At 47.6% G+C, this 212,856-nt stretch overlaps 5 protein-coding genes and 1 long non-coding RNA gene across 11 annotated transcripts; 2 read left to right on the top strand and 4 right to left on the bottom strand.

The window, feature by feature from the left end:
- The first annotated feature begins 632 nt into the window (after positions 1–632).
- Positions 633–8,379, top strand: LOC144379173 (uncharacterized). The gene is made up of 3 exons (XR_013441537.1): positions 633–2,454; positions 4,167–4,302; positions 7,951–8,379. It is a non-coding gene; the product is annotated as an uncharacterized LOC144379173 (long non-coding RNA).
- A 13,178-nt stretch (positions 8,380–21,557) lies between these two features.
- SNAI1 (snail family transcriptional repressor 1) lies at positions 21,558–31,290 on the bottom strand. The gene is made up of 3 exons (XM_036064648.2): positions 27,702–31,290; positions 26,550–27,077; positions 21,558–22,582 (listed from the first exon to the last, which is right to left on the bottom strand). The coding sequence occupies exons 1-3, from the start codon at positions 27,781–27,783 to the stop codon at positions 22,398–22,400; spliced, it is 795 nt and encodes a 264-aa protein (XP_035920541.1). The 5' UTR covers positions 27,784–31,290; the 3' UTR covers positions 21,558–22,397.
- A 12,015-nt stretch (positions 31,291–43,305) lies between these two features.
- RNF114 (ring finger protein 114) lies at positions 43,306–62,568 on the bottom strand. The gene is made up of 6 exons (XM_036064649.2): positions 62,383–62,568; positions 58,146–58,296; positions 56,094–56,200; positions 55,616–55,730; positions 46,373–46,480; positions 43,306–45,144 (listed from the first exon to the last, which is right to left on the bottom strand). Exons 1-6 carry the CDS (start codon positions 62,520–62,522, stop codon positions 45,079–45,081), a joined length of 687 nt encoding a protein of 228 aa, XP_035920542.1. The 5' UTR covers positions 62,523–62,568; the 3' UTR covers positions 43,306–45,078.
- Positions 62,569–75,813: 13,245 nt separating this feature from the next.
- SPATA2 (spermatogenesis associated 2) lies at positions 75,814–85,395 on the top strand. 2 transcript variants are annotated; one of them, XM_036064642.2, is made up of 3 exons: positions 75,814–76,111; positions 82,052–82,497; positions 83,410–85,395. In XM_036064642.2, the coding sequence occupies exons 2-3, from the start codon at positions 82,162–82,164 to the stop codon at positions 84,634–84,636; spliced, it is 1,563 nt and encodes a 520-aa protein (XP_035920535.1). In that variant the 5' UTR covers positions 75,814–76,111; positions 82,052–82,161; the 3' UTR covers positions 84,637–85,395. The 2 variants fall into 2 exon arrangements, with proteins under 2 accessions (XP_035920535.1, XP_035920539.1); XM_036064646.2 differs by lacking the exon at positions 75,814–76,111 and adding an exon at positions 76,216–76,460.
- Positions 85,396–87,165: 1,770 nt separating this feature from the next.
- On the bottom strand, positions 87,166–166,082 carry SLC9A8 (solute carrier family 9 member A8). Of its 5 annotated transcripts, XR_004908461.2 has the most exons (18): positions 165,963–166,081; positions 165,482–165,529; positions 163,901–164,079; positions 157,208–157,288; positions 142,581–142,639; positions 137,209–137,292; positions 132,352–132,453; positions 131,246–131,280; positions 126,348–126,491; positions 121,248–121,386; positions 119,696–119,801; positions 111,918–112,034; positions 109,609–109,691; positions 106,921–107,032; positions 103,714–103,934; positions 101,405–101,551; positions 100,225–100,542; positions 87,166–87,785 (listed from the first exon to the last, which is right to left on the bottom strand). XR_004908461.2 is itself a non-coding variant. In XM_036064638.2 (17 exons), exons 1-17 carry the CDS (start codon positions 165,986–165,988, stop codon positions 100,435–100,437), a joined length of 1,791 nt encoding a protein of 596 aa, XP_035920531.1. In that variant the 5' UTR covers positions 165,989–166,081; the 3' UTR covers positions 96,409–100,434. The 5 variants fall into 5 exon arrangements, 4 of the variants coding, with proteins under 4 accessions (XP_035920531.1, XP_035920532.1, XP_077913421.1 ...); XM_036064638.2 differs by lacking the exon at positions 87,166–87,785 and having other exon boundaries at positions 96,409–100,542; XM_036064639.2 differs by lacking the exons at positions 87,166–87,785; positions 165,482–165,529 and having other exon boundaries at positions 96,409–100,542; positions 165,963–166,082.
- Positions 88,671–93,524, bottom strand: LOC118518116 (interferon lambda-1-like). Its single transcript, XM_036064650.2, has one exon. The coding sequence runs from the start codon at positions 89,815–89,817 to the stop codon at positions 89,245–89,247; it is 573 nt and encodes a 190-aa protein (XP_035920543.1). The 5' UTR covers positions 89,818–93,524; the 3' UTR covers positions 88,671–89,244.
- Positions 166,083–212,856: the final 46,774 nt, after the last annotated feature.

Raw genomic sequence — 212,856 nt, 5'->3', positions numbered from 1 at the left:
GAACACAGACAGACCTCCATCAGAACGCAGCCCCCAACCCAACCTTGACACACACACACACACACACACCCCTGCCCCCACCCAGATGCCACAAACTCAAAACAGTGACTTACACGCAGGCCCAGGTCCCAGAGAGGCTGCCAGATTCAGACTAGATGCCCCCTCTCTCCGAGCCCCATTCCCGCCCCCGCATCTCCCGCAGCCCCCCCAGGCATCTGACACTTGCTGTCCTGCCCCCTTCCCTCCTAGAGGCCAAGAGCAAAAGGCCGAGGAGCCCTGGGGACCGGCAGTCGCTGCCGAATTTGGACTCAGACCCCCGGGTCTCTGCACCCAGAGCCTTCCTTAAGACACCTGAGGGGGTGCCCCTGACTCGCCTGGGCTCCTGGACACCGAGACTATCCTGGAGAGACCTTGTCACTCACCACCGGGGCCCCACAGGGCAATTCAGGGACCCATGAACTTGGACTGGGGAAGAAAGGTACATCTTGATTTTCACTAACCTCCAACTGAAATTTGGCATTTCCTTTCCCTACGGGCAGACGTGGGAAATGAACCACAGCAGCTGTAGCCGGACCGGGGCTTTGTGAGTCAGAAATCACAGGCATTTCCACGAACCTTCACAGCCTCACAGAAATAGTTTATTCTCTTCCTGACTTCAAAATTACCCTAGTTATTAGTTAGGCCTGCCGCCAGATCTTGTCATTAAATGCATTAACAACGAAGCACAGCCGTGACCGTATCACGTATTTCACTATTAAATATCTGAATAAACCTAACGCAATATAATTGGTTTTCTTTTAATTCTATACACTTTATAAATTTAAATCTAGATTTATAAACATGAAAGGGGGTCCACAGCACAAAAGCAAATTAGAGCCCCTGAATGAAACCCAGGCACTATATTATTTCCCATCTTTACTGTTATGTACCTTTTACAGGACCCCGTGAGGTTGGCTAGCTTGCCCAGGATCACGCAGCTTCACACCGCTGGGCTGGGATTTGAACCCGGGAAGGTCGGCTCACCCTTGAGCTCCCCATTATCCTGCCTGTGGAAGCCTTAGGCCCGTGCCCCAGCCCCAGGAGGAGAATCCCTGGGCGTAGGAGGCCCCACCACACCCACCACCCAGCAGGGCAACCCAAGGCAGATCCACCCGGCTGCCCCAGCCAGAAGGGAGCCAAGCTGCGTTTACAACGTGTGAGATTTCTCACCAGTGCCAGTGACGGGCAGAGCAGCCTCCCAGCTCCCAGGCCCGCCCGCCCTGCTCGGGCTGCCACAGCATGTTGAAAATGAGCTTCCCACTGCGGGGGCCCCAGGAGGAAGGAAGAGCCAGTGGGCCCTAGAGCTCTCTGTCCCCTGTCCCTCTGTTCACCTGACTTTCTGTCTGCCTGTCTGTAGCTCAGGCAACTGTCCCCTACAAGCCAGAAACAGAAGCAGCAGAAACAAAGGAGAGGCTTTCTTTGTCCTCCATGGGCTCTGTCCAGTCATTCAGTCAACCCTCCGTCATTTATTGAGCACCTACTGTGTGCCCGGCTGGGTGCAGAGGCTAAGCTGTGAACAAAGTCCCATCCTCATCAAGCTCACGGGCAAGTGGAGGATGCAGATGAAAAACATGAACAAGAAAGTATACAAATATAACGAAAGGAAATAAATCAGGGCCAGGGCAAAGAGAAAGGCCCAGGCTGGGAGTGTGTTTAGACAGTGGTCCGCGAAGGAGGCGCTGACCTTGGAGTAGAGGCCTGGAAGAAGTCAGGGAAAGAGCTGCAGTGATACCAGAGTGAAGAACAGTGTTGGGGCGCAGGGACAAGCCCACGCAGGCTGCTCTGTCTGGATGCCTTGAGCCTGGCTTTCTGCCTTCTTTGAGTCTGAGTCCGAAGTTGGGCCTCCAGGAGCCCTCTCTCCAAGTCCCCCAACCCCAGTCACCTGCCTGCCATTCATCCTCCCATTCCTCCCTCCCTCCCTCTCTTTCCAGCCCAAGGGTGCGGGGTGTTAATTATATCAACTCCTGCACACACTTGTTTTCCTCTTTCAAGGGAATCCCTCGGTCACCCCCACTGGGGCAAGTCCAGGAGTCCAGAGTCCAGTGCTCTCCCCCAGCACATGGCATCGGGCCTGGCCCAGGCCCACTTCACAGATGAGAAAACAGGTCCCGAGACACCTTGGCTGACTTGGGCCTCACCACGGCAGTGCTGGGGCCGGCCACTCAGCTCGGTGCCTCTCCGGGTCCTGTCCCATCACCTTGACCTCGTGGCCTTGTCTTCAGGGACCATCCCGATTTCAAGTCTGGCTCAGGCCTCACCACAGGCGGTGGGGATGGCCCGGAAATGCGAACCGGGCCGCCCTCTCCTGAATGTATCTCGGCCTCGACCTGCGGCTGATGAAATCGTCCTGTTACCAGTCTCCATACATGACTGGCTTTGTCCAGGGCTTCCCAGGTGCCGGCCAGCACCGCGCAGGTCAGCTCATCCAGTCCTCCCCGCCGGGGGTCGGGCCCATCTCCCCCGAGGGAGGGGGCAGCCGAGGCGCCCGGAGCGAGTCCGGGGCGCCCCCTCCCCCCCCCCCGCCCGCCGCCCCCTCCACCTGCCGGCCACGGGCGCGCGGTCCCGCGGGGCCGGGGGGGGGGGGGGTCGGGAATGCGCGGGGCGGGGGGCGCCAGCGGGGCCGGCTCACGTTTCGGGTCGGCCGCACCCACCCCCCCCCCGCCCCCTGGCCGCCGCCGCCGCCGGCGGCCCCCTCATTAAGGCGCCTTGCCTTCCACCTCCGAATTTTCCACGCAGGGTTAGGCTGGCGACGCGCTGTCTGCGGGCCCCATAAAGGCCGCCGTGTGCTGCATTCGTCTCGCTGGGGGCCGCCGGGGAGGGGGCCGCGGCCTGGAGGGGCGCCCGCCTGCGAGGCCGAGGGCGGGGCGGCCTGGCCCGCTCGGCGCAGACGGGCCCCCCTCCCGGGCCGCGGCCCAGAGTTCCAGCTTCGTAAACACGCACTTGAAAGCACACAGCGAAGCCACCGGCCGGCAGCGTCGAGCCCTCCCGAAAAGTGCCCGGGGAGCCGCGGAAGCCGCGCGCCCCGGGACACCCTCCCAAACTCGAGGGGGAAAGGCTCCTCCGAAACCCGAACCCGCTTGGCGAGAGAAAACCAAGCTGGGGAGCTGGAGTAACTGCCCACGGTCACACAGGGAGGGGTGGCCTCATCGTGAGGCTTCTGAGCGGAGCTTCTCCGTGGAGCACCTACTAGGTGCCGGGCGCTGGCCTGGGGACTGTGATGTGGCGGTGACGAACACAAAAGTCCCTGCCCTCCTGTGGCTGGCGGTCCAGCGGGGGAGCCAGACACTGGCAAATAAACACCTAACCCAAAGTGTCAGGTAGGGGTGAGTGCTGGGGGGGGGGGGGGGTTATCAAGCAGGAAAGGGGGGTGGGGCGTGAAAGTGGGGAGGGGGCAGGACATGGTCATAGGATGGTCAGAAAAGGTCTCTTTGCAGGTTGGAGTCATGCGGGCATCTAAAGGAAGGATGTTGGGAGGGGGTGGCCCTGGGTGGCTCAGTCACTTAAGCGTCTGACTCTTGGTTTCAGCTCAGGTCATGGTCTTGGGGTTGTGACACTGAGCCCCGTGGAGCTCTGCGCCCAGGGGGAGTCGCTTGAGATTCTCTCTCCCCGCCTCTTCCTGCCCTTCCCCCACTCTCTCTCTAAAATAAATAAATAAATCCTAAATAAATAAATAAAGGAAGGAAGGAAGGGTGTTCCAGGTGGCCTGTGCAAAGGCCCTGAGGCAGGAGCCTGCTTAGTCAGCATTTGTTAATCATTTACTAGAGTTCTCGGTCATGCATTCTTCTCTCCCATTCTTTTCCTCCACTCTGCCAGTCTAGGAATCTGTATACTTTCCCCTCTCCTGCTGAGGACATTGAGGCTCAGAGAGGTTAAGAGGCCTACTGAGGTCCCTCAGCAAGTGGTAGTCAAGTGGTAGTCAAGCTGGGATTTGAACCAGTCTCTTGCACTCATGATGATGGGGTCCATTGATGTGACATGGGCACGGCCAGGTCTGAATCCCTGTCTTTTAGGAAAGGGACTGGCCAGGGCAGCAGGGCAGGGACAGAGGGAGGAAGAATTTCAGGTCAGTGCCCATCCTGCACCGAGTAGTAGTGCGATTCCTCATGGTGGCCCATTTCTATGTGAAGATACTCGCAACGAAAGTCATACCCAGATCCTCTCAGAGGAGGGCAGCGTCTGGACCAGTTTGCGCCGCCTGCACACGGTGCTTACAGCTTCTGTGACGCAGAAGGGAATCCAGAGGACAGAAGGACACCACACCTGGTAAGGGAAACTGTCTGCCTTGCTCTGTGTATTTCTGCGTTTGTTTCAAGGACACTCTCCCACACCTCGCTTACACACACTGAGGTACCCTGCATTTCTGCAGCCAGAGAGGGCTAGGGTGTCCTGGGAGCTGGGGGCTTCTCGGGCACGGCTCATCTGAGGAGAGGGGGTCCCGTCTGGCTCTCCCATGCAGGGCCCCCCAGCCCGGACTCCCCCACCACCTGCTGGCCTCACGCAGCTTCTTGCTCTCTGCACCAGACATCTCAGAACAGGGACCCCAGTCTATGTCACATTGTCCCCAGGGTGACACCAGCTTCGTCCCACTGTCCCCTCCACCATGCAGCCTCACATTTCCCTGTCCATGCCAGACCCAACAGTAGACAGTGGCTGAGTCCCTTTGCTCCAGCCAGCTTCCCCTGGGCGGTCCTCAGAGTCCCTGAGCTCCCAGCCATGTACCATGTGGTTGTCCTCCCGCCGCCCGCAGGCCACCCCCAGCGCTCAGAGAACAAATTACCACCCCCCCGTGTCACCCAGCTGCTCTCCTGCCGTGCCCGCCTTTCTTGTGACAGTCAGCCCGTCACCCACAGGAAACCCCTCCTAACCCACAGACCTCCCCGGCTTCCTCCCCAGGGTCTCCCATGTCCTCACCTGCAGTCCTCCCACAACCTCCCCGGCACCCAGCCGCTCCCCGTGCTCCCAGCTTTCTCAGCTTCACACCACTTCTCACCTCCCAGTGTCGCTAGGGTTTAAAGCACCTTTCCCTCCTCATCTGGTTTCCCACTGTCTCCCGCTGCCCCTCTTCTGCACCGGCCCTCGCCCTGCCTCGACCTCCCTCTGCCATCATCCACTGCTGCTTCGGTCCTTCCCCTGCTGAGGCCAGGCTTCCCTCTGCGCCTTCCTGGGGAACGTGCGAAGGGCCTGGGCTCTCCCTGTGTGCCCCTCTCTGTCCCCCTTCCCCTGCCTCCCTCTTTCCCCCCTTGTCTGCATCTCCTCTCCCACCCTTCCTGCTGGTGCCACGTCTCCCTGAACACCTGTCTCTTACTCCCTGAGTCCCCCACCTCGTTCTTTCCATGTTCTTATTCCCTCCCTCCCCCCAGGCCCTGATCCGGCCCCAGACCCACATACATCTTTATGCCCATTTATCGTCCGCATTTATGTTCCCCCGGGCCCCCCACCCACCTGTCTTTGACCTTTGTCCAGCCTTGCCCTGACATCATCTCTGCACCTGGCTCCTTTCGCCAGGGGCTCCGGCCCTCTTGTGAGCCAGTCGAACCCTCTGTTTCAACCCTGCAGGGTCTTCCCCACTTTGTGCTGAGACCCCTATGGATTCCACGTCTTCTATCACCACCCCTTCTGCTCTCTGTCCCTGGGTTTGTCCACACAAACTACCAACCCCCCGCATGTCCCCTGTGTCTGTGCACCACCCCCACCTGCTCTATGAGTTCTGCTGGGCCCTCTCTGTCTCCCCCCTGCATCGACCCCCACCCCGCCTTTCTGCCCTGGCCCCACCCCCTCTTCAGCCCTGTGTCTCACTGGCCACCGTCCTCCCCTGTGTATAAATTTCGCTAACATTCTCAGGGTTAAATCTGTTTTCTGGACATGGACTGAGGGATGAATATAGGAGAGAAGGGGAATGTAAGATTCTATCAGATGGTGTGAAATGATCGGTCCATTTTATTATTACCCTGATTAGTCATCAGTTTAAAGTGTGAGCTCAGGGGCGCCTGGGTGGCTCAGTCAGTTAAGCGTCTGCATTCGGCTCAGGTCATGATCTCAGGGTCCTGGGATCGAGCCCCACATTGGGCTCCCTGCTCAGCCAAGAGCCTGCTTCTCCCTCTCCCTCTGTCCCTCCCTCTCCCCTTCCCCCTGCTTGTGTGCTCTCTCTGTCTCAAATAAATAAATTTTTAAAATCTTTTTTTTTTTTAAGATTGTATTTATTTATTTGACAGAGAGAGAGGGAGAGAGCACAAGCAGGGGGAGAAGCAGAGGAAGAGGGAGACTTCTCTCTGGAGAAGCAGACTTCCTGCTGAGCAGGGAACCTGATAGGGGGCTCAATCCCAGAACCCTGAGATCATGACCTGAGCTGAAGGGAGGCACTTAACCAACTGAGCCACCCAGGCGCCCCAATAGATAAAATCCTAGAAAAAAAAAAGTATGTACTTAAGACTCCCTCATGATGTCCATTGTTCTAAAGTTTGATTGGCGGGGACAAAGGACAGGTAGGTTCCTCATTTTCTCCAAATCTTCATTTTCTGAATAGGCCCAAGTAAGAATTTTTCCTAAAAGTCTCAGGGACCTCAAGGGAATTAAACAACTGAAAAATATTACATTCTTAAAGGTTATATTCTTAATATGAATTTTATTATTTGTTATGAAAGCTGGCAAACCACATAATGATACAAGTATTAGAATTAATTCTACTGCTCTGCTACTCATTATCTTTTAATTATTTGGAAACATTTGCTCCAGAAAATAAACTCTGAGTTTCATCCAAAGTTATTGCTTTTGTATTAACCATCAATTTATTTTCTTAGATTTTATTTATTTGAACCTTCTTGTTTTTTATACACTTGGCCATGGTCACAATAATTAAAATAGGACCATATTCAATTCCTTTATAATAAATATACATTTATATTTTAAGTGACTGATGGGATTTCAACCAAGAGCCCACACGAAGCTATTTGACTAGTCTAAACTGTCAACCAGGATTTTGTCTGTATTTGATGATGACTTTAAAAAAAAATTTTTATTAAGATTTTATTTATTTGGGAGAGAGAGAGAAAGAGAGATCACACACATGGGGGTAGGGGCGGAGGGAGAGGGAGAATCTCAGCACGGAGACCGATGTGGGGCTCGATCTCACAACCCTGAGATCATGACCTGAGCCAAAATCAAGAGCCAGATCCTTAACTGACTGAGCCCCCCAGGCGCCCCCGATGATGGCTTTTAGAAGCGATCAGTAATGTGAAAACAGGCTTGGTTCATGTCACTGTCACTGACCTATCCCCGACGGTGACCTACCATTGTCACTATCACTGATGAGATGACAAATATTCACATATTTACAGGTTAGGCCAAGTGTGGGAAGGACAAAAATAATTAAAATAATTCTTAGATTCTTAAAATATTTTTCATCCTTACTTTACCAGATGGACACAGGTATAGCTCTCAGTGTTCTTATATCCATTTGGGTTATTTTAAGCAAGACTTGGTCGCACCTAACTTCGATCATCAGCCCCCTCCCTTTCATTAGTATTTTGGGTCCCAGGTGTCACCCCACTCTTGTGCCTCCTCAGCCCCCAGACAGCTGTGGAGAAGACATGGTGTTTCCCTTGCACGATGTCACAGGCCAGGCTCAGGTGTGGGTCCTAGAGGAGGGAGGTAAGGCCATGAAGGACCTTGGTTCCTCCTCTGTCGAATGTGGTCATTAGCTCTGATCACTGAGAGTTGCTATGAGGATGAAGTAAGCTGATCCATGGGAGGGGATGGTGATGCTGGTGCAGGGGCCTTTATTCCCCCGTCTGTTCAGACACAGACCTGCTCTCTCAACACCTCCAGCCACAACCAACCAAAAATCTGATATCCCATTAAACGTGTTCGATTTTCATTAAAAAAAAAAAAAAAAGACAATACCTATTTTTGCAGCCTCTGTGCCCAGGGCTTTATGCACATTGTGTATTCACCCCTCATCGGCCACTCTATGGACAGACGGACAGACAGGGAGACGTGGCGGAAGGCCCTGGCCCGGGGTCCTGCAGCCAGGGAGCAGCAGAGCTGAGCTTTGAACCTTACACTTACACTGGAAACCACGTGCAGACAACCACAGGGATGAAAATGAGAGTAACAGTGTTTCTTGTGCATGGTATGTGAAGACTCTCTTCAGCCCAGGAGAGGCTACTTAGCGGTCCCCACTAGAGGGGAGAGAAAGTGAGGCCCCACTATCAAGGGCAGGGGTAGAATTTCTCCATCGCTAGACTTTCTAATGACCCTCTCTCCATGCCCCCTGCTGCAGCCCCCTGAGCTAGGACAGGCAAAGTCTGTGGCCAAAAGTGACAATTAGAAGAAACACGAAGCTCGGGCGCCTGGATGGCTCAGTTGGTTAAGCGACTGCCTTCAGCTCAGGTCATGATCCTGGAGTCCCGGGATTGAGTCCCGCATCAGGCTCCCTACTCAGCGAGGAGCCTGCTTCTCCCTCTAACCCTCCCCCCTCTCATGTACTCTCTCTAAGTGAATAAATAAATCTTTAAAAAAAAAAAAATAGAATTAAGACTCAGTATTAAAATGTCTTTAAAAAAAAAAAAAAAGAAGAAGAAACACGAAGCTCTCTAAAACATCACTAAGACCGGGGCGCCTGGGTGACTCAGTCGTTAAGCGTCTGCCTTCGGCTCAGGTCATGATCCCAGGGTCCTGGGATCGAGCCCCACATCGGGCTCCCTGCTCTGCGGGAAACCTGCTTGTCCCTCTCCCTCTCCCACTCCTCCTGCTTGTGTTCCCTCTCTCGCTGTGTCTCTCTCTGTCAAATAAATAAATAAAAATCTTTAAAAAAAAAATCACTAAGACCATTGATTAGCCCAATGAAAAGTGGGCAAAGGATATGATCAGAAAAGAAATCCCCACAAACTAGGGAGAAAGTATCTGCAAAGTGCGTATCTGATTTAAAAAAAAAAAAAATCATATCCAGAATATATAAAGAACTCCCCACCCCCCAAAAAGAAATAATTAAGAAATGGACAAAAGATTTAAATATTATGTGTCTTCACTAAAATATACGGACTGTAAATAAGCACGTGGAAAGGTGTTCAGTATCGTTAGTCATTCAGGAAAATGCAAATTAAAACCACGGTGAGATAGCATGGAACACCCAGTAAGACGGCTAAAATCTAAAAGACTGGCCACACCGAGTGTGGGCGAGAGAGAATGTGGAGGACCTGGAACTCTTGCGGGCACTGCTGGCCCGAAAACAAAATGGTGCAGCGGCTTTGGGGAACGGTTTAATGCTTTCTGAAAAAGTTAAGCAATTTCTTATCATCCAGTCTAGCAGTTGCATTCCTGTACACTGACCCAAGAGAAATGAAACCCTATGCCCACACAAAGACTCGTCCGCGGAGGCTTACAGCAGTTTTATTTGTAATCGCCCCAAACAGGAAACAATCCCCATGTCCATCCAAAGGGGAATGGTCTATCCCCACACCGGCACCATCCCCTCCGTGGAATCCCCACACCGGCACCATCCCCTCCCAGCAATAACAAGGAATAACTGCTGATGCACGCGGCGACATCGGTGAACCTCAGAGTCATGCTGAGTGAAAGAAGCCAGACCAAAAAAAGAGAACAGACCATATGATTCCATTTCTATAATTTCTAGAAGAGGCGAACTAATCGATAGTGACAGAAGGCAGATCGTTGGTTGCCTGGGGATGGGGGTAGTGGGAAGGAGGGAGGGAGGGAAGTCAAAGAGGAGGCATAAGGAGACTTTTGGGGGTGACGGATATGTGCACGGTCATAATCGTGCGCGTTTGTGGAGATATGTGCCAAAACTTACCAAATTTTGACCCTTATAAATGCACTTTATTGTATTATATCTCGAGGAAGCGGTTAAACACAGACACACACATGATGAGATACCACTTCTCACCTATTAGAATGGCTAAAATAAAAACAAAACCAGGGGCGCCTGGGTGGCTCAGTCGGTTAAGCGGCTGCCTTCGGCTCAGGTCATGATCCCGGGGTCCTGGGATCGAGCCCCGTGTCAGGCTCCCTGCTCGGTGGGAAGCCTGCTTCTCTCTCTCCCACTCCCCCTGCTTGTGTTCCCTCTCTCGCTGTGTCTCTCTCTGTCAAATAAATAAAATCTTTAAAAACAAAAACAAAAACAAAAACAAAAACTGAGAATACCAAGTGCTGACAAAGATGTGGAGCAATAGGAACTCTCTCATACGTTTCCGGTGGGAGGGCAAAGTGGCACAGAGCTCGGGAAATCAGCTTGGCCGGTTTTTTTTTTCAAGTCAGACACGTACTTACGCTACCCCCCAACAATCCCATCTTAGGTATTTCCCCCAAAAAGAAATGAAAATTTATGTTCACATAAAAAGCTCCACGTGAATGCTGATAGCAGTTTTATTCATAATTGCAAAAAAAAACAACTGAAAAAACTCCAGTGTCCATCCACTGCCGAATGAACAAACACACCGTGAAATATGCAAACGGTGGAATACTTCATCAGCGCTAAAAAGGAACACATCACAGATACCCTCAACAATGGGGACGAATCCCACAGATAAAAGAAGTTGGCTTCTGGGCGACTGGAATGTTCTGTTTCTTGTTTCCTGATCTGGGTACTAGTCCCACAGGTGGATTCATTTTGAAAAAAAAGGCCTTGAGCTGAACACTTCAGATGCGTGTATCTCTGTACAATTGTTACACTTTCACTAACACTTTTAAAATAGTAACAATCCTGAGAGTTCAGAAAGCAAAGTGTGACAAGTCAGTCTGCCTCCTGCCGGGATTCCAGCCTCCAGTCTCTTCCAGAGAGGACACCAGACACAGATGCTGACACATGTCTGTATTTGGTCCTGAGATGTTCTAGAAAGGCCTCTACAGAGAGGAATTCTTCCCTGCCCCTTGGGTCCTTACTTTTTATTTTTCTAAAAAGCCTTTTTGAGGACAAAAGGTTGGATGAGGACTATGCAGCCAGGCAGGTGTAGATTCGAATCCCTGCTCTGCTGTTATCAGCTGGGGGTCACCTTGGGTAAATGCCACCTCCCTCTGGGACTTGAGTCTCCTCCTCTGTAAAATGGGGACGTGATAGTAAGAGGGTATGCATTTCCCGGAGGACTGGCTGTTGTGATGAGCTTCATTCCTGGGCTCTAGAACCGGTTGCTCTACCTCAGTCAAGATCCCAGAGAGCCTCTGCCCTCCCACAGGCCTGGGAGAAGAGTGGGGAGAATGAGTGAGAGAACTGAGCCCTCCCTCCCTCCAAACTCCTCTATGGCTCCCTAGTACTGTATTCTCCACCAAGGTCATCCACAGCCTTCTTTAATTCAACAACCATTTATTGCTATGTGCCAGGTGCTGCAACGGGTCATGCCCATCTCAGAGCTCACGGGGGATGGAGGGGGGAAGGGTGGTGGGCCAGGGAGGGAGTGGAGGAGGGGTACGCCAGAGTCTGGGGTCTGTCCATTCGGTTGCTAGTGTGAGGCATCGGAGACCAGGACTCAGGCAACGTGGAGGTTGTTAGGGGCTGGTAGAGATGGCTGGAAGAGGGTCGAGCCGGAAGAGAATTCTAAAGAAATACATTTCATCATTTCCCTCCCTGTCTCCCGAAGGGCCCAATTTTTTCAACTGGCACCACCATCCGCCACCCCTCTTTTCAGGGCTCAAGCCCACAGCTGGATGTGCTAAGATCCCCCCTTCGGTCCCCCCCACCCCGCAGGCACAGGCGCAAGGACATCTCCCGCCCCGTCTTCCTCCCAGCTCTCCAGCGGAAGCCTCCGCCTGCAGGTGCCTCCTCTCTTGTCGCCCACTTCCTTTCGGTCCTCTCAGTCTATTTCCCACACACAGAGGAGTCACTCGTCTGTGTGAAATCCCCTGGCAGCTTCCCATACCTAAGAATAAGATCTGAACACCTGGCCCACGATGCCCTGTAAGCAGGCCGCCACCAGCCGCCCCACCCCGTCTCCTACCTCTCTCCCCTCCGGCCACACTGACCTCCACTTCTTGAACACACCAAGCGCATTCCCACCTCAGGGCCTTTGCACTTGCCGGTCCCTCTGCCTGCAGTCTCCTCCTCCTACTCCATTCTCTCTGCCGGGCTAACTCCTCCTCCTTCACCACCTCTGGGAAGGCTCCCCAAATACCCCCCGCATCCCAGACCGAGCTGGTGCACCTCAGCTGGTCTCCCACAACACCCTGCTCTCCGGCCAGGCAGCATCACCCCCTCCCTGACTATCTGAGAACAGGGACTTGCCTGTTATTCGCTGCCGCCTCGCTAGTGCCCAGAACAGGGCCTGGCACACAGTAGGGGCTGGGCGCACGCGTGCTGAATGCAGGCAGGACTGAGCCACGGTCGCAGGGGCTCCCGGCCGGAGCCACAGGCCTTCTGCGCACCTGCTCTCGACCCAGAGCAGAGCCCCAGATGGGAGCGGGAGGGCACCCCAGCTTCTCCTTCCCCATGGGAAGTGGACCCTGCCCGCAGAAATCACCCTGACCCTGGGGCAGGGAAGATCCCATTCTGGTGCTGGTGTCTAAATAGAGTTACCGCATGGCCCCCAAATTCCACTCCTTTTATTTCCCAGGAGGAAGAAAAACATCCCACTTGGTACTTTCTATATGGCATCTCCCGTAGGTCGCTTACATTGTGAGAAGACTGTCACATGCACACACTCACCTGCTAAAACCGCTAAAACAAACAATAAGCCCCTGATGCTAACAAAGTGCGGGCGAGGGTGTAGGGCCGTGTGAGCCCTCACAGACCACTCGGGGGACACAGGAGCGCGGGCAGGAGTGTGCCCCGCGGCGCAACCCAAATGTCCGTCACCTGCCACGGGGGCCCACAAAGTGCGGCGTGTCCGTGGGCAGGTTACCGGGCCACGGAAAGAATGGAGCGCAGACACGCTCCGTGGGGGAACCTCAAACACATGACACGAAGGGAAAGCCGCCCCGAAGGGCACACGGCGCCGTGTATGCTCACTTCTAGGATTCCACGTGTACCTGGAGTGTCCAGAAGAGGCCAGTCCTTACAGACAGAAAGCAGGTTAGTGGTCGCCGGGGGCCACGAGCAGGAGGAGAGGGGGAGTGGCTGCTAATGGGCATGGGACTTCTTTTTCTGATGATGAAATGTTCTGGAAGAGACAGTGGGGATGGTTGCACAATACTAGAAACTGCTGAATTGGGCCCTTTAAGGGGCAGAAGTGTACAGTATGTGAATTATAGCTCAATCAAGCCATTAAAAAAGCCTAAAGCCATTAGAAAGAAATCCCGTGGCCACCCATGGCCTCCCAGCTGTGTGTTCTTGGGAAGGTCCCATGGGCTGCCTGCGCTCAGTCTGTCTCTCTCCCGCTCAGGACCGACCGACCCCGTGGGTAAACAGCCCTGCTTGGTAAATACGCTCCTGGGAGTAACAGCCGCTCGGGGCTGGACAGTGGGCCTCCCAGAGACACGGAGGCTGGGGACACATTCAGCTCACGGGCGGTGCCCATGAGGGGCCCCAAATGCCTCCCAGACTTCACCCCACAGCCCTCGGGAAAGTGACACGGCGACTGTCTTCACCCTGGGACGTCGCCAGCTCTTGAACATCCTTCTTCAGTGTGTGTGTGTGTGTGTGTGTTTCTGTTTAGAAAGAAAACCACATGCTCATTATAGAAAACTCAGAGATCTCTCGAGAAGAGAATTAAAACCCCAGCAACCATGCCATCCAGACAGAAGCACCATTGACCCCCCAGGGCACGCATTTCCCTCTCCGAGAAGGCAAAGGTGCGTGAAAATGGAGGGAAGATTTTACATAAATGGGATCATACCCTTGTTTCGGGCTGCTCTGCAAGTTGCTGCTTGCACCTGTTGCGCGTGGGGGGGCCTTTCAAGTCCACATGGGAGCCTCTCGTGTCTCCGTTAAAATATTTGATTGACTGTAAGTCAATAGAGGCTCACTGGGAGAAGCAATGATAATAGAAGTACAAGTAAAAATTATATTGAATGAAATGTCCTCCTCCTCACTAGCACCTGAACTTACGCCCAGAGAAAATCACTTTGAGCACTAGGTATATTTCTTCTAGATCCTTCTTTTTTCTTTTTTTCTCTTTCCTGCCCTCCTTTCCTTCCTGTCCACAAATAGTCATCGAGTACTAACCACTCATTCGTTTATATAATCACTCAGGAAACATTTGGAGCGCTTTTCACGAGCCAGGTATTTTGTTTCGTCTGTTCAGGTGCCACATACACAATATATATTTTAAAGGTTGTATCATCATTTATAACAGCTGCAAGTTCTCTGAATTCCCCAGGACCCCAGCCCACATATCCAGTCCCCTGGTGCTGGGCATTGAGGCTGTTTATGGCGTTCTGCTCTTCTGAGAAATGCGGGGCAGAATGCGCTTATGTACCTTTAATCGTAGTGTTGGGTCAAAGGTTGAACACGTTTTTAGTGATGTGCAAAGCGAAGCCTGGAGTGGGCAGGGACTCGTGCAAGGTCATGGAGAGATGCATTGGTGGCACTGGGACCCTCAAGGAAAGGATCGAGGTCCTTAGGCAAGCCCCCAGTCTTGCCCCAAGCACCCCCACGAGCATAGGGCTCCTCCCTCCTCGCTGCTGCCTGGTCAGGCCCCACTCGAGCGTTTATTCGGGCCATGGCACCGGCTCATCAGAACTGGGTCCAGGAGCACCCGTTCCGCTCCCCCGAGGCCTTCCGGCTTGCACCCACAGAAGTGCATTCAACAAGAGACTTCAGCCTAGAGTCTTTCAGCTCCCTGGGGCCCTGTCACCTGGCTGCGCAAGGCTCCCAGGGACACAGGACGCCAGACTCTGGGAGTCGGCAGGCCAGCTAAGGCCCCCAGACTTCATTAAGGGCCAGGAGACACAAAGAGCCAGAAACCGTAGGATGATCCTGTGTGACCTTGGGAAAGTTCTCTACTCTTTCAGGGCCTCGATTTCCCTACCTGTAAAATGGACCTAAGAACTGCCAGTGCTTACTGGGGCTTTACTGTGTGCCAGGCCCGAGGCCCAGCAATTTGTAAATGTTCATTCATTTAATCTGCACAATGACCTCCAGAAGGAGGGGCTGTTCTTCAGATGAGGAAATGAACACAGAGAGGTGGAGCAACTTGTTCTAGGTCACACAGCAAGCAGGTAGGCCATGGAGATGTGAGCCGGGGCAGTCTGGCTCCAGAACCCAAGCTCTTACCCACCGTGGGATCACCACTTATGCCCAGATTGCCTAGGGTTGCTGTGAGGGTGATCTGTGCAAAACAGTGAACCGTCATGAGATGTTTACTATTATTATCATTATTAGGACGATTTGCCTGACTGGTTGCTCTTTGCCTTGCTGGATCTTTATCTCCCTCAGCTGCTGAAAAATCCAGACAAGGCATCATCCTTGTGCCCTCCCTCACTCTTCACGTCCGCAGGTCACCAAGCTTCCCAAATGTCTCTTAACTTCACCCTTCCCTCTGCCTCATCTCCACCGAGAGAGCAGGGGGCTCCCTGCTGCTGGTTTCACTGCCCACCACACAGCCACCCAGGGGATCGTCCCAAGCCTCTCATGTCCCTCCTCTCTGCAAACTCTGCCATGGCTCCCCAGTGCCCTCAGGATAAATGTGAAATTTCCCCCGAGGCCCTAGTCCTAGCTCACCTTTCCCACCTCTGCCCTCTCCGTCCCCGTCCACCTACTCACCCTGTAACTCCTGAGACTGAGGGCTGCTTAAAGCGTTCTCCCTTCCAGGAAGCACAGACGCAAAGTCTGACTCCCCGGATCTGCTCCTAAGGACTCCCACCCTCCCCCGCCCGCCCTCCAGGCCCATTTCCCAGACCTTCCCTCAGGGGTTGGTGGCTGAATAATAAAAAAATCCAGGCCCTGAGGAAGACTTGCCACCCCGACCTTGACTGTAACCACCTGTACTGGGTTACATTGTGTCCCCCAAAGATATTTTCAAGTCCCAACCTCCAGAACCGGTAATTATGACCTCATTTTGAAACAGGGTCTTTATGGTTGTCGTCAAACCAAGATGAGGTCATATTGAATTGGGGCGGGTACTAAGCCCAATGACTGGTGTCCTTATAAGAGGAGGGGACACGCCCAGGGAAATAAAGTCACAGAAGGAGGCCATGTGGAGCAGGGGGCAGAGAGCGGAGCCATGCAGCTACGAGCCCAGGAACGCCAGGATCACCGGGAGCCACCACAAGCTGGGAGAGGCAAGGAAGGAATATATCACCCAACGGGGGGTGTCCAGAGTGCGTCCAAGGCCCACGGCGCAGAGGGAAACCAGGCGAGGTGGGTGGTCCCACCCTCATGGAGCTCCTAGTCTGGAAGCCTCTCTCCTGGTCTACAGGAACCTCGCAGAATGTCCCCCCCCCACCCTGCTGCCACTGGGGATGGAGCTCTCTTTCCCTGTCCACCCCTCTCCCATATCTCCACACACTTTTGGCTGCCTGCTGGCTGGAGAAGGATGTGTGGGGTTTCTTAGAAGACGGGACAGGACAAAATGAGCCCCTCTGTGCCAGAGCCGCTGGGCAGGCCAAGATAAAGACCCAGACTCTTTTCTACTGCAATTTAAAAAGTTTTAATTACATCTAGCCCAAGGATAGAAAGAGCAAAATGACAACAGTAATAAAAGAAGTCAAAGTTCGAATCCTAGCTCTGCCACTTATTTGCTCTATGACCCTGAGCCAGTTACTTAACCTCTCTGTACCTTGGTTTTCTCTTTCTTTTTTTTTTTTTTTTTTTTTTTTTTAAAGATTTTATTTATTTATTTGAGACAGAGAGAATGAGAGAGAGAGCACATGAGAAGGGGGAGGGTCAGAGGGAGAAGCAGGCTCCCTGCAGAGCAGGGAGCCCGATGCGGGACTCGATCCAGGGACTCCAGGATCATGACCTGAGCTGAAGGCAGTCGCTTAACCAGCTGAGCCACCCAGGCGCCCTGGTTTTCTCTTTCTTGAGTGAAAGTTTAATGAGGTGATCTGAGGCACTCGGCACGGTACCCAGCGCATAGAAAGCGCCCCAGAAGCGTGGTGACCATGCTGTATTTCCTAGGGGCACACATGGATTCATTCACCACTCAGCAAAATTGGTTTACCAAGTGTACGCCTTCTGCGCTGGGGGATTGGACAGTGAGCGAAGCGGACGTTTCCCCTCGCAGGGAGCTGACATTCTGCTGGGCGACACGGTCAACACAGAAACTGTGAACGGTGAAAATATGGTTTGTCGGATGGTGACAAGTGCTACGGAGAAAAACATCTCAACAGGGGAAGGCAAACGGGAGAGGGACGGTTGGGGGAGCCAGTGTGGGGCTTTCTGAGGGGAGGAGAGGAGGCAAGTGCAAAGGCCCTGAGGTGGCAGAGGGCCCGGGAGGCTGGAGGGAGTGAGGGCGTGGGGGAGGGCCTGAGGCAGAGGTGCCGGGGGCCCGACGGAGTCAGCACCTGTGGGCCAAGGGGAGGACTCTGGCTTTTCCTATGATTGAGATTGGAGCATGTGCACATGTAGATATAGATGTTTATTTTTTAATTGAGACAGATATAAACTGAGCTCTTCACAGCACCTCACTGAGTACAGTAAAGGCACTGGGATAAAGTGTTAATCACGTGTCAGTTTGGCTCAGGTTGTGATCCCAGGGTCCTGGGATCAAGTCCCCCACTTGTGCTATCTCTGTTGCTATCTCTGTCGCTATCTCTGTCTCTCAAATAAATAAATTAAAATCTTAAAAAAAAATCACATGTCAAATGAGCCTCACATGTAATCTTTTCTCTTGCTTTTTAATTAAAGAATAAACTCCCATAACATGTGACACTGACAATTTGAAAGCAAAGAGGAGCAGGAAGGACCCGGATCCCCGCCTGGCAGAGTACCCCCATCCCAGCCCAAGGGACGCCCATGGGTAGCTGCCGGGTCCCTAATGGGGCCCAGATGTGCCCAGAGGTGGCCCCGGCCCCAGCCCTGCCTGCCTGGATACTGTGTGGCCATCGGTTTATTTCCTGGACTCGTTTTAAAGAAGAGCCCCGGGGAGGATCAAATGGCCCCACCAGCCCCTGCTGCTTCCCACCTGATCTATGGCCACCCCGCAGCTCGGAGCTGCGGCCCAGACAGAGGAGGCAAGTTCTGCCCTACAGGAGAGAGCCGACCAGTAAAAATAGAAGAGCTAGAAAATCACCACTCGGCAGCCACCACAGTAATAATTGATTTAGGCAAAAATCGCCAGTGAGGGTTAAGAGCTGTGGGTGGAAGTTTGAGGAGTAACAGGATATTCACATGGTCTCGGAATGTCTCCCCACAAGATACGGATTAAGTACAAAAGGGGAAAAAGAGGAACTTGATCCCGGTGAAACCTGGCAGACACCTCCTTAACCAAGTGGCCCAAGTTGACATCACCAGTGATGGGGTAAGCGGACCTCATGGGCCTCAGGATACCTTGCACTGAGAAAGACACAACGCCACGTCTGTGGTTCTGCCAAGAACGCACCACCCAAACGTAACAATGAGGATCAGGAAAGTCTAAATTGGGGGACATTCTACAAAACACCTGGCCTGAATGCTTCGAGAATGTCGAAACCATGAAAGACCAGGAAAAGAGCTCTCTCCGAATAAAGGAGAATTAAGGAGACAGGACAAGTGTGTGACCCAGGATCTCGCTCCACCCCTGACATGCTGTGGGGGACGTCCCTGGGACAGTTGCAGAAACTTGATGATGTCTGTGCATTAGATGATAGTTTTGCACCAATGCTTGATTTCCTGATTTCCGCCACTGGACTATGGTTATAGGAGAGAATGTTCTCATCCTTAAAAATCCATGCTTACATGTTTAACAGTCGAGGGGGCCTCATATCTACAACTTACTCTCAAATAACTCCGAAGTAAACAATGTGTGGGTATGTGTATATGTGCACAGAAAGAGAAGATGCAAGCAGAAGAAGTGTTCCATATTTTGAAGAATCTGAATGAAAGATCCCGGTGTGTTGTGCTTTTCTTCCAATTTTTCTGTCAGGTTAAATTATTTCAAAATAAAACATGTTTTAAAAATCTAAAAAGCTGGGGTGCCTCGCTGGCTCAGTCCATAGAGCATACAACGCTTGATCTCCGGGTTGTGAGTTTGAGCCCCATGTTGGGTGTAGAGATTAGTTTTTTAAAAAAAGAAGTCGTTAAAATAATAATAATTTAAAAAATCTAAAAAACCGTCTCCCTGCTTCTTCCCTCTTGTCTCGGCAGCCCCATTCCACCTCCTGTGACTCCCTAGAGAAATGCTTTAATATTTTATTGTAAATCCTTCCAGGGTTTCCATATGCAAATACAAACAGGAATGAAGAACATGCTTATTTCCACCCCCTCTTCTTCCCACAAAAGGAAGCATGTACTGCAGTTTATTTTTTTCACTTAGCAATGCGGCTAAGTCGGGACTGTTCCATATCAGGACTCAGGGACCCTCCTCATTCCTTTTATCCCTACCCCCACCTCGGCCCTTGGGGGCCAACATCCCTTTTTCATAACCCCAAATAACCCTCACCCAGTAAGCGCTCAGGTGTGCACCCCGGCCACCCTGCTTCTTGAACGAGTCTTCGCCCTGCAGTCTCCATCACCCTGGGCCAGGCCAGCACCGTCTCTGCGCGGGACCTCCGGACTCCCGGCTCTTTCTCTCCTGCCCTGACTCCGCTGTGCTCTCCACCAGGAGCCAGGGCGCCCCGTACGCTAGTAGAGCGGGCTTCCTCACTCCCCTGCTTAGGTGCCCGTGGCTGCCGGAGGCTGGACTAAAATCCCGACTCCTCACGCCGCACACTCCCCTCTGCAGGATGTGGGCGCTTCACCGGTCCCACCCTGTGCCCCTACCCTCCACCTGCCCTGGTCTTTCTCTGCAGAGAGCAAGTTCATTCCAGCCTCCAAGTCTTTTCATCCGATGCTCCCTCGGCGCCTGGGACTTTCTCCTCCTTCAGGTCTCAACTGGAATGTCAGCGCAGCCAGGGCTCTGGTGCTCCTGCCTGCCTTATCATGCGAGCCATGGCTCCCTCTAATTCCATCTTGGCACCGTCACTGTAGGAAAGCGGCTTGTTTATGTAGTCACTCGTTTGTCTTCTATCTCCCTCGCTAGAAGCGAAGCTCCGTGAGTGCAGCGAGGGCTACCTGTTCACCGCTGTGCCCCGGGTCTAGAACAGGGCCTGGCACACGTGGTGCTCATCAAGACCGACGGAAGGCCCCTTTCCAGTCTCTGGGGAGGAGGGCAGGGCCATCACGGCCCCCATTTTATAGAGGCAGAAACCGGGGGTCCCAGCGGGGAGGAGCCTCGTTCTAGGCCCTGACAGGGGCACGATCCAGGCATCCCTGACTCCCAGGAGGATCAGAGCCTGGTACACCTCATTTTAGATGCCGGGGAGGGGTTTCCACGAGGCCTGTCCCCCCCCCAGGAGTGTGTGAGCTCACTTACTCCCTCACCACTGGTGTCAGCACCTACTGTGGGGTGCCTGTACATGACAGCCCACGGACGGCGGGCACAGTAGGCCTTCAGCAAATGGGTGCCCAACCCCCAGCCCCCGCAACTCCCTAACTTCCCTTCAGGGAGGCCAGCTACAATTTGGCGATTGTTAGAGAACTTTTTTTTTCTTTTGGGAGGAAAGCTGCAAGTCATTAAGGGCTGCTCCCGGCCTGTGGGTCACCATTTCCTGTTTAGAAGAAAGAATCATCTCTCCTTTGGAACACGAAGCTCCCCCCACCCCCGGCCTGACTCTGGGGCTCTGGAGCTCTGGGACGCCTGCTCAGCTCCCTGCAGGAAACTGGCACCTTCAGCACCTTTTGTGCTCAAAAAGGACACTCATTTTCTCCTGGCCCCAGGAGGGCCCCAGAGGTGAGGTCATCATGAGAGCCAGCCAGGAGTGAATTATCCCAGCCCGGGACACAAGCTGACCGTCTTCCCGTCCTGTCCTCGAGCAGGAAGCTGAATGACCCCTACCCTTTGGCCTGCCTTCTCACCCTCTCGGCTCCAGCCAGCCAATTTCCTTGCATCAAAGGCCATTTGGTACCCAGCAGCCAGACAAGAGGTGTGGGTCCGACAGGGAGGCCGGAGTGGGGCCCAGTGCCCTTGGAAGCAGGAAGGACATCCTCTGTCCCCTTCTTGCTCACTGCACTCCACTCCCTCATCTCAGAGAAGCTGTCAACCCCTCCCCAGAAGACCTGCGCTGCTGGGGCAAAGCCCAGCAGCCTGTCTAGTTGATAAGAACCAGGGAGCTGGCTTCTTACCCTATGGGCCTGGTCAGCCTCAACATGGAAGGATGAAAGAATAAATCAGGGTCACAATGTAAAGTGCAAGGAACCTGCACACAGCCCCCTACTGCTCACTGGTCCACAGGTGTTTCCCACCCTCCACATCAGACAGGACACCCAGGCTCAGAGAAAACCCATTTGCACAAATAAGGTCCCTGACAGTCAAAGTCAGTGGTCCAAAGCCACGTGATGTTTAAGAGGACAGGATTTAAGCCCGAGTCAGGAATATCTGAGCTCCACGAATCCCTGCCCCCTTCTCCCTTCCCGAAGGCCCTTTAAAACACTCACCCCTCTATAAAGCTAAATAGACTTTTTTAATACATAAATTAACCACTTTATTGAATATCAATAAACTGTACATATAACTATACAAAACGTTTCCTTAGTACAAAATGTTGCTTGCAATATAAATACCAGTGTACCTTTAAAAATGTAAACATCTTCCTCCTGGGTCCACCTGTCAGACCCCAAAAATAGTTCTGGGAGACACATCGGTCGGGCTGAAGCACCCCACTCAGGCCCCCAACAAGTGACAGCAATTACTCACAGTCCCTTTTGGGACTGTTGTTAAATTGCCCATGAGACAGGTGCCACCACGACAAAAGAGGAGGCCGAGATAGCTGCCCAGGCCCAGGGCAACCTGGGGTCTAGACACGTCCTTGTGTCAGTGGCCCACCACAGGCCCCCCGGGCTGAACCTGGGGGTGGATTACTGCATAGTTAGTCACACCTCCTGGAGGGGTGGCCTGAGGGTTCCGGTGGGGGAGGAATGGGTTCCCCTGAGTGCGGGGGAGCTTCCTATCAGTCTGTCGGCTTTGTCCTGGAGCTCAAAGCAGCTGTATCCAAACACCTTTGGATACACAAACCCACACAGAGAGGCTGACTCCAGAACACTCAGCTGCGAGCCACCCTCCCTATCAGCCATCCACAGAAATATCCACGGAAAGGCCTCTCTCTCTGAGCCTACTGAGGCACCTAGGGCAGAGAGAACTGGAAAATGGTCCTCAGAGTCCTGTGGAGCCAACACAGCCAGACAGGGGAGCTCAGAAGGGAATTCCGTGGCAGTGAGAAGGACGGGGGCACCTTCCTTCTGGAGTTGGGGAGGCTGCAGTGGAGGGGGGGGTCTGGAGAGGCAGAAGAAGCCTTGAGGGTCAGCGGGGGCCCCCTGAGCAGCCTGACTCTTGGTGTTTGTGCAGCAGGGACATGCGGGAGAAGGTTCGGGAGCATGTCTTGCACTGATACTTCTTGACATCTGAGTGGGTCTGTAGGTGGGCCCGAAGGTTGGAGCGGTCAGCAAAGGCACGGCTGCAGTGGGAGCAGGAAAAGGGCTTCTCGCCTGGGGACAGAAAACAAGAGTTGAGTGCTAAAACCACTTGGGATAACAGCTGACATTTATTTATTGAAATCCCTGCCCACCCACCGGGGCCTTTAGAGCCCAGATCACCCTACCGCTGAAGGAATCCCATGACCCAAGGACCCAGGCCATATCTAGTGTCCAAAGGCCTGGATATGATTGGGAGCTCTGCCACTTCCCACCATGTGACCTGGAGCAAGTCATCTGGCTTCTCTAAGCCTCCAGTTGCTCATCTGTAAAATGGAGCTGTTCATCCCCACCCCCATAAGGGTTGGTAAACCAGAGATGGTAAATGAAGCACTTATCCAGGCAAGCCAGCTGAGACAATGATGGCAACTGAACACTTTGTGCCAGAGACAGTGAGGAGCATCACACGCTTATCCCACTTAATCCTACCCTTGTCCTCAGTTTAGAGATGGTGAAACTGAGGCACAGAGAAGCCAAGTAGCATACGCAGGGTCACGCAGCAAGAACCAAGCAGCCTGACTCCAGAGCCTGTGATTTTAACCACCCCTCAGACGGCCTCTCATTTAAGGGGGCTGTAGTGGGTGTTCCTCATTATCACTCCTGGATTTACTTCATCTGGGGACAAAGCTTGAGTCAGCCTTAAAGGCTCCCTGCCACACCCCTCCCCCCAGCAGGTTAGGCCACTTCTCTGAGCCACCTCCCCATCACAACACTGACCACGTTTGGTAATTTCAAGTCTTGTCTGTCTCCCAATCAGACTGAGTCCCATGAGAGCAGGGGCCTCCCCTGAATTCACTCCAAGGGCTCAGGACTGGGACCCCCCAAGAGGCTACAGAAACTTTTTATCTTACGACTTGTTTAAAACCCCTTCCCACTTGTGGCCCTCACACCACTGCCTGGTGAAGGTTGTGCTGAAGAAGAGTTATGCACATAGAGCTACGTACACAGTTAGGTGCTCAGTAAGTGCTTATACAATAGATTAAGTCGTTTTTTAAAGCCTCAGAGGAGCCTGACCCCTCAATCACCATCAGGTAACGCTGTTCACCAACTTTTCATAATTCCTGCCCCAACTAAGACGATAAAGTTCACAAAAATTGACAATGTTGTGTTTTGTTTTTTCTTTCTTGGGAGTGCAGCATTTCTTAAATAAAAAGTGTGAATAATAACTCATTAAACAAGTATTTATCAAGCTTCCATTCTGTGCCAGGCAATAATGCTGAACATTCTCTACTAAAAAAGGAGAATTCTACCCTCCTACTCCCAGCATTATATGCCCCTAGGCCATGGCCCGTTTGTTAAATCCCAGGGATGGAATTCAAGAGCAGGGAATGAATGAATTCCAGCCACCTTCTGGGTGCCTGGGGCACTGTGCTGGGCACTGGGAGGGAGGGGTCTAGAAGTCAGATGCCTGAGGCTGCCTACAGAACCATCCATTCAAGGGCTCAGTCTCCTGGGTCAGATATACAAGGAAACCGGCCACAGAGAAGGGGGGGGAACTTAGCAGGAGGACTAGGGAAGGGATGCCTGAGTTAATTGGCTGTCATTATTGAGCACCCTCTGCATACTAGGCCTGAAGGGTCTGAGGACCACACTACAAGGTCCAAGTGAAGTTCTTCCTCCTTCACATGCTCCCTTATGAACTAAGGGCTTACTGTATGCAGATATGGGTAAGGGCAAGGAGTCCTATTTTCCCCAGGGTGCAGAAAGCCACTTCCCTCTCACCTCCTTGGCAGAGGTGAAGGAGCCCTGGCTCAGTCTTATGAGCTGTGACTTGGGAAAGTGATTTCCTTCTGTGCCTCAGTTTCCTGATCTGTAAGGTGGGGGTTGCGACAGCACCTCCCTCCTAAGGTTGTTGATTTATTGCATTAACCCAGGTGAAGGAAGTCATGGGCAATGCCCCTCCCATACAGCAAGTGCTCAGTGAACGTTACCTTTGTCATGTATGATCAGACATGAAACGTGAACAAAGGAGGAAGGAGGCCTTATAGGATGTGATGGGGTGGAGGTCTGTGTGTGCAAGCAGCAGGCAGACCTGCACCCCTTGCAGATCCCCCATCCCCGCAGACGTCTTTATGGTGTTCCTGGCGAGTGTGAAATCGGCACCAGGCCGGCGGGGACAAAGGCCGCCGAGGGGGGGCACTGTACATGCGATACTCCCCGGATTAAAGGGGCCTGACACGCTGTGGGCCAGCAGCTGCGGCCCGGAACAGGTGCTGGGCACCACTGGCCCATGCACCTGCTCCACCCCCCCAGCCCCCACCCACTGGGCCCACCATTAAGGCACACAATGGGAGTCAATGAGGATGGTGATGGTGCATTTCAACAGGCTTTTTGTGTCCCAGCCGTGCCTTTACATGAAAATGTCCTGATGGGTGGGGAGAGAAGCTGGGGGGCTCAGGGGAGCACCCCAAGGGTTCTGACTCCTCCAAATAGAGCCCTCTTCAGCTGGGCAATTGCCCAAGACAGAGGCCAGGCAGTTGGACCTTTACATCAGGTCCCTTTAAAATCAGGACTATGGGGCGCCTGGGTGGCTCAGTCGTTAAGCGTCTGCCTTCGGCTCAGGTCATGATCCCAGGGTCCTGGGATCGAGCCTCACATCGGGCTCCCTGCTCCACGGGAAGCCTGCTTCTCCCTCTCCCACTCCCCCTGCTTGTGTTCCCTCTCTCGCTGTGTCTCTCTCTGTCAAATAAATAAATAAAATCTTTAAAAAATAAAAAAATAAATAAAATCAGGACTATGTGTGCACAAAGAGAAATGGGGAGCCACAGTCTGCACGCTGGGGAGGATGCCGGGGACACTCTGTAGGAGTAATGATGATACTCATAATGCCTGCAAAACGCCAGGCCTAACAAACCGCCCCACTGGCCCTCACGGCTCAGAGGTCAGCCACTGGGCCAGGAAATGCCAGAACTGAGGTCTCCAACCCAGTCAGCTTGACCCCAAAGCTAATAGCTATGACCCTTGAACCTTCTCCCAAAGTTACTCCCCAAAGAGCAGCCCCAAATATGGTGGCCTCCACCTTTCAAGTTCTGAAAAGACACAGTGGGGACCCTTTCCACATTTCCAGAAAGTTAGAGGACAGAAGAGGCTCCATCTCACAATTTTCTACACATTTAGTATTATGTTTTTGAAACATCAAGACCTAACTGTTTTCTGCTGGCAAAGGTATTCCCAGGTCTGAATAGGACTGAGGTTATCTACTCCATGGTGGGGGTGGGGAGAGCAGATCTGAGAACCATGATTAACAAATTATTATGAAGTGATTAAGGAGCCACTGAATCTTGATAGCCAACCTATAAAATGCGATCCGAATCCACCCTATAGGATTATGCTATCATAATCCTGAGGCTCAGACGTTACATCACTTGCCCAAGGTCACACAGCATGGAAGCAGAGCAAATATCAAAACCATTTCTGTGCACTCATGTATCAAGTGGTGGTCCAGGTGCTTTCTTTCATTTAACTGGCGCAGAAACCCCACAAGATGTTCTTATGCTCATTTTACAGATGTGGAAACTGAGGCTCAGAAAGGTGAAACATCGACTCAAGGTTTGAAGTTCTGCAAGCAGGATTCAGAGCCAGGTGGGGGGTCTCACAACATCCTGCCTGGCTGAGGTGGGGGTGGGGATGGGCTGGGGGGAGGGTGGAGTGAGGTGGGCCCCTTCACACCTGGCCCAGCAGCAAGGTGTTGGTTGCACCTCTCCCATACCCAACTCCAACCCATTTGGTGGAGAAATGGAGACTGCAGAGACATAGTTATCTACTTTCGCCCATCTGCTTAGCTGATGAGCCAGTGAATGTTTCTGCCAAACATTTCAGACAGCCAAGCCCCTGAACTAATGAGCCAGAAGTCAGGAGACTCGAGCCCCGGTTTCCACACTCAGAAAAAAAAAATCACAGCAAGCCCAGCCCGCCCCCAGAGCTGGCAGAGAAGGCAGCGGGGACCGCGGTGAGAAGGGCGGTGGCCCGCGGGGACACTCACCGGTGTGGGTCCGGACGTGGCCCTGCAGCAGCCAGGGCCTGGAGAAGGCCTTCCCGCAGGTGCCACAGACGCAGGGCAGCGTGTGGCTTCGGATGTGCATCTTGAGGGCACCCAGGCTGAGGTATTCCTTGTTGCAGTACTTGCAGTTGAAGGCCTTTCGAGTCTGGGAGTCCTTGGCCACGGAGAGCCCGGCCAGCTGCGTGGGCAACTGGCCCAAGCCTGGGAAGGCAGCATAGCCCTCGGCCTCCAAGGAAGAGGCTGAGGTGGAAGAGAAGGACGAAGGAGCCGGTGAGGGGGGGCTGGGGGGCTGGGAGCCTTTCCCACTGTCCTCGTCCGACAGGGAGGTCAGCTCCACGGCCTTGGGGACCTCCTGGGGCAGAAGGGAGGCCCAGCCGATGGGCTGGGCTTGGGGTGCCAGGAGAGAGTCCCAGATGAGCGTGGGCAGAGAGGCCGTGGGGTTGAGGACCTCGGGAGGTGGGATGGCCGCCAGCAGGTGGGCCTGGTCGTAGGGCTGCTGGAAGGTAAACTCTGAGGGGAGACGGAGAAAAGGGCAGGGTCAGGCATTCGGTCGCGCAGTCAGTCAACAAACAGTAGCCTGCTGCGGGCGGGGGCCGCGGGGCCGGCACTCAGTACTTACTGGAGGAAGGAAAGGATCCCGGCCGGGGGCGGCCCGTCCTGCCCGCCCGGAGCCCCTCCTCACCCGGGCCGCCCGGCTCGCCCGCCTCGGCCTCCAGATCTTACGCGAAGGGCGCCGCCGTCCAGCCCCGACTCGGGGGCACTCCCCCTGTGCCTCCCCGCCATCTCCCGGCCCGCGGGCCACCGCCGGCGCCTCCCCTCCTCAGGCGCGTGGCCCCCGCCCCACCTCCGGCCGCGCTCTCCCCCAGAGGAGCCCCCTCGCCTCCCCGCCGTCGGGGCCCGGCCGCCGCGCAGTCTCCTCACGCCAGACCCCCGCCCTCGGACAGCCCTCCCCCAACCGCCCGCATCCACCTGCCCGGGCTCCTCACGCCCCTCTGCACACTGCCCCGCGCCGGGCCCTTGGGCTCGGTTCCGGGCCCTGGACTTGGCCCCCGGGCCCCCTCCCCCAAGGTGCCCCCCACGCGGCCTTCGCCGGTCTCCCCGAAGCCCCCGGGGTCCCTCACCCCGTCCACTCACCTGGAGAAGAGTCGTGCAGCTCGCTGTAGTTGGGCCTCCGGCGGGAGCAGGCGGACTTCCTGACGAGAAAAGAGCGCGGCATGGTGGCCGAAGCAGCCGGGGTCGCCGGGTCGCGCAGGGGTCGCGAAGTACTCCACCCGCGAGGCCGAGCCGCTGCGCTGTGAGTGGAGACGCGCCGCCAACTCCTTTAAGTACGCCAGCCCCTGGGTGGGGCGGGGCCTGGCGAGACCACGCCCCTTTGTCACCTCCGCGCCAATCGAGGCGCGCCTTCGCCAGAGGCCACGCCCCGAGCAGGTGCGCCGGGGGCTGGCGGGGCTAGCGCCGCGTGGCGCTGGGGGCCGGGCGGGGGCCGCTCTGAGGCCGGCTGCGGGCGCTGCAGCAGCGGACTGCGGGAGGGCGGGCGCCGGGAGCCCCAGGCTAGGCGGGACCCCCTTCGGGGCCCCGCGCGCCCGCCAGCTCAGCGCTGCACGGTCGTCCGCCTCTGGCGCCCCCTGGCGCCGCGTACCGCGGGTCTGGGCACCTGATGTTCCGAAACCGCCTCCGCCTCGGGCACGGGGAGGGGGGCGGAAATTTCCTCGGTCAGGCTGGCGCCTCGCAAAGAGCGTGGGATTGACGAGGGACGATACACATTTCGGAGGAGGATGCGAGGAAATGAACACCTTCACGTGGCTGCTGGCAGTGTGAAATGCCACAGCCTTTTTGCAAAGCAATCTGGCATCATCTAGCAAAAGGCATCCGTTCCTTCACTTAGCAAATGTTTACTAGCACCCGCTACGTGCCAGTCACTATTCCCGGAGCTGGGGTAACAGTCCTGAACAAAACACTCGGGGTTTCTAATGAAGGGTAGCTCGCCGTTTGGTGGGGGAGAGAGACGAAGTAAACAGACAATAATTAAGCAAAGGGAAGTGTGCTTTGATGCGGGGGAGGCCACAGGGCACTGTGACAGTCAAGAAGCGGGTCACCTGACAGGGGGTCCGGGGCAACTTCCCAGAGGAAGTGAAGAAATACCGAGGGGAAAGGCCCGAGGTTAGAATCAGTAACTACTTCAGAGTCATTGAGAGCAGCTCCCAGGGATGGGGGTGGGGTGGGCAAGCTGGAGAGGTCAGATCTGCTGGGCCTCCAGGGCCTAGAGGAGTTTGAACTTTGCCCCAAGGACAGTGGGAGCCAAGACAGGATTTTCAGCAGAGGAGGGACCTGTTAGAGTTTGGTTGAGAAAGATCACTCTGGGCAGGTGGGAGAAAGAAGTAGGAAAGGGAGGGGCTGAGGTGGGTCTTCTCACCTGTCTGGGCGTCATGAATCCTGTGTCTAAAGTACCTAACTCCAGGGGCGCCTGGGTGGCTCAGTCGTTAGGCGTCTGCCTTCGGCTCAGGCCATGATCCCGGGGTCCAGGGATGGAGCCCCACATGGGGCTCTCTGATCAGCGGGGGGCCTGCTTCTCCCTCTCCCACTCCCCCTGCTTGTGTTCCCTCTCTCACTGTGTCTCTGTCAAACAAATAAATAAAATCTTTAAAAAAATAAAGTACCTAACTCCAGGCTCCACAGTGCGGGGGCGGGGCACGGACTGATCAAATGTGGGGTGGGCCCAGGGGAGGGACAGCTGGAGCCTCACCCTCAGCTCTGCTGTGAGCCCACCCACTCCAGACAGGGCCATGCCAGGCCTGGGGTTAGGGTGGGGGGCACAGAAATAAATCCACAGGTCCCCCCCCCAGCTTGTTTCCATCTGTGAAGCAAGGACTATGAAAACCTGTAAGCCCCTACTCACCGCCTAGAATGTGGGCAGGGACAACTGTCTGTTTGCGTCATTAACTTGTGTTCTAGTTGGTGAGTCGAAGGTAAGGTGGGGGGAGGCGGGCCATATGCAGTCACTATGAAGACACACCCCCCTCCTGTGTCTATTTAGTTCCAAAATGTCGTGATTCTCCACTCGAAGCCAGAGGGAGGAGTAACACTGTGTCTCTCTGCTCAAACCCTCCTATGTTCCTGTCTCACCCAGATTAAAAGCCAAAGTCCTCACCACAGCCCTCCACCCAGCTGATCTGACCTATGCTGACCTTGTCTTGAGCCACTCTCCCCACTCTCCAGGCACAATGATCGCCCACCACACGTCTTTGTGTTCTTCCACATCCCAGCCCTTTCCCACCACAGGACCTTGGCACCTGCCAGCCATCACTGCCCCCCATCCCTCTTCCCCCAGATCTTCACCTGGCTGGCTCCTTTTCAGTCTGTTTCATCATTTTCACCAAATGCCTCATTAGTCATGAGAGAAATGTAAATTAAACCACAGCGAGATACCATTTCACACCCATCAAAAGAAAAAAAAAAGCTAAAATTTGGTCAATATCAAGTGTTGATGAGGGTGTAAGGGCATCAGGACTTTTGTCCCATGCTGAGGAGAGTGTCAATGGGCACAACCACTTTGAAAAAGTCTGGCATCAGCTAGTAACAGGTGACTCTCCTCCTCCCAGCATTCTACTTCTAGGCCAATCTATTCGAAGGGGTTCTCAGCCCAGACCGCAGATTAGATTCTTCTAGGGAACACCCAAGCCTGGGCCCCACCTCCACAGACATCCTGATTTAATTAGTCTGGGTACGGGTGGGGGCGGTCTCCGGTATTAGCATTTTTTAAAACTCTCCAGGTGATTCTAGTGAGCCATCAAAGCTGAGCACTGCTGCCCAGCCCTAAACTCAGAAGAAACAAGAGAATGTTCACCGAACCCTTGTTCCTAATAGCAAAAACTTGGAAACGACCCAAATGTTTATCAACAGTATCATGGATTAACGATCCCTGGTACAATCCTATAATGTAAGAGTAAATCCTATCTCCTGGAGATGCCGATAGGTAGAGTCCAGGGGCCGCCAGTGCTCAGACACCATGGCCTGGGCCTCCGGCTTTCCATTTTCCTCGAGTACAGAGCGGGAGGACCCTTTCTCAGATCTGGGCTGTCCCCTCCTTTCTGATTGAATTGCCCCCGCCCTCGTTCCCCTGCCTCCTGGAAGCGGCGGAGACCGCGAGGTGGGGGGATGCGGGCTTCGAAGGAGGCTCCGAACGAGGCTCCGGGGCCACAGACCATTTCTCCGAGGTGCTGCCCCTAGGCTGCGTAGCGGGGTGGGGTGCAGGGGGGAAGGCGACACTTCAGATGCAGTGGTGTCAGGTCCTCCCGGAAGTGGGCGGCCTCTGCGATGGAGCCGCGGGCCAGGCGACCGCTCCCCGCCCCACGCCCCACGCCCCGGGGCGCGGTCCTCCGGCGCCCTCTGCTGGCCGAGGCGCTCCCTGAGACCGCTTCTGGGCCGCCCCGTGCGGGGCTGGGCACACACGCCGGGAAGGGGGTGAAAACTGGTCCACCTGCCCTGGAGAACAGTTTGGGACTATGTCATGTGACCAGGAATGGCCTCTGAGAGGAAGATAAATTTGAACACAGGCCTGCATTTTCCACAGGTGTCCATCCCCCAACTAAAAGTAAAAACAACAGAGGCGCCTGGGTGGGTCAGCGGGTTAAGCGTCTGCCTTTGGCTCAGGTCGTGATGGGGGGGTGGTCAGGGGATCGAGCCCCGAAGACGGGCTCCCTGCTCAACGGGGAGCCTGCTTCTCCCTCTCCTTTTGCCCTCCTCCCCGCCCCCCCCCCCCCAGCTCATGCTTGCTCTCTCTCAAGCGCGCTCTCTCTCAAATAAATCTTAAGAAAAATAAAAATAAAAAAGTAAAAACAATAACTAAAAATGTGATTGACAACCATCCAAAGCAGAAAGTCTCCATCCCAGATATCCTCCCCAAAGGCAACTATTTTTACCAGTGTCTTTTAGGACCTTCCAGAGATGGTCTTTATAGAAACAAGGCATGTACATATTAATATATATTATTTATATTATATATTATATATTTATTTATATATTAATATATATTATATAAATACATGCCTCCTTTATGTACCACAAATGGGAGCCCACGTGCTAGCCTACACTTTGCCTACACTTTGCTTTTTCCTTCCAAGTAACAATATTCAGCATCTTGACAATTATTCCGTATCATTACACACAGCTTCCCTAATCTTTTGCAGGACTACAGACTCTTCCACTGTATGAATTATACCACAATCACTCAATTTATCTAACAAGAGGACTCATGCTGAGCCTTCAGGTTAGATTACAATTTTTTTGCTACTATAAACAAGGTGGCAATTTCAATGAATATCTTGTACACACATCTTTGCACTCTGCGTCAAAGATATGTTATATAAAATGTTGATACATTTGTCCAAATGTCCTCCCAAAAGGTTAAAATAAATTATACTTCCACCAGCAGGGTGGTGAGGGCCCCTTCGTAAAACCTGGCCCAGGCAGGGTATTGTCTGACTTTATCTTTGCCCATCTGATAAGGGAAAGTGAGACCTCCTAGTCACAATGTGCATTTCACATGAATGGGGTGGAGCGTTTTTTACACGCTCCAAAGCCATTTCTGTTTCTCCATATTCCAAACTATCCCTTCATGTCCTTTGGTCACAGAGTTGATGAATTTCTTAGTTGCTAAGAGCTCTTTGTATATTAAGCCAACTGGCCCCTGTTGATTAGATCATTAATCAGTGAGCAAATCAATCAAGGAGTTAATCTTGACCAGGAAGAAGACATTGTCTACAGAAAGTTCAAGGAATGAGTCAAGGCTCAATCTCCACCCTTATCCTTCCTTGATTTAAAAAACAAAACCTCTTGAGTGTCTCGCACTTGCCTGAAAGCAATGATTCAGCCTTGGGCCTGACCCCATAGGCCCTCTGAAGGAGTCAAAAGTCACCATCCCTGGATATAAATGGCTTTCAAGGGAGTTTTTGGGTCCAAGTCTATTGTGTGTGGCCCAGAGTTGGGGACTCCAAGAAAAGATGCGCAAACCCTTTTCATTCCAATTTGCTGAGCACTTGCTGTGTGCCTGGTCTGCGCAGGAGCCTCACTCATATGGGCATCTTTCTAGCACCCCAAGGTGGTATTCGATGCTCCTACACTCAGGCCAAGGCCCACCTAGACACCAGTTAATGCATTACAGTGCAGTCATATTACACACCTGTCAAAAAGGAGAAAGCTCTACACGTAATGGATTCAAGGTACAGGTGCAGACAGCAAGCACAATTTGCCTATAAAGAGGGAGAAATATACAGGTATTTCTTAGAGACACAGAAACCACCTCTGGAGGGAGACACTGGAAATTGGTAATAGTGGTTGTCTCTGAGGAGCGGATCTGGGTGGCTGCCAGGCAGGGGTGGGAGGGAGAGGCTTTACTACATGCCCCATCCCATGTCTGAATTTTTTTTTATCATGTGTAAGTATTAGCCTCATTAATTTTAATAGGGTAGCAAAAGTTGCTCATCATAGAAGACTTGTTAAGTACCTAACAGTCCAATCAATGGAATATTTTACAGCTGTCAAAATGTCAAAGCCTAACCCTCCTCGGCTCCCATCTCTCTAATAGAAAAAGCCACTCTTTTCACTACGCCAGGAAGCTCTGCAGAGTCTGGCTTTTGTGGCCCCTCTGAGCCCACGAGGCATCACCCGCAACACACCGGGCATGGTCCAGCTTCAGCGACTTTGCATGTGACGCTCCCTTTTCCCTGAAATGTTCTCCAAGATGGCCTCCAGACTCACCCCCTCATCTCTTCAGGGAAGCCTTCTCTGGCACCATTTCATCCCTCACCCCTCTCTCCTCCAGTCTCAGACTCCTATCCCCCCTCCCTGTTTGACTTTTCTCCCCTGCACTCACCACTACCTGACACAGTGTTATGTTTTACTTATTTTGCTGATTGCCCTTTAGACCAGAGGTTGGCAAATACAGCACGTGGGCCAAATCCAAGCTGAGGTTTGTCTTGGTATGGCGAGAGAGAGGGCGCACAAGGGAGTTGGGGGGCAGAAAGAGAGGGAGGAGGCGCCCCGCTAAGCAGGGAGCCTGACCCAGGACTTGATTCCAGGACCCTAAGATCATGACCTGAGCCGAAGGAAGATGCTTATTAACCCACTGAGCCACCCAGGTGCCCCTAAATATTACATAAAAGTTTATTTAGGTAATCTCTACCCCCAACATGGGGCTTGAACTCAGGACCCTGAGAGATCAAGAGTTGCATGCTCTACTGACTGAGCCACAAAGCGTCCCTAAATATTACCTTTTGTCAATAAAAAAATTTGTGGAAATGTGTTTTCTCTTGTTACAGAGAGAATGTCCTCACTATTGAGGCTTCCAAAACCTAAATATTAACTCTCTGCTCTACATGGCTCCACCTGGGCAGGAACTGGCTCATTCACTACTGTGACCTACACACCTCACCAGCACCTGCTTTATAGTAGGTGCCTAATAAATATTAGCTGAATGGATGAATGAACCACAAGACTGAAAAAAATTCAGGGGTACAGTATATCTAATAGGCTGCCTTTTGTGCAGAAGTAAATAAGATAATATCCACCATGTAGGCCCAGACTATCTATGAAAGGTGACCCAAGAATTTGGTTGCATCTGAGGAGGGAAATGGACAGGGGTGGGTAGGAGGCTTCTTTGCCTCCTAACCTTTTCTGGAGGGTATGAATGTTTTATTTCGGATACACGTGTCACAATTTCAAATAAACTACTTTTTCATGAAAACAAAAAACCACCCAGCCACCAGACTGCCTCTGAGACAGTCTCTTCATCTATTCAATAGGGGCAATAAGAAGGGGGAGTTCTGGAACAGTCCTGGGTAACCAGGAAGAGGTGATCACCCCGGTTAAAAGGCAGTTGTCTGAGGCCTCAAGGATGACAGGTGTGTGTGGGCTGAGTGATGCCCTGGAGCCAGGCCTCCGTCCGCACCTGCCGTGCTGGTGCTCCAGGCCTGTGACAGGGCGCCCCTGGGATCTCTCCTAGGTGCAGAGTGTACCCTGCCCCGCTAAACTCCCTGTGCATTCACCACCAGGGGCTCACACACACACACACACACACACACACAATCTTTCGAACTATCTCTCAAACTATCTCGCACACTAATTTGGCCTTGGCAGCCTCGCCCCTTGGACTGGACTGCTACCACCCTGTTCTCTCCACCTTCCTGGCAGAAGGCTGAGCCTGTCTCTAGGAAAAGCCCCAGGAGCCTCCTCTATGCCCTCCCCACACCCCCCTTTCACACCTGTAGACCCCTCGGCCTCTCTGAACCTTGCATGTGGGAGGTATCGCCAAGCAGGGGAAGTGAATGCAAACGATTTTCTCAAGTCAGAGTCAGCTCTTAGCTGCAGACTCAAAATAAAATCCAAACCCTGCTCATGGCCCCCAAGCTGCTCTGTCACCTCCACTCTCCCCCTTGCTCATCCAGCCTTGCTGGCCTTCTTTCTGCTCCTCTTCACACAGGTTCTTTCCCATAGCAGGACTTTTGCCCTTACTGCTCATCTGCCCAGAACGCCCTCCTCAGCTCTTCCCAGAGCTGGCCTCAGCTCAAGCATCACCTCAGAGACACTAATGTCATCTCACTTCCCCACTTGTCACACTGGCCCATTTGGTTTCCACAGCAAGCCCTGAGTGGTAGGCAAGATCATTAGCCCCATTTTATATATAAGGAAACTGAAGCTCAGAGGTCAGATACCCCCAAATCACAGTGAGTGAGCCACAGAAGGTAGCTGGCCGAGGAGGCTAGGCTATTGTGATAACCCAGCAGGACACAAACAAGGTCTCTGTGCCTGTGGAGCTCACAGGTGAGGGACGAAGACAGGAACAGGCAACTCACCAGCCCCAAGGGATGCAGGGTGAGTCAGAGGACTGAGATCCAAACCGACTCCAGGCTGAGGTCACAGGATGGGCAGGTGAGAGGGGAAGGGAAGTGAGAGGATATTCAGGCAGCAGTGACCAGCGGCCACCATGATTAAGAAGCCCAGGGACAGATGAATGTTCCAGGATGTGAGAATAGTTCAGGAAGGCAGAGCCCCAGGACCCTGCCAGTACTTTTTAAAACCAAAAACGTTTAAGTGGAGTTTAGGAAATCGTGATGTTTTTAATATTTGTATTTATTATATTAACACTTTTAAGACATATACACAAATTACCACAGAGCACAAAGCTGGGGTCCCACCTAGTTCTACCACCCATGGTTGTGGGACCGAGACAAGTCCCTTCCCCTCAACTACAACCGCTACCCAGGTCAGGAGCTAAAACCTCCAGAGCTACCTGAGAAGCCCTCCGTGCACACGTGTCTACACACACACACTCATCCCTCTATCCCGACTTCACCTTGCTGCTCTCACTGATCTTGGAGACAGGGTTTCCAGATAAAGATACAGATGCCCAATCAAATTAGAATTTCAGATAAACAACAAATATACTTTTATTGTAAGACTGTATGGGACAGACTTATTCTTTATCTGAAATTCAGAATTAACTGGGCTTCCTGTATTTTCATTTGCTAAATCTAGCAGCCCTACTTGGAGCCTGGCTCCGAGGGGCACAGCACAATCTATAACCAGCCCCGTCAATGTGCAATTAGGTTGCTTCTCAAGAACAATGGTCCCACGAAAATCCCTGCCTCGAGGACTCTGACCTTACCTACAGATGTATCTGTAGGGTGTGTTCCGAAACGTGACTCAGTCACTTCTCTGCCGGGATTCCTGTGGCCAGGCCACTGGGGCCTCTACGCCTCACACAGGCTCGTCTGTCTCCTCAGGCATGCTTCTTTCTCCCCCGACTCTGCCTGTCTCAGTCTCCCTATTTCTGCCGCTCTCAACCTTGCTCTATTTGATCCAGCAGCTCTGCATTATAAAACACTCAGACAAGGAGGCAAAATGTATTTGCAAGGATGCTCACTCTGGCACGGTCTAGAACAATCTAAATACCCATTGGTAAGGAAGTATAGTCCACCCTCACCAGGAGCATCACGCAGCCATTAAAATAACACGACACTGACATGGGAAGATGTGGGTGGATACGTCTTGGAGTGAAAAATGCACGTTACAGACAAGTAGAACATTCGCCCATTTTAAGTTTTAGCCAGAGATATGGTGACTCAAGGACATGTAAGTATTCCACTATTGACGGGATGGGTTGTCCGGGTGTCTGTGGGGTGGGGTGAATGGTTTCGACTTTCTTCTTTATATTTTTCTGCCCTACATGTCTTCTGTTAACAATAAGCATTATGATTTTTGACACTGTGCATATTTGCTTTATCATTTTCAATACTGTGCCTATTTCCTGTCCTTTCTACATATTTATACACAGGCATCACTTTTTTCTGAACCATTTAAGAATAAGAAACATCATGTCCTTTACTTTTAAACTCCTCTATGCATACCTTTTAAGAACAAGGATATCCCCCTTATGTAACTGTCCATACAACTGTCAAAATTGGGAAATCTAACATTGATAAAATACTGTTCCTTATTCCACAGTCCACATTCCAATGTCAGCAATTGGCCCAATAACATCCTTTCTGGTAACCCCCACCTATCAAGGCTCCAACAGGAATCATGCAGCATGGCTACCAGCCATCACACCTCTGTAGGCTCCTTTAATCGGACCTTGACAGTTAGGAAAAGTTCTGGCTGTTCTGCAAAATGCCCCTCAATTTGGCTGACTTGCCTGATGATTCCTTAGGATTAAGTTAAAAGTTTTTCTGCTGGGAACCTCACAAGTGGTGCTGTGTCCTCAGTGCATCCCATCAAGTGACCCATGGTTTGTCCCATTATCAATGATACTACCTTTAATCACTTGGTGAAGGTGTCTGCTAGGTTTCTCCACTACAAAGTCACTAATTTCTCCTTTGTAGATAATTTGTGGGAGATCATTTGAGACCTAACACTTTAGATGATTTTTAGAATCAGAAAAGGTATCACTAAAGTCTTATGACCTCTAAGGACTAAGCTTGTCCACCTGATTCTAAACATCACCTGAGTCGCTGCCCCACCCAAGCTACAAGAGGTTTGTTGTAACACTAGCCTGCCTTACATTATATAGGGATTTCCTAAATTAGCCTAAGGATGCATATTACCTGAGGTTCTTTCTAAAAGATACAGACTCCCAGGCCCCACCCACGCCTACCAATCAGAATCTCCAAAGGAAGGGCCTGAGAATCTATTTTTTTTTTTTTTTTTTTTTGAGAGAGAGAGAATGAGAGAGAGCAAGCACATGAGAGGGGGAGGGTCAGAGGGAGAAGCAGACTCCCTGCCGAGCAGGGAGCCCGATGCGGGACTCGATCCAGGGACTCCAGGATCATGACCTGAGCCGAAGGCAGTCGCTTAACCAACTGAGCCACCCAGGCGCCCTGAGAATCTATTTTATAGCAAGTGACTCCCAGGTAATTCATGTCTTCAGGCCAAGTTTGGGAAACACCCCACTTAATAGCATTTAGTCATCAAACATTTGCAGCTGCTAGCTGCTTAGGAAGTGCCAGGCATTGGGTGGTCTCAGGAATGGATGAAAAAAAGTCGTTAACATTGGTAGCTCATTTATTAAGCATTAAGCACTTACTTTGTCCCAGGCCCTGTACTGTAGCTTTACGTGATTAAACTAGGTTCCCATAACTCTATGAGGAAGACACTTACTAACCCCATTTCACCGATAAGGAAACCAAAGCAGAGATCAGAGCTAGCAGTGTGGGTGCTGGGAATAGGGGGCTGTGCAGTGTGCCTGAGACCATGCATCTGATCACACCTCCACGCTGCAACACTACGTCGTTGGGTCCCTGCTTGAGCAAATTACTCAACCTCTGTGGCCTCCACTTCCTCATCTGTGTAATGAGAATGCTATTAGTGTCTCTCCTGAAGGGCTGGTTAGGAGGATTCAATGAGATTGACTTTTCCAGAGTAACCTGAGTGCCTGGCTTTGATCACCTTTCAGGAATTAGAGGATTAAATCAAAATTATTTGAGGGTAGGCACTGTGTCAGGAACCAGGGATGAGAAGGATTATCATCATCGTTACTCCTGTATTCATAGCACCCCGCTGAGCCCCAGATGGGAGGCTCAGCAGACAGGAAGGAAGGTCAGGTGATAAGAAGGAGATGAGTACAGGCAAGAAAGCATCCAGGGACCAGATCGAGGGCCTGGGCAGATAAGGCTTCCAGCAGGCAGCGGCCATCTTATCTCACCTGCCAGCCAGAGACTCGCCCCCTCTGCCCGGCAAGGCCCTACTCCTGCACTTCCACTTTGAGGGCCAGCCTTCCTGCGCACAGCGGGGCCAGTCCCAGGCTCTAGGAGACACTGCCCCCTTCAGGCTCTCCCCTACCACCACACAAGCCCCTACTTCCAGGCAACAGAAAGGAAGTACCATTGTAGAAGAGCCCCCTTTTATAAAAGTTCCATTTTAATGCTAGGAATATTTACTGAAGGTACTTGGCGCCAGAAGCACACAAGATGGGCACAGTCCTTGCCCTCAAGAGCTTAACTTCTTAGTATGGGAGAACAAGTAACCGCACAAATAATTTAATGAGGAGGTGTGAGTTGCCTAGCACATAGCAGATGTTCAGAACATTTATTGTGCTAATACACACTGAGTAGGGTTTACAGACTTAACCAATAAAAATACACAACACCCAGGGCGCCTGGATGGCTCAGTTGGTTAAGCATCTGCCTTCGGCTCAGGTCATGATCCCAGGGTCCTGGGATCAAGCCCCACGTCCAGCTCTCTGCTCAGCAGGGAGTCTGCTTCTCATGCTCCTTCTGTGTCCTCCCTCCCTCTCTCCCCCTCTCTCTCAAATAAAATCTTTTAAAAAAATTTACGCAACACCCCAGTTAAATGTGAATTCCAAACAAATAACTTTTCAGCATGAATATTCCTGGCATTCATTTCCTGACTTGAGCAAATTATACTTCTGTGAAATATCTGATACATATTTACACTAAAAAGTTATTTGTTGTTTGCTTGAAATTAACATGTATCTGGGAGTCCTGTATTTGACCCAAATATTGAGCAATGGGGTCACAGAGGTAAGTAAGACAAGAATCCTGACCTCAGGGAATTTACGGCATAGTAGGGGTATTTATACAAGAGTTTAATAAATACCCTGATTAGTACCAGGAACATCAGACATGAAATTCTGATCTAGACATCCAAACTGCAACTGGGAGGCAAAAACAGTGGGGGAAGTGGCGGGGGGGCGGGGATACAGCAGCACCGAATATTCCAGAGGGATGGTGGGAGACACTACACACCTGAGGTGCAAAAAGGCTCGTATGATCAGAGCACAGTGAGTGCCAGTGTCAGGAGCTGAAGCTGGAGAGGCAGGTAGGGGCAGAGCACAGGGGGCCTGGAGGGCCATGTCCAGGTGTTGGGACTTTATCCGAGGATATCTGGAGCCTTTGAAGGGTTTTAAAGGATATGCTCCTTCTGGCTGTTTGGTGGAAGATACACTGAATGTTGGCTAGAGAACACTGGAGGCCAGAAGGAAAGTTGTGGTGATAATTCAGGTGAGATTATGGTGGGTTTGAGATGCTGGTGGCAGTAGGCTAGTGAGAAAATACAAGTGCATTATATGGGAGCTAAAATCAGCACAATTTTGTAATATGGGGTGTTAGGGAGGACAAAGGAGTTAAAGATGATACTCGGGCTAACTCTTGAGCCACTGGAGGGATGCTGGCCTCACCTCCCCTAAAGTGGTGGGAGAAGGACCTAGCACGGGGTGTGGTAGTAAGAGGGCAGATGATGAGTTAGTTTGGGCCATGCAGAACTGAAGATGCCCTTCAGTCATGCAATGGATAGCTCTATGAGGAAGCTGGCTCTGTGGGCCTGGAGCTCCAGAGAGCCGTCTGCTCTAGAACTATGGGTCTGTGCCCATCAGCACGCAGACAGTAAGGAAAGCCAAGGGAAGAGTGGTGAGTGGGGGAGGGAGTCTACCCGGCGACAGGGTGTGGGGTGAGATGGAGTCTAAGGCAGAGTCTGAAGAACTCCAACAGCTAAGGGAAGGGAACCAGGAGATGGCAACTGCCAAGGAAAAGGAACGTGGCAAAGAAATAGGAAGAGAAACCAGATGGTGTCCCAGCAGAAAAGCCAGCAGAAGCAACTGTTTCTAAAAGGAGGGGTGGGTCAAGAGCACTAAACAGGTTGAAGGTGGAAATGGAGGACTAACGTGTCTGCTAGAGTTAGTAACAGGCCTTGTCTTTGGTGAGGGGCAGGGTACAAAGCGTATGTGGGAGCAGTTCAGGGGTAAAGTTGGGAAGTAAGAGAAACTGAAGCAGTGGGCGAGGACAACCAGTTCAGGATGTCTAGGTATGAACAAGAACTATGGGCCAGTAGTGGATGGTGGAGGAAACCCAATCATGTTCAAATGCTGTTTGGGAGAAGAGCCAGTAGGAGGGGACACTCAAGTCACAGGAGAGCAAAGTACCAGGTGGAAAAAAAGGAGAAAAGGTCTAGATGATACTGTAAGCCCATGGACTTCTGGCTTCCGGTTCTCTTATAAAGAATATTTACCATTTATTAAATGGCTACCATTTATTAATCTCTTACCACGAACACTTAATCAGTTTGTAATTATACACTGAATTGATGTGTGAATCCCCAGTGCCTAGCACAGTGCTGACACACTTAGTAGGTGCTCAGGAAATACCATATATGTCTGAGTATGAGGAAATCATCCTTCTCCAATAAGGAAATTTTAAGAAGTGTTTTTGGCCAAAATGAACGTTAGAGCTTTCACCACTGCAAATGAAACACTCAGATGCCTCATTTTTCCTTACTTGATGTATCTAAATCAGACGTAGAGATATTTTGTCTACTCATACATTTTAAGGACTGTTGGTCCACATTTTAAGGACTCAGTTGGCACCAAAATAACAAACATAAGAGTAATCTTTTAGTTATTTAAAGCATGCCAGGCACATCCTGGAGTTGAGAGCTGGCACTTTCTCTATGTGCAACGAGGGAATGTGGAAGTCTTATCCCAAGTTCAAAGCACCCATTCCATCCCTGATTCCCCCACCACTGCCGCTCGTGGAGTTTTCCCTCCAATTCGGAAAGGCACCTCTGCCCACCAAATCGTGCAGGCCCCAAACCCTGGTGTCGTTCTCGACCCCTCACTTGCTTTCACACTTCTGTTTTAGAAAACACCTTCAGACAACCTCGCCACTACTTCGCCGTTCTCCCCTGGACTCCTGCGGCCGCCAACTCCCTGGTCTCTGCTTCCACCTTCCCCACTGTGGTCCCTTCTTCCACATGCAGCCAGAAGATTGCTCTTTAAACCCAGGCCAGGTCTTGTCACTCAGTACCTCCAACGCTCCCATCTCAGCTACAGAAAAGCCCCAGGTCTGCCCTCCACAGCCTCCGGGCTGGCACGCTGCCTCTGGCACGGCCTCATGACAGCCCCCTCACTGCAGTGGCCGAGTGTCACACACAGGCTCCCACCTCAGGGCCTCTGAACTGGTTCCCTCCAGGAATGCTCTTCCCCCACCTGGTCAACAGGTTTGTCCCTTATCTCATTCAGGCCTCAGATCAAACGTCCCTTTCCTGACCTGTTTTGGATGACAAGGAATTTCAAAGGACAGCCACCATTGTAATGTTAGACCTGGAGGAAAGGGAGGCACAAATGGTGACTTCCTGATGTGCAACCAGAGTTCAGGACTTAACTGGAACTTAGCCAAAGGTGGAGGTATGAAGGCGGGGGTAGGAGGACTCTTGGATCACTGGCTTGAGTAGTCACTGGTACCGTCCACAGTAAGAGGGAATGACACAGAAGAGGGAGAGGCATGGAGGGAGGAAACGAGATGCTGAGTTCGGTTTGGGCCATAGTAAATCTAAGATTCCTATGGGATTGGGATTGGAATAGCTACGCCCAGGAGGTAAGTCTAGTAGCTGAGTGCCACAGTGAGTATACACGATGTAGCAGGCGCCACGCCAGGCTTGTGCTGCTTCTTGAATCCCTTATATCCTTAAAAGGCAGCTATTCCTGGAAATGTACAACTAGATAAAAGCAATACTTCTATGTTTGTTTTAAATATAATTAAAAATTAGTAGACATTTGAGTATTTGATTTGCAATGATAAAAGTTCTGTCCAATTTGGCCAAAAAATGAATGACTTCCTTCTATTCAGGCATACGGGCTATTCACCAAGCACCTTTTATGTGCCAGCACGGTGCCAGGCACATATTCACCAACTATATAATTATAAACTGATTAAGTAAAGGATTAATAAATGGTAGCTATTTAATAAATAGTAAACACCTCCTCCTTTATAAAGACACTAGAAGCCAGAAAATCATTCCCATTTCATTGTAGAGAATCAGGTTCAGAAAGGGAAAGTATTTGCCCAAAGTCCCACAGCCAGTGGCAGAATGCAGAGCTTACGCATGCCATGACCCCGGATCTTAATGCACGAAACTTTACTACAACACCTCGGAGCTGCTGCTAAGTCATCAGAATGGAGCCGAAGCCACGTTTCCCTTGATTCAAAGAGCATGGTCATTTCTCACCTCACCAGAGCTCCGAGCTGTGAGAAGGGAGGGTTGTGTTCATTTTCCAGAGAGGACAAGCTTGGTTAGGCCCAGTTGGTGAAGTGTCAGAGCTAAGATCAGAGCCAGATGGGACTCGTGACAGACAAGCCCTTCCCCTTAGAAAGAGCAGCAATCTTCTGGAGCCGCCGCAGGCCTAGACTTCAGCAAAAGGTGGTTAATGAAAACAGGCATTACAGCTTGCCAATCGGATAAATTATGAAATTTATTTATATTTCACCATTTAAAAGCCAGAACATAACAAATTTCACTTTCTGGAAAGTCATCTTATTAGAAATACATGAAGTGCACTTAATACAAGGAAATCGGTTTCTTGGTACCACCAGTGAAATGGACACACTCTCATCCATTCCCTCAAATGAAGGCTTTGTCAAATTTCCCTCCAAACTTAGACCTCTCAATTCAGGGAGGTCAGAGTGAACTTCTTCCAGAAATTACAGTGAAGACATGGACCTTAACATTTGGGCCCTCCCAAGCAATAGCACATCAGAAAAAATTACTTTGCCCCCAAAGGGCGCTGTCTTTGCTGGTTACTAGGCATCTGCAGCCCCGACTGGCGGAGGGAGAGGCTCCCAACAGCACTACACACAGGCCCAAAGCGCGCTGTCACTTGCAACCTCAGCCACTGACCAGAGAAACTTTCCACGCTCAGTGCAGAGAGGTCTGACACGAAAAAGTGAACCTAAAGTCACATGCCTTTTGGTCAATCAGAGGTTCTGCTCCTACATATTAGACCGACAGCTCTTAGCCTTGTATTTATTAACATTCGTGAAACATGGTGAACTTCAAGTTTCTTGAGCTATTAACAAAGCAAGCTTCCAGTAGACAGTTTCCATCAACAAATGCTCACAGGAGACATGTTTGCCTTCTGAACAGTGTGTCTTGTCAAAAAAAGATAGGCTGTGATACTAGATTTCCTATAACCTCTGCTTTAGAAGGCAGGTTTTCACATACTGATTTACATGTGGAAACCATTTGTGATAGAAAAGCAATACTCAGTTTAATCTAAGTTACCAAATAAAAGATAAATTAACTATAGTATCCACTGGAGCCCCTAAACCTCTTCCTTATTCATTTGAGGACTCCTTCTCGTGCTTCAAGGACAAGAATGCAGGCTCCAAATAGAGAGGTAAACATGACTCAGTCATTTGAAAATACGGCATTAGTTTGAAAATCAGAACCAAAAAGTTATGGCCCATACACTGCTCTTAGCTGATCCTCCTCCCCACTTATGGATAAACGGAGTTTAACTTTCCTAACCTAGAAACACTTATTCTCACTAAAAATATATGGTTACACCTTATCCTAAAAAGGCACCATGCAGGCATTTAAGACTGAACCAGTTAATTCTAAGGGTGTGCAGGAGTGGTAGGAAAATATCACTAATCAAAACTTCCAGCATCAGATCATGCTAAACCCAGAACATTCACCCCAACAGGCCTTTTGAAATGTTTCCCAGGAGGTAAACTCCAGCTTTTGGCAGCTGCTGCTAAGGGCCAACGAACAAGAACTTCCAGAGCACAGAAGGAGCTCCGTCACCAGTCGGATACACACACCTCAGGGACAAGGAGAGAAGATGCTGGTCTCATTTGTGCTATTCATGACCCAAAAAAGGTCCTGGCTGGCTCAGAGGACCTGAGAAACGAACACTAGATGGGAGGAACAAGTGTGAAACAAGGATAGGTGGAGAAGCTGGGTTCTCTTCCAGAAGAGGAAGCAAAAGATCCAGGAAGTAGCTGAGGAGCAATCAAAGACCAGACATGTGACAGAATGAACAGTAGGGAAGACCCCAAAGGAAAGGACGGCTCTGACCTGGAGACCTCTTTCTCTGTCAGAAGGTACCCTATCTTAACACCACAGCTCACTTCCAGGTCTGTTGTACATTTAAGGTGTATGAGTCACGTTTCACGCCTAACACACAATGGAAGCTCTGGAACAGGAGATGGACAGCAGAGACTGCTCACTGATCGATGATGGAGCGCTGCAACACCTGATTCATCATGTCCTCTTCATCAACATCGTAATCCTATGGGCGAAACACAGACACTCGGCCTCAGCACCGGTTAAAGCCACAAAGACTCACGTTCAGTAGAAGTGGGACAGCCCAGGGATGATGGGCTCTGGAGGCGACTGCCCCAGGACCGATCCCGGCTCCAGGGTGCGACGCCAGCCACGTAACTGGGGGCAAACTGCTGGATCTCTCTGTGCCTCTGCTGCCTCATCCTGACAATGAAAATACTGATGGCTCCCTCAGACAGGGACTAGGAGGACCAGAGGGCACCTGCATGGAGAGGGGCACAGACCAAGTGCTCAAACGGGAGTACACTGGAGTCAAACTTGCCTTTTTAATTCAATGAGGCCAAATTATCTACTTGGGTAGAACTTGGGAATCATATTCCTCTTCACAGCACTAACAAAAAGGACAGTTATTTTGAAGTCTGAACCTCAGACACTCTCTTAGACTGAGAATAAATATTCTTATGACAACTTAGGAAAGAGTCATGCCTTCCTTCCCAGGTCCTGAAATATAGCCGTTAAGACTGAATACTACTCTAAAATCCTCACGACATATATCTATAAACAAACAAACAGTTTACTTCGAGCAGTTGGCCAAATTTATCTATTACTATTATGCCAAAACAACAGTGGGTCCCTTCAAAAAGGATACCAACCGGATGAACACCTTTGGCAAGTGGATGTGCTTTGTTTGACCTGAAGTCCTTTAAAAAAATATGTGATACTTCCCATGACATTCTGCCTTTCCAGCTTCCTGGGGTTGGGGTAGGTGAAGAGACAGGCAATACTACCCCTGTATCTCCGCACGCTAACGATCAGCTGGAGCTGATGGCAGCATAACACAGGTCGGATACTGTCCAATTTGCAAATCCTCATGAGGACCACTGCCATTACTTGCCTGGTCCCCATGAGCATCTGAGCTTTGGGATCCTAAGCCAGGTTCTATAACAGGTAAAAACTACACATACCAAAAGAAAGTGGGAAAATTTTTTGGGAAAAAACTCAGGAAGCAAGCTTTCACTATGTTTCACTGCAGATGACTGGCCAGTTCACCTTCTTAAATACCACACAACAAAGGCTCTGGCCACTCACCAGGTTCACAAGTATGGACCACACAGCTGCTGGTCCAGGGAGCCCATCACATCAGTGACAAAACTCAACAATGGGACCCACAGTTCTCCAGGTAAGAGAAGGGAGTTCCCCCAGGGGAAGGATCAGGGCCCGGGCTCCAGACTCACCACAAAAGTGTCGTAAGAAAACTGGTGCCGGCGCTGGATGTGCTCTATGAAGTTGGCGCTGCGGTAGTTGGGGTCTCCCCAGGGCATTGAGGCACATATCGGGCAAACCTTTCAACAAAGAAGCACAGTCTTAGGCACCTGACATTAAAGCTGACATTAGCCCTCTGTGGCCTCTATCTGGCCTCCTTTCCTCCAGGGCAGCTTTCCTGACACACTGGTTTAGGGCCTGGCCACTCCTTCATATGTACATTTGTATCCCAGAAAGCACTGTCAGCCTCCTCAGGTCAAATGAGAGATGAGAGTGCATAAAGGCTTCGGCCACTATACCACCCTTTTCTGAACCTTTACTGTGACCAGGATGTGTGTCAGCTCAGTAGGGGCCTAGACTCTGGCTGTCTGACCCAGCACACAAAATGATCCAAAAGCACAAAGAAAACCAAGGAAATGACAGATGAACCATATCCCGAGGAAGTAAAACACAGCCTTCTGTGCTATTTTTACAAAGTCAATGCTCAGATGAGAGGGCTGAGGCTGGAAAGCCCTCAAGTAAGAAGTCGATTTGGGCCTTGAAGACTGGGAGGTATTTGGAAGGACAAAGAGAACATGAAAGGGTGCTCCAGAAGACAGGAAGTGGCACCGAGGAGAGGCCAGGGGGCAGCAGTATAGGCCTACAACGAGGCAATCAGTCTGGCTAGAATGGAAAATTCATAGACGGACAGAGAGGAGCTGGGCCAGGGGGAACAGTAGGCCTAAGCAGTCAGCTTGGAAATGGAACCCACCATTTACAAGGAAGACAGGGCGACAAAAGGCGTTGGCAAGAGATTAGTCTGAAATGGTAGAAGACTCCTTGGTAGAAGGAGCTGGGCTGGCAGCTGTAGCTGTGGGGCTGGAAGGTGGGTCGGGTTCAGAGACTGAGAGGTGGTGGCTTCCAATGGGAAGGGCTGAAACATTAACAGTTAAAGACTCTGTAGATGGAGAGGGGACAGAACAGAGGGTCAACAGCTGAAGGAAGAGAGGCTTCAACAGAGACAAAACAACCAGAGGGATTTCAGGAAGCCAAAAGAGGAAAAAAAGAGAAAATTAGGTTGTAGTACCAAAACCACAGAGTACTATAGCACTATCAGTTTTATGAGTGCACTTAACCTTTAACCAAATTAACCCAGATCTAAGACTTTATCTTATAAACATAAATAAACACAGGCAAAGATGTGTTAAAAATTTATGGCTACATTTATGAAAAACCCACAGCGAATATCATTCTCAATGGGGAAAAACTGAGAGCTTTCCCACTAAGGTCAGAACACGGCAGGGATGTCCACTATCACCACTGCTATTCAACATAGTACTAGAAGTCCTAGCCTCAGCAATCAGACAACAAAAAGAAAGAAAAGGCATCTGAATCGGCAAAGAAGAAGTCAAACTCTCAACTCTTTGCAGATAATATAATACTTTATGTTGAAAACCCAAAAGACTCCACCCCAAAACTGCTAGAACTCATACAGGAATTCAGTAAAGTGGCAGGATATGAAACCAATCCACAGAAATCAGTGGCATTTCTATACATGAACAAGACAGAAGAAAGAGAAATTAGGGAGTCGATCCCATTTACAATTGCACCCAAAACCGTAAGATACCTAGGAATAAATTTAACCAAAGAGGCAAAGAATCTGTACTCAGAAAACTATAGAATACTCATGAAAGAAATTGAGGAAGACACAAAGAAATGGAAAAGCATTCCAGAAGCTCACGGACTGGAAGAACAAATATTGTGAAAATGTCTACGCTACCTAGCGCAATCTACACATTTAATGCAATCCCTATCAAAATACCATCCACTTTTTTCAAAGAAATGGAACAAATAATCCTAAAATTTGTATGGAACCAGAAAAGACCCCGAATAGCCAGAGGAATGTTGAAAAAGAAAAGCAAAGCTGGCGGCATCACAATTCCAGACTTCCAGCTCTATTACAAAGCTGTCATCATCAAGACAGTATGGTACTGGCACAAAAACAGACACACGGATCAACGTAACAGAATAGAGAGCCCAGAAATGGACCCTCAACTATATGGTCAACTAATCTTCGAAAAAGCAGGAAAGAATGTCCAATGGAAAAAAGACAGTCTCTTCAACAAATGGTGTTGGGAAAATTGGATAGCCACATGCAGAATGAAACTATACCATTTTCTTACACCACACACAAAAATAGACTCAAAATGGTTGAAAGACCTCAATGTGAGACAGGAATCCATCAAAATCCTTGAGGAGAACACAGGCGGCAACCTCTTCCACCTCAGCCGCAGCAACTTCTTCCTAGGAACATCGCCAAAGGCAAGGGAAGCAAGGGCAAAACTGAACTACTGGGACTTCATCAAGATAAAAAGCTTTTGCACAGCAAAGGAAACAGTCAACAAAACCAAAAAACAACTGACAGAATGGGAGAAGATATTTGCAAATGACATATCAGATAAAGGGCTAGTATCCAAAATCTATAAAGAACTTATCAAACTCAACACCCAAAGAACAACTAATCCAATCAAGAAATGGGCAGAAGACATGAACAGACATTTCTGCAAAGACATCCAAACGTCCAACAGACACATGAAAAAGTGCTCAACATCACTCAGCATCAGGGAAATCCAAATTAAAACCTCAACAAGATGCCACCTCACACCAGTCAGAATGGCTAAAATTAACAAGTCAGTAAACGACAGATGTTGGCGGGCATGCAGAGAAAGGGGAACCCTCCCCTACACTGTTGGTGGGAATGCAAGCTGGTGCAGCCACTTTGGAAAACAGTATGGAGCTTCCTCAAAAAGTTGAAAATAGAGCTGCCCTACGACCCAGCAATTGCACTACTGGGTATTTACCCCAAAGATAAAAATGTAGCAATCTGAAGGGGCACCTGCACCCCAATGTTTATAGCAGCAATGTCCACAATAGCCAAACTATGGAAAGCACCAAGATGTCCATCAACAGATGTATGGATAAAGAAGATGTGGTATATATCTACAATGGAATATTATGCAGCCATCAAAAAAATGAAATCTTGCCATTTGCAATGACATGGATGGAACTAGAGAGTATTATGCAGCGAAATAAGTCAATCAGAGAAAGACAAGTATCGTATGATCTCACTGATAGGAGGAATTTGAGAAACAAGACAGAGGATCATAGGGGAAGGGAGGAAAAATGAAACAAGATGAAACCAGAGAGGGAGACAAACTCTTAATCTCAGGAAACAAACTGAGGGCTGCTGGAGTGGTGGGGAGTGGGAGGGATGCGGAGGCTGGGTGATGGACACTGGGGAGGGTATGTGCTATGGTGAGCGCTGTGAATTGTGTTAAGACTGATGAATCACAGACCTGTACCTCTGAAACAAATACCACATTATATGTTTGAAAAAAAAAAAAAAAAAAGAAGATAGTAGGAAGGGAAAAATGAAGGGGGGGAAATCGGAGGGGGAGATGAACCATGAGAGACTATGGACTCTGAGAAACAAACTGAGGGTTTTAGAGTGGAGAGGAGTGGAGGGATGGGTTAGCCCGGTGATGGGCATTAAGGAGGGCATGTATTGCATGGAGCACTAGGTGTTATACGCCAACAAAACACTACACAACAAAACACTACTGGAACACTACAAAAAAAAAAAAAAAATTATGGCTGCATTTTAAAACTTAGCATGCAACATAATTTCCAACCTACAGAAAAGTAGATAATGCTTTGGTGACCCATCCCTTATCCCCAACACCTAGATTTTAGTTTGGCACACTCATTTTGGCAAAAAAATGAGGCATTTTAAAGTAAGACACAATATCTCACCCGTAACTATTTCAGTACAGTCCTCAAAATAGGTACTTCCCTTTACATATCCAATACTACTGTCCCACCTATCAATAATAATTCTTTAGTAGCATTTAATATCCAGTCCTTACTCTAATTTCCTGATATGGTCTGAGACCAACCTTGATGTTCATCAATAAGGGACCAATTAAACTTTGCCACAGACAACTAATGGGAAACTGTGACGCTCATTAAAAAAGCAGATATACATGTCGGATATGGGGCAGATGCCAAAAACACTGATTCAGTGTGTAGAATGTGCTGTCATTTGCATAAAAAGGGGGACATAAAAGAATCTCCTAAGGACATCTGAAAACTACAGACGTCTTTGGATTACATGACTGTGTACTTGTCCACACACAGCTGAGCTCTACTGACATGCCAGTGAGCACAACAGAGAACCGCTCCCGATGTTCTGAAGCGAGAACTGGTTTAGAAGCCGGGACACCAGGTCCAGTACTGGCTCCGCCGCGAATCGGCTCTACAACACAGTCAGTCCGCTGAGCTCGGATGGCACACAAACTCCTTCACTTACTCCCTTCTAAAACCTGCAGGGCAGGACGGCGGTAGGAAATGAATTCCAGTCTCTACATTTTACTTAACATCCATTATTCTTCTCATAATTACCAAAATAGTTAAGCTTATCTGGCAAACTTTAAAATGGAAAATGCATAGTGGGGGCAGGTGGGTGGTGGTTGTGCATCTCTGCACACTTGCCTTTTCAATGAATGATCAGTTATTAAGAATCACCCCGAAAACATCTTGAAGAAAGAGCTGAAACCTTGGCTTTGGGTGTTTTTTACAAAACATAACTCTTATTTGCCAACTGTGGCCAAAGAATGCATACTGTGAAGCTACTCCGGAATCACAGAAAAATAGCAGATTCAATGCCCATTTCAGGTTGGCATCTGCCTACAGAAAATTTCAAGAGTCATCTATGTAATGAAGATATAAATGTTAGAATGACAAATATTAATATCAAATGGTGAGGCTGTTTATTTTTGAGAATAATCAATTCTGTGAGTGATCTCATGAGGCTGGCAAGCCACCATGGTGTGGTTTACTTTTACATCGGGTTTACTTCTATTAAACAAAAATGGCAAATGGCAACATAATGCATTTAACATATCCAAACATAGAATAAAATGCAAAAATATAAAGAAATACTGGGAAACTAATGGTATAGAAGGGAACCGGAAAACTAGGGGAAGGGGTCAGAGACACACTTTTTACAATGTGAACTGACTAAATATGAAGAAAACGTATTTAAAAATTGCAAAGACAGGGCGCTTGGGTGGCTCAGTCAGTTAGGTGTCTGCCTTCGGCTCAGGTCATGATCCCAGGGTCCTGAGATCGAGCCCCGCATCAGGCTCCCTGCTCAGCAGAAAGCCTGCTTCTCCTTCTCCCTCTGTTGCTCCCACTGCTTGTACATGCACTCTGTCAAATAAATAAATAAAATCTTTTAAAAAAATTGCAAAGAGGTGACAGAAAGCAAGGACTCGAGAAGTCAGCTGGGACCATGGAGAATATGACATCAGCAGGGGTGGAAGCTGAATCTGGAGAGGATAAAGAAAAGGGTTCAAAGAGACAGCATCAGCTAGAAAATGACAAGCTTGAGGGAAAAGATCAACCAAACACTATCTAGAGAGAGCACAGATCAAATATTCCTCCTACCACTGAGCCAGGGAAGATGGGCACGTCTGAAGGAAAACAAGGGAGGCGTGGATAGAGAAACAAATTTGAGGTAAGACAAGACAAGACACAGGACAGGGTAAGCCACAGGAGCAGAGATAAGTCTTACTTTGGGCTGGGCCCTATGCTCAGTCCTCTGCATGGGTCTGAGGACACAGGAGCCTTTTCCTCAACACAAAATGGAATGATAAGGACAAGAAACAAGGGCTGCAAATTCAAGTGCTCACAGGGACCAGATTAGTAAGGCACATGAGCAAAGGAGGACAGGTGTTAAGCCCATTCCATCTAGAGGAGCAGCAACTACTCTAGGCCAGTTGGCTTTAATTTTTATTTATTTGTAAGATTTTTATTTATTTATTAACACAGAGAAAGAGAGAGCACAAGTAGGCAGAGCAGCAGGCAGAGGGAGAGGGAGAACCAGGCTCTCCGCTGAGCAGGGAGCCCGATGCAGGGCTCGATCTCAGGGTCCTGGGATCATGACGTGAGCTGAAGGTAGATGCTTAACCAACTGAGCCACCCAGGTGCCCCATTAATTTTTTATTTTATTTTTTTTTTAAGATTTTATTTGACAGAGAGACACAGCGAGAGAGGGAACACAAGCAGGGGGTGTGGGAGAGGGAGAAGCAGGCTTCCCACCGAGCAGGGAGCCGGATGTGGGACTCGATCCCAGGACCCTGGGACCATGACCTGAGCCGAAGGCAAACGCTTAACGACTGAGCCACCCAGGCTCCCCATAGGCCAGATGGCTCTTGCCAGAACTTCCAGTTTCTCAAATGTAGAATATCAAGACTGAGAAATCTTATGGTTTTTAACAGTTAAAAGGGAAGTTAATATGTGTATAGGCCAGGGGTGCCTGGGTGGCTCAGTTGTTGGGTGTCTGCCTTCGGCTCGGGTCATGATCCCGGGGTCCTGGGATCGAGTCCCACATCAGGCTCCTTGCTTGGCGGGGAGCCTGCTTCTCCCTCTGCCGCTCCCTGCCATTCTGCCTACTTGTGATTCCTCTCTCTCTCTGTGGCAAATGAATAAATAAAATCTTTAAAAAAAAAAAAAAGTGTGTATAGGCCAGACATATCCCATAGACTGCCAGTCTGCAATCTCAGAGGTAAATCAGAGAGTTCCTGAGACAGAAGGAGGAAGAGAGAAGAAAGGAATTCATATCTGATATTCTGAACTCAGTTAAAAGCAGGATTCAGTGTTACCTGGAAAGGATGAGGACGGTTCATGCCAGGAACTTAATGTATACAGAGTCCCCAGAACAGCCACCAGAGAGTGCCTAGCAGCAATAGGACCTGGCTGAAAATGACTTACAATGAGCCAAGCTAGCCAAGTTCCCTAGTGAAGGGAGTTGGGAAAAGCAGACAAGAGGGAATTTATCTGTCAAATCTGTCACAGCACAACAGTAAGAGCTCGGGGAGCCCAGGGTAAAAAGTGGCTGTATTGACAGGAATGTGGACTTGCTAAGGAATTCAATAAAGTCAAGAGAAGATCTAAGGTATTCTCAAACAGGCCAGCTGTATCTTAAAATTTGCAAAAAAAAAAAAAGAATGCCACTAGGCCTAATCCTATTCACAAAAGCTCATTCAAATACTAAAGTCCATGCACCACCTTCTAAGGCAAGGGAGCTGAAGTGTGCCCAGAAAACTAGGTATACAGTTCAAGAGAGCAGTATGAGATGGGAAAATTGAAACAAAACTATGGAGGAGGTTCTATCAAGACCTAGCCTGTCAATGACATTAAGAGGGAAGGGGGCACCTGGCTGGCTCAGTCAGTGGAGTGCGTGACTTTTTTTTTTTTTTTTTAAGATTTTATTTATTTGACAGAGAGAGACACAGTGAGAGAGGGAATACAAGCAGGGGGATTGGGAGAGGGAGAAGCAGACTCCCCGCTGAGCAGGGAGCCCGATGCGGGGCGCGATCCCAGGACCCTGGGATCATGACCTGAGCCGAAGGCAGACGCTTAACGACTGAGCCACCCAGGCACCCTGTGGAGTGCATGACTCTTGATCTCGGGGTTAGGAGTTCAAGCCCCACATTGGGCATACAGTTTATTTGGCGGGGGGGGGGGGGGGGGGGGGGGGGGGGCGGGAAAAAGGAAAGGGTGATACTGCTGACATGGACCATATCCAAACATTAAACAAAACTACGTGCCACTCTGTGATACTTAAATGTCAAGACTGATAAGCACTTTCCTAATAATTTCATATACATTCTCTTTCTCCACAACTATAAACTACTCTCAAAAGGAAAATGGTAGCTCTACAGTGAACAAACCTCGTGGACATCAAGGGATCCAAGTTAACATTACCAACAATGGTGCCAACAGACATCACATGACCCCAGATGTGGCACCGAGAGGACACATTGCTTATGGAATGATGAAGAATCAGACAAATGCAAATTGAAGGACATCTTACGAAACAACTGGCCTGTCCTCTTTAAAAATGTCAAGGTAGGGGCGCCTGGGTGGCTCAGTCGTTGGGCGTCTGCCTTCGGCTCAGGTCATGATCCCAGGGTGCTGGGATTGAGCCCCACATCGGGCTCCCTGCTCGGCGGGAAGCCTGCTTCTCCCTCTCCCACTCCCCCTGCTTGTGTTCCCTCTCTCACTGTGCCTCTCTCTGTCAAATAAATAAATAAAATCTTTACAAAAAAATAAAAAAATAAAAATAAAAATAAAAATGTCAAGGTAATGTAAAGCAAAGCAAAGCCGCGCACTACAGCCATGACAACTACATGTAACACAAAGATCCAGGATTTGGGGGCAGAAGGATATTGCTATGAAGGATATTACAATTATTAAAATTCCAAGGTGGGCGCCTGGGTGGCTCAGTTGGTTGAGCGACTGCCTTCGGCTCAGGTCATGATCCTGGAGTCCCTGGATCGAGTCCCGCATCGGGCTCCCTGCTCAGCAAGGAGCCTGCTTCTCCCTCTGACCCTCCCCCCTCTCATGTGCTCTCTCTCTCCCATTCTCTCTGTCTCAAATAAATAAATAAAATCTTTAAAAAATAAAAAAATAAAAATAAATAAATAAAATTCCAAGGTATTCCACTTTTTTTTTTTTAAGTAATCTCTATGGCCAACTTGGGGCTTGAACTCACAACCCTGAGATCAGGAGTCACATGCTCTACCAACTGAGCCAGGCAGGCGCCCCTACAATTGTTAAAATTTAAACATGAATTCTCTATTAGATATTAAATTGTGTCAGTGTTACGTTTCCTGAGTGTGACAAACACAAAAAATGTGATTTTGTAAGAAAATATTCTTCTAGGGCGCCTGGGTGGCTCAGTTGGTTAAGCGACTGCCTTCGGCTCAGGTCATGATCCTGGAGTCCCTAGATCGAGTCCCGCATCGGGCTCCCTGCTTGGCAGGGAGTCTGCTTCGCCCTCTGACCCTATCCCCTCTCATGTGTTCTTTCTCTCTCATTCTCTCTCTCTCAAATAAATAAAATCTTTAAAAAAAAAAAAAAAAAAATATTCTTCTAAGGAGATACATGCTGAAGTGAGTAGAAGCAAAAAGTCCTATCATCTGGAACTTACTACTGATTAGCAAAAAATATGTACATATAGAGTATCGTTAAGCAAATATAGTAAAATGTTGTAAGACTGTGAATCTAGGTAAAGGGTACACAAGGAGCTCACTGTACTAATCCTGTTAATTTTTCTGTAAGTTTGACTTTTCATAAAAAGGAAAACAACAAAACCTAGTTCCTCTTACCACAGATTTGGTATCCGTGCTATGGAATAACTTGCAGTGTTCCACTAGTCCTTCTTGATCAAAGTTCTTCTCGGGACAGTAAGGGCAAGGAAAGGTGTAACGGTTTGGGACATTCCTGGAAGATGAAAGGCAGGAAAAAAAGAAGAAACCTCTCCGTGAGTACTTTTCCACACTTCAACCACTGTATCCTCCAAAAAAGGAGCAAAGTTCAATGTGTTAATACAGGGATTCTGACAATCACTTCAGAATGAGGTCAACTGTTGAAAATAACTTAACAGCAGAGCTATTACTTGAAGTGAGCAACAGAGTCCTCCACACTCTACCCCAAAAACAAAAACTGACATCAGGTGTAGCCAGATTAACAATTATACCTCCACTTTCCCAAACTCCTACAACTAAACCCTTGAACATGCAAAGTGTCCACTGTCTTCATAGCAAAAGATAACCTCTGCCCGAGGGAGTGTTTTGAGTCATTTACCTTGGCTGAAGGGAGGCATCCTTGGTGGTGGCCTTCACACCTTCCATGATGTAATTCTGGTACTTGGAACAGGTAGCCACGTGTGCCCGGATCTTGGATAGGAAGAACTTGGACAGGAAGAATTAGAGCCCATAAGTTAGTCAGGGCCAACATAGTCCCAAAGCAAGGTCAAGATGAAAACCAGATCTGTATCACCCTGGCAAACAATCTCACCAGACTCCTGGCTATGCTGACGGGGCTGAAAGCATGTTTGTTGCAGGGTTTTTGTTAATACCAAGGCTGATGTCTGACCTGACCAACCCAGGACGTCTGCTTCCACTCCAAGTAACTCTTCTAGAGGTTTGCTTTTATTCAAGTTATGCTCTCTGTTCACATACTTCAAACCAGGAAAGGTTTAAAAGTTTTCTACATGGCATTTAAACTAGTCTCCTCACAGCAAGCCAAGAACCACATTTCATTATGTGCAGCAGTAAAAAGTAATCATTTAAGTAAAAGAGATAAAGACCAGTAATTCTAGTTAAAGTACAGGATGCCAGATTGTGATAAATGATCTTTAAAAAACCAGAAATCTGAGTTCTATTTCTCCTATAAAATCTAGTCTTTGCAAGATGGAAAGAGAAAGAAAACCTAGAGGAGAGTGCTTCATCGCAGGTGTTCTAAAAGGAAAGGAAAAGTTTAAAGAATGAAGAGGAGAGGTAAAAGGAAGATAAACATTTTTGGAGGTATAGGACACCCGGAAATATAATACAATACAATCACTAATCTTTAAAAATGAAGAAAAATCAGAAGTATACAGGAAAAAAAAAAAAACATAAACCCATCATGCATGCATAAAGTAACGGGTAATTTCATTTCAATATCCTGAGTTTCGAAATTAAAGGAAACCACAATAAAAAAAAGAAAGCTTCGTTATTTGAGCTCCAGCTTACCATAATGCTCCTTTCTGTCTTACCTCCAGCTAAAGAACTTAACTTCAAGCCGCCAAAGAGCTCCCAATTAAAAGGGATGGGAAATAGCCCTATTCAGAATGATAACCACTTTGTACCCCTAGTGTTAAATCACTCTGAAAGGAAGGAGATAAGGTATATCCATTCTATGGCCATTGATACTAATGTGTTAAAGTAATGAAACTGACATGTTAGGCTGTGTAGTAAGTCATTAAGTGGAAAAATTTTTTCAAAATGAGAAAAAGCTCTAGAATTATAGTATGCTCCTATTTTATAGAATTCCTACATCTGTGTTTATAAAAACCTTACATCTGTGTTTGTCAAAGGGCAGAAAATGTTTTGCAGCCTTCTAAATTATATCACTTTTAAAGAGGTAATCTCTGGAGTGGGGAACAAGCCTACATTATTTTGTATGTTTGTACAGTCCAAAATTAACAAAGTCATGATTTCAAAACCTGTAAGGTTGTGTCTATCTCTTGGAAAATAAGACAACAGTATTTCTCCTTTATAATTATAATAGATGGTGAAATAAATACACTTGATTCTAACATATTATACAAAAGAGCATGGAGGCATTTCAAATGTTAGGTATTGCTCTTATAATCACATAATTTCATAATGACCTTTATGTCATGATTCCTCCCGATCAAGTACTAAAAAGCTCAAATACTTTTTATATCCATTATGATATAGATTATATAACATTTCCCCTCAAACTCATGGCAGCAGGTAACTTTTTTGAGATGCTGATCTCATTTTATATTAAAAAAATTAAGAAATAGCATCCTATCATTATATTCTAATGGAAATTATGCATAGTGCTTTGGAAAAGTGGCTCTTTTATAGGGAAAAAACCGGGGTAACTGACTTCTATGGTTTTCAAAGCTACAATATATAACACACTAAACCAACTCTTAAAAAAAAGCAAAACCAATACAGTCACTAAAATGAAACGGCACAGCCATTGCCACAGATAACTAGCATGCACACGTGCTGTTAGTCACCTAGTCATGCTCTAACTTGAGAAACAACGTGGCAACAGCTCTGCGTTTTACCCCCTCTCATCAGAGAAAGACATTGACTCTTCCATTTTACTTCCACATACATTTTTACGGCAGCCATGGCAAGAAGTCTCTGTGCTCTCAATCTGCCGCTCGAGCTCCGCGGCTCGGACGCCAGGTGCCAGAGCGCTGCGACACACCCCACAGACAGGCTTCTTCGGCTTCAGACATTCCTGCAGGCATGCAGAGCAAAAGCTAGAACAAGACATACAGAGAACCTGCGTCATGCATCGTGGAGACAAGACAACAAAAATGGATAAACTTTTAAAAAGACATCAATGAATAATGGATTATAAACATATTGCTCCCTATTCGTGATTCAAATACTGAGTCCTCCCAGGCCAGGGAGTGTCCTGCCAAGAACATGCTGGTCCACCAACAGAAACAAACACAAACTGTCATGACACACGGTGAAAGGTGTTGTGGCATAATCTGCAAACCTTAGCACCTGCCACTGAGGAATCCTGGTGGGGTTTCCTGAACCTCAGTTTCTCCTCTGTGAAATGGAGATGGTAGTAGCCACCTCTGAGATTACTGGGATGGAATACGTGTAGCAGACCCTCAGCAGACCACAAACAGGAGGTGCTATCCTTAGAGGTGAATATAAAGCTCTATGAGAAGACATACATAAGACCACCCAGCTGTGACCCAGTCTGGTAAGACTTCAGAGGCAGCATTCACGAAAGAGCCTTAAAAGAAAGAGCTCAGCTGGCAGAGGAATGTAAGAATATTCCAGGCACTTAGACTTAAAAATTCATGAGGCACCTAAGGAAATAAAAGTCTAACACCTTTCCTCATGAATGGTAGGAACCCAGATGTTTAAAGATATCAACAAGGCCAAATCTGAGTTTTAGAAAAATAGCTGAGGTTATCATGAACAGAGTTGTTGGTTTTCAAATTTTTTTTTTTTTAATGTGAGGGAAGACAGGAGCCTTGAAGTAGAAACCAAACAGATGGCTAAGGCAAGGAATTCTGAGGGCCTGAGGCCACAGAGAATTAACTCAGGAAATGATTCAGAGTGGAGTCAGTAGTACTTGGGAACTTATGAATTTGGAAAAGGAAAGTCAAAGAAGGCCAAGTTTCTATCCTGAAACCTATGTAGGGAGTGATGCTGAGATATGGTACATAGTGAGAAAGAACAATAAGGCATGAAAACAGCCTGGCTATATACCCAACCTGACAGGTTTAAGGCAAGATAACAAAACCTGCAAGGAAGAACTCAGGATATATAATCAAAGCTAACCTGTGACAAATTTTTACCATCTCTAAGGATTTTATTCCTCTTTGTCATAAAGCTAGATGTTAACTGCCACACAAAATAGACCAGGCTGAGAGAAAGTGAGGGGGCCTAGTGATTCACCACTGAGAGCATAGTGGAAAGCAAACAAAATCCCTATCTTCATGATGCTTTTATTTCAAAGTAAAGAAAAACACAAATGTTAATTTCTGATAGTGATTAAGTATAGGAAGGAAATAAAACAGGCAGAGATCAGCTGAGGTGGATCATACTGAGCTTCTTTAAGGAGGCAATATTTGAGCTAAGACCTAAAACTGTAAGGAGACAGCCACACAGACCTGGACACAAAGAGATGATATACCAAGTGCAAAGCGATTTCCCAAAAGCAGAAAGGGAGGCCTTTGGGACCATGATGGGTAGACCACTGGGAGAGGGTAAGTGATCAGGTTGGAGAGGTAGAGGGCCTGTGGGCATCATTTGTTTTAACTCTTCTCAAAGGTGGATCACAAGAGGAACCAAAGAGAGCAGAAGGTCCCAGAGAAACCAAGCCCCGCTGGTAGATAAAAGCAGCTTCAAGCCTTCAAGCACACACCAGGATACAGCTCACTGACCAAATGTTCACTAGCCACCTTGTGCCCAAGTCATGCCCAACATGCAAGCCTGCTTTTAAACACTCCCTGTATCTTGGGCTTGCTTTCAGTTTCCCTTTCCTATTTCACAGGCCTTGATCTAGTTCAGCCTTCTAAGTGCTCCATCCTTTTTGTTACACTGCTATGTAAAAAGTCCCTTCTCTTGGGCTTCCAGCCACCTGCCTTTCTCTAGCTATATTCCGCTAAATTGGAGGGACACAGTCATTCAGGGCTTAAAATAAAATTTTATAAAAACTCAATGCCCCACCCAGCCAAAGCTACAATGATGCTGGTTTCCAAGCATAAAAGCAAAAATCTGCCACTAACTAGGTTGAGCAAAAAAGCACTTGGCTGCAGCTAACGGGGACTTGTGCTGCCCTCACAGAGGTGCATCCATCTGTCTTCAATCAGCATTGAACTGATGAACACGTGGAACTAGTACGGTGAGTACAGAAAAGAGCCAAGGTTTGAAACCCAGTACTTGACCTCTGACCTAGGAAAGGTTCACCTGGCTCAAGGAAACCTCAACTTTTGCTGCTCTTCAGTTGGTAAATTGTGACTGGGTCAAGCCTCTTTATAAATATTAACTGTGAGTGAAATCCAATGAATTAACCCAAAATCAGGTAAAGTAGTAAGGAGGGCTGATCCAAGGAAAAGACAACTCAATGAGAACACTATCTAGCCTCCACCACCAATTTCTTAGGTCATCCATCCATTACCTGATCGCTCCCAAACACACCAGTTTGATCCCTATAATACCCTCCCACTGCACACTGAATTTTCACAATAGTTTGAACACTTGTTAGCCTAATTTATCATCAATTCATTGGATTGTAAACTTTGAGGGCAGAATCACCTTGTTTCTTACTGTGCCCCAAGAATCTGGCACATGGTGGCTACAAATATTTTAGTGGGTTGAATATAAGACTGCAAGATGGATGCTCAGACACTGTGCTGGGCACTGGGGATACAGAGAGGGGCAACACAGATGTGGTCACTGCCCTCATGATCCCTAAGTCTGGCTCTCTGAAAGGAAGAAGGAAGCGCCAGGAGTGAAGCAGGGAAGTAATTTAAGTAGGGATGGTGATAAGGGCGGTAAGTTAATTTGGGGTAGCTATCAGGGGAGGTGCAGATGGGGCAGGAAGAGTTCCAGGCTAAGTGAACTGCAAGCAGGAACAGCCCAAAGCTAGAAAGAACTTAAGAGTACCTGAAGAAGCAAAGAGCAGTCAGTGTGGCTGGGGAGCCCTTGCCAGGTGCCACATTATTCTCTGGGCTGGCAAAGAGACACCTGCAGTTCATCTGGGAAGAGTGAGACAATGGTGAGTCTGCCCTATGTGAGCCTCAGTCTCCTCCCCTGCAAAATAGCTGTCAACCCTCTTCCCCTGCAGTACTGCTATAGGAATAAGAGTACCTGTGAGGCCCAGCACGTGCCTGTCGTGTCTACTCTCCATAAAGGTGTCCTAAAACCAATGCCAAGATGATGCCCAAGAGAAGCACTGAGGGAGACCACTGAGGAAAAGCTAACCCCCAGCAGCAAGAAGTAGCCACATTTTCTACAGTTCTTTCAACTTAGGTGTTTGTGTGTCTAATGAAGCAAGGCTTAGATTCAAATCCCGCCAACCTCCACTTACATTGCACCTACCCCAGCCCAGGGTCTGTACTGGTCATTTTCACACCCATCTCCTTTAGTCGTCATAACCAGTGTATTAGCAACATGCAGGCCGTGGAGGCTTCATTTCAAAGAAAATGCAGCAAACCACGTACACAAGTAGGAACGCTAACAAGCGCTATCTGCAACTCCCAACCCCTTTCACAGTTAATGGCAGACTGGTGAGATCTTATTATCAAGACTTCCCTTTTGTTCTTTTAGTTAGTTCAGCGTTTTTCCAACTTCAGTGCACATTCGAATTACTTGGTAGAGCTGGGTACACGACGCCATACGTACCATACTTCAGGAGCAATGCAGACTATTCAAGGAAAACCGTGGCTATCCAGGGTCCAAGGGCCGATTTCATTTTTTTTAAGTAAACTCTACGCCCAACGTCGGGCTCAAACTGACGACCCCAGGATCAAGAGTCACATGCTCTACCGAATGAACCAGCCAGGCGCCCCACCAAGTGCCGACTTGAGACCCTTCCTAATCCGCAGCAGGGTGCGACTCCACTCTCCCGGGTGAGGAGCCTGACAGGCCGCCTGGAATACAGTAGGCGCTCAACAGACGGCGGGATACTTGGAAGTGAGTAGGGCGGAGAAGAGCGCCCCGCCGACTTCCACCGGCCTTCAGGAGCCCCGGAGGGCCCCGGGAAGACGGCCCTTTAGCCCGGTCCTCGCGCTTCCGCCCCAGACCCTCCCCGCCCGGGCCGCACCCCTCCCAGTCAGGTTTCCCCCCCGACCAGACCCCGGCTCGCCACTTACACGTGACCGCAGGGCACTTGAACCGGCTTCTCGTACACCTCTAAACACACGGGACACGTGAAGCGGCCCAACGGGTCGGCCTCCGCGGCGGGCCTAGCCAGCTGCGAACCACCCTCACGGTCCTGCTGTTGCGCCGCCATCTTGCTGCCGCGCAGAGCAGCGCAACGGCGGCCGAGAAGGAGGAGCCCGGGGGGCGGGGCCGAGGTAGCGGGCTAGCGCGCGCGCTCGGGGCGGGGCTTGAGGCCAGCCGGGGCGGGGCAAGGACGCGACCCTCGGCCGTGAGGGGCACTCAGGGCGTGGCTTGTGGAAAGGGCACGTGGACGGTGTGGGGCTTGTGGGTGGGCCACGCCTCCTGTCCGCCTGTCTTCTCCCCCCCCGCCCGCAACGGATGGGAGGGAGGGTGAGGCCGAGGGAAATCTGGAAAATGTGGAAGTCAGATCCAGACACCTACAGAACTGGAACAGGCTTTGTGTTTCAGCCACTGTTTCCTCAATTTAAATCATTACTATTACGTAATATTTCATCCCAAATAGAGTTGCCTTTTGTTTAAACTTACGCAAACAAATTTCATTAAAAAAAATTTCGTCTTAGGCAAACAAATTTTAAAGGGAGATCTATCACTCCCTGAGCTACGAACAGAAAATAATCACTTATTAGGAAAAAAAAAATCACTTATTTCTAAGAGCACTGTAAAAATACAGTGGAAACAAGACAGCGTTATTAATTCATGCCGGATACTCTTGACACTGAAAAGGGAGATTAGCCATTACTAGAGGTGTTGAAGACCAGCTATTGGCCACAAAGGAGCCAGCCTAGTGAAAGCAGAAGTGGGAGGCTGGTGTCCCTCTGTGAGTCACCATGCTTCAGTGCCGTGTTCACTTGCCTCCTGGCCATGGGTCCCAACTACCGCGCTGTAGAGATGGGGAAGCTGAGGCTTCCCGAGGTAGTCTAAACTTCAGTCTCACAAGAAGGCCCCCTGACCTGGAGCCCAAATGTTTGGAATGCCAACTTTCTCCACTTTCTACTGCACCAAATTTGGCTCTTGTGGACAGCCCATTTAACAAAAGATACATTTTGTTAAAAGGCAGGCTCTGCTAACAATTCTAACCAGGTGTTCTTGACCAGGAAAATCAATGATTAAGCTTCCATCCTGAAAGGCCACAGAGGCCTCACAGTATGGAGTCTACACAGGACAAATAAATCCTGTTAACCAGGTTAATTGAATGCAGGAGGATTGTGTTTAGCTATCCATGTGGGCATCTTTTCACCAATAAATAACTTGGCATGTATATTCAGCAGCTCAAGGGGTGTACACTTTATCGTTTTTTTCCTATTCCTATGGTAAGCACTCATGCATCTGATCTCTTCCCAGCCAAATATGCCCTGTCTCCCCTCCAGGGATGGGGTTGCCTTGGCAGGGGCAGAGGTGTCCCATAGGTATTTATAAGACTTTGTGTTAGCCTTGTAGAGGCTGCCAGACCCTGGGGTGGGAGCAGGGGAGCCCCAGACCTGGGCTTCAGATAGACTGCCTCCAGTTTGGTCTCTTGAAATGAACTTACACAAGCTTATACACTTAGTTACAGAGTCAAGAGGACAGGATTGAAATATTAATAGTGAACTTTTTTGTGCTTATTGGTCTAAGCATTTTACATGAATAAATCCTCATTGCAATCTATGACTTCGGCTCTATTATCCCCATTTTACAGCTATGCAAATTGAAGCACAAAGATTAAATTAACTTTTTTTTTTAAAGATTTTATTTATTTATTTATCAGAGAGAGAGAGAGCACAAGCAGAGGGGAGCGGCAGGCAGAGGGAGAAGCAGGCTCCCTCCTGAGCAGGGAGCCCGATGCGGGACTTGATCCCAGGACCCTGAGATCATGACCTGAGCCAAAGGCAGAGGCTTAACCAACTGAGCCACCCAGGCATCCCAAGATTAAATTAACTTTTAATGGTAATGGAAAATGATAGGATTTGAACACATGCAGTCTGGCTTTGGCACCTGTGCACTTAAGAATACCTGTGTCTCAGTCACCTGGAAGGTTTCTTAAACCAATTATAGGAGCCAACCCCCAGAGTTTCTGATGCAGCAGGTCAGCGGGGGTAGGGCCAAGGATTTACATTTCTAACAGTTTTCTAGGTGAGGCTGATGCTGCTGCACCAGGGGCCATACTTTGAGAACCACTAGCCTACGCTATCCTCCTCCCTCCCCCCTCCATCACTGCTGGACTAGCCTGGATATATTCCATCCCTTCCTGTTTTTTTCTAGGCATTCCCAATGAGAATGTCCCCATTATCCCTTCACAGCTTGCAAATACATTGCCAGGCCTCACCTCCACACTCAATACTCAGCCACAATCAACCTAATAATATGTGTTAAATGAAACTATCCTTTCTCAATGTTCTTAAGGAAACTATTTCCCACAACAGTCTCTTCCTCTCCTTTAGCTTTGGTCAGCCTCTCTCAGGCTGCCCACATCATCTAAGATCTGCTCTGAGCCTGGAGTGGGGAATCGGTCCTGCTCAAAGGCTTTGCAGACTTGATTTTTACCACCTATGTAGACTCATTCATCCAGGCAACGGAGTCCCTGAGGGCCTCCTGTGTGCCTGGCCCTCGGCAAGGTTCAGAGGAGAAATCTGGGGCCTCTAATAGGCAGTGGGGTAGGTGGGCGGTGGCAGAGAGTTTTAAAAGTTATTCAACTATATAACGGTCCTAAGGAAAATTGCAGGGAGATCTGCCTGCCCTTGTATGAGGTGATCCAGTCACGCCGTGCCCACACTCCTCACCCACAGAAACCGAGATAATCCACATGTGTTGTTTAGGCCACTAAGTTTGTTGTCATTTATCATGCAGCAACAGACAATACAATCTCCTTAGTGGGCAATTTGCCTATAATTATCTAAATTACGGGAGCATATACTCTTTGATTTATGTCTTCTGTTTTCAAGACTTTATTCCTTGGGCCTGGGCCATCCAATTTGTGGTCATTTAAATGTAAATAAATTTAAAGACAAAACTAAAGAGTCAGTTCCTCTGTCTCACTAGCCATATTTCCAGAGCTCAATAGCCACATGGGTATGTACCGGACACAGCAGATACAGAACATCTCCACCACCACAGAAAGTTCTGTTGCTATAGACCTACTCACATGTGTAGCACGCAAGCAATTTTGAACTTTAAATACTTTAAAGCTATTTCAGACCCACCCCTTAGAATTGCACCAAATTTTTGGACACCTTATAAATTCCAGATACAAATCCTTTGTCAGATATATGTATTGCAAATATTTTTTTCCAGTCTATGGCTTGCCTATTTATCTTCTTAGCTGTGTCTTTCTTTTTTTTTAATGCCACATTGTAAAAATTTGTATTATGGGGGCGCCTGGGTGGCTCAGTTGGTTAAACGTCTGCCTTTGGCTCAGGTCATGATCCCAGCATCCTGGGATGGAGCCCCACATCGCATCAGGCTCCCAGCTCAGCAGGAGCCTGCTTCTCCCTCTCCCTCTGCCTACCTGTCTGCCTACTTGTGATCTCTCTCTGTCAAATAAATAAAATCTTTAAAAAAAATTTATTATGGAAAATTTTAAACTTATATAAAAGTAGAGCAAATAGAATGATGTATCTATATGTAGCTATTGCCCAGCTTTATTAGTTATCAACTCATGATGTTATGCATTATTTCAAAGCAAATTGAGTAGAAAATTCTAATTTTGATAAGGTCTAACCTATCTTCCCCCTCCCTTTTTTTTTTTTTTAAAGATTTTATTTATTCATTTGAGACACAGAGATACAGAGAGAGAGCGAGCATGAGCAGGGGGGGAGGCAGAGGGAGAGGGAGAAGCAGGCTCCCCACTAAGCCAGGAGCCCGACGTGGGGCTCGATCCCAGGACCCCGGAATCATGACCTGAGCCGAAGGCAGACGCCCAACCATCTGAGCCACCCAGGCGCCCCCTTTTTCCCCCCTTTTATTGTTAGGGCTTTGTGTCCTAAAAAAATCTTTATCTACCCAAGGTTGCAAAGATATTCTCCAACATGCTCATTTAGAAGTTTTGTAGTTTTAGCTCTTATGTTTAGAGCTATGATCTATCTTGAATTAATTTTCATGTGCAGTGAGGGGTGGATCCAACATTAGCTTTCCCCAATGGCTATCCAGTTGTTCCAACACCATCCATTGAAAAGTCCACTCTGTAACCCCAAATTTCACTAAAGAAAAAATTTAGGTAAAATTCACAAATTTTACCCAAAAGATAGGTAAACATATGTCCATAAAAAGATTTGTACAAGAATGCTCATTGTAGCTTGTACAAGAATGTTCAAATAGACCTAACCTAGAAACACTCCAAAACTAAATCAACATGTGAATGGGTAAATTGTGGCATCTTCATACAAAAGAATGCTACTCAGCAATAAAAGGGAACAAACTAGGGGCGCCTGGGTGGCTCAGTCATTAAGCGGCTGCCTTCGGCTCAGGTCATGATCCCAGGGTCCTGGGATTGAGCCCCGCGGCAGGCTCCCTGCTCAGCGGGAAGCCTGCTTCTCCCTCTCCCACTCCCCCTGCTTGTGTTCCCTCTCTCGCTGTGTCTCTGTCAAATAAATAAATAAAATCTTTAAAAAAAAAAAGGAACAAACTATTAATATATTAGTACGTTATACTTATAATATGGATGAATCCCAAAAACAATATGCTGAGTGAAAGTGGCTGACCCCCAAATTTATATATGATTATACTTACATGAAGTTCCAGACAAAACTAATCATGGTGAAAGAAAGAACAGTGATTGTCTCTGGGTGTGGACTTAACTGGAAAGGACATTGAGGGAAATTTCTGGTGCTTTGGAAATATTCTATATTTAATTAATTAACTTATTTATTTATTTTTTAAGATTTTAAAATTTTTATTTATTTGACAGAGAGACAGCGAGAGAAGGAAAACAAGCAGGGGGAGAGGGAGAGGGAGAAGCAGGCTTCCCGCCTAGCAGGGAGCCGAATGCAGGGCTTGATCCCAGGACTCTGGCGCCCCCTTATTTATTTATTTATTTTAAGTAGGGTCCACGCTGGGCATGGAGGGGCTTGAACTCATGACCCTGAGATCAAGACCTTGAGATCAAGACCTGAGCTGAGATCAAGAGGCTGATGCTTCACCAACTGAGCCACCCAGCCACCCCAAACGTTCTGTATTTTAAGAAAGATGGTGTGTGCATTTGTCAAAACTCATTGAATTGTAACTTGTAAGATCTGTGCATTTCACTGTATGCAAATGATAAATCAAAATAAAAATTAAAAGACAAAAAACTTAATGCATATAAAGAATTTACCACAAAGGCTAGCAAATATTAAACATTTAATAAAAGTTATCTACTATTATTAAAATTTTAAAATTATATTCTTCTAAGTAAGGAAAAAAAAACATGTCTTTTCAGATATTTACACTTGCCTATTTGTGGCTCCAGCATAATTACATTTAAAATAACACAGCAAAACATCAAACAACGACAACAAACTCCCCAAGCATCCACAACATGATGACAAACCTCTCTGACTGGTAGATGAGATTAAAAAAAAGAAAAAGTACATCCTGATTTGGTAATCCCAGGCAGAGACTCTTGCTCTCATCTGGATCTCTATTTTTTTTTTAAAGATTTTATTTATTTATTTAATTGACAGAGAGAGAGAGAGAGACAGCGTGAGAGGGAACACAAGCAGGGGGAGTGGGAGAGGGAGAAGCAGGCTTCCCGCGGAGCAGGGAGCCCAATGTGGGGCTCGGTCCCAGGACCCTGGGATCATGACCCTAGCCGAAGGCAGTCGCTTTAACCAACTGAGCCACCCAGGCGCTCCTCTCTGTATCTTTTTAAGGAAGCTTTCCCAGGTAGGAGTTCCATTAAAAACAAGTAACAAAATTAATATTATTGGGAAATTGGTAAATGTGAATATGAGTTGTATATTAAATAATAGTATCCTATCAGTATTAAACTTCCTGTTTTGATAATTGTTCAGTAGTTATTTAAGAAAATACCTTCGTTTTTTATGCAATATACACTGAGGTATTAAAGATAACCTTATTTCCTGTCTGTAACTTACTTTCAAATAGTTCAACAGGGCAATATAAAGAGATTGATGAAACAAATATAGCAAAATAGTAACATCCAGGAATGTGGGTGAGGGGTGTATACCAAAGTTCACTGTATTATTCTTGTGCCTTTTCTCCAAGTTAAAATTTAAAAAAGAAACGTTTAAAAAAGCAAGTATCAAAATAAACTGAAGAACATACTCTCAATTGGCCATATCACAAAAATGTGAACTAAGATTTAAAAAATAATGAAATATTTTCAATCACATTCCGCTCACAAAAATATTTTATTAATAATATCTTTGGTGAGGGGTGCCTGGGTGGCTCAGTCGTTAGGCGTCTGCCTTCAGCTCAGGTCATGATCCCAGGGTCCTGGGATCGAGCCCCACATCAGGCTCCTTGCTCTGCGGGAAGCCTGCTTCTCCCTCTCCCACTCCCCCTGCTTGTGTTCCTGCTGTCACTATCTCTCTCTCTTTGTCAAATAAATAAATAAAATCTTAAAAAAAAAAAATCTTTGGTGGGGTGCCTGGCTGGCTCAGTCAGTGGAGCATGCGCTCTTGATCTTGGGGTTGTCGGTTCAAGCCCTGTGTTGGGTGTGAAGATTACTTAAAAATAAAATCTTTAAAATAATAATAATAATAATATCTTTGTTAGCACAATAAAGTTTTCATATCATTAAGAAATCAGAAAAAGTATTATTTTATATTTAGGTCATTCTTTTTGTAAGTTCTTATTTTGAAATAATTTTAGACTTACAGAAAACTTTCAAAAATAGTTTAAAGAACTCCCAGAGACCCCTTCAACCAGATTCCCCAATTTTATCACATTTGCTTTATTGTTCCATTTCTCTCTATATATACACGCACACGTACCCACATATGGCTGGTTTTTATATATATTGTACATACATATGCTCTTTTTCTCGAAACATTTGAAAATAAGTTGTAGACATGATGTCCCTATACTTCTATCAGAGTGTATTTCCTAAGAATAAAAACATTATCTTACAAAACCACAGTACAAATAACAAAAGGAAGATAACATTGATATAACACTATTATCTAATCTGTAGACCTTCTTCTTATTTAACCAATTGTCTCAATAATCTTTATTTAAATAAAAATAAGTAGTGCTGTTGTTGTTTTTAAGTGTACCCTCACCCCAGTTCAAGGTCCCATCTGGGATAGCACATTACATTTGATTGTCAAGGTTCTTTAAACTCTGTTAATCTGGAATAGTTCATCAGTCTCACTTTATCTTTTTTTTTTTTAAGTAAGCGTTATACCCAACGTGGGGGTTGAACTCACGACCCTGAGATCAGGGGTCACATGCTCTACTGACTGAGCCAGCCAGGCACCTCAATCTCCCTTTATCTTTCAAGACCTTAATATTTTGAAGGTATAGTAGGCCATACTTTTGAATCTTTGTTTGTGTGTCCCATTTCACTGATAAGGAAATCGAGGCCCAGAGAGGTTAGATAGCTTGTCCAAAGTCACACAGCTGGAAGTGGCAGAGCTGGGACCTCAACTCAGGCCTTTTGGCTTCAGTCTACTTTGCCTTCCTGCCTTGGGATATTTTTTTTAAAGATTTTATTTATTTATTTGACAGAGAAAGACACAGCGAGAGAAGGAACACACGTAAGGGGAGTGAGAGAGGGAGAAGCAGGCTTCCTGCTGAGCAGGGAGCCCAATGCGGGACTCGATCACAGGACCCTGGGATCATGACCTGAGCCGAAGGCAGACGCTTAATGACTGAGCCACCCAGGCGCCCCCCTGCCTTGGGATATTGTAGCTATGGAACAAAGACAACCTATTTGTGGTTTTCCCTGGCCTATTCAAGGGAAGGACAAAGATGGTTGATTCTAGCAAACAGTCCTTTGAGACCCAATACTTAAAGGAACTGGAATAATAAATACCAGGAGCTCATAAACTCTGGGTTATTGCTCTCAGGAGCAATTTACAATCATCCACATGAAGTGCTGGCTGAGTCTTCCACATCCAACCCCATGAGCTATGTCTCCTTGGATCTGGGCTGGGCTAGAAGGATCTCCCAATAAATAGCCTTAAGTCGGTTGAGTTACCTTTGGATTTGTGGGTGGCTCCCATGGCAGACTGGCAAGTTGGGTTTATATTTAAAGGAAAAGAGAGAAGAAGCTTTTCTTACTGATTGTGAAGAATCCGGACATGCCAGCTTTCATTTCTAGACATGCTTTCTTTGGGGTTACAAAATTCCCCCAGTCCTGCCTCCGCCAGCGGAGACCCGAATGAATTTTGAGCGTTTTTTGTTGTTGTTTGTTTTTTTTTTTGATTTTGAGTTTTGAGAAGCAGTTGGCATTCTTAGCCCCCAGCAAATTCATGTTGCACAGCAATGACCTTAATCATGGATAACATTACTTGCAGGCTTACTCCCTTCGAGGCACTGGAACTTCCCAGCGTGAAGTTCTTCCCATGCATTATCCCACTTAATAAAAAAGACTTGATAATAGATAATGCTTAATGAGTACTCACTATGTCAAGTGCTTACATGGACGGTCTCATAACCTGTCTGGAAGTAGGTACTGTTCTTATGTTTCTCATTTCAAAGATGAAGAAACTGAGGCATAGAGAAGTTAAGTCGTTTTGTCCAAAGTCATACACAGGAAGCAGCAAAGTCAAATCTAGGACTTCTGGTTCCAGAGTCCAGCCTTGTAGAGGGGCTAAGAGAGATTGAGTGGCTTGTCCAACTCATGGGGCCGTGAAATGCAGTACCAGGGACTTGAACCCAGGTGTACTGGCTGCAGTCATTTCTGTTCCAATGTGCTGTGTTTCCTGGGGTCTTACAGGCTGATTTCTTGTGTACCATATCCTTATCTACCAAGCACCAGACACCTGGCCTAGAGAACAAGGGCTTTAATCACCATTCATCCTGCTCCCAGACCTTCACTGGTTCCTAGGTGCTTACAGAGTCAAATCCAGATTCTTGGCCTGACTTGCAAGGTCCTCAGAGACTGGGCAGATCTCCCATCACCCCATTCTCAGCTCACCTTGTGCAGTCATCTCTCTAACCAGATGAACTACATGTTGCTTCTCATCCATCTTTAGTGCAGGGGTCAGACCTGGCACCTGGGGCCACTTGGACACGTTCCTCCGGCAAACACAGTATTTCCTGTTGTTATGTTATATTATGTTATGTTATGTTTAGAAACCTGTTATGGTTTCTTCCTTCCCCACCTCAAGTATTATAATTCATTACTATCATTACTTATTACTTATTTTGATGTTCAAATTGTTCCAGATTTAGACAATAGGAACCCCTCCAATTTGGCTTTTGTGTCCTCTTGGTATGTCCCAACATTCTTTTGGCATATCCTTACTTTTTGGCTCAATAAGATGGTCTAGGCTCATGTTGTAATTTCCCTGCCCCAACCCCGACAATCAGTCATTTCTCCAAGAAGCCTTGGTTTTTTTTTTTAGTGGAGGATGGTATTTAGAAAGCAAGATCTGGGTGCTAGGTGCTTATTGTTAGAGGGGTGTCATTTTTTTTTTTTTTTAAAGATTTTTTATTTATCTGAGAGAGAGAATGGGAGACAGAGAGCATGAGAGGGGGAGGATCAGAGGGAGAAGCAGACTCCCCGCTGAGCAGGGAGTCCGATGCAGGACTCGATCCTGGGACTCCAGGATCATGACCTGAGCCGAAGGCAGTTGCTTAACCAACTGAGCCACCCAGGCGCCCAGAGGGGTGTCATTTTTTGTAGGCTCTCTCAGCAGACAGAACTAGGAAGTATATTTACACATGGTGTTTACAATCGAGGAATTTCACTTAAAAATCTGGACTTCCTTCCTCTTTAGAAATCTGAATATCTGATCATGATCAGCAGGGAATTTGGCAAGAATCAGCTGGAGCATAGTAAAGTTTCAATAATATTGGTGTCCTCACTAAAGTATATATTGAATGCCTACTGTGAGCCAGGTACTATGCTAGATAACATTACTACTAATATCTGGTACGATATATTATGAGATGGTAGTACTCTAGTACCTAGTTATGCCCACCTTATATGCTTGTAGGCAGTGGAGTTTTAATTTCTGGTCCTTGCTTTTGATTGTTTTCTTCTCTCTAGCTGCAAGGAAAGCTGGACATCCTTATATGGCCAATTCACTCAAAGCCCACCTCAAATGCCACCTCCTCGAGGCTGTCCCCAGTTTGCCCTATTGGCCGTCACTTCTCCATTCTCTAAGCTCTATACCCTTCTCCTAACATTTACCACCTTCTATCCTGAATTATAGGTTTTTAGTTCATCTACTCTTATTAATATTCTCTTTCTGATAAGGAGACTATACACTCCTTGAGGGCAGGGGCTGCATCCATCTTGCTAATAGTATGTCCGTTAAATATTAACATCAAACCTGGCATTCAGTGACAATTTCCATCAGAAACAAATACTGTTGAAACTCCTATTTCATGTGGGGTAGTGTATATATGGCAGATAGTGCTGATATAATTGTGAGCAAAACGGATACTGTTATGTCCTCCCAGAGCTTATTGATTGTTGGGGGAAAAGATATTAATAAAAATCACATATGTATTGATGGGATGATTTAAAAAACAAATGATATATATTTGCACTATTGTCCCCTGTTGATTTTATACATATACACATACCTTTAGAAAATATATAGTATTGGTTGATGTTTTATTTTCCATTTCAGGGGATGTCTTTCTGTTTTCATCCCACAATATGTCTCACAGACTTGAATAGTTTTACATCATCTTTTTTAAGTGATATGTAGTAGTCATGAGCATGGATGCTTCATTTCCCTATTGTTGGACATTTAGAAGGTTTTTGGTTTTCGCTTTTGCATTACAAACAAGGATGCAACACGTCTCTCTGTGTAGTTATGCTTGTTTATCTGGTAGATTCCAAGAAATCAAATTGCTGGGTCATAGGGTTGCTTTTCTTTTTCATTTTTTGTTCTAAACACATCTGTATCATTGGAATTCATGCATTACATTTGTGATAAAAAAGTAAAAAAAAGAAAGAAGGAGGTAGATTTTTTGTGTTGTTGGCTCCTAGGAAGTAGAGGTGCCTAATCATTGTCACATGACTGTTATATAATCTGCTAATCATTATGTAATGAAATCTGAAAAGGATGCTTCTATAATTCCACATCATGAAGCAGAGAAATCTCAGGCCTCCAACTCTGTCTAAAAGATGAGAAACATGGCTCTCTACAGAGACTTTGGGCCCTCTCCGATATATAACGTCACCGCATCTCAATGACCAGCGTTTCCTACTAGTAAAGCCTCCTTAAAAATCTATTTCCCTTTTGGCTGCTGCAGAACCACAGAGCTGTAAGGGGCTTCTTAACAGTCTCATGCAGTCTTATAACAGTTTCCAAAGGACAGTTTTGAGTCGTTGCCAAGGCAGAGTTCTGTGGGACAGTTTTTCGTAGCTGAAATTCCTATAAACACCATCAATTTGCAGATGATTAAGAGAGGAGCTTAAACCTGAGCTGATAAAGGATGAAGTACACAAAGTGTATGCTTTGAGTGATGCTCAAATAGCAACATATATAGTTATCACTGCAGTTTGAATAGCATGTTACTGGTTCTCCAAATGCTTCCCTGTGTATTATGTCACTGACTCCTCTGAGACAAGACCTGCAGGCTGTAGCTGGGGACACTAAGGCTGAGAGAGAGAATCGTGCAATCAAGGAACATCTGTTGGGCACATCCTGATCAGACATGTGCAGAGCTCAGGGGAAACACAGATGAGACAGATGAGTAAGGAGTTCCAGGTCTTGGGGGGGTGTCAGGCTTAAAATGAATGAATGTGCATATATGCACACACACACACACACACACACATATGGAAAGGAAGAGGTGAGGGGGAAAATCATTTACACTGAGGGAACAGCATATAGAGGCACGGAGGCCAGAAGGGTAGAAGAGCATGTTGGAGGAAGAGAACATGGCATGGAGTGGGCTCTGAGTCTTTTTTTTTAAATTAAAGATCTTATTTAGAGAGAGAGAGAGAGCCCAAGAGCTGGGCAGAGGGAGAGGGAGAGAGAGAATCCCAAACAGACTCCGGGTTGAGCACAGAGCTCCCTGCAGGGCTCCATCTCACGACTCTGAGATCAGGACCTGAGGTGAAATCAAGAGTCCTGTGCTTAACTGACTGAGCCACCCAGGCGCCCCACTCTGAGTCTTCAGTAGATGTCTAGGGTAAGTTAGAGAGAGAGAGACTGATGATCCAAACGAAAATATGTTGGAGAAAGTCTTGGGTATGTGTTAGGCACTTTACAATTGGTAAGAATTCAATGAGTGGTGAACCACAAAAGCTGAGCCTCGGTGAGCTCACGGTTTGGTGGGAGTATAGACAAATCCATGAAGTGAAGTGACAAGCCTCCATGACCGATGCCAGTATAGACCATGAAGGTAACTCCAGATGTCTGGTGAAAAGTCACAAAGCAAGGAGGCAATATTTTGGCTTGGTCTTCCTCAACGCTGGCTTCCATTTAGGGAAGTTGAGGGCAGAGAGAGGTCGTCTCCTTTGACTTAACCAGGTTTTAAAAACAAAGCAGATTTAGATCTTTACTATATGCCAATTATTGTAATAAGCATTTTCCATGCATTAACTCACTTAATTCTCACATGGATCTGAGCAGGCGGTATTATTAGTATTCCATTTTACAAGTGAAAAAGCTGAGGCTCAGAGAGGTTAGGTAACTTGCCCAAGGTCACGCAGCTAGTAAGTGGCAAAGGCAAAGCTGGGAGCCCCGTTCTTTTCTTTTTTTATTTATTTTTTAGATTTTATTTATTTATTTGACAGACAGAGACCCACAGCGAGAGAGGGAACACAAGCAGGGGGAGTGGGAGAGGGAGAAGCAGGCTTCCCGCGGAGCAGAGAGCCCGGTGTGGGGCTCGATCCCAGGACCCTGGGATCATGACCTGAGCCGAAGGCAGACGCTTAACGACTGAGCCACCCAGGTGCCCCATGGGAGCCCCGTTCTTAAAAGACCGCGAGTAACATCAACAGTCCTCTCAAGGCTAGATTGCATCTCGCATGATGCTGGGGATCGCACTTGCTCTCTTTAAGCCTCGGCATTTGCGTCTGTAAAATGGAGCGAGGGCTCCAACTGTTAGCTCCTGCTCAGGCGCAGTTGGGAGCGCCGCTCGCAGATCATCTGGCCAAGGGACAAGTCCGGGAGGCGGAGGCCGAGGATCACTCAGTCTGCGCTCACAGTCCCAGCCTCCGCCGGCCGGCTCCACACCGGTTCCCATGACAACCCGGCCAGCCACCATCCTGGGGCTGGCGTGCGTCACGTCCGGCCCGTTTGTTTCCGGGTCTAGCCCCAGTCGCGGCGGCGGCCCTCCAAGCCCCAGAGCCGCATTCCGCTACTCCTCCGCTCATTCTGCCTCCCGCTTCTTCCTCCGCCGCCCACGACCATCCGCCTCTCCCCGGCCCAACGCGCAACCGCGGCCCGGCCTCTCTTTGGACCCGCCTCCGAAAGACGTCACTTCCTGGACAAGTGTTTCCGGGTCGCTGCTTGTCCCGGGGTACTGGCCTCGGTCCCCTGCAGCCGGCCGGAGCGACGAGAGCCCAGCCGGGCCCGGCTCAGGGGGCGGCCGCGGCTCCTTCTGGATTCCCTCGGCCGGGGCGTCTTCGGCGGCAGTGCCGGGGTGAGTGCGGGGCGGCCGCGGGCGGAAACGGCGTCCGTCGCTTCCCAGGGCAGAGGGGGCGCCCGACTCGGCGGGGCTTGGCCGACCCGGGAGTGGGGTCCCCTCGCAGCCGGCGGGGGCGACGGGCGGCCACGCCTTTTCGGCATCCCGAGGGCCCAGCTTGTCCTCAGGATCCCCACTCCCCCGAGGGCTGCTTCGCAGACTCCTGGGACCGGCCATGGGTGGCTCAGGGCAGCTCAGGAGGAACACCCCCTCTTCGGCGACTAACCAAGCAGGAGGCCACCCCGACTCCACCGTGAGGCAGTTACCGCGCAGTGGTCCCCAGGCCAATTTCTGGCAGCAGACCTGGGTTCGTACTCACTGTGTGACCTTGGACAAGTCATTTCATCTTCTGAGCCTCATTTGCCCAATTAGTTAAATGGGAGTGAACGTGCCTGCTAGGGCCGTGGTGGGGCTGAAATGAGATGATGCTTGTGAAGCACGGTCTCTGGCATACAGCAGGCGTCCAGTAAATGATAGCTGCTGTTAATTCATTCACAAACTCGGAAAGGGCCAGAGTTTGGGACTGGGATGTTTTTCACAACTGATACGGCCCTCAGAGGCTGTAGGAATGACCAGGTTGGGAATAGCAGCCGCCAGCTTCTGTCCCCGGCGGGGAGGGGAAACTGCTTCCTTCAGAGGCCCTCTGAGAGGCAGCTGCCGGTAAGGAAGCCCATTTTCAGCACCACTGAGGTTATATTCAGAGGTTTGCAAGGCCTCTCTCTGAATTTCTCTGGCATCTGATTGGGGTCTGGGGACCCTGTGTTTCACAGCCAGCGCAAGGTGCCTTGGATGTGTCTCAGGAACCTCGGATTTGGAATGAGTGCAAAGGAGTGGCGGGTGCGGAGGTGGAGGGGGTTGAACTGCTTGCTCTCCTCTTGCTGCTGTTTGGAGGCCGAGGGAACTCTGAGCTGGCTGAAGCTAGACCAGAGATCTGTAAACCTGTGGACTGGGGCAGTGCTGGGACCAAAATAGCTTCTACCTGTGCAGGGAGGGGGCGCCTTCAAATGCTGCTTGGAGAGTGTTTCTGCTTGAATGGGCCAGCTGAGGTAAAGCCAAGCTAATGCTTTGCTACCCCCAAATCATTTCATTTCCTTTCAGTGAGGTTTTAAACAGATACAGCTTTCCTTTGAGATGCTTAAAAAATAATCTTTAGAAAGAGAATAATCCTTAAAAAGCCACCACCTCCCTGACTGTATATATAATATCTCTCTTCATTGACTTGTTTTTCCAAGGGAGTCCAGATTGTGGGTGCAGGAAGTGCTGACCAGGCCTGTTGGCTCTGGGCACCCGCCTGACGCTGTTAGGGGTGTTCACAGTGCCATTTTTCCCCCACCAGACTGGCACGTCATGGTGTTCCAATCCTTGGGTTGCTTGGAGAAATTAACGGCTTCTGTCATTGCGCTGTCTAGTCTCCTGTAACCACGCTGTTTTTGCAGAGAGCGTGTTTTTTGTTGTTCTTGCAGAGGGCTGGGAATAAATTGCTGGCTCTATGCTCAGAAAAGACACCAGCTATGACCAGCTACAATGCAGCCTGTATTCTCAGAAAATGTATTCAGGAGGGATGATGTCAGCTGCCTCACCACTGGCCGGTCTCTGGCCAGCCTCTTCCCTTGGCCCTTGAGCTTACATCATAAAGAGATTTGTGGCTCTTCCAGCCCCGTTCTGTGTGGGAAGATGTGAATTTTGCTACTATAGGAATTTTTAGAACTCAACTCTGCTCACCCTGCCATAGGATGTTCTAACTTAGCCTAGCCCTTTCAAGTAGAGCTGTCCAGCAGATGCCGAAGGACAGCTTTGCCTAGAAGCATCGCAGTTCAGAGCTTGAGTCAAGGTTTTGGCATCGGACCTAGGTTCGGACCTCAGATCCGCTCTTCCTTCCTTGTAACTCAGGACAAATGATTTGGCCTCGTTGAGCCTCAGTTTCCTCTTTAACCTTGGGGCTGTCCTGTGGGTTTCATCGAGCCCTTAGCAGAGAGCCCTCATGTATGAATCCCTCAGTGAATGGGAGATTGTAGCAATAAATGAATGAGATAAACGGGAAAAAACCCAGGCCGTAGGGCCTACTTACCCAAGTTCAAATTCCAGCTCTGACTGGGCAGAGAAGCTCCGCTGGGCAGGTGGTCTCGTGGCCGAACCTTGGTTTCCTTCTAGCGTTGTCATGAGGATTAAATGGGATGATGCAGTTAAAGCGGAAGGCCCTGTGCTTAGTGCGTCGTAGTAGGACCTTAGTGACTATTCGTTCCCTTCTCTCTTTCCTTAATTATCTCTTAGCATTCATTTCCTTTTACCTTTTTCCTCACCTACGTGTGTTGGTTCAAGAGTCATCATCGATTGGTTTCCTATCCTTGCCTTTAGGACTTGGAGCACCAGTTGGGCTATTCGGATCCCCTTTCCTTGTTTAGTGTGTGCCAGCAACAAACAAGGGTGTGGACTGTGGTGTGATTACAGAGCAGCAGACACTGAGCTTGAGCGTGGCTGACTTTGTTAAAAAAAAAAAAATCAGCCTCTATAGGCTCCAAGCTGACTTCCTCGGAGAAAAATCACAGCAGTGTTTAGGAGGCTTGATGGCCCTCTGTTTAAATTCTTCTCAGATGTACCAAAAAATAGTCCCTGGGACCAGGGCAGGATGGAAGTTTCTCTCAGATGAATAAAAAATGGTAAATACATATGGGTTTTTATTGGCAAGGACAGTGATGTCTTCTCTCGGGTTGCAATACATACTTTGATAATAACTTCTTTCAACTAGAATTGAGGGCAGCGTTGTGGCTTCCCAACTGCTGCCCCCTACCCACCCCATATTCCCCCACTGCACCCATCCTAGGGCCTGCCCCCTACCCACCCCATATCCCCCCACTGCACCCATCCTAGGGCCTGGCACCTACCCACCCCATATCCCCCCACTGCACCCATCCTAGGGCCTGCCCCCTACCCACCCCATATCCCCCCACTGCACCCATCCTAGGGCCTGGCACCTACCCACCCCATATCCCCCCACTGCACCCATCCTAGGGCCTGCCCCCTACCCACCCCATATCCCCCCACTGCACCCATCCTAGGGCCTGGCACCTACCCACCCCATATCCCCCCACTGCACCCATCCTAGGGCCTGGCACCTACCCACCCCATATCCCCCCACTGCACCCATCCTAGGGCCTGCCCCCTACCCACCCCATATCCCCCCACTGCACCCATCCTAGGGTTTGGCACCTACCCACCCCATATCCCCCCACTGCACCCATCCTAGGGCCTGGCACGAGATAGGTGCTGCATAAATACTTGTTGAACTTAGGAATCATGGGGTATGGGGAGGAACAGAGGTGCCACAGAAGGTCAGGTTTGGAATCTTGGGTTCACTAACCCTGGCTACTTACAGCATGTTATGTCATGGAGCCTCTGTTCCTTCTTTCGCCAGCTGATCTCTCAGGATTCTTGGGAGAGCTCAAGGAGAAACTGCAGGAGTGGCATCATGAATGCATCATTCATTTTGCCTGTTTTATCAAACACCTACTATGTGCCAGGCTGTGTGTTAGGCACCATGGTGAACAAAACAGGTGTGGTCCTTGCCTTTGTGGAGCTTACTGGGTAATGGGGGACACAAGGTGAGGAAGTTAGTAAATGAATAAATAAAGTTAATAATCTCAAATGGTGATTATCCCAGGATAATGGGATGACGAGGGACTGGGAAGGGGGGAGTTACTGTGCTGGGGTTGCCAGCGAGGCCTCTGAGGGGTGACACTTGAGCTAAGGCCTGAATGACGAGAGTGAGCCAGCTATGGGAAGGATCAGAGGAAGAACATGCATAAGGAACAACATGGGCAAATGTTCTGAGACAGAAATGAGCTTGGTGTGTTTGAGGAACAGACAGAAAGGTGTCTGTGGGTGGGACTTAGAGGGGAAGGGAAGACGGCTATGAGAAGGGAGCAGGAGGAGACCATGTGAAGCCTTTGACCTTGGTCAGGAGGTAGAATTTTATCCTAATGGACTTACGTTTGCCTCCTGTGCTCCTTAAGTGTATTTGTTCCTGAAGCATTGGGCTCCCTTGGCAGGGCAGTGGGTGGGAGAAGGTGGCCTCTCTGTCCCCACTTCTCCCGAACATCTCACCCCTCACCTCCTAGTTAAGATCCTCAGGAGTCTTCCCAAAGGAGAAGCCCGGCGAGCGGCTCGAGACGTGGATGATTTTATTGACCTCATGATTGCGGCCAGGTTTATAGGACGTCAGCGCTTCCTGAGCTGAAGTCAGATCTGCTAAAGGCCTGCACAGGGCTGTCCTGTCCCGCAGCTTCTTTCTTAGTCCCTCGCTGTCTCCACAGCCGGCGAGAGCCTCCTTCACTTAGACAGGTGCTTGTGAAGCACATACCCCGCCTCATACCCCACCTCTGGCTCTGTGCTCGGGTTACCTCAACGAGGAATTTAGTCAGGATCCCTGCACCCTCGGAGCTTGTGGTCAGACTGGGCGAGGCTGAAGATGCGCATCGCCTCCTAGGCAGACATATTTGCCGCCTCTGATCTTACCTTCTGGAGAATGCTTGGCCTTGTGGCGGGGGTGTAACGCCTTCAGGGGGCAGCAGCAGCTGCTCGTATGTGTCCAGGGCTCGTTTCGAGCCAGTCGTCTGTGAAGAGTTTTATATACTGATGGCACGTAATCCTTCCACCAATTCTGGACTGTGGGTTCTATTATCAGCCCCCATTTTGAGATGAGAAAACTGAGGCCCACAGAGGCTGAGTCGTTCACCCAAGTAGCCTAGAGAAGCAGACCCAAGATTCACACCCAGGCAGTCCGGCTTTGGGATCTGTTGGTAATGCCCGTGCTGCGTCTCCTGGCCCTGGCCGTACCCCCAGTGAGTCCAGATTTCCTCCCGGCATTGTGGCACCAACCATATGGCTTTGCTCTGTGCATGTCCTACTAACCAGTGGCCAAGCGGACAGCAAGAGTGTATAAATTTGGTGTACCCCAGCTCAGAATGTTCTGTCCTCTCCTGGTGGGACTATAAACCTCTCTTAAGGAATAGGGGAATGCAGGCTGTCAAAGGCAGGTAAGACATTCTCCAGGGGTCAGCAGCTGGCGTGGTATGATCCTGTCCCTCTCCCCCTTGCTTTGAACTCTTTGGGTGCTTCACGTGCCTCTTTGAGTAAAAGGTACCATTGGGGCACGGGACCCTGTCGTGATGGCGCCTGCGGCTTCATCTCTGGTCACTCCCTTCCCTTCCCCTCGCTGCCTCAGCGGCTCTGGCCCTCTTTCTGTCCCAAAGCCAAGCTCCTTCCTGCCTCAGGAAAGCAGGGCGTGGTGGTTAAGGGCACGGACTTTGGAGCCAGGCTGCCCGGGCTCTCAGCTCTGCCTCTTCATGGTTCTGTAACTTTGTGCACTTTCTTAACATTTCTGTGTCTTAGTTTTTACATCTGTAAAATGGGGATCCTATCTCCTAGGGATGTTTAAGAAGATGAAATGCGTTCGTGTGCATACGTGCCCGGCGCCTCGTGAGCGCCCATCGTGTTAGCTCGGGGCCTTCCTCCTTGGCGACACCTCTGCTGTCACATTCTCCGCCCACTTCTTTGTCTGGCAAACTCCTCATTCTTCAGGTCTAACCACTACTGCCCGGGGTGGGGGTGGGGGGACTTTTTAAAACTCCTCCTCCCCACAAAACCAGGTTAGGTGCTCCTAGTCATATTCTTAATTCGTGAGTTCAGCAAAGTCAGGGACCTATTTGTCTTGTTTCCACAACAACTTTGCACATAGTCCTGTTCAGTAAATGTGGTGAATGAATGAGCAGAAAGGGGCCAAGGGCTGGTGAGCCCCAGTGTAGCTCAGGCCAGTTCTGTCTCTCGTTTTGTTTCAGCGGCCACACGCTGGTATGTGGACCATTTCAAGGAATGACGTGCTTCTTGTTCTTCCCCTTCCAGAGCATGCCCCTAGTGCAGGTGGGCAACGTGCCAGTGCTTTTAGCGATGTCCCTGCCTCGGACCCAGAAACCATGGAGGAGATAAGGTAGCCCCCCCCTTCCCTGGATCAGATGGGGAAGCCCAGTTCAATGGATACAAAATATAAGGATGACTTATTTCGGAAGTACGTGCAGTTCCATGAGGGCAGAGTGGACACCACCCCCAGCAAGCAGCGGCCTGGCAACGATGAGTACCTTCGGGTGGCAGCCTCGACCCTGCTCAGCCTACACAAGGTGGATCCCTTTTATCGATTCCGGCTGATCCAGTTCTATGAGGTGGTGGAGAGCTCCCTGCGCTCGCTAAGCTCCTCCAGCCTGCGGGCTTTGCACTGCGCCTTCAGCATGCTGGAAACGGTGGGCGTCAACCTTTTCCTCTACCCGTGGAAGAAGGAATTCAGAAGCATCAAGGTAAGGTCTAGGGAAAGGCCGTCTGCACTGGTCCCCCTTCTTCCCCTCCCAGGCTGACTGGAGAGGGCTTGTGCCAATTCCATGCCTCTCTGCCCGCAGACCCTCCCATCTTCCCCATTCCTTTGACGTAACAACTAGAAGGAACCCCTGGGGCTCCCTATCTTGCTGTCTGACCAGTGTCATCCTTTACTGGGTCCCTGCCCCTGGCAGCTCCCACCTGAAGCTGTGAGGTTGGAAAGGTAGGCGGCACCCTGGTGAGGCAGGGCCTTGAAGCCCAGGGCAAAGGGCTTGAATTTACCCTAAGTAGGCTGGGAAGCTTGCAAAGCATCCTTGTGGCTGTTGTATGGGAACTAGACTAGTGGGGCGGCGAGAACAGTTAGGAGGCTGCCATGGGTGTTGGGGTACCCTGAGAGCCGGTTTGGACTAAGTAGTAACAGACAGGAGGGTGGAGGATGGATTTAAGAGAGAAAGAGAACTCTGAATCATTCCGAAGGCAGTGACGGCTCAGGAGAGTTTCCACAAAGCCAGACAGTTATTCTTCAGAACTTCGCAGAGATGCCAGAAAGGAATATTCTCCTTGCTCATTGGGCGTTCTGCCTCTACTCTGATCCCTTCTCTTCATCCCCGTTTGCCCTGTTTCCTCCTCATATGGAGCAGAGCTGCTGAGCCCCGTATGGGAAGCTGGTGGCTTTGTGCCCTCCGCTCGAGGCGGGAGTGCCGCGCGGTTTCCCGCACATTCCCGCACACCATGTGCTGAGCTGGCCTCTGCCTGCTGCAGTGAGGAGCTGCTGAGATCCTTCCCCCCCGCCCCCCGCGCTCCCCCTCCGCCTCGGGTGTGTTGGGCTCTGAAGCCGGCTCCGTGTGCGTCTCAGAGAGCAAATCCGCCTCTCTTTTTCTATCCCCTTCTCCTAGACCTACACGGGCCCCTTCGTTTATTATGTCAAGTCGTCGTTACTGGAAGAGGACATCCGAGCCATCCTGCATTACATGGGCTATGTGCCTGAGTTAGGGACTGCGTACAAACTGAAAGAACTCGTGGAGACCCTCCAGGTGAAGATGGTCTCCTTTGAGCTCTTTCTGGCCAAGGTGGAGTGTGAGCAGATGCTGGAAATCCACTCACAAGTCAAGGACAAGGGCTACTCCGAGCTGGACGTGGTGAACGAGCGCAAGAGCAGCACGGAGGACGTGCGGGGCTGCTCGGAGGCCCTGCGGCGGCGGGCTGAGGGCCGGGAGCACCTGACGGCCTCCATGGCCCGCGTGGCGCTCCAGAAGTCAGCCAGCGAGCGGGCGGCCAAGGACTACTACAAGCCTCGGGTGACCAAGCCCTCCAGGTCGGTCGACGCCTACGACAGCTACTGGGAGAGCCGGAAGCCACCCCTGAAGGCCTCGTTGAGCCTGCGGAAGGAGCCCGTGGCACCAGACTTGGGGGATGACCTCAAGGATGAGATCATCCGCCCGTCCCCCTCGCTCCTGACCATGTCCAGCGCCCCCCATGGAAGCTTGGATGACCTGCCGCCCCCCTCCCCCAACAACGGCCTCGGCCTGCTGCGTGGCACATACTTCTCCGCTCAGGATGACGTGGATCTGTACACAGACTCGGAGCCTAGGGCTACGCACCGGAGGCAGGACGCCCTGCGGCCGGACGTGTGGCTGCTCAGAAATGATGCCCACCCCCTCTACCACAAGCGCTCCCCCCCAGCCAAAGAGTCCTCCCTGTCCAAGTGCCAGAGCTGCGGGCTGTCCTGCAGCGCCTCCCTCTGCCAGCGCTGCGACAGCCTGCTCTCCTGTCCCCCAGCCCCCAAGCCAGGCGCCTTCCCTGGCAAGGCCTCTGCCCACGAGAGCCTGGCCCACGGGTCGTCTCTGCGGGAGAAGTACACGGGCCAGACTCAGGGCCTCGAGCGGCTGCCGCACCTCCACCCAAAACCCAAGCCCTCCGCCACAGCCACCTCCCGCTGCGGCTTCTGCAACCGCCCGGGTGCCACCCACACCTGCACCCAGTGTTCAAAAGTCTCCTGCGACGGCTGTCTCAGCGCCTACCATTACGACCCCTGCTGCAAAAAGAATGAGCTGCACAAGTTCGTGCCCAACAACCAGCTGAACTACAAGTCCACCCAGCTCTCCCATCTCGTGTACAGATAGACTGGACCCTGCACCCCTGCTCCAAGGGCTACGCCACTGACTTTCCGGTTCCCTTCCGGGGAAGAAGTGTTAGTGTACTGATCTCAGAAGCAGAGACCTGCATTTGACCGTGTAGGTGTCAGGGGATCGTGGGCTTGGCTGCACCACGTGGGAGTTCACTTGGTGGCCCAGATATTTCAACTGACGGCTGCTTTATCACCGGACGAGGGGGAGGGTGGCACTTCCGTTCAGATTCATTTTTGCTGATCTCTCCACTCCCTGTTCCGTTGTTTGTTTTGTTTTCGAAGAGGATTTCTATCTCCGAGACCCCTGTCACACCCACCCCTCCCACTGCAAAGCCAACTTGGACTGGGAAGGGCCCTCCAGGTCACCTCCGAATGCCCACCTGGAGCGCCGAGCTAGAGGCCTGTTGGCTTGTGAAATGAGCCCTCCTGCCACACCGGGCCTCTTCCCATGGCTCATCCTTGGCCACCCCCTTCCCAAACGCAAGGAACCCCGCCTGGACTCCCGCACCCCGCTGACTTCCGCCTATGTAAGTCTCATGAGCGAGTGGAGTCCAGTCGTCCCTGAATGGCATTCTGTTGCCACCACAGCTCGGTTCGGCCCGTGGTGTCCATGCACTCTGCTCCGGCACATCCAAGTGTGGGCCTTCCATGGCAGGATGGACTGTTCCCCCTTTCTGTTGTTTGCACATGCCCCTCTTACTGTACTGTAAATAGATATTTTTGAGATTTATTTTTAAATAAATATTCAACTTGCCGTGTGTTTCACAGTGGTTCAAACATGAATTATGTAGCTATTTATACAAATGGCCTAGGTTCTTTAGTCTTCCAAGGGAGGGTCTCATGCCCTTCCGTGTTGTATCCTACACACACCACAGCACGAGGGTGGAGCGGAGAGTGTGGGGGCAAAGGAGGAGCAGACGATGTCCTGGAGTCGGTGGAGAGCCACTGTCTTCCCTACAATAAATCTCTATATACCTACCTCCAGCGTACCCTTAGGGGCTAGTGTGGGCCGGGAGGTCCGTGCGCCTGCGGACCACGATAACCTAGTGACCTTCAGGAGCCTCGCTCTGCAGATCGACAGCCTGGTCTTTGCCACTCGCTGCGTGTGAACCTCGCACTCCAAACGTCTTGAGTCTTGTTTCAGAAGGAAAATCCTATGGGATTCCCCCCGCCCCTCCATCTCAGCGCTCTTTGCCTGTTTCTGGGACTCCTCTGCAACATCAGTGATCTTTTTTGCACTAAAAGTGGGCCCGAGTCAGCCTGTGCCCATCCAACGGATGTCTCCTGAGATACTCAGCTGAGCCTCAGTGCTTCCACACCTGAAGGCCCCTTTAACTCCGAACGACTGACCCCTGGATTTTCCTTTTGGGGTGCAGAGCAGGAGTGGGGCAAGAATTTGAAAATAAAACCGCTTCCTTGTGAACTACTATATTTTAGCCATATGTGTTTGTGATGTACAGAGTATTATAGGAATTTACATGCAGTGGGTTTTCTGGTAGTAGAAGGAGGTATTCAGCGCTTGAACAGATTTAAATCTGGCTGAATCCTGAGGCCACTGTGAATTTGCTGATGTTCTTCCAACTCAGTCGAGTGATTTTAAGGTTTTCCAAATCTTCTATGGCTCTTTTTTATATATCTGGTAGAGCACATGTAGATGTTCAATGTGTATATACGGCTGAATTTCAACCACCTTTATTACTAAGACCAGGCCATTCTGGGGTCATCATCTTTGATGTTCTTCCTTTCCACATTTCAGAAGTATCGATGCCTGTTTTACTCTTGAGAGGGCTAGTTTGCTAGTTTTCCATTCCCAGATCGCTCCAGCCTACAGGAACTTCACCAACTGTGATGCCAGGTCACTTGTGCCCCCAGGGGGCAGAAGCAGGAGTACCCACCTCGTCTGGGAGGGAAGGTCCGGCACACGTGCCATCATGGAGATACCGTGTTCACAGACTGGAAGAGAAAACGCTCTGCCCCTGTCCTTGGTGTGTACCTTATTGTATGAGGTTGCTGTGATTGAGCTGGATAAATATATGCTAATTTAAAAAAGCAGATGTTTTGCATTTGATTTCTACCAAGAGTTGAAATGTTGAGAGATGATTTAAAAAATAATAAAGTGTCTTCCATTATTAAACCAAGTGTTTGGGGTTTTATGTCCCTCCCTCCTTGCTGCTTTTGAAGTTTGGGTTGCTTGGATTTTTTTGTTTGTTTTGCTCAAACCACATTCTTCAATGACCGGACTCACATTTTCTCCTCCACAAAACTGATACGTGACAACAGGCGGCATTCTGCGTTCGAGGGCTCACACTGTGCGCTGGGTTATGCTGGGACTTTATGTGCGTGATTCCATGTAACAGGGTCCGCCTGCCTGTAAGCTAGGTCGTGTTATCCCCATCTTAAAGATGGGGAAACTGAGGTGTACAAAGTTCAGCCATTCTTCTCAGGACTGGGAGTGCAGACTCCAGGAGAAATGATTGTTGGTGGTGATTGGCAGGCATTGAATAACATTGGAGGACACAATGACAAAAATTAATTACATCTTTAATTCTTTTGATCCATTTAGATGCCTTAAGGAGGAAGTTCGTTCAATGCTAGCTTGTCTTGACCAAAGAGGAGGCAGGTGTTGGGCACGGAGCCTCAGGCAGAATCTTAGCTAGGTGTTCAGTTGCCTTCTATCTGGAGCAGGCCATACTGCTTTCCATCTACAGCAATGATAGATGACTTCAAAAATCAATTTAAGTGTTTTCTCAAAGGAAGGTTGACCTGAAAGCGGGATATATGGCAAAAATCTTGAGCGTGGTCTAAGAGCAGCTGTGGTTTAGGACATCCGGGCTCTCGGTAGCTGCAGAGTCTGAATGAGGGTGACCACTGCTGGGTTGGCCCCTACGAGGAACCTCAGCTATCAGGGAGAGAAGAAGCAGGTTTCTCTATTCTCATGCATTGGCGAACAAATCATCTAGGCCTCGGGCCAGACCAAGGCCCACGTAAGTGTTGGGTTTGCTGTTAGCTACAGCATGGGGAATGGCAGTGCTGGGCTCGGCGGCTTCCTGGAGACAAACGCACCCGGCCCGGGAGAGCCAAGGAAGCCAGGCCCTCACTCCCGCATCCAAGGCAGAGCGCTGACTTGGGAGCAGATTGCTTCGTCTGTGGATGGAAATGACAAGCACAGTTAACATCATCAGGCCCACCAGCTGTCCCTGGCTCTGCTGCCAGCCTCGAGCGCCCGTCCGTGGCATCCCCCACGCCTGATTACCAGTCTCCGAGGGATAAGGGCTGTGGCAGACGCTCCCAATTGAACCCCGATCTCCTCTCACCCTTTCTCCCTTGGCCCTGATTTTTTAGACACGTGGCCATCCAGAATAAAGACTGCCTTTCCCTGCCTTTCCTGTAGCCAGGCATGGTTATGTGGCTATGTCTGGTCGCTGGGACGGAGAAGTGGTTTGTGTGGCTTCTAAGACCTGTCTATCAAAGGATCTTGTCCTTCTTCCCACCCTGAGCCTCCTTCCTGGCTGCAATGGCCGTGCTGGCTGGAGTGGAGCCTGATGTGAGACGGAGGCCGAAGCCAAGTGAAGAAGAGGGTGGGGCAGCAGTTGGAAGGGGCCGGGTCCCTGATGCTTAGGAAGCCGCCATCATACCCAGCCTGCCCTGCCTACCTCCAGAGTTTTTATGTAAGGAGGAATGAACTATTACCTTGCTTAAACCACATTCCCCCCCCCCCATTTTCTCACTGAAGAAACCTTTTTATTTACAAATTTCATGTACATTGAACCCAGATTCAACAATTTAACAGTTACCAAGTTGCAGCCAAACTGGTTTCCTTTCTACCCATCCATCCACTAACCTCATAAATTTCTTAAAGCAAATTCCAGATAGCTATTTCATTTGTGAATATTTCAGTATGTGTATGTAAAAGACAAGGACTTTCTATTTATCTTTTATTTATTTAAAGATTTATTTAAGCAATCTCTACATCCAATGCAGGGCTTGAACTCACGACCCGAATCGCCATGCTCTTCCAACTGAGCCAGCCAGGCGCCCCAAGACAAGGACTTTTAAAACACCATACCATTATCACATCTAAGTTTTTAGAATTCTTTAATAGCGATAGATAATGCAATCAATGTTCTGAAATCCAGTTGTCATAGAAATCCATATTTTAAAAACTGTATCAGGGCTCAGATAAGGTCTCCACACTGCAATTGGTGGATACATCTTCACGTCATCTTTACCCTAAAGGCTGTCCCTGTAGAGTATAGGGACCCCAACTTTCTCCTTTTTTCCCCTTGAAATGTTCTTGTTAAGCTGGATTTTTAGTCCTTTCAAGTTTCCCAGAGCCTGCATTTTGCTCATTGCAGCCCGCACCGTTGTTTAACACGTTCCTCTGTTCTCTCAGTCTTCACAGTAGTGGCTCTTTTTTTTTTTTTCTTCTTATTCCTGTTTACTTGCTGCACGTTGTACAAAAGTAGAAAAATAAACATTTCTTATGGGTATAGAGCAGGGCTGCATAAATAAGGGATGGAGAGGAAATAACTTAAGGCAGGGGTGAGGCTCGGTGCCTACGTAAGTTCTGGGTCCCAGATGGGCTGAGGGTGGGTCCAGGTTCTCAGACGCACAGGTCTCCACTGGCAACACATTTCAGGTCCCGTGTGAGGAGGCGGAAGAGGTTGAACGTGATGGAGGCCTCGAGGCAGCCCTGGGACTCCTTCGGGGCCTTGTGGATCCGGTGCAGCCAATGGTGGAGGCGGCCACGGGCTCTGGGTCCTGCTGTGGGCTGAGCCGGGACACAAGCCTGGAGCTCGGAGTGGATGTGGCGCAACATGCGGAGGGGCTGGTCCAGGACGACCCCCAGGGACGAGTCAGCCATGTTCCCCAGGACCTTCAGCGTCAAGTCCAGCTCAGCCTCCAAGGCCACGGGGCGCTCCCAGGCCTGCAGCAGCTTCAGGTCCCTGGTCCTAGGGAAGAGGCGAGAGCTGCAGCTCCAGTTCTTGGGCAAGAGCGACTCCTCTAAGGCATCCTTGGCCTTCTTGAAGGCTCCTAGCTCCCTCGGTGACAGAGATTGGAACCTGTCCATGTGGCAGGCCCTCCTGGTTGTGGTGGGTTTGGAAGTAGGGACAGGGCCTGCTCCGGCCAAGCCCAGCACCACGGTCACCAGCACCAGGACCCACGCTGTCGCCATGGCCAGATCTCCAATGCTTTCCCTGCTGCATGGCTCTGCTTTTAGCCAGGCTCACTGGGCAACCCCGGCTGATGTATGTAAAGCGAAAAGGCAAATGAAAATTGGAATCTCCACTCGACGGGACAGGCGTACGTAGGTGGGGCCAGTCCTGAACCAGGTGAGCATGTGGAGCTGCGTGAGGCTGCCTGAGCCGCAGAGACAGGTCATCCCACAAGTCCCTCCTCTGGACCGGTGCCGAGAAGGAAAGAGAAACTGAAATTCACTCACAGGAGAACGCCTTGTTTCTGAGAAGTCCCGGTGCCTGGACAATCTTCAGTTTAGGGGCAGCCTTCAGCGAGCTGGCTTTGGGGAACCCCTTACTGAGGCTGAGGCAGGTAGAGGGATGGGAAAGCGGCTCAAGTGGGGTGGGGGCTGGGAGGTGGGGGTGAGGCTGCCTTAGCGGCAGAGGGGGCTTCCTTTTGAGGCACGGTTGGTTTGCTGTGGTCCCATTTGTCTACTTTTGCTTTTGTTACCCATGCTTTTGGCATCATGTCTAAGAAATCCTTGCCAAATCCTATGTCTTGAAACTTTTCCCTATGTTTCCTTCGAGGAGTTTTATAGTTTTAGGTCTTACATTTAGGCCTTTAGTCCATTTTGAGTTACGTTTTATATGTGGCGTAAGGTAAGGGTCTAACTTCAAACTATGTTTGGATATCCAGTTTCCCCACCACCATTTGTTGAGACTGTCCATACCCTGTTGTGTGTTCTTGACACCCCTGTTGGAGCTCATTTGACCATATACGTGAGGGTTTATTTCTGGGCTCTATTCTGTTCCACTGGTCTGTAAGTCTATGTTTATGCCAGTCCTACAGTATTTTGATACTGTAGCTTTGTATGTAATACGTTTTGAGATCAGAAAGTGTAAAGAGTCGAACATTGTCTTTTTAAAGATTGTTTCAACTATTCAGGGGCCCTTGAGATCCAATATAAATGTTAGGACTTTTTTTTTCTATTTCTGCAAAAATGCCATTGGGATTTTGATAGGGATTGATTGAATTGGTAGAATGCTTTGGGTCGTATGGACATTGTTACAATATTAAGTTCTTCCAACCCATGAACACAAGATGTCTTTGCATTTATTTGTGTCTTCTTTAATTTCTTCCAGTAATGTTTTGTAGTTTTTGGTGTACAAGTCTTTTGCTTCCTTAAGTTTATTTCCAAGTATTTTATTCTTTTTGATGCTATTGTGAATGGAATTGTTTTCATAATTTCAGATTGCTCATTGTGTATGGATAGAAGGCAACTGATTTTTTTAATGTGTTGATTTTATATCCTGTAACTTGGTTGAATTCATTTGTTAGTTCTAACAGGGTTTTATGTGTGTGTGTGAAATCTTTAAGGTTTTCTACAAATAAGATCATGTTATCTGAGAACAGATACAATTTTACTTCTTTCTTTCCAATTTGGATGCCTTTTATTTCTTTTTCTTGCCTAATTTCTCTGGCTAAGACTTCCAGTACTTGTTGAATTCAAGTGGCAAGAGTGGGCATCCTTGCTTTGTTCCTGATCTTAGAGGAACAGCTTTCAGTCTCTCACCATTGAGTATGATGTGTGCTGTGGCACATGTATTTTCATATGTGACCTTTATTATGTTGAGGTAATTTCTATTCCTAGTTTGTTGAGTGTTTTTATCATGAAAGTGTGTTGAATTTTGTTAAACTTTTTTTTTTCTGCATCAGTTGGGGCAACCATGTGGTTTTTGTCCTTCATTCTATTAATGTGGTACATCACATGGTAGTTGACTTTTGAGGCTTGCTCAGATTTGGGTTTGATTTTTTTGGGAATAAGAATACTTCATAGATGTTGTGTTCCTTCATCAGGAGGCACATGATGTTGAATTCTCTCCCTTTGGGATAGTAACAGCCATTAGGACTATTGTTTGGTGCGTAGATCAGCCATTTCATTGGAAGTTGCAAAATGTAGATATTCCAATTCTAGTATTCCTTTGGCAACTGGAATACTTCTATAAAAAGAAACTTCTTTGTGGTGGTGTGACTCTACACATGTGATAAAACTGTATAGAACTAAACACACACACTCTCACACAGTACATGTAAAATGGATACAATTTGAACAAGATCTGTGGCTTGTACTAATGTTAGTTTCCCGGTTGTGACATTGTTCTGTATTTGTGCAAGACATTATTACTGGGTGCGGGGTACATGGACCTTTTTGTATTATTTTTTGCAACTTCCTGTAAGTTTATAATTATTTTTTTAAAAGAAAAAGAAACTTCTCTTAGCTACTATTTGACTACCAGGAGTAGTTTAAATGAGATAAATGCTTAATTATTTGCCTTTATTTTCTTACTATTTTTTTAGTAAGCTCTAGGCCATGTGGGGCTTGAACTCACAACCCTGAGATCAAGAGTCACATGCTTTACCAAATGAGCCGGCCAGGTGCCCCTCTTTGCCTTAATTTTTACTTAATGAGTTGATGCCTCAGAATACCCCAACAGTGACTAATTTTTTTAAAGTATCATTAACTCACTGATTTCAGCATATATACATATATATATTTTAATTTCAGTATATTTTAAGTATTTTAGTTCTTTACATTATTGTTACTGTCTTTTTAATGAACAGAGCTTACATTGTTCAAAAAACAAAATACATATAAGTTCATACTTATACCTTATTTTCTATTGTTTTTTTAAAAGATTTTATTTATTTATTTGAGAGAGAGAGAGAGCATGAGCCGATGAGGGGCAGAGGGAGAAGCAGGCTCTCCGCTGAGCAGGGAGCCCAACGCGGGGCTCGATCCCGGGACTCCAGGATCATGACCTGAGCCGAAGGCACATATTTAACCGACTGAGCCACCCAGGGGCCCCCATACTTATACTTTAAATGAAAATTCAGGACCATAGGATTTTTACTTAACCTCATCTATCTTTTTCCTGTGCTAAGTTAAGTCCTGGTTCTCAAGGACTCTAGGAAAGCCATTACTGATTTTAATTTTGCCACCTATGACCAGACCCAATCTTGACTGAGAGGAGGGAGTCATGGCCCCTTGGAGAGTCTCAGTTACCCCCCTACAGAGTGGGGCAGAACTGAGGCTCCTGTTTGCAAGTTTCCAGGTGGGATTAACTAACTCCGTTAGTAGATGAGACATCCGAGCTACAGGGAAGCCAGGGCGGGGGTAATGCAGTTCCAGTGCAGTTCTTTACCTCCCCTGCCCCAGATGAGCCCCTGCTCCCGGTGCTGACCTTTCCAGCCTTTCTTATTCTTTCACTGCACTTGTCCGCATCCTAAAGCATTGTCCTTTCATGTGGTTTCGCGTGGTTTTATAGGTGCTCATCATTTTGTACTCGCCCGCAGCTTGCTCTCCCCTCCTCTCAATGTTCTGAGATTTAACCGTGTTGATAATTCATTCTAGCTTCGTACATTCATCCGTCCGCTCACTGCCGCACAGAGTGACTGTGCCACAGCTTATCTGCTCTCCTGGTGAGGAACATTTAGCTTGTTTCCAATCAGGTGCTACTGCAAATATTCTCACGGGTGTCTCCTGGTGCAAGAACGTGTAAGGATTTTTCTAGGGCAGGGGTGGGCAGGCTTTTTCTGTAAGTGGCTAGGTAGTGAATATTTTTGGCTTCGGGAGCCAAGAGGAAAAAGAAAAGTTATGTAGGTACTTACATAACGAGAGAAAAAAATTTCCACACATTTTTTAAGAAAGATTTTTATTTATTTGAGAGAGAGAGAAAGAGAGATAGCAAGAGAGAGCATGAGTGGGGAGGAGAGGGAGAAGCAGGCTCCGTGCTAAGGAGGGAGCCCCATGTGGGGACTCGATCCCAAGACCCTGGGATCATGACCTGAGCCGAAGGCAGATGCTTAACCAACTGAGCCACCCAGGCGCCCCTTCCATAAATTTTTTTTTTTTTGAAGATTTTATTTATTTATTTGAGAGAGAGAGAATGAGAGCACATGAGAGGGGGGAGGGTCTGAGGGAGAAGCAGACTCCCTGCCAAGCAGGGAGCCCGATGCAGGACTCGATCTCGGGACTCCAGGATCATGACCTGAGCCAAAGGCAGTCGCTTAACCAACTGAGCCACCCAGGCGCCCCTCCTTCCATAAATTTTTAATTAAAAAATTCAAAGCTGGGCGCCTGGGTGGCTCAGTCGGTTAAGCGTCTGCCTTCGGCTCAGGTCATGATCCCAGGGTCCTGGGATCGAGTCCCGCATCGGGCTCCCTGCTCTGTGGGGAGCCTGCTTCTCCCTCTCTTCCCCACTTGTGCTCTCTCACTATCTCTGTCTCTCTCTCTCTCAAATAAATCTAAAAAAAAAAAAAAAATTTAAAAAAATTCAAAGATTTATGGACATTGAAATTTGAATTTCATGTAGTTTTCAGGTCATGAAATATTCTTCTTTTGAATTTTTTTTCAACCATTTGGGGAAGTTAAAAGCCATTCTTGGGGTGCCTGGGTGGCTCAGTCGTTAAGCATCTGCCTTCGGCTCAGGTCATGATCCCAGGGTCCTGGGATCGAGCCCTGCATCGGGCTCCCTGCTTGGCAGGAAGCCTGCTTCTCCCTCTCCCACTCCCCCTGCTTGTGTTCCCTCTCTCGCTGTGTCTCTCTCTGTCGAATAAATAAATAAATAAAATCTTAAAAAAAAAAAAAGCCATTCTTCACTCTCCGGTAGGACAGAGAGCAGGTAGGAGGCGGCGTTTAGTCCGTAGGCAGCGGTCTGCTCTGCTTGCTCTCCAGGGCATGGGCCTAGGAGGGGAATTCCTGGGTTGAAGGGTGACAGGTGTCTTCAACTCTACTGGGCATTGCCAGACGCTCTTCAAAGTGGACTCTGACCAGACGACAGACTTCCGGTTTCCCCAGTGCTCTATCCCATCAAAGCTCTCCGCTTAACCGCCCAGCTCCAGCTGTGGTTTCATTTGTTTGTTTGTTTTTTAAGATTTCATTTATTTATTTAGCAGAGAGAGAGAGAGAGAGCGAGAGCAGGAACACAAGCAGGAGGAGAGGGAGAGGCAGGCTTCCCGCGGAGCAGGGAGCCCGATGCAGGGCTTGATCCCAGGACCCTGGGATCATGACCTGAGCCAAAGGCAGACGCTTAACGACTGAGCCACCCAGGCGCCCCTGTGGTTTCATTTGTAATCACATTATGAAACATGAAGGTACCATGCAGTGTGTTCCTGAGCACTGAATAACCGTGCTTTATGAAAGACGGAAAATATATACAAACACCAGCATGTTTTAAGTTACCCATTATCCTTCCATTCAGAGAGAACCAAAGTTAAAACTCGGCACCTGTCATTGCAGATTTTTTCCTATTTATACACACACCATTAATTTACCTGTTAGAGGCTAACGCTATATATTACTGTTTTGGAATCTGTTTGTCTCACTTCCTGAATTTGTATCAGTTATTTCTGTTGCACGTGATGTCCTGGGCATTGTGGAGCCCTCACCTTTGTGTGTGGCCGTCTCCCGGAGCTTTCTGGCCTCTAAGGAAAAACTTCCCTGGCTCGCTCCCCTCCACCCTGAGTGCTTCTTCTAGGAGTTGAGAAGAGGGTTGAAAAGTGAACGAAAAATACCAGTTCCCTCTGGCAGGTGCCACTTGGGATCCATTCTCCTTTTACTGTCAGGATACTCTGCTTGGCACAACTCCATTGCCCAGCGTCCCCTGCAGCCAGTGACAGCCTGAGAAGATTCTGCCAGGGTCCCCATCGTTCTGCTGCCACCTGTCATCACACTCACAAAGTTTTATTATGTAGAGAAATCTTTCTTTGAACCCAGGTCTCTTCAAAGGTGGAAAAGGGAGCCGATGAAGGCAGGCCCCGTGTCCCTCACACCCAGCCTTGGCTCCCCACCTGGCTCCCCGCCTGGCCCCGGCACGGTCTGGGCACCTGGTTTGGCAGCCCAGGTACAGGTAGGGTCCCAGGTGGGATATATTCTCCCCACTTCCTTCTTTGGCTGGGGGAGCGGGAATGGGATGAGTTGCAGGGTTGGAAGGAACTAAGGGCCAGCACCGGCTTCCCTGCCAGAAGGCCCAGGCCTGGGATCAGGACAGGCTGTCCTACCTGCTTTCGCTTTCTATTCCGTGTATTTCTTTTTTTGTCTGTGCCCGTTACCATAAGCAGCTTTGGATGCCTTTTGGAAGAATGAGGGGGTAAAACTAAACGGAGGCTACAGGCTTCCCACGGAGAATGCCACCACCACCTTCCACCAGACTCCTGCGGCTCTGTGGCTTCAGAACCTGGGGATGGGCCCGCGTGTCCCTGCTTCCACAGCCTGGGAGGGAGCAACCCCAGGCAGCAGGAGACCAGCAGCCCAGGGAGCCCTGGGGAGGACGGACTCCTGGCACCTGCGGGCGGCTGCAGCTGCGGGCTGGCTGGAAGCTGGGCCTGTGCTAGATCCTTCCACTTGGGGCAGGAATAGGCCCAGGCCTGCCTGATCCGAAGCCCACCGCACGGCTCGGACAACACGTCTGCTGCCGCCCCCCCCAACCCCCACCCCAAGTCTGGTAGGTGGTGACACAGAGCTGAGTCCAGGAGTGTGTGACCCATGCTATTTGCCACCTGAACCAACAAACACAGAAACTGCCTCTGATCCAGCAGCATTCACTTTTATTTCTAAGTAAATATCCAGTGACATTACTGTTTTCCAGTCATTTCTGCATTCTTTACAGAGTCCAGTGAGATGAAGCAGGGGCTCTCGCATGGCAGCCACAGGGGCCCCGTCCCTGACCCACCCCATGTGAAGCCCCATCCCAAAGAGCAGCAAACCGTTTCTCAGGAACCAGGACCTAACCAACACCTCACAACTTACATGGGGGAGGACAAAGAATAAACCTGACCTTCCCAAAGGTCCTTAAAACAAATAAAAAAGCAGTACTTAAAAAATAACCCTTCATTTTTACAAAGAAAATCACTCGGAAGAATACAAAGAACAGCTCAAGCTTGGCAGGGGCCGCATCGGAGACCTTGTCCCCGCCTTGGGGGAGCCACGGACCTCGGAGCCCGGCGGCGAGGAGGAGCCGTAGAGCAGGCCTGAGGCTTCCAGAAGGGACTCTTCCGCAGGGCCCACAGGCTCGTGGGGGCACGGGCCCACGTAGGTGACAGGTGCGCTTGCTCACGCACGGACCAGGCCAGCTCCCCGGTGAGAGAGGGCAGCGAGGGCCAAGAAATGGGGTGGCCCCGGGGACACTGTCAAGCCGGCCTTTTGTCACGTGGCCAACTGTCCAGCTCCGCTTGCGTGAGAGAGCGGGCACCGGGGTGGAATCCTCTCACTGGGGCCGTTTCCGTCTAAGACAGTCCCGGCCGGGGCTTCGGAGACCGCGGCGCGGGGAGAGCAGCGGGGCAGGGCGCGGGCTGCTCGGGACGGTTTCCCACGCCGCCGGCCGGCGGGAGCCACACGCCAATGGCGGGGGGCGGGGGCCCTTTCTCTCCCTCTCTCTGCGTTTGAAGCCCGAATAACGGCAGATCACTGCTGCCGAGTCTTCCTTGCTCTTGAAGCAGGGCCCAGCTCTGAGGCCCGTACCTGTGACATCCATGACTTGGGAAGCCGGCCACCACCCCGCGCCACCCTCACTCGCTCCACCAAAGCGGAAGCGGCAGTGGCCAGCCCGCCGAGGACTCTGCCAAACGCACCGGCCCCTGTGCGCAGGTGGAACTGAGACCTCGCAGGGCCAAGGGTGCCCACGGCCCCTCTGACGTAGGTTTCAGGGACAGGAGGATCCCCACTCACCCATCTTTCCACACTTCACTGCGCACCAAGGAATCTGCAGGCAAACCAGGGCCTCCCTAGGCCGACGGGGGTGCTCCAGGGCGGCCACCATTCTGGGCCAGGCCCTGCCCCTTGGCCGTACGTCAGCCAGGGCCTGGCCAGCACTTCCACTGTGAAGCCACGTAGCTGGCCTGGGTACGGGAGGTTTCTTTGTTCTGCCATCGGGCTGAGTGTGTGAGCACCCGACCGTGGAACTAAGCCACCCTCCTTCTGCCTGGCCCTGGCTCAGCCCAGCCTAAAACCTGATCTCTGGGGACCTAGGACAAGCCAGCTCCTTTCCCTGTCACGCCCCACACCGCAAGCCTCGGGGTACGGTGGTTCCCAGGGGTCCTACAACGACAGGGCCGCAGGGGGAGCCTTGGGTGTGCGGCGTGTCGCCACATGGCTCCCCAAGACCAGCATGTCTTCTGAGTTCACTGGCTACCCGTCCAGCTTCCCCACAGGCACTCCCAGACTTCGGAGCCTTCAGCTCGCTCTGAAGTATGACCCTGTCTGTGTGCTACGGCTCTCCCATGGCCTAGACCTAGAAGGAAAGAAATCTGTGGGACATCGTAGTTATGCTGAGTATCTTTTTATCTAGTAGGCATTTATTGCCCCAAATAGAATTATTAGGTATGTTAAGGTGGACAGCAGCAAATTTCTGATTCTCAGGCAGACACTTGAAAAAAATCCACCAGGAAAATATATCTCCATGGGCTCTGCCAGTGGCCAAGGTGAAGAGACAGACCTGAGGAACACGGGTTGCCCCTGTCCCCATGGGAATGCGCTCCAGCCCACCAAAGCCTCCCTTCAGCAGGGGGGCAGAAGAGGCTCACGGGAGACCCAAGCTGGTGCTGGGATCTGCCAGGAAAGGTGCCCCCTGCCCACTAAGCCAGGCCTTGGGGACCTTCCACCTTGGGGACTCTTCTCTACTACAGGGTCATTTCCAGGTCTCAGCTAAAAGTAGGAGGCCAGGTGGGCCCTGGTGACAAGGGGGCAGTCTGAATTGAGAAGATCCTGTTTTCACTGCTTTATCTGTGAATTCATAGCCCCCGCCCCACCAAATTTTCAGGTAAACTATTGAGTTTGCCATGCAAGTTACACTTCTGAGCTCAGACCCCGAACTTCAAAGGAGAAGGTAATGACTTATGGATTGGGGAACACTCTAGTCTTAGATCCCCGCCCTCCCCTCGCCAGGTGTGGACAAAGGTCCCCTCCCTCTTTGACCTCTTCTCTTACTTTTCCACTAACATTAAGTAGGAGATGATGGAGACCAGAATTATGCACGGTATTACTCCTCCAGTGAAGGTATTAGGTGGAGTAAAATACTCCCATTTGGCTTAAATTATGGGGTTAAAGTGGGAGGTTACAAAAAGACAAGTGACCATATTTTAACCCTATCAAGTACAGATTTACTTTTCATGCATAAAAAGGAAACCACATGCTTCCTGCCTGACCGGCCTCATACTTCGGGGAAAGGGGTCTGGCCTGGTGGGCTCTGAAGTCGGTCCTTCCTGACAGACAGAGCCACACTGTCAGAGGCCCGTGCTGGCCCACTGCGTCCCTCCAGAGAAGCACGGACACGCACATGACGAATTAAGCCACCCCAGGCAGCGACCCTGAGCCACCTAGGGGAGTTACCACTGGCCCTGTGGCTTGCAGGGACGAGGTTTGTTACGGGCAGGGGAGGAGCGGAGGTGAAAGTCACTCCACTCCGCCTGGACATGACCGGCAGCCCCTCACCCTAGGTAGCCAGGGCCGGGCCCACAGGGACGGGGCGGGGCGTGTGAGACCGAACGAGCACGTACAGACGCTCTGTGAGCGTGTCCTGGGCGGGGGTGGCCGGGGAGGAGCACGGGGCCCTGCTGCTCTGGCCCCGGCCCTAGGGCTCTGGCGAGCTGGGACCCAAGCCGGGAGAGGCCTGGGGCAGGGAAAGAGGAAATGCTGATTAGCAGTGAAGGTGGCAGCGGGCGAACAGTGGGCATTAGGAAATGGGGCCTCTGGACCAGTGAGGTCCAGTGAGCAGGGGAGGTGACCGCTAGGCTCTCACTGCTTTGTCAAAGTGCATGAATCACAACCGAATTCAGACAGCAGACGCAGGCCTGCACAAGCCCTGTAACTCCTAGCTTCTCCCTCCAGAGGGCGCTCTCACCCCACAGAATAGGCTCGCTCCCCCCCAAACCCAAGGATGCGTTTTCCAATGGGGCTCCCGGGACGGGCCGTGCACCCCTGCTCCGAACCAGCGTAAACATTCACACTACTCCCAGAGGAGGGCAGTGGCCGCCTGTCGCTCAGGGGGACGGCCTGCAAGGTCCCAGGCGGAGGTAAAGAAAAAGGTCACTCGGTTTTTCCTTCTCAAGCAACATCACAAAGGGGAGCGTGAGGTTTCCCAGATGCCCGAGCCCGCCCCGTGGGTCAGAACTGCTGCTGCTGAGACCAGAGGCACCTGATGACCAAAGGGCAAGGGCTCCTCGTGCTGCTCGAACAGGCGCTCCCGTGATGAGGGCCGTGGCTGGGAATGGCAGAAGCTGCAAGCTCCCCCAGCTCCCCGGCGGCCCCCGTCCCGGCAGGCTCCACAGCGGGGCACAGCCTCTCCTCTCAGGCCCCTCAGTCCGGCAGAGGACTGTGCACCCTGGCCGCAGAAGCAGAAGGAAGATGTACCTGGACGGCTGTTCCCTCCGATCTGCGGCCTGAGAAGGGGTCCGGCTCCGTGCGGCCCGGGGACACGGCCTACTTCAGAAGCAGACAGCCGGCTCCGGGGGCCAGGGGCGGCCTCCGCTTCCCCCTGCTTCCATCTCCCCTGAGGAGGCTGCCTCGTGCGAGCGTCTGTCGTGGGAGCCGTGAGGAGGCCGGACGGGGCGCCCTGCTCCGTCACAGCAGCTCCTGCTCGTCGTCTTCGGAGCCGGAGGGGCCCTGGCGCACCTCCTCATACCACTTGTTGGTGAGGGTTTTCATCTGGATGCGCCCATGGTGGAGGTCCTGGAGCAGGAAACACAACCAGGGCCTTGTCAGTGGGTCTGGGTCAGGGCAGGGGTAGGGTCGGGGCCGAGGGACGGGGGAGCTGCTGTGTACCTCGCGGGGGTGTGGGGGAGACGGGACGAGGGGCACGTGGCCACAGGCAATTTCCAAGTGCTAACCAACCAACTCAAGCTGGGATTTTTCTCCGTGGGGGTGAAGATAACAGGAGGTGTCACTCAGAGACAGGAGCAGGAGGCCGGCTGGTGTGATGTTAACAAACAGGGCTCTGCTCCCGCCTCTGCCGCGTCTTGGCTGTGTGACCTCGGGGGGTTACTGCACCCTCTCTGGGCCTCGGTCTCCCCAGCTGTCTGGTGAGAGAGAAGCTGCAGCTACGACACAGGTTGTTGGGAGGATGAAGCGAAGCAAGAGAAATTCCCATGCTGACAGCAACCATGACTGCTGGGGCGGGAACATGGGCTCGGAAACGAAGGGACGAGACTGTGTCATTCACTGTCGCCCAGAGGCCAGCAGTCCCCAGAGGGATGGAACAAGAGCCCTGAGCCGTGGGCCACTGCCTGAGGCTCCGGCATGTTTCAAATTTTCAGCTCAGATTCAGTAGCCGATCAGTGTCCTGCGTCTATCATCCAGGAAAACCAAACTGTGTTAACAAGCCTATCATTAAACCGGCACTAAAAACGGCAGTGAAGGAAAAACAGCAGATGCCGAGTTCCACAGCGTATCCAGCTGCCAGCCCGGGAAGAAGGCCGAGCTGCTGGGGGTGGGTGGCCTGGCTGGCCCCCCCTGCGCACCCCGTCAGCCCCTGCAGATCCTGGGGGAGGGAGGCTGGGGACCCCTAGCTGTGCAGCGCGCGCTGGTGTCCCACCTCCTGAGTTAGCCGCCGCGTGAAGAAGGGGTTCAGGTACTTGGCGTCCAGCCACACGAAGCCTTTGAGGTCCTGCCGCCTGATGTAGTGGGCTTCATACTCCTCCTCCGTGAGCTCCGACAAGTGCTCTGACTCGATGGTGTTGCCCTGTGTGGGGAGGGAAGGTCGTCTCATCCCAGGGTCGTTGGCTGGCCTCTTCCAGGGCGCACCCCCCCTCACCTACCCAGCAGCCACCTGTGTCCCCAACCCTAACTGTGCTTTCGAATCAGTGCAGGGCATCTGTGGGCAGCAAAGCGCCTCCTGGGAACCCGCAGGGAGGTGGGAAGGTTTATAAAAACGTGATGGATACCCAGGAATAAATCAGAATTATGAATAAATCAGAATTTATTTGTGGGCCGGGGTTTGGTTTGTAAGCTTTCCAGGTGATTCTAATGGGCAGGCAGGATTGGGAACTGCCATTCTAGGTGATTTCATTCGCAGCAAACTGAACAAGGGAGGCTCCTTTTGTCATTTTTGCTGGCAGTTGCACTAGCTGGGGTTCTGCTCTGGGCTGGCGCTGGCCGGCCTGTCAGTGTGTGTGTGTGTGGGGGCAATCCTGGGGGGAACTGGAGAGGAATGAGGGCAACTACCCCGTGGCAGGGCAGGTCTGCACGGGGAGGAGGTCTCCCGGTTCACCGGGTCAGCGCCGGCACATCTCCAGGCCCCAGGCCCAGAACAGCCCCACCCCCTGCAGGGACGACCCAAGGCCACCAGGGTGTGAATGTAGCATCTGCCACACGGCTGGAGGAGCGGCTCTGAAGCCACAGCTAAGTGGCCTCCACTGGGGGCCTGGGGGTGGAGCAGGTGCAGGGTGTGGGAGGGGGCGGGGAGAATCACCTGGAGGGCTTATGAACCCACAAAATGCTGGCCGCCCCCAGGGCCCACCTGCAGAGCTCTGATTCAGCAGGTCTGGGATGGGGCCCACTAATTTGCATTTCTAAAAAGTTCCCAGGGACCTCCACCTTGAGAGTGTTGATGGAGAGCGTGGTGGTGAAGAGCACAGACTATGGAGTCCGTGACCCCTCTGTGCCTCAGCACTCGTCTGCAAAATGGGGATGAGCAGAGAGCACCTGCTTCCTGCGGGTTATCAGGGCGACCTGAGACGGTGCGAGGAGAGCACAACCACAGTGCCCGCGCCGCAGAAAACATTCCCTAAATAGCAGCCGCTCTTCCTCTGGGTAAACATCCTGGTTCTGCGGGAGCCAGGCTTCAGCAAGCGTGGCTGCGGGGCCCACAGGGCACGGCACCTGGCAACCTGCTCAAAATGCAAATTCCCTCCGGCCACAGCCCAGACCTGGGAAGCCCGGGAGCCCTCCGCTGATTGTGCCACCCTCTGAAAGGTCTGAGAACCTGTACTGGGGCTGTTGTTAAGAACAGACCGGAAAGTTGGGGGATGGGGGTGGCCGGAGACGGGCCTCTGAGAGAAGGTCCCGCTGAGCCAACCCCACCCGTGATCACCCGCCTGTGACCACCCGAGGGCTTCCTCCCAGCAGGGCCTTGGCTGACACACAGGCCAGGGCCGCACAGAGGCCTGAGAACAAGATCCGGCCAGACCTGAGCTCCCCAGTGGGAAAGTGGGCTGTGTCCCCGTCACTGTCTCCCAGTTGAGGATTTCTCTGCTTTCCTTGACTGAATATTAAGTTACTAATGGCCTCAAATAAGGGAACTAGAAAAAGAGGTATTTCTAGAACTGGGGGTGGGAGGGCGGGGGCGGTGCAGGAAGGTGGGCTGAGAGGCCAAGGCCAGCCTCAGCTCCTGTCAGGGAGCCTGGCTCAGCACAGGCGGCCTAAGGGTCAACACAGGGCAAGGAGGCCCCCACCGCCGCTGACGCCCGGGACAGACAGCCCACTGGCAGGGGCAGCCACAGGGGCAGGAGGGTGGCTGGGAGGAGGCAGGGATCTGAGAGCCTCCGGCTCTCTGCAGCTGGGCCCTGGACACCTCGCTGGTCTGTCCTTGGGGGAAGGCACCGCAAGCACCTTCCCCTCCTCAGGCCCCCAGCAGGAGGCTTTCAGTAAACGTTGTGGGGGAGGGGGATGACGTGACTTTAAAACCTTCCACAGGGTGGTGCCGGGACAGCCTGGTGTGGGTCCACGCTCCCACTCCACGGCCTCCGTGGACAGACAACCCACAAAGGGCCGCAGAACTCCAGTTCAACCTCCTTCTGAGTGTGTGTAGGTGCCGAGATCCTCAAATCGTATCCCATTTCCCCACTTCCCAGCTGCGGTGGAGACCAAGCCCCTGCCCCCGCCCTGGGCCCCCGTGGCACCAACCATCTTCTCAGTCTTGCTGAGGTTGACGTCCTTCTTGTTCCTGCGGCGCGCCTTGGCGTCCTCGATGTCCACGAGGCGGATGAGGGGCATGGTGCTGCCGCCCAGCAGCAGGATGGTGAAGAGCACGATGATGATGGTGGTGGTGCCGATGAGCTGCCGCTTCTCCATGGGCTCCAGGTCCAGGTGCAGGCTCAGGGCGTAGGGGATGGCCCCCCGCAGGCCTGGGGGCAGGGAAGGGGGTGAGAGGAGCCGCGTCACTGACCAGGAGCCCTGGGGATCCGGGCTCAGCCCTGCCTCGCGCCAGTCGAACGTTCTAACACATCCTACTGTGGAGGGCGAGCTCCTCCCGTAAGGCTCTGGGGTGTGAGGAAAGCAGGCTGCAGGGAAGTGGGGTCTGACCGCATCCATTTCCACCTCACGGGGTGGCCAAGGAGGTCGAATGAGGTGACCCGTCCCGGCCACGAAGCACCAGGAGCGCGTTCGTGCGTGTCTGAGGACTTGTCCAGCCCGACGCTCACGTTCCAGGAGCCCGACAGCCGGGGCAGGCCGAGCCGTCCGTGCGCGGGCCCGGGCCCTGTGCTGAGGGCTCTGCGCGCACCATCTCCCCGGCCCTGCACAGCGGGGCTGGTAAGGCAGGGCCTGCTGTTCTCCAGCGCACGCAGACGAGGGAGCGAGATGGAGGGAGACCGAGGGAAGGACGCGTCTCCCAGGGCCACACAGCCTTCCAGGCAACAGCAAAGAAGGCGATTTATCCAACGGCCCCTCGTTTCTGAAGACGCGGCTCTTAAGCAGGTCCTGGCCGCACTGACAGGCTCGGGGCTGCTGGGGGCTGCGTCACGGCCTCTCCCTCCCTTCCCTCCCTTCCCGTTGTGCTGCCCTGCGTGGGCCGGCTGGCTGAGGGGCTGCGCTGAGCTGGGAAGCAGCACTTCCTGGGGAACGTCCTGGCCTGCCCGGTGCCCCACAGAGGGGAACAGGTGGGGAGACCCCAGGCAAGGGCTTCGGTGCCCGAAGAAGGGGAGAACGGGGCAGGGCACACAGTGGAGGGTCTGATGAGACCCGGAGGCTGGAGCATCACGGAAGGCGGGGGATCTGACCGCAGCAGCAGTGCACACCCAAGACGGGGACACACAAAGGGGATGGAATTAAGAGAGACACGGAGAGTGGAAGCTACAGGCCACAGGGGTGAGCGGGAGGGCGGGTGGCCGGGGGACGGAAGGGCATGGACGACGGCGGGGTGTCCAGGAGGCTGTGCTGCGCGGCGGTCTGGGCACGAGGCCTGGAGTCTGGCTCCTGGGGTCACCCCCAGGCCTCTCGGGCCGAAGTGACGGATTCAACTCCACCTCTCCACCTGTCACACGGGACTAGAAACAGGGCCTGCCGGGTCGGTGGCCGGAGCACAAAACGCTCCGCACAGGACAGCCGTACTCCCAGCCAGCGCTGACTCAGCCGCACCTCTGCTGTGACACACGTTCTTGTCTCCCATGGAAGGCGACGCTGGCAAAGAGGCTGGGCAGGAAGGTAAATTCAGTCCTAGACAATGAGATCTTCACAGCGTCGAAGGAGGATTTAGACACGAGTCGAGATCTAAGAGCAAACAGCTTTGGGAGCGTGGGAACTTGATGGACGTTGGCGCCGCAGGGATGGGTGGGCGTGTGAGAACACAAGAGCAGAAGCAGGTCTGGGGCTGAGTCCTGAGGACGCCAGTGTCTGAGGGGTTGGTAAAGGAGGAGGGGAACCTGAGAAGACCCCAAAGGGAAGGAGGGCAACCAGGAGCATGGCCTGGAGGCCCAGAGAAGAGGGTGTCCAGGCAGAAAGCAGGTCGGTGGGAAGAAGGAGCTCTAAGCCGTGGAGGTGGACCGGACGAGGGCTGCCCCGTGCAGGTCTTGGCTGCAAAAGGTTGCTAGGTGACCGGGGTAAGGCCAAGTTCAGGCCCATGAACAGGAGGTGAGGAAGCAGAGAAAACAGGGGAGAACAGCCCACTTAAGGAGGTCTGGCTGCAATGGGAGACGGGAAGCAGCTGGAGGGGGTGCGCGGAAGGGATTTTGGTTGAAGTTGCTGGTTTTTTGCTGGGAAAGAGAAGAATCTTCAAGAGTTTCAATGATGATGTCTCAGTAGAGACAGAGGTTGAGGATCCAGGAAAGAGGGTGAAAATCTGTGGAGAGAGGGCTTGGGATGGCCTGGGACATCAATAGCTGGGACCAACAGCTCTTCACTGTTTAAAACAGCACCCCCATTCCCCACAGAGGTCTCTTATCATGCCCGCCTCTCCCAAACTGCTCACACAACCACGTAAAGGATCTGATACATCCCTTAGATTTTGAGATTTTTAAGACCTTGGGGTCAACTACTCTACAAAAAATTTTTTTTTCTCGTTGGCAGAAAAGATTGGGAAGAAGTTTCTCTCACTAAACATACATACATACCTCACACACACATACATATGTATATATTTTAAACAAGGTCTTTTGAAAGAGGAGAGAAATCTGCGAGAAATGCACAGATATGCTGTTGGATAGAAAACAGCTTATAAAGCATGTTGCTGTACCCCGACCCACACGGAATAATTATAATATTTAAATAAGAAAGTACAAAGAACTGGATGTATTGCTCAAAAATAAATTTAAAGATGCCTAAGGATCCAGTTCGTTAGGAGCCAAAGATGAAATCATTCCCATCCTTTAAAGAGTACAGGAATTTGCACAGAAACTGAAAATGTTCCAATCAGCTCTCAGAACTCTGACTGAATGAAAAAAAATATCCAAACCTGGCCTGTAGCACGAAAGAGTTTAAACTTGAACCTTTTTTTCTTTTGAGCCCCTCACTACTTGCAGGCGGGTGAGGGCTGCCCCCTGCGCGTCCTGCCCCGGACTGCCTGTCCGTCGAGAGGAGTGCGAACAGGACAGTAAACCTTGGCTCCACCTCCTGTCATCACAGGAACCCAAGCAAGTCCTTTGCCCTTGAATCTGAGCTTCCTCATGTGTAGAAGAGACACACACTACCCATTTGTCTTGCAGTACAGAGCCTGTGAGGGGCGCTGTCTGTGAGGGACTCGCCCGGGGCCAGTAAATGGGGGGCCAGTATGATTTTTGCCTTATGAGGGGCGCCCGGTTTCAAAGGGCTCCAGCAGAGACCACATGTGCTCTCTACACTGTGTGTGCCCTTATAAGAGCTACTTTCCTTCCAGTGTTCGTTCAACATTGGACTTACCGCTAAACCACATGATGAACATCATCTTCGGTGTGATTTTATGATCACGGAAGAAATTCAGGAGGTAGGAAAGAGGGAAAATGTTCACTGCTCTGCCAAACAGTACAAGCACCTGTGAATAGCAACAAACAAAGTTTTAGACAGAAACCTCTGGTCTTTTTCAAGCTGAAGCTTGTTGAAGCTAACACAGACCTTGTGACATGCCCATAGTAAGTGCAGCCCTCCCCCTGGCCATGAAAGACATGAATGACAGGGCTAGGCAGAGGCCCAGCTGGGGGGAGTTGCTGGAGATGCTAGTTTCTGTGAGTCTGGGAGAGGATCGCACTTTGTACGTTATGTTTCTGTAGCCAGGAAGAGAGGACTAACAAGGTATCAAAGCCAGCTTTAAGCTGTGACAGCAGAACAAAACCAAATGCCAAGAGGCCATGCCGAAGTATCCAGGGATTAATTTAAAGGCAATCGCACTCTTCCAAAGGTGCTCCACTGTGGGACGGGCGCGCTAATCATTCCAATGGGCTAGCTCTGGAGAGACAGACAAGGTGTTCCTGCCTCTCCTGTGGCCCCCCACCCCTCCCAGGAAAGGAGGGATGATTGAGAAGGGCCTACACACAATGCTGCTCCCCAAGCAAAAGGAATGTGTAGGTAGGTTCTGGAAGGAGGTCACATGCACCCTGCCTGGCCGATTACTTGCCAAGGCTTTTGGTTCCTAACCATCCCCAAATTTGGTCTTAACAAAATATAGCTTTAGGTAAGGTTTAAATCTTATCTAATTGGATACCTAGAACTACTTATTAATTTACTCTTTTTTCATCTTGGTTCTCACCATAACTAACAATAATATGTACACAACGTACACATGTACATTCGGCAGGCTCTAAGTTTATTCTTTTAGGAAGCACAAATTGAATGTGCTTTGGACTGTTTGCCTTGGATGGTCAAGTTAACAATGGCTCCCAATCATCTAACATTTAAATATCGGACAATGTGCCAAGCATTTTATATGTATTATATCTTGTTAAATTTAGATCCCTGCAATGCTCTTATTACTGGTATTACTATCTCCATTTTAGGGAAAGTAAATGGAGACAGAGAGAGGTTAAGGGACTGGTCCAAGCTGACCCAGGCAGGAAGTGGGGAGCCATGCCCCAAACCTGATTCAGCCCCCAAAGCCTGTGCCCTTGACCACTGAGCGAGTCTGAGGTAACCCATCTGAATAGCAGGGGCTGTCGCCGGGAAAGGCAGGGCCGGCCTGCCTGTGTGCTCGGGGGAGACCAAGCTCCCACTTCAGAGCATCTTCTCATTTTCCTTTTGCTCCTAGCCCACGGCGGAGGGAGCCACCTCCTTGTTTCACCCACTGAAATCCAATCTTTGATTCCCGCACTTGTGTTTCAGGTTTGACCAAATGTGGCCCCTTTGACCCAGTGAGCACAGTAAAGACTATTATCCTTTCTGTAAACAACTTTTGCTTTTCTCTTTGTCCTGAAACCTGAGTTTGGAGGACAGATTAACAGTAGCAAAGGTGGAAGCACCCATACTACAAGGAGAAACATCGCTTCCCTTAGGGCTCTTTAGCTCCTCTGTGCCTCAGTTTCCCCACATGCCAAACAGGTGGGCCTCACTGGTTTGCATGTGGTAGGTGACAGTGCTAAAAAAAAAAGGTCTGCCTCTCAATAGCTGGCTTCTGTTAAGTGGCACTGGTAATAGAAGTTAATTGAAGATGAATTATGATAATTGAGCAACAGTAAGGCGTTGCTTCTCATGTGTCTTAAATTAACGGTGGATTTTAAAAGGAGAACAAAGATCAAATTAGGGATTGCAGTATGAATCAGCAGGCGGGCTTATGGGAGACAAGCTCACACTGAGGGATGAGAGACCTGGGAGCACCAGGCTAAATGCCCACATGTTAGAAGCCATTCATGTCACTTCCATCTGATGCCTGAGGAAACTGCCCCTTTGTTTTAAACACTAAACATTTATTCCCCCCCCACTCCCTTCCCCCAAAAGATTTGGTTCTACTGTGAAAGATCAAATTCTTCTTTTCCTGTTTTAAATTAATTAATTAATATTTTAATTTGTCTCCTCTTGCTGCCCCGAGTCCAATGGTGAGTTTCCCAAACCTTCTGAATGATAAGAATCACCTGGGATGACTGTTCTGGGTGAACCTCTGGGGAGGTAAGGGTCTGGTAATCTTTAACAACCGTCCAGGGTCACACTCAAAAATGGACACATTTGAAGAAAACCACAGTGAGAAGTAAGTATGTGCATTATAAATTATTCAGAAAAAGTAGAAAATGAAAAGAAATCATCCCCAATTCTACAACCACTGTGAACATTGTGCTATATTTTTTACATTTTTTTTTTTTACATGGTTATGATCAATTATACATTCAATTCTGAAAGCTGCTTTTACCATCTAACATAGAAACACAGAAACTTGTACTTTTTGGAGAAGACCATAACCTTTAAGGCCATTTAAAATTTAAAAAGAAGCAAAAAATTATTTTCCAAGGATATTCATTCACTTACCCTTTAGTATGTTTGTGATTCTTTAACAAAAGAAACTTTAAACAGAAGAGTGTCTATGTAGCTGTTGACCTTGAGCAGTTAACAGTTACATAAATGAATCCAGAACATGTGGTTATTGATCTACAAATAAGTAATTAAATAAAAAACAAGGAAAATACTTACTATGCACCAGATGACAAAGGAAATTTCAAACTTGTGAGGGAAACTAAAAATGGACAGGCCAAGAAATGCAAACACACATGTTTCTGAAACAAACCAAAGAATGGATTATTCAGCCCCAACTATTTTCTTCTGACAGGGTACTCGATCATTAAAGCAAGCAAACATTTCACAGTGAGTCAGAATCCACTATAACACTTTGCTTATTTTCTGAAAAATCCTGCATCCGATGCCTTGGTGGAAACTGTGCTTCGATTTGCTCGTTCTCTTCTATCACACGAGCCACACGTGCTTGCTTATTCAGAATCTCCTCAGTTAACAATCCAGCTGTCAAATACCCATGCAAATAAATACTCTCCCACCGGGGAAGATGATAAATATATGAATCTGCCCATTTGTTGAACAGTTATTAGCAAGGATCCCAACTGCAGCAAAGTGGCAAAAATTCAGAGCAAATGACTGCAGGTACCACATAACTAGTGTGAAAAGGGCCCTCGGTTAACTTCCTTGCCAGGGCGGCCAACGCTAAATGAGTGACTTCACGCATTTGACGCTGCCACAGGTTTGGAAGATGGGCTTGTACCCGCAGGATCTGCAGGAAGAGGGGCATTTCCAACCCTTGGCTTCACTCCACAAGTCAGAAAGAGTCCGACACCTACTCTCTGGGCAAGCAGGTACTTGTGTATCCAACAAAAAGCACCATATGAATTTCTAGCACTAGGCTCCGTTAACACTGTGACGTCCCTCAGAATAGGCTAATAATCAGGGAGACAAGGACTGTATTTTAAAATAGTTGAACATCATAAAACATAAACTGTTTTAAAACACTTCAGCCATGTTCTTCTCTAAACATGTATCTTTTTAAAACAAGTCTGCAAGCTGGATAGTACACACACCCTTCTCCTCCTTGAATTTTTTTATCTAATAAACATTTCTGTGATCTTTCCAAATCAGCTCATTTAGAACATACTCAGACTATGTTATGCTTTTCCCTGGCGGCATAAATTCCATCATATTGGTATGTCATGGCTAATTTAACAAATCCCGTGTCAATGGACACTGAGGCTGTTTCTATTGCTGATATTACCAGTTACAGCAAATATCCAGGCTCCATTCCCGAGGGTAGCTCTGCTGGCTCAAAGAGCACACGGCTTTGAAACCCAGCCTGACGCTGCAATGACTCGCCACAAAAGATGGCATCAGGGCCCGTGCCTGTCAACGGGGCCTGCTTCCCAAATGCTTGTGCTGGAAGTGGGTATTAGCAAAACTGAGACATGCCAGTCTGATGGGTACAAAATAGCTGGGTGTTTTGCTTTATATCCCTTTAAGTGTGACAGTCGGGCTCAGAGACCTTTGCTAGGACTTTGTGAGTGGGGAGCTGTGGAAAAAAGACCCCCTGGACCAGGAAGACACAGACCTGGAATCCAAGCTCACTTCTTAGCCACGAGGCTGTGGGCAAGTCATCTGACCTCTGGGCACCTGAGCCCCCTTGGCTGCGGAAGGAAGCCTCTGCACGGCCCACCCCGGTCGCCTAGCGCATGACAGCGCAGAACCAGTGCTGGAAAATGAGATGAACCCCGCCGCAGCGCCAGGGAGATGCTGCTGAGGACAGCTAGGGCACGGCCACCAGGAGGCCAGCGGAAGGGGACCGTGGGAGGGCGCATCCTTCGCTGCCAGGTATAAACCAGGGAGGAGGCGGGGGGTACAGCAAGAGCTCGCCCTGAGACTGCTTAACAGAAAGAGTCTCCGCGGTGGACCCCGTCCAGCAATTACAGGGCTGGCACACAGGCAGCCGAGTCACGCCCTTCGAGCCGCTCTCGTGGGAGAGGGGCCTGTGGACAAGCTGGGAAAAAGCTGTGACCCTGTCCCCTTCTCAGCAACTCACAATGTGCGTCAGCTCACGGTGCTCTTGCAGCCCCCAAACTGAAAGTGTGTATCCCCCAGGATTTTCCAGACTCTTGTTTGACTGTGGAGTCTTATCTCACCTAACCCTCACCGATGCCAATGCCAGGGGACACATTTTTGGAAACGTCACCTTACAACGTTTAAAACGTTATCAGTCTCCAATGTTCATGTTTAGTAGTTCTCATTATTTTTGGTCTTAAAATTACAGGAGTCCAATGTTCCAGAAAGTTATCAGGAGTTAGGTTTATGTTATTGAATTTGAAAGCCAGAGTAATAAACAAGAGATAAGGGAGAGAAGTATCTGGCTCTAAGGAATTCTGCTGCCTCTCCTGCCAGGGAAAACAGGATGTGGCTGAACGACGGGCCGTGGGCAGGCCTGCGCGGGACCACACCGAGGCAGAACTCACCGCACAGGAAGGCCACGGTCCGAAGGGTCTGCTGCATGAGGATCTGGGTGACCGGGGACAGGTTATGGTGCGTGTAGTGGGACATCACGATGCCTGAGAACAGGATGGCCATGATGCCTAGAGAAGGACAAAGAGGCAAAGCACACAGACGTGAACAGAGCAGAAAAGCACCTGCTATGTGATACACAAATAATATCGCACATTTTCTACAAGTCACTGGGCCCTACAGTGGTACATGTTTTCAGAAAAAGGAAAAGAAAAGGGGAAGAAAGTACTACCTGAGGTCTCCCAGAGGCCGCAGAGAAATGCTATGGGCCCCCTGTCTCTGGCAGCTTCCTTACCGGCTGGGTGACCTTGGGCCAAGCTTCATTCCCTCTCCAAGCCTCAGCTTTCTCATCTGGGCAGTGGGACTAACAGCACCCTCTCTGGACCTGTCAGGAGGGTAATGGGGATAAGCCATGTACACTGTCCACCACAGGCCCCGGGCTGAGCAGATGTGAGCTGTCACTGTCACCCACGGATGGAAGGGGTGTAGGTGAACCACTCTTGGGGCAGAAAGGAAGCGTAAGAATCTGGATGTGGAGAATGGGTGGATTTTTATTTACTTTTTTTTTTTAATTTTCCCTTAATCACCACGAGTTACTCTTATAAAAAGAGAGAGGAGTGACTAAAAAAGGATCTGCGTCTTTTCCTGAAAGCTCTCCACGAGAGTCTACACTTCTGTTGCTCACTCAGGATTGATCTCTGCATGGCCCACTGCCCCTAATCACTCCCAAAGCGCTTTGCACGGATGGGTTAGTTACCTCTCAATGCTGCCCTGCCTTGGCAGCAGAAAAGGGGCCTCATTTTCATGTGAGGAAGATGCGATTTTTACAAACTCATTAAATAAACTGCTAAAATGTATCGATTACGAGGGAAAATTCGTAAGCAAAATTGTAGCTCACTCCTGCCACTTCGTAGAGAGAGGGATGCCTGGCTGACTCTCCATTTAGAAAGGGTGAAAACCACCCAACTGCATCGGAACCATTTCAAGGGCTCAGCTTGAGGTCTCAATGATACCCCCCACCCCACCAAGGGCAGGCCCACCCCCTTGTGTGAATGGCAAATTCCTGTGTTCTTTCATTCTTCCCTGCCAAGGAGGCTGGCCAGGAACATTCCAGCAATGCTTCCCAGGGGCACACCTGACAAGATGGGACAGGGAAAGGAGAGGGCAGGCTTTCCGTGATCCTTGAGGGCACTGGGAAGACTACAGCTCATGAGACGTGAACCGTTGTTCTGCTAGATAAGAACGCACACACCGGGACCTCCGGCTGTTTTCCCAGTATGCTCCTGCAGGCATTGGTGGGGGGGGGGACCCCCCCGGACTGCTGACCCTTCCCGACACTGCCACAGAATACAGGGAAGGCAAAGCAATGTGAGACAGAAGGGAAGAGACCAGAACCTGAGACTGGAACCCCATCGAACGGCGGTGGGGCAGCTCACACCGGCTCAGCCCAGGCCTGTGATGGGCACTGCACGTGGCTTAGCCTCACGACCCCGACGGTTCCATGAGGGGGTGCTGTTAGTCCCGGTGTCCAGATGAGCAAGCTGAGGCTCAAAAGCAGCACGGACACACTTCAGTTTTTATGGACTTGATCCTTAGCATCACCGTCTGGGGCAAAAAGTTCCTAGCTTTTGCACTTCCAAAGGGTTTTGTTTCACTCGTTCGCTTTGAGAAGAGTTATCAAGTCACTGGCAAAGCTGAGACCTTGGAGTTCTTACCTTGATGTAAAAGTCAACCCCAGAGGTGCCTGAGCCACGTTTAGGCTGTGACACGAGTGGCCTTCCATCGACACTGTTGTCCCGCCCACAGGAGTCCCAACACGAAATGACCTCTCTGGAAAGCTCTGGGAAGTCAGAGGTGACAGTGAAAGTTGCCTCGGGACTGAACACCAGCACCCATTGCCGGAGCGCCAGGGAGCTTTCCTGCCCACCCTCTGGCTCATCCTGCCTCAGCGCTCTGCAGCAGGGGGCAGGCTCAGCGCAGGAGGGGTCTGGCTGGCTGGGTCACTCTGGTGCACTAGGCCAGGGCTGCAAACCCAGAAGCTTCAGGAGCCGGACAATAAAGAAAAAAGGAGGGTGACCAACATGTGGGTAAAGAAAGCATAAGCCCATCTAGAAAGTTCTGCCCGCAGCCCTGTGGATGGGAGGCCTAAGTGCTGTCAGTCTTCCTTCCGGCTTTTGGAGGGATGCCAGAAATGTTTCTTACGGGAAATCTCCCAGCTTTTAATGACGGCAAATAACTCAAATGTTTAAATAAATTTTCTGTACAGATAAACAACCCCCTCTGGAAGCTGAGTTTGGACCCTATGAAAATGGGCCCTCTGGCTGGTGAACAGCCAGCCACCACCTTTACCCCAGGCTAGTCTGAGGTCAGGGCATCTCTTGAGTTCTGGGGGCTAAAGCAAAGGGTCAGCAGCATCAGCAGTGGATGCGAAAGCCCGAGGGACAGCTCAAGTGTCTGCCCTATGAGCCCTCCCTCAGCAAAGGTAGCTTCTCCACCACCCAGCCCACCCTCATCCACTGTAGCTGCCACCACACGGGCTGTAAAAACACCGATGGGTAAGTGGTGCAAACAGGCTCACTTGTAGAGCTAAAAGGCATGGGTATTTTATTTTATTTATTTTTTATTTATTTGACAGGGAGAGACACAGTAAGAGAGGGAACACAAGCAGGGGGAGCGGGAGAGGGAGAAGCAGGCTTCCCGCGGAGCAGGGAGCCCGATGTGGAGCTCGATCCCAGGACCCTGGGATCATGACCTGAGCCGAAGGCAGACGCCCCTCTTTTATTTTATTTTAAAGATTATTTATTTATGAGAGACAGAGAGAGACAGAGCATGAGTGGGGGGCAGAGGCAGACACTTAACCGACTGAGCCACCCAGGCGCCCCAAAGCATGTGTATTTTTAAAAATGCCCTATAAGGAAGAACTCCTGACACATGTATTTCTTTTAGAAGGCAAAATCATTTGAGGAAGTAGATAATAGTGCAGCAAAATGGTCATCGTCAAGGAAGGAAAGAAGGAAAGAAGGGAGGAAGGGAGGAAATCCATTTCCAGTTTCAGTTAAATCCACTATTTTAAATGTCACGAACAATGATGATGAATAGAGACTCAAGTCCAAAGGCAGAAGGTGAAGGGTGTCTATCGTGGTATAACTTCCACTGTATTGCACCTTACTGTGGGTAAAATATGATGAACTTCCCGAAGGCTGGATCAAACCACAGTCAGTTTTGTTAATTACCTTAAAATAAAACTATTTTGCTATAAAACATCCAGACTCAGAGATACAGAGTCAGAGACTCTCCATTCACACTGTCTTGCCCCCAGGTAACTACTATTAACAGTTCCCCATGTAGGCCGCCAGTTCTTTGCCCATGCTATAACAAAGCTCATCTGCCTTTAAAAAGCACAAAATAGGAGGATCACATTATGTATGCAGCATGGATTACCAGCAGAGGGATTTTTAAAAGGCCTCAAACACTTAACCTGCCTTTGCACATATAACAGAAACCCAGTTCCTTCCCGGGCCTACAGAACCCTGCCGGCTAGGGCCCCTGCCCCTCTGTCCCAGCCACGCTGGTCTTCTTGCTCTTCCTGGAGTGTGCCAAGCTCCCTCATGGCGATCTGGATGCTGAACACTGCTCAGCACTGCTGCCCCAGGTCCTCCGTTGGCTGGCTTCTTCTCACCACACAGGTCTTGGCTCAGGCACCACCTGTTTGGGGAGACCTTCTTGACCCCCTACCGCATGATGCGTCTGCCCCCGTGCCACTGTCACATTGCTCTGATTTCTCTCCTTCCTGTCACTTCTTCACTACCTGAAATTACCGTGTGTTTGCTTACTTGCTTGCCATCTTTCTTCAGCAGGTGGGAACCTCATCTGGTCTTGTTTACTAAGGACAGCCCCAGTACCAAGGACAGTTCTTGGCACAGGGTAGGCATTTAATAAGTATCTGCTGAATGGATGAATAAATGGTTTTCCAGCCTTCTTTTTTTTTTTTAATTTGGCAATATATCTTAGAGTTCTTTCCATGGCAGCACAAATAGGTCAAATTCATTTATTCGGTGGCTGCACAGAATTCCATACTGAGAACCAACCCCAATGTACTTCGTCTTTCCTAGCGCTAGTGGCTTGCAGGTTTTCTCCCACAGGCAGGGCTGCAAAGGAACCCCTGGCTGCGCCCCTGAGCTCAGGAGAGCTGCACAGCACATTCTACCTTCGGCCCACATCTCCCCCACCTGACACAGAGGTTACGTCCCATCCTCTGTGACTCACCATGACAGTGTGTCACTCTGCCCCAATCGCCCTCCCTCAGCCCACTGTTGGCTGAATTGGCAAAGGTGGGGTCTAGTCAACTCTGAATCTTCAGAGCCAGAGGGCAAAGTGGCCCTTGAAACTGGCCTCAGTGAATGGACCAGTTAACGTTGATAGAATTAGAACAAAGATTCTGAGAATAGCTAATACTTACTAACTCATAATTAGGGGGACTATTTAATTTGCTGTTGAAACCGGGATGTCTGTGAGTGAAAGGGGGTGTCGTTAATACATGTTGAGGGTGTTAGGGCCAGCAGGACGTGTCACCCCAGCATGCCTCTGTCAGGATTCTTACTCGCATTGTTCCCTTTAACCCTTGACCACCGGCCCTGGGGTGGCCCTTTTATAACATCTATTTCGTGAGGAGGAAGTGGATGCTCAGAGTGGTTAAGTCGACTGTGTGAGGTCACACAGCTAACGAGGGGCGGGGCAGGGATTCAAACCCTGGTCTGTCTGGCGTCCTTAACCGTTGTGTCCTAAACACGTGATTCAGAAGACAGCATCCTGCTCCGTGTTCTTGGTAACTGCTCACTCAGTCCTTTGTGACAGGAAAAGTACAGCAGGAAAAGGAAGGGGGGATAGCAAACATCATCTTTCCCGCTGTACTCTCACAGCAGGACTCGAAGGTCCTCACAACACCCCAGGACTATCCTACCCTTGTCTGAAAACCCTGTGTGACAAATATCCCAAAGACAAACACGGGCAGAGCCCAGCCAACTGCCCAGAGGTGGCCGAGCATGCTCTTGGCTCGCATGTGCTGTCTTTGGCCTCACTGCCCACTGGCATGTTTGGCAAAGGCCCTCAAAAAAGTGAAACCCTACAAACAGAAAACACTGCCACTCTGAAGACAAGAAAAACACTCCCTGGTTTTAATCACAAATTCCAAATGGATGCATGAAATACATCTTTGTCACCAGGTACTCAGTGTTCATCTCAAAGGGGTGGGGAACAATTTAGAAAAACAGAGGTAAAAATAGCCAGGCTAGAGCCAAATGACTCACAGGTAATGTTTATGTAAGTAAGTGCCAAAATTCAGGAAAGATAAGAGAAGGAACTCGATGGCAGATACTGGGATGAAATTATCCAAGAGAACTGGCTTGGGAACAAATCAAATTAAGAACAAACAAAACCATAAGGTTTACAAAGAGTTCTCCGGTGAAAATGGCCAGAGTCCTCTCTGCTTCCTCCTTGGCAGGATCTGCTCACCGAGTACCCGCGTGTAATTCTAGAGAGCCATCTGTGGGGAAGGAGAATTCTGCTCAACAGAGTCATTAAAAACCACTGGGGACTTCCACTTTGCTATACAAACTGCTGTCCTGCCATAAACAACTAGAAAACCTGATCAAAGATATGAAACGAAACTGTCTTCTGACGCTGGGTACTGCAGGGTAGGGCTGTCAGAAGGGAAACATTCCTGACAGAAAGGAAACAAAGCGGCCATTCCTGCTCCAGGCCCCGGCCCAGCTTACTGCCCAGACAGAGCTTCCGGGCTGAGGCTCAGGGAGGGGAACTCCAAACCCCCGCCCAGCAGAGTCAAGTCTAGCTGAGAAGAGGAGACAGATGAGAGCCAAGGGACCCAAAGCAGCCAGAATGCCAGAGAAGGGGGGCTGCACAGAAAGAGAGCTCTGGAGAGCTACCATAGTGTCCCCTTGAATCTTGGATTGTGCTGATCTGTACACATGTGGGGTGAGATCCTAAGAGGCTAGGGAGACAATCACTAATAAGGAACAGGCCAACAATTCCCAAAGCAGACACAGGGCTGGGAAGTTTGTGTTCCCACAGGCCAGAGTGGGGTGACCTTGTAATACAGGAGACAGGAGGTAGAGTCCTTGGAAGGGCACTGCATTACTTCCTAGGGCTACTCCGGACCTGCTGACAAAGTTTGAAAGTAAACCTCAAAAGGATTAAACTGATGCCAAGAAACTTGGATACACGACGGAAGAAAATCCAAAATTCTATGAAGAATACAATAAAATCTAGTACTCAACAAGATAATAAAGTTTACAATGACTGGCATTCAATGAAAAATTAATAGGCAAGCAAAGAGCAGGAAAATATGACTTATAAGCAAAAGAAAAGTGAACTGACAGAAAAAGACCTAGAACTGATGGAGATGATGGAATTAGCAAATAAGGACGTTAGAGCTGCTGTTATAAACATGCTCCAGATGCTCGAGAATGTAGAGACAATCATAAACATGGTAAAGAGAGAAATGGATGATATAAAAATGACCTAAAGGGAACTCCTGTGGATGAATAATACACATTTGAAGTGGAAAATACACTGGATGGGACTAACAGGACAGTGGGCATGGCAGAAGAAAAGATCCGTGAACATAAAGACAGAGCAAGAGAAATGAGCCAAAGTAAAGCACAGACAGAAAAAAAAAGATTGAAAAAATTTAAAAAGGCAAAGTGTATTATGGGATGATAGAATGCTGTTGATCGTAATTTCAGTAATTGGAGTCCCAACAGAAGAAGAGATGGGAGAACAGAAAAAAGTGTTTAAAGAAATGGGTAAAAATTTCCCAAATTTGGTGAAAAGCTACAATCTCATAAATTATAAACCCAAGAAGCTCAATGAACCCCAAGTGGAATATAAAGAGAATTGTACCAAAGTACGTCAAAATCAAATTGCCACACACTATCAGAATGGCTAAACCTTTAAAAATTAAAATAAGTGTTGATGAGGACAGGAAGCAGCTAGAACTCTCTCATGCATCCTGGTGGGGATGGAAAATGGCCCAGTCATTTTGGAAAACACTTGGCAGTTTCTAATAAATATATACTTACCATATGACCCAGCAACCTCACTCTTAGGTATTTACCCAAGATAAATGAAAATATGCACACATATTCATAGCTAAAATCTGGAAAAACCCAAATGTCCTTCAAATGAACGAATAAAACGTGGTGCAGTAAGAATGTATAAAGTACTGACACGTGCAAAAACATGGATGTCTCTCAACAACATTATGATAACTAAAAGAAAAGAGACACAAAAATCTATATACTATGTGATTTCATTTGTAGGCAAAACTACTGGGATAGAATGCAGATCAATGGGGGTCACGGCCCAGGGCCAGGCCAGGGGACTGACTGCCCTTGGCGGTCTGACCCCATCCTTTGAGTGAAGGCCCTTTTAGGCCTTGTTCTGGGAAAGAGACAACACTGGAAGTGGTATTTTGATCTCTGCTACAGGGTGGTGGGTGAAGAAAAAATGTGACCATGACAACACTGAGCCCCTGAATCCAGCCAGGTCTAAATTCAGAGGTATCCCTAAAGGGCCAGTAAATCCCCTTTGTTGCTTAAGCTCTTCTGAGTTGTGATTGTCTCTTGTGATTGGAAGTGACCCCACTGACATAACCTCTTTCACAAGGCAGGACAACGTGCCATCAACCCCAAAAGTTAATGTTTCTGTCACTTACCCGAGAGTGAGATTCCTTCTGCAAGCCCATAAGGAAGATAAGCAAAAATGATCATCATGCCAAACTCCAAGGAAGGCGTTTTCCTCAAGTCAATATGCTTTAGCACGTAAATAACAGTTGTCAAGGAAAAAGAACCAAGGGACAGTTGATGGGAGATGCAGAAAAGTCACAAAACTGCTGCCTTCCAAATACATAGGGTAGGCAATGGATCCGGAAGGCTTTGGAACATCCCAGGGTAATCCGTTGTTGTTTTCTTTTTCTTTGCAGGGAGACTGCTGTTTTAAGTAAGGGAATCTGACAAAACACTAACAACTGTAAATTCCTGAGACAAATGGTGGGCGAAAAATTAAAATCAACCTAAGTCAACTCACTTAAAAACGCTGACTGGGAAGGCTGGTAATGTGCCGGGGCTGCGGGGGCAAAGCCGGGGCCACAGCCAGCCGGAGGACAGCCCATGCTGCCGGGTCCCTTCCAGGGCCGTGTCACTCTTTCCCCCCTTCCTCCAACATCAGATGAGACAGCTAACGGGGTGTGCAGAACCCTGGGGTACAGTGCCCCACTGAAGGACCTCCTTTCATATTCCTGGAGATTTCCAAACTCATGCTCCTATGAAAGGAGAATCTTCTCTCTATTCAAATACAGCCCACACGCCCATACTCGGGCTCGCAGTGCCCAGCTACTTGGCTTCCTTACAGCCGATGCTTCTCCATCCCCCCTCCCCCAAGAGAAAGATAAATATGGAGGAAAATACTGAACTCGAAAAAGTTTTCTTTCCCATTCTGTTTATTGCTACAATATGAGAAGCTGTCAGCCAACAATAGAGCCTCTAGACTTCTGGACAAAGGAGGTGAAGGGAAAACTCAACAGGACGGCAGACGAGCACGGCCGTCACAGGCAAGGGCGGCTCTTCCGGCCATCTGTGGAACAAACTGCTCGTGGAGGAGGGCCAGGTGGCCAGCTCCCTGAGACACAGGCTTGGGCTCCCACAGAAACGGTCTGGTGCCTGTTCCTATTTTAAACATGACGAATTTTCTACCGCAATGAAGGTGTCATGGGCCTTAATGAGCCTCGTTCCTCCTCGGCTAGAAAAGCGTATGGGCCGTTGAGCAGTGCAATCAGCGTGAATACCCTGGATGGACTCATTTTGAAAGTCTCTTTTCTGGTCCCCCAGATAAACACTTTCAGTGGGGTAAAGACTTTCTCAATTTGGTCATTAAGAGGAAATTAATTTCCAGTTTTCTGACTGTGAAAAGTGAGACAGGGGAACCTGAAAATCTTAAGTGAGAAGCTCCCCCAACGGTGGGGTCTGAGAGCCAATGGTGTGCATGACCATGACGCTCTGAAAAATGACATCCTAAATTGCACACGTCGCATCTAAAAGTCCTTGGGTTTCAGTGAAAGTGCTCCTCAAACCAAAACTACATAAAGGTCCTTCTTCAAATGCAGCCTTAGAAAAAAACTGGCCCCTTAAAGAAGAGGGGCAAATGGCTGGAGAAGAATATAATTAAGAAAATCTTCTCAGCCATGTGTGTTCATCATATTAAAAGGATATTAATGCAGAGATTAAGCCAGTGAGAGTGCCGAGTGCTGCTGAGCCAAAGAACATTTTGAGGAAGTAGCCAAGGGCTTGTAAAAATGTTTGCCACCCACTGACATCTGACATATTTTTCCTCGTTAAACCTTCAGCTGTGCTAGGAAATAAAAGAAAAACAGAAAGAAGTTAAAATGTTATAGGCAAAGTTATTAGAAATCAACTAAACTCAAAAATTATTATTATTTATTTTTTTTGCTTATGCGGTCCTTTATTCCTAGGTCACTTACTTGTTCACCTAGTTTGTGAACTAACACCTACTGTGCTAGCTTTTGGAGGGGGGCGGATTTAGAGAGGAGAGCAGAGTCCCTGCCCTGCAAGGGCTCCTTCTATCTGGTAAGGAAGACAAACAAGGTGAGAACAAATGACCACCACGGGGTAAGGCAAAGGGCTGCAGAAACACAGGGTGGGCATCTAACTCAGCCCGGTGGTGGTCAAGGAAGGTTCCTCCTGACATGTGGGCTGGGTTCAGATTTAGAAAAAGAAGAGTTAACAGGTGAAGAAATGAGGGGAAGTGTCCCAGGCAGAGGGAACAGCACATGCAGAGGCAGGGAGCCCAAGAACGCACAGCACATTCTGGGAGCATTCAATTACATAGATTAGCATGGCTAGAACCCGGGAATGGGATGGGGTGGAGGCACCGGTGGGGAGAACAGTGGCAAGAGGGAAGGCAAGACCAGCCGCCATGGCGGACCCGTGAAAGGCAATGAACCAAGCTAAGGAGTTGGTATTTCACCCCGAAGGCCCCAGGGAACCATGGGGAGTGCTTCCAGTTGGGGGGGTGGGTAGGATCCTGTGATAAAACCTGGAATTGAAGCGATGGCAGAAAATCTGAGAATGGAGCAACCCTAAAGAAGAAATGTCACTGGGTAAGGGCTGAGAGTAGATTTAGGAGGCATTAGGAAGAAGACCCGAAACAACTTTCCTTCCAGGATAACAAAACAAAGTAAAATGTCAGAAGCCATTAAATTCAATTAATGGTTTTATCCCCAAAGGGAAAACCATTACACCATGACAATGGAGTTATTCTCATTAAAGATCCTCCTGCTAATGGATTCTACCTTCAGACTACCTCTCAAATCCATCTACTTCTCTCCCTCTCTCTCCTTACCATCCTCTGTCCCGGGCCTTATGCCTCATCGCTCTTTCTAAACATCCTTGTCTTCCTTCCACTCACTGGCCTGGATGATCCCTTTAAAATGCACAATCTGATCGGGTTACTGGCCTGTCCAAACCAATCAACAGTTTCCTACTGCTTTTCAGGAGGAAGCCCAGTCAAAGCAACACCTGACTCCTCTGTCTGCCATACCTTGTGACCCCATCTCCTTCTCATTCAGGAAGGGCTCCACTGTCAAGGGCACCCCTCTGTAGGTCATCTTTCACTGCTCCCTGGCCCCAGCTAACTCCCCAGTTTGTTCCTCAGAACCCAGGGTCAGTGTCACTTCCTCAGGGACACCTGCCCTGACCCCTTCACATAGTCTACTGTCTCCTGGTACCTGACTTCTTCACAGCAAGTGCCAACTCATGAGTCATTCATGAGGACCATGCCTGTGTCCACCTTGTTCACTGCTACATGTCCTGGGCCTAAGGCAGAGCCTAGTATTCAAAGACACTCAGTAAATTTTTGCTGAATCAGTAAGCAAAACAAAGAATTGTCAATAGAAATATTTAGCTTCATTAATCAGCGTTTCATGAATTGGTATAATTTTGAAGTAGGATAATCTCTGATAAAAGGGTAGCTTGGTCAAATAACCTCAGGAAGCTTTCAGGGGTAACAGTGTAACATAATAAAGGTTCTGAAAAGTCCTGCAAAAAAAAGAAATCTATCTTTTTTCACACAGAAGTTTTCCAAACTCACTTGGATGCACAACCTCCTACATCCCCTATCTTCCCAGCAGACCACAGGTTAACACCCCACCTTGGGGAGTGCGGTGAGCCAACCAGGGTTCTCACTGGGCAAGTGTTTTTGAAGGCTAAGCTTACCCACAGTTCCCAAATGGATCTGCAGGCCGCCTGCACACAATGCCCAGCCCCCACCCCTTAAAGCTGCCACGGCTGGTCCACCGGTTGGGGCCACTGCTTTCTTTTCATGCAGAGGCCCCACGGAAGTGACTCACTGGTGAGGTCGCATCAAGGGTTGACAGCAGACCCAGGACAGAGGCCAACAGTTTCTGAACTCAAGATAACTGAAAGGAGAATCTGGACTCTTTCTGGCCTGGTCAATTTCTACATTTTTTGTTTCTCACACTTAAAAGAACACGAGGCAATGGGGCTTCAGGATCCATTTCATGAGCTTACACTGCAGCTCAAGAGCACAAAAAAGGTTTCCTCTATAGCAGTTATTATAAGAATAAATTGTCATACTAACAAATCAAAGCTAAAACTAATTTAATTAAAGTTAATGAAGAAACAGAAGATAGCTTTCTGGCACTTACGAAAATGAAAACATCAAAAAAGGGGTATAATTCATTCACATATTCAGCTGCAAAGATAAATGTGTCGGGTCGCTTTGGGAGCGATCATTTATGAAGTAGACTCTCAAACAAGATGTGAGTCTACCTAGTAACCAAGGAAGGCTGACAACAGCCCCCTCCTGTACTGCTCCCCTGCCCCCCAAAAGAGGCAGGCCTATCATGCCCCCTCTGTCTCTCCAACCTGAAAACGCCTACTGGCTCACAAGACAGCTTGGCTGAGAAGCCTCACTCCAATCCCTCCGAGCGGCTGTCTCCCTCCTGTAGTCCAGGCACTGTGCTCACCCCTCTGGGAGCATCCTTCTCCCACCTTGGACTGACCTTGGCAAGTCCAGCTGGTCTCTGAGCGATGTCTGGCACGTGGACGGCCCTCGCCAGACGCTGCGGGTGGACAGCCAGTCTTTATCACGCCCCACCCCAGCCTGGAGACCAGCAGTGGTGGAGGTGGGGGCTGGACACCACATATGCATGCGGCCCACAGATCCAGTTTTGGGAACTGTCATCACAGGCGATCTTGGCCTTCAAAAGCACTTTTCCAGGAAGACACTTTGGCTGTTTACAGTGACTCCATCTTTTCTCATTTTCAAAAGAAAATAGCTCCTCATCTTTAACCTTCTTGTGGCAAAGAGTCCTAGAGAAGCTCGGAAAAGGTCCTACTTCTGACAGATTTTTAAAAACAAAATAAATTAGAGACAAAGCAGTTGAGTTGAGCTCCTAATGGATAAAAATAACTCATGATGTCACCACCAATTTGGACAAAATTCTTTATCACAAATGTTCGATACGTGCAGCCACCAGGACACGAGACAAAAGTCAAAACCCAAAAACAAAAAGGCTTTCAGGGTAGATCTTAAATAAGAAAAAATATTGCCATCAGATTTTTAAAAGGTCTTAAGCATGATGTATGATAATTGCCTAATAAAGCTATAGAACTTTTTGCCAAGAGAAACGTGAAAAAGCCAATAGTGAGGAACTTGCTAAATAGATCACAGTAAGCTCACAGAAAGGAATATTCTGTAACCAGTAAAATGAGGTTATGGAAGATTATTTTTCAACTCTGCTCAATGGAAGAGTTATAATACAGTATATGGGGTATAAGCCCAGCTAAATAAAACATATGTATACTTTCAAATTGTTAACTGTAATTATCTCTGGGTAGTAATAATGCATGTACTCTCTCTCTCTCTCTGTGTTTTCTAAATTTTATATGAAGATTATATGTATTACTTTTAGAATAACAAAAATATTTTAAAGTATTTTTGTTTTAAGGTCTGCTAATCTCCTCTTGCAATTAAGCAACATTTGGTAAAGTTCTCCCTGCAAAAGTAGGACAAAACTAGGACAAACACAGGAAATAGTAACTGGGGGACAGGCGTAGAAGAAGAAAGGAACTAACATTAACTAATGCCCGATGCTTCTCAGACAGTATCGTATTTATTCAATCCTCAAATCCAATCCTAGGCTGAGGCATTATCACCCTCACTTTACTGCTGAGAAACATGTGGCTCAGAGAGGTAAAGCAGCGAACGCAGGATCACACAGCTGTTAAGTGGCATCACTGGGACTTGAACCCAGGTCAGCCTGATTTCCAAAATCTGGGTTCCTTCCACTATAAAACATTGATTTACTCCAACATAAAGATTCTGAATGTAGTCTATAATAAAGCTTTTAAGAAAATGCCAACTACTACAGAGTGGCTGTGCTTAGCCAGGAATCCCCCAACAAAGGAAACAAGTTGGTATTCAGATAATGGAAAGTCTATTCTTTAGCAGAACACAGGCCGGCTCCTAAGCTCATTCTTGAAACACTGTCCAGAGCTCTTTCCTCCCACTGCTTTGACTGTCTGTGCCTTCTCTGGTTTTGCTAAAACTGTTTGGATCTCCTGCTAATAAGCACCACAAAAGACAGAGTTCAAGGAAACAGCCTGCATTAGATAGATGCATTTGAGATGATCTTAGATTCATTTCTTTTTCTCAAGGCTTCTTGACATTTTAGGATTCATCTATCATTTCTCAGATCCTATCAACAAGGGCAGTGATACCGATGAGCATTTCAAAGAGATTTACAGTGTCCAAAGCAGCTTTCACACAATATCATATCCAGCTGGGACCCGTTAGTATCGCCGGCTTATTCTACAGCTGTGGAAAGGAAGGTGCTGGGCAAGAGCCCCTCCATGGGAGAGCAGGGCCTCTGTCTAATGCTTTTGTCTGCATCGAAGCTGTCCACATACCCATCCCTCAACCAGCTGCTCCCTCCTCATTTGAGGAGCTAATGAAGAACCTCATGAATCAGAAGCTGAGAGGGTGGGGCCTGGGACTGCTCTGGTTAATAAGCATCCCCAGGGACATGGACAAGAAGCAGGACTTGAAACCACTGCTGAAAGGTAGGTCCTAAAGGGCGGGCTTGCCTCTGATCAGCCCAGGCCTTGACAGCATCGCTGGGGTGCGTCAGGGCTTGTCAGGACAGAAGACGGAGAAGCTCGTGACCCAGCCGCCCAGAGGACAAGCAGCTGTCCCTGCAGCCGCCCAGGAACATCTGTCCCTCTGATACCAGGACCTTTAAGTGCCAGCCTTGAAGAAAGGACACTCACTTGGTCAGGACAATGGAGACTGCGTCGTTGAGAATACTCTCTCCAAAAACCAGCATGTTGAGCACCGGGTCCACGTGAAGCGCGTTGAAAATAGCAATAGTGGCCACCGGGTCGACAGCAGAAATCAGGGAGCCAAACGCAAAGCTGTAAGGAAGAGAAAAGGAAGGGGTCACTCTGCGATGCTTATCGCTTGGCCCACACAGTACAACAGCAGAGCCAGAGACAGCCTGTGGTCTGACATGTTCGTACACGCTGGAACTGTGTGTACATACAGACAGGAGCCCGTGTCTTTGCTCCTGCTTACAGTACGTGCTGTGGACCCTGTGGTGAGGCAGGGCAAGGCCGCTCCACAGGCGGCTGTCGGGCATGGCCTGGTTTTCCACCGTGAGTCCCAACACTTTCTTTGACAATTGACGGAGGGGAGACTTTGCTTAAGATACATGAGACATGCCAGCCTTCTTTGTCAGAGCAGCTGGAACTGTGATGGCTCAGCGGGGAGCTTCTCCCCTTGCCACCAGAGGGCCACCTGCGACTGGCCGTGGCCTCCACTTAGATTTGTGACATCTCAGAAAGTGCCAACAGTCAGCAGCAACTCTGGTGTGCTTCCAGGGCGTGGGAGGTGTGGGTACTGGACACCCACACCAGCGCTGCCCGCCCCGGCCAGCAGCTTCCCCTAACAGTGCCCAGGAAGGCATCATTCCCTCCAAGAAAGAGGTATTAATTGCCCAAAATGTTTCAGGCACTGAGGCCAATAATGAGAGCCAACATTTATGTGGCACTTACCATGTCCCAGGCACGGTTCTGAGCACTTTACGTGTAGTAACTCATTACTCCACACAGCACCCACATGGGGTGCTACTGTTACCACCCCGATCACATTAAGAGAAAACTGAGGGACAGTGAGGTTAAGTAACTTGTTGAAGGTCAGACAGCTAAGAAGTGGCAGAACCAGGATCCAAACACAGGCCGCCTGGCTCAGAGTCAGTGCTCCTGCCCGGGTGGGGGTGGGCTCTGTCCACTGGACCATCCCCAGCACCCTGCACAATCATGTGAGTCCGGGCTCAGGGAGAGCAGAGCTAGTAGGAGGAGATGCCTGGCTGCCTTGCCCGCTACAGTTCGCCCTCTAAGTCAATAATCTGGCATTCTGGTCTCCAAGGCAGCTCCCTGTGTTTGATTAATGTGAACCCATGCAAGATAGCCTGCTCACCTCAAGGACAGCCTCTGGATCGCAAGCTGAGGAGCAGACCCCAAAAGACAGTCTCAGTTCAGAGCTCAGTTCCACACCCGCCCTGTCCTCACAGGTTGTCACAGGTCACCTGCCTCTCGCCCTCACTGTGAGTGCCCAGGGAGCGGGCACTACGTTTTAGTCATGCGTATATTCCCGGGATCCGTCCTGAGCTTGGCCCAGAGGCATTTGTGGAAGGCAGGCAGGAGGGTGGGAGGAGGAGGAAGGCGAGGGAGAGAAGGAACGGTAACACCACCAAGGGACTGCCAACCTGGGGGGCCCTGTTTTGCTGGCAGCGGGCCTCGAGGCCCTCCTGCTGCACCCTGGACACAGAGCTTGTCTTTTCTCCTTGTCTTTAATTCCCACTCTCCTCAGCCCGGGGCAAAACACCAGGGGCCTCCAGGAAAAACAATGTCTAAAAAGCATTTTCTGAATGTCCAAAAGAGAGAGGCGAGGGAGGAGGAACCGGGGAGCCCTTGGTGGCTCGTGTGGGGGGTGCTGACCTCGTGCGGCTCCATTCCCGAGGACAGGGCGGCAGAGCAGACAGCCACGGTTCTCTCTGCTCCGATCCCCACCCCTGGTTTTGGGAACAGCACCCCAGTTTTCCTTTGGGGAGCCACACCTCCCCTCCCCTCCCCCTACAGAGTTGCATGGGGCTCTAGGAGTGGGCAGGAGACCCAACTTTGGTGAAAGAGGGCCCTCACCAGGCATTTCGCCAGGTCCTCGGGAATTCGATTGGCCCTTCTGGCAGAGACAGCTAACGTGAGGGTGCCGTGAGCCCAGAGCCATCGGTGCTGCCAATGTGGGGCAAGCGTGCCCGAGGATGAAGCCAGTCGGGAAGGCTGCACGGAGATGCAACGAGAGGAGGGATTCTTGGGCAGCGTGGGCCCCGGGGGCTGTCATGCTGGGAGCCGTCATTCCGGAACGCTTCACTTCTGAGCCAACAACCTTTTTCCACCCCCCCGCAACCAAAACTACTTGTGTTGGGTTTCATTTGTGCCAGAATGGGCCTGACTGATGTTCTTTGTCACGGTCCCTGTAGCAACCTGAACTGAAACCAGAGCAGGAACTAGAAGACAGACTGATGAATGCACAGAGGGATGGATGAATGGAAAGATCTGGGTTAAAGCAAAAACTACAGGATAATGATGTACTATATGTTGGCTAATTGAATTTGAATTAAAAAAAAAAAGCCAATACAGTGAAACAGTAATCGTAGAACCCAGGTGGTGGTTATTTGGGTAGCCGCTGTATAAGCTTTGCCTTTTCTGTATGTTTGAAATTTTCATAATAAAATGTTGGGGGGAAATGATTTGCACAAACCATAGAACACATTTAGCTTGGGTTGGGGATCTCTATTGGGGCAGAGCCTTCCTGGCAGCGAGCATGAAAAGTCTGACGGATGAACGACCCGACTCATCGAGAGCTCGGAGTCTCAGGGGTCACGTCCTCGCGCTGTCAGTGCTCCCCTTCCCACTTGCGTGGCTGGGTCTTTAAAAGGCCAGAGGCTAGAAGTTCACCTTAAAAATGTGTTTTCCTGATTTATTCTATCATCTCAAAAGACAGAACATCAACAAGTGAAAAGGAAGCAGACCCGCATGGGGAAATAACTCAGGTGAATCTACCAGTGACATCTCTCTCCAACAGAACCATGGCTATGATAAAATCTTCTGTGCAACCAAGTTATTTTTATGTTTTCTATTGTGCAGCGGTCTGTGGGTCTTATGTTTGACCTACATGGCGAAAAACTGACTAACTTGTCAACATTTAAAAACTAGAAAATTCAAGGGCGCCTGGGTGGCTCAGTCGGTTAAGTGTCTGCCTTCAGGGTCCTGGGATCAAGCCCCACGTCGGGCTCCCTGCTCAGTGGGCAGTCTGCTTCTCCCTCTCCCTCTGCCCGCCACCCCCCCCCCCGCTCATGCTCTCTCTCTGTCATGCTCTCTCTCAAATAAATAAAATCTTAAAAAAAAACTAGAAAATTCACTATTAAAATCTAGAAACCTGGCCTCTTGCGGAAAAAAAAAGTTTTTTTAAGATTTTATTTATTCATTTGAGAGAGAGAGAGAGCACAGACGTGGGGAGAGGAGAGGGAGAGGGAGAAGCAGACTCCCTGCTGAGCAGGGAGCCTGATGCGGGGCTCAATCCCAGGACCTGGAGGATCCTGACTTGAGCCAAAAGCAGATGTTTAACCGACTGAGCCACCCAGGTGCCCCCCAATGTTCTTTTAATATTTAGTAATTCGGGGCCCATATTCCCCCATAGTGATTACTAGGTGGAGCTGAGAAGTCCCCTTCAGACAGGGTGCACTCTTCTGGTCACCACTGTGGTCACCCCGAGACGCAAAAGGCAGTGCCCTCTGGTAAGTGCTCGGCCAGGCTCTGTGGCTGTGTGTGTTTGCGACTGCTGGCTCATTTCCCCAGAGCACTCCCTCTGAGGGGGATGGTCCCTTTCTAATAGGAAAGGAAGTGTCTGCACACACAGAGAGAAACCCTCCTACCTGGCTCCTATCCTGCTTGTCTAAGGGACAATTCTTTTACTCCTCTCTCCCTGAACATCCCAATAAACACTGGTTCGATTCAATTCCACAAGAGTTTATCCAGCATTTTCTGTATCTCTAACCAGTTGCCCCAAAACAGGTTGAAGGACTGAATGCTGTGACATCTTCCTTTACATGACTGGGTATGGGACGTTTCTTTTCACTTGCAAAATACCTACAAAATGCAGGGCCTGGGTTCTGCTTTATTTCCAGCTCCTTATGGAACAGGAATGTGACTTTCGCTACTTGTTTATATATCAGGACTACCTTACAACAAAAACTCCAAAATTTATGTTCCTGGTGGAAAGATGGGATTGGACTGGCTGGTAGCAGAGGCACATTTCCCATGAAAAGGGCTTCAAGATTCTAGCCCCCAAGTTGCTGAAGGCTGAAAGCTCTGGCCGGCCTGACGGGAGAGACCCGGGGCCAAGAGCTCCCCTTGCTTTCTAGCCCCCAGCCAGGCCACAGAAGCAAGCGCCGATGGTGCAGAAACACGGACCAAGGCTGCACACGCTCTGGACTTCTCAGAGAGGGGCAACCAGGCTGCACTCTGCTTGTGCACTTGTTTAGCACTAGATCTGGTACTATCCAGGAGACTGCGGCCTGGGTTGCTGGCCTGGGCTCTGAGAGAGCAGCTCGGAGTGATCACTCGAGTAGCTTCAGACTGAGCAAGATATCCACAGTAGAGCCCTTGGCCCTGCTTGCTTCCCCCACCCTACCCCACACCTGACTTCAGGGGAAGCCCAGAGCAAAGATTCTGTACGCCTCACTTCCCACTCCATCCCTAATCTATCAAGAGGACAACTTTTCATTGTGGCCACTGAAAAGACTCAGAAATTAGCTGAAGATGATTCTGGATAATAAAAGATGCAGTGTGTGGTTAATGGACCAGAGTCATTCTCTCCAAAGCTTAAACTAAATCAGTTCTTTCAATCAGCAATGCTCTGACTAGAGATCGTCGAAATTCCACAATATAGTTTTGATTCATTTCAGAGCCACAGGTTAATTCAGCAGAAATCATCAGCAGAACAAAAAGAGAGACAGAATAGAGAAATACCACACCCAGGAATCAATGTGGAGAAAACTATCCCCAGTCTGAAAAGTAGTCACACGGGTGTGACAGTATTAAAGATTTACCTGTCTGTCATGTTGAGTTTAGAGATTACATCAGCCTGTAAAATAAAACACACAAACACACAGACACAAAAAAAACCCCTGGAGAACAGCCAAGAAGATTAAAATGTCCATTAGTGTTTTATTAGTAACTAATAAGGACATTAATCTTCAGTCCCCAAACCACTTGAAAAATAAAGAAAACTCCTAAGTTTTAGTTTAAGCATGCATTCAATCATTATACAACAAAAGTATGGAACAGAATGCTACATTTTTCAAGCCAAATTAGGTATGGTTTTCTTAAGTTCATTCCCATTTGATGCTAGAAGCTGTGCAATGAAGAAGGGTGCACGACAGACAGATTTATCCTGGTGCCACTGAGGTGGCAGTCCAAGTGACAATCAAATGCAGTGGGCTTTGGCCGACAGCTGCCCATAGAAGCAAACACGTCTGACACACACACGAGAAGCCTGCCAGTCACCCAGAGGCCTGAATCTCAAACTTAGTTTACAGAACCGGGACAAGTGCCCATAAAGGAAAAGAACTATGACATGCACAGACATGCAGAATGCAAAACTATAGATATTACCTTTCTGGGTAGATTTGGTTTAAATTAATTCAAATTAATTCGAACTCAAAGTACGGAACACTGGGAACTGGTTTAGCAATGGTGGAAAATCCAAAGTATATAAATCTATGGGTGGACAGCTTAGAATTGAGTGAACATATTCAGAATCAAGTTTGATTTTTACTAAGAAACAGTGGTTAATCCTGATTCAGTCTACTTGATAACACAACTGATACGGTTTTAATCTGAAGACCTTGGGGGTATATACCCTGCTTTATTTTTAGTATTCTGTCTTAAGAAATTATTGGTTTGCAAATAAGATCAAAAACTTTTGGGGATTATGGAGAAGATTCACTCAATTCCAGACACCAACGTTCTTCGAGGACACTTAGAAACAATTTCAGCATGCCTTTACGGTTCCTCGTAGGAGTTTGGATTTCCTTCCAGGACAGCATTTACCTTGAATGTGAAACCCAGGCCCACGAAGTGTCCCTACCCCACCTCCCTGCACTAGCTCTAAGAATGTAAGATTTTCAGAATTTTTCAAAGATGTTTTTCTTACCTGACCGAGAAAATAAATTCCTCCACCTACTACAAAAGCGGAAATTGCCGTACCGAAGACAGCAAACAGGGTGATGGAACCAATATTTTGAAAGAAGTTACCCTGTTGGAAAGAGCAGAAATAAGAGAACTGCTTAGGGAAGCTGGTCCAATCAGTGAAGGCATGCACCCCGCACCTGGCCCTCTGCACACACTTGATTCTCTGCAAAAGACCACCCACCTGGTTTGTGCTGTCTTCACCATGACCCCCCTACTTCCACTCGGAACGCAGATAAAACCCAACCAAAGACTGGACGGTTGGACCCCTGTGAAGGCCTCTAACCTCCCCTTTGTTCTCTGGGTTCTAGTCACACTGGTAGCTTTTGGTTCTTTGAACATTTCATGCTCCCTGGGCTTGGACCACTCTTTCTTCCTCCTTGCTTGGTGAACTTGAATCATCCTAAGATCTTAGGTGGTTTGGCTCTTCCTGAGGGAAGCCTGCTCTCATCCCTTAGCCAGGTCAGACCCTATTCTATGCTCTCAATGCACAATAACCCTCTCCTGGTAGCACATGACAGGGCCGAAATCTCACATTCATTTATATAACTATTTGATGTCTGTCTTTCCCACTAAGCTATATGCTCAATGGGGGGGGGGAACACAAGGACAGGGACACACACACACACACAATGACCTTGTCTGCTTTTATATAACACAGTTACTGGTGTAATGCCCATCAGATGGAAGATGCCCTATGAATAGGTACTGAAGGAATTAATCGTGTTTCATGTCTGATCAAAATCCAAAGCTTATACAATTGTAATTTTTTATTTAATTAAAAAAAGGTACATAATTTCTTTTAAAGACTTTATGCAATCTCTATACCCAACATGGGGCTCGAACTCACAACCCTGAGATCAAGAGTCACGTGCTGCACTGACTGAGCCAGCCGGGTGCCCCAGAAAAGGTGATTATAAAGAAGGTCAAGATAATAGGTTATATAATCAGAAAATCCTGTTTGCTGTGCAGGACTTTCAAATACTTTTATTTTACTCTAGGGGCGCCTGGGTGGTTCAGTCGGTTAAGCATCTGCTTTCGGCTCAGGTCATGATCTCAGGGTCCTGGGATTGAGTCCCATGTTGGGCTCCCTGCTCAGTGGGGAGCCTGCTTCTCCCCCTCCCCCTGTCCCTCTCCCTGCTCATTCTTTCTCTCTCTCAAACAAATAAGTAAAATCTTTAAAAAATAATTTTATTTTACTCTATTAGTATCTTCATCAAGTATGACAGATAAAATATATTTCCATCTATACTTCACAGCATTTAAGAGAAAATACTTGAGTCCTAGTCCTATGGTAATATCTTTCATATTTCCATAAAATTTTTAAAAAGCTATTTATTAGAATCCTGTGGGCTCCACTTAGGAACAATACCAAGGACCCTTGACACTTAATTGTGAGCATAGACAAGGAAATCCATCTTTTCGCTTAATTAACAAGATACAGACAACGGGAACTGCTCTTTTATGCTATATATATATTTTTTAAGTTTATTTATTTTTAGTAATCTCTAAACCCAACATGGGGCTCAAACTCACAAACCTGAGATCAAGAGTAGCATGCTCTATTGACTGAGCCAGCCAGATACCCCAGGAACTGATATTTTATTTTATTGAAGATTTATTTATTTGAGAGAGAGAGAGAGGGCGTGCACGCACAAACAGCGGGAGGGGCAGAGGGAGAGGGAGAGAGAATCTCAAGCAGACTCTGCACTGAGAGTGGAGCCAGACCCGGGGCTCGAACTCAAGACCCCAAGATCACGACCCAAGCCAAAACCAAGAGTCAGATGCTCTTTCCACTGAGCTGGCCAGGTGCCCCGGAAAGTGCTATTTTAAAGCTCACTTCAAAAGCCTGTCAGCTCAACACTGGCAGCCCCACCAAGCCCATCTCCTTCAGGGGGCTGCTTTGCTTCATTCATTGCAATCTGATTTGGCTGCCCATAATCTGACATTCAGTTACTTTGGTATATCAATCTTCCACACACAAAGAACTTTAAAAGAACTCAGGAGAAACATAATGATTTGGTTTTTTTCTAAACTAAAGGCTTTCATCTATGAGCTTTTCTTTGCAAGGAGTTGATTTATTTTGTTGTTAAAACAGATTAAATTAGGGGCGCCTGGGTGCCTCTGTCGTTAAGCATCTGCCTTCGCCTCAGGTCATGATCCCAGGGTGCTGGGATCGAGCCCCGCGTCGGGCTCCCTGTTCAGCGGGAAGCCTGCTTCTCCCTCTCCCACTCCCCCTGCTTGTGTTCCCTCTCTCGCTGTGTCTCTCTCTGTCAAATGAATAAATAAAATCTTAAAAAAAAAATTAAATTAAGTCTCGATCTGTTTATAGGAATCTAATGCTGATATAATTTATGGAGTTGGTTAATATTAATCTGGATGTTGGGCGCCTGGGTGGCTCAGTTGGTTAAGCGACTGCCTTCGGCTCAGGTCATGATCCTGGAGTCCCGGGATCAAGTCCCACATGGGGCTCCCTGCTCAGCAGGGAGTCTGCTTCTCCCTCTGACCCTCCTCCCTCTCGTGCTCTCTCTCATTCTCTCTCTCGCAAAAAAATAAATAAATAAATAAATAAAAAATGAATCTGGATGTTGAAAATTTACCCAAATTCAAGTTACCACATTCAAGAACTTCCCTTTGTTAAATGAAACAAATTTATCTGTTTCTCTTTGACATAACTAATGGCCTAGTCTTTATATTATATTAATAATTTTAAAGAACCAATAGTTGCCTATCTAATGCATATTAACGGATGGTAATCTTACTGAAATTTTTATTCCAAGTCCAAATTTACATCAACAAATATAGTAATATTAAAGACACCCAGAGTTGACTTCCTATCTTCTTTGGGGAGGGTAAGAAGTGGAGAGAAGTCTTTGCATTCACATTTCTAACTCACATTAGTCCCTTTCACGTAAACTGTCACGTTTTCTGCTGGAAAGCCATCTTCAAACATATGTGTTTCTAAGAAATTATTATTTTCCTCAAATTTTGGAACAAGTTTCTCTTTCCTCCCTCCAAAAAACTAGAAAATAAAAATTTTATATGCTCTAATACAATAATCAAAGTGTCATATTTTTAAATAAAAACCAAATCAATCTCAGCACTGTTTTGAAATATTTTCACAATCTACTTATAGTTTAATATCTGTTTATAAAATGAAAGAGTGAAAGACATTGACTTTTAATTCCTTCCTGCCTGTTTCTTTTTAAATTATCTGAGGTCAGTAATAATTTATAAGACTTGGTAATTTTTTTTTACATTAAACTTCCTTTTCACTTTTTCTTTGAATAGATGCACAATAAAATAACAGCTTAAACAAAATCTGGACTGAACATTTTAGAATATTTATGCTTTAGTACCCAGGTGGAAAATTAAAGATTTAATTAGTATGTTTTGACCAAAACTCTCATGACAAATTTAACTCTCAAGCTTAATAAGCTATTAAAAACAACACTAGTCATATTAATAATAGATAATAACAAGAAGGACCACCAATTATTTAGTGTGGTGGGTGATGCTTTGCAAACATTCTTTCATCTAGTGCAAACCTTCAAACAACCTGAGAGGTAGGATTTTCAGGGTCTTTTTTGTTTTGTTTTTAATTTTGACTTTACCCAAAAGACACCTGTAGGGGGCAGCGCATGATTAGACCTACATCTCTCTGAAAGTCCAGGCTCTTTCCTCTCTCTGAGCTAGGCCACACCTTCCAACCTTCACAATTTTTAATCACATTCACAAAATAACTGATGTATTACGAATATTTTAAATTGAATCACCTTTTTATTTTATTTTTTTAAAGATTTATTTATTTGAGAGAGAGAGACAGAGAGAGCACAAGACAGGGGGAGAGGCAGAGGGAGAAGGAGACTCCCAGCTGAGCAGGGAGCCCGAGGTGGGGCTTGATCCCAGGACCTGGAGATCATGACCCAAGCCGAAGGCAGACACTCAACCATCTGAGCCACCCAGGCGCCCCACCTTTTTATTTTAAAACTTAAATACACTTAAAGAAAACTCACAGACAAGAAAAAGACATCCCAAACCCTCCTCGCCCCAAAACACACACACATACATACAAACTGGCTTAAAAGTGAGAAGCTCCCGCCCAGGCAGGAAGGGTGTCACTGGAAGCTGGAGGAAAGAGACCAGAAATGCTGGGGCAGAGCAGGGAAGTGGGCAGGGGCCAGTGAGGCCACTCTCCAAGCTGAGGAGCCAGGAATAGGCAGAGTAACTGTGGGGCTAGGTGATGGGCCAGAAGGAGCTGGAGGACTGGGAACAAGGATGAGGCTCCAGTCTGGTAAGGAGAAGCTGGGCCAGGGAAAGGGCGGGAAGAAAGGGAGACTGGGGGTGAGGGGCTATCAGCTGGGAGCTGAGGCCCAGGGCAAAACACTGAGGGGGGACCCACTGAAGGAGGCAGAGGCCTAAGGAAGGAGAAAGGCCTGACATGGTGAGCTGAGAGAATCAAAAGGCCGGAGGCACATGTCCCTGCTGTCCCAGGACAGTCTGTGCTTCTACGTGTCAGTCTGTGTCCAACAAGAGGAATCAATGGATCGTCTGTACACCACTTAAAATCACTTTGGCCATCACTTCCTAGGCAAAGCAACCCTCTACGGAAAACACTAGTTAATAAGCCACACTGCCTGAAACCAGGTATGTCTGCTCCTCTCCCTAAGTCTGGCAGTGCAGTCCAGCTTCTACCATGCACCCCCGGGGTGTCGGCGCAGAGCCTCCACTGCTAGGTCAACACCCAAGTTTTTCGGGAGCCTGCCTTACTAACATGGGCAGCCACCTAGACCAAAAGCACCAATGCATGCCTGAGTCTTACCTTGTGTAATGAATATCCTGACTCAAATATAATAGGAGGAAGCAAGAGGAGGAAAAACATATTTGGACGAAACATTTCTTCTTCCTGTAAATATAAAATGGGTATTTTCAGAAGCATGGAAATTTGTGTAGTTAAGAAAGAAATCCATCAGTGAAGAGCCAAAGTAATTGTTCTCTTAGGCCCAGTGGAAACATGCAATGTTTAAAAGAGTACCTAATGATAAAACGAAGCAGCAGAAGAAACCAAAAAACATAATAAAACCTGCATTAAAAAATGTAGGACAAGTGATTTTAAAAGGTGACCAGCATAAGAAACGGGATGAACTGCTTCCAAACACACAGTATATGCTCTTCATTCTTTTTTTTTTTTTTAATTTTTATAGAAAGGGATGGGGGAGGGGTAGACAGACAGGGAGAAAGAGAATCTTAAGCAGGCTCCACACCCAGCACGGAGCCCGACGTAGGGCTTAATCTCACGACCTGAGCCGAAATCAAGAATTGGATGCTTAACCAATTGAGCCACCCAGTGCCCCTGCTTTTCATTCTTTACTAAGGAAAGAAAGTTAATTTTAATACAGAAAACATTTCAATTAAAATAGAACACTTTCAAAAATAAGTCCACAAATTGAAATTCTCTGGGAAAAAGTAACAGTAAGCCCTAAAACAATCCACTTGGAGGAAGAGTAAACCCTATACATGTTTAAAATACCCCTGCCTTTTCTCTGCCTGTCACAGACAACTGTGCCATTTTCCTAAATCTGGGACTATGATGGAATAGTCTCCATCCGACGCCCTTCTGACTTGGGACATGGCTATTAAGCAAGCCCCTTGCCATGCCAGAACATGGCCATCTTTAGAGGGATGACATAATAATTTCATTTTCTATATTAATACCTCTAATTGTTGAGGTACAGGGGGGAAAATTCATATTGGCCCTCAAATCCAAAATGACTGCGTGTAATACAAAGCCTACTTAATAACTGCAGTACTAATTAGGCCCTTTTTCATATGAAAGTTTTCATGCCACAGTCTTGACAGTCAGATTTCTTGTCAAAAGCCCTATTCAAAAGAATGGCTAAGTGTATTCTTACATATGTACAGCTGTTACCATAAAGACTAAAATAACATTCAAAGGCTCAAAATAGAAAGCAAATGATGACTTCTGAAAATGCCTTATTAAATCTTAAAATAACTGCCCATGCAACAAGCTCATGACTCAGACTGGGACCATGTGAAAAGAAATGGGCTGATCTCTGTTTTGTGGGGCAACCTATTCTCAGGATCGGTGCAGTGGGACCGCTATATAGATTCTTTTGGAGTTTCAGAAACTAACCCCCGACCCCACCTTGAGAAAAAAAGAGAACCCACCTGTAGTGGGTTGCATGGTGTCCTCCAGGCTTAATTCATGTCCACTTGGAACCCCAGATGTGACCTACTTTGAAAATAGGGTCTTCGCAGATGTAATTAAGGTATAATGTAAGAATCCAGGTGAGATCATACTAGAATAGGGTGGGCCCTAAACCCAACGACAGTGTCCTTATGAGACAGGAAAGGACACACAGAGAGAAGGAGGACATGTGAAGACAGAGATGAGAAATGGGTTACACTGCCATCACCAACCAACACTTGGGACCATCAAAAGCAGCAAAAGCCAATGATGGATTCTCCCCTAGAGCCTGGATTTGCTCCCCAGAGGGAACATGGCCCTGCCAACACCTTCATTTCAGATTTCTGGCCTCTAGAACTATGGAAGAATAATCTCTGTGGTCTTAAGCTCCCCAGTTTTGGTAATTTGCTGCAGCAGCCACAGGAAATGAATGTCCCACCTTACAGTGAGCGAACAGTGTTACAGAAAGATCCTAGGTTCCTTTTGGCAACATCATCCCCAAAATGGTATGAGGTGATTTTAGATGGTACATGAGCAGTATGCCATATACCACTGATGCCCCAGATTGAGGAAGTCAGCCCCCTTTGATTCTTTTCCAGTCCCAATTAAGTCAAAGACACTGCAGGCTCGTGTGAGGGCACATAAAGCCTCTCTCCAATGTGCTGATCTCCCTTTTCAACAGAACAAGCTTGACCTCAGAGGCTTCAGGAGGCCTCTGCACTACTTTGTTTTTATCATATCTATTTATAAAAACAGTATTGGTTTCCCGCAGTATTATAACCTGGTATTATAATGTCTCCTTTAAAATAAACATCTATAGTATATATACCAGTGTTCACAGCAGCATTATCCACAATAGCCAAAAGGTAGAAACAGCCCAACGGTCCATCAACAGATGAATGGATAAACAAAGTGTGGTATATACCTACAAAAGAGTATTATTCAGCCACAAAAGGAAGGAAATTCTAACACATGCTACAGTATGAATGAACCTTAAAAACATCACGCTGAGTAAAATAAATCAGACACAAAAGGACAAATGTTGTATGATTCCACTTACATAAGGTACCTAAAATAGGTAAATTCATAAAGATACAAAGTAGAATAGGGGGCTACTAAAAAACAGACAATACTAAAAAAAAAAAAAGCAGAATAGACTGTGGGGAGTGGGGACTGGGGAGTAGTTTACTAGGTAGAGTTTCTGTCTGGGATGATAAAACAGTTCTGGAAATAAATAATGTGATGATTATACAACATTGTGAATGTAGCTAGCCACTGAAATATATACCTAAAAATAGCTAAAATGATACATTTTATGTTATATATATATTTTACCACAACCAAAGCCTTTAAAAAAAAAAAAAACTGCTACAGGGCGCCTGGGTGGCTCAGTTGGTTAAGCGACTGCCTTCGGCTCAGGTCATGATCCTGGAGTCCCTGGATCGAGTCCCGCATCGGGCTCCCTGCTCGGCAGGGAGTCTGCTTCTCCCTCTGACCCTCCCCCCTCTCATGTGCTTGCTCTCTCTCATTCTCTCTCTCTCAAATAAATAAATAAATAAATCTTTAAAAAAAAAAAAACTGCTACAAAAAATATATTTACAGGGGTGTTTGGGTGGCTCAGTCGTTAAGCGTCTGCCCTCGGCTCAGGTCATGAGCCCAGGGTCCTGGGATCGAGCCCCGCATCGGGCTCTCTGCTCCGCGGGGAGCCTGCTTCTCCCTTTCCCACTGCCCCCGCTTGTGTTCCAGCTCTCGCTGTGTCTCTCTCTCTCTGTCAAAATAAATAAATAAAATCTTAAAAAAAATATATATATATATTTACATAAAAAAGCAAGTTGCTTCAAGAAATAAATACATAAGTATATGAAAATACAGGTGGAAGGCAGGCCCAGTGGGACAGTCTGGCAGCAGAACTGCACGGAAAGAACACCAGGCTCCTTGTTTTTTCTGATCTCCCCTTGCTTCCTGCAGCACCCGGTTTCCAAACAGGTGTCTTGCTTCCTGCTTCGGCTTTCCACAAACACCTGTTCCTCCGGGAAGCCTGGCCCAACTATCCCGGCCTTGAAACCTCCCCCTTTTCTGAGGTCAAGCCCAGATCGCCTGGACGGCTTTTTGGGCACTTAATTACATTCACCACCCAACTCTGCTTCACTTGCCTGTACCATTAAATATACTACTATTATTTAACTTGGAAAGTAACATCCACTGAAAAATAAATTCAACAAAATTGAAGCATACAAAACTTGGAGGACAACGTCCCCTCCCCCACCCCCTGGCTCCTACTGCTCAGAACAAGGGTCACCAACTCACAGGCTCCCCAGGCCACACAGCATTCCCCGAAGGAGCAGCTGCTGAATTTCTGTGGGGTGGCACGTGGGCCTGACGTTAACAGAGTTTCTGTTTCTTCAAGGGAAGCTAGAGGTTCAGGTTTTTATGTGAAATTTCCAGCATTTTATATAGATTTACAATATTTTAAAATAAAACAATTTTTAATTATTTAAAATCAGGTCCAATTTTGAGTGACTGATTTTAAATTAGATCAGTTAAATTCTGATTTAAATCAAAATGTGTTAGCAGGCTGATATCTACATATCAGGCTGTATGCAGGAATAGAGGAAGGGTTACAGTCTGTGTCCCCTGCCCTGCAACTAGCCACTGTGAGGGTGATGAAATTGAACCAGTTGTAGTAGGCCAGAGAGATCATTCACAATGTGCTCCAGTAGGGCCTGCCCCGTCCCTTCCCCAGCTGAGGGGAGGTCTATGGTAGAAGGAGCTCAACATGTATTTTGAGAATCCATTTAATACATACAATATTTCCTGAATATTAATTATAACAGTTCAATTTGTGTTTTGGGTCAGACCACGTGGCTTGTTTTGCTACACTCTATAGTTTCCTAGGTAAATTAATCCTAGCACCTAGGAGCTAAATCAAAACAAGAGGGGTTTGAATGTGTTAAATTATAGCTACAAAATATTCTTTAATATTTTGAAATGAACCTTACTGCCCTCTACACAATCGATTTTGTTACACACTTTTTAAATCTCTGTACTCAATATGGATGCAGAAGTTTTTTTGTTTTTTGTTTTTAATTTACTTGTTTGACAGAGAGAGACACAGTGAGAGAGGGAACACAAGCAGGGGAGTGGGAGAGGGAGAAGCAGGCTTCCCGCAGAGCAGGGAGCCCAATGCGGGGCTCGATCCCAGGACCCTGGGATCATTCCCTGAGCTGAAGGCAGACGCTCAACGACTGAGCCACCCAGGCGCCCCAAGGATGCACAAGTTTAAGCTGAAATTCGAGTTTCAGTTAGTCCTTGTACCACAAGATGATGCCCACATGCGGACTACTATATGAACACGAGCGTATGAACACCCACACACTGAGGACAGCATGGTACGGTAGAGAGAATACAGAATACACAGGGCCAGCGCATCTGGCCCTAAGGCTCAACTCAGCCACTTCCTAGCTCTGTGATGTTGGACATGTCTCAACCTCTCTGTGGTCACTTTCTTCATCTGTAAAAACACAGTGATGATAATATGTGGTCAATCTACCTCATGTGGTTTTCATGAGGACAACATGAGCTACAGTGTAGAAAGCATTCTGTAAGCTCTATGGTGCTGGACAAATCCGTTTTATCTTCAGCTGTCAGCAATAACCACTGATTGACGTTTAATGCTAATTAGAGACATCCCCCAGACAGCAGCAGGTTATTCTAAGATTATACAAATTCAAATAAATAACAAAACATGACACTGAGTGCTCCCATGTTAACTTGAAGCAGTGTGAGACTTACGTTTTTTCAAAAAGTCAGATGTAAAGATATCAACCCTAATCCAGTAGAATGTTAAAAAATTAATGGGACAATATAAACTTCACTGATAGTCAAGTAATGATAAGCCACCATAACTAACCATCAGTGTTATAAAATTAAGGACAATCAATAAAAATTTTAAGTATGTTCAAAAATCAACAGGTGGGCAAACCTACCTTCCAATTTGCCAATTTTTTGAACTCTATAATTTTTATAACTGCTCCCATGAGAATACCTAGAAGAGAAAATATAAAATTGAACATAATTTAAGATATGAGAAAGATTACTCAGGTTTATTATTCCAGAGAAACTATTATGTCTTTAAATGGCTTTTATGGATTTCTGCAAGTTTTATGTCTGAAAACCTAATAATGGAAACCAACGTGAAGTTCTGAGTCGCATCTTCAGGCAAGCATACGATAATAAAGTCAACAACAATGGGGCGGGGTGCATCTAGGAAACAAAAAGCTTGACAAAACAAGACCCAAGGATAGTCTGCTGGGCACAGAAGATTTAACACCTGTCAGTTTTGCTACATCTGCCCATCTTCAATGTGAAATGACAGAAAGCCCACGTGCTAAGTTTGCCCTATACTGCATAATCTTACCATTTTCAAAAAAGAATCCAAGATCGCTTTCTTAGATTCAGATGGCAGCTCTATGCAGTCTTCAGTTAGAGATAAAACCTCAATGCTAAAAATAACCTAAAGTAAAAATTCTGTGAAATTCCTGGAACAAAACAGACCATCTGAGTTCAGGCATGTTTCCTTAAGGCTGACAGGCTCATTACTCTCTCATAAAGAACCTACCAAAAATAATTCTCAAAGAAGCATCACGAGGACAGTTTATGATGGCTCTGTTACTCACTAGATAAATGATTTTTAACCCTGTTGACTTATCAGAATCACCATGGGAGCTCTTCATAAAAATAAAGACACCCGAGCAGCACTCCAGACCTACTAAATCACAATCTCTGGTAGGGGGTAATACAAAGCAAGCCTGAAGACCACAGTCATAGACTCTTAAAGACAAAGCCTTCCCTCCCCACTACAGAGGAAGGAGCTTCTCCCCATCAACAACAGAAAGCCAGAAAGGCAGAAAGCCGAAGAAACACTTTGTTGGGTGGGGCGAGGAGATGATACTAGAAGAGAGAAGTTTATCAGGAAAATGAAGTGCACGGAACACACTTCTGTGGGGAAGGGCGTTTCAGGTGAGAAGAGGAGATAAGTTTAACTTTATAAACCTCTGTACTATTTGAACTGTTACATATTATTAAAACAATAATAAAATTACTTTGAAAAAGAGACCAAGACAAAATAGATTTGGGCTGTAAAGAGTCAATGAACCTATTTTCGGAAAAGAAGTTGTCCATTCACTTGCCAGGTGGCATGAAAGCACTGATTCTAACCTCTCCAGATAGGGTTCCCCAGTTGCTTCTTTCTTCTTATCTTTTCAAATGGTGTATACATTGTAAGGACTTTTTAATACAATTTCTTATTAATCAAATAGCTCATGAATACTTTGTAAAATGTTATAAATAAGACAAAAGTCCCTTTTGATGAGATCCCACCCCCCACTCCCACCTTAGTTCTTTCTCTTCCTGCCCCCGGGTTACCAACCATCTTGGTAAGTTTGGGAAATATTCTACCAGATCATTCTCTATCCTCTTACATGTTTATATTTAACCACACCGTCCTGAGTGTGTGTTTATATAAAATTTACAGTACTGTAATGCATCATTCTACTACTTGCTATTTTGCTCAGTGTTAAATCTTGGGAGATGCACTCAGGGATTATTACATATAGATCTGCCTCATTCCTTTGAACAGCTCTGCAGCATAGCATAAAAATGCCACACATTGAATAGATATTTCCCCAAAGAAGATATACAAATGGCCAACAAGCACATGAAAAGATGCTTAACATCATTAGGGGAATGCAAATCAAAACCACAATGAGATAGCTCTTCACACTCCCTAGGATGGCTAGCATACGAAGACAGGAAAGCAAGCGGGGCAAGGGTATGGAGAAACAGGAGCCCTCATTCATACATTGCTGGTGGGAATGCACAATGGTGCGGTCACTGTGAGAAAACTGTTCAGCAGTTCCTGAGAAAGTAAAACAGAGTTACCATATGACCCAGCACAGAAAACAAATGCTCGTAACAGAAATTTGTACACGGGTGTTCATTAGCAGCATTATTCACAGTAGTCCAAAGGTGGGAGCAACGCATATGTTCATCAACTGATGAATGGAGAAACAAAGTGTATATTCACACAATGGAATAATATCTGGCAATTAAAAAAAACGGGGCACTGATCTATGCCACAACATGGATGAATCTTGAAAACGTGTTAAGTGAAAGGAGCCAGGCACAAAAGACACATATTTTGTGACCCATTTGTACAAAACATGCAGGAGGGGCAAATCTATAGAGACAGAAATGGTTGCCTTGGACTGGGGAGGAGGGGTTTGGGGGTGATAGCTAAAGGGAATGTGGTTCCTTTTTGGGGTGATGAAAATTTTCTAAAATCGACTGTTGTGATAGTTGTACAACTCTGTGAATATACTAAAACCCACTGAATAGTACATTTAAAATGGGTAACTTGTATCATATATGAATTATATCTCAATAAATCTGTTATAAAAAAAGGCCGCAGATTGTACAATTCCATTTATACAAAATGTATGGAATAGGCAAGTCTACGGAGACAGGAAGTAGGTTGGTGGTTGCCAAGGGAGGGGGGAAGGAGGGAATGGGGAGTGACTGCTAATAGGTAGAGGTTTCAAAAAAAAAAAAAATAGGTAGAGGTTTCTTTTTGTAGTGATGAAAATGTTCTGTAATTAGATAGTGGTGATGGTTGCACAGTCCTGTGAATATACTGAAAAGCACTGAATTGTACACCTTAAAACTGTGAAGTTTATGGTATGTGAATTATACTTTAATTTTTTTTTTAAAGTCACAATTTTTTTAACCATTCCGCAAATGATAGCTGTCTCCAACCGTTTGCTGTTAACAGCGGTCCTGCAATGAACATGCTGGTTCTCACCTTTTTGTGTAAGAGTGTTCCCTGACGGCAGATCGAGAGACAGTGAACAGCATGAACATTTTTATCTCTTGAGAATGCTGCCAAACTGTCCTCCAAAGTGGTTGCACCGAGTCATACTGCTGCCCCAGAGTACTCCCACATCCTCACCAACCCTGGATAATCATCAGACTAACATTTCTGCCCCATATGATGGGCAAGAAGTTGTACTTTGCATTTGCAGCTAATCTGCATTCAGTAATCATTCCTGATTACTAGGGAAGTTGAACTTCTCATGGTTTCAGATTTCATTTTTAAAGCTAGTGTTTTCCTGCTCTACTAAAACCTCAACTTTCTCTTTCCCTTGTAAATGTATAATACCATGGTTAATGCTTTTGTGATTACATGTGAAGCAGCTGCATCTGAAAATCATTATTCGTAATTATCTATTATTATATCTATTGATTATAATCATAATTATTCTATTGCCTAAACTTGTTTCTAAATTATTATTTATGAGGCACTAGAAAGCTTTGTAGAATATGATGTGATGTTATTATTCCTACTGTTACTATTATTATTTGAGCAAGCCTTTCTAGATATCCTAAGACTAAACTATCATGCAGTGTGAGATTGGCAAGCTACTGCTTTTCCTTTTGAGACTAAGGTTCCAAGTCAGGTCAAATCTATCTACTCTACAGGAGGAATTCATACCACACAACTAACCACCAGATGGAAATAAAGCCCTATTAGATACAATTTTGTACATTCTTACCAGTAAAAAGAATATAAGCATGTACTTTGGAGTTACAAATTTTTATCTTATTAAAAAAGCGCTACTGTATTAATATATTTGAAAATATACACACAAAACAGAGACTGTAAAAGAGTGAGATTAAAAACAAATAGAAACTCAAGTTCTGACATTTTCTTCTGCCCCCAATGGATCTTGGTGCACACACCTCATCATGGACACCACTGGATTAATTCAAAACATTGGGAACAATTAATATTTGTTGAGCCCCTTCTCCCAGGATTTGTCACTTTAAATTATTTCTAATCCTCAGGAGAATACTTCAGGTAGGAAGGCTCAGAGTTGAAGTGGCCTGTCTGATGGCTCAGGGCCACCAAGTGACACTGGACATCCCACCACTTCGTGATGCTAAGACAGGCAGACGGCACTGCCCCAGCCCGTCTGCACCGCTGTTACAGACCCTCATCTGTCCCAGGGGGCCTTGCTGCTCTACCACCATCACTGTGCAGTGTTCCTGATAATTAATGTTACAGGAAAAATGCTTAAGATGTCTTAAGGATGATAATCAGGTTGCCAAACAGTATGTAGAACATGATCTTAACTCCCTTAAAAAACAGATACATACGTACATATATATATTTATTTGCCCCGTGTTAAAAATAAACACACACACCCCTTATGTCCAGGCACTGTGCTGATGTATAAAATACACGCATTATTTTAGTTCATTCTCACAACTACCCTGCGAGGCAATAAACCATAATAATATAGATGATAATATTAATAGCCCCAGCTAACAGTTAATGATTACTTAGCAGGTAGACATTATACTAAATGAATTCTATGTATTACCCTGCTCAATATCTGCAATTCTAGGAAGTGAAGGCCCTGTCGTCTACACTTTACAGATAAGGAAACCGAGGCTAAGGCCCAGCATCACTTACCTAGTGAGTAACAGCAGATCCAGAATTGTTTAAGAATGAATTATTTTATCTTTATTTGATTATATAACAGATGCACATGGTTCAAAACTTAAAAGGTAGAAGAATACTCTGTGAAAATTTGAGTCTCTGGGCTTTTTTCTAGGCTTTTGCCATCACTGCCATTCCCATCTAAATAAATACGATTCCCCATGGGTGGGGGCATCCAGAGCATCCCCTGAAAGAGGGATTGTTGGGTCAAGGGTACAGGCATTTTTCATTCTCACACCGTGACGCTTGCCCAGCTCCCTTCACTGGGTCCATCTGCGTGAGCTGCCGAGAACGCTGGCTGCTAAGTGCTCACAGCTGTCCCCTACTCCAGAGAAGTGCCCTCAGCTGCCCAAAGGCACCTTATCAGGAAGTCGTGCCCGCTCTGCACCGGTTCACAGCCAATGACTCACTGAGCCGGCAGTAGGAGTACAACCCCCTGGCTTTAGAGAGGGACAACCACAGCGTGGGTTCTTGCTCCAGAGTCTTCCTAGTGAGGCTCTGGCTGGGCTGAAACTGAGATTCAGCCCGGCGTTTGGCTCTTTCTCCTCCCCTAGTCTGGGTTCCTCCCTTCCTCACAGATTTATTCATAAAGAGCACCCCTCCGTAAATTACCTGTCCCCAACTGTCTCAGACTCTGCTTTTAGGCAGCCAACTTAAGACCACTGGTTCCAGGAGTGGAGTGGTTCCAGGAAGCAAATTCGAAAAGTGCTGTGCTTCTGGGGTTGGATTATGCAGCAGCCAGTGGGCAATGAGGACCCCAGCGCGGTGGTAAAGTCCTGGCGGTCACTCACCTGGGACTGCCCTGGACTGCTAGGACTCCCTTGTGGCGGGCCAGGTGGGCACACTGGGTGGGAGGCAGTGGCTCAGGCAGTATCTGCAGGGTTGGAGAGGGGTGGGGGAAACAAGAACAGTGGAATTGTGTGGTGCTTGCCGGGGGCCACTGATGTTTGGAAAGAGAAAATGACCAGGCTCAGGCAATCACCAACCTAAAAGCAAAGGGTGAGAGTCAGAGGGCTTCCTTGGCAACATGTAAGTAGACCCTCATCACCTGCAGCTGGAGGGCTTCTAGAGCTGAAGATCAGGCACGGGACTTAACTGCCAGAGGGGCAGATCTTCCAAGAAAGTTGAACTCAAGAAGGTCCATCTATACCTTCTCCTGCCAGGCCTGCTAAGGAAGAAGTGGGACTCTGAGACGTGGGGGAGTTATCTTGGGGAGATGCACACGAGCACCTTGAACCTCCAGATTCCTGTGGACCCTCTGGGCTGGGAGAAGTGCCCCCACCTCCCTGCTGGAATACAGAGCTCCCCAGGCTATTTAGAGATTACAAAGAAGCCCCAAATAAGTCAAACGCCTTCTGTTAATTCCTGCTTTCTGTCATAACCTAGTCCCAAAGGACCCAGACCATATGGACATTCCCCGGGACAAGACAATGGTCCACTAGACTGTGGATACCATGTTAATCTGATATGACAAGAAGTGGCGAGTCAATGTCTTGGTGAGAAAGAGAGGCTTCAGAGGATAGAAAGTTTCAGGGGCCTGCCCACCGGGGAAGCTGTTAGGGGTCAAGTGGTCTGGAGTATGACAGCACGTGCCTCCAAGTAAAGCACGTTCCGCCTCCCACCAATGAGAAAGAAGCGCAAGGCCTGGTAGGCCTCCTCCAGGTTTGGAGAAAACTACTTCAACCCATTTGCTGGTTTAGGAGGCTGAAAGTTTTGAGCGGGGCCCAGAAGAAAGGGTCCTGCAGCAGGTCGGGCTGCAGTTCAAGCAGCTCTGCTGCTTCTGCCATACCAACTGGAAGACCCCACATACTAGAAGTATCTATGGTAGAAAGGGATGGTGTGTGATGCCTCAGGCAAGCTGCAATAGGAGGGCTGCTCAGCATAGATCCCTAGGGTTCTGGAGCAAGGTCTTGCCATTTGCAGCAGAGAAACTATACACCATTTGAAAAACACCTGAGGATAAAAACGCAAAGAGCTCCTGGCATGCTCTGGGGCCCTGGTAGAGACAGAGTATCTGAGCATAGGACATCGAGTGCTCATGTGCTCAGAACTGTCCTTTCTAAGAGGGGTTGCCATAACTACCCAGCTCTAGGGCCAGGTGGGCCCAGCAGCAACGCATTGTAAGATGAAAGTGTTACATTGCAGATCAGGCTCGTGCAGGCCTAGAGGGCACAGGCGTGAACAGGCGCCCCAGGCCTCTGTGTCCGCTACAGCTGTTCTGTCAACACCTCTCTCGGTTCCTACATACGGCCTCGTTGGGAGTTCTTCATGACCAGCTGACAGGAGGAAAAACCCAAGCTTGGTTCACGGAGGATTCAGCCCGCCTCTCAGCTCGGCCACGTCAGTGTTTGTGCAATGGGCTCATGAACACAGAAGCTATGGTGCCAGAGACGGGAGCTGGGCAGGGGCTCGACAGCATGAAGCCCTCACACCATGGCTGTGCGAGCTACTGCCACTGCCGAGTGGAGGCCTGGACAGCCACAGAGACCAACACCTATCACCTGATGTGGTCCCATCCCTTGTGAAGACCAGCTAGCTACAGGACGGCAGCTCCATGACGTCAATGGAAAGGGTGGTAGTTCATCCTGACTGAGACTGACGCATGTGCCAGCTCTATGTCTTTTGGCTAGCGCCACTGTCCGGGGCCCACAAGTGTCGGATCCACCAAAGTGGGGTACTGCGTAACAAGGCATCAAACTAAGAGACTCCCTTTATGGCAAAGAAGGGGCAGCAGTGGGCATGTGACCACGGACTCCACATGGTCCTATACCACATACCACCCCATGCAGAAGCTGCCGGCCAGCCAGAGTGGTAAGAGGGTCTCTCATAGAAGCTGAGGCACCAGCTTGGAGAGGACATCCTGTGAAGGATGGAGCTCCCGCCAAGGATGCAATTTACTCCTTAAACCAAGAGCCGGGGCGCCTGGGTGGCCCCGTTGGTTAAGCGTCTGCCTTTGGCTCAGGTTGTGATCCCAGGGTCCTGGGATGCAGCCCGCATGGGGCTCCCTGCTCAGCAGGGAGTCTGCTTCTCCCTCTCCATCTGCCTCTCCCTCCCTCTCCCCTTTATGTGCATGTGATCTCGCTCTCTCTCAAATAAAAATCTTAAAAAAACAAAACACCAATGGCCATTATAGGGCGGTATATCCCCAAGGGTAAGCGTGGGTACAGAGAGCACACAGTGGGTAAAAGTAGGAGTCGCCCCACTCAACATCCTTCTCAGGGACTCACTTGGGACCGGCGATTCCTACTTGGGGAATTTCTGCTTCCTTAGGCTGAAACTTTCGGCTCAGGGGGTCGAAAGGTCCTGGCTCCCAGAAGGTGACATTTCCCCCAGGGTTCACATTGTAAGAGTTACAATGGCTGCTGCCTGGAACCTTTGGGCTCCTTGAGCCAAAAGACCAGCAGGCCTAGAAACAGGTTACCATACTGGCAGGGATAATTGACCCCGATCATCATGAGGAGGTAGACCTGCTACTACATAATGAGGCAAAAAGGAATATAATGACGTATTACTTATGTAACACTCTTTTACCCATAAATGATTTTTTGGAAAATATTTTTAGCACATTTTGGCAGCTGTAATTATAGAATCAAGTTATATTATCATAAGGTAATTTTGAAAATCCAATCCTTGATTCTGCCACCTATTCGAAAGCAGATACCTCAGAGATACTCTAATTAAAAGATGGGAATCCGTACCTCACGGCTGTTTGTTTTCTGGGGAAAGCCTGTTTTACATGTTTTGTTTTATTTTTTTTTTTTTTTAAAGATTTTTTTTTTATTTATTTATTTGAGAGAGAGAGAATGAGAGAGAGCAAGCACATGAGAGGGGGGAGGGTCAGAGGGAGAAGCAGACTCCCCGCTGAGCAGGGAGCCCGATGCGGGACTCGATCCAGGGACTCCAGGATCATGACCTGAGCCGAAGGCAGTCGCTTAACCAACTGAGCCACCCAGGCGCCCTTACATGTTTTGTTTTAAAGTAGCTCACATTATTCCTTTTTCCACCACAGAGGAGAACATTTAGGTGGTGAAAGAGGAAATTCAAGAAATCAGCCCAAAATGTAGATGTCAGAATACAATTATTTAATAACCTTTCATGTTTTAAAATTTAGCCTATCTCCCTACTCTGGCATAACTAGGAGATTTAAGTATAAAATCCAACCTACGGATGATAAAATGCTCAACTAAGAGAAGATCACCATAAAACTAGGGAAGTCCAAGCAAGACTCCAGGAAAAAGGAGGAAGTTATTCCACACCGAGCACACATTGAGTTCACGGAAGTAAAAGAGCAACAGGCATTCTAAGGAGACCTCGTCACCTCTGACCTGTGTCCAGGAACTAAGAGTCTGTGCTAGCACCCTTCCTTGGAATGCGATGGCCTCGAAAATCCTGAGTCTAATTTAATCATTTTGTCAATTTGACAACCAATTTTGGCCTCTGCCTCTAAGACAGCTACTCTAACACCAACAAATGAATGCCTATTTCTTCTCTAAGAAAAATCAAAGCAGGGGCGCCTGGGTGGCTCAGTTAGTTGAGCAACTGCCTTCAGCTCAGGTCATGATCCTGGAGTCCCGGGATCGAGTCCCGCATCGGGCTTCTCCCTCTGACCCTGCCCCTCTCATGTGCTCTCTCTCTCTCTCTCATTCTCTCTCTCAAATAAACAAAATCTTCAAAAAAAAAAAAAGAAAAAGAAAAATCAAAGCACCTCAGATTCAGGGAGAGTTCCTCGTGAGACACTGTTAGCTGTGTCAGCATTAGTTAGACTTTAATAGTCTAAAAAGGAATGGAAGCTGTTATAGTTACAGCTAGGATTCTCACTTTGTCAAAAAAAAAAAAAGAAAAAAAAATTTTTTTTTAGAACTTAAGTACAATTAGAATATCATTACTACATCTGTTTTTTCCTGAATTACTTTTAGTCAATAACTCAGGAACCAAGTGATTTTTCATCATTTTCCACTCAAAACCCCCATTGACACAAAGAGCACTAAATTAAAAAAATCAAAATCCGGGTGCCTGGGTGGCTCAGTTGGTTAAGCGACTGCCTTCGGCTCAGGTCATGATCCTGGAGTCCCGGGATCGAGTCCCGCATCGGGCTCCCTGCTCAGCGGTGGGTCTGCTTCTCCCTCTGACCCTCCCCCCTCTCATGTGCTCTCATTCTCTCTCTCTCAAATAAATAAATAAAATCTTTAAAAAAAAAAAAAAAAAAAAAATCAAAATCCTTTAGTCAAAACAAGAATGAGTGTATAAAACTGCAGGCACGTAGTTAAGAACGTTATGACAAGGGAGCACTTCTGTATATCCTAGTCAATGATTCAATCAAATCTGGGTTTTCTAATTATCAGTAGTATTGGCATTGGATAGGGCAGATTTCCAGTACTTACTTAACCCCTTCTGACTTTTCCTCTCTCTAAAATAAAGTATGATTGGGGGAGGGGAGGAGAGAAATCTGTTTTGCTACATACAACAGTGGAGAGTAGGCAGTACAATTATTTCATTTTTATACCTTATAAATGTCAGCCCAAAATATATAGTGAATCAGCACCAACAAAAGTAAATATGTGAACTTAATATATGGAAAGAGTAGTAAAAAGGAAAGAACACAAAAAATGATATAAACTCAAACCAAGTAAAGTCATCTATCTCCATGTATATGCCTACATAGGGTTTGGAAGAGAATGAAGCATAATAAAAATAGCTGAAGTTGTCAATGAAAAGGATTTTTCTTTTTCTGTATAGCTCTTTGGGCAGAAAAAAGAAAAAAAAATTTTTTTCAAAGGCCCAAGCTATAGAATTCCATTAAGTACAGAAAGTATCCAAAAGCTTTGAAGAAGGGTCAAGAAAGTATCTTTAAAATTTCATGTTGATACTTTTTTATAAAGAATGAGAAAAGTCTGGAGATTCATCTGAAAATACAATAAAATAGAAGGGGGAAAATGTGCTTTTAAAGGGCAGATAGTCCTTTTCTATACCAATAATTTCTTTTTTTTTTTTTTTAAAGATTTTATTTATTTATTTATTTGAGAGAGAGAGAGAGAGAAACAGCATGAGGGGATAGGGTCAGAGGGAGAGGCAGGCTCCCCGCCGAGGCGGGAGCCCGATGTGGGACTCGATCCCAGGACTCCGGGATCATGACCTGAGCCGAAGGCAGTCGCTCAACCAACTGAGCCACCCAGGCGCCCACCAATAATTTCTTAGGAACTCTGAATGTTTAACATCAAAGGCCAATCATGTCTCTAAATGACAGCAAACTGAAAAGCAACTCTGGGCTAGAAGAGGTAGGCTGGGAGAGTTTATCCCTGAAAGAAGGAAAATCCCATATTCTCTGGCAGCTTCATCTAGATTCTTTGTTGGCACAAAACTTGGAAACTCTTGAAATGGTGGATATATCAATATTTTGTTACACTTTGCTCTAGTAAGAGAAAAAAAGTTCTCCTTCAATTTACATAGCTTTATGAAATACAGAACTATTTTGATAGCTTTGTCAGCATTTCTAAATTCTAACCAAATGTCCTCTAACATAATAAAAAATACTTTCTGGACCGCGCCACTCTCCCTGGAACTGCTCTTAGCATTCCAATCACCTGAGTGAGCTAACGGAAGTTTTGAAAGCAAGGCTTACGTTCCATCAACCCTCCCATGACTGGCTGTACAGGCCAGTTATTTCTGCTACATCAGTGAAGAAATTAACCCTGTGGATGGAGAGCCTGGCCAATCCCCAACACCATTCCACTCCCTGTCCAGGCTGAGGAGGCCATGAGGTCAGAGTTCATCCTACAACTTCTGGTGGAAACAGGGAGAAGAGGAGGCCACCTTTCCCTCTGTGATTGCTACTGTAAGGACAGTAGGCCTGAAGCTGGAAAGGTTCAGGAGAGAGCCTGCCTGAGAGTGAAGCCAAAACAAAGGGAAGCACTGTTGAGAAATGAAGAAAAACGGAGTCCAGGAGACTTGATCCAGCTAAGTCTGAAGTTAGCACCCCCTGTAGGTTTCTCAGTTCCATGGGCCAATGGGTGTACAACTCCACCCCCACCAATGTGTTTGCTTTGAATCAATTTGAACTGATTTTGTCCCTTAAGTGGAAAGAGTCCTGTATCAGTTAAGATGCTTTTAGCTACAAGTAGAACACCCGCCTAAAAATGGCTTCAACCACAGATGTTTGTTATTTCATATAACAGGCAGCTTTAGAACTATCAATTCAACAAAACAACAATGCAGTCAAGAATCCAGGTTTCCCATCTGTCCCCTTGGCAATCCTTAGCATTCTGGCTTTTGTATCTGAGCCACAGTGATTGCAAGACATCCACAAGTTCTCCGGGCATCACATCCTCACAGGATGGCATCAAAGGTAGGGGAGTTTTTTTTGTTTGTTTTTTTTAAAGATTTTATTTATTTATCTGAGAGAGAGAGAATGAGAGAGAGAACATGAGAGGCGGGGAGGGTCAGAGGCAGAAGCAGACTCCCTGCTGAGCAGGGAACCCGATGTGGGACTCGATCCTGGGACTCCAGGATCATGACCTGAGCCAAAGGCAGTCGCTTAACCGACTGAGCCACCCAGGCGCCCTGAGGAGATTTTTTTTTTATCAGAGAGGATAGAGTGCACTGCACCTCAGCCCTTCTCCATGGTCTCATGGGCCAGAACAGGGTTTCCTACTGCCTTGCTGCCTTCACCCCGTTCAACCAGTCAATGGCAGAGTGGAATTATCACGATGGCATAAAGACCAGTCTTGACCTGGAGGAGCCCATCTTCTTTGAGTGCAACCATGGCAAGATACCTTTTGATACATTATTTCAAATTTTTTTTTTTTTATTTGAGAGAGAGAGAATGAGAGAGAGCAAGCACATGAGAGGGGGAGGGTCAGAGGGAGAAGCAGACTCCCTGCCGAGCAGGGAGCCCGATGCGGGACTCGATCCAGGGACTCCAGGATCATGACCTGAGCCGAAGGCAGTCGCTTAACCAACTGAGCCACCCAGGCGCCCCATTATTTCAAATTTAAAATCAAAATTAGCAGGGCACCTGGGTGGCTCAGTCGTTAAGCGTCTGCCTTCGGCTCAGGTCATGATCCAAGGGTCCTGGGATCGAGCCCCGCATCAGGCTCCCTGCTCGGCTGGAAGCCTGCTTCTCCCTCTCCCGCTCCCCCTGCTTGTGTTCCTGCTCTCGCTATCAATCTCTGTCAAATAAATAAATAAAATCTTTTGAAAATAAATAAATAAAATCAAAATTAGGGTTCTATTTTCAAGGAAGAAGGGGGAAAGGGCCTTGGGCAGGCAACAAACAATGTCTGCTGTAACTCCTAATACAAGCACTGGTGTTCACTGCCCTGCAGTTACCCAAACATTCAGAGTGAAGAACATGACATTCCAAGCCAAATTGTAAGAACTATCGTTTCCATGTGCACATGGAATACCTAAATACACACCAACTACAGTTCTTATTCTAAGAAACTATGAAAACTGACCGCAAAACTGTACATTCCTTGGAGTCATGTTTTAAGTCTTTACTGAATGTCCCAGAATAGGTATTAGTTGTGTAGGTTATTTTTAGTATGCCTGATAGCAGGAAAAGGATGTTAATAAATGATCATCCCATGCTTAGAGCTCAAAGACTATCTCGTTAGCTAAGGTTGTTCAAATCTGCCAGGATGTGCCACTCTAGAGCCTGCTAAATAAAGAACGGGAACTGTGAGAAAACCTGTTTTCCAACTCTTCACTGAAGATCAGTACTATCCAGTGGTGTCTCTCCCTTAAGATATGGCATCACTGGGGGGTTATGAGGCTTACATGAGGTGGCAATGCAAAAGCTCACAGGCGAGAACCTGACACTTAGTAGTAACGTGAGGCCCTGGAAAACACAGGAGGGGCTGAACCAGGGTAGTAGGAATGCAGATGGTGAATCCAAGTCTGAATGTTCATCTCCAAAGCTAACCTAAACCATCGCTGTACTGTAAAAGTATTACTACATATGCTAAACAAGACCTATAAGGCAAAGAAAATTAACTTACAGAGCATCCGTGGTGATAAGGAAAAATTAAATATCATTAGACAAGTGGAATCTAATAAAAGTAACTACAGTATCATAAACTCATGAACGCCTTAGCTGATCTTAGTGAAAGCTTCTATACTATGCCTTAAGCACCCCACCCACATTTTATTTTATTTTATTTTTTAATTTTTTTAAAGATTTTATTTATTTGACAGAGAGAGAGAGAGAGACAGCGAGAGCAGGAACAGAAGCAGGGCGTGTGGGAGAGGGAGAAGCAGGCTTCCCGCTGAGCAGGGAGCCCGATGCGGGCTCGATCCCAGGACCCTGGGATCATGACCTGAGCCGAAGGCAGACGCTTAACGACTGAGCCACCCAGGCGCCCCTCCCACCCACATTTTAGTCTTGATTTTAATACTTACTGAAAGATAAGGTCCCTACACCTTCCTTCATTAACCATTTCAATTAACTTCCATGTGAGCTCTCATCTGTTATTACATCGATTCATTCCCTCTAAATAGAGGCTAATTATCTTTTCTTTTATTACTTATTATTGAAGTATAGTTGACATACAGAGGCTAACTATCTTAACAATTAATTGCCATAGGAAACAAGAGAGAAATTAAGTGAGGTAGAATGGAATGCTCCTGAAGACTTTAGATCTGACTGACATGGAAGTGAGCCATTCCTACTCCTAAACCTAAAGTGAGAGTCCCTTGTGGCTGTAAAATTCAGTGACCCTATGAATTAAGTGTCAATTACTCGCCTTAGTTGAGTTGGGTGTCTGCACAGCCTGGTGACAGAGGTCAATGTGCCCCAAGGGTAGTTCTAGAAGCAGAAAGGCCTTCGAGCTCTACAGACGGGGCGACTGTGTGATCTCTAGGAGGTCATCGCCCCTCTCTGAGCCACAGTGTCCTCATCTGTAAAATGGGATCATAACACCCTCATGGCAAGTGGCAGTGAGGATTAAATGAAATCAGGAACGTACCACATCTCATGTGGTTCCTGGCACTAAGAAGACACTCAAAAAAAATTTTATTGTTACTGCTTTTATTATAGGATCACTGATAAGGACTTACCTAAAGAAACAACAGCAACGCTCTCTGGCAAGAAATGTAATCTGTATCGGATCAGTAAATGCACCAATATGATGCAGATAGCTGTGGGGAAAAAAGAAGACATTGTTAAAATGGCACAATCTCAAATAATAAACACCAAGTTCAAAGCCATGGTTACTTCTGGGGGTGCTGCCAGGAAAATGTACAAGGGACAATGACACAATAAACTGCAGTTGTATTTTCAAGCTCTTATTTCTTAACCTGGAAACAGACTCACAGACAATAACATTGTCTCCATATTTCTTTATATGCCTGGACTAGTTTGTTTTCCAGGGTTCACTGAAAGAGCAACAGACATCTAATGTTTTTCTAACCTGTTAAGCCTCATACAATCATTTTTCTAATCTCTCCGATTCTGAGAAAAGTCTTCAACTTTTTTGAAATAATCAACTGGAAAACTTGAAATGGTGAGAAGGAAGTCAATGAAATCAATCACTTTTATGCAAATATAACTGCAACAAAAGATGCTGACACAATGTATTTTGCCTCCATGTGGTAAGTTCTCTTGGAATAGAGAAGGAAGTGAGAGTCTTATACAAAGGGGACAAAGTAAATACTTTGGTCTGGTGATGAGAACATCAGAAACCAAAAGATGGGGTGCCTGCCCCTCAGCTAGGTACTAGGGCTCCCACTGGGTGAGAGTTCCCCATGAGCCAGGTGCTGCACTGCGCACTTCCCAAACCCTGCCTCATTTGACCCCCAACACCCCTCTTAACTAGTTATTATTATCATAATCTCACTTCACTGGTGGGTGCTGCAGGGTTGAGCCCAATTCCAACCCTGGGCCCTTAATCACAGGCACCCACCACCTCCCTCCCAACTGCCTTCATTCCTCAGTTGCCAAAGTAAGAATAATGTCTGACTTTTCTCACAGGGGTACTGTCTTGAAAGAAAGGAAACAAAAGGAGGTAAAACTGTTTGAAAATATTTCTGGACACCCCCAAAGCATACTTACACATAAATAATTCCTAAATGTAATTTCATGGTCCAAGTGCAAGTATGCATGTCTCTTTCTTTTATTACGCACCTAAGTGGTATACCATCCCATTAATCACAATATTATCTTAACAGCACTAAAAATAATTGTTGCTTTTTGTAAAAGGAAATGTTTAAACAATCTGCAGGGTGGTTAAATGGCCACCCTCAGAGTCTGTGCTGACAACCTAGATATCTTTAGGCCCACCAAAAAGCACCAGGTAGCGAGAAAAAGGAAACAGTTGTACATAGAGAAATTGTGTCCTCTTTTCATTCTGAGTTTTACACTATCAATCTGTGGTGTTACTTTATTACAAATATTTAACCTTGTTAGAAAAATCCTGCATTAAATACTAAGAGCAAGAAAAAATGTTTTAGGGGCGCCTGGGTGGCTCAGTCGTTAAGCGTCTGCCTTCGGCTCAGGTCATGATCTCAGGGTCCTGGGATCGAGCCCCGCATCGGGCTCCTTGCTCTGCGGGAAGCCTGCTTCTCTCTCCCCCACTCCCCCTGCTTGTGTTCCCTCTCTTGGTGTGTCTCTCTCTGTCAAATAAATAAATAAAATCTAAAAAAATAAAATAAAATAAAATAAAAAAATAAAAACCTTTCCTTTTAAAAAAAAAAAAAAAGAAAAAATGTTTTAATGCATAAACACAACATGTGACCAGTGAGCAGGCCTTCTGTCTATAGAAGCAGGCGCATAAGTAGACCGAATATAGACCTAGGGAGTTCACTCAGTTTCTGATCTTTTTTTGCACCAAGCTAAATGAAAAAATTAATTTAAAAAGTTTATTCCAATAAATCAGACATTGATTTGCACCTTTAAGAGCAAAGGGAGGGGCGCCTGGGTGGCTTAGTCAGACCCCTGACTCTCAGGGTCATGAGATCCAGCCCTGCGTGTCTCTCTCCCTTTCCTTCTGCACCTCCCCTTCCTCTCTCTCTTTAAAAAAAAAAAAAAAAAAAAAGAGCAAAGGGGAAAAAACTACCAACAGGAAGAGCTAAACATGAGGCTCATCAATGCCAGGGAATGGTCTTCAGCCACTTAAAAGAATGAGGTCTGAAAAAATGGATGAGAGTATTTGTAAATCATTTATCTGGTAAGGGTCTAGTAACCAGAATACATAAAGAACTCTTACAACTTAACAACAAAAAGACAAACAATACAATTTAAAAAATGGGCCTAGAACCAGAAAAGACATCTCTCCAAAGACACAAATGGCCAATAAGCACATGAAAAGATGCTCAACGTCATTGGTCATTAGAAAAATGCAAATCAAGACCATGTGATACAACTTCACACCCACTAAGATGGCCATAATTAAAAAACAAAACAAAACACAATGGGAAATAACAAGTGTTGGCAAGGATGTGGAGCCGCTGGGACATGACGGCACTGCGGGTGGGGATGTAAAATGGTATGGCCTCTGTAGGAAGTTTGGGAGTTCCTGAGAAAGTTACACATACAGTAAGCATTTAACCCAGCAGCTCCACTCCTGGGTATGTATCCAAGAGAAATAGAAATATAGTCTATATGAAAACCTGTACACAAATGTTGACAGCAGCACTATTCACAATAGCCAAAACGTAGAAACACGCCAAATGTCCATCAATCGATGAGTGGATACACATGATGTGGTATATCTACAGGGGATTATTATTCACCCATAATAATTAACACACTTCTAACACACGCTACAATACGGATGAACCTTGAAGATACAATGCTAAGTGAAAGAAGCCAGATATAAAAGGTCACATATTGTATGATGCTATTTGCCTGAAATGGAGTAGGCAAATTCCTAGGAATAGAAAGCAAAATAGTGTTTACTAGAGACTGGGGGTAGGGGAGATGGGGAGTGACAGCTTTTAAGGGTACTGGGTCTCCCTTTGGGGTGATGAGAACATTCTGGAACTAGATAATGGTGGTGGTTGCACAACATTGTGAGTGTACTAAATGCCACTGAATCGTACACTGTAAAATGGTTAAAATGGGATATATTGTTTCTTTTAACAAATACACGTTCTTTAAAAGAAAATAAGATGAAGTAGATACAAAAAAGAGTAGTAACATAAAAAGACCTCCAAGACATTCTGTGAGATGAAAAAGCAAGTTATAGGATCCTATTTATATTAAAACAAACAAAATCCAAGCTGGATGTGCCTATACGCGTGAATGTGCTTATGAACGTATATGCGCCTATACACAAACAAGTACATGTTTTCAAGTATACTTGGAAAAAAAGGACAAAAACTTCTGTGTGGTAAGGAGGATAGGTATACCACAAGTTAATATGCTTCTAAATGTTCATGTCCAAAGTAATAATTATGGAAACTATATTAAAACATAGGCATATCAATTTTAATAACTCCATAAATTTAATGGCCCATAAAATGTGTCAAATGATGCTAATTGTTAACTCTAATGTAAGTCAAAAAAATGACTCACCATTGTTTCTGCAGAGTCAAAGATCAGCAAGGGTTAAGTGTAAATCAACTGATTTCAAGCTTCTAAAGTCAAAAGTAACAGGGGCGCCTGGGTGGCTCAGTTGGTTGAGCGACTGCCTTCGGCTCAGGTCATGATCCTGGAGTCCCTGGATCGAGTCCCGCATCGGGCTCCCTGCTCGGCGGGGAGTCTGCTTCTCCCTCTGACCCTCCCCCCTCTCATGTGCTCTCTCTCATTCTCTCTCAAATAAATAAATAAAATCTTTAAAAAAAAAAAAAAAAAAAAAAAGTAACAGGAGTTTTGGCATCCCTCCTCAAAAAAGGGGAATACACTGAAATCCTTTCACAAGCTTATAGGACATAAAAGTTACACTTTCATTTGACTTGACTAAAATAGTAAACAAAAGCAGTACCTGAGGAGCTCAGTTAAGTGTCTGACTTTGGGCCAGATCATGATCTTATGGGTCCTGGGATTGAGCCCCGCATTGGGCTCCCTGCTCAGTGGGGAGTCTGCTTGTCCCTCTCCCTCTGCCCCTCCCCTCTCTGTGCTCTCTGTCTCTCTCTGAAATAATAAAGAGACAGAGAAAACAAGCAGGGGGAGTAGCAGGCAGAGGGAGAGGGAGAAGCAGGCTCCCCGCTGAGCAGGGAACCTGACATGGGGCTCGATCCCAGGACCCTGAGATCATGACCTGAGCCGAAGGCAGAAGCCCAACCTGCTGAGCCACCCAGGTGCCCCAATAAAAAATCTTAAAAAAAAATAAAATAGTAGGGGCGCCTGGGTGGCTCAGTCGTTAAGCGTCTGCCTTCGGCTCAGGTCATGATCCCAGGGTCCTGGGATGGAGCCCCGCATCGGGTTCCCTGCTCTGCGGGAAGCCTGCTTTTCCCTCTGCCCACTCCCCCTGCTTGTGTTCCTTTGCTGGCTGTCTTTCTGTCAAATAAATAAAAATCTTAAAAAAAAAAAAAAAAACAGTAAACAAAAGTGGTTAAATGTGTCCCAGGTTAGGAGTTCCTGAAGTCTAGAATAAACTATGGACTAGTATTTCCCTCAATTCACTGCAGTTCATGTATTTAGTGAGTTAGCAAGATACCTATTAACTGTAATTTTTTTAAACCTTATCAGATGTATATTGTTTGGACATCTAGTATATAAGATATATAATATTCTGTTGATAATATACAAGAAAAGAGTAAAAATGCCTTCAAATTTATTGAAAAAGAAAGCATTCCATTCTGCTACTGCACGCTGACCTACACATAAAAAGCGGAGATACCAATTTGTAGACTGCCAACAGTCTGATGAGGTGAAAACAAAACCCACCTGACACTAGTGTGACTCTAGGTTTATGATCTGTTTGCAAAGACGATCCAAGTAAAATATATAGCACTAATAAATACAGCTCAGACCTTTCTGGCCACAAAGATGTGTTACCACTGCGCAGGGTCTTGCCAGGATTAAAAAGCACTATAACAACCTGTTTTGTGGTTTCTGGCACAAACTAACCTTCAATGCCCCACACCCTGAAAATTACTTTGAAAGTCTGACTTAGCCTTATTATTATCTTCCCATGAAACAAAGTGACTACAAAACAAAAGTTTTCTCCCAGGCCTGTCTTGTATGCTGTCTAACAACAATGTAAAAAGGCTAATAATACTGGTCCTTCAGGATTAAGGATTCAGGTACTAAAGACTTCTTAATCAAGAAAAGAACTGCTTTTGTTTACATTCAACTACTATCACAGAGGAAAAAGGAAAAACAAAAAAGAGTCCTTGATTGTTGGAGTAATCCCCTAGTAGCAGAATTCAACTACATTCACAAGGTACACAATTACTTGAGCATATCAGGTCCATATGGGACACTGCACGCTTGTGGTTTGTGTACTTTTTCAGTATTCGATTTAAAAGTTGTGTGGGTTTTCTTGTTTTGTTTTGTTTTTTAAGTAGGCTACTCGACCATCGCGGAGCCCAGCACACGGCTCAAATTCACAGCCATGAGCTCAAGACCTGAGACCAAGGGTCAGATGTTCAACCGACTAAGCCACCTAGGTGCCCCCAATGTAAAAGTCTTTTAGGATCTGTGAGAGATAAGGCTGAGTCCTGGGATTTTAAATCAAATGATTAGGTTATTAAAATTATTTGGCCATTAACAGAATCTGAATATGAATGTGAAAGAAGTTCCCGTTTTCTTCAAAAAAGTCCTCAATGACATCAGCGAAATGCTTTGTGCCTTTCAATCAGGTTGTAGTTCCCATTCCTCTGAAAAGACCTAATCTAATTAGAAATATGGCTCAGTATCATGAAAAGAAGACTGGAAAATGTAAATATGCCAACTTTACTCATCCAATAAGAGTTTGGATTTGGGTCAAATTTGAAGTTATTTCTTCCTTTGTCAGCTAGTCCAAAGTGGTTGTGCAGTTTCAACTCTTTTTTTGTTTTGTTTTTTGGTCTAAAACAGTTGTCTACAGTCTCTAGGAGGCATCTAAGTTATTGCATTTTACCTAAACTTCTCGACTGATGTCTGGCAACCCAAATATTAATCTCTAGTCTCCCAGAAACAAGGCATGTCATTTGCTTAATCTCTCTGGGCCTCAATTTTCTCACCCATGACTGGAGGACGTTGAACAAAACGAGACTATTGAGAGTGAATCTGTTCAAAGAAAAACATTACATAAGTAAACAACAACATAGGCAGTACACAGATATGGTAAAAGTCATAACCACGGTTAACGGGAGACAGAGGGTAAGGAAAGGGGTGTTTGATGTTTTACTCAGCAACAAAACCTTTAATTAAATAAAATTTACACAGAAGCTTAATAGGAGACAAAATGCTGCTCTGGTCAGAAAGTCAGATGCCCTCCCATTTGACTCAGCCCACCTCCTGCTCCCACCACCACCTACACACACACACACACACACACACACACACACACACACACACTCATGAGTAGGGTTTGAAATCCATTAAACTAGAAGACGTTCAAGGTTCTTTCTAGGTCAAAAATCCCTTCTTTCTTCCAAATGACATCTAAGATATATAAAGAGCTCTTCAAAATTGCTAGGCTCGATGATTTTATAGAAAAAGGAGTACCCTCTTATGAACTGATCGTTGTCCCTCAGTGTTTGACATCAAACCAAATGAAAGGAAGACTTGACATCAAGTAAATGGTGGCTTAGACAGGGTTGACCTTATAGACAGCACACACAGACACTCAAGACGGCAAATGAGGGTGTCTCCACATTCACCTAGGACGAGGAGGCTGAAGAAGATGGTCATGCCGCTCGACTGTTCCTCTTGCTGAGCCTGCTCCCCCGTCTGCACAGGGAGAATGGGCTTGGCAGGGGTCGGGAGCACCAGTTTCGTGGTGACAACCAGGGTAGTGTGAAGGGTGACATTGAAACCTTCGTGAGTTGTGTTGGGGAACCTGTTGGACAGAAAAAGCGGCAGGATTAGATAAAGGGAAAAGGGCCTGAGTATCAACACACATACACAAACAGAAGGAGAACCTGGCACAGAGGATGATGGGATTCACAAGTCTTACAACCACCGGCAGGCCTCAGAGAGAAGCTGATTCAGAAAATTCCTGGCTGCCTCAGCAGGAGAGTACTAGTGGCTTCAGGTGCTCTGAACACAGCCACTCAGAGGACAGGAACCAGGCGGAATCAGGGCCAGGGCAGAAACAAAATGCTGCCTGCTCTTTGGCATTTAATGGGGGATTTAAATGGAGACAAACTGAAGTCTCATCACATTCCAAGATCCAATGTTATTTACTTGGCGCCTTTATTTCTCCTGTTTACATTCTTTTCCTTGAATTATAGCAGCAAGTTGAAGAAGCCACCTGAATTTACCCAATTGTTGATCTGGTTGGAACATCCCACCCCGCTTTATAAAATCCTTCTCAGATTTCTAAAGGCTCAAATGTAACCTCCTCTGTAATACTGCACCCTCCCCACCTCTTATGTTCTTCACCAGCGCTCTCTCCTCACGTTGGGGTCAGATTGTAAACTAGTGCAATATTCATATAATAATCATTGCAATTGTGATTATAATAGCTCATGTTTATTGAGTAAATGCTTCACTCCAGGGATTATATAACATACAACCTCTCATTTAATAGGCATACCAGGCCTGAGATGGGGGCTATTCCTTTCCCTTTTTTACCCATGAATAACTGAAGCTCAGAGAGGTTGCATAACCTGGCCAATATCTCAGCTAACCAAGTTTGAGACCAAACTTGAAATTACTGGGCCATACCACCTCTTTTGCTTTGTGTTGCTGAGGCCCAGTTTGGTGTAGCAATAGAGCATATGCTGAATAAATAAGCAGACGAAATGAAATGACCACCCAGCCAGCCAAGAGACGTATCCGAAAAGGTATCAGGTGAGGGAGTCAGATTTCAACCACGGGGATTCCTTTTTAATTTTTACAAACCGGTTCACATAGATAGGGCATCTACAACATGCAATAGGTTGTGCCCGGCAGATATGGAGACGGACTAAAGAGGGGTCCTTCCGGCTAAGTACCTGCGGGACAAAGGACGCCCGCCCCCGCCCCTCATCTCATCTTGTACAGCTAGCCCCTTCGCTCTTTACATTCCAGCCGTCCTGCCTTTCCTTCTGTCCCTCAAAGACACTAAGCTCTTTCTTGCTTCCAGCCTTTTGCATTTGCTTGTTCCCTCTCCTATCCCTCCTTCTCCTCATTACAGTTTCGGCGGGCACGTCACTTCTTCCTAGCGGGACTCTCCCATCCTAACACTTCCGTTTTCTTTTAGCGCTCTGAAATCACCTTGCCGACTTAGGGTCTTTCCCCACTAGAATGGAAACTACCTGAGGGCGGCTCCTGGTCGGCCTCCTTCACTACTATGTGCCCAGGGCCTGGAATAGAGTAAATGGCCAACAGTTAACGAATGAATGAAACTCCGTGGAGGAGACAGATGCGAAAAACGACCGTTACAGTGGAAGAGGGGGTGGGGGACTTCCTGGAGGAGGCGGCGGACCTCTCCCTGATTATCAGAAGACCGAAAAATGGGAAAGTGGAATTGGGGTTTCGGTTTCCGCCGGACGGCTTTCGAGGCCTGGCCCGGGCTGCCGGTTCCCTGGACGAGGATCCGACCTTAAGGAGGCTGCAGGGCCGGGCTGGGCCCAGGCCCTTCCCTCCCGCCCTCCTCGCTGGCGCCGGCATGGTCAGTCCTGGCCAAGCGGCACAAGGAACTCCGCCTTTCAGGGCCAGAGGGAGGCCTGAGGCTCTCGCTGTCACCCGCCGGGGCCCAGCCCTGCCGCCTCCGCCGCCCGGGAAAAGCCCACTCACTCCTCTTCCGCCATCTTCTCCCCCATCTTGCGGAGCCTCCAAGACCACCGAGTTCGGAGCCGGGGGCTAGCAGGGACTGCTTTTGCTTCCGGCTTCCGCTGGAGGAGCGGGCCGGCTGACAAGCGGGGGGCGGGGCCTCAGCCGTGAGCGAGCGGCCCTTCTATCTCTTCGTCTCTGTGGCCTGAAGGGGGGCGGACCCGGCCAGGGCACTTTCAGGACGCCTGACCGGCTTGGGCTTCGTGACCTCCTGGCCCCATGGAGTTTCGGCTTTTCTCCAGCCCGGGGCGAGGAAGCTTTGAGGGAAACTCCTGTGAGGTCAGTGTGACTCACCCTGAGAGCAGGCGCTCACCACCCAGTGTCCAGGACTTGACACTGAAAGCTGCGAAGGAAGCTTCTAGCCTAGGCTGTGCAGAGGGACCCCAAGGGACACTTCCCCAGTCTGATTCCCAGTTTTCCTCCCTGTGAAGAGGACTAGCCACCTGGCCTTGCAGAATTGTGCAGTGTTCTATTTGTAAGCATTTACTGACTTCTGACTATATGCCTATCATTAAAATAGGTAATGGTGAGGGGCGCCTAGGTGGCTCAGTCAGTTAAGCCTCAGACTCTTGATTTCCGCTCAGGTCATGATCTCAGGGTCATGGGATCCAGCCCCCCTCCCTCCTCTGCGTTTAGCTGGGAATCTGCTTCTCTCCCTCTCTCTCTCCCTCTGCCCTTCCCCCTGCTCATGCTCTCTTTCTCTAAAATAAATCTTTAAAAGATAATAAAATAAAATAGGTGGTGATGATGACCTAGGCCTGGATCATTCATTCATTTGTCCGTTTAGTCAACCAATACTCCTTAGACACCTGTATGTGCCTAGCTGTGGTCTATGGGGTTTGGGATACAGGAAGGAACAAGGCTTGTAGGGGTAAGGGAGACCCCATCAGGAGGGCTCCTAACCTTGTGTAAGACATTTGGGTTTGACCACCTCTGCTGTTGCTACCTCCTTCCTGGTCCAAGCCATCATACCTCATAACAGCTGTTGTAGCTGCCTAAACCATAAACTGTCTCACTGGCTCTGCCGATGTTCCCTGTGATCTTTCACACAGAGGACCCCAGTGATCCTTAAAAAAAATTTTTTTTTAAGTTTTTTATCTCTTTAAGTAATCTCTACACCCAACATGGGGCTTGAACTCAAGACCCTGAGATCAGGAGTCGCCTGCTCTTCAGACTGAGCCAGCCACGGGCCCAGCACAGTGATCCTTTAAAACTCTAGTCATTCCCCTACTTAAATTAAAACCTCCACTGGGGTGGGGGGCACCTGGGTGGCTCAGTGGTTAAACGGGTTAAGCGTCTGCCTTCAGCTCAGGTCATGATCCCAGGGTCCTGGAATCGAGCCCCGCATAGTCGTGGGGCTCCTGGCTCAGCAGGGAGTCGGCTTCTCCTGTCCCTCCCATCCTCTCCCCTCATGATCTCTGAAATAAATGAAATCTTTAAAACTAATAATAACAATTAAAAAAAAAATAAAACCTCCACTGGCTTCTAATCTCAATCGAAAAAAAAGACTTGGAGAACCCACAGGACTCAACAACCCGGCCCCCTTGACCCCTCTGAGGTCAATCCACTCTCCCCCTCCTGCACATTTTTCGCTGTGGTCACAGTGGCTTCCCCTGTGTGTGTGAAACACACCAGGAACACTTCCACCTCTGTACTGCTCAAGCCTTTGTCTAGAATACTCCACTTGTGAGTTGCCTCTTGGATCTCACCTTTTCCCACTTTGGAACTTTTTATTTTACTCTTACCTTGTTCATTACGCCTTCACTGACCACCCTGTTTAAAATCTAAAACCTCAGGCGCCTGGGTGGCTCAGTTGGTTAAGCGTCTACCTTTGGCTCAGGTCATGATCCCAGGGTCCTGGGATCAAGCCTCATGGCGGGCTCCCTGCCCAGTGCGGGGGTCTGCCCCTCTCCCAGCGCTCTCTCTTTCTCAAATAAATAAATAAAAATCTTTAAATAAAAAATAAAAATAAAATCCAACACCTTCCCTGAGTTATTTTTCTCCGTAACACCTAACATATTATCTGTTTTACTTCTACATTTGCTTACTGTCCTCCCTCCAGGAGGATGTAAACTTTCTGACTGCAGAGGTTTTTGTCTGTTTTGTTCTGTTTTATCTCCAGTGTCTAGAGCAGCACGTAACACATAGTAGGTACTCAATAATAAATGATCATTGAATAAATAAAGGAGTGAGTTAACGCTAGATGTGTTAGGAAACACAAGGGTTTTGAGGAGTCCTCCGACCTTTGCTTGCTTGGGGAGAGTTGGGCGGTTGGCAGCCCCCTGACCAGCTAGGAGGCTTTTGCACTAATCTGGGTGAGAATTGATGGCCGTTTGGATTAAGGTGATATCATGGAGATGACAGGAATGATTGGCTCCTGGGTGTATATTGAAGGCAGGATTTTCTGAGGGACTGTGGTGTGTAAAGGAAAGAGAGGAGTCAAGGATGATTTCAAGGTTTTGGCCCTGAAGAACTGGGTGGAGAACAGATCTGTCTGGCTCATACCCAGAATCCTCTGCCACTCTAGAATCTCTTAGGGCCGTTGTCAAAGCTAACAGAGAATGTGCTTAGGGTCAGCCAATGTTTATTGAGTTCTTCCTGTAGGTGTGGTGCTGAACTTTTGTTTCCTTAATTCCTTACTTTTTTTTTTTTTTTGGCAGATACTATCATATCTATAAACTGAAGCACAGAAAAGGTAAGCCACTTGCCTGAAATCACACACTGGGAAATGTTGAGGCTAGGATTCAGGCGTGGAGTCTGTGTTTTACCAAGTACCCCCTGTTGTTCTCAACATGGCCTCAATTTCTCTGGCTCTAAAATGGGGCCAACAGCCTACTTCTCTCCTTTATCACAGAGCCTGGCAGAGATGAACTGGCTCGTAGAAGATTGAGAGTGGGGTTCTGTCTGAGTCAGTCTCCTTCCAGCCTCAGAAGATCTTGGCTGGAGTCAGGCCACTGGGAGCTGGGGGTAGGACTTTTTCTATCAAGCTGCCAGTTGTGGGCTACTCTGGATGAAAGCCGCTTCCTGGATTCTCTGAGGGTCTCCCCATTCTACCTGGCATTCCACCCACTGCCCTTGCCATAGATCCTGTTATCAGGGCCTGTTTCATGACAGTCATGGGCCTGCTGCCAAGCAGGAGTCCATAGAACACCTGCCTTTAGGCCCGAGGGCAAATCCCAGGCCCTTCTCACCTATTCCTGGGAACAAATCTAAAATCCCCGGTCATTACCCCCAGGAAGGCAAATAAAGCCATTCAACATGCAGTTCTAGGCTCCTATGCCATGCCAGGCCGAAAAGAGGCTGGAACAGGGCATGCAGGCCTGGTTCCCTATCCCAACTCAGGATCCATGGCTCTGTGACCCTGGGGCACCACTGCACCTTCAGAACCTCAGAGTCCCATCATCACTTTTGACAGAGCCCCTCTTTGGAAGGCTGTTAATAGGATTAGAGAGAAGCTCTTACCTTAGTTTTCTGTGCTTTCTGCCCTCCTACCCCCAGCCTTCCTCTTTCTTGCCATTCCAGTCTCAGCTTAAATGTTACCTCCTCAGGAAGGACCTCCCTGACCACTCACTCACTCAGTCCAAAGCAAGGGCCAGCAAACTTTTTCTGTAAAGAGCCAAACTGTAAATATTTTAGGTTTTGTGGCATTCCGATCTCTGTTGCAACAATTCAGCTCTGCCGTTGCAGTGGGAAAACTTAGATGATTTAAATAAGAGTGACTTTGTTCCAATAAAACTTTATGGATATTGAGATTTGAGTTTCTTGTCATTTTCATAATACTTGTTTTCAACCATTTGAAAACATGGAAACTATTCCTAGCTCACAAGCCATTTGATAGCAGGTGGCAGGCTGGATTTGCCCCCCCGGGGAGCTGCTGACCCTGCGTATGAAGTGTTAAACATAAGTGTTTCTAAGGCACTTATCATGGTCGGATATTTTTTCCCCTTCTTTTCTCCCTCTCTTCTTTCCTTCCTAAGTTTATCATCTTGTTTACTCCCGTCAGATCTAAGCTCCCTGGAAGCAGGGAGATTGTCTCTCTCTTCTGCTTTTCTTCCATTCCTTACCTCTTCTAACATTTCTTTTCTTTTTTTTTTTTTTTTAAGATTTTATTTATTTTAGAGAGAAAGCGTGAACATGAGCATGAGGTGGGGGGGGGGAGGAAAGGGAGAGGGAGAGGGACAAGCAGACCCTGTGCTGAGCATGGAGCATGACACTGGGCTCAATCCTACGACCCCGAGGTCATGACCTGAGCCCAAACCAAGGGTTGGTGCTTAACTGACTGCGCCACCTAGCTACCCCCTAGCATTTCTTGAACCCTTACTCTGTACCAAGCCCATTATGCCCAGTGACTTATTTAATCTGTATAATAACCCCAGGAGGTACTCTGATTAGCCCAGTTTTACAGATGTGGAAAGTTAATGTCTTGTTCATCACTCTTTTCCCAGAGCTTAGAGAACACTCAAGCTGTCAACAAAACAGGGGCTCCAATGAAAACTTTTAATGAATTTGATATTTCATATATTTTTAAAAGGGAATCAAAGCGGTTACCATGTATGTCAGTCAGGGTTCAGTCAGAGAAGAAGAACCGGTAGGAGATATATATTGAGAGACATATTGGAGGCAATTTTCCTAAAACGACACAAATTTATTACCTTTGTGTTCTGTAGGCTAGAAGTATTATGGGGCTAAACTCAAGATGTTGGCAGGGCTGCATTCCTTCTAGAGGCACTATGGGAGAATCTGCTTTCTTGACTTTTCCAGCTTCTAGAGGCTGCCCCCATCCCATAGCTTGTGGCCCCTTCCACCATCTTCAAAGCCAACGATGGCATCACTCCAACCACTGCTTTGGTCATTTCATCTTCTCTGGCTCTGAGACTCTCCTTCCTTCTTTCCTTGACAAGGAGCTTTGTGATTACATTGAGCCCATCTGGATAATCCAGAATGATCTCCCCATCTCAAGGTCAACTGATGAGCAACCTTAATTCCCCCTTGTCATTGTAACATAACCTATTACAGAATCCAGGGATTAGCACATGGACGTCTTTGGGAGACCATTATTCTGCTTAACACACCATGGGAAAAAGAAAACCTGTGTTGATCTTCCATTTATGTTTACTGTTTAGTATTGTTTCACATGGATTTATGTATGAGTTGGGGGTAATTTTTCAATGCCTATGAACTTTAATATTTTAATCTGGCCCTGGCCACATAGCAGGTAACAGGTACTAGAATTACTAGGCAGAAATGAAAAGGTTGGGCTTGTAGAATTCAGTGGAATAGGGTGCAACAGATACTTCTGAGAGTTTGTGAAAAAATACAGATTCCAGGCCTATTTTGACCTTCTGGATCTCAGGTATGGGGCTTGGGAATTTGAGTTTCTTTTTGGATCTCTCCCATAATAGACTCTGCTGATGACTGCTCATAACTTCTTGGAGGATCCTACTGCTGCCCACAGGCTTCCTCTCAACACAGCACAAGCTAGCTGTGCTAGGGAGTGAATGCTCCCAGAATAGCCCTCAACCAATGATTGGTGCAAGTGGAGGATAAATGCCCCCACTCCCTCACCCAGTGGGTGGGGCAAGTCTGAAGTGTGTGTTCTAAACACAGCTCCCTAGTGGAGTTAAACTCGAGCTGCCCACAGGGATGACCTGCTTGACAACATACTTTGAGGATATCTCATGAGTTTTGACCCATGATGCTCTCATTATAGTTTTTTTTTCCTTTCCTTTCTTTTTTTTTTAAGTAATCTCTATGACCAATGTGGGGCTTGAACTCATGACCTCAGGACCAAGAGTCAACATGCTCTACTGACTGAGCCATCCAGGCACCCCCATAATTTCTGCTTTGAGACAGGATTTACTTAGGGAATGTTTTAGAACTTCCTCCTTATTGAGTGTTTATGTAAATTTTGTATCCCTTTCCAATTTTGTTATATTTTTGCCAGGTGATATAAACTAACATTTTTCTGCTTTTATGACTTCACAGAGATTTTTTTTTTCTTTTAAAGATTTTATTTATTTATTTGAGAGAGAGAGAGAGAACATGAGCAGGGAGTAGGGGCAGAGGGAGAAGGAGAAGCAGACTTCCACCAAGCAGGGAGCCAGATGCAGGGCTCGATTCCAGGACCCTGAGATCATGACCTGAGCTGAGCCGAAGGCACACACTTAACTGACCGAGCCACCCAGGCACCCCATGACTTCACAGAGATTTATTTCATCATCTAATTAATGAATAATTTTTTTAAGGTACAGGGAGAAATGGAAAAGTTAAATTTTTTGTTATTAGAGTATAAATATTGATGTCTATATAGCAACTCTTATTATTTATATTCTTTAAATTCTATATTCATTTTTGTTTTTTAGATAACTATAGAAGGAAATGAAAGAATACCTTTGAGAAACATAAGCATTAACATTTTGCATAATAGAAAATGCCAAAAATAACTTTCTTCCTATTATATTTTAACCAAAAGCATGTACTCTGAAAATATAGTTTATAAGTGAAACTCTGAACAAGTTGATACCATATAGATTCCAGGACTCTGAAATCTATGAATTTAAGAATTTTTATGCTCACTGATGAATCACTAAATTCTACACCTGAAACTAATAATACACTGTTAACTAAATTGAATTTAAGTATAAAATTAAAGAATTTTTATGCTCTCCACACAGATTTTATATGTATGATAATATGTAATATATTATAGATTTTATATATGTTATATAAATACATATATATTATCCATATATTAATATATATCATTTTAATTAAGATCTATTGACAGGCAAGACACCTATATTGACTTTTCTTTCTTGGGTGTCTGAATTCTCCACTCCCATGTCTGGACAAACCAAACTAGGACACTCCCCTCAACAATTGCTTATGGTAAACACACTGGGTAACCACTGCTGAAGATGATCCATTAAAAAAAAATTCCCATGCTTCCTGTGTGTGTGCAGCCCCATTCTTGGCATGGGGAATGGTGAGCTGAGTCAGATCTGGAGCTCCAGGGAAGGAGGAAGTGGGATTTCAGCAGAGGCAGAGAGCTCCATGTGCTTCTTCTGTTACACTTCTAGGCCCCACTAGGTTGGCAATGAAGGGATTCATTTTTTAAAAGCCTAAGTCCTCTATTGCTTCTCAGCCTTTTGGCTAAGATCAAGTGTAAAAGCCTAAGTCCTCAAGGACTAGAGAACAGGAAAGGAGACAACAGTAAGAACATTTTGAGGAGGAGAAAGCAGGTGGGTTTAAATGGCTCAACAGAACTGAGAAAATCCAATCCTCAGGCAGCAGAGGGGAAAGCCACAGTCCAGCCTGATTTACACCCCCGCCCTGGAAAATCCTCCAGAAGGCTCAGGAATTGGTGACACCAGGTGCCTTTGAAAGTAAAACTGAAATGGGAGTGGGAAGTGGGCAGAGGAGAGGAGAGTGTGAAAGAAATGAAATTGGCTAAAAAGAAGCAGAATTTCATATGCTCCCAGCCCCCACTCAATTCTAGGCAACTGGGCACCTATTCAGGTGAGAGGTTGGAGGACTACTCTGTGGAGACAATAAAATAGGAGTGTGTCTGGACTTGTAGACCCCAGCATGCTTTAGGGCAGCGGCACTACATTGATAGTGGGGGATTCACTGGACACTAGTAAATATGGCAGCTTCCTGGGGCTGCTATAAGAAATTATCACAAACTGTGGGGTGTCACAATAGAAACATATTCTGTCACAGTCCTGGAGGTCTGAAATCAAAGTGTCAGCAGGGCTGTGCTCCGTCCAGAGGCTCTAGGAGAGAATCCATTCCTTGTCACTTCCAGTTTTTGGTGGCTGTTAGCATTCCTTGGCTTGTGGTCATATCTCTTTCCACTCCGTCTTTGCATTGTCTTCTCCTCCATGTCTCTGATCTCCCTCTGCCTTTCTCTTATGAGGATGCCTGTGATGGTGCTTAGAGCTCACTTGGATAATCCAGGATTATTTCCTCATCTCAAGAGCCTTAACTTAGCTGCAAAGATAGAGAGCATTCCCATGTTCCAGGGATTTGACGTGGATATCTTTTTGTGGGCTGTTTTCTGGCCTGCATGCTGGGCTACCCTATTCTAGTCTTTCCCTACACCTGCAGGGCTGGCCCCATCGATCACATCCAGAGGAGCCAGGCAAATTGGATATAGTGCCCCTACCCACATGGCTCTAGAACCAGGCCAACCAGGCCATTCATTCTATTTCAGGCAGGAGACTGGGAGAGTCTTCTCCAGAAAATCTGACCAGACTCAGGAATCACCTAAAGATATTTTGACATCAGGGGTCCCTAACAAAGTTCACAGGCATAACTCAAAGTCAACAGCCCCCTTTCCAACATACCCAATAATCAGCTTCTTGATTCCCTACACTTAAACATGAGCAGAAAATGAAGAAATATCAGATACCTAAGGATATCCTCTTATGTGAAAATTTGAGACTAAAACAAATAGAGAAAAGTAACTAGAGGAAACAGAAACAATGCAAGAGGAAAAACAACAACAACAACAAGTTTTCAGAGAGCAACCCTGAAGGAAGAACAAGATGCTATAAAAAAAAGAAATATTTTGAGAACAAAGAGGGTCTCTTGGGAATTAAAAGCATGACAGTAGAAATTTTAAAAATTTAGTAAAAGGGTTGGAAGATAAATTTGAGGGTTTGTCTCAGAAAGTAGGACAAACAGACAAAGATAGCAAATAGGAGAGAAAGGATAAGATGTTTAGGATAAGGATAAAAAAAATCCCACAGCTGAAAAAATAGGCATTTTATCAAGAAATGCACAATAGGCATTTATCCATTTATCATGGATAAAATAATTCACAAAAATTCTCCAGAACTAAAGGACATGAGTTTTCAGACTGGAAGAGTTTACTGAGTGCCCAGCATGTTGGATAAAAATAAATGCATAGTAAGGACATCATCATGAAATTTCAAAATACCAAGAACAAACTTCCAGAAGGGGGTGGGTGTGGATAGGTCACATGTAAAACATTGAGAGCAGAACAATTTTGGACTTCTCAACCAAAACTTGGAAGCAAGAAGATAATGGAGTAATACCTTCAAAATTCTGAAGGAAAAGGATTTCCAACCTAGAATTCCATACCCAGCCAAACAATCATCAAGGAAGCAAACAGAATAAACATTTTCAGACATGGCAAGTCACGAAATTTCTGTCTCTCAACACCCTTTCTCAGGGAGCTGCAGAAGGCTGTGCTACCAAAAGGGGGGATCAGATGAGGAAGAATAAGACATATGACCCAGGAAACAGAGACCCAGCACAAAAGATAAACAAACAACATCCCCAGAAGATAATGGAGATCTCAGATGATGGCTGGGTACCAATGAGTACCAGTTCAGGTACCAGCAGGTCTGAAGGCTCCAGAGAGATTTCTTCCAAAAGATAAATTAATAGAATTTCTGATTCATTGGAAGGTGTTGAGAGGACACTTGGACCCTGGCAAAGAGTTCAGAGTTGGACTGATAACAAATACTGAGAAAATTAGTTTGGCTTGGGGTGGGAATAGGGAATAAGACAATTATTAACTCAAGGAAAAATAAAAAGCTGTGCAGGAAAGTAAAGGACATCCTGGTTTACTGTGGAGCTCAGCTGTGAATGGCATTTACATAGTCACAATTATGTAAATAGTGGATATTGATCTCACCAAAATTACCATATAGCCATCTTGAGAGGATGGGGGGATGGGAAGGGTGTGCCTATCTGCTAGGGCCAAGTTTGGGGAGGGAAAGACAGCAGAACCCTCACATCCTATGGTGGAAAAGCAGATTATACTGAAAACTGAAAAAAAAAATTAGAAGTGGAAATAGAAGCATGTTATTGAGAGATATGGAATTAAACATCAAAAAGTCAGCTAAAAGTGGTCAAAGTGGTTGTCTCTGGGGAGGGGGAAATGAGTGGAGGGTGTGAAATGAAGATTTCTGTTTTTAGAAAATGTGACTCTTCGATTTATGTGACTATATAATCTTGATACAAATAAAATCTAAAGCCAAATAATAAAAAAGGACAGGAATAATATGTATTAAAATGTTGTTTTGGTAATAGTTGTCTCTGAATTGTGGATCATGGGTATTTTTCTTTTCCTTTTGCTTATTTGTTTTTTTTTTTTTATTTGTTATTTTTTAACAGGTTTGTTCTGCAAATGATATACAGTGTGAAAAAAATAGGAGGGAAAAGAAGATATTTTTAAAAGGGAGAAAGAAAAAAGTCATGCCCAGGGGCAGCCTGGAAACTAGTGTTTCCATCTGTCACCGGGTCACAAAGTGGGGACAGTTGGAAGGATCCAAGAGTGAAGGGGTGAGGGGCGGGGGAGGAAGAATTGACAGGGCTTGGTGACTCACAGAAGAGGGAGGTGAGGCCGTGTCAAAGACAGAAGTATCAAATAACCATGGCCTTGACTTCTTGTTTTTAAATCAATATGACAAGCTGGCATAATGCTAATTTATGAAAGCTGACTGGCAGTTCCTGAATGTTTCCAGTATCGGGCACAGTGTCAAAGGGCTTTGCTTACATTTTCTGCCTCTATTTTCACTTGCCTGCTATTTACTTTACGTGGCAGTCCAAGCCGTCCTTTTGAAGCATTTATCAGATCAAGTTGCTCTGCTCAAACCACTCCATGGCCCCTCATTTCACTGAGCACAAAACCCAAACTCTTCTTAGTGGGTCTGCAGGGCCTGGTTTGGGCTGCTTCCTGCCCCCCATGGGAGTCTCTGACCCCTTCTTGTACCTTTTCCACCGCACTGCTCCAGCTCCTCTCACCTATCTGCTCCTTGAAGGTGCCAAACTTGTCCCCACCTCAGGACCTTTGCACATACTGATCCTTCACCTACCTTCTTCCAGATATTTTTATAACTGCCTCCTAGTCATAATTCAGGACCTGTCACCACTGTCACTCCCTCAGAGGGGCCGCCCCGCCCACTTGCAGTTATTATCTCTTCCAACATGATGTAATTCACATAGCATAAACTTCACCATTTACAAGTATACAATTCAATGGCATTTAGTATATTTGTTATGTTGTGTGGCCATCAAGACTATCTGATTCCCAAACATTTCCACCACCCCGACAAGAAATCCTGTGCCTGTTAGCAGTCATTCTCACTCTCCCATCCTGTGGCAAGCACTAATCTACTTTCTCTCTCTATGGATTTGCCTTTCTGAACATTCTGTAGAAATGGAATCATGTATATGGCATTTTGTGTCTGGCTTCTCTCTCTTAGCATAATATTCTGTTTCTTTTTAAAAACTTACTTCCTTATTCATCCCCATTAAACTCTTAGGAGCTCCAATACCTAGATAGTGCCCAGCATAAGTCATTAAATATGGATTAAGCATCTCTTATGTGCTATACACACAGTAGCACAAAAAACCCTCTCTAGGAAAGACTTCTCTAACCTCCATTTTCCCCCCAGTGATCTTCAAGTCTCCCCTTGTACATCCCCAGGGTGGGTGATGGGCTAAGGGTTAGTGGGCTGGCTTGGGGAAGTCTACCCTTTCCTGGCTCAGGAGACATGGTTGAGCTCTTCTAGAAAGGAACACTTCACACCAGCACAGTGGTCCCCACCAAAACTGAAACAAAAGAAAATTCCCACTGAGTACCTGTTTCTAAGGGGGTTCCCTGTCCTTTTGGTTCTTTTTTTTTTTTTTTTTAAAGGTTTTATTTATTTATTTGACAGAGAGAGACACAGCGAGAGAGGGAACACAAGTGGGGGGGGGTGGGAGAGGGAGAAGCAGGCTTCCCTTGGAGCAGGGAGCCCAATGAGGGGCTCAATCCCAGGACCCTGGGATCACGATCTGAGCCGAAGGCAGACGCTTAACGACTGAGCCACCCAGGCGCCCCCCCTTTTGGTTCTTATTCAAGACAAATCTGTGGGTCACTTAAGATAGTCACCTTAAGTAAAAAGTGGAAGGAACTATAAGACAAGGAGTGTGGGACACCTCTAGTCGCAGGGAGAATAGCCTCCACCAACAGCAAGTGAGGAAACTGGGACCTCAGTCCTAGACTACAGGAAACTGAATCCTGCCAACAACCTGAATGAATCTGGAAGCGGATTCTTCCCAGAGCTTCCAGATGAGGAAGCAGGCAGGCTGCCATCTTGACCTCAGCCTGTGAGACCCGGGGCATAGAACACAGCAGAGCCTGCCCGGGCTTAGGACCTAAGAACTCTGAGCTGGATGTTGTTTGAGGAAAAAATTTGTCTTGTGCTTTCAGTCCCCAGCTGAAGGCAGGCTTGCTTTGAGGACCCCAGGGCTGGCTGGCTGGCTCATTTGGGCCAATGGGTAGACAGAGAGTTGGAATAGGAGTTAAGAACCCATACAGTGCAGCCAAATTTCTAGGGTTCAAATCCCAGCACTGGGGCTTATGATCTCCTCTTGTCATCTTGGGCAAGTTAGTCCCCCAGTGCTTCAGTTTCCCCGGTAGGTATTTCAGGATATTCTTTTTGGATCAGATGAGTTCATATTCATGAAGTGCTTAGACCCATGCCTGGCACATGATAAGTACTTTATGGATGTTTTGCAAATAGAAGTAACACCCCCAGACACCAATGTATGTGTACATAATGGGGTGACTGCTTCCAAGTGGTGTTGAACCCCTTTATTGCTTCTCTTTGATTAGAAATACTGGTTGGGAGGGGCACCTGGCGGCTCAGTTGGTTAAGCCTCTGACTCTTGATTTCAGCTCAGGTCATGATCTCAGGGTCATGGGATGGAGCCCACGTCAGGCTCCGTGCTCAGTGGGGAGCCTGCTTGAAGATTGTCTCTCTCCCTCTCCCTCTGCCTCTCCCCCTGCTCGCACACACTCTCTCTTTTTCTCTCAAAATAAATAAATAAATCTTTAAAAAAAGAAAAGGAGAAAAAAGGAAAGAAATACTGGTTGTGGTGACATCTATCCACAGTTTTCTCACCTCATTTGAAGACCAAAAGGGAAATTCTTCTCTATTTCCTAATAGGGGAAAATTAGAAAAATCCCATTTATCCATTAATAGAAGAATAAATGCAGATACTGAAAAGGGTGACTCATATCATCATCAGTGATGACGTTGAAAGAAGCCTGCCCTCTGCCTTGACCATGTAGCAGAGTCGTTAGGTTCACAGGCCTTAAAGCTAGACCCCAGCTTGGTCACCTACAGCTGTTTGAACTCAGCTAAATCACTTAATCTCTCTGTATTTCAGTTTCCCCATCTGTAAAATGGGGTTAATCATAGTGTTTATCACACAGAACTATTAATATACAGAGAGCAATGAAAACATGCATTGTAGATACTCAATAAACTTTAGTGATTACTGTTGAATAAAAAGTAGCACAAATTCGCTTTAGTGTTTAAACGTATGTTGATGAATTGAAAAAACATCTATGAGATAATTTACAAAATGTTCTAAAAGTATGACCGTTGGGTGCCTGGGTGGCTCAGATGGTTAAGTGTCTGCCTTCGGCTCAGGTCGTGATCCCAGGGTCCTGGGATCGAGCCCCTATCGGGCTCCCTGCTCTGTGGGGAGCCTGCTTCTCCCTCTCCCTCTGCCTCTCCCCCTGCTCATGCTTCTCTCTCTCTCTCTGTATCTCTGTGTCTCAAATGAATAAATAAAATCTTAATAAATAAATAAATAAATAAAAGTATGACTGTTTTTCACTCTCAGTGCTTTTCTGTATTGTCTGAAATTTGTAAAATAATAACAATCCAATTCTACTTTTGTAATTAGAAAAACTTTTTTTTATTAATTCCATTTGGGAGTGGAGGGCTTAATAAACAAGTCTGCCCTCCAGTGTTGAGGTGATCACTGAACTATTTGTTTGTCCTTGCCTTTGTGTGTTTGAGGACAGTTTTTGCCTGAGAAATTCTTGCTAGAACATGAAGTCATCCGTGTCTGCTCACATCCTCTCTCTGTGAATCAGGATGAGCCTGTTAAAGGCTGGGAGGATTCTCTTTCCCCACGTCCTACTGTGTGTCTCGGGGGAGGAGGTACTGACCCACCCAACCCCTGGTTCATTTGGCTTCCTCCTTTCCTTCCTTTCTTCCTTCCTACCTTTCTTCCTTCCTTCCTTTTTAAAAAGATTTTATTTATTTATTTGAGAGAGAGACAGAGAGAGCATGAGTGGGGCGAGGGCCCAGGGAGAGGGAGAGGGACAAGCAGACTCCCCTTCGAGCCCAGAGCCCAACCCGGCTCGAACCAGGGCTTGACTCCAGGACCCTGAGATCATGACCTGAGCTGAAGTCAGACACTTAACCCAACTAAGCCACCCAGACACCCCCATTTGGCTTTTTATTTCATTCACAGTTATTCAACAGGGCTTGGGAAAACAAACATGGCCCAACCAATCAATAGTATTCCATGCATTTGAATCAAAGATTGAGGCAGATCCATATCTATTACCCTGAAAAGATGTTTGTGATCATACTGCTCAGTTAAACATACCACCTACAGAATATTTATTCAACAAATAGGTATTGAATATTTAACCACTCTGTTCAAGGCACTGGGGACATGGCAATGGTAAGCAGAGAAAAATCCCTGCCCTCATAGAGCTGACATTCTGCAAGAAGAGAAAGTGCACAAGTAAACAAAATAAATTAATTTGGGTAATGAAAAATGCTGTGATGCAAGAAAGCAAGACTAAGGTGGAGATACTTAGATGGGGTGATCATGGAAGGCCTCTCTGAGGAGGTGGCCTTTGAACTGAAAATGTACAGTGTGATTCCATCTTTGTAAAAATATTCCTCTATGTGTGTGTATATGTACACACACATTTATTATTAAAGCATAGAAAAAAAGTCTGGAGGGATACTCACCAGACTGTTTGCACTTTTAACTCCAATTACTTCTAGAGTTCTATTCTATGCATGGGCCTGAACAAAATTCTCAGGACACCGAGCTGATTTGGGTAGGCATGGTCCTCAGAGGACTACCTCCTTCTCTGATTCTCCAACTTAGCAGGGCTAGGCTGCACTATGAACTCATCATCACAAGCAAAAGAACCTCAAGCTAGTTTAAAGGAGACGTGGTGTAGCTAGTTCAGGCATGGTTGGATCCAGGAGCTCCAGAGGGTGAACGGGCCTCTGCCTCTCTCATCTCCTTCTCTGCTTCCCCTTCTATTGGTTTCACTCTCAGGCAGGCTCTTCCCAAGAGGTAACCAAGAGTCTCCAGTAGCTCCTAGCTTCTGTTCTAGCTCAGAAATCCTAGACACAAAAGAGAGTACCCCTTTCCTTGGCAAGACCAGCAAAATTCTGGAGCTGCCTATCATTGATATATTTTGGATCACATGTGTTCCCTGAACCAATCACATTGGCCTTGTTGCGGGGGGGAGAGGGGGCGGTGCAGGAATCCAGGTGAGGATAATGCATCCATTCCCGGAGTCAGAAGGAGGAGTGTCCCTCACTTGGAGCACATCTACTGGAAAGAAAAGGTCACCAAATTGCTACTGGGAAGATAAAAAACAAACAAACAAACAAAAAACAAGCAAACAACTCCCCCAAAAAACAAACAACAAAAACCCAGCACAGATGAGCAGTAACTATTTGCCACACAATAATGACAAGGCTTAGGAGCTCTTATCATTTCCATTTTACATAGTAGAATTGAAGGTCGGCCACTTGTATAAGGCCACACTGCTAAGAAGTGGAGAAACTCTTTAATTGAAATCTGTCTGATGCCAAAGTCCCCAAATGATGGCGATGTTGATAATGACAGTAATAAGAACTACTGTTTATGAAATAACCAGTGTGTGCTAAACTTTGCAAAGCATGATGTCATTTCATTCCCTCTGCCACTCTTTGGGGGGACTGTGAGGTAACTCCTTGACATCCATTCCCGCCCAGCCTGGGACCCAATTAGTCTGAGCCAATCATAGAATTGCATCCCTTCGCTAGAGATTGGTTCAAAAATGGGCATGTGACCCAAATTTGGCCAATGAGAAGCGAGGAGACGTCTGCCAGGAAAGTTCTTCCTCATTCTTCCAGCAAAGGGTCTGGAAGGGAGCGTATTTTGCGACTGGACATGAAAGAGCGTGTCTGCGACCCTGATAGCCTTTGGCAAGTCATCCTGTGATCACGAGGAGGACCAACCTTAGGATGAAACCAACACGGGTCAGCAGAACAGAGAGACGGAGAGAACCTAGGTCCTTGATGATAGCATTAGGCTGCTAGATCTATCACTGTCTTGCAGTTGGCCTGAGCTGGATATCCTGGGGGGGGGGGGGCGGGTAGGGTAGGTGGTTCTGTCTAGGACCCTTTGAATTTTATTAGCTTCTTCTTTCTAGCAAAAGGCATTCTAATGGGCTCAGTATGGATTTTTTAAATCTTTATTTCACAGATTGGGAAACTAAGGCTCAGAGAGATCAAGTGATCCCATACAGTAGTAGCTTTCCTTCTGTTAGATGCTTTTTAAGCACCATGACACTGAATCCTCATAACTACCTTGCGAAGTAAGTGCTTTTATTATCCCCATTTTGCTGATCAGAAACATCCGTAGGAGAGGGGAGGCTGTTCAGCAGATAGGCTTTGGATCTGAGGCTTTGCTTTTAAGTTTATGATTCAGAGCCAAGGGCAGACAATGGTCAGGTGGAAGGTGGGGTGGGGGTGGGAGCAGAGAGTAAGGAAATCCTGGAGGTTACAAAATGCTGGGATCTTATTGCGATCCTGATGAAGTGTTGAGCCAGGAGGATTGGAAAAAATAGAGCCTCAGAAACTCATTTGTCCTCTCTCAGGATTGGCTCTTAATTTCAAATTTGAGTAAAAAAAATACATGTAGGAAATACATCACCATTTCAGAAAAAAATGGAAATATAGGCACATAAGATAAAAAAATTCAAAAATCTTACCCATACTCCAGCTGTGTAATTACAATTATGCTCAATCTCTTCATGCCTTTGTTTCCTCGAAACAGGATAGTCAGGAAAGCCTCTCTGAGGAGGTGGCATTTGAGCTGAGGCCTGAAGGATGAGATGGAGTTGCCATGAGAAGAGTGTTCCAGGCAGCGGGAATAGCACGTGCAAAGGCCCTGAGGTGGGAGTGAAGTTGGCTGACTGAAGGGACAGGCGGATGGCCAGTGGGGTTCACAAGAAACAAGAAGAGGAGATCAGGGAGATAACTAGAGTCAGATCACAGAGGAGAAAGTGGGTTTGGGGCCAGGGAGCTGCTCATGTGTCCAGCACACAGACGATGGGCCAATAATATAAGCAGAAGTGTTATTAAGCACCGTCAGGCTTCTGGGAGGAGAGAAGGGTGAGAGACTCTGCCAGTTCGGTCCAGTACATTTTTACCAAGCACCTACCCTGTGCCAGGCTCTGCCTGGAGTTCTGGACTCCAGGAGCATCTGCTTTGAAGATCAGAAATCAGGAGCAGCCAAGGCTAAAAAAAAGGGCATTTTTTTCCAAAGAGGACACCTGACAGGCCATCAAATGGATGGAATGATCCTCAAGGTCCCTCCAAAGTAGGCAATGAAAGTTCAAATATTTATTGATGTTTCACAGCCAGAGACAACAATTTGAAAATCAGAAAATACCAAAGTATAGAAACACTCTGCCATTCCTAACTGAGTGATTTGGGGCTAGTTACTCTACCTCTCTATGCCTCCATTTCTCTATCTATCAAATGGGAATGATCATTGATTTTACCTCAAAGCTTTTTGGGAGGGTTACATGAGTTATTTCATGTTAAATGTTGAGAAAGTGTCTGGCACATAATTCGTGCCATATGTGATGGTGGTGTATTACAATTGGTGAGGAAGTGGGGTAATGGGAACTCTCCTACACTACGGTTTGGCAAATTGAAACGCATGCACTCTGCGACCAACCATCCCACTTCCAGGTATTCACCCTAGAGAAGCTCTAGCAGGTGTGAAGATGGGCGTGGTAGCTTCACCCATAATAGGGTGGAATCAACTGGATAGGCATCAGTGGATAAATAAACAGTGACATACTCCCATAAAGGAATTCCAGTGAGCAGTAAAAATGAATAATCTAGATCGAAATAGGTCTTATAATGTTGAGTAAGAAAAGAAGCTTTCAGAAGTAAACTCTTAGTATCATGCTTATGTAACCATTAAAGCCACAAAACAACATTTTATGTCTATGGTAATAGCAGGGGTGATATTGAAAGATTTAACAACGGGCACGATCCAGGCAGCAACCAGGCAGAACAGAGGCTGACCTTGTGGATCCCGAGGGGCAGCCCGTGGTTCCCGTTGCTCCTCCGATAGAGATGTGGCTTCTCTGTCCTCGCCAGCCCTCCCATCCTCCCGCCCCTGTTCTGACCATTCTGTTGCTTCTCAGCTGTGTGACATCAGGCAAGTTGATTAATCTCTCTGGGCTTCAGCGTTTTCATGTTTCCATACAATGACACCTCTTTCAGGAGGCCCTGCTGGAATGGGTTAAGTCCTCCTGGTCTATGTTCTCATAATTTCTCAAATTTCCCTTGAGTAATGCTTTCCCCTCCCGGAATTATTTCATTAGTGTTGGTGTCCCGCTATCAACTGTGAGCTCTTGGAAAACAGAGAACTTTTCTGACTTTATCACTGTTGTGAGCCTGTGACCGGCATTACAGACCTGCCTCTCCTACTCCGTCCCAATCCCATTCTAACGTGGCTTCCTGTACTATAAAGGCAAGACAGTGAAAAAACACATTTCCCAGACGTCCTTGCAACAAACAGGAGTGACTTATGTGATCCAGCTTCCCCTGGTGAAGCCTTAGAGACAAACACAAGCTGTGGGACACCAAGAGGCTGCATCTTTGGGCAAGCACAGCGGTCGGAGAATCTGGGTCTCCTAGGGAATAGTTGGGGGGGTCCCATCAGCCAATCCCTAGCAGCTCCCTAAGTCCTGAGCTGAGGTGGGACAGCGGTAGCCACATTTCTGTTGAGACAGTGCAGAGTGAGGGTGGGTACTTCTCCCGGCTCTAGTGCTTCTACCCGTGCCATTTATGGTTATTTAGCATGCAGGGTACTACCTGAAACATTTAATAGGTCCCTTTCTGCTTAAGCTGGCTCTAGTTGTTTCTATTTGTCTTCAATTCAAAATGCCTTGCCCGAAGCACTCAATAAATATTTGTTGGATGGATGATGGATGAATGGTGACCCCTTAGGAACCTCCCGGTTCTCATTGCTTTTATCCCCAGAGGTAACGTCACAAGCCCTGGATGCGTACTGTTCCTACAAAGGTCAGGGACAGGAAGATGACGTATTATGTCTTATCCTGCCAGTGATAAGACAGAACAGTGAGGTCTTACAGATAAAAGAGAGTCTGGGGAGGGAGCTGGGGCCCTCTCCCGGGGTGGGCAGGGCAGCTGGCCGGGGCTTCTGAATGCATGGGCTCGGGGAAAGGCTGAAGTAAGGCGGGAACAGGCAGGGGCATCACTGAGCTGTCCCAGGGCCAGCCAGGGGCGTTTCTCTTCTCAGGGCCCTTTCTGCCTTCTACACCGGGAGGCCAGTGCATGTGCTGCTTATCAGCTGAAAAACAGGTTGGAAAAATATAGTTAGGAGGCATTTGTGTTCAAAGAATGCTTGAACTACGTGTCAGCCAGAGCGCTTTCGGCTGTGAGTGACAGAAAGCTGATCTTAGGAAGTGCTTAGGTTGGGTTTCCATAGAAGCGGATCTGAGACAAGGATGTGTGGGCAAGGAATTTATTTAAGAGATGATGGCAGGTGGGATCCCTGGTGGGGGAAGCGGGAAGTGAGACAGGACAGAGAAAGAAACAAGATAAGTTACTGAGCAGGTAGTCACTCTGGGCAACCCCACTGTGGAACCACGGGACTCAGTATCGTCCACCCAGGGCTCAAGGGAGTAGGGGTATTTATCCACCAACTCCTGTCAGTCATTGGTTAAGCTCCTCCCAGGGGAGGGTGAGCCCCCAGCATTCTCGCCTGTTTGAGAGAACGGTCTTTGGGAACAAAGGCCTCCGACAGAGAGCGCAGGGGTTGGAGATTGGCAGCCTTTAGGTTGTTGAGCATCACAGTGACGACTGCCAAGGGGATACGGGGGCAGAGGACCCACATCGTCTGCCATGGTGACTGCAAGCCAAAACACAGCCATCTGGGCTCAGGGAGAATAACACGTCCAAGGATATGCTGGCTTCAGGTACAGCTGGCTAGATTCAGGGGGTTCATCAGTTATCAGAGCTGAGTCTCTTCCTCTCTCACTAGTGGCCACCTTGAGCTTCAGGCCCTCGCCACACTGTTCCAGAACAGCAGAAAGAAAACAGGGCGAGGCGAGTGATTCTAAACCCCGAGGGCTGGCTCATTGGTCCACGTGGGGCGCATGCCCATCCCTGAACCAATCCCCGTGGGCAGAGAGGTGAGGCACTGATTGGCCAGTTCAGGGCACCTGGCCTGCCCTGGCGCCAAGCATGGAGTTTGCCCCATATGCTTCCAGGGACAGGGAGTAGAGGCGCGGGCTTCCACGAAAAATCAGGGTGCTGTTGCCAGAGATCAGGGACTTGACACTGAGTAGATAACACCAAGAGGACAGATGTCGTCCAACCCAAGGTCACTCGTTCTGGCAGTGGCAACCCAGATTCTGTGTTGTTTTTTTTAATTTATTTATTTGAGAGAGCATAAGCAGGGGGAGTGGCAGAGGGAGAGGGAGAAGCAGACTCTCCGCTGAGCAGGGAGCTCTACAGGGGGGCTCCATCCCAGGACACGGAGCTCTATCCCAGGACCCTGGGATCATGGCCTGAGCAGAAGGCAGATGCTTAACCGCTTAACAGATGGAGCCCCCCAGGCGCCCCAACCTCACTTCTGTCTTAACCCATCTTTCCTCTAGAAGCCTGTGGCCTCTCAATAAACAGCACCTGTTTAACCAAAACAAACCCTTTAGCCCACTCCCATCCCAGCTCCTCTCTCAATTCATGCCCTCTGTGACTCTAACACATATGTCCCTGCTTTTGTTAAATATCTAAGCCCTCATTCCCCAAGCAGAGATACTGAGAGGTTAAAAAAAAAGAAAGAAAAGGTGTAATGCAGGGGTTGGCAAACTTTTTCTGTAAAGAGTTAAATAGTAAATATTTAAGGCTTTGCAGACCACATAAAGCCTCTCTGTTGCATATTCCTCTCTTCTTCCTCTCTTCAACCCTTTAAATATGTGACAACCATCCTTAGCTGCAAGGGCCCACACGCCACCGTCTGCCAGTCCCAGGTGTAAGTGAAGGACATAAGACTTGGTGTTTCAGAGGGTTGGCTCTGGCGCTTCCCAGCTCTGTGATCTAGAGCATCTGTTAAGCCCCTCAACTATTAAGAGGCCACCATACTTCCTCTCCCGTGAGGCAGACCTGAGAAATAAAGATTATGAATCTAAGGTGTTATATATTAGGCTACAAACCAGGGACCCAGAATAACTATGACTTAACAAGGGAAAAGTTTGTTGTCTTCTTAAAAATGGAGATGAAATTCACCTAACATACAAGTCACCATTTTAACCACTTACAAATAGACAATCCAATGAAGAGGGATGTTTTTTATTTCTTTTTAAAATCTTTCTTGGAATTGTGTGGGTGTCAGTACTCCAGGGCCAGGGTGGCTCCCCAATACTATGGCTGTCATTTCAGCCAGCGGGAAGGGGTACAGTGGAGGGAAGAGCGTTGCCCATTCCTTGGGAAAGGCAGGACCCAGAAGTTGGTCCTTTGGATGTGTGAGACAGAGCTTTCCATTGGCTGTCACTTAATCTAAACAGGCTCCACCTCACTGCAAAGAAGGGTGGGATATGTGGTGAAGCCCTTGAAAGTTGTGGGTCCAGCTAAAAATCATTTGTTCTCTTAATAGCAGAGAGAAGGCAGGAACATATATGGGGAGGGGGGTCATTCATAATCTTGATCCAAAGCATCTGACTCAGAGAAGCTCTACAAAAGACACCTGCTATTGTTATTTTATTTTATTTTGAGAGAGAGAGCATGTGCAAGCAGGGGGAGGGGCAGAGGGAGAGACAGAATCCCAAGCAGACTCCCAGCTCAGTGTGGAGCCCAATGCGGGGCTCAATCCCAGGACCCTGAGATCGAGCTTTAATCAAGAGTCAGACACTTAACCAACTGAGGTGCCCCCTCAGTAGGTATATTTGAAAGATGCACATAAATGCTGGGTACTGACACTCCCCTGCACTGGACTTTGGAATCAATACAGTAAAGGTTGAATCTTTATTCTCATGCTTTCCTCACTGTGCAACCTTGGGTAAGTTACTTAACCTCCCTGAATCCTACCTCCATCATCTGTCAAGCAGGGATAAAGGTATATTCCTCATTCAGGGGCTGGGAAAATCAAGTAAAGCTCAAGCACAATGTTCAGATCAAAGAGAGTGTTCAATAAGTGGTCATTTTATCAATAAGAAATGTGTATGGTGGGTAAGAAAATGCCTCGGAGATCAGACAGACCTGGGTTCAAATGCAGACTCTTCGCTTCATAGCTGAACAAATTATTAAAGCTCTCTGTGCCTTAGTCCTCTCATCTGTGACATGGAAGCAATAACAATTGCAGCTCATGGAATGGTTTTGAGGCTCTAAGGAATGGCCGGTATGTTGAAACCAGCCAAGCGGAGTTATTAGGATCCCATTCCCACTTTGAGCTTGTGGAGGAAGAGGTGAGGTCTTTGCAGCCGTTGCTGCAAACATAATGTTGTGCAAAGAAGTAACAAACAAAAGAATGAGTGCTGTATGATGCCATTACATGAAGTGCAAAAACAGGCCAAAATAATTATTGGTGTTGGCAATCGGGGTCATGGTTACTGTTGAGGGTGGTGATAGAGACTGGAAAGGGTCTTCTAGGGGACCGGGAATGTTCTGTTCCTTGGTCTAGGGGCTGGTTACCCTAGTGAGTTGCCTTTGTGGAAATGTACTGAGCTGTCACTTACATGTGCATTTTTCTGTATGTATGTTACATTTCAATAAAAAGTATCTGTGGTCTATTGGAAGCCGTTAGTGGCTGAGGGGCCAAGGGGCACAGGTGGGGGCCTCCTTTCTTACCAGCCACTGCAGTTTCTGTTTCGACCCGAAGTACAGGCGTCAGCTTCCCCAAATGCTCCACCCCTGGAGCCTCTGGCCACAAAATTCCCCTTTCCCCTGTGATGTGGCCTGATTACCACATCCGGGGCCAGGCTGCTGCCAGCAGCCTGACTGCCCACGTTACCAGCTCCTGGACTACGGAACAGACTTGTTTAATCAGGGAAACTTCCATAAGTCACTATGAACAGCAGCCTCAGATCACTGATCTCACAAGTGGGATTCGTGCTTTTCGTTCTTTATTTCGTGAATTCAACCCTTTTTGGGTGCCGCTATGCATGTAGCTCTAGGCAGGTTTGTGTTTGGTACAACGATGCTTCATTCATTCATTTATTCATTCGTGCAATAAATATTAAGTGAGCACCTACCGGGCACTGTGCTAGGTACTGGGGGTGCTTCTGTGTCCACACAGACGTGGTCCCTGCTCTCTCTGACTGTTGGAGGAGGTTTAGATGCTGACCAGTGCTATGGAGAAAAAGTAAGCAGAGAGGGGGCTATGGAATGCAAGACATGTTCGGGGAGGTTGCGGTTTTTGTTCGGGGAATGCCTCCCTGAGGAGGGGACGTTTAAGCAACGACTTGAAGAAGGAGAGGATATGGGCCATGTAGGAGATGGCCCTGGAGATGGCTCTCCAGCCAGAGAGGAGAGTGGGGAGCTGAGGTCAGAGAAGTTGCAGGGCACCTGATCTCTCAGGTCCTCGTGGGCCAGGCTGAGGATTTTGGCTTTTCCTCTGAATGAGACGGCAGCTATTAGGGGGATTTGAGCAGGGAAGGGGCGTGGCCTGATTCTACCTTAACTTTCGCTTTCTGATTTGAGAGTCAGTTATTGGGGGGAAAAAAAAGCAACAAGTCTCGTCAGGAGGCTGCTAGAATAATCCCAATGAGAAATGACAGTGGTTTGGCCCAAAATGGTGTCAGCAGAGAAGTGTTGATTCTGGATGTATTTTATTTTATTTATTTATTTTTTAGAGAGAGGGAGGGGGGAAGGGGCGGAGGGAGAGAATCTTAAGCAGGCTCCACACCCAGCACGGAGCCTGATGCGAGCCTTGATCTCACAACCTTGAGATCATGACCAGAGCAGAAACCAAGAGATCATGACCTGACCAGAAACCAAGAGTTGGACGCTTAACCAACTGAGCCACCCAGGCACTCTGATTCTGGATGTATTTTAAAGGTGGTACCAAGAAGACAGGTTGGTTTGGATGTGGGGGATGAGGGACAGACAGGAGTCCAGGATGGTGCACAGATTTTTGGCCTGGGCAGAGACATTAACTAAGATGGGGCTGGTTGGGTGCGGAGAAGGTCAGAATTTGGATTTGGGGTGTGTTCCTTTTGAGATGGCTGCTAGATATCTAAGTGGAGATATGGAAGAGGTGGATGGAACTCTGATCCTGAAGTTCAAGAGAGAGGTCTTGGCTGAAGACATACATCTGGGGATGTCAGTGTTGAGATGCTATTTCAAGCCAGGAGTCTGGCTGGGAGAAGACGTTTGCGGACTGAGCTGCGGGGCACATCCAACATGATCAAGATCAGAGAGATGAGGAGAAGCAGCAAAGGAACGTGGGCAGGAGCAGCCATCACCAAAATTATACTGATCCATCGTTATGAAAATAAAAGCTGACCTTGGAAAAGATTGTACCGAGATGGGATGCACTCCAAGATACACCTTTACAAGAAAACAAGACAAACAAATGTGTATATTTCTGTGAACAAAAATATATGTTTTAAATTTTTATTTATTTATTTATTTATTAGAGAGAGTGTGCATGAGTGGGGAGAGGGGCAGAGGGACAAGCAGATTCCCCACTGAGCATGGAGCCCAATGCGGGGCTCGATCCCAGGACCCCAAGATCATAACCTGAGCTGAAGTCAGATGCTTAACCGACTGAGCCACCCAGGTGCCCCGAAAAAATTATATATAATATTTTAAAACCATCACAGACTGATTCAGGCAAAAATTAATAACGAATGCTTAATCTAAGGGCTCAGAGAAATTTATGAGGAACAAAATATTTCATTGGTCTTCACATGTTCCCCCCAACAGATTATGTATCAGTTTTAAGGAGAACTCTACCTTCACCAGGAGATCAAAATCAACATCATCAAGGAGAGGAGAGCGACATTATGTCTCTCCAAATGAAGCTGAGGCTCTGAGAAGCGAGGTGATTGGACCAGAACCAGAAATTAACCCAGGTCAGTCTCATTTCAGAGGCCTCAAAATCAGTTGGGCAGGATCTTTGCCTTTAAGGAGAGGAGATTTCTCAGGGTGCCTGGGTGGCTCAGATGGTTAAGCTTCTGCCTTTGGCTCAGGTCATGATCCCAGGGTCCTGGGATTGAGCCCCGCATCAGGCTCCCTGCTTGGCGGGGAGCCTGCTTCTCCCTCTCCCTCTGCTGTTCCCCCTGCTTGTGCTCTCTCGCTCTCTCTGTCAAATAAATAAATAAAATCTTAAAAAAAAAAAAAAACAGAAGGAGAGGAGATTCCTCAAAACCTTCTTCATTGTTTAAAGGAAATAAAAAAGCATATGACTTTTAGCCCGGTGGGTGTGCACTGTCCACTGTGAAGATTATTAATTTGGGGTGTAGCTATTTGACCAATTAGTCATTCAGCAGACATTTATTGAAAATCTTTACTGAGTCCAAAGGCAGGTTTACCATGATTTACCAGTACTGGGAGGTACTAGGAGTTCTACAGTGTTCTGGGGGCAGTGAGGGGCAGCTGGGGTACCATCGGGAAGCATTTCTATATAAATTTCCTAAAGAGATCTCAGAAGAAAGGGTCCTGACTCTCCAAGTGTCCAATAATTAGAGATGAGCTATTTTTTTTTGTCAATAAATACTTTCTTCCCTACTTAATATTTACAGCTTTGTATTCTTTTTCTAAAATCGCATAAACTTCAGAACCCCTAACCATCAAGAGTCAGAAGAGGGAGCTCAGTGATGCTCAGCTGGGGGAAGTAGAGGCACCATGGGCCCACAGCTCCAGAGCCAGTCACCCAGGAACACCCAGGGCTGTCTCTTCCTCTTTCTTCACGGTTTGACCAGTGATTGATATTCTTATTATCTGTTTTCCTGCTGTCCCCAAAGTGACGTGGGGAACGAGATGGCTCATCGGCATGTGTGTGATCATAGTAGATAATGTAATGACTGCTCATGGTGTGCTAGGCGACCCTCTAAACACTTTACCGAATTCATCTCATTTACACCACGGAACAGTCCTGTGATGGACATGGTACTGTTATTGTGATCTGTGTAAAACAGAGGTTTTACAGGTAGTAAGGCATGGAAGGGTTTAGCACTTTGCCAAGGTCACAGAGCTAGCAAGTGGAGGAAGAAAGAGTCCAACCTGGGCAGTGGGTCCACGGTCCCTCAATACCATGGGCATTGCACCTGCCCAGAATCCCAATTATCTTTTGGGGGCCCATTTGCCCCCACTTCTGGCCATGTGGTTTTGGGGGAACTGACCGTACTTTTGGCTCTAGGGTGGTTCATGTCACCCAGTCCTGGACCATCAGAGCAGCAAATTGTTCTGGCCACAGTGAGTAGTGCAAGGGCGATCCAGGCCAGGTCAATGAGGACCGTCCCCCAAGCCTTTCCTGATACTATGCAGAATCCCCAGGGTGGTGGGGATGTTTAAGAGTGCGGCAGCTTGGAGCAGCCAAAGCTATCTTTGTCACCTGCTTGAAAAGGCAACACAGGCTAGTCTGAGCTTGACAAAGCCCATTGACAGCTCAGGAGCGCCTGGATCCAGCCATGCCTGAAATGTCTGTGAGCTTTTCCATTCTGCTTCCTCCCCCCTCCCTGGCCCCTTGTTGGCTCAGGCTAGTTAAGCACAGAGTAGCAGATATTCAGTCTGTCCTCTTTTTTTTTTTTTTTTACACTTTTTTCTTTGACAGCTTTATTGAGATATAATTCACATACAATATAATTCCCCCATTTCAAGTGTACGATTCAGTGGTTTTTCATATATTCAGAGCTGTGCAGCCATCAGCCTAAGAAGAATATTTTCATCATCCTAAAGAGAAACCTCGTACCCATTATCGGTCACTCTCCGTTTCCCTTCAACCCCTGACCCCATCCCAGCCCCTGGCACTCACTAATTTACTTTCTGTCTCTATAGATTTGCCCATTCTGCACATTTCATATCCATGGAATCATAGAATATGTGTTTCTTTGGGTCTTTCTTTCACTTTGCATGTTTTCGGGATCCATCCATGGTGTAGTTTGGGTCACAACTTTATTCCTTTTCATGGCGGAATAAGACCCCATTGTTCAAATAGACCACATTTTTTTTTTTTTTATCCATTCATCAGTTGGTGAACATTTGGGTTGTTTCTACTTTGGGCTATAATAAATTATGCCGCTATAAACCTACTTGCGCATGTTTTTGTGTGGAGGTATGTTATCCATTCTTGGGTTTATTCCTGAGAGTGGAATTGCTAGGCGCTATGGTTGGTAACGCTATGTTTAACCTTTGGAGGAAAGGCCAAACTGTTTCCCAAAAAGGCTGCACCATTTCACCTTCCCACACAGCAACAGACTCTTGCTGTGTGACTCACTTTTGCTGTGTGACTCTGGCAAGTTGTGTCATTTCTCTGGGCTTCAGTTTCCCCATTTTCGAAACAGGGATGTGCTGTAGTGAGGATGAAAAAGAGATCGTGCATGTGAGGTTTGGAACAAGTCTCCTAAATTCTGGGCCTCGGTTCTCATCTGTGAAATGGGGAGAGCCAAAGCATTTCCCTCATAGGGTTCTTCTCAGGAGGAAAGGAGACTCAGCTGCTAGGGACAGGACACACTCAATAAAAGGTGGTTGTAGACCTGGTTATAATGTGATTCTCCTCTTTCCAGTTGAACAAAACTTGCCTGAACATCTGTGGGCTCTGCACCCGGCTTGCAGCATATGTATTAACGCTCCCTTGATTTTCAAGTTGGAATTCCTTTGCCTTGTGAAACTCTGGAAGAATTGTTGTCCAATCTGGGACTATCAGCTGACATTCAGGAACCCACCGAGTGGATCAGTGGGGTGACATGATCTGCTGATGAATGACACATTTGCTGAGATACAGAAACTGTGCCAGGCTGGAAGCCAGAGAGTGTGAAAACCCCATGACTGAGTCATGATCCCGGGACTGGGATGGGGGTGAGGAGGTGGAGGAGGGGTGGGGAGGGGCCTGGCTAGAACTGCAATTCCCCGAAGAAATCCCGTCTTTCTCTCTGACCTCATCATTTCTGCTCCCTCCCCGTACAGTACCCCTGGGTCAGACTAAATCGCTCACATTTTCTGGAATAAGCAATGTTCTCCAGACCTTTGTACATGCTGTTCCCTCTGCCAGGTGCACCCTTTCTGCTCCTTTTCTCCCTGTCACCTGGCATAGTCCAGCTTATTCCTAAGTTTTTCAGCTTAGAGGTCAATGTTTCCAGGAAGCTTTCTATAGTGGGGATCTTTTATCTTTTCTGTACAACATTGGTTTTCGCTGGATCAGAAAACAGCATCTCAATTTCCTGTTGAGGAACCACTCCCTCCCCCACATTTATCCATTGGGGTTCAAGTAGGAGCCCCTGGCTCTATGGGTGAGCCTGGCCAATCAGCATATTCCATCTGCGCACCCCCCCACCCACCCAGTGATTGGTTTGTCGTCATTCCTGCAACGAAGGACACTTGGAGTGTCCTGGCCATCTTTGTCAACAGGTGCAGAAAGCCTGTCTGAAAGTAAATCCAAAACAGAGGAAAGCGGAGCGCAGAGATGGAGAGAGAGAACCAGAGAGAGGAAAGAGAAGAGACAGAGAGATGTAGATTTTGACATAATTTGAGTCCCTGGACCCAGGCACACGTGAAGGCAGTCTTACATCATGATTTCTCATAAACCAATGAATCACTCTCCCCTTTTTCATTTGTTTCACTAGTTAGTGGGTATTCTATCACTTAAAACCTAAATACACCTTACTAGTACTCCCTGGCCCCCCACACCCCCTGGGATGGAGTGGGTACCCTTTTGGATTTTCAAAACAGCCCGTTTCCCCATTTTCCCTGCACTTAATAGATTGTGTTATAATGATCTCTTTGGTTGTAGCTCCCACGACGCTCAAGGAGCAACTAGCCGTCCCTCGTTTACTGCTGTATCACGAGCACCTAGTCATGCCTGGCACATAAGAGCATCTCAGTAAAATCTATTTTAATTCTTTTTTTAAAAATTGCAAAACAGTTCATGATGGCATACCTTCAAATACACACAAAACAATTCAAAACTTTTCTATGGATCTGCATGGATACGCACCAAAGAAGTCTGGAAAGAGACCACCCATGAGTCATAGTGGTGAGCTACCTTGCATCTTGGTGGTTACAAAGAGACTGTACTTACGTATCACTCGTTATTAAAAATTAACTAAAAACAAAACTGAACAAAAGAGCTTGTGCTCTTTGTAATATTGAGTGCATACAGTTCAAAAGGATATCATTAAAGAGTTACGTTACCCCTCCCAATAATATGTGTTGAATAAAGGAATAAAAGGCATAACTATACATAGTTGATGAATAAATGATTGAATAAGAAAACAGCTCTGTCCGGATAGACTTCGGTTCAAGATGACCCCCCTTATCCCCAGCCCAGTGGGCCAGCTGGTTTCCCTGAAAGTCTGGGCCTTGGGCCAATGTTTTATTTCTTTCTGGGATGGACCCCTGTCTGGGAGTCCTTTTCCCCTGGAGCCTTGGAGAATGACTCACAGGGTTTTGCGTGGGCAAGGAGTCCCCTAGTGACTGGCGGGTCACCTTCTGTTCCTTAAGCAGGTGGATTCCGAGTAGAGTCTCTGGGGGGTGGGTTGTCAGGGGAAGGGAGGATCCTGTGTCTGCATGGCCAGTGGCTGATTGCTGTTCCCCAGGAAACAGTCTCTAGCAGAAACTCAGTCCCCAGTTGTAACAGTGTAGAAAGTCTGCTGGCCCAGACTGTGGGCTCAAGGTCCAGTCTTGCCAATTAACTTGCTGTGGAGTCTTTCCCAGCTATAAAATGAGGGAGGTATGTTGCAGACGCTGATGCGTACCTATCTAATAACCATCCTGCCCCTTCTTTCTTGCTTACAGAGCCTCACTTTGAGGGTGGGGAGCACTGGATGGCCATGTGTTTAAGGGGAAGGCTGGGCCTGTCTTCAGCCCTAATTTTCTGTGTCTGGGTGCACACACACGTAAATCTTATATAGCCTAAGGGAATCACAATAATGCCATAACATCTACTTGCCAATAATGGGTTGAGGCATGTAATGACATTCTATTCATTTCTATGTGGCTTTGGGCTTAATCTCACTTAAACTCTTTTTGCCTCAGTTTCTCCTTTAAAATGGGAATGGTTCTTATGTGCCAATGTTTGTCGTGGGCCTTAAAAATAACCCCGCTAGAAGGCCCCAGGTACAACAGAAGTTAGAGTACCAGTTCTTAGACACACTGTTGGCTTCATTCTCTGAGGACACCTTGGATTTTTTCATAGGTACTCAGTGAGTGACAGTTATTAACTCAGTCTGCTAACCCAGCTAATCCCATCTGGAAAATGTGTGAATTATTACAATTAAAGCAGATTTTGTTTGATAAGCAAAGTAATTTCAAAACATTGGGGGTACATACGAGGCGAAAAGCTATAAGGACAGAGGATGGGAGCTGTGAAATATTGAGAGCTGCTGGTGTCTGGAAATTGTTGATATCTGGAAAGCCACCTTGTGGGAAATACACAGCTGCTGTCTCCATCCCTAAAGGTTCAGACGCAGTGGGTCTGGGATGGGACTGGGACCTCTGGTAATGAGGATTTTATCAGCTGGAGAGTTTGAGACTTACTGTCTTTTGTGTGTGCGTGTGTTTTTTAGAAGATTTATTTATTTATTATTTTAGAGGTTGGAAAGGGGCAAAGGGAGAGAGAGAATCTCAAGCAGACTCCCTGCTGAGCACGGAGCCCAACATGGGCCTCGATCTGATGACCCTGAGATCGTGACCTGAGTTGAAATCCAGAGCTGGACGCTTAACCGACTGAGCCACCCAGGCACTCTGTGAATCACTGGTTCTGGACATTAACTCTAATTCCTTATTTTGCCCTTTACCATTTAGACAAGTCCTCCTATTTCCATACCCTGGTTTCCTCATCTGTAAAATGATGATATTATCAACCTTAGTGGTTTGTAGGACAGATTAACAATGGTTCTCAACCGCGGTGATTTCGTACCCCAAAGGACATGCAGTGATGTCTAGAAACATTGTTGGTTGTCCCAATTGGGAGGGGCGCTACTGGTGTCTAGTGGGTACAAGCCAGGGACGTTGCCAAACATCCTTCAGTGCACAGGATGGCCCCTACAACAGAGAATTATCCAGCCCTAAGTATTAATAGGGCCAAGGTCAAGAAACTTAGGTTAAGGGGCGCCTGGGTGGCTCAGTCGGTTAAGCGTCTGCCTTCGGCTCAGGTCATGACCCCGGGGTCCTGGGATCGAGCCCCACATCGGGCTCCCTGCTCAGCAGAGAGCCTGCTTCTCCCTCTCCCTCTGCCTGCTGCTCTGCCTACTTGTGTTCTCTATCTGTCTGTCAAATAAATAAATAAATAATATCTTAAAAAAAAAAAAAAAGAAACTAGGTTAAATATATGAATGTGCCATGAGGTTGGAGGCCAAGGAGACCATTCTATTGTCTTAGCATAAACACAGTTGCCCACAACATAAAGGCCTTCTCCAGTTCAGGAAAATAGAGTTAAGTGGGTGTGTGGAGAAGGTTGGAGAGCCAAAGAGAATTCCATTGTTCTGTGTGGTTGGGGGGGGGGGGAGCGTGGATAATGGTGACAGAGTCTGTGTGTGACTCACTGGGAGAAGCCAACTGGCTGGCAGGGGATGCCAGGGCTTTCATGGCAAGGGGCATGTGTGTGATGAGCTTGAGGTTTTTGTGTAGATGGTATCCACAGCTCAATGCAAATGACTATATTTTCTAAGTTGCTTATTGTTATGCTTTATACAATATTAAGGAAACATCAATGGTCTACATCAGTGGTCCTGAACCAGGGGTGATTTTGTCTCCTAGCGGACATCTGGAAGTGCCAGAGACATTTGTGATTGTCACAATAGTGGAGGAGGCTGCTGGCATTGAGTGGGTAAAGACCAAAGGATGCTGCTGAACATGCTACAGTGCACAGGACAGGACCCCCCCCCCCCAGTATTATTTGGCCTCAAATGTCAATAGTGTAAATGTTGAGAAACCTCAGTTTATACTAGGATACTGTTGTTATTGGGGTCGAAAAGCCACCTCCAGCTGTCAGGGGATGATGGAGGACAGGTTTGGGGGATGGAAGTGATAACTTGTGTTTGGAGAGATCAAGCAGTCCCTGAGATCATTTGGGAGCTAGAAGGGGACCCTAGAGGTATTTCACTGAGTGTTTCTTGAGACCACATGACATGACATGCCTTCTGCCCTCTGCTGACCACAAGAGTGTGTTAGAGGGAGTTTATCTCAGTTCTGGAGAAATGTTCAGTTAGCTGAATGACAGACATTAAGGATTCTGAGGGGTACAGAGTCCTGACTTTGTTTCTGTGGGACCAGCAAGTACTTTGTCTGCTCTGGTCCTTCATTTCTAGCTCCACAAGCCCTGGACTCCCGGGGCTGAGATGATCGAGAAACAAGATGGTAGGACCTGGGGGATTCTGGAAGCTGGACAGAGGTTCTGGCATCACTCGGTTCCCAGTGGAGGACCAAGGAGGTCCAACAATGAGGACAGAGCGTAGGCAGAAGGCCTGGCCACCTTTTAGTCAAAGAGGAAGTGATGAAGGGAAAGAGAAGCTTGTTAGGAGGAGGAGACAGTACAGAGGTTACACTTCTCAAACTGGAGTTAGGGTCTCGAGTGACATGAGGATGGCAGCATTGACCAGAACCCTCTTGTCCCAAACTGGGATGGTTGGTCACCCTGCTCCAACTGCCCATTTCCAATCTCCTGACCTGGCCACTGTCCGAACCTTCCGTGGACGCTGGCCCAGACTTTCTCTCTTTGTCTGAGAACTTTTTTAGGTCGCCAGGGACCAGTTGGTTCTTGCATACTTAAAATTATGGGTAATTAACGCTCCTGGGGGTAGCTCTCAGACAAGGATTAACAGGAGTTGGTAGAAAAACCCCTCAGTGCCCTCAACCCTACAATGGGATAACTCAGATACATGTTCTACACTGGCTCCCAGAGTTCCCCAATGGGATTAAGCTCCAATTGCCCACAGTGGTAACTTGTTCGAAAACATATTGACTGGGGCACCTGGCTCAGTCATTAAGCATCTGCCTTCGACTCAGGTCATGATCTCAGGGTCCTGGGATCGAGCCCTGAATCGGGCTCCCTGCTCAGCGGGAAGCCTGCTTCTCCCTCTCCCACTCCCCCTGCTTGTGTTCCCTCTCTCACTGTGTCTCTCTCTGTCAAATAAATAAATAAAATCTTAAAAAAAAGAAGAGAACATATTGACTGCCTACCTTTCCCTGTCTCATTCCCTCAAGCGCCTAATGGTGCTACCTGGGATCATCTCCCAATCAGTTGCACTTGAAATCTTTGTATTGGGGTCTCCTTGAAGGGGAGCCCAAGCTAAGAGATGCCACTATCCTCCCCATTCCTGGGTTTCCATCTGTATGTGGTGGAAGTGAGACTGACCCCACCCGGCAACTCCAGGGTGGGCACATGAGTCGCATCTGACCAGTCACAGCACCATACCTCTTTGGCTACGGTGATTGGTTCAGGGATCACCATGTGACCCCCAAGCCAGGCCAATGGCAGTTTCTTCCCGGACTTCTGGTGAAACAATTGAGAACGAGAACATCTCTCTGCTGTGGTTCCTAAACTGTTCGGGAACTGGCTTGGGGGATGGCGTTCCCTGACAATGAAGCCACCTCAGAGGACAGTGGTGCTGAGTTGAGGAAGAGAAGTCAGATCTCGGTGGCCATCTGTGCATCCCTGGATCCAGTGCAGTGTAGACATAATTTTACATGTCATTTATTAGCGTGGGACATCCTGAGCGCTCCTGTTCCCCATAGGCAGGCCTATTTCCCGTTGCTTCACAGGTGTGCTCTCCCTATCTGGCCCCCCAAGTGACAGGGTTTGCAGTCCCTGGGTTCAGCTGGGGAATAGTTCTTGCCTGACTGTTCTGAGTTGCTTTAGCAACACTGTGGAGCAAGGGGAGTTACCAAAGTTTACGGTGAGGGCATAACCTGATTGAGAAATCAACTACTTTTCATTTCCTCAACTCAAAAGAGTCATTGAGAAAGAATGAAAGGTATTTCCCCTACTCTTTGCAAAGAAGGTAGCTGGACTTTGTGATTGAAAGGTCCGAATTTCTTTTACCCCTAGTGAGGATAACAGAACATTCTTCCCCAAGGTCCTAGAGGCTCAGATTGGGGTGGGCAGGACCACCTACATTGGGGACTTGGAGGAGCTTGTTCCAAAGTGGAGTCTCAAGGCCCAGCCCCGGGGGGGTGGGGGGGGGGGGCGGGAGGGGAAATCAGTCACAAATCTTTGGGGACCAGACCAGGGAATTGACCTTTCAAACATGCTTCTCCAAAGGTTGAGAAACTTGGGATTCTTTTATTTATAAATGACAGAAAACCCATTTGAAACTGGCTTTCTGCAAAAGAGGCAATATATTGGCTTAAGTAACTGAAAAAGTACTGGCTGAAGTAACTGGGGAGTTCTGGCTTTAGGCCTGGCTGGATCCATGAACTCAAATGAAGTTGCCAGACATAGTCTCTTGCCATCTCTTGCCTTTGTTCTCCAGTGTGTTGGCTCCATTCTCAGACTCCACTTGACAAGATGGCGACCAGTAGCTCTAGGCCTACATTCTGCCAGGTACAAGTCTGGTGGGAAAAAGAGGGTCATTTCCTGAAAACTCTGCTGTAGTTCCAGCATCCACTCTGGACTAACTTAGGTCATGGTCTGTCTCTGAACCAATCACTGTCACCCCAGGAAGACAATGTTCTGATTGTCCAGGCCTGGTCACGTGCCTGTTGAGGTAGAGATAGCCTCACCCGAACTACAGGGACTGGACACGGGAAGGGGAAGTTCCCCAAAGAAATACTGAGTGCTGTAAGGAAACATGGGGCAATGAATGCTGGACAGGCAAGACAATGGTGTCCAGTGTAGAGTCCCCGGTATAGACCATGTATCTCGAGGGCTCTGGGCTTCTTGGCACTCTTGTGAGCCTAAGTTATTCTTTGGTTCAGATCATGAGAAGAGAACCAAGGCACCCACTCAGGAAACAACCACAACCATGAAGGAGACTCTGTTGGTGGCTTCATTCCCCTTCTTCCTTGCTATCAGAACCTAATTTTGTTGGGATTAGGAGCAATATGTAAGGCTCAGAGAATGAATTTTTTTTAAAGATTTTATTTATTTGAGAGAGAAAGAGAGTGAGGTCACAAGCAGGGGGGAAGGGTAGAGGGAGAAGCAGACTCCCCACTAAGCAGGGAGCCCAATGTGAGACTCGACCCCAGGACCCCAAGATCATGACCTGAGCTGAAAGCAGACGCTTAACCGACTGAGCCACCCACGTGCCCCCAGAGAATGAATTTTGATTGGTCTAAGCCGGCCATGGCAATCCTGTCTCCATTTGTCCTAGTCTTGGGGTAAGCATGGGACCCACTTCTGGCCAATGAGGCAGCACGGGTAGTCTGCTGAAGGCTTCCAGGCAGGATTCTCCTCCCTGTTAAAAGAGAGATGTTTTCTCCCCCAACCCCTTCTCTTTCATACATACATTCTTCCATCTTTTGGACATTGTGGTGCTAGGATGTGATCTTTGGAGCTACAGCAGTTATTCTGAGACTATAAGGGAAAGGCGAAGGGAATCCTCAAGAAGCGGACCCATTGCGCTAATACTGAGATGCCAAAACATCCAATCCTGAAACACCTTACCTATTGATTTATTGTTACCTGAGATAACAAAGATCGACATTTAAGGCTCTCTTGATGGAGTCTCCAGTTACCTGCAGTCCAAAGCGCCCTAACTGGTCCACCTTTAGACTATAAAAGTTTAAGGCCAGGAGGGCAGGACAAAAAAGGCTACCACGTCTCTGAGATTTTCTGGTTCTAAAGCTGATCACGCTTCTCTCATTTTGCTCTTTGACTGTTTCATTATGAAGCTCTTGCAGCTGATAAGCATTAATAATTCATCAGGACCCTACCACTCTGGACTGAATTTTGGGAACTTCCTCGTAAGTCTAAAAGTTGCCTGAAACCCTGTGTGAGCATTTACCACGTAGAGGGTAAGACTGGGCTGACCTAGGAGTTTGGCCTCTGACATTTTAATTTTTGTTTTGAATTTTTTTATTTGTGAATAATATTAAAGCTACAGAAGAGTTAGATGAATGAAAATAGGACAAAGAACACCATATACCCTTCACCTCAATGTACCTATTGTTAATATTTTACTTCCTGTTCTTTATCATTTGTCCCTCACTCTTGCTCTCTCTCTCTCTCTGTCTCTGTTGACATAAGTTTTTGAACCATTTGAGCATAAGTTACATATATCATGGCCCCTTACCATTAAATGCTTTTAGTATATATTTGCTAAGAATAGGAAAATTCCTTACAGGACTCCAATACAGTTATCAATCTTGGTACCTTTTTTTTTAAAGATTGTATTTTTAAAAAATATTTGTTTATTTATTTGAGAGAGACAGGGGAGAGTGTGAGCGGGGGAGGGGTAAAGGGAGAGGGAGACAAGCAAACTCTCCGTTGAGTGGGGAGCCCAACAAGGGCTTTGATTCCAGGACCCTGGGATCATGACTTGAGCCGAAATCAAGGGTCAGACGCTTCACCAAGTGAGCCAGTCAGCACCGCCCCCCCCAACTTGGTACTTTAACATTGATAAAATTCTTTAATCTACTATTTCTACTCTTTGTATTACAATAAAATACAAATTTTACCAACTGCATACCAGTTTTGCTAATTGATCCGCTAATGTCCTGAAGTGTTTTTTTTTCCTCCAGCACAAGATCCAGTTAGTTTAGGGTCAGATATTGCATTTAGTTGTCACGTCTCTTTAGTTTCCTTTAATCTGGAACATTCACAGTCTTTCTTTTATTACATTGACATTTTTGAATAATAGTCTCCCCCACTCCTTGTCTTTTTTTTTTTTTAATAATATTTCTTATTTTGGAATTGTCTGATATTTTCTCATGATCAGATTCAGATTGTGCATTCTCAATCTGTCCTCTAATTTTTATTCTAACAGAACCTAGTCATAAAACCCCAAGCAAGCTGTATTTCCTCTTTGAGTCTCAACTTCCCTATCTGTAATAAAAAAGGATTGAATTAAATGATCATTAGAACCCTTTCCTAAGGAGTCTACTATCATTTTCATATGACACCAGCTCTCTAAATTCTTTTCTGGCTTCTCAGGGCATGTGGGTGGCTCAGTCAGTTAAGCATCTGGCTCATGATCTCAGCTCAGGTCTTGATCTCAGGGTCATGAGTTCAAGCCCCATGTTGGGCTCCATGGGCTGGGCATGGAGCCTACTTTAAAAAATTTTTTTCTTGCTTCTAAAAAGAAAAAAAAAAATGAATAAAAAGAATTAATAATAGAAGTAAATAGCTATTGTAGGGGTGCCTGCGTGGCTCAGTCGGTTGGGCGTCTGCCTTCGGCTCAGGTCATGATCCCAGGGTCCCGAGATCCACCCCATGCCGGGCTCCCTGCTCAGCAGGGAGTCTGTTTATCCCTCTCCCTCTGTCCCTCCCCACCTTTCATTCTCTCTCTCTCTCTCAAATAAATAAATAAAATCTTTAAAAAAAGAAAAGAGATGTGTTATAGGAAGTGGACCACCCACAATTATGAGAGGAGTCGGAAGTGAAGGTTTAGAAGAGGGCTTGAAGGATCAGAAAAGAGTCACCAGTCAAACTGAGAAACAAAGTATGTCCAGCTGCAGAAGTAAAACTGATTTGGAAGGATCATGTGTCCATTCTGGACCAGTCATTGCTGAAGGGGAATGGGATCGCCGCTTCTACTTAAGATGGGTCATGATTTATCTGCTGGGGCTGGTGAGCAACCCACCCTCCAAAGATCAAGGGATTTCTACCCCTTAGCTGAGCCCCAAGTCAAGGGAGTTACTGGAGAGATCTATGGGAGGCAGTTGCCTCTGTGAGTCAACAGCCAAGCATCTGGCCATGGGCCCAAGGTAGCTTTCGGTCAGCAGGACTAACGGGAAAGAGCTGGACATGGCATAGTGGAGAGCAAAGACAAGTTCACCAGTCCTGAGAACAGACAATTATAATCTAGTCTGATAAGGATTTTTCTAAGTTTATTTCTTTCTTTTAGTATTCTCTATACCCAATGTGGGGCTTGAACTCATGACCTGGAGATCAAGAGTCACATGCTCTTCCGACTGAGCCAGCCAGGCGCCCCTTAATAAGTGTTTTAATAGAGGTTAGTATAAGGTACAATTTTTAAGAGCTGTAAGGATTTACTGAATCCAGTCTAGAAATCAAGGAAGTCTTCCTGGAGGAGACAACATTTGAGCTGAGACCTGAAGAGTAAAGAGAGAGCCAGAGGAAATGGGGGAAGAGTAGAGGAATTAGCACATGCAAACACCTAGAGGTAAGATAGGATATCAGAGGACTAAAAGCAGCTCAGTCTGGCTGGGGCCCAAGTATGAGGTAAAGAGGGTCAGAGTGATGCCAGGTGCTTGCAGGTCTTTATAATGAGGAGTTTGAACTCTGTCCTAAGAGCAATGGGAAGTCATGGAAGGATTTGAAGCAGGGGAGAGGTAAGTGTCACATGTAGATGTTAGTAATTCCGAGATGGGAGGATTTTTGAATGTCTCCCTTCCAGGGAAAGTCCAAATATCCCTACGGGAACTCTGAGCTCTGCACCTTCAAGGGTTTGCCAGCTGTGGTTTCCTTCCTCCTTCTCCTCCTCCTTCCTTTCCTTCTATTCCCCCCAGGCAATCTGGGTAATAGAGCATTGGGAAAGTGACAGCATCGGTTACGCTATTTTCAACTGCAAGTGACAGCATGTCTGACTAATAGTGGCTTCGGCGAAGAAGAAAAGTAATTCTCTTTTATAACAAAAAGGCTGAAGGTCGGCAACTCTGAAGTTGTTGCAGTGGCTCCATGGTGTTGTCAAGGACCCAGGCAGGCTCTTCTCATCTTTTTGCTCTGTCTTCTCCAGCCGTTGGCTTTTGGCCTCAGACCCATCGGCCATCACAGCTATGGCGGCATCACATGCCATTTGATCACAGGACACCGATCAAAGCAGGAAGGAAGGGACGGGGGCAAAAGGCTTTCATGCCCTGAAGCTCTATCTTGTTAATGAAGTGAACCCCCAGATTTCCCCTGACCTTTCACTGGCCAAGAGCTGGATCATGTGCCCATTCTGGACCAATCATTGCTGAAGGGGAATGGGATCACTGCTTTCCTAAAGACCGGTCATGATTTTATCTGCCGGGACTGGAGAGCAACCCACCCTCCAAAGATTGAGGGATTTCTGCCTCTTCGCTGAGCCCCAAATCGAGGTTCCTTGGGCAGGGAAGATGTGGACGTGGGGTGGGAATGCCTGCGGGGCAGCAAGGGGCAGTGTGTCAGCTCACGCCCTCTGGGAAGCAGATGCTAAGATGGAGTGAGGTTTACAGAGGGTAGGAGAGGTGTTATGCTTGTGAAAAATAAATATGAGAGAAAGCAGAATTGATCGAGGGAGCCTCAGGCTGCAATGCAGGTCTGCCAAGTCCTTGTCAACTCCATGGGGGCCCCAGAGCAGAGATTAGAGGAGCCCCATGTTGGGCAGAGATGGCCAGCCCTGGAACCCTCCCATGCTCAGTCATTGACCTGGGGCTACTCAGGAAGAGCATGGCGTTGGCTTGAAAGTTGAGACAGATCCCAAAGATGCTGCAGCTGGAGGCTGTCAGCTAACTGCATTCTTCACAGGGGAACAGCACGTTCTTCTTGAAGCCATGCCTCTTCAAGACTGTCCTAGGGTGTCCAGGGTCTGGCCTGGCTATGCCCAAGGAAGTCAAATTTGAGGTGACAAATCCATTTCTGCCCGGGGCTAGCATCAAGTTTGACAGAAAGAGTTAGAAGAACAATTGAGAGATTAGGTTGAGTTTCATCTTAGAAAAACATTTTTTTTTTCCCCAGAGAATACTTTTATTATAGTAAAGTTAGAAATTGCACCTATGCACAAAGAAGAAAACAAAAATCAATCATAATTCTTCCACCATCGATGAGGATATGATTAAGACAATAATAACTACCATTTATAGAATGGTAATTATGTACCAGGCACTGTGATATACCATTCGTATTCTCTTTTAATCCCAGCTCTGCTGCTTGAATGAGTTACTTAGCCCCTCTATGCCTCTGTTTTCTCATCTGCCTCATGGGGAGATACAATAGCATCTATCACTTGGGGTCATCCTGTGGATTCAACGAAGTTAATACATGGGAAGTGCTTGCAACATTGCCTGGCTCAAATAACTGCTCAATAAATACTAGTTATTTTCCTTACAAGCCCCCATTCTTTTTATCTACAATTCTGAAATTTGTTTTAAAAAGCTGTGAAAACCAACAGTTTCCCAAAGTCTGGCACCAAAACTCATTTGGGAGCAAACGCTGACCTGATCTGAGGTTATTTATAATCTTGTCAAACCCTCCTCATGTGAATCCGCATTCATATGTTTCAAATCAATGTGTTTGATTACGGGATGCTATAAAATATATGGCATATAAATCACATTACTTTTCTAAAATCCAGAAATTTCTATATTTTGAAACAATGGTCACCCTCCATGACAACTCTGTGAGATGGGTACTATTAATAACCGCATTTTATTGATGTGGAAGTTGAGAGTCCAAGTCATTATGTGCTTTGCCCAGGGCCCCCCAGCCAGGAAGTGGAAGAGTGAGGTTTTGGATGCAGGTAGACTGATTCCAGGGCTTCTGTTTGGGGGGGGAATTTTTTTTTTCTTTTTTTGAGTAGTTTCCTTTACGATAGGACTTTCCAGAGGCTTTCATTTGCTAACATGCTCTATAAATCTCCAGAAAGGGGCTATAGAAATAGAAAGCAGCATTCTCCAAACTCATGGACTTTAAATGTCAAGGTCATTTTTTCAAGGCGATCCTCCCAGTGCTAACACTGAGTATCAGGGAGGCCCTTAGGAAGAGATAAGGAACGCCAGGGAGACCAGGAGCATGAAGGGGCCAAACTAAATACACCCACGCAGATAGGGGAATCCTTGTTACTCCCTCCTGGTCATCAATTAGACTTTGTGTGACCTTGAAAAAAAAAATCCCACCTCCTGACTTCTAAAACGGATGGCAAAACCATCTTTGAGGTCTCTTAGCTCGTCAGCAACATTTTCTTTACTGTCTTCAAAGAGGAAGCAGGCTGATGCATTTGAAATAGTCATTTAAAAGAATGTCAAGGGGGTGTGGCTGGTGTTAGTTTCCTGGAAATCCTTTGGAACCTCAGGCTGGGTTGACTGAGCTGCTCAGTGGCGGGAAGGCAGGCAGGAAAAATTCTGAATGTCCCTGGAGCTTTGCGTGCTGGGTCCCAGATCACCTTCCCACCCTTAAGTAACTGAACTTGTCAACATTTCTTCTTTTGCCATCCTAATGGCCTCTCGGAGACTATTTCAGCAAGGACCAGGCTTGCCGGATTAAATTTATTTATTTCATGCACTTTAAAGAAATGTAAAACTCAATTGTTCCACTGACTTCTGAAGTTTTACTTTCTAGTTTTTGAAATAGGAAAAGCTGACTCAAGGTAAACAAAATTCAAGCAGAATAAAAATATCCAGAAAAAATGAGTCTCCCCTGGGACGTGTGGGTGGCCAGCCGGTTAATCATCTGCCTTCAGCTCAGGTCATGATCCCAGGGTTCTGGAATCGTGCCTCGAATCGGGCTCCCTGCTCGGCGGGGAGTCTTCGCTCTCTGCCTTCCCCTGCTGGTGCTCACACTCTCTTTCCCTCTCTCTCTCAAATAAATAAATAAAATCTTAAAAAAAAAAAAGTGAGTCTCCGTCTCATCGGCTTCTCACTGCCTCCCGTCCCCCTCCCAGGCGGCATCCACATCCCCTTCCAGGTAAACCTCAGATGTACGTAAGCATATGTCCTTGTATCTATTGAGATCCTTTTGGCTCTAAGTACAAAACAACACCCAATTTACAAATGAATGCCTTACTTATAAGATGTCTGGGTGTAGAACAGTTTCAGAGTTGGTTCATTTAGGAGAGCAATGATATCATCAAAGATCCAGATTCCTTCCCTCCCTCTGCTCCAGCCTCCTTAGCAGTATGACATTTGTCTCTGCACCTTTGTGTCTCGGTATTAGGTGAGTCAGTACGTGGGCCATAGGAAGGTTCTGGAAGCCATTGCTATGTCAGGACAGCAGGCCGTACCTTCACTGTGCTTAGAAGAGATGGACAGCTTTGTGATCACACCCACCAAGCCTAAACCGAATGGAGTCCCCAGTGTAGCTTATCTTCAGCTGATCCCCCCAAGCGCCATGGCTCCCCAATGCCACCCGATGCTAAGGCAGGGATGTGGGGAAGCTGGAGAGACAGCCGACTTGATGATTGCAGTTACAACACCTTACCTTTGCAGGTGTTACAGAATCACGTGGTCCTGTGGCCATATTGAAAGCACTGTCCAGGTGAGGCGCCCCGAACTCTTGCCTCATTCACTTCATGGTACATCTACCTCTGGGTTTACAGGAAAGCCAGGCGGGACTGGACGATGGACTGGATGGAACAAGTGAGTCAAAGAGAGAAATCAAGAGTGATTCTAATGAGCTTTTGGCCTTGGGCAACCAGGTGTTTAGTAAGGGAGAAATAGGTTTTTGGGGGTTCAGGAATCAAAAGTTCAACTTTGACCATGTTAAATTTGAGATTTCTGTTAAACATCAATAAGTAACAGGTGGACACATGAAACAGGCATTTTTTATCTCCAGACTTTTTGATAATTAAAAATACATTTGTTGGTTGGTTTTTTTTTTTCTTTTTTGGTGCTTACAGCCAAAAACATTCTTAACAGATATAATATAGGCATTTACATGTATGTGTATGTATACATATCATATATAGGTATATCTATCTATCTATCTATCTATCTATCTATCTAATCTAAAATTTACCTAGAAGGTGGGGTGCCTGGGTGGCTCAGTCAGTTAAGCGTCCGACTCTTGATTTCAGCTCAAGTCGTGATCTCCGGGTCATGAGATCAAGCCCCATGTCGGGCAACGGGAGTCTGCTTGGGATTCCCTCTCCCCCTCTCCCTCTGCTCCTCTCCCCACTTGCTCTCTGAAAATAAATAAATAAATCTTTTAGAAAAATAAATAAAATAAAATTTACCTGGAAGGTGATATATGAACCTAGTAATGATGAATGCATTGTGGGGATGGGGGGACTGGGAGCAGTGGGATGGGGGAAGGAGAGAGAATGATACTTTTTAGACACTATTATTCTGCTTGTACGAGGAAACGGAGGCTCAAATGTAACTTGCCTAAGGCCACGGAGCGTGTGGGTGACAGAGCTGCCATTTGAAACGGAGGTTGGCCTGGCCCCAGAGTCCGTTTCTTCTATTCTAACAGACTCACTCCTAATGAGCCCCTCCAGGATAAAGGCTGGTCTCCTCACTGTCCTCTCCCTGGGCTGGTTCCTCGGTATGTCTCCCTGTGGCGTCTCCTATAGCTGAATGTCAATACCGGCCTGGAAGGATTCCTGTCTGTGGCTGGGAAAGGCTGTATGCACTCTTTTCCCCTCTGTTATGGAAACCACAAATCCTGTGGCTACAGCTGCGAGTAAAAATAGTCCTGGAAGGCCCCCCACACTAAACACCTGCCCCCAGTGGATGAATGTCTCTTTCCTTTCTTTACCTAAGAATTAGAGCTGCTTGGGATTCCAGGTGAAGAGGCCTGGGTTCTAACCCCCATCCCACCACTGCTGATGGAGCTGTGTGTCCTTGGGCAAGTTACTTACCTTCTCTGTGCCTCAGTCGCCTCATCTGCAAAAGTGATATTAAAAATCTCACAGGATTGTTGTAAGGGTTCAATGAGTCAGCAGGTGCACGTTGCTTGTTTCTCAGTATGTCTACCTGGCTCACCGTTAGTCTGCCTGCATTGCTCTTGCTTCCCACACTCCCTCCCCCTACAGGGCCTTAGCACATGTTCTTCCCTCTACCTAGAATGCTGTTCCCTTCCCTCTTTGTCTAATTAATGACTGTCGGTCCTTCAGACCCTCCAACCTTTGACTATAACCTTCGTGAGGGCAGGATCATTTTTGCTCTCTACTGTGGGCCCAACACCCAGCACACATGTTTAGCACACAGTGGGTGTTCATTAAATATTTGTTCAGGGAGTGAGTGAAAATGACAAATGAGATAAGCGATCAGTTAATGCTAAGTCATTCAACAAGTGTTCTGCAATGAGGATGATAAGTAACTACTTCATTGTATCATCGTGAGGATTAAAAATATTATGCATTTAAAATATCTAGAACAAAGCCTGGTAGTACCACTGAATAAGGATTACTATTACCACTCTTTTATATTATTATTATGATTGATATTTCCTGCAGGTGTTCTCGTGGCTTCCTGTGGGGTAAGGCTCTGGTTGGGTGCTCCTCCAGGCCCTGCGGAGCTCCACCCGACCGCTGGGTCCACTTGTTCATGCAAGCAGCCTCAGCCTTCCCCCAGAGGCAAGCATCCATCCTGTCCTGAAGAAACAAATTCGTGGCTTCTGGTGCAGCTTCTGCGACTTGGCTTCAGTCTCTTTGCAGATTACCTCATTCAGGTACAGAGCATCGGGGACACATTATGTGGGGTCTGGCCAGTCCATGGCAACCCCTCTCTTTGCAACAGGTATGGACACCCTAGGAAGCCATGCTTAACAACTACACAGCCCTGCCCTCCAGCCAGAGCTGACTGGATAAAGCTGGGGACCTGATTAAATGAGCCAACCAGATCCTCTCTCTTGAGATTTTGGGATTACGATCGAGTGATTTTTGTCAGCTGTTGGCTTAAGGAAGGGATTGCGTGCTTAGGTGCTATGAGGTAGCTGTATTTGGTTGTGGGCTTGGGGAAGGAGAGAGTGAGAGAGAAGAGAAGCAGAGATGAAGGAATCTGCGGGCAGAATGATAAAGGGACACAGACTATGGATGCCATAATTCCAGGTGACTTTTCAGATGCTAGGTCCAGAAATGTCTGAAGCCACTGCACTTCCTGCCCTTGTGTTTGCCATGATAACAGCAGTTCTCACATAAAGACAGCTGGGTGGGATAGTTGACACCTACTGTCTTTGCTTTTCAGGCATCCTGGCTTCTGAGTTCGGGGGCCTGACCACTGGGCAGGAGCCCTCCCCGTGAGCTGTCTCGGTGCCTGAGTCTCGCCCTGGGAATTCCCAAGCCTGTGGCCCATCAGCCTGGTTACGGTGAAGTCCGGTCCAGGGTGAGAGACTGCAGTGTCTCCTCAGATGGCCTCGCAGGGCACCTTGCCAGGCCCTTTTTTCCTCTGGAGCCTGGCCTAGCTCACACAGGCCGCTCTGTGAGGCTGTGGGCAGGAGGCCTCTCTTGCCAGCAGTGTTCGGTTACCCCAGTGACATTCAATTGTTCCTAAGAGAAGAGGCCTGTATTTGGCAACTCCCAGACCTGGATTCCAGGAAGCTCTGCCTGACTCCTTTCCTGTTTGTTTCCAATCAGCCAGTCGTCCAGTATCACTTTCCACCAGATTGCGTAAGTCCACCGGCTGCTCTCATTCTCTCTCTCGTCTCCGTACCTCTCTGAGCTCACACCAGCCTGGGAGGAAGACACAGGGCATTATCAGCAGGAGTTTGGTGCTGCCCAGATAGACCCAAATCACAGCTTGGCCCCACCAAGTTTCCAGTTTCCAGGGAGGTGTGACTTGCCCTAGAACGAGGATCCCAGGGTCTCAGCCCAGAAATGAGATCCCTAGGGTGGCATTTCAGCCCCGTGGGAGGGACCTATGGCTGTGGGTACACTGGCACGGCCCCTTTACCCTCTGCAGAGTAGTTTGGCAGGAGCTAGGAAAACTGAAATTGGACATGCAACTCTGGAAGCAACTGCTTCAGCTCAAATCCTGGCTCTGTCACTTACCGGCTGTGTGACTTTGGGCAAATTACTGAACCTCTCTGTGCTCAGTTTCTGCATCTGTACTATATAGATAACAACAAAACCTCCTTTATCAGACTGTAATAAGATTTAAATCATGTAACACATGTAAAGGGCTCAGTACAATGCTTGGCACATAATAAAGCCTGAATAAATACAAGAGATTATTGTTATAATTATAACAATAACTATTATTAATATTCATGAGAGAAAGGTCATATTTATGCCTAAGGAGATAGGATAGTAATATTCATTGCAGCATGATTTTTAATGGGAACAGATTGAAAACGGCCTGAATATTTCTCAGTAGGAAATGGCTAAGCCAATTACCGTACATCTCCACTATGCAATTCTGTGCGGCCGTTGAAAAGAATGGGGCAGGGCGCCTGGGTGGCTCAGTTGGTTAAGCCACTGCCTTCGGCTCAGGTCATGATCCTGGAGTCCCGGGATCGAGTCCCACATCGGACTCCCTGCTCGGCGGGGAGTCTGCTTCTCCCTCTGACCCTCCCCCTTCTCATGCTCTCTCTCTCTATCTCATTCTCTCTCTCAAATAAATAAATAAAATCTTAAAAAAAACAACAACAATACCTTTAAAAAAAAAAAAAAAGAAAAGAATGGGGCAGGGCGCCTGGGTGGCTCAGATGGTTAAGCGTCTGCCTTCGGCTCAGGTCATGATCCCAGGGTCCCGCATCGGGCTCCCTGCTCCTTGGGAGCCTGCTTCTCCCTCTGCCTCTCTCTCTCTCTCTGTCTCTCATGAATAAATAAAGAAAATCTTTAAAAAAAAAAGAA

This window comes from Halichoerus grypus, chromosome 10 (assembly GCF_964656455.1).
Source record: "Halichoerus grypus chromosome 10, mHalGry1.hap1.1, whole genome shotgun sequence".
In the NCBI taxonomy this organism is placed as follows: domain Eukaryota; kingdom Metazoa; phylum Chordata; class Mammalia; order Carnivora; family Phocidae; genus Halichoerus; species Halichoerus grypus.
This window is presented reverse-complemented; position numbering and strand designations above follow the sequence as displayed.

What these genes read in the sequence shown, in the direction of transcription:
- RNF114 (XM_036064649.2), bottom strand. Translation starts at nt 62,522, where the DNA reads ATGGCGGCGCAACAGCAGGACCGTGAGGGTGGTTCGCAGCTGGCTAGG. An exon ending in GCCATGGCTGCCGTAAAAAT is followed by an intron (nt 56,201 to 58,145) that starts GTATGTGGAAGT and finishes TTCCTGTCCAAG; the next exon opens with TTCTTCCTATCCAAGATCCG. An exon ending in GATGCCTCCCTTCAGCCAAG is followed by an intron (nt 55,731 to 56,093) that starts GTAAATGACTCA and finishes TTCATCTTCCAG; the next exon opens with GAATGTCCCAAACCGTTACA.
- LOC118518116 (XM_036064650.2), bottom strand. Translation starts at nt 89,817, where the DNA reads ATGGCGACAGCGTGGGTCCTGGTGCTGGTGACCGTGGTGCTGGGCTTG.
- SPATA2 (XM_036064642.2), top strand. Translation starts at nt 82,162, where the DNA reads ATGGGGAAGCCCAGTTCAATGGATACAAAATATAAGGATGACTTATTT. An exon ending in AGGAATTCAGAAGCATCAAG is followed by an intron (nt 82,498 to 83,409) that starts GTAAGGTCTAGG and finishes CCCTTCTCCTAG; the next exon opens with ACCTACACGGGCCCCTTCGT.
- SNAI1 (XM_036064648.2), bottom strand. Translation starts at nt 27,783, where the DNA reads ATGCCGCGCTCTTTTCTCGTCAGGAAGTCCGCCTGCTCCCGCCGGAGG. An exon ending in GCTGCACGACTCTTCTCCAG is followed by an intron (nt 27,078 to 27,701) that starts GTGAGTGGACGG and finishes GTCTCCCCTCAG; the next exon opens with AGTTTACCTTCCAGCAGCCC. An exon ending in CCACGTCCGGACCCACACCG is followed by an intron (nt 22,583 to 26,549) that starts GTGAGTGTCCCC and finishes TTCTGTCCCCAG; the next exon opens with GCGAGAAGCCCTTTTCCTGC.
- SLC9A8 (XM_036064638.2), bottom strand. Translation starts at nt 165,988, where the DNA reads ATGGGGGAGAAGATGGCGGAAGAGGA. An exon ending in CCTTTGTCATCTGGTGCATA is followed by an intron (nt 107,033 to 109,608) that starts GTAAGTATTTTC and finishes TGCTATTCACAG; the next exon opens with GTGCTTGTACTGTTTGGCAG. An exon ending in GTTCATCATGTGGTTTAGCG is followed by an intron (nt 103,935 to 106,920) that starts GTAAGTCCAATG and finishes CCCTGCCCCCAG; the next exon opens with GCCTGCGGGGGGCCATCCCC.